The sequence below is a fragment of the Cynocephalus volans genome, chromosome 2 (genome assembly GCF_027409185.1).
Source record: "Cynocephalus volans isolate mCynVol1 chromosome 2, mCynVol1.pri, whole genome shotgun sequence".
NCBI classification, from domain to species: domain Eukaryota; kingdom Metazoa; phylum Chordata; class Mammalia; order Dermoptera; family Cynocephalidae; genus Cynocephalus; species Cynocephalus volans.
The window spans coordinates 35,776,028-36,064,385 of NC_084461.1; the positions used below are offsets into that span (position 1 = coordinate 35,776,028).

The 288,358-nt window shown below is 36.8% G+C and overlaps 1 pseudogene; it reads right to left on the minus strand.

The window, feature by feature from the left end:
* Positions 1 to 56,167: 56,167 nt before the first annotated feature.
* On the minus strand, positions 56,168 to 218,672 carry LOC134370438 (cilia- and flagella-associated protein 53-like; annotated as a pseudogene).
* Positions 218,673 to 288,358: the final 69,686 nt, after the last annotated feature.

Consider the following 288,358-nt stretch of genomic DNA (forward strand, 5'->3'; position numbering starts at 1 on the left):
GTATTAGGTAAATTTCTAACATCCTTTTCTACTATAAAATTCTGTACTTCAAGACAGCTAATAATTTCTGTACTTGCAACATGTTGGATTATAGAACTATCTCACAGCAGCTGTTTTGGCTCAGATGATTTCCCAATCTGTCTGTTGGCCGCCTGTTTGGGAGGTGGCCCATCCCATGGGACAAAATTTAGCAGAAGTAGTGTCTGGGGTGTGGCTAGTCAGTTATAGGAGGTCAAAGAGAAGGATACACTAACCCAGACATGGGAGGTTGGAGCCAAGTAAGGAGCCAAATGGCAAATTGGGTAGTCTAGGCTGCTGCAGGTATATCCAGACCTAAATCAAGAGGCAAAGTCCATTTTAAGAACCTAAGGAATTTCAAATATTATAAACAAAAGTTGGGGGTGAGGTTTGCAAGAGTGATGTTTGAGGAGTCCAGGGTACTGGCAGGCATGTCAGATCTAAAATCGAAAAGCAAGGCTCCTTTAAGAACCAAAGGAATGCTAGGTATTATCAACAAAATTTTGTGGTAGGTTGGGGTTTGCAGGAAGATATCAGGAAAAGAAATGCAGACTCAGAGTTGGCTGGCAGTGACCTCTGGTTCAGCCTTTTCCATAAGAGACCAACTGCTGGTTGCTACCTTCCCTACCTACAGACACAGGGGATTTCAGCCTGTGTTCTCAGCCCACTTGGTCCTTGCACTGGTTGGGCCAAAGCATCTAGTGTAAAAGAAGGTTTGGGCCACCAGTGGGTAGTGTGTGAGATCTGACTTGCTCTACGTCCAGTATCTGGGATTTCCTAGGTGAGACTGAAAAGGCTTGGACGAGCTGCAGCTGTCCCCTCCTGACTTCTGCTGCATTGTCCCCAAGACTGCCCTTGTGCCTTGATGTTTCAATTTTTACCCCAGTTCCCTGGAGCTTTGCCAGTTGACTTATTAGGGAGTTTGAATTAGTTTGCTAGGGCTGCCTTAACAATGTATCCTAAATCCAGTGGCTTACACAACAGAAATATACTGTCTCACAGTTCCGGAGACTAGAAGTTTGAAATCAAGGTGTCGGTAGGGCTGGCTCCTACTGAGGACTGTGGGGGAGAATCTGTTCTATCTTCAGCTCCTGGTGGTTTGCTGGCAATCTTTGATGTACCTTGGCTTCTGTAATATTACTCCTATCTCTGCCTTTATTTTAAAATAGTGTTTTTCCTGGGTGCATATCTGTGTGCAAATGTCCCCTTTTCATAAGAACATCAGTCATATTGGATTAAGGACCCACCTTCCTTCAGTATGTCCTCATCTTAACTAATCACATCTACAATGATCCTATTTCCATATAAGGCCACATTCTGAGGTTCTGGGGGTTAGGACTTCATAAATGAATTTTTTGACATTGGAGGGCACCATTCAACCTATAGTAGGTTCTTGCTTAGTTTTTACCAAACTATTTTTTTTATACCTGACACTTTCTACCTGCTCCCCTACCTATTGACAGGAGTTGAGCTTTAAACCAGATAAACTACTCAGAATCTCTATTACTGCTCACTGACTCAAAGAGCATCCCAGCCTAGAATCCTGTCCCCATGCTCTGTGTACCAGATCAGACCCCCTTAGACAGCAATACCGACCCAGGAAAAGGTTGGGTGTGCCTGGAAACTTGAAATATGTGTTTTGACCAATTTCCTCTTTCCTCTTTTGAGAACTGTTAGCACTCTCCACCTTCCTGTATTTCTCAACACCTCCTGTATTGATCTATGCACTCCTTCTGCAAGCAGGTGTGCATGGTCAATATCTCGGACATCCTCATAACTGGCCTCTCTAAGCAATAATAGTGCTTCCACAGGCTGTATGAACTATTAATTCAATTTAAACCACATAGGCTCAAGCAACACATTTGTGCTTTAGAATTCACAAAATAACACCAAGAATACTACCAAGAAGTCACATACAGGCTATAGGTTTTTCATCCACGAGTGATCTATGGGAAATCTACAAGAAACGTGACTTCATCAATGGTTTGAATTATCAGAAAGTTACCAGAGATCTATATATGTTCAGTACTTAGCTCACCTACACACTTAGCTTTCTGGAATATTTCTGAGAAAGTTCTCATGAATCACTCATTTGGTAAAACTTCTGTTCTTGAGTGTTAGTTCTGTACCAACTACCATGCTAAATTTGGGTATACAGACGTAAAGAGATGGTTTTTGATGTAGAGCTCATCGGTACCCCCCAACCCCACTCCAAAGGATTATTCTAGGGACAAAGAATTTGGCTAGATGAAACAAGTTACTGAATTTGTCAAGTCCGTAAGACAAGTGTGAAAAGGTTTACTTCTTATCTCTGGGAATGAAATGAGCATTAGAGGTGGGACATTTGGCCTGTGACTTCTGCTCCAACACCAAGACTGTTACATTCTCTGGAGATGGCTTGTTATTAAAGTCTAATTAGTTTTCTTGGCGTGAGCTTGGACATCTCCTTCTTCTGACATAACTGTGAATCCTCTCCAGGGGCCCTGTAAGGCTCTCACACATCATCGCCAATTCCTGTGGTTGGTTGACATGTAAAAGAACATCTCCAAGAAAAATAAGGCAAGTCCAGAGAGACAGAGCAGGGCTGGGGATGGGTGGCAGGGGTGTGAGGGTGGGAAGCTGCGAGAGGGGCTAAAAAAGTGGGGTTGAAAGCTGCCAGATTTTCATAAAAACGCTGTAGTAATAAATTTTGCCAAAGCAGCTGCCCTGAACTCTCTTCTGTTTACGGTAAAATGTCAATGAAGGGAAATTGTAGATGGATGTCAACCAAGGAACAAGTTTTCTTGGAAACATAAGTTCATGCAAACAAACTGGCCTTAGGGCAAGTTAAGACACAAAGAAAAGAGAAAAGTTCCTATATGGGACAAAAAGAAATTTTATGCCAGGTCTGGTTGTATGGCTGGATCCGCCTCAATTGCCTGGGTGCACTGCTCCTCAATTTTGCTCCATTGCTGGAAGGCTTGGATGGTCCAATGCTCCAAGCTTCCCACATGGTATTCCAGATTCCAGAGTCTCTCCTGCAGCATTAGTAGGACAACAACATAATCTCAGGACAGCCATGCTAGGCAGGCCAGAGATGGAGAATGCAAATCAATTACAGAGATTTTGGAAGTCACTCCTACTCATTTACCTTGTTCTTGGCAGCTTTGGGTAATTATATTCTACTCTTAATGTTAACTCTGCAGCTGAAGTTCCTCTATCATTTTAATTAGAATTGAGCTGGCCTTCCATCAGCTGCATAGAGACCTTCTCTCACCAGTTGTAGTATTCTGAATGAATGTTTTTCTCTTTCTCTAATTCTTTATCTTCATCCTCCACTTTCCCCCACATTTCTCTTTAATTCCTCATGGATGTTTGTTCTCATAATGATTCTTTCCTCTCTGCACTCTTAAGCTCTGTGTAAAAAGCACTAATATAGCATGTCTTGCCTTTTTGAGAGTTATATCTATAAAACTCTTCCCTTGCCAATCTCCCATCCTTCCTGCCACCACCTGGAATGTCCTGGTGCAGAAGTTGTGTCTTAGCCACTCAAGCCTCTTGCACAACACTTGGCAAGAATGGCCATCTATCTGAATCTGGAGGCAGCAGAGGGGTAGTCCTGATTTTTCTCACCAATATTAATGAGACATCAAATCGAACCTTGCTTCTCAATCAAGCATCTATTGAGTAAAAGACATCATGTACAGGAGAATATGCAAAGAACATTGTCATAGCTCCTGGCCTCAGTGAGCTTGCAAACCAGTCAGAGTGACAGGGCACAGATAAATGGATGGTTATTTAATAAGCTATAGGCAGGGTAGGACTGTTGTGGTTAAGTATGGAGCTTGAAGTCAAGAGACTCAAATCCTAGTCTCAACTGTACCAGGAGCAAGATCTAAACCCATTCTCCATATTAGCAAAATAAAGGGAATAAATTAGACCACGTTTCTCAAAGTATAAGACACAATTATTTGAAATGATACATAGACCCATAATTAAATAAGATTAAATCACATAATGAGAAAGTTATTTCCTTTTAAATTCTTTTTCTGGTCACAGAGATAGGACAAGAAGCAGTCTCAGAGTCTTTGTGTACTATGGAAGCTAGGACTGAACTTTTTTTTTTTCATTTTATTTATTTTCAGGCATATATTTTGTAACTATCCTTCCATTTATGTTGACTTACTTTTAAAATGATTTATTTTAGTAAAATAAATGAGTTGATTTAAGGAACTATATCAAGAACATAATAGACCGTGGCATATGAGTATAACAAAAATTGCGAATGTGGTGCTAGAAATTTAAAGTTTAGGAAATACTACGTAAGTCAATTCTGATGGGCCTTCGAGCCTACATTTCTTTGATTTTGTAATATTTCCAAGGGAATAGTGTGGCTAATAGGAGGCGATAAATGCATCAAGATAATTTACTGGCAACTCAAAATGGCAAATGATCTATTAAGAAATTATCTTTGACATAAGTAGAGATAGATATAGGGACAGAGATGTAGATATAGATATGGATTAATATATAGAGACATGGATATATAGGTATATGTGTAGATATAAATGAGTAGATATAGATAGAATCTATAGATATTATTTGTGATACAGAAAAAATGAGAGATATGTTTCCATCTTCCTCCCAAGAGGAGAGACAAACCTTTGAATTCTTTTTTTTTTAATTGAAATGTATTGATTACACATATTTGGGGGTACAGAGCTTAATATCATTACATGTATGAAATGTGTGATGATCAAATGATCGTCATTAGCATATTCATCACTACAAAGCTTAATCATTTCTTTGAGATGAGGACATTGAATATTCTCTCTTCTAGCCATTTGATAACACGCAGTAAATTATTGTTAATTATAGATGCCTAGCTCTACTAAACATCCATGGAATTTATTTTTCCTGTCCAGCTGTTATGTGTCCATTAACCAACCTCTCACTATCCACTCTCACTCTGCCCCTTTCTCACCTCTAGTAACTATAGTTCTGCTCTCTCTTTCTGAAAGTTTATCTTATTATTATTATTCTTTTTCAACTTATTATGATTGAGTCTGGATTTTTATTAACTCAGGGAGAAAGTTACTTAAAAAAATTTTTTTTTGAGTTTTAATCTGTAGAGGTATTAAAACCAGCTTGTCTAAAATGGAGAGGGTTACTGACGGCTTAAAAGGGAGTGGCCTTACCTACTAGATTATGGGGACTAGAAAAGGAGTTGCTGCTCTCCCAAATGTGGCAGACTCTCAGGGGGTGATTTGTATTAAAAAACAAGCAAATTAGGCATGAATAATGAGCAGTGGTCGCTATGATTCCCATGGATTGCCCACCTTCCCACGATGGCCTGGGCAAGCATCTGGGAGAGTGACCACGGCATGAGAAAGACAGAGGAAGACCATGCCTGGCTAACTTCAGGGAACTGGAAGGACAAGACATAGAAGAATGGACAGTGATGGGAAGTACTCTTTTTTTGGACATCTTTGAGACCCTGAGAACAATTGACATCTTTGGTTTTCTTGGACATCTTTCGGACATCTTCGGAACCCAAGAACAACCAACACTAGATTTCTCATAAAACTTGCTGAGTGGGGCATTGAAAATGGATTATTTAAAGAAAAAGTAACGTGGCATTTTTGCCTTAATTTGTGTGGGAAAAATGTGTTCAATTTATAGAGGAAGGAGAAATGGAGGAATCCAGAAAGGCACAGGCTCGCTTCCTTTTCATACCAACTTCCATTCCTTTCTTCCGTCCTTCCTTCTTTTCTTTCTACCTACCAAACGCTCATACCTGCACATAAATTAAATGTGATTTTATATAACATATACAATATGTTATTATAATAACATAATAAACTACATACAATCCTTTACATGCAAAAAGATATAATTACAGCTGAGACATAACATTCAAGAGTAAAATTTATTCCACAGTCAACACTTGTAAATAACATGGCCACAACACAGTGATGAAATTCTATTAGCACAGCTGTGAGTGTTATCATTATCATTTTATTAACACAAATTTAATCAAACACAGTCTGGGTTGTATTCTTATGGTTCAGATCATTACTGTATTGATTTCCAAAGCATTGTGCAGATCCATCTAAATGTGTCACATAAGTATACTTTGTAATTGTACACAATTATTTTTCAAAAGTTTCCCATAGCACCTTGCAGAATGCCATGCAGATAATAACCATTTGTGGAAAAGAGATGAGCAGATGGATCCTGAATAAATTATTTTTACTCTGATTTTGTTCTACAGTCAAAATTTTCCACCTCATAAAAACTTGAGGAAGCTTTTCCTCTGACGTTTAGCTTCCACCTTATTATGAAGTGGAAAACCGTGATAAATGTGGCATTTTATTGCACCATATTATGTAATTAGTCCTCCTCTGAAAACCAGGACTTGTAGAAATGTGGTGTCATTTTCAGACATACAGCTAGGGTACAGTGTGAGTCAGAGACTAAAGAAGGACAAAGACCCCAGGAAAAGCATCTGGTCAGGAGGAAGGGGGAAAATGGGCTCTCCTACCCCACTAATTAGACATTGAGCTTTGCAACTGGACAGTACTTCAGCCTTTTTTTATTTTTTAGGATAAAACAGGAATATTCAGGGTTTATAAGAAAGGAATCCACAGTTATTTCCATGAGAATTCTGGCCAAGGGGTCATTTTGATTTCATGTGTTCATATACCCTGTTCTTGCCTGGTTTCTATTAAATATCCCAGCTTTTGCTGTGAAAAGTGGGGAGTGATTTTATTTTTGCATTATTCACACTGATCTTGTTTCACCAGACACTCCATGGCTATAGTCAATTCAAAAAGATAAAATATGTTGGCTATTAAACTCACAGTGGGGGCTGTTCTAAGGGCTACTTGATAGCAGAAACAGGTGACAACAGAAGCCCACAGATTGTCTAAACTGAGAATATTCTACTTTACCTTAGTTTTCCCATTCAGTCAAATGTATTTTACCTAATTGAGAATATGTGCTTACAAGGCCTCAGATTCAATTTTCACTAGTTCCTATAATATCTACGATTGTGTTATAGAGAGTGAGCTAAATTAAAAATGAACAATGTTGAGCTTCTGGCCAAGATGGCGGAATAGACGTCCTCAGCATCACTCTCTCCCACAAATCAACCAATTTACAACTATAAAAAAGCAACAACAGCTAAGCTGGGGCTGCTGGAGCTCAAGGGAAGAGGAAGAGAGACCTACGGAGTTCATGAAGGTGGGAGAAGCCACGGTGAGAGAAAGAAAGAACTACTCTGACCATTTTGTGCCATGGCTGCTTTAAGACTGGAACTGCTAGTGCAAGGAGCAGGAGCCAGAAAAAGCTGCAGCTGTGCCCTTCGGATGGAGTTGCTGGGAGGCAGCAGGGGAGAAGAGGGCCTTGGTGGCCCCCAGGCCAGCAAGACCACTAATAATGTTCCCATGGACCCACATAGGACCGAGGAGCCACAACAACTGAAAAGAAGGAGCCACTCAGAGGCTGGTGAGTCATCGCAAGGGACCTTGTGCACAACCCATCCCATGGGAAGTGTTTGCAGCATGGGTGGTGGGGGAAATGGGCCCACCAGGGAAACACTGGGGCACAGCAAGGACAGCTGATCTGACTCCCAATCAGCACAGGACCACTCAGAGGAGACTGGTCAGGAATACAGAACTGCATGGGGTGCAGTTTGATGTAAAGACTCAGGACCAGACCAGAGTTTCTACACAACCCACCTGCAACGGGTCTCTGGAGAGACGGAAGTGCCTATAAAGTCAACCATTATAACCTGAGCTGCACAAAAAGCCTTCCCTATGGAATCAGCAGCAAAGCAGCAATTTAGTTCAACCACAGATCTCAAGTACTGGTCCCAACAGGAAGTTCCCCCACTTTAGAACTAAGCAAAGGAGAAAAAATTAGTTCTTGACCAGGCACAGTGCCAGCACCTCAGGGCCCTCCTGGGGACCTGAGGCTTGGAGCTGGGGACTGGATCCCCCTCCTACAACCTAGCATGCCACCAGCAGCAAGGAGCATGCCAAAAAAATCACCTCCATGTAGATGGCCCACCACAGCCACCACAATAACCACGGTTGCTGCGTAAGTGGCTAGACCCCACAACCACCACACAGATGGTCCGCCAGCCACTGGAGTGCATTGACACAAGGAGTGTCACCAGCAGAGACCAAAGAAAAGAAGAGGATATCTCTCTCCACAAAGCCCATTACAGCATGACAGAAGAAGCATCTGCTCTATGATAATATTTGGGGAGCTGATCACACCTCTCAGCATTGGACAGATCATCTAGGCAACAAATCAACAGAGTAACCATTACTCTTTCAGAAAGAGAGAAGAAATCTAGGGTAATTAGAGCGGGGAAGGGGGAGGAAAAGGGGGATGGGGAAAGATTGGACAAGAAGCATAAAGTGTAAGTATGATTTGTTAGAAAACAAAAAAAGAACAATGTAGTCACCACTCCAATTTCCCCACCCCCACCCAGTGTCACGGGGAACCTTGTATCCTGGGACTGCCAGCCTGAGCCTGGCTCCCTATTGCCCCACAGCCACTCTGGCTGGGGTTCCCTCCAGATTAATGGACACCAGAGGTTACAATCTCATTCTGACTGAAAGCTAGAACTAAGACTAGGGAAAGGCTATAAACTCTTCCAGAATAAGAAAATTCGGGATCCTTCCTGTGGATAACAACATTCACCCGATATGCTTAGATAATGTATGAAATTAGCCTACCTACCCCATAGTTTCCCCATCTTTAAAATGAAAATAATAGTACCTTCCTCATGGGGCCATTTTGAGAATTAAAGGAGAGTACCCTGAACATTGCATGTGACGTAATATGTCCTTAATAGGTAAAAGATATTATTATTTTTGAAAACAACAGTTACTGTGTGTATTCTGTTAAACCTTCTGTGTACTTCTTGACTAAATTACTTGAAGACTCTTTGGTGAAAGAAAAGTAAAATTCAAAGATGATTCCTTAGCTCATTTGGTTAGAGCATAGTGTTATAACACCAATGTCAAGGGTTTGGATCCCTGTATTGGCCAGCAGCCAAAATTAAAAAAAAAAAAAAATCAAAGATGATTCCTTCAAAGATGCTGAGAGCCAGATGGGTGAATCATAGGCAAATATATTTGAAGAAAAGAGAGGGCAGCGGCTAGGGGCGGGAGAGAGCGAGTGTAATGCAGGTTTTGTTACTTCTCCCGGGTCTATTTTAATGGTCTCCAAACAAGTTCTGCATGGTGCGTTTGCCCTCCTGCTATGCATCCCTGCTGGACCAACACAGTGTTGCCAGATTATGACAATTCCATGCTCTGAAACCTTCAATGATTTCCTGTTCTTTATTGAATCACATCCAAAACCACATGATCAGGTTCAAAATTCTTTTAAAACCATGTCTTTCCTAGCTCTTCTTCATACGCTCCAGCAAAAGAGGACATGCTCTATTTCCATCGCGTGCCCTATCCCTTCCTGCCCTGGGACTGCTTTGTATGTGGTTTCCCTCTCTGTAAATCTCTGAGGGAGTTCAATTCAAAATATAATCTTTTCCCCAATATTCTTCCCTAATCCTGCCAGTAAGAAGAAATCTCCTGGACTTTTGAATGTCTACATTCTTTTTATTTACATCTGTAATGACTGTTAAAACACTCTACTGTCAGTGTGCTTGCTTTTCTGAGTTTTATTCCATAGACTGGATAATAGCTGCTTAAGGTACCAATTACATTTTAATTCTATTCTGTGCCAAACCTAACACATCACTGGTGCTCAATAAATGTTTGCTGAATAAAGGCCTGAATGATAGAGCTGGTATTGAAAATTCTTAGTGTGGATGAGCGGCAATATAAAGGCATAAAAATAAATAGCAATAAAATCATAGGTAGTGCTAGTGGCAAATATGGGTTTAAACAACTGGTTCAGAATTTCATAGAAGATATAAATGATGAAATTGACAGGGAGATTTCATCTGGACAACTGAAGATTTTAGTATTCTCTCATAGGATATTGACATTGGCAAATATTGCCAAGATCTTCTCATTACCCACAAAGTTAAATTAAAGAAAATAGGGAAATCATTTTCCTCCATATGCCAAAAATTGCTATGTTTTCGAAGTGAGATTTTGTAAAATAGAAAAAATATTTTTTTCCCCTTAGGACAAAGAAACATACTAAAACCCACATGTAGAACTCATATGCTATCTTTGCTGAACACAAGCTCTTTCTTTTGTGTTATAATTTGGATTACAAAATTTACAATTTCTCCTTCAAGAGAAGAATTCTATGGCAATGGCTTTAAGGCTTAGTAGTTTCTACAAAGCAATAACATGATGATGTTTGTATAGATTTATAAACACATGGATAGGTTTTCCCTTATGGAAATCATTAATATTACAATAATGAGGGTTTCACATGTCTGTATTTTACTGAAGCTTTACAAAATCAGATTCAAGAACTGAATGAATAAACCCACAGGACAGTGAATGGGAATGTTCTTATTTGCAACTATAACGTGTTGATTTGATATTATAATAGAGTGAAAGAGATTGATGAAAGGGAAAGGCTTCTTTCCTGTCATGGCTTAGGTCAGATGCCATGTTTCCAACTCATACATGGACATTGATAACGCCCAGAGATCTCAGTGGTGTTCCCTGCCCAGTGGATTCACTGAGCGTATCCAGTAGCACTATCTCATTCAACAAGCTCCTGTGACCACAGATCAGGTTGAAAGCCAGCCTAAGATGTACTCCATGAAGGAGGGACACACTCACTGCAGGTCTCCTGCAGACTGGGCACTGGTCCTATAATTAGCGTGATCAACTCATCCCAGGCTGCCTGGGACTTGTCTGGTTTTCATACTGAAAGTCCCATGTCCTGAACAATGCTCAGTCCCGAGTAACCTGGGACAGGTGGTCACCCTACCTCCAATCAAGGATATTGTTTAAAGCAGGGCTTTTCAGATTTCAGTGTGCACACCCAGCATATGCAGATCTTGCTAAAATGAAGACTTGCATTTATTATATCTGGGGTGGGGCCTAAGATTGTGCATTTCCAATAAGCTTCCAGATGATGCCAATGCTGCTGCTGGTCTGGAGACCTCAGTGTGAATATCAATGCCTTGTGGACGCAGAAGTGGACTGAGACTTGGCTTCACCATTTGCTAATTTTGTGTCTTTGGTCAAGTGACATAACCTCATTAATCCTCAATTTCTCACCTCTAATAGAGAGTAATAATAGTACCTTCCTCTCAGTGTTGTGGTGAGCATTAATTGACATTATCGGCACAGAATAAGGACTAAATAAGTATTAACTGCCTTATTATTGGGATTTATATTGTGTGTCATTAAAGTAATCTTTCAACAGGTGGTTGAGACTGAAAACACAAATAACTTGAAGGTTTCAGGTAAATTCATGATGGAAGGATTCATAAGCTCTGCTGTTTTCGAGGTAAATTAGAATGTTTGAGACAGAGACAGTTTACCACCTTGGATGGTAATTAGGTCTGACCCATTAGGTGTATCTTAAAATTTATCATCACTATAAAATCTAGCCTTTTACATTTTGCTTTGCAAACTGCCTCCCTGTTCTGGGTTCCTTGGAAAAATAGGCCTGTTGCGAAAGTCTGAATATCTGCCTCATGCAGAGGAAATTGGGCCCACCAAGAAGTTATGCCCAAGGCTCAACCTCAGATCTAGTTGGACTTTGTGGCCTGTGCTGCCACTTACTATGTGAACATGGAGAAGATATATAATGTCTTTAAACTTCAGCCTCCTGACTGCAGACAAGGATAATGATGCCTACCTCACAGACCCACTGAGAATCAAATGTGACATGCCTGTAAAGGCCTGGCTCATGGTGAGTGCTCAGGAAATACTGACTAGTCTTCTAATTATCCTGTTGGTATAATAACAGGACTACTCCTGCTTAATATTAATTTAGAAGGGAGAGCCACTGGACTGAATGTATTTTGGATGCACTGGTTCTTGAAATGTGGTAATGCTTTCAGACCTTCACTGCCAGATCCCACTTGTACCTGACCACAAAGTTAGGAGCCCTCAAACCTTAATTCCCTGTTCTATTAGGTGGGCTCTTGAAGCATAACCCATCTTCTTTCTTACTCATGGAGCAGGGCTAGAGTTTAATTATTTTGTCTGTAAAAGGTCACTATTGTTGGGTCGATGGGCTGTACCTGAAGTTTGTCATTAGCTAATTTGATCTGTTCTACTTCTGGAGCTGAAAATCTGGGTCTAAGAAGTGGAAATGTATCAAACTCGTCACTGTTAGGGAGTAGCATTCCTGTGGGCCAAGGAAGACAAAGGGAGATTTTAGGTTCGAGAGCTGTGAAACAATCACAGTCATGTCAGCAACTGGGACAAGCACCCATTTGTATTTCAACCCTCACCTTATGGACAAGACAATTTTTTCTACCCTAAATTTTATCTCAGATGCTGCAAGAAGGAGGAGCAAAACAATTTAATTCCAGGTCTAAGAAACAACATCATTGTTCTGTCAGAAGCTTGATAAGCCCTTTAGTTTTCCACTTGTCTCAAAAAAATAAAAGCGGCTCACAAACCCTTTTTGGGAATTACTTGAGCAAACCTATGAATTGCTTCTCAAGCTTTAATGCCTCCTCTAGACATAGAACCAGGTTATATATTCAAGCCTCTTCAAAGGATATTTGGGAGACTTAAATGATACAATGTTCAAGTGACTCCCACAGAGTTTAGCTCATAGAAGGCATTTAATAAATACTCATTTTCTCCCTCTCCTGCGTTTTGCATCTCAATGTGTGTGTGCCTGTTCTGAACATTACCTGCCATCTACTCCACCTTTGAGATATAGACAAAGTTTAATGCCACACTGTAAATGTTCTTGACTAATCTGGAGCATCTTGAGTTTTTCATGTCATTCAGATCACTATTGGGTACCTGAGCCCCTCGATCCAGCTACCCTGGAAAATTGCTTCAACACCATTAAACCCTATTGTACTTCAAAAGTATGATTCTCAATTTGGCAAAAAGTTTTCTTCTTTGAGGGTTCTAGTTTTGAAAAGTAGGTGAATCTAGGAGTCTAGTCATAGCCTGAGCACAAAGATCTGGACTCATGTTTACCCCAAATTCCTCTAAATCTTTACAAAGTGGGGCACAGAAGTTTAATCTTTATTTTTCATGTTGTAGGACTACTAACATATTAAAATGTGTAATGATGAAGTCAATGCTGTTGGAAGCTTGGATCAATAAGTATTATTTGGTGCTGGATAAATGTTCAATGAAATGTACTCATAATAATGATTACATGAATGCCTTAGTTTATATTTCCTTTAAGTCTCCATAAGAATTGAATTTCCTTCATAAACACACAGGGACACATATGTTTGTTGTGTGTGTATAAAAAGAGTAAAAGCCAGGGAATTAAGTAATTTGAATTTTAGTTAGAACTCCATCTTTTTGATCTAAGTGATTGTGTGAAAGTGGCTTGCTTCTTTGAGTTTAATTTTCTTCATCTTTATAATGATGGTTTAGACTAGTCAACTTCAATGGCATTCTCCAGATCTGAAATTGTATAACTCTGTGAAAACCCCTCAATATTTAACTAAAATGGTACAGTAGATATTTTTGTTGTCTAATGTGTTTCGTTTATAGAAATGTATAGTAATGATTCCTGAGAATATGTATATCAGTATTCATCAAATTAGAAAACAGTTTTCCTTGTGGTAGATCACAATGTCCTAGTAATGGAGTGGGTAATGACTTAAAAGCTTGCTCTAGTCAACTAAGAAGCTGAACAACATCAATTACCCAACATAATTACTTGTGAAAAGGGGAGAAATTTGAGCATGAAATTCTAACTAAAAAAGCAATTTGATGACTTCTTTCGTCACCGATAAGTCACTGGGCACCTTCATTGTTCTATCTTAAAAAAAATCCATCTGTATTTTTCTTAGTCAGAAGCAAAATATTAGATACAAGCTGTGATTTTCAAAATATGCAACAAAATGTAAGGCATGGCCTCCCACCAGTCAGAATAGATGCCAACCACAAAGAATTTTCACCCTGGACACAAGCCTTAAAAAACTACACCAAACCAAAGAAAATACAACTCTAATAAACTTTCCCCTATCCCCACCCTCAAATGAGAATAATTTCTTTTTAATATTTTAAAATGCAAATATGTTGGTCTCCAACTTAAAGAGAAGCAATCAAATAGGGAAGCATGCACCTGATCCTTGCCTACTTCCTATTTCATCTCATCCCAGCATCATCCTTCCACACGGGCCTTCTTTCCACTTCTTGAATACAGCATGTGCTTGCCCACCTCTTCCCGGAATGCTCCCCTGGTCCTGAACACCAGCCTCCTGTTCATCATTCAGTCTCAGGAGAGTATCATATCACCTCCTTGAATAGGCTCTCTCTGGTCATCTCAGTTAATGTTAACTCACTCTTTCTTATTAACCTTGCATCTTACTCTGTTTTGTTTTCTTCCCAACATAGAGTGATATTTAAAATTCTTTTTTATTTACATTCAGTACTTGTTTATTTTCTGCTCACCCTAATAGGCTCTCCATAGATCAGGGAACTTGGGTCATCTTGTACCTGCCTGGCCCATGGTAGGTCATCAATTAACATTTCAGTAATAATAATTATAATGATAAACCTAATAATTTATGGTCACCTAACACATGTCAAACTCTACGAAGATTATATCTCTAAATCTCAAATTAGCTCTATGGTCTTGAACTTTCTTTTAACAGATGAGGGAAAAGAGGCTTCTGTGAGTTTAGAGAAGACAACAGACACAAGGTCTCAATGTTCTTAAGAGAGTAACCGCAGTTTTGACTAAGGCGTGTGACTGTACTCCTTGCTGTACTGCCTCCTTATGCATTAAATATTTAATAAACCTGGTAAAACATGTCCATTGACCTATATTGTATTATCAGAGATCAATAAATTGTATTACTTTTCAGTAAGCAATAATTCTTAACATTTTCTCTTTAAGTTCTTTGTATCTCTTCCCTAATAAACTACACCTGTGAAGAAATATGTTGCCATGGTGAATCCTTTATTACCAGAAATAATAATTTAAAATATATCACTTTTAAACACTGAGATTACTGCATATATTTTCTTTAAACAGATAGATATTCAAACAAAGAGAAAGATCAGATGCAGAAATATTAATATGACTTTTAACAAAAGGATGGATTGCATGAAAGTACTTCAGAAGCCAATAAATTAAAAAAAAATTAGGAATATTAGGTTTGATGTCTATATACAGTCTTTGGAGGCTGTATATAGTCTTAGTTTTTGGCTTTTGAAGTGTTTCCTAATATTTTCTAGTTTTCTTAGAGAGTCCAGAGAAACACTTGAGGTAATTCTTAAAAATAGAAATTTCAGGGCCGAACCCCAGATCTATTGAATCAGAATCCCAAGGTAGGTGTGGGGAAGGAAGAGTAATCCCAGATGAATGTTCTATTTAAGCAAATTTGGGAAGCACTGGGCTAAAGAATGCTTACTCATATGAGCACTATAGGATGCACAGAGATAATGATATAGGCAAGTAAGAAGACTATGAAATTCTTTACCTGGAGACGGCAACATTAACGCCTATTGTACACCCATGATGGTATTTTTGTCACTTTGCATTGCTTCTTGTATATGTATTTAAGATCAGAATTCAGCAACTACTTTGAAAGATTTAAATGTTGAAACATTTAAACAGTCCCATCACTGAGATTTTTTGATATTTTATTGACTCTAAGGGCATGTTTCTTTCTTTTACTTATACTGTGCATGTGCAAGTGCGCGCACACACACACATTCACATAGTTCCATGGCAGCAAAGAAATCCTCACATTCCAAATATGTCTTAGTGAGGCATGATGCTTAAGAATTCTCAATATTTTAATGTTACTTAGAGCACCAGTAGGTAGGTTACCCTGGCCCCATTCCCAGAATTTAACAGTAGGGGCCTTGTGAAATGCTAAATGATGTGTATAACAGTATTCAGGCTCTCCAAGAGCCAATCCGTCAAAACATTTGCTGCTTTGAAAATGTGTTCTTCAAAAAAGTGGGCATATGGAACTTATTACTCTGCTTCGTGGAGTTCAGGCAGCAGGATCCAAAATAAGCACAGAAACCTTTTGAGGTAACGATCCCACCTAAAGGTATCAGGGTCTCTAAAACCGTCCTTCCCTGATCTAAGAGGTATAGAAATCTCGTGGGAAATAGCGGGTCCAAATATTTTCCTGGGATCTAAGTGTTAGAATAGCGTAAAACTAGGTAGAAACTTTGAAATGGCCAAAAAAAAAAAAAGTAGTAATTAAATAGAGGGTTTTAGTAAATGATCCCTCAGTTTATATCTCGTTGTTGGTCATTTCTTGCACAGTCTTTGGATCCTAAATATTGTGTAATAAATATATGTGAGCAAATAAGCCAGTGTCATTTTACTGCTATATATTCAAGTAGAGATTAGAATGCATAGCTGCATACTTGTGGAAGTTTGACAATGAAAAAGAAACTTAATTCTATTCATCTCCATGGAAAATAAAGAAACATTTTGACAAAGAAGAAAACAATCAAAAGAAGGACCATGATTAGCTTACCCTTATCTTCTCCCTCTCTGCTGATACCTATGCCACCTAGAATTAAAAAGGCAGATTTTTAATAATTTATACGTCCTTATTTAACTGAAATATTATAATATCAAAGGAAGCTGATTGATTGAATTTATGAAGGGTTAACTTACTTTTCTTTGAAACTGCTTAACATTTGCTGAACTAGTTATTAAAAGAGCACTATTTTTATTAGTAACAAGGACAGGGAGCGCGATTATCAGTCATTGCAGACAAGAACAGAATTTGGTTTTTGAAGCTGAAAAGGCTCAAACTCCTTGCTGTGTTTTATTATGCATAACTGAAATTCTTCACAGTTACAGAAGTGTAAACTCCTCTTGATTGCATCAATATGTACTTGGAACAGAGGAAAATGTAGGTCAGTCTCTGTGAAGGAACTCTAGCTACATTTATATTTGCTTTGAAGGAATAAAAGTAAATCTATAAAGTGTGCCTTTTTTGTTAAAGCCATGCAGGCATTCCATTTCTAACTTCTTTAAGATCATAAGGTGGATTCATTTGCCATGTTGTAAAATCTCACTTGCTTAAAATTTCCTGACAGTTACAGATATTATTTTCCTAGAACATTTGATCATCCAAATAGCACTGTGTGGACCACTCTTTGATGGTTTATATTCCCCCAATGCAATGCTCTTTTCTGCTCATTAATTATTTTTCATGATTTTACGATTTGTCGTCTGTATTTTACGACTGTTCCCTTTGGGATTTTTTTTTTTTTTTTCCTAGAAAAATGACAAGAATGATCCGCATAAGTCCACAAGAGAGGCTGTAAAATAAACAGTGTACCATGTGTGGGGTAAAAAAATAATAATAATAATAACTGCAAATGGCTGTTCTCACTTTCTGGCATTTACACACATGGCCATCTGTTTGAGGGCTGTGTTACTTGGCTCTTTTTCAACGTTTATGTAACCGGCCAATTGAAAGGAAATGACATCACCGAGTTTCCTGAAGACTATCCCTGTAGTTAGGAAACAAATTGCTTAGCAGAGAGAAAGATGTTTTTCAAATGTCTCTTTTCTTCTCTACCTCTTTTTATTTTTCTAGTATTTCTAACATTTTCCCCCTTCCTCTGTACATTCTGTGTTAATACTACTCAATATTTTCACTGCCTACTTTGGGGCTTCTCCTTTTTGAATTGTGAGGCAGTTAGAGTGAAAAACATACTCCGGGTTGGGTCTCCACGACGTGGTCAGAACGTGTTGAAAAGTAAGGAGTTTTCTGATTTAATTGTTTTCTTCCCAAATGTGACAGCAGATTTTGAATTTGTAGACCTCGGCCTTGAAAAGAACTGAAATAATTCTGACAAGACCTAAATCGATGTGCTACCAGAGAGCTGCTTCAACCCTCCCTCGCAGCTCAGCCCATAGAGCACGACCGAACGAAGAGGAACGTTTGGAAAGTGTATCATATTTGTTGACAACACCCAGAAATCAAAGCTAGAGAGGGTGGAGGTTTTTATAACATAGTTCAAAGATCCTCTTATCCCTGAGTGTCGCAGTAATTTGTACCACTGACCAAAGAGTCCTTTCATCTGATTCCAAAATTAAGCCATCTCTAGGAGAAACCTAGCAGCTGTTTTTAGGACTCTCAATTGTATGGAAAAAGTATTAGCATTAGAGAAAATTAAGTATACCTGCTGTTTCAGACTTTCTTGGCAGTTCAGAGCAAATAAAGAGTTCACTGAAGTAGGGAATCTATATCAGCTCCTATGTTAAAAATTTTTTTTGGAATTTTTCAATGCCTTTGTATGATTCTAATCTACTTGTGGAATCCTATTCAACAGAGTATTGCAGTTCTGTGATCCTGCATTAGAATTCTTCCAAGTTGGGATGGGAGCATCACTTAAAAAGTATGTCCTTTCACATTATCTAATAATAAAAGTCAGATTGAAAATAATAGCTTAAAAGAGAGCCCCTGTTTGAACTTCCCTCCCCCTCCTCCGTTTCCATCTCTTCTTCCTTCCCGTTGTCACCAGGGGTAGTAGCCACCAAGGCTGCCTCACCACGTCTCCTTTGCCAGCTGGTGCCTTCTCCCCTTAGGTGTTTCGAATTTTTACTGGAGAATTGCCCTCGGCTAATGGGAGCCACCAGCTAAGGAGGTTACAAATGTGACCATTCCCCCCTACACTCCCGAGTGGCCAATGATTGAGTGATTTGGGGTACAAAAGCCTGGCCACATATCCTCAAGGTGAAACAAGTCTGTGGTGGGATTTACACTCTGGTCTTTACCTGAGACCACACCCCTCTTTGGCTCCTTCAGCCTCACTGTCTAGCGTAATTTACTTCCTTTCAGGTTTTTCCTAAAGATCCCTCCCTCCCTGAAACACATCTATCTGAAGCCCTTTCTCAGGCTCTGCTTTTAGGGACCCCTACCTAAGACACTGTGATCATCAACATCTGTAGCTGAGAGATAAGCCCACCAAGTGCTCACATGCTGGAGTCTGAAGCACCAGGAGGGTCTTTATGGGGGCAGACACTGACGGCAAGGTGGCAGTCAGGAAGCTGTGGGTCAGCAGCAGAATCCAAGGGAAAACATTTAAGAAAGATGGAAACATCAAAGCTTGTCAGTTTACTTGACAAAATTTAATAACGTTGTTGGAAATTGCAGAGGTACATGAAAAAATGTTGCCTGGATTTTTAAAAAAACTTTAACCCATGTGGTTGAAGAAAATTTGGAAAACACGGAAAAGTATAAGATAATATCAAAATCACTTGTAATCTTACTACCCAAATATAAACACTATTTTGATATATTTATTCTACCTATCGATCTCTATTTTATTTATATGTACTTATTTATATGCAGTTTTAAGTTGGGAACTAGTATATAATGTAATATTCTGTATTTTCTTCTGGAACATTGCCTACATTTTTATGTCATGTAATAAAATCTGATTTTCGATGTCTGCATAATATTAAATTCTGTAGGTTTACCATAATATAAATATATACCTGTTGCTAGAATATAAGTTGCTGCCAATCTCTTGCTGTTTAGAACACTGCTGTAAGGAATAATAGCCTTCTACATAAATCTTGGTATTCATTTTAGATTTACATTTATAGGCTACATGTATAGTAGTAGTAGTATTGGGTCGAATGTATCAAAATTTGAAATAACTTACCAAATTATGTTCCAATTTTTGCCAATGTAGTGTCATATATTTTCCAAAAAGAATGTGCCAATGTATAATTGCTCCAGTAAAAATACCATTTTACAACATCATTACCAATGTTCCATATTATTATTTTAATTATTTTGGCACAATTTTGTAAGGGTTTTTTTTATATATACTTTCTTTACCTTCTTTTTTTAAATGGATGTTTCTTGGATCTTTTTTTCCTCTTACTTAAAGATAAAAAGCTTTTGTGTTGTTAACTTTAAGCATGTTCTTAATTGCCTTTTTTCTTTTAGTAATGCCTTATTCAGACTAGGAAAAGATGCCCCAGAGAAACCCTAGGTTTCCAAATCATAAAAACAAAGTTGTTGGGGTAGGGAAAAGTAGAAAGTAGTCAATCAACTCATTGTTTTGAGGACATGAGGCCAAAACAATCAGCTGAATTCCTTCACTGCACGAGAGTAAATTGATTCTTTACTCCAGTAGAATTGTCTAGGTATGCTGACATACTGTATCACAAACACAGCTACTATATGCTTGTCTTAGAGACTTTTCATCCCCAAATGAACATTACTACATGAGTGATCCAGGAATTGTGCTCAATATCAGTAGGACTTTTCAACATTAAGAGCGTAAAAGTCAATATGGTATAAGCAGATTGGACATAGTGGGAAAATATATGAAAAGAAGTGTGCAGATGACTGGCTGACAGCGAGGGGGACTCAAAGCAGAAACGGGGAAGGCAAGGAGCATGGAGAAGCACGTGGGAACGGCCATGCAGTGCCACAGGAGCAGGGCACACACCATCTTCAGACTTCTCTTTTATCTCCCCAAAAGTCTCTTATGGAATTAAGCCTGGTATGTTTCTTATTTTATAATGCACCGAGTGGCATGCTAGGTAAAGATGTGATGTTGTAATATGTGTGTTATTATAAATGACCCCAATTTTTATTTGTTTGATCTATAGTCACGAGCAAGTGGTGCATGTGTGCGTTTACTGCATATGTGATATGAATTTGTGTGTGTGTGATTTCAATAAGAAAATATAATTTTCAATTTTTAATGCATTATGGCTTTTGTCAACAGCATGGAAACTAGGAGAAGAACAGGAAGGAGAGGTGGGAGAGAAACAAATGGGGGGGTTTCCCCGAGTGATTGGGAAGGAGTGGAAGGGCGGAGGGGCAGTCCGGATGGACGGTGGCCGAGCTCTGCTGGGACACTTCAGGATGAGGCAGGTTCAGGCTCCCTGTGACTGAACAGGTCCCTTTTCAGGTTTGCTGCTGCTCTGACACCTAAGCCCCTCGACGCCGGCCTGCTCCAATGAGGCCCTTTTTCCAGTGCTCTGATTCTTACATACTCTTTTAAGAATGGTTCTGCTGTACTTTAAAGAAAGTTGTGCTTTATCTTAGCACCTTGATATTCATCAGTGCTCCAAAACATACATTTCACCCTGTAACTTTAATGGAATACTTTTCACAAACAAAATAAAATTTGATATTTCTTCACCCCATCCCCACTTTAAAACTAATCAGACTGAATTTTATTTTTGAAAAACTGCTCATTTAGTCAAGTAATATTGACTTGTGATTGAATTGTGCCATTTTAAACCAGTGACCATCATTCTTGCCTTTTCTTGTCTACCTGTGAGTTAAAATGTGGACCCCCACCCCAAAGCATTTAGCTCCCTGGACAGTTGTCATTGCTGTGTCAGGTTGAACCATGTACACTTTCATATTTTCTAAATTACAATTTAGAAATTTAATATGCCTTAAATGTGAATTTGGGGCTAACGTTTAAGTGTGCAACATACTTTATCAATTCCCTGAGATTTCTTTTCTACAGATTAAATATTTTTTTGGTCAGGGGATATATTTAAATAGTAATCCTTAAGGTCATTTCTGACTTATACATTAACTCTTTTAAGCCATGTGGCCCCTGAGCTATTTGGTGCATGTAGTGGTGCCCAGAGTTGTCTGAAAAAGGACCATGATTCCCAAAGTGCCTGATTTTCTTCCATCTCTTCCTCTCCAGGTGTAGCAATGAACGTGACTGCTCTAAATAAGTGGTGATAAAAGAATTAAGCCTATGGCTATTTTAAACATTCCTGCTAAAAGATTTTAATGAGTTGCCCAATAGACAGTTCAGCTGAAATAATTTTGTACAATGTGGCATGGATGATTTAAAAATCCACATCTAATGAATACATAAAAGACATACTCTAGCTACGTATGGTCATATGTCATATACATAGTTTAGACACACCCTACTTTAGCTATGTGATAGTATAGGGGTGTGTGTGTGTGTGTATGATTTAGAAACCCTACTTCAACTAGGTGTTCGTTTTTTCCTTCTGACCATGTAATTCTATTTTAAATCTGAAGTAATATGATTCAAAATATTAATTATAGAAGCCAAGCTTCTCTGAGTCATGCAGTGACCTTCCTCCACCCTATCCTCACGCCACTACCTCCCACTGTTATTTTTGTGCATTTGGCATAACCAGTTTTCTCTAATGAAACAGAGATTTCCTTTCCAAGATATGAGTGCAAGCTCCAGACTGAAAATATGAAAATGTTAACGAGCAGTGTCTAATTTTTCCAAGTTACTTTTTCCTCGTGTATGTTGTAAGAGTATGTGTGCTGTTATTTGCCGGGAGCTTAGGAGTTGTTTCTTTCAGCAGAATTGTCTCCTATCTCATAGGAAACAAGAATGACCACCATGTCAAAAATATGTATGAAATTACCCTGCTGAGAATTTTTAACTCCATTTTTCTTTCGGTAGTAGAAGGACCTTTGTCTTGCAAAGGCAAAACTAGCAAGAACTTCATACCTTTGGCTTAAACATTAAACAGAAACATATCCATTTAAATTTTTTACCCTGAATGAGTAGACAGGTGGGTTTGAGTTCAGCTTCGGGAAAAGTTGGAATGGGTTTTGTCTAAGTATGAAGTGGACAGAAGGCACCTGTTGTGTCTTTTCATGACAGAGGTTTGATCTAGAGGAAGTAAGAGGCTTTAACCCTGGCTCTAAAGAATTAAAAGAGGGTAAAAAACGGGATTACAGTATCAGACACTAGACTTCTTACTGTTTGTGTGACAATTTAAATCATTTGTTTACAGTCAGTCACAAGGCCTCAGTCTATTCCGTGCTACAAGCGTGTTCTTTCAAAAAACAGGAAGTGGCACTTTAAGTAATTGCAGATTTACAGTGACTACCAGGCTGATCCCTGCTCTTTGTCATTGCTTTCCTGTGTCGGTTTGGAGGAAGTGGCGGGGAGAGAAGAGAGGGTGGGGGAGGTGACTCTGTTACAATGACAGGGTTGGCCTGAGCCTGGCTTTGCCTTAGTGAAAGAGTGATGAAAACACTTTAAACAGTTGCCAACAGCTCAGTAGAAAATATTTGACATCTCACCTACATCAACAAGCAGGAGTTAAAGGTTAAATCACACAGGACTCAAGTGCTGGGAAAAAGGATATGTTTGTGTCATCAACTTTCTTTGTTCTGGGATGGCCCTATGTCAACAAGGAGACACATTCCTATCCCCTGGTTGGAATCACCAGGACAATAGAGACTGAACCACAATTTGTGCATGAGTGGAAAATCCCCTCCTGAGTATTTGTAGTTTGCGTCTAGTTTCATGGGCTTCTTCACATTTCTTTACCTGTTTCCAAATAGTTATGTATGAGGGTACTTCAAAAAGTTCATGGAAAGATTCGTATTATCTTTTTTTTAATTGGTTATGAATATTTGTGGGATCCAAAGCTGATTGTCACCACTCGTGTCCAAGATATGATGGCCAAATCCATACTAGCTGCATGCCCATTACCATAAATTGTGATTATACCCTGTGTCTTACAGCCAGTTATCCCCGACCTCCCTCCCCATCCCCCTTTCCTCACTCCACTTTGTATCCCTAGGTATGCTCGTTCCCTCTACAGGTCCAACACACCACTGTGGTCTTTCTTTCCTTCCTTCTTTCTCTCTTAGCTCCCACTTATGAGTGAGTACATGAGGTATTTATCGCTCTATGCTTTAAGCAAATGTAATAAGCTTTAAGCAGTGTAATAAGCATTACACTGAACATAAGTTTCTTCAGCCTCATCCATGTTGTTACAAATGGGAGAATTTCATTCTTTTTTACGGCAGAGTAGTATTTCATGGTGTATATATACCGCATTTTCCTTATCCAATCGTCCATCGATGGACATTTAGGTTGGTTCCATATCTTGGCTATTGTAAACAGAGCTGCAGTGAACATGGGAGTGCAGGTATCCCTTCAACATGATAATTTACATTCCTTTGGGCATATACCCAGAGGTGGGATTGCTGGATTATATGGAAGATCTATCTGTAGTTGTTTGAGAGATCTCCATACCGTTTTCCATAGTGGTTGTACTAATATACAGTCCCACCAACAGTGCAGGAGGATTCCCTTCTCTCCACAACCTCACCAGCATTTGTTACTCACCGTCTTTTTGATTATAGCCAGCCTAACTGGGGTGAAGTGGTAACTCAATGTGGTTTTAATTTGCATTTCCCTGATGACTAGTGATGTTGTTGAGCATTTTTTCACGTACCTGTTAGCCATTTGTACGTCTTCCTTTGAAAAATGTGTTTTCAGCTTCTTTGCCCATTTTTCAATTGGGTTATTTGTTTTTTTTTACTGTACAATTGTTTGAGTTCCTTGTATATTCTGGATATTGATCCTTAGTTGGATGCACAGTTAGCAAAATTTTTCTCCCAGTCTGTAGGTTGTTTCACTCTGTTGATTGTTTCCTTTGCTATGCAGAGCTTTTTAGTTTGATATAGTCCCATTTGCTTATTTTTTCTTTTGTTGCTTATGCTTTTGGGCTCATGTTCATAAAGTCCATGCCCTGACCTAGTTCCTGAAGTGTTTCACCTATATTTTCCTTTAGTAATTTTACAGTTTCAGGTCTTATACTTAGTCTTTAATCCATTTTTGTGTTGACTTCAGTATATGGTGAGAGGTGCATATCTAGTTTCATTCATCAGCATATGGATATCCAATTTTCCCAGCATGACTTACTGAAGAGGCAGTCTTTTCCCCAATGCATATTTTCATTGCCTTTGTCAAATATCAGATGGCTGTAAGCCTGAGGGGTGATTTCTGGGTTCTCTATTCTGCTCTACTGGTTTGAGTGTCTGTTTTTATGCCAGTACCATGCTGTTTTGATTACTATAGCCTTGTAGTATAATTTGAAATCAGGTAGTGTTATGCCTCTGGCTTTATTTATTTATTTTTTCCCTCAGGATTTCTTTGGCTATTTGGGGGTCTTTTGTTGTTCCATGTGAATGTTAAGATTGTTTTTTCCATTTCTGTGAAGAATGTCATTGATATTTTGATTGGGATTGCATTGAATCTATAGATCACTTTGGGTAGTAACATTTTCATGTTAATTCTTCCAATCCAAGAGCATGGAATATCTTTCCATCTTTTTGTGTCTTCTTTAATTTCTTTCAGTAGTGGTTTGTAGTTTTCATTGTAGAGATCTTATACCTCCGTGGCTAAATTGATTCAAAGGTTTTTTTTTTTTTTTCATGACTGTTGTAAATGGGCTTACTTTCTTGATTTCTCTTTCTGTTAACTAATTACTGGAGAATATAAATGCAACTGATTTGGGGACATTTATTTTGTATCCTGAAACATTACTGAAGTTTTAATCAGCTCTAAGGGTTTTTTGATAGAGTCTTTAGATTTTTCTGTATATAGTATCATTTCATCTGCAAATAGAGACAATTTGGCTTCCTCTTTTCCAACATGGATGCCCTTTATTTTTTTCTCTTGCTTGATTGCTCTGGCTAGTACCTCCAGTACTATGTTAAATAGAAGTGGTGAGAATGGGCACCCTTGTCTTGTTGCCATTCATAAGGGAAAAGCCTTCAGTTTTTCCCCATTCAGAATGTTACTGGTGGTTGGCTTGTCATATATGGTTTTAATTGTGTTGATACTTTCCTTCTATACCTAATTTGTTGAGAGTCTTTATCGTGAAGGGATGTCAAATTTTGTCAAATGTTTTTTCAGTGCCTATTGAGATAATCATATTGTTCTTGTCCTTGAGTTTGTTGATATGATGTATCACATTTATTGACTTTTGTATATTGAACTATTCTTGCATCCCTGGGATGAATCCCACTTGATCATGTGTATAATTTTTTTAATGTGTTGCTATATTCTGATTTTTAATATTTTGCTGAGGATTTTTGCGTCTAAGTTCATCAAGGATATTGACCTATAATTTTCTTTTTTCTTGTATCTTTTTCTGCTTCTGGTATCAGAGTTATGTTGGCCTCATAGAATGAGTTGGGGAGAATGGCTTATGTTTCAATTTTTTGGAATAGTTTGAAGAGAATTGGTGTTAATTCATCTTTAAAGGTGTGATAGAAATCAGCTGTAAAGACATCCAGAACTGGGCTATTCTTTGTTGGAAGATTGCTGATCACTTCAATCTTGTTGCTTGTTATTGGTCTGTTCAGGTTTTCTATCTCTTCTTGGTTCAGTCTGGGTAGTTTGTATATGTCTAGAAACTTATCCATATCTTCCAAATTTTCATATTCATCCTCATACAGTTGTTTATAATAGTCTCTAATGATTCTTTGTATTTCTGTGGTATCAGTTGTAATGTCTCCCTTTTCATTTCTGATTTTTGTTATTTGGGTCTTCTCTCTTCCTTTTTTTGTTAACCTAGTTAATGGTTTTCTATTTTATTTATCTTCTCGAATACCAACTTTTTGTTTTGTTGATCTTTTCTATCATTTTTTGGGTCTCTGTTTCATTTAGTTCTGCTCTGATCTTAATTATTTCTTTCCATCTACTACCTCTAGGATTGGATTGTTGTTGTTTTTCTGGTCCTTTGAGGCATAGTGATAGGTCGTTTATTTGGAGTCTTTCCACTCTTTTGATGAAAGCATTTATTGCAATAAATTTCCCTCTTAGTAATTCTTTTGCAGTATCCCACAAGTTTTGGTATGATGTATCTTTATTTTCATTAATTTCAAGACATTTTTTGATTTCTTTTGTTTAATTTCTTCTTGGACCCATTGGTCATTCAAAAGCCTATTGTTTAGTATCCATGTATTTGTAGAGTTTCCAAGGTTTTGCTTATTATCGATTTCCAGTTTTAGCTCACTGTGGTCCGAAAAGATACTTGGAATGATTTCAATTTTTAAAAATTTGCTGAGACTAGATTTGTCACCTAATATGTGGTCTATCCTGGAGAATGTTCCATGTGCTGATGAGAAGAAAGTATATTCTTTAGTTGTTGGGTGAAATGTTCTGTATATATCTGCCAGGTCCAGTTGGTCTAAAATATAGTTTATATACATTGTCTTTTTGTTGATTTATTGCCTGGAAGATCTGTCACATACTGAGGTAGGGGTGTTCAGGTCATCCACTATTAACATATTAGGGCCTATTTCTCTCTTTAGGTCTAAGAGTGTTTGCTTTACATAGCTGGGTGCTTCAGTTTTGGGTGCAAACATATTTATGATTGTATCTCTTCTAGCTGGATAGATCTTTTTATCATTATACAGTGGCCTTCTTTGTCTCTTTTTATGTTGTTTGGTTTAAAGCCTGTTTTATCTGATATAAGAAGAGCTATTCCTGCTCAATTTTAGCTTCCATTTGCATGGTATATCTTTTTCCATCCCTTCACTTTTAGTCTGTGTTTGTCTCTACAGGTGACATGGGTCTATTGAAGATAGCATATACTTGGGTCTAGCTTTTAAATCTAATCAGTCTGTGTCTTTTGAGTGGGGAGTTTAATCCATTCACATTTAGGGTACTTATTGACAGGTATTGTTTAATTCCTGTCATTTAATTGCTTTTTGTTTAGATGTTTTAAGTATCTTTTGATCATTACTTCCCCTTTTATTTCTCTTCTTCAATGTTAGTTGGAAATTTGAGGTGGCATGAATAGCTTCTTTCTCTTTCTTGCTGTCATTTTTATTTTAATGGTGGGTTTTGCTCTTTCTTGTGTATCCGTTATAGTGGTCATCATTATTCAGATTCCAGATGCAGGACTCCCTCAAGAATTTCTTGTAGGGCTGGTCATGTGGTGGTGAACTCCCACAATTTTTGTTTGTCTGGGAAATGCACTATTTCTCCCTCATTTCTGAAGGAGAGCCTTGCTGAGTAAATAATTTTTGGCTGGCATTTTTTTTCTTTTAGTGTTTTGAATATATCATTCCATTTTCTTCTGGCTTGTAGGGTTTCAGTTGAGAAGTCTGCTGTCAATCTGCTGGGGGCTCCCTTATAGGTGACTTGATGCTTTTCTCTTGCTGCTTTTAGAATTCTCTTTTCTTTGAGCTTTGCAAATTTGACTATAATATGTCTTAGAGAGGATCTTTATGGATTGAATCTGCTTGGGGACCTTTGAGCTTCCTGGATCTGAAGGTCTGCATCTGTCCCTATGTCTGGGAAGTTTTCTGTTATTATTTCCTTGAATAGGTTTTCAATACCTTTTTCTCTTCCCCTTCTGGAATACTCACAATTTGTATGTTAGAGTGCTTGAGGTTGTCTGCTGTCTCTCTTAGATTTTCTTCATTATTTTAAATTATTTTTTCCTTTTTTTTTTGTCTGTCTGGGTTATTTTGAGAAGACCATCTTTGAGATTTGAGATTCTTTCTTCTGCTTGCTCTAGCCTGCTGCTTAAGCTCTCTGTTGTGTTTTTTATTTCACTGAGTGAATCTTTCATTTCTAGTAGTTCTGCTACAGTCTTTTTAAAGGTATCAATCACTTTGTAAATTTCCTCCTTCATATTCTGGATATTTTTTCTTGTTTCATTGTGTTCTTTAATTGTCTTCTTTTATCTCTTTGAGTTTTCTTAAGATAATTCTTTGGAATTCCTTTTCGGACATTTCAAGGATTCTCTGTTCTATGGAGTCTGAAATTTGTATTCCTTTGGTGGTGTCATATATTTTTGTTTGTCGCTCTAGTATATTTTCATTGATGTTTGGTCATCTGGTAGAGGACTTGCTTTTTCTATTACTCTGGGGTTGGCTGTGAGGATAAAGATTTCCTCCTCTATTTGCAGGCTCTACTGGTGATTCTTCTCATATAGGTGTAGTCAAGTGAGTGGCAGGTTGCCTGTAAGTGGCCCTGGCTGCCACTGTGGTTGTGAACTGTCCTTGTGGTGACAGTAGGTGTGGTGGTGGCTATTCTATACCATCTTGGCTCTTGCTCCAGCTTTCCATGACTGTAGATTGAGCCCCAAGTATCATGTGAATCTTAGCTCACCTTAGCATCTGCTTGGGCTGTGGGTGCTTTGCTCTGGGACTTTAGACTGAGCCCATTGTGCCACATGGGCTTCAGCTCCCATATTATCTATCAATTCTACATTTCCACAAAGTTTTTGAAGTACCCTCAATCTAGGGCAATGGGGTTGATGGCCTTTCCTATTTCTTTATCCAGATCCTTGAAATCCCAAGCATGGAGCTTAGTGCAGAAGGAGGAAAATCTGGGAAGGGAAAGGTGTTTGCTTTTTACACATTTCCTGTGTTGATTCCAAACTCAGTGAGCACTCATCCTCAAATCCTTTGGGTGGGGTGGGGCCAAGGTGAGGTATTTTACATAGTTGGTGCTCACACACCATTGGCTCAATGATAGAAAGAACTTTCTGGAAAAGCATTTCATGCCTTTTACAATTACTATGACAACAGTGTGGGCAGGAAGTTTCTTGACTGTTTTAAGAAAGATTTAAATTAAAATTTGTGAAGAATGGAAAATACATCTAAGGGAGCAATGCAAAACTGTTGCCATGGAGGCCAACAGGTGTGCGATAGAAGAAAAAAAATTGCATAGAAAAATATTTATCTTTTAGTGGGCCAAGTCCCTTTTGAGCATCTGTTGATAGCTATGGATTACCTGTTTACACCAAAGTTTGTACCCATGTTTTGGAGGATCAGAGACTTCTTGATGAATAGAGGTCCATAGATACTAATGAAGTGCCCTGATGTTGAAGGTTCTTGTAGTTTGAGGGTACAGCAAAGAAGCCTCATGACTTTTCACAGTATTTTGAGAGTCAGACTAAAAGTCAATATATAATAGGTTAAGAGTAGGTACAGTCAAAAGCACTTTTACAGCAAAATGTTCTCTAAAAACAAGATTCTAGACCCTCTTACCTGGATGTGCTGGATTAGTAAAGCTATCTCTTGCCACTTTCACATTTTCTGTGTTTCCTATAGATTTTTTTTTCATACCCATCAGTTTTTGGATTCTTTTCATATGTTAATACTGTGATTTAAGCTACAACAAACTGTACTTGCTGTTCTTATTTCTGGCCTAGAAAACATTTGCTCAGGTCTATAGACTTGTTTTCTTTCTGGTCTGTGTAGTAGGAATATGTTTAATTTGGGAATGAATACATTAAGCTATCATCTGTTGCCATGAAATATTTGCATCATTTAAAAAGAGAGCATCCTTTATCTTGATTTGAGGCTCACCAACAATCTGATCAATTTTCATATAGCATTACAGTGCAGATATTTCAAAATAAAATTTTGACTCATCATTACTTCAAACCTACGGTAGTTTTTAGGCCTCATTATTCAAAGCTTTTAATGAGAAGTACATATTTTTATTAAACTATTTTTGGTAATTGCCTTTCAATATAATTGGCATCCTTTGAAATATCATGGGGTTTTTGAAATATATTTAAAAACATTATTCTGAGAAATGGTCCTCAGGTGTCATCAGGCTGCTAAAGGGGTTCATGCATAAAAAAATTAAGAATCCTGGCAAAGAGATATTGGAAATAATTTCTCACTGTTGTACTGAGTGGCATTTGAAGTTGGTGAATTTGCTGGAAATGCTGTAAAGGTACCACTGGCCTGGTATGAATGGGAAGCAGCCTAGCAAGGGGGAAGATGTCCTGCCACTCAACAGAGGACTCTACAAACTGGTCAGACTACAAGGCTAGCTGATTTGGCTGCTAGAATATGGCTACATTTGCCTTGAGTAAACCATCCTTGTGTGGTAATTCTCAGAATGCTTGAGGCAGACACTGAGACTTTACCAAATTTATAAGGTTGTGGTTTTTTTTCTGCCTCATTTGAAAGAGTATTGGAATTTAGATTGAGACTTTCTTTTATCACAGCATACCCATATGACATGGTGTGGTTGCTGGGGAAGAGAATGTGTAACTCTTATCTACCTCTGATTCAGAGGCTATAGATCCCGCCAAGAAAATGTGACAATTTTGAGCAGCCAAATTGCCTTTCATCAGTTTGCTCCAGTTATTTTTTTATTGGTCTTAGCATTAAGCATCACACTGTTTCCCATGGGCAAGTGATTTATTTTTACTTTCAGACACTGTGAATCTTATGACTGACTGTTTTCTTTCCTCTTTTTGCTAGTGTTTGACAGTTAAGAGTTAATTTGTTGACTTTCCCTAGCAAGTAGAGTATATAAAATATCACAGCATGACTTTTGTACTTCTGTTTCATTCCTAGGAGGCAGCATGGTGAGTGATTAAAAGCATGAGCTCTGGAGACAGACAGCTTGGGTTTGGTTCTACTATTAACTAGCCAAGTGACCTTAGATATGTTAACTTTTCTGTTTCCTTATCAATCCTCATAAAGGCATGTATGATTGAATGAAATAACACATGCCTCAGAGTCACAGTAAAAGCAAAGTAAGTGTTAGTTGTTATTCCTGGCTCCATCTTATTTCCTAGGTTCCTTTTTTTTTTTTTTTTTCCCCACATGTTTTATTACTTTTTTGGTTTGTTGAAATCTTGCTACTAAATAGAATAATTTTTTTGTAAACTTTCTTATCTTCATTTGAGGTCCTCATACCAGTGTAGAAAATGGATTTGGAGAGAATGGCATTGGAAATAGAATTTAGGGATAATCTATTTGATAGAACATAATTGAAATATTAGAAGTAGGTATGTGGAGGAAGAGAGGTATTTGAGAGATATTAATGACATCAAGTTGACAGGACCTGGTGACATATTCTACATGAAAGGTGAATAATACAAAATCTGGGGCAACTCCCAGTTTGCTAGCTGGACAAATGATGGTACCATTAATCAAGATCAGAAATACAGGCAGTGTCATAGAGGTGGCTGGGAGTCATCTCCTTAAATAATGACTTAAGTTTGGGCCATGTTGAGTTTGAGGTTTTTTTGTGGGCCAATTTAGTAAAGTTTAGTAAGCCATGGGAAATAATCATCTAGAGCTAATAGAAATTATAAAGCAGGATACTTTGGATTAAGATTTAGCAAAGTGTACATTTTTTAGTTGAAGCAAAGATTGTAGGTAAAATTGCCCAGCAATAAAAAATGGCCAAGGGACTTTCGGGAAATGAGCTTGAGGATAAAGGCTATGACTTATTTGTCTTTGTGTTTCCAGCACTTAGCCCAGTCCCTGGCACAAAGGAGATGCTCAATAAACACTTATTTCATGACTTACCAAATGAATGAGTGAATGAGTAAGAAGGAGGAAGCCTGAGAGGAGACTGAGAAGAAGCACTTAGAAAGATGACAGAGAAGTAGGAGAGAGCGATTTCTTAGAAGAAAAAAGAGCAGAATTTCAAGAGTGAGAGTCCAAAAAACAATGAGAGTACAGTGAACATTTCTCGTATTGGATGACATAAAACTGAGACAGAGAGTTAGTGCACTGGATGTCAGAACCAGGACTCAGAATGTTCTCAGGAATATGGAAATTAGAGTTAAGATTCATTATTATTTACTAGGAAGAAATACAAAATCTTAACTTTGGTTCAGAAAACTGAATGCATAAATACTAGAAGCAGGTGACCTGCTTTAATCACATTCCTGGGGTTTCATAATATGTTGAAAGTTCAATATACATTAATACTGTAGCCTGACTGCCAAGATATATAATTAAGTGATTTTAATAAAATTATTCAGTGTGGAAATATGGGGATAATGATACTTTAGCATATGTCACAGATGCAGTTTGGGACAATGCATTTCAAGAGGAAAATACACTGAAACTACAGCATATGCAGAGAATGACAAACAGAATGAGGAAGGGTCTGGAAGCCACGTCATTCACTTGAAAATCAGTTGAAGGAAAACAGAGTAGGGACATGTCTGTCCTCTCTTCTTACTGAAGAGAAATTAATCTTATTTCTAGATCAGAGGGCAGAGCTATATAGATCAAAGGGCAGAGCTAGGGAAGTGATAGACTGAGAGAATCCTACTCACTTTGAGAAAGACTTTTCTACAATTGGGTCTGGCTCTCAATGGAATTAGTCATCAGTGGGTAAAACAGTGAACTCTCTCCTTCATTTATTCACTGAACCAGTATTTTGGGGCATTTACCAATGTTCCCAAGGTCCATATCCCTGAGCAGTAGGACTATAGCAGTAAACTATATATTTGGCTCCTGCCCTAATAAAGCTTATATTTTAGAATTCATTTATTTATCAATTGTTTATGAGATCTGTGATAGAATTTTCCTGTGCCCCAGAGATATAGAAACAAAGATCTCTGTTTTCATGGTTTTTACAGTCTGTGGGGGAAGAACACATTAAGCAAAATGTAAGCAAAAAAAGTATATATTTGTGTGCACAGAATACAAATAGAATTATAGACTGAATGGTCACTTGTGCCATGTAGGAGGATGAACTCTAAAAAGAAGAAAATAATCAGGGGAACAAATGTAGTTTGGTGAGGTCAGGGAAGGTGTCTCCAAGTGTGTGCCAAACCTTTGGGATGGGCAGATTGTAAATATGGAAGGTGCAGCACGTGCAAGGGTGTATTCAAGGAGCTGAGGGCAGGCCAGAGTCACCTGCGCAAGGTAAACAGGGGACATGTGGCGTGAGGGGAGTTTAGTGAGGGGAGCAGTGGTCAGCTCAGGCAAGTCTTGTGGGCGTTTCTAAGATTGGTTTTATTCTAAGCACAATGGGAAGCTGCCGGACAATTTCAGAGGGTTCTGCTATAACAACATAAAACACATTAAAGGAAAAGGAAGCCTCTGGGTTCTGTGGGGAGGTGGAGAATGCATTAGAGAAGGGAAAATTAGATGCAGAGAAAATAAGGATCCTTTTGCTTCAGTCTAGATGAGAGATGATGGTGTTTGGAAGAGGAAGGATGCAGTGGAGATGAAGAGATGTGGATGAATTTCAAGCCTATTTCAGAGCAGACTTAATAGTACTTGGTGATCTGACTTGAATTACATTGATTTGACAGGGGGAGTTAGGGTTAGGAGGGATTCCAGTATAACTCTCAAGATTCTAGCTCTTGTAACTGCATAGACTGGGACACTATTTTCTGAGAATAATCCTTGGAGGACTCTCCTTCCGGATATGTGAAGTTTGGAATGACTGTAGACCTCCAAGTGATTAGAAATTGACTAGAAATGAATAACAATTCAATTCTAAAGGTTAGAGTCCATAACATATCGGTTACAGTTCTTGGCGTACAGCTAGGCCATTTGACTCTGATCGATTTCCTTTCAGGTTCTACCTTTGTACCAGGAATGGAAGGAGATTTGAAGCTCAAATGTTATGCTCTTATTTTGTCAGCGGAAAACTGTGGCGCTGACTTTTCAAGACTTTCTTTTTTAAAAAGGAACTCAGACGCCTTGCTACCTTTGTTGACTCAAATAAGAGCTTTAAAAATGTGAATTTTCAGATGATCTGTGGTTTTATACTTTTGTTATTTGTATTCCTCATTCTTTCTCACTACTTGGGGGTGATATATTTGGAGGCTCTTTCCTATAAGTAAGATGTTTTCTTGAGGTTTAATTGCTTTCTAGCAATCTGAGATAATTCACTGGAATATATACTGCAAATATTTCTCCCCCAGAATTATATTGCATGTGAATCTCATACCAGAAATTTCCTAGATGTAGTTAAAGATCAGTGTTTATGGATAAGATTGGTGATGGATCTGAGAGAGATCAATAAGTCAGGGAAGATAAGCATTCCTAAGACTTAAGGTATGCTCAGCAACTGTGATTAAGTGCCAAAAGGCCTTTCAAATAAACACTTAAATTAAAAAAAAAGGATTAGCCCTCAAATTGAATGACGCTGAGTCTCATCATTGTCCTCTGACCCCAATAACACTTCATTTTTCTTTATGTATATAGTCTCTTGAGCCACTGCTTCTTCACTTAATCCAACAACTTAGTCTACTAACTTATTTCAACCTATCACCTGATAGGTGGGCTTTTGAAATAGGGTCCTACTGGGGTCTTTCCTCCCTTCTGCCCTCCTGCACTCTACCATCAAAGTAAATTTTCTAAAATGCTTCTCATAATTCCTCTCTTGTGTTCCAAATCCTGCACTAAGTCCACATGTTACAACAGTAAAGGAATCCCATCCCCTTAGGCTGGTAGTTAAGAACCTTAGAAGGACCCAACCCATCCCGCCAGATGCATTTCCCCATTTGTGGTTCTGTAAACACCTCGGTGCTTGCTGTGTCGTTCCGCCTCCTGGAATGCCTGACTCCTTCCTGAGTTTGCCCTTAAATAACGCACTGCTTATCACCTGCTTCTTTATGTTGTTACATTTTTTCTATCTTCATATGTGCAGGATTTTGCATCTGGGTTATTCTCCTCTGTGGCAATAGAAAACGCTTTTTATGATGCTATTCCACCCCAGCTCTCTGCAGCCCTCTCCAGAGTGCCCAGATGTCTGGCCTGAGGTCAGTGGGATCTTTGAGGTCATCTATATCTGGATTCAAGTCATTTTCCATTGGGGAAAGAACACAAGCTAATTTGAAAGCTTACTTTTGGAAATAGGAATGAATCAAGACAGCTTATGCCAAATGCTCTAGAGCTTATGCTGTGTAATAAAAGTATCTCAATTTTTAAAACCAATTTTCCCATCTTTTGTGCTGAATTATATTTCCCAGTTCCTTTCAAAATCTGTTTTTTTTCCTTCAGTCTTTTTATCACCTCTAAACATATATCATGAGTCACCTAAGACTCTTTTTCTCTCCCAAACCATCTGAACAAAATTCTTTATTTCATTGTCTAACTTTTTTCCTTTTTTTCAGTTATATCATTTGATTTCCTTTTTTATTTATAATTTGTTCCTTAAACTTCCATTTTATTCATTCATATTTTCTTGCTAGGTCATGAGAGACCTCCTCCTTTTCTTTTCCTTTCCCCTCGATGTGAAGCCCTAAATACATTGACATTTCTAAACAGAACACATTCTTCATTCAGATTACCACAGGGATATAGCTATTTTTTTTATTCCTTATGTTTCCTGACTAATCCTGTTATATCTTTGTGTACCTTTTTTATATTGCCTGTATGTTTATTTGAGAACTGAAGATAAGGTTTCATAATAAATTAAAGTACTCAGGCTTGCAGTCAAGGATTTTATATTATACACTAGCTTTATTTCTGTTTTGATGGCTGTGAGCTTTCTGATAGTCAATGAATGTTTTTGTTTGTTTGTTTTTGCCTTCAAAGTCCTTGCAGGTTGTCACATCTAAGGGAAAACGTTGCCTTAGCTTATTCACATGACATGCAATAAACAGTTTTGCCAGATACATATAGAGGATGGATGGTGGTGTGATTTTTAAAACACATGGATGCCTTTTCTTCTGTGTAATCATATCAACTCATTCTCAGATGAAGTGATAGTTTCCTTCCTTTAGATTAAAACAAATTCTTGTTTTAGCAGTCCTTGTCCTAATCTCTTAGACACTATTTACTCAGCATTATAATAGGGAGGGATAAATTCAGAACAATTGCCTAGATGTGAACTCTATCTACGCTGGGAGAGGAGAGTGGAAAATGGTATGCATAAAATTCAGGTGAACTTTTTTAAAATTAATTTTTTATCATAATATATTGATTGCACATATTTGTGGGGTGCAGAGTTATATTTCAATACAAGTATGCAATGTGTGATGGTCTAATCAGGATAATTAGCATATTCATCATTGCCAAACTTAATCATTTCTTTGTAATGTGAGCATTTGATGTCCTCTCTTTTAGTTATTTAATAACATGCAGTAATCATTGTTAATTATAGACTCTTGGGTTGACTGTACAACAATAGAACTTAGTTTTCCTATCTAGCTATAGTTTTGTTTCCATTAACCTGCCTCTCATTATCCCGCCCCCCCTTCTTGGTGAATATTTTTATGGCAGTAGATAGTTGGTTTTTCTCCACCCTGGCAGCAATTTATCCATGACTCAGGTCCAGAAAAATCAAAACCCTCCCACCCCAAAGAATTCCCAGGCTGCAAATGAAATTCATTAATTTGAAAAATGCTACTCTTTGTTTTCTAAGGCATGGTTTGAAACTATGCTTCTATTTTTTCCCCTCTTCTGTCCAGTATTTTCTCTACTTAGACCTTGAATGTCTGTTGATGCAGCTTGTAGGAACTTTGGCTTTCTTTAGTTAAGTAGTCCAGGTTACTCAGCCAAAGAAACGGAGAGGACTGAAGGTTTCCATACATTTTGACATTCCAGATTTTACCTTGTCTTACCTAGTTTACTGAATTTTCAGGAATTGGGTAAAATAACAATTATGATAATAATAATAGCTTAATAGCAGTTAATGGATGCAAGGTACTGTTCCAACTGCTTTATATAAATCACCTTAATTAAGCTTCACAATAATTTTATGGTGTGGGTACAATTGAATTAATATCCATTTTCAGATGATGAAACTGAGTCAAAAACCATTAAGCAATTTGCCTAAGGTAGCCCAGATTAATTATCCAGGGGGGGCCATGATTACTAATGAACTCCATTTTCTGTTATTTTAATCACTACTCCAGAATAAAATCATAGTGATAGAAAAGATTATTTAAATTTGGTGAAAATGATTGTTTGGCTAGATAGAGGGTAGAATTGGTCTTTCAAATTTAGTTAGTATGATTTATGAAGTCCCCAAAATGCTTGCTGAGGTCAGGAAGCATTATGTCTACTGAATATCACATGCCTCAGTAATATCCAGTAATGCCAGGGCTTTAATTTAGATATAATGCAGGTACTCCAGAGAAGAATAATTCTTTTACTTTAGTGAGAGTACAGAATCTAAAAGAGAATTTAGTGATAAGGTGTTAGTGAATCAATATAAAATTTGCAATGAGAAGAGGAGTTTTAGAGAAGAAAAAATGCAGTGTTTTATCTTAAGCCCATAGTGAGGGAATGATATTGATTCCAATGTAGTTGGTAACCAATATCCTTTTGAAATCATTATTGAAATATAGAATTAATCTTATTGCTTGCTTATGATTTCTGCCATTATTTCACAGGTTTGAATATGCAAACTGGGAAATTCAAGCCCTATGTAGATTATGTATTTCTCTTTAGAATATTACGTATTTCAAAACAGTGGCAATCAAGCAGTGATGGCCATTAATGGGAGAATAGGCCCAAGGAAAAGGTCATTTCCCTGTGTGAATAATGAAGAGAAACAGGAATGGATATTAAGAGTAGCAACCTGCTTGGGTTTTTAATATAAAATAACCTTTTTCTAAAATAACCTGAATTATGCACTAAGCAAAAATGATTTAACTTCAAAAATCAAAAGAATGAGAAAATATAGAATAATATATAAAACCAATATTTTAAAACTCTTAAATGTCTTCTTTTAATTGTCATAATCACTGCTTATATAATTCTGGTATTTTCTCTAAACCAGATCGTCCTGCTCTCTTCTCCTGAGCAGAAACCTTCCTATCGTGCACGCTGCTGAGAGAACTTGGTGTGCAGCGGCTCGTTGGTGATGTGTCGGGCAAATGCTCTTTCCTACGACCTTTACAGTTATCATGTTATTTAATCTCCCCAGCAATCCCATGTTATTACACAAGGGGCCTTTAAAAAGTTCACAGAAAGATTTGTTCTATCTTTTAACTCCATTTTTCCCATAAACTTTTGGAAGTACCATCATATTACTCATAGTACAGACAGAGAGAAATTAAATAATTGGCCCCGGGGCCACATGGCTAGTGAGGGGATTTGAATTGTGGCAGTTCTATTCTAGAGCCAGACTTTTAATCGCTATCAATCTGCTCCTTCAATTCAGTTAATTAGTTCTGGAGTAGAGTTCCAATGATCTTAGCCTACAAGTGACAAGAACAAACTGCCTTCACTCCACAGAACAAAACAAACAAAATAATACATCATCTAATATGATTTCACTAACAAAATCACTTTGCACATTCTAGATAATAAATCAGGTGGCTTATATGCTAGGTGATTTACACCCTCCAGCTAAGTCCCTCCAGTTTATCAATATAAATCACAGCAGGATCTCTTTTACAACCTTTTTTAAGGGGAGAGGGCACATTTCAAACATATTTGAACAGAGGAATTTTTGAGCAAGTCTGATGACCTCATTTGATAGGAAAGAATGAGGGAAATTAAATGTTTTAATTTAAGGTTTCTTAAAAGGGGCTTGCACGTAACTTATTTTATTTAATTTTTCCAAAGAATGTGTGAGGTAATTATTATTATTCCCATTTGGTGGCTGAGAAAACTGAGATTCAAGAAGGCTCACTAACTTTCCTAAGACCCAAAAGGCAGAGCCAGAGTACAAACCCAGTTTTTTTTTTTTATTGGTATTTAGAATCTACATCTTATTTTAGAAAGTCAAAAGATTGCTCTGTTGAATGCTGAATATGGTTTCCAGTTTTTAGGATAGATTTGCATTAAGCCATCTACTATCTTGTATTCAAAGATGCAGACTGTGGTCTTGAGAAAGACCCCTTTTCCTGAGGATCTATGCAAGGAAATGGATGTGGCAGACAAGTGAGCACTCTGAGATTTCTAGCTTGGTGTTTGGGTAGATGGTGGTATATTCACCGAGGATGTGATTTGCTGGAAAAACTGGCTGCAGAAGAATTTGATGAATCCAATTAGGGACATGTTCAGTTTGAAGTGATGTTGGAACATATCAACGGAGCTGTCTAGAAGGCAATCGGGAACAGCGCTCAAGAGTTAAGTCTGGGCTAAATTCAGAAGTACTCAGTGTATAAATGGAGATTTGAGTTTGTGAGTGGGTGAGATTACTCAGGAAGAGATTACGTAGGAAGAGCTGAGGAACGAAGATAGAATTTTGTGAATTGCCAAAGGGCTGGGACCTGAGGAGGAAGAGCCAGCAAAGGCGGTTATAAAGCAATCAATGAGACAGGACACATTTAGGATGGACCAGTGTTTCTGAAGACAAAGCAGAAGAACTTCCAAATAGAAGGGAGCTGTCAATCACATGCAATAATAAAGAGAATATAAATAGGATGGAAGCTGAAAAGGGGCCACATGATTAAAACATATATACGACATGAGTTGACTTATGGTTTAACAGGATTACTCCAGATGCTATGTTGAGAATAAAGTATGGAAGAGGTGGAGGCCAGAGAAAGAAGACCAGTTTGGAGGCTACTAGGATCCAAAACTGAGATAGATGAAAGTAGCTTGGATCAGGATGGTAGTGGTACATATGGAAATAAGAGGTCAAATAGACATATTTTGAAGGCAAAGCCCACAGGGAGAATACTAGAATAGAAACTGGAAACTGTGCATACACACAACATTTTTTCCAAGAATTTTTTTTTTTTTCTTTCAGTAAAATCTAGCTGGCCAGAGGCAGAAGCGGTGTTGAGAAGGATTGTTTTCTGGACTGGGAGAAATGATAATGAGAAAGCTGTAGTGGTAAGGAAAAAGTTAAAACAGGGGCAAATGGCCAAAGTGATGTCCTTGAATAGACAAGAGGGGAAGGAAGCTATGCCACGTGGAGAGAATGGCACATTGCTGCTTATTGCTCTATACTTTGACCTGGTAGTTCCCAAATTTTTCGTGAGTGGATTCCTTTTTAATGTTAACAACTTTCAAGGACTTTCCATGTTAGCAGTTGTATTTTGAGTGCCCAATGATAAAGAAAACAAAGAATCGTGACTTTATTATTAATTATAACAGCAGTTAAGTTACACTTTAAGAAAAAGTAGCTATGTGAGAGGCATTTGGCTGTGGTGGCTCAGTCTATACCCAGTGTTTGGTGCATCTGTAGACCAACATATATCTTGAAACCCTAAAGATTTAGGCTTACAGCCCACAATTTGGAAAACCTGATTTAGTAAAACTGCAAAACCCCTTGTATTCTGAATAAGCCTGGGTAAATGCTGTTTCCTCCAAGATGACATTTTGTCTTATACATCCTTCAGGACATAGTCCAGTTCCTTCTGTACAAATTCTTAATCACAGTCAGATTTCACATCTTCCTTTGTGATCCAATAACTATGTGTTCTAGTACTTTGAACTATCCATATTTTGCTTATATAATAATAGAATATACAACTTATATCTCTGGACCCCTAAACATTTTACATACATGTCTTATGAAATACATATTTGTATAAATATCTTATTGCCTCTATCACCTAAGGTTATTTCAGCTTGAAATTATTCCTTGCTCATCTTTGTTTCCCAACAATAGTCAGTTTGGTACTAAATGGAATGCAAGAAAGTATGTTACAGACTGGATTTATTTTGTGGCATTCCAGAGGATGGAATTAGGATTAGCGGGCAAAATAAAGAATAAGATAGATTTTGGCTTAATCAAAGAAAAGACTTTATAACATTTTGAAATTTCAAAAATGATATAGACTATTATTTAAAATAATGAGCTTCAGGTAACTGAAAAGAGCCAAGTCATTTTTCTCGCAACTATCATTTAAGCTCTAAGCACTATACCAAGTATATATAACATAGAATTTTATAACATATAGTATCGCATCTAATCTTTATAATGGTTCCACAAAAAAAGGCATTTTAATCATCCTCATTTTACTTAAAGTGGTTAAGAAACTTGCCTCAGTAAATGGCTGTAAGTGACAATGTGGGGACTGGAACTTGAATCTATGCAATGTCCATGTCTAGGTATTTAAAGTTAATGCCTCACTGTGTAGGAGGAATTCCCACACTGGAAAGAACATAGGAGTATATAAATCTCAGAGGTCACAAAGGGGTATAAAATTCTAGAAAAATGCAAATGACCTAAGTAGCATCCTATGCTTTTATTATAGTTTAACAGGATTGCTTTCCACAAGAGAGCCAAGAGATGGGACTTTGAAAAAGATAGGAACCATTCTATAGTGAGGTGCCCAAGAAAAAAATTTTTCCCTTTGTCCATCTCCAATACTCCTCAAATCCAAGTTACTCTTGATTCAGAATGAGAACAGGTCCAAGACCATTGATAACCATATTCTGATGAAATAAATATCCACTGAGGCTTGGGGAGCTTGGAAGACCTTTCCAAATGTTGAAAGGACACTTTAGCTCTTTGGACATTGGGCACAAGTCACAGACTACGTGATTAATATTAGCACCGTTCTCAGCATGTGCCAGAAGTGCAGTAGATGCTGAATTAATATCATCTCTTTTGTTCTTCATCCTCTTTGAGCCCACTTAAATTCTGAGACTGTTTCATGATGAAAATTAATGAACAAAAGAATCGGTTTTATTTGATAGTGTGAATTAAGAAATAATACTGCATATTTATATGGCAAGCCTTTGACCAAATTCATCACAAAAGGAGAATGCTATACTTTAAAAAATATTTTATTCTTGATGTTTTGTTCAAGAAAATATGCATTTAAGTACATAGATGGGACCAGCATGCTGAACAACAACAAAAAAGTCCTACATGAAATTTCTCATTGTATTTCAACATGTTTGCTCTTTCATTAAATAATGTGACCTGACATTTAGAAGCTTGGTGCACTGAAGGAGGCATTCCCATCCCAAACTATTGTTTCTGCTGGTTATTTTGACAGTATGCTCAGTATATCTGAAGAAAGCTTTATTCAAGTGAAAATCAACTTCACTTTCCAGTGCACTATGACCTTAAAAAACCAATCTTTTAACTTCCTTTGGGGAGACATGTGACTGACTGCTTAGTCAGCAAGCTACTTTTCCTGAATCTAAGTTATTTCCTTTCCTACAGAGAAAAATTGCTGTTATCACTTCCAACCCTTTTAGTAATGGCCCTTTTCATGTACAGTAGATGTTTTTTTTAAAAAAGTGAATGCCTCTTCCTTTTTGCTTATTTGCTCAAAAATTGTTTATCCTAAAGAAAAATGTAAAGATATAAGCACATTTCATGTTCTGCAGAAAAATCAGCTGAGATTTCTGATGCAAGAGACAGCTAAAAGTTCTCTAAAAGTCTATTTTAAAACATCCATTTCAAATATCTAGATATAAGAGAAATATGACCTAGTTAAATCCAGCATCACCAAGATATTTTCCTTTTTTTTTTTTTTTTTAAATCTGAGAATCTTTTTGTCAGTTTGTATTCTGCATAACTTTTCTCTAACATTTTACATTGGAGCTACTCTGTCTGGCTTAACGTTGTCTCTTGCATTTGAGACACTGGTCCATCTTGATTTTTTTTTCTCTTGATACCTTTTTCTCAGCCTCTGCATTAGATCCTCTCCTATCTCCTTCAGTTTTTTAATGCATTATCCACAGGAGGACTCATTTGCCCAAGGGAAGGAGAAACTGAATAGTTCAGGACGTTGGAGAAGAACAACTTGGAACCTGCCCCAGAATCTAACTGGCTTCACTATCTCCTTCAACTTTTGGTTTCTGATATTCCTGCTTAGTGCTCGGACTGTAAGTGAAAACCCAAAAGAAGACAGCCAGAAACTGAGTTATTGGTAATGTGTCTACTGGATTGCTCTGTCTAAACCAGAATGTCCATGATGTTCTAGGAATCAGTGACCTTTGAAGATGTAATTATAAACTATACCCAGGAAGCATGGGCCTTGCTGGATACATCCCAGAAAAAGCTGTACAGAGGTGTGATGCTAGAAAATATCAATCATCTGGTCTTTGTAGGGTATCAGCTCTGCAGTTCAGATGTGATTTTTTAGTTGGAGAAAGAAGAGCTGAGGAGAGAAGGAAGAGGGTTTCTGCAAGGTCAGAGTCTAGGAAAAAAATGTTCGTTTAGAAAATAAGAAATGATATCCATGCAACATATCACAGGAGCACACATCCACCATCAGGTCAATGAAATTTCACACTCAAAAGAATCCCTTTGAATGAAATAATTTGGAAGAAGATTTAACTGCAAATCTCCATTGACTCAACATTTGTTGATTCACAGTCGGGGGGAAAAAAAACTCTTGTCAGAATACAGTGTGGAAAATCAAATGATGACAGGCAATCCCTTAATGAACACTAAAAAAAAAAAAAAAAAAGTCACACTAGTGGTAAATCACATGAATTTCATATTAGTGGGAGAGCATTTAGCAATTCTTTGAGCCATAGAAGAGATGACTCACACTGGAGATAAACCCCATGAATGTCCTCTATGTGGAAAAGACTTTAGTAAATGTTCTTAACTTAGAAAACATGAGAGAATTCACCCTGGAGAGAAACTTTATGAATGTCATCAATGTGGGAAAGGCTTTATTAAATTTTTGCCCTTAGTCAGCACAAGAAAATTCACACTAGAGAGAAATCACATGTCTGTCTTATTTGTGGAAAAGTCTTCGGTCAATGTTCTTTCCTTAGAAAGCATGACAGAACTCACACTGAAGAGAAACCATACAAATGTCGTCTGTGTGAGAGAACAGTAAGTCAGTCCGTAACCTCAAAAGCTATCAGGGAACCCACACTCAAGAGTAACCATATGAATGCCATCTACGTGGCTTCAGTCACCATTCCTCCCTTAGACAGCATGAGGGAACCCATGTTTGAGATAAAATTATGAATGCCTTCAATAAATATTCTGACCTGAGATGACATGGCATAATAAATGTAAAGAATGTGGAAGACAAGCTGCTGCAGGAAGTGTCCCAGGTCCCGAGCAGGGGCAGTGGGGGGCTGAGATCCTCAGCCACACCTCCTGACATCTGCATACAGCCCAGTGATGACCCAGCCCTGCTGGAAACCCCCTGGTCTCCCTTGCTGGAATGACAGGGTGGGCCACAGACCTCGATCACGCTTCCCCTCCTTCCCCCTCTTCCCACCCTATTTCCCCTTCCCCTTCCCTTCTCCTCCCCCAAACTGCTCCAGCAACAACATCTTAGAAAAAGACATGGAGCTGGAATAAGCCAGACCCAGCGCAACCAGGTAAAGAGCACACCAAAAACACCATTTTCACATGGGTAGCCCTCCATAGCCACCACAATTGCCATGGTTGCCACAAAAGCAGCTAGTCTGTATAGCAGCAGTCACAGCCACTGTGGAGATTGCATGCCAGACTCTCAACTTCATTGACACAACGACAGGCATGAGTGGAGATAAAAAAAAAAAAAAAAAAAAAAAAAAGAAGAGGTTCTCTCTCTCCACAAAGCACACTCCAAAGTAATTTATAGCAGCAGCGTCTGATTTACAATAATAGGGGAGGATGTGATCACACCTATGTCAGTGCTGGACAGATCATCTAGGCAACAAACCAAAAGAGGAGCAGTTAATCTATCAGATGGAGAGAACAAATCTATGGTTATTAGATTGGGGGGGGGAGGAAGGAGACTGGTCTGGTAAGGAGCATAAAGAATAAGTATGATTTGTAAGAATGAATATACTAATAAAATATTTTTTTAAAAACAAGAAAAAAAGGAGGGGGAAGAAAATTCAACCATACCTATAAAATTTAAACACACCAGAGAACTCACACATTGAAGAAACAGTCTGGAATCAATGTGGAAGATTTTTTAGTTATCTCTACTCCTCATTCAACATGCACATTTTTATATGGAATAGAATCTATATGTATGATAAATCTCTATGGCCAAGCCTTCAGTCAGCAGACTAACTACAAATGGATAAGAAAACTCACATTGTAAATATAATGAATGTAGATGTCTTCAGCAACACTCTAAACTTTAGTCCCACTAGCGAATTTGCACGAGGGAGAAACCCTAGATCTGAAATTCGTGTAGGATTGACTTTATAAATTATAAAACATGAGCAAACTCCACTTGGGAGAATCTCTATGTCTGTAATTACTATAAATAAACATTTAGCCCAAAACTAGGCTGTGCACAAGAAAACTCAGTGAAGGAATAACCTAAAACACACAAAAAATGGGAAGATAAAGCCTCTTGAGGGATACTAAATAATTCATACCGCAGAAGTTATTCAGTAAAAAAACTGTGATAAATTTTTTATTCATAGAGCAAGACTTGTGGCACATGAGAGGATTCACTCAGTGTCATGAAAGAAGGAAAGTCTTCAGTGATCACTCACTTCATAGGCGACATTAAGGTTCTCTCACTGAGGAGATACTAATCCCAAAATCAAAGCTGAGAAAACCTTCCACTATATGTCATGTCAGAAAATGGAGTCTAGAAAAGAAAATTCTGAAAGAATCCTTTAATATACAATTCAGCAACGATTCAGAATTTTGAGAAAATATATTCATCAAAACATATTGCATATAACGTTATAGGAGTGAAGTGAGCTGAGAATATTGAATGTAGAATTGTGTAAGAAATTACATTAAACTCTTTAATATATCAAAATTAATTAATTAATTAATTAACTAACTAATTAATGCACTATCCTTAGCCCTTGCTGTATTTGCATGTCCTAACTGGGCATTCTCACATGCATTCACCTAGTTTCCAGCCTCATCTCTTCCCTGACTGTTCCCACATCTAGCCTGGGACTGCTCTCCTGAACTCCAGCTCCAGATGCCTCTTGGGTAGCTCCTCCTAGTTGTTTCACATCACCTTAAACTTAATGTGCCCCGAACTAAACTCATTATCTTCTTCTCAGCCAGCTCTTCCTATGTTTCCTGTCTCAGCAAGAGTATCTTCATATCTGCAGACGCCCAGACACCCAAGCTTAAAATCTCTGAGTCATATTCAGTTTAATTCTACTGTTAAAAATTTCTCCTATCTGTTCCTTTCCTTCCTTCCCCATGGTTACACACATAGTTCACGCGCTCATCCACTCTCCTCCAGATTTTCAGGGAGTTACCTTCTAACTTCCTAGTTTCTTGTCTATCTCATATTAATGTCAGAGACTTAACAATTGATGCCATTCATTTTTCAACTCAAATACCGTCTCTTCTTTAAAGTGTGCCCTGACTTCTCCAGGCACACATCCTCTCTCTGCTCTTACTACACTCACGTTCCTACATTTATACGAGCATTCAGGATCCTGGATTATAAATATTATACAATAGAAAAGGTCATTTAGAGAGCAGAGGATACATTTTTTTCATCTTTGTATTACATGAGTCTGTTATCATGTCTGACTTGTGGTAGGCATTTAGTTTTACTTGCTAAGTTGAATTAATAGGCGATGATGAAAAATCTTAACAATGGCCCAAGTGATTTCAAACACCTTAATGTTCACGTGTTTATTCTATACCCTCTTTCTTCTGAAGAACTTCATTTACCTTCAGCCTGTAACAAGCTGTTGCCTGAGACTGGCAATTAGGACCCAAGGCTGTGGACACAGAAGTATTCAGCATCTGAACTGACAGCCACTGGGGTCAGAGCCAAGGGTTTCTGAGAGGTGATGAATGTGGCTAGCTCCATCCAGCCTCCATCCTCTACATAACAAAACTGGGAGAGAGACAGAGAGGGGCAGGGCTGAGGGTCATTAGAATGCAGCATGTGTGAGAGAAAAGGTATGCCTTCCCCTTCCTGCGAAGAAGGGAAGTGGGGGTGTCTCGTCTTTCTCCTTAAAACCTTCTGAGGGGTTCTAATAGAATCACTCACAAAGACTATTGTGTAATTCACTTACATACTTAGACACTTGCTGAGAAAAAAGACCTGTGGATTTACCTGTACATCATAGGAGCAATGGGAAATTGGTCTTGGAGAGAGAAGAGATTCAGAGGGCAGTGTGAACTCATCCTGTTTAATGTCCAGGATAAGAGATTCCTGTGGTTCAAGTGGAGGCTACTCAGAATGTAGTTGGGCTTATTTGATCCCCTTTCCAAGACATTTTCCCAGCTGCAAGCATATGTGGCTATGGAGTCTATGGCCAGTAATTAGGAGCTAAAAGAGGTTGAGCTAGATTACCTAAATCACTGGGGCTCAAAAATCTCTTACCTCTATTCCCTGGATACAGCCAGAATTTGAAGGTCTGCCTCACAGAGGGCATCAACTGCCAGGCTGTATTGGTCAGAGAAACAGCAGGAACTGAGGGGGGGGGGTTATGACAGCAGCCTGCTAATGTGACACTTAATCCTACAAAGGGAATGCAAGGCAGTGGTGTCCCCGAGATAGACCCCCAATTAGGGAATGTGCGGTTCTTGCTTGTGCTGAGTGAAGTGTAAGAGGGGAAGATAAACTCATGTTTGATGTTTTAAACTAAAAAATGGCTTAATCTCTGAAACAACTGGAAATTATGGAGCTGTCTTAGATGCCATTAAGAGATCTACTACCCAATGGGGAATTAATACTTGGTATAGTACGATTGGGAAGAATGAGTTAGAAACATAAAAGCTTCATATTTCTTATTGAGTTAATGCTGCTTAATAAATTAGGTATTTATGTAAGCCAATTTAAATTCATAGAATCTCTGCAAAGAAAGAAGAAATTTCAATCCCAAACCACTAGCAAAACAAGTCTGCCATTCCTGATTTATCCCTGGAGGATAACATCCCATTCCCTAGTGAACTCTCTGGACATTAGAGGCTGACAGAGGTTCCCATGGAGGACATGTAGGAATGCACAGTCTTGTTCTAACCCAAAGGGGTTAGAAACAGACATGTCAGCCTGCTCAAGTCACAGTTTCGAATGAGTACCTAACCAGTTAGAGCATACTCTGGACTTTTCTGGAACCAACAAGTGCCCAGCCAATCAGTATATCAGGAAATACGTTATTGCAAGCCAGCCACATCTGGAAATAGCTGATGTAATAGTTCTGTTGTTCTCTAGAGCAGAAATGCAAAGTATTTCATGATACTATAGGATAGTAACAATCATTACTCCCGAAATTCTTCTGAAGGAATACTAGGCCATTCTTGAACTACCTCTGTGGAATTCTCTCTGTTCTCCCAATTCTTCCACCTCTGCTGCACAGATGTATATTTCATACTATACTCCTTGCTTGTCGACTCTGTTCCTGTCTGCCCTCTATTAGTTTCAGTCTATTTTCTGGCCAATTTTTTGCTTTCTCAGATTCCTTTTCCCATAATCTGCCTAAAAGTCTGAAGTGTAGCTATGCTATAATGGAACTCCTTGGCCTACATAATATTCGTGTTCAAGGTGATTGTATTGCTCATACACCTGGTCAGAGACATATTTGATTTTCAACTTCTTCCTTGAAAGTTGCCTCTTTTGCTGAATCCCCTGTGTTCCAGCCAATTCCCCATTAATTCCCTCTTCTCTGGGACTTAGTTCCTCTGAACTTCAGCATCCCCTTTGGCCAACTCTCCCCTGAAGCCTACATATACTACTCCCAACATCGTTGGGGCATTCTCAATGATGATGTTCATAGCACAGTCAAAGAAATGTATATGAGAAACATCAATAATTGTTGAATTTTAGCTCTAGGAAGTTCTACACATAAAGGTTCTGTTGTTGCTAGAAGGGACCAGGTAAGGAGAGGTAGGTGACCATGAGAATTGCTTAAAATATTCGTGGTCATTAGATCCTTACCTTGATGGAGAGTCAGATTGTATGGATGCAATGTAGGACTTAAAACAACCCAACACAAAGAGGAGCAAAGACTGGTTTTAACGATAAGCAGTGAATTTGGCCTCCCTACCTTTCTCCCCATCTATTTTTAAATGGGACTAAGCAATCTGAAAATCAGAATGTTCTGAAAGGGTGGGTAGTTTTGGCAGTATTGACATGGCTTACATGGTAAGAGTAGGCATGTTTTGGTGAGGTTGTTATAGTGGCTCTTTTGCATGCCCTGGAAGTTCCATTTTAAACATCCATTTTGCATCTGAGACTTTGGGACTGCAATGAGATATGCTTCATTTCATGGCGATTGAAGAAATCATGAAATACTCATGCTTTGTAGGCTTGTGGCAACTTATACAAATATCTAAGACTTTTTTTGATTTAAAATGAAGCCTAAGAATTAAAATAAGAGGCATAAAAGCTGCTAATATTCCTAAATATTTTATTCATTAGCTACTCCCTGGTCTTGAAAATGAAATGTAGAGAATATGGACTGAATTTCCGAAATCACCTTAGTACAAAAAGAAACCGCCCAGTTTCTTTATCATACGAGCTCCCCCTGCTGCTCCAAAGTTGAGGGCTTCATGTTTGCTGATTTCCTTTCAGCTTTTCAGGGACTCTGGAAACATGGCTGGAAAACATTATCCCCAACTGAACTGTAGCCAGGAAGGTCTCAGGAGGGAATTCTTTCCTGACATAAAATTAAACCTGGCTTCAGCGTATCTAAAGCGGGGAGAAAAGGAGGAAAACCTACTGTTGATGTTTCTTGGCTTGACCTTCTTTCTGTTCTTAAAGCAACATTATTTTAAAAATCTGTAACAAAACCTGTCACCTTCCAAGTCAACCCAAGTCTCCCAGCTTGTCACAACTCAGATGTCTCTGTCTTGCCCTCTTCTATTCCTTGGCTCCACTCAAACATTTTTCATGAATAGACTCCTTTTAACTTACCTGCAACAGGAACAAGTGAATATCTCCCTACTTCTCATGGAAGAGAACCTGGTACGGAAAGTCCCACAGGCTTGGTGAAGCTTCCAAGCCACAAAGTAACCAGGTCTCTCTGTGACTTCGTCTTTCAGCCTTTGTCGAGATATTGCACAACTTCGGAAGTGGTTCAGGAGCTACTGACCTCAGGTAATGTATTTTCAGGTCTAACTGGATTCAGTACTGATTTGGAGCAGAAAATCTGGAAGAGGGGTTGGAGGAGGCTTTTGCATCTCTGTACCTGTGGTAGATGGTGCAGTGAAGATTATTATGTGTCCTGGTGCGGCTGGTAAGAAGGTGGTAGGTTATTTATTCACCCATGGGCTTATGTGAAAGACTTCTTGCCTCTCAGACGTACTTGACAAACCAGTGCTGGTTTGGGTCACCACTTTCTTCGGCATGCTCTTCTTTTCTCTTCCCATTAAAAACAGTGATTAGAAACAGAGTTTGTCTATGAGTGTGAGAGGACTACACCAAGTGAACTTACCCTCCCTGAAGGGCTTTCCAGGGTGCAGAAATGGTCATTTGTAGGTTCTTGGATGTTCAGGCTTTGGTCTCTGGCTCTGAACCTACTACCCTTATTAAACTGCATTTATAAGATTAAAGAATGTTGTGTTTGGTATCAGTCTGCATCCTGTGCACCAGGAAACAATCTACACCTGTGCAGACCAGGAAACAACATGTCACACACTCCAAATACCCTGCTAGGGAGTGGCCAAACTGACACCCTAACATATTGGAGCACATGTTTACGTGATCTGGTTTAAGATCTGTTCCTAGTAAGTTTCCTTGTGTAAAGAAATTTATCTCTTCAATTGGCTTATACAGGAGACTGCTTTTTGGAAGTTAAAGTAGCATATGTCTAAGACATTCATTTAAAATGTAAATATTTCAGGACAGGAGCATAAAATAGCATTTTACAATTAGTTGCATTTTTAGAGGGAATGGCTAGCCATGTACCTAGCCAGGCCCTGCGGAGAGGGATCACATGTTTGACTGGGAGTGTGGTACTTCAAGGTGTGTAGGTGTGAAGGGTCAGCTAGAGACAGCGGGCATCACCCGGGAGGGCCTGAGCAGGGTGTAGGTGGGGAGGTCTGGGCATCTTGGGGACAAAATGAGAACACTGTGGGCTGGAGCTTTGTCAATGTTTCTAGAAATTGTAGGGTCCTGTGAAGAGACAGATATAAGGAAGACAGTGGGCCCCAAAGATAAGTTCAGCTTCTCTTTCATAGTTTTGTGAGACCAAACCTGGTAATCGGCCCTGCTTTCCTTTCTCCATTATCCTGATACTCATAAAATGATTCGATTGTTCCTGGTCCTAACAAACAATATTCCTTCTCCATCTGCTTGCGTAAATCTCAGAATAAAGACTAGAGAGCTGGGTCTTGGGGTATAGGACACAGTGAAGTTCCTGCAGTCCCTGCATTAGCCAGGCCCTTCATCATCTCCGGCCTGGACCACGTAGTATTTCTTCTTCTTCTTTCCATTCCCCCATTCCAGATTCATCTCAATACCAAAAGACAACCCTGATAGTTTAGTTGGCCTACTAAAAAATATTAAATGTTTATATCTGATTGACTTCTTATTGGAGGTAGATTAATTTGTTGTTACCAACTATTGAGCCCTCCTTCCTGTGACAGGAGTATGCACTTCCATTCATCACGATGTGACTTTTAGTGCCTCCTGTGTTGGCAGGAGTATTCTTTGCCTATTGACTTTGGGGTTGGCTGTATGATTTGCTTTGACTAATGGAATGTGGGCAGACATGACACATGGCGTGTCTCCAGCAGAAGCTTCAAAAGCCCTTCCCTGTTTCTCCCAGTCCTTTACCTTTGGTAACAATTTTTCCCAAAGGGACTGCTCCTTTAGCCTCGGCCGCAGACTAAGATGAGAAGGCACATGGAATAGAGTCAAAGCAGCTGATCCACAGCCACCAACATGTGACACAAATGAGAAATGAATGTCTGTTGTCATAAGCCACTGAGATTTGGGGTTTACTTAATTATGACAGTAAAATTGACTAATATATATAAATCCCCCTCCACAGTCTAGCCCCAATCTGCTTTTCTAGACTAATATGATATTACAGTTGCACACGTACCCTACACTGCAGCCAATCTAGAAGCATCTCCATCCCTTGGCCTCTGTGTCTCTGCTTTTATGACTCTCCTAGCTTAAATTGCCTGTCTCCAATTTTCAATAAACCTCACTTTAGAGATCTTTTCAGCTAGTTCAAAATCTGTCTCACATATGAAATCTTTCTAAATGCCTTGGTTTGAAAAGACTTTTCCTTCCTCTGAATTCCCACAGCATTTCATGTTTATACCTACCATTCTACTTGTTGATAATAATAAGCAATGCTATTTATTGAGTACTTCTTGCATATCAGATGCTGGTTTTTAGCTACTGTGTTAGTATGGATACTCCAAGATCGAATAAAATGTAAAAGATTTATCAGGGGTGGGGGAAGAGGAGGGTGTAGCAGAAAGCAGCAGGAGGCTTCATACTGCAATGACAGTCTGACACCTGCGGAGAGAGAGAGGGAAGGAAGCAGGATAAGGTGGGGAGAGTCATGGGCCTCAATACAATTCCAAGAAATGTTCAGTCAAACCAATGGGGAATCTTTAAGCCAAAGTCATCTTTTGGGAGTTCCCATGTCTCATAGCAATGGCCTGCTTTTTGGCACCCCCACTATGCTTGGTCATTGGCTGTGAGCAGCCCTGTGGGAATACGATGGTGAAAAGGACGGTAGCTAGGGTTGTTAACTGTGCTCCCACAGTGTGAAATCTGAGTGGCTCTTGGTAACAGCCAGCACTCCCCTACATTAGTTCATTGCACCTTCACAATAATCCTATAATCCTATGTGGTCAGGACTACTGTCATTCCTGTTTTAAAGTAAAGAAACTGAGACCTAGAGAGATGAAGTGACTTTGTTGCTGTCACTCAGCTAGTAATGGTAAGGAGCCAGCGTCCATCCTTTAAACCATCACGGGACTTTACCTCTGGCACTCGTTCAGTGCATGCATGAGTAAGTGCAACATGTTGTTGGCGAGGAGAAGGTGAAAACCTGAGATAGCAATAATCAATGCCAATCTGTTTCTGTTTGACCTAGAAATGAACAATATTGTCTCTCGTTTTGGGGGGGTCCCATATCTTACAGGAACAGCCTGCATTGCCAACAGGCCCTTCCTCTGTCCTCCACCTGTGGGCTGAGAAATAGAACTGGGTGTTTCTCCAGACGACTACTATTTACTATTCTAATAAAATATTCTTAAGTATTTTATGAATAAAACAGTTCATTAGAAGTACTTCCTAACACCCCAAGGAAATAAGGCTTTTCACATTTTTTTTTTTTTTTTTTTCTTGTAATTCTTGAGAATACCAGTTCTATTTCTTGCTGGATCTAATAGATGATGTGTTGTTAATCTCACAGTCTGTTACATTATGCCTACTCTTTTGGCCCTGTGAATATGTACCTCTTTTTCTCCTAAGAAATTCATTTTTTTCTTTCTTGCACTGTGGCTATGTTTCCCATTAGTGAGAAAGTGTGGATGGACTTGCTGAGAGAAGCAAAGAAGGATAGACTTAAATAGATAGTTGATGTTTTGAAAGGAGACTTAACAACTCCCCCTACCTCCGAAAAACAAAGAAAGAACCCCCCCCAAACCAGAAAGACTTTCAGGGTTAGGGTAAGTAAAACATTGCCTCCTATTTCCATATAAATCAAGAACCTTTTTCATACCACTTTCTTTGGGCCCACTTAAAAAAAGGAAAAACTCTCTATATTGGGTGTGAATACTCAATATAGTCTTTTTTCTGTGCTGTGGATGAGGTTTAAGTAGCATGCGGGCATGTGGTGAGATCAAAAGACTTTCCAGGCTGAATACCACCTGCAAGAATCTTCTGTAATGAAAATCTAAAAGGCTCAAGCGAGCAACCATACAACAAGCCCTCCGTGGTTCCTTTTACTAATCACTATTCTCCTGACCACAATGTGTGGGATTTTACTTTTCAGCTCAGGGTCAAGACTTGCCCTTGACATCATGGACTATCTCTTCTACGAGCACTTTTAACTGGTATAATAAACAAGCCTAGTTAATGGGCCTGTAATAAAAGGCATTTTTCCCCATTGTGATTTTAAGATTAATTCACTGGGGCAAGATTTTTTTTTTATGTGTCTGGAAGAAACCTCTATCAGGCACCATGACATTTCTGGTCATTCTTAGGTTATGAAAAGAGATCCCAAATTGCTTAAGTTACAAAACACAGTCTTATTTAAGAAATTAGGATGCTCAGTCATAATACATTATTTAACACTGCAATTGGCATTCAGAAATGAGACTTGCCTTACACTTGCCAGAGCTGGCACTGGACATGTCTGTCTTTGGGTGTAACGGGCTTCTTGCTTTCTTTCCAATCTTTTTTGGCAATCAATAACATTTTGATTCTGTGGCTGAAAAAGGGAGAAGGAAACAGATACAAGGGAAATAAAAAACCTACTTAATTTTCACACCTGCTGTTGGCTTCTTGCTCTTTGAGCCTCCCAGGACTCCCCACCTGTTGGGCCCTCAGACAATGTCAGGTGACAGCTCTCCTGCCTGGGGCTCTCGTGTGGCCTATGGTTCTGATCATCCCTCAGCTTCTGATTTTCTGGTGCTTCATTTTGGGGTTACTGTGTCTGGATCCTCTGGTCCTCTGACAGAAGAGCTTTTAGGCATGCTTGTAGGGTCCCAAATAGAACCGCCCCGGGCTGGCAGTCCTTCCTCGGCATCTCCACTCGGCTCCAGGCATCACAGATCTTGACTTGCAGTCTGAGGGAATGAAGTTATTTCCTAGTTGCAGCTATCTCGGCTCCCACAGAACGCCTGGGGGTCTCTTGCTTTGGTATGTGTCAGAGGAACTTCCTGACCTCCTGGCATCAAAAGCAAGTTGTCTAAGGGGTCTCCCTTGAAACCCGCTCCCTACTCTCCAAGTGAGGAGCCACGGGACTCCCTCACCCCTCCTCTGGCGTGGCGTGTGGAACTCACAGTGTAGTTTTCTCCCACCAAAGCTTTCTCACAGATCTTCCTTTTCATTTCCAGTTTGGAAAATCCTTACACTTGAAGTGGGTGAGAGGCCTGTCCACTCACTTGACATTTGACATTTTTTTTATGTGGCATTTCTGTTGGAGTTTCCATTGGATGTTGTATATCATCTCCTTCCAACATTCTCTGCCCCTTTTAGCATCTTCTGTGCAAGTGTCCTGTTTTATACCGCATCTCCTACCATTACCTAAAGTGTGTCACCTGCCTGGGGCACAGCCTTTCTTCTCCCTCCTCACCCCTTTTGACATCTAATCTGTCCTGGTCCTCCCCAACCCCTCCCACTCCTCATCAGTTTAGATTCGGGGCTTCTACTCCTTAGGGCCCTGCTCTTTGCTAAGAAGCTGTGATGATTCCTGCACATGCATTACGAGTGTGTTCTTATTGCACATGGCGCTGGAACATTTTCACACACTGCCAGTTGAAAATGATCCCTTGACTCAGTAGTTCTCTAAACGTGTGGATGTTTGTTATTTTTATTGTTCTCTGCCATCCTTCTTGTTTTTACTTTTCAGCAAAACCCCTTTTACAAACTAAATATTTCAATTCATTTGTTAGTAAATATTTCAAACAAATAAAAATGAATAAATGGTGATAAAACAGGGGTGGGATCCTGGAGACCCTCATTTGGCTTCTTGGGTAGCCCCTTAGGCACTGATTAAGAATCCTCGGCCTTTGAGAAATACACTTTGAAAATCCCGACTGGAAAACAAAAAAATGACTTTTAAAATGGGAGCAAAGCACTGGGGACTGAGTTTAGGAAAGAATGTGTGTCCCACAGTCCTTCAGAAGTCACAGCACATGGTTGCTTCCTCCTCTATGTGAAAACTAGTGAATACTAATGGCCACTGCCCTGATTCCCGGGGCTTACTTCTGGCTTCCAAATGACCATCTGATTCCCGGGGCTTACTTCTGGCTTCCAAATGACCATCTGATTCCCGGGGCTTACTTCTGGCTTCCAAATGACCATCTGATTCCCGGGGCTTACTTCTGGCTTCCAAATGACCATCTGATTCCCGGGGCTTACTTCTGGCTTCCAAATGACCATCTCTTGGTGAGACTTCAGCGTGCCTTGGAATTTGGTTTATTTATTTCTCTAAAACCCAAGCTTCTGAAACGGAATCCCTAAGAAGAAGCTCATAAGAGCTCATAAAAGCACGACCCTCTTTTCTTTAACACCAGAAAAGAACACCAAACATCTCTAAAAACTTTATTCTGTGGATATGATGTTTATGGCTTTTTAATGCCATTCCTTAAATCCTGAAACGTTATATACTGCTGAGACTTCAACAGACTAATTATTCTCCTGGCCTTTTAAACCTTGACTGCCAGCCCCACAAGGTTATCGCTTTGGGTGTTCAAAAAAGAGAGCTAATATTTCCCTTTACCCTCTCTAAGTCAGTTTTTTCCTGTAAGTGTACTAACACTCTGTGATGGCAACATCACCTGGCCAATATAGAAAAACGGACCTTATTCTTTAACTGTCCACCCCCAGCTGAACAGGTATTTAAACACTCTCCTATATATCCAGATTTCTTGGCTAGGCCTGTGGAGTAAATCAAGTGGTAGCTACTAGGGAGGAAGTGGCAAGATAACTCTACTTCTTTTTGGGTGAGCAGAAGGAAACAGAGGGAAAGAGATTTATGTGTAACTCTAGGAAAAGAAAATAGTCTCTTTTCTCCCCCATGATTTTTCCCCAGTTGTTGACACTATAAGAGCTTTCATTTGCTCTGTGGGGCTCCTAGGACTGCTCTACAGTGAATAGAACATTCTAGCATGATTCTGATAAAGCCACACACTAGGAATGATTAGGGTCTCAGAGTCCTGGACCTGCAAAGATTTTGAATTGGTTATTTTGCATTTTCTGAGTTTTATAATTGGGAGGAACTGAGTGGGGGGCCAAGCAGTAGGCTTAGAGGGGAATCTGGGGTGCTTTTCTTACAGACTGGGGCTGTGTGATGCTTGAGTAGTATGAAGAGAGATTCTAAGAACTCTGCTGCAGAAATGACAAGCTGTGAAAAATGCAAGCTGTGGGAAAAGCTCGCAGGAGGAACTCACTCTGATTAATCTTCTTTGGACATTTGGAGTGGCAAGAATCCTCTACACTAATTGAAAGGAATTGTTTATAACTGTTACTACCTTTAGAAAGTAGCCATTTTTAGTTAAAATTTATTTCCAAAGAATGTTGGGCTGAAGAGTTGTTACCTAATGATTAACATGTATAATCAATATCTTGAAACAAGAAAGGGAGGAATCAAAGCTAAATCAGCAAGGGTTTTTTAACTTACCTTCTCCTCTCACATCGCCTGACCACTTTGGCCCTTTTCTTTCCTATGATATTTTTATTTATACACGCAATTTGGCACACAAATATGTAAGCGCATAGTAAATGATTATTTTATATGTTCTATCTTAACTCCCTAACTATATCTTCTCAGAGAATGAGAAAATAGGTTACATTTTTAATAACCTACATAGGGTTTTCCTGTCTTAGTGCTGGGAACAGGGAAGATGCTCAGAAAATCTTGTTTTGTTGATTAGTGATTGGCAAGTCACAGTGATTGCCCAATGCATTCAAGAGTCTGATGACTACCTTTTGGTCTGCTTCTGTCAAATCCATGTTGATGATATTGACCACAGAGGCAAATTAGCATGCAAGAAGCATGGATGCTCAGGAGGCTGCTATCAATTCTATTGCATCCCAGGTAAATAAATATAATCTATTCAAAATGCTTAAACCTACTATAGATATTAAGTATGACTATAAGTTATTCTTCTTTGTCAATGAGAAAAACACATTCCTGTGCCTATGGTATTCTCATTGTAATATAACCAAAATTTTTAACACTGACTTTGGTATTTATTGGTTGTGACATCGAGACATTATTAAACTCTAAGCCTCACTTTTTCTAATCTTTAAAAGGGTGATAATAATAGTGTTAGAGGAAGCATCAAGTGAACTAATGCTTATAAAATGCTTGGCATATAAAAAGCAATCCTAAAATCATTCTTATTATATTATGAATTGATTTATTATAACTTTATAACTGCTTATGACTATATAGTTACAATTGGTAATAATTTATTTTGTTTTTCGAAACAGTGAGTACAGGCTTTGGAGTCAGACAAACTTGGGTTTAAATCCTGACTCTGCCCCTTTCTGTGCGAATTCAGGCAAATTACTTTTCTTTTCTTATCTGTAAAATGGGGATCATGCCAATGTCACGGTGACACATGGAGTAGGGAGGGCTGAGACAACATTCTAAAGCTGTGCTACTCAGGGTTACTGTTGGAAAATGATGATACACTCCTATCAGGTAATTTGAGGAGGGTTTAAGAAAGGGCGATACAATGTTGTGGGTAGGTGGTGGGGGAAGCAACACAGTAACTGGGACTGTATCTTTGGGTGGGTCTCACCCCTCCCCATCCCCCACCCCTGTAAACCTGGAAGGGATGAGTGGAGAGGGTGATGATGGGAATCTGGAAAGAGAGAGTCGTGTAGTGCAGAGGTTAAGGGAGCAACTTGATGGAGTCCATACTGATCAGCATCTCTGGACACAGAGCAGGATGGGGGGAAGGTGTGGCTTTGATGAGGTTTTGCAAAATACCCAAAGCAGAAATGATCAGCAAAGTGCCTGGCAAAGTAGCACTCAATAAATGATTGCAGCTATTCAATAGAATGTGATATTTAGTGCTTATGATCATGAAACTGTAACTTGTTTTTTTTCTATACCCCAAGAAACCACAAAAGTATCTAGTTTTATATGCCTCATGGAATCAATGTGATAAAAATGTTGGTTCCTGCCAATTCACCAGGGTTCATTAGAGTCCTCTGATACATGCCCCACGCTTAGGAGGCAGGAGCAGTGTTTCCAGATCCCCTGCTGATGTGCCTCTCTCGTGATGGGACCATAAAAATGTTACGTGATGATGAACTTCTCTGGCTATGATAAAGTACCTTAGCTTGCTCACTTTCTGGCAGTGCTACCTGAATATTACTTGCCAAGGAATAAAATGGCCATTGTGGAAAAATGTTCCTTTAAACATTATCATATCCCAAGACTTTACTTCTTGTGTTTAAACACAATTCTTGAATGATCTTATCTAGTCTCATGATTTAAGCATCATTTGTAACTAGATGACACCAAGACCAAACACTCTCCGAAACACCATGTTAGTATATCCAACTGCCTGCTTACCATCTGCTGTCACACCGGCGATCTTTGCTGTTCTATGAATATGCTAAGTACCCGCCCCTCACAGGCAGGTCGTTTGCATTAGCTGTTTACTCAGCCCAGTACGCTCTTCTCTTCCCCAGGTAGCCTATTTCCATGTTTTCATTAGGTTCTTCTCAAAGTCCCTTGCTCAGTGAGGCTCTCCCTGACCATACATATGAAATATATATAAACAGCAAACTTACCTCGCCTTTTTGTTCTGCTTCCCTGCTTAATTTTTCTCCATGATAATACTATCACCTTGCATGTATTTATACTCATTACTTTGTGCTTAGACTCCTTCCTGTAGAACACAAGCTCCAGGAGGTCAGGCACTATGTGGTTATTTTCACTGCTATTTCCCCACAGCTAGAACAATGAATGAATGAACTCACTCAGAATTGTTGGAATAGTTAACAGTTGATGGTCCACTGATACTAAGATTTTTCTAACATAAACTAGACACAATCTGGGATTCTGCACGAGACTATTAAATACTTATTTGAGACACTACTGTCAACAAAGGTGTTAATAAATAACGTAATTTTAAGTAGTTTTTGTTATTAAAGAAAATATATTTTCATACATAAATATCTTTTGCACATATAAGTTTTAAGATACTAACATTAAGACCACAAAGATTTCAATGAAATAATATTTGTGAGACTGTCACAGAGCTTAGAACACAAAGGAGTCTTAACAGTTTGCTGCCTTCCTGCCATCTTTCTGGAGGCGGAGGAGGCTCTATTGCTCTTGGACTTGGAAGTGGAGTATGGATTTTATAAAAGCTGTGACTCCTTTTACACAGCTCTTCCGATCCCATTTAGCAGAAGCCACATGGGTGGAACGCTGCCCTGATGACATATGGAAGATTTCTGCAGATTTCCCAAGTGTTCTCCATTTTTTTCTACATAAATCACTTCTAAGTGTATATCCCCAAGAGCCAGAGTATCTTAAAATGGCATAATGCAGTGTTTCCCCAACAGTGCTCCAAAAGAATATGTGTATCCACAAAATTTTAATTAGTGTTCTTCAAAGGAAATATTCCATGGTCAAATAAATTTGGAGGAGACTGGGTTTAAGGCTAAATAGATAATTACAAGTCTTCTTTGTGCATATATAATCATCTGAATTGTGAACCTTCTGTAGAGAAGTCATTACGTACGGATAGGATTTTCCAAACTTACCTCACTACAGGACCTATTTTTATAGATCCTCAAGTTGCACTGAACACACTTTGGAACATGCAGCATAATTTAGAAATATTTGACTTAATTTTCATTAAATCCTCTAAATTGGCAGGAGAAGTATTAACTCCACTTTATAGGAATGACAAATGAAGCTCTCAGTGTAATAACTGTCCTTGTGCATGGGTGAAAAGGGAAGAGTAAGCTAAAACTAAGTAAGGTCTTTTGTCTAGAATTTAAATTTTCATTCCATTGTACAACATTGCCATCTGTATTAGTTTCCTAGGGTTGCCATAACAAATTACCATAAATTGGGTTGCTTAAAAAAAGCAATTTATTCTCTCAGTTCTGGATGCTCTGAGGGAGAATCTGTTCCTTGCTTCTGGTGGTTGCCAGCAATCTTGGAGGTTTTGGCTTCTAGCTGTATCAGTCCAATTTCTGCATCTGTCTTCACATGGCTTTCTCCCCCCGTGTATGTCTCTGTGTCTCTCTTCTTGTAAAGACACCAGTCATTGGATTTAGGGACCTTCCTAATCTAGTATGACTTCATTTTAATTTGATTTCATCTGCAAAGACCTTATTTCCAAGTAAGGTCACATTCACAGATACCAGAGGTGAGGAGTTCAACATGTATTTTTTGGAGACACAATTTAACCAAATCACCATTCAATATACTACTACTCCAAGAATATCACGTAAAACAGTAGTCCAGGGGAAATTTTAGGTAAATGCCCATTTTTACTCCTTTTCCTTGATCAAAAGGAAATGAGGACTTCAGACTTAGAGACAGAGATCACAATTTTTATGGAAAGTAAAATATGAATGCTACTTTTGTCATGTAGCAAGTTTCCCATGCAGTGGCTAGTAAATCTTTACCTGTTAAATGGACAATTTTGTCAGGCTTTTGATCATATTCATATTCTGCCGCATCCATGATTAATAAAAGGAGCTGTTGAGTGCCAGCTCTGTGAAAGGCTCTACATGAATTTGCATTGTCTATGACCTCGATACACATGCACGAAACTCATTATGTAGAAAAGATAGGGTGTTCTGTATTTCAGTAACCTTTTTAAAAAAGAGCAGTAAACCTCACTCAGTGTGTTACTTTTAGCTTTTGGTAATCAAAAGTTAGCTCTTAGGTGGGGTAATATTTAAGAAGAAAATATTTTTAATGTTTATCCTGAAGCATCAATTGCAGTGTAATTAATTAATTGCAATGAAGTAATTAAAAACTCAATCTTAAATAAGTTGGTCTTGGTTAAACTCTTGCTTCTGCTACTTTCTTAATTTAGACCTTAGGCAAAGTAATTAACTACTATAAACATTAATTTTCCTCATCAGCAAAATGAGAATATTAATAGTATCTATCTCATAACTGAGATAATACAAGTAAGGCACTTGGTATAGAGCTAGCATATACTAAAAGATTAATAAATCTTAGCTATTATTTTCTACTGATTATAATACTTATTCAAGAAGTGAACCATAGCATATTTATCCCATGTTGTTAGGTAAAATATATGATCCCTATATCTCAAAGAGGTGTAATGGAAATAGTTTCTAGGACTGGAATATGGGGACACCTTTTTATGTGTGCAATATCTAACATTATGTCTTCTATTTGGCAATAATTTTATAAATATTAGCAGATTAGTATGTTTAGCTGCAGAGATTTTAGGTGGAACACAGAGAAGGCAAATGTTCCTCGAAGATGCCAAATTTGTAGAGGAAACTGTATGTCCTACATTTGATTTCCAGAACTACCTCACATACAGCTCCTGCAGTCTGGCTGTTTGCTTCGCAATTAAATGCATTTTTCAACACTTTAAAAGATCATTTCAGTCCAAAATCACCTAGCCAAAACTCTGGTGGTTTTCCAGAAAGATTGGAACCTGATTGAGCAGGAGATCAACTGAATGCCCAAAGACTCCACGGTGGGAAATATTGATTTCTGGAATCTCTTGTTCAATCATGGAGTCTTCAGAGTTCTATGTGATGTCTGAAACTGCTGATTTAAAGTATGATGGCCTGTTTTAGCAGGTAATCAATGATGTTAAACATTTTTATAGGTTTATTTTTTTCAGCTAGACTGCCATTTATCAAATATTGCCTCTATTTCTTTCCCCAAAGTTTATTCATTCATTTTGTAAAATCACTAAAATGTACTTTCATCCAGTAAGTTTAATACCCCTACATTATTGTAATATTATAGGAAATGCCCCAGTGGGTGAAAGCAATATTTCCCAAAACATTCACTCATGTCTATTCTTCCAACTTTTTGGCATTGAGTATCCTTACTGTTGTTTAACTAATAGTTTTCTTTAAGCCAACACACATTCTCTTAACTTAAATAAATTGATTTTGGGGAAAGAAAACCCAATATTGCCATCTTAAATGGAAAACCAGCATGACTTATTTTGAGAAGAAGTTAACTGTAAAAGTCAAAATGTTAAATTTTTTTGTTGGATAAAACTTTTAAAAATACTAAAATTATAAATATGCAATGAAATATAAGCAATAATCAACTCATCTATTTATAAGATCACATATCTTCACTAGAAAAATGGAACTGTGCATTATCATTCAATAAGGGGATTTTCGGCTCAATCTTCTGTCATTTAAGATGAAGACTGGGGAAAATTCTGACTTCACCTGTTGATATTAACCTGCATTAATTGCAACATTAGAGATGGTGATTTCTTTGTCAGCCTGGGTCCCCAAGTAAAGAGATGATGTCAACTTGCAATGGACATGTTGCAAGAAATGTCTATTGATGTACTGACGTTCCTGATGATTTCTTACAGCAGCATAAATCAGCTTACCCTATTATCACTGTTGCCTTTAATATAATTGTGTATGGAAAATTAATTTATAGCAAAATTTATGCAAATTCCTTTTAGATAAACATACTGTCTGAACTGTGTCAAGAACTGGTTCTTCTGAAGTTATCAAGTTACTTAGTAGGGCCCATCAAATAATTCGAACGTGTTTTCTTTCCTCCCACATTGTTGTCATCCAGTTTGGGAAAACACTTTTGAAGACATTTTATGAAGTCATTTATGTGTCTTTTCACAATGTTCAAAATATTTGCAGCGAGTTCTTAAGGTGCAAACGTAACTAGTTGTTCAGCTCTAAAAAGGTGTTTAACATTTGTTAGTTGGATAATGGTTAAATGAAGTTAGGGAACTCCTTTCAAGGACTCTAAGTTTACTGTACAATAATATTAACAGCTACCATTTATAAGGTGTTTACTGTGTGCTAGCTACTGTGTTTTAAGCTTTACCAACTTTATTAAATTATTTCTTGCAGTAGTCCTATAAAGATGGGTCCTCTTAATATTTCTAATTTACAACTAGGGATAAAGTCAAATAGCTAAAAGTTAACAGAACCCAGACTTCAACACAGGTCAGTGCTTGTAACCTCTGGTTTCTATGTTTTCGTGGTAGCTGAGTCAGAATTAGGAGCCAAACTCTGTCTTAGTCTGTCTAAGGGATGTACAGGTGAATCCCTGTACTGGGCTCCCGTCTTGAGATGGGCTTTTCCTCATATGATGGGGTTTAGGGCTGCTCCAAGAGTAGCCCATTTCTGGAGCTACCTACCCCTATTGTTCCAGTGTGTTTTGGAAACCCTTCAGTAGCATTTTGGTTGGGAGAGTCCACCAGATGATTGTATGTGTGACTGCAGTTAACAAGAGAGGAAATGGGCCATCACTTTGCTCTCCCCCTCCCCCACCCTTCCTCCTCTCCCTCCCTCCACTTAGCCCCAGCGCCTGCAAGTCATGGATTACCTCTTTTTCCTTCTGTGTAGCACCGATAATCCTCTCAGATACTTACAAGGGTATAAATAGCTCACTTTAGATATCATGGGTGGAAGGAATGGTCCTGATGGCAATACCAAGGAAGAATTTATGGAAGGAGCTGGTTACTGTAATGCCATCTGTCATTATGGGTGAGTTTTGTCTGACTTCCACTCAACTTTTGTTGAGTTTATGAAGTTACAGTTCATAAATGAAAACTTAATAGCCCTTTTTTATGTCAAACTCAAAGGCTTAGATACATACTTCTGCAGCTGCTCGAGTGTATTAATCTCAGCTCTTTTTAAACTTTATACTACACTAGCATGTACTATATCACAAGAACATATTCTGTAAGTTTATTCCTCTCTGTTGTGAAAAGTGGAAATTTATTTGTGAAAAACTTGCATATGTTTATAACAATGTACACTCACCTAGTTTTAATAATCAAGGTTTTGGCAATCAAACCCAGTTTGCGCTTACACTCATTAACTCGCCTGGACATGCAGGAATGGTGGATCGTACGCCCTGTAAGCCAGAGCAGCTCCATATGTTTATGCAGCTAGTGCTTCTCCAGAGGTGGCTGGGCAAGGGGACAACGAAGAGCTGAAGTCCTCCCAATGCTCCTCGCCGAGCCCTGTCTCTGGAACAGGACTGTGTCCACGTGAAGGAGGGCACACGCTTTCTTCTCAAAAAACACTACCAATTTGCTAGGTCATCTTCCCAAGGGGCTGAAATGCCAACGGAGAGGAAGCCTTTTTTCTAATTTGTTTTCAAACGCAAAGGCTTGTGATGTGCAGGCTCGATGCCCTAATTTTTCTAGGCTGGAGTCTAATCTTTATTTTATGACCCAGTACAGATGGAGTCTTCATACCTTTAGAGTAATTGCTTTTGTTTGAACATTTGTTGGCTTATTTCTTTTTCCGTATTTGAATTTACCAGAATTCCATGCGGTATTCTAGGCAGAATGCACCCATTGACACAAAGAGGTTGTGATAATAATTTTCTAATGATTCTCAGGATTTCAATGGCTTTTAGGTCATTCTAGCCTTTTAGGACATTCTTGATGAAGCTATTGGAAAAAATGTTCTATTTTAAGATTGCTTTGCTGGTAAAGTTTAAGTCTAGAGCTGCTGGCAGCTGTCCTTGCCACTCCTGGGGGAAACCTCCAGAGCATCCAGCCAGTGATGAAGAAAGATTGGAGGGAAGGAAGAAAGGAAAGAGGAGGAGGGAGACAGAAAAGGAGGAGAGATCTAATAGACTGAATCCAATTCAGGTCCTAGATCCAACCATTTCTGAACTTTCTCATTACAAAAGCCAAAAAAATTCCTTTTGCATTTAGGATAGTTTGAGGTAGACTTCTACCCTTTGCATGACATTGTCCAGACAAATACAGTATGGAATTTCTTATGTCTATTTCTAATCTGCCTGAAGTGAGGCAGGTGGACACTTTGAGCAAATGTCTGCTTTGGTTAGGGTGTGTTATGTACATTTTATGTTATATCCATTAAACCTTATAACAACCTTGTCAATTAGGTATCGCTAACCCATGAATACAAAATTCAAAATATTAGGATAGTATTTTCTTTTAACTTGTAAGAATATTAAGTTTAAAATGCAATTAATATAAATGTGTGTATATATCTGTGTATGTACATATATGTGTATACAGATACATACACGTATATACATCTATGTATCTATGTATGCATATATTTATTAGTGTGAAACAAACAAAATTGACTTGTTAGTGGTAAGGAGAGTACAACTCCCTGTTTGGAGTCAGTGTGAAGGTTCCCAAGGTTGTCAGCTTATTTGCACCAGGGCAGTCAGCTCTTGATTGAAACCTCAAATTGCACATGCAAAGACGGAGATTTACATTTTGATGGTACCATAGACAAGTAGTCTGAAAAAAAGGAGACAACTGAGATGTTGTAAATCGCAGAAAATCAGGGGGAAGAAGGAATGTAGTAGTAGAAGATCAGGTATAAATTATAAATGTACTTGTAGGAGATCAGCACCCATTTCTGTATCTAGTAAATTGGAGGGAAATGTGGGGGTTTTTAAACGTAACTTGCTCCTTTTACTTAATGCCCCCTGGCTGCAGGAATTCCTCTGAGACGGCCCTAACTGCTTTATGTTAAAATTAAGTGGAACGACCCTACTGTGGGCAATAATAAGGTGGATATCTATTTTCAGACAACCTAATTATGTCACCACCACCAGCACACATACATCACAAGCCTAGAATCTTTCAGTGATTTACATCATTTATAGGATGAAACCTCCAAACCTCCAAACCTCTGAGAATACATTACACCAAAAACCCCACCTGATTAGATCTGACTCTTGCCTCATTTCCAGCCAAGGCTGTGGCCAGCCTCCTTTCCTTACCTATGGCTTACACTCTAGCTAAACAAATCTGCTGCCAGTTACACAGACATGCCACACTAGTCAGCTCTGCCAGGCCCTTGCACGTGCCGTCCCTTTTGCCTGGAATCCCTTTCCCTGTCCTATTTGCTAGATAAACATCTCATTTATTTTCTTAATTTCCTGCAGGTATCTCCTTGACAAGGTACCTAAATCACCTTAAAGAAAGTTAATGGCCTTGTTCTCTGTGCTACTTATACTTTTGCTCCTGTAACATACAGTTTTGTTTTGCTTTCTGACTATATGACATAGCAAGAATAGCACTTCTATTCGGTACCCATTCATATAAATGGAAGATTTTGCTTGGTGAAATGGTCAGTTATAGTGGATATAGCCATAGACTTTGGGGTCAAACTGCCAGGATTTAAATCTTAATTCTACCTCTTATTACCTGTGGGAACTTGGGTACTCATCTTTTTGGGGCCTCATTTTCTCATCTATAAAATGGGGATAGTAATAGTAACATTTCATAGAGTTACTGTGAAGATAAATTGAAATAATCTATGTCAAGTGACTGGTACAGGTATGGTTCTCAACAAATAGTGTATTATTTTGCCTATTAACTCACTCAGAGAAGAAAGATTTTCATTGTCAGGAATTGGCCAAAGTTATGCCCAGAGCATAATTAGGCCATTTTCTGGACCCTGCATGGAATCCACTGTAATTTCCTCTCTTGATTATGCATATCAGCTGTCCACAAAGATGACTGGGGAAAAGAACCACCATCCTTGCCAATCATCCAAGAAAACACCTATCTCTTTCTGTTTCCAAACTTCTCCAAATGTTCCAATCAGGATGTCAGCACACAGTACTGCTGGTTTGGCAACATAGAGAACAGGCTTCTCCCAAATTCCATGCCATACTTTGTGAGCCTTAAATGTTTTGGCCTTGTTAAGTCTCTGTTGAGTAGGTCTATAGCTTCTGATCCTGTCCCAAGAATCCTCCTTGGGATGAATGAATGAATGAATTCTGCTAGGTTCTAGCACTCTTCCTGTAATCTAAGGATCTCGAACACAACCACCAGTCCATTCTCCATTTTCCAAGAAAAGGCACATCAATGGGCAACCACACAGTGGGAACTGTGAAAGCAGGAATGTCTCTTCCTAGCTCGGCCAGCCAAAAATGCTCATTTACTCCAGCTGTATGGTTATGGCTACCTGAGTAGTATCTTTACCAGTGAGTTTGATTTCATGCATTGGGTAAGTCCAGGTTGTAGACCACTGTAGAAAAGATCATGTTTCACTTGTGCTTGTGAATCCTGGTTAACCAGGAGAACTACACCAGGTGGATATCATTCCTGCCTGTAGGTCAGTGTGTCTCTCACAAGTTGCTTCTTTTACAAAATCAAATACGGTTTACTTGGTTAGGTAATCCAAAGCATACTCATTTACCTGAGTCACTGTATCTTTTTCCTCCAAAATGAAAGACGCATTTAAGTTCTCTGGGTTTCTCTCCAGTGTCGAATGAAGGCAATTTCTAAAACCGTGATTAAGAAGAATTCCTCTTAGATTCATGCTTCTCCTTTCCTCCCAAGGTAGTATTAAAGATGAACCAACATCACGCTGGATTGAACAAGGCACCGGATTATACTTTAACAAAGCCAGTGTGAATTTTGACTTTTGATCCTTGAATAGTGGTCATAGTAAGCAGTTTCATCTAATCTATCAGCATCTATTAAAAGAGTTTCAGGCTTCAGGCATTTACTTTTAGGGAAAATAACCCGATCATTTCAGTAGAACAAAATGGACAGCCAAGGTCAATGGAGCATGGCAGATAAGCTTCCCAGCCTTTCCTGGAGGAGGAATGGGGGCCGACTTCTTTTTTTTTAAACGGCATTTAGTGAACAGCATCTGAGTGGAATTTTAAATCACTACACCAGATGATAAACTGTTGGAGGAAGAACCTATTTTTTTTAAGCAGTTTTTTTGTGTGTGTGTGTTTCCTTTTCCCTGACATCTGTGTTTCTCACTTTCTGAAATAAACATTTCACTTTGCTGATGCTGTGAGGTGTGGGACTGAAAAGTTACTCATTCTTTTCCTCACACATAAAAAAAAATTTCTTAAGGCTTAAGTGAGATTTTTATCCACCTCTTTCAAATGGATAGATCCTGTCCAAACTTGCCAAGCAATTAAAATTCAGATATGAAATTCTGAGCGTCATGGATGGAGCATGACTTCTTAGGCAGGGGTAATATGTCATGTGCCCCACCTACAGGTATGCCTTGGAATTGTCTGTAAAAGTGATCTAATATGAATTCTGGGGAACTGAAGACATTTACTGAATTTTAAACTTAAACTGAACACCGTGATAAGGAGAGTGTGGAGATAAGAATTGAAAATATAAAGTACTTTAGCTATTCTCAAAGAACTTTAAATGTTATGGAAACGAAGTAAAACTATAAAACTGCATAGCAATCATAAATCTAATATCGTTTTCAAAGGATTCTGAAAACATGGTAGGAGAAGTACGGGTGGTTGGCCCCTTTCTCCTTTTAAGGTCTCCACTGGGCAGAGGGATCAGCTTGTATAAGTTTGGGGTGGGGGAAGGGAGGGAATTGTTAGCTACCCATGGGTCAGGAAGGGGAGGGGTCTCACCCACACACCATCGTTCCAAGTGCTTCTGAGGCATCCTCTGAGCAGCTAAGTGATTTTCTTTGTAAGACCCTGGAATAGGGGAGCTGAAAAACCCTAGACCTGACAAGAGACTGCATCTGATAGAGCCTGGGGTGAAATCCAAGAATACTGCAGATGCTTGAGAAGGTCAGCCAGCTGCCCAGGCCTGTAACCTCCATGGCCTTAGGAGGGGCTGCCACAGTGCATAATTGTCCAGAAGAGGCCTGACTTGCTGAGCCAGACTGTTTCCCTCAGGTGATAACTCTCTTTGTCTGAAGATCTGGGAGAAGTCCAAGAATCTAGTGGCTTTTCTCCCCACCCATTAATTCCAGAATTGCAGCTGGTCGGCCTGTTGTCAACAGTGTCCTGGGATAGTGAAGCATATTTTCTTTCTCTGTTTGCCAACTTACGATTGCCCAGGAGATAGATCTGCCAGTTTGAAGGAATCTCCCTTCTAATTAAAACAATGCTGGACTGCTTGTGGGTCTGCAAAGGTGGTGATAAAATTGGAGAGGTTGTGTAGAATACTGTGCTTTTTTTTTTTTTTTTTAATAGAAGGAACATACAAATATACTGTAGTTAAAAATTTTAAAAGACTAAGAAAAAATATATTGATGTTTGGGAAACTGCTGGAAGCACGCTTTCCACAGGAGATGCATATTTCCAGTACACTTGATGGGTGGTGCCTTCTGGATCTTGTCCTGGCAAATCTTGTTTGCTGCTATGCTACTTCAGACTCCTGGTGCTTCTTTCCTTCTCTGCTTCCTGGGCCTGCTGCTGGTAGAATATTTGCACTTGCAGTTACCTGCTGTACTCCTGGGCTAAATTGCAGCATCTTGCAAAATTCTTCTCTTAATCACTAAGTTCTTCAAGACCTTCATTTATGCCTTCCTGTTCTATAGCACATTCTTCCTGTTCTTTTGCCTTTCTTTGCAACCTTTCTTGAACTTGAACTTTTCCTGTTTACATAAATCTCATTCACAAGTTGTTTCCTTGTCCCCTCTTCAAGTCTCAGCTCTCTGTCCATCTCGGCTGGCTTCTTTTCCTTCTCTTTCTCTATTATTTTGTCTAATTATTTCTCCTGAGCTTTCTCTTCCTCATGTTGCTGTGCCGCATATTCATAATATATCTTCAGTGCTCTTCCCACACCTCCTCTCAGTTGCTTCTTTTTATCAGCCTCTTCTTCTAAGTCTTGAACAGTCCTTTGCATGAACTTCATGGTCAAGTCCTGTTCTTTTCTCTTATTACTGCAGAATGTGTTCTGCCTTTCCTTGGAGGTCTTTCTGCAAAAAGATTCTGATTTCCTGCTTTGTCTTCTTTTACTTTAGCTTATCCTGCTCGTTCTCGAGTTTACCTGTGCATTGCCTTTTCTGCAAGGTGTGGCTTCTCTTCCTTTAGCTGCTGTGCCACCTGCCTTTGTGCCTGGATGCTGGTGACCTGGGTGCTCACCCTCAGGGGTATGTTCTCTATCAGCTCTTTCTGTCTCCTGGCATCTTGAGCATCTTGCTTCCTTGGAAATCAGTCTTCCTCCCAGAGTGCTGAGAACATCTTTCTATTTCACCAGTTTCTGCCTCTTCGGCTCCTCATTAAATTCTGTCTGTAGTTTCTGCTCCTCACACAACTTCTTCTGATGGATACAAAGCAATTCACCATGGAGCTCCTTGCAGCATTCCCTGAATCACTGTCTAGCTTTTCAACCACAAAATCCTGTCTCTCTCTTCTATGTTTTTTTTTCAACTGCATTTCAGTAAAATACTCATTATTCTTCTGATGCCAAAGGTTCACGTAGCTTACCTCCTCTTTCTTCAGTGTTGATGGAATACTGTAGCTTTAACAGGTGTTGGTAGGCTGAAAGGGAGCCATCCCACTGAACAACTAGGACAGATGATGCGCATTAAACTGGATCCTGGATTTAGTGACAGAAATGGGGAAAAAGTGAGTTTAAAGCAAAAAACAATAAAGATTGTGAAAAACAGCATTGACACTGTTGTATACTGACTTAGCAATGACCCCAAATGTTAGCTTAAGGAGTCATACCAGAATACAGAAGAAAAATAAAAGAAATAGAAATTAGGAATAAAAAGAGACAGTCAAGATACACTCATGAAATCAGTTATTCTAAATAACAAGACTTTTAGAAGGAGAGGAAAAGAAAGAATTACAAAAATCGAAGAATTAATAAATAAAAGAAATTTCCATGAACTGGATGAAGACTTGAGTTTTTATATGGTAAAGACCATCTAGTGCTGGAAGAGTTTAATGGAAAAAGAAACACTCCTGGCCACATAGTAGGGCAATTAATGAACCTGTAGGATTAGATAGGGTAATCCTTATTAAGCTTCCAGACACAGACACATGTTACAAAGAAAAGACTGATAACACAATTGGTCTTCTTATCTGAAACATGGTAAGACAGAAGACAGTGAAATGACATGGTAGACTTTTGAGGGAAAGGAGCTGATTCTAGAATTCTCTTTTCAAGACATTGCTCATGATTTGGAGTGGTGTGTGGCATTTTCAGACCTACAGAGATTTAATAAATAAACTACCCATATATACTTTTTGGAAATGTTATTATAAAAACTTCAACAAAAATTGAATCAGAATATTGATTTTAAGTTAAGGATGTATAAAATATACCACAGAGAAAGATGAGTGATGAATCATGTATCCATAATTAATATGTAAAGTTACCAGAAATCTATAGGCTGCAGTAAGAAAACACTCTATTCATTCTTCTGCCTCTAAATAAAATCTAGGACAGGTCCCATATTGGTCATTCTCAGATAATAACGATATTTTCTAGTCACTGTTCTTTTTTTTTTAAAATTGGAATAATTTCAATCAGCAATTAAAATGTCAATCCTATGTAACAAACTTCTGAATTCTATTCTATGTTAAACTGTCTTTCCTTTTCCTACTTGGAATTATCTGACAAAGACTTTAAAGCAGCTATTATAAACATTCTCAAATAAGCAATTGTAGACACTCTTGAAACAAATATTAAGATGGAAAGTATCAGGCAAGAAATAGAACATGTAAAGAAGAACCAAATGGAAGTTTTACAATTGTATCCAAAATTTAGAAAAACCATAACTCACTGAATAGACTCAGTAGTAAAATAGAGAAAGCAGGAAAGAATCAGTAAACTTAAATATAGATTAATATAAATTATCCAATCTGAACAACAATAGAAAAAGTCTGTTAAAAAAACCCAAAAAACAGTCTCAGGGACTTATAGCATTACCAAAAGCTCTAATATTCAGGTTATAAAGAGCATGGTGCTGAAAAAATACTTACAAAAATAATGGCTGAAAACTTCCCAAGTATAATAAAAGATATAAACTGAGAAATTTAAGAAGGCAAGTGAACCCCAAACAAAATAAATGCGAAAAAATCTAGCCTCAGATACATAATAATTAAACTGCTGAAAATTAAAACACAGAAAAACTCTGGAAAGCCAGCTGTAAAAAAATGACACATTACCCATGGTGAAACAATAATTCAAACTATTGTTGATTTTTTTTTGTCAGAAACTATAGAGGCTAGAAGTAAGTGATACATTTTTAAAGTGCCAAAAAGAAAGTAACTGGCAATCCAGAATTCTATGTCCAATGAAAATATCCTTTAGAAATGAAGGAAAAATCAATGAAATAGAAAATTAATGAATTGTAGAGAAAAATTAATAAACTAAAAGATGATAATTTGGACAGTCAATAAAATTTAGAGACTTCTAGCTAGATTGGTCAATTAAAAAGAAAAAAAGAGGGGGAAAGATATAAATTACCAATATCAGTAATAAAAGAGGAAACATCACTTCATGTCTTACAGACATTAAAAGGATAAAAAGATGCCTTGAAAGACTTTATGACAATAAGTTTAACAACTTAGGTAAAATAAGCCAATTTTTTGAAAAACACCAACTACCAAAGCACACTCAAGAAGGAACTTTTTAGAGAAACTGAATTTATAATTTAAGCTCTTTCTACACAGGAAACTCCAGGCCCAGATAGCTTCACTCATGAATTCTGCCATGTATTTACAAAAGAAATTATAAAATTCTACATAAACATTTTCAGAAAATTAAGAAGGAATGTTTCCTGGGCCGAGCCCGTGGCGCACTCGGTAGAGTGCTGCGCTGGGAGCGCAGCGACGCTCCCGCCGCGGGTTCGGATCCTATATAAGAATGACCAGTGCACTCACTGGCTGAGTGCCGGTCACGAAAAAACGACAAAAAAAAAAAAAAAAAAAAAAAAAGAAGGAATGTTTCCTAATTCATTTTATCAGTCAATACATTTCTGGAAAAAGAAACTCCAGAATAATATCCCTCATGGACAGATAGTCAAAATTACTTCACAAAGTTTTAGTAAATTGAGCTCAGTGAAAAATAAAAAATAATGTGTCATGACCACATGAAGCTCATGACAACAACATGATGCAGGTTTAACATCTGAAAATCAATCAATGTAATTTCCTATACTGACTTACCAAAAATACAAAACAACATGATCGATAGATGTAGAAAAAGCATTTGACACAATTAATCTACCTTTTGACAAAAATTTTCAACAAACTAGGAATAGAATAGAATGTCATTAAATTCTTAAAAGGTTACATATGTAAATCATATAGCTAACACATTCAATATTGAATGGTTTAATATTTTCCACCTAAAATTGGGGAAAAAAGCAAGAATGTTTTTCTTATCATTTCTGTTCAATGTTATGCTGAAGTAGCTAACCAGTATAATAAAGCAAGAAAAAGAAATGAAAGACATACAGACTGGGAAGAAAGAAATAAAACTTTGTTTGCAGACAACATGATCATATGCATAAAAAACCTTAAGGAATCAACAAAAACTAATATAGGACTAGTAAGTGAATTCAGCAACGTTCAGGTTACAAAGTCAATATACGAAAATTAGTTGTAGTTCTGTATATTAGCAATAAACAATTGAAAATAGAGATAATAAATACCATCCACTACAGTGTCAAAGAACAAGAAATACTAGGGAATAAATTTAACAAAAAACACACCAGATGTGAACAACAAAATCTACAAAACATTGCTGAGAGAAATTAAAGAAAACCTAAATAACAGTGTAGAAATCTCATTTAATGAATCTGAGAATGGAATATTGTTAAGCTTTCAATTCTCCAAAAATTGATATATCGATTTAATGCAATCTCAGTCAAAACCCCAGAACCTTTATTTGGGGTAGAAACTTTTATAGTAACTCTCAAATTTATATGAACGTGAAATCTTGAAAGGAAAAAACAAAAATAAAGTTGGAAAATGTGCAGCACCTAATACTAACATCATAAAACTACAGTAATCTAGACAACTTAAGAAGACTTACAGTCTTTTGTCCCAAAGACTTTTGTCAATAGGACAAAATAGAGTTTAGAATTTAAACCTCATATATATGGTCAATTGATTTTTGACAAAAATGTTAAAATAATACCATGGGGAAAGGGTGCTGGAACAATTGTATATCTATATGCAAAATTTTTGAGTCTCAACCGTTACCTAACACCACACATCCAAATTAACTAAAGATACATCATAGTCCTAAAGGTCAAACCTAAAACTAAAAAAAACACTGCTAGAAAAGGTAGACAAAAATATTTCTGACCTTAGGTTACACAAAGATTTTTGAGCTAGTACACAGAAGGAAAAAAATGATAAATTGGACTTTATCAAAATTTAATCTTTACTCTTTAAGGAAACAATTAGGAAAATGAAACAGCAAGCCACGGGCTGGAAGAAACTTCACAAAACACACATCTAGTAAAGGACTTGTATTCAACAACTCAGTAGTAAGGCGATAACTTATTTATAAAATAGCCAAAAGATGTGTGAATGACAGGAAAGATATATGAATAACAAATATGCAAATAAAAATGTTCAACATCATCAGTCGTTAGAATAGCTAAAATCGATGGAATTGAATATACCAAACATTTACAAGAATGTGGGCCTATTGAAATTCATCTTTGTTGGTGAGAAAACATAATGATATAACCATTTTGGCAGTTTGTTGGTTTATTTGTTTTTTATGATAAATGCTCACGTAACCATCTAACCTAGCAACTTTCTTTCTAGGTCTTTATCCAGAGGAAATAAAAGCATGTGTCTGCACAAAGCTTTGTATGCAAATATTGACAGCAGTTCTATTCACAGCAGCCAAAACCTAGAAACAATCCAAGTATTCATAAAATACTAATATGCAATGAAAAGGAATGAACTACTGCAACACAGAACAATGTGGATGGATCTCAAAGTCATTATGCTAAGTAACAGAATCCAGGCACAGAAGACTATATAATGGTAGGATTCCACTTATATAAAATTATAAAAAGAAAATCTATAGGAAGCGCCCCAGGCTTCTGAGCTGGGGTGGTGGTGGTGGTGGGGGCGGGGCACGAGGGCTTCAGCCACAACCCCCTGACATCACATCTGTATCCAGCTCAGCAACTACCGAGCTGCTGCTGGAAGCCCCCTCATCTCCCCTACAGGATAAAGAGGGTGCCACAGGCCTCGACCACGGCCCCCTCCTTCCTCCTTCTCCCACCCTATTTCCTTCCCCTTTCGCTTGCCTCCTCCCCCCAACTGCTCCACAACGTCTTAGAATGTAAAAATAAATAAATAAATAAATTAATTAATTAAAATAAATAAATAACCACATGTTCTCACTTATTGGAGGGAGCTAAAAATTAATATATAAATTCACACACACACATACACACACACACACACAAACCGGGGGGGGGGGGGAAGAAGATATAACAACCACAATTATTTGAAGTTGATACAACAAGCAAACAGAAAGGACATTGTTGGGGGGGAGGGGGGGAGGGAGAAGGGAGGGAGGTTTTGGTGATGGGGAGCAATAATCAGCTACAATGTATATCGACAAAATAAAATTAAAAAAAAAAAAAGAAATGAGGAAGAAAAATAAATAAATAAATAAAAAATAAAAAAAAATTAAAAATACTCAAAAACATGGTATGATGAACTGTCCATAGTACTTTGGATATTTTTGAAAAAAGATAATTATTACCATAATTTCTTAGTCATTTATGAATCTTAATGTGGTCTATTAATGATAATGAATATCATTTGGCAAAAGAGCAAAGATTCACACTGCTGCAGGGAAAAATTATACTACAGCATAAAAGGTAATGCTGTTTTTTTTAATAGTAAATCAGCTGGTAAAAATTTAAAAAAAAATAATAAATAAATAATAAATAAATACAAAGAAGAGCTATAGAGACAAAGTTGATCGGTGCTCACTAGGGAATGAGGATCTCTAGAGGCTGGAGGTAGGAGCAAGATATGCATAAAAATGGTGCTGGGCATGTTCTTTATCTCGATTGAGGTTACAGTTACCCAACTGTATGAGTGTGAAAACTCATAAAATTGTCCTTTTAAAATAGATAAGTTTTACTGTATTTAAATTATACTTCAAGAATCTAATTAATTTAAAAATAACTAATAAAAATCCTTCATTTACAAATCCTGTTGGAAGCCTGTGTGAGACTGCTACCTGTTGATATGAGTTATACAAAAATAATCATATTTGTAACAATCTGCTCAGGTTAATAATACTAACTAATAATTGTTAAGTGCTTACTACAGGGCAGGCACTGTTCTGAGTGATTTTATGGGTTTTGCTAATTTAATTTTCCTACCAACCCTGTGAAAAAAATACTGCTATCTCCACTTGACAGAAGAGGAAACTGATCACAAAAATATTATTAACAGCTAGTAAGTGGTACATTTACATTCTGAAAGACGTTGTTTAACTTTAGAGACTAGATTCTTAACCATTGCTATATATTGAGAGGCAAACACAGCAAATGTTACATGTCAATGCAATGCAATACGATTAGCCTAGCAGATGAAAAAGGCAAAATTTGATTTGGAAAGACTTTATTGGGAAAGATAATCCTATTTATGACTCTCAAAAGATGAGAAAGACTTGAGTTAGAAAATGTGATTTTCTGAAAGTCACCTCACATTAGACAAGGCACTTTTCTTCTCCGTAATACTAATCGTTTTATTCTCGGGCTCACTGAGATGCTCCCAGGAATAAAGGGTGAAGCACTCACAGATTCTTATAAGCAAAGATCATGTCAATTTATTAATTGTAATTCTGCGTGCTTTTAAATAAAAAGTAATTTATACATACAAGCCTAAGATCTGCTATTAGATTTGACATTAAAATCTGTATTTAGAGTTTTTGAAAATTGAAACAAAACCTTTCACACTGTTGAAAAAAATTACTTCAAATGCAGTGTCCAAATTATTCCAGCAGATGGCAATACAGTCATTGTTAAAAAGTTAACTTTTGCCATCAACCTTGAAAGACAAATGAAAACAACGTACCCTTTCCCCCTTTCCTCCCTCTCTCCCTTTCTCCCTCCCTTCTTTCCTTCTTTCCGATCTTCCTTCCTTTCTTCTTTACTTCCTGTCCTTTTCTGTGTGAGTCCTTTTAGATTGCTAAAACAATTATACACGGGGTGTTTTCAGGGTTACAGTCTGGTAACACCCTAATGATGAAGGACTTTAAATGCTAAGCTAAACCCTGATCTTTTCTTTAATTATGGTAAGCACACTTAGCATGATCTTTACCCCTTTAATAAATGTTAAAGTGCACAATACAGTATTCTTAACTATAGGCATAATGTAGACACTGACCTTTATTCTGCAGAAAATGGAGAGTTAGAAGATGGCTTTGAGTCAGGGATGACTTGGTCAGAATTATATGTTAGGAAAATAACTCTGACAGGGAAAGGACGGGTGGAAAGATGTGGAAAGATAGGGTAAATGTTTGTTAGAATGGTCTAAAAGGGAGGTAATGAGAACTTAATCTTGAGCATGTCAGGGAAAACGAAGACTTAGATGAGAAAAATAATGGCAGAGGCAGAAGGGAGAGAACTAAGCAATTGATTGGAAGTTAGACATTCAAAAGAGTTATTTTGGAAGAGCCAAAAATAACTCTAGAGTTTTAATCTGGGTTGGGGAAAGCTAACGAGAGGTATAGCAAGAGGATGAACAGGTTTTTGTTAAAAGGGAGTCCTTTTGAGGTTTTTTTGGTGCATCTATATGCTGATTTAACCTAGCAGTTGACAAAGGATCTGCTGTTTATGTGAGAAGTAAGATTTAAGAGATAGATGCATACAAGGTGGGTATTTCTGGCCATAAGAGGAGATGGAACAAAGAAAGAAAAAGCTTAAATTCCTAGGAACCTTCTGGATAATGCTTGCATTTAGGAGAAACCGATGATACGATTAAGGTTAGCAGAATTTTCAGGTGACTGCAGTGTCTTAGGAGCCTAAGAGCAAGGATGAATGAATTAAGAGAAACAAATATTTTTAAAACTTTGAGGACATCATTTGGAAAGAGGCCATTGGCCTTTGAGAAAGAGATACGTAAATTAATGGGGCAGAAAGCCTGTTATGAGAAAGGAGTGGAAAAAATTTGAAATGGTGTAAAATCTCTTTTTAGAAGCTTGGTAGTAAAGAAAAGTGAAGAAGTGGTTCTGTGGGTTGACTGGTCAGCAGGAACAAAGTGAAATCTTTTACAACTGGAGAGACTCAAGCATGTTTGTGTCTGCAAAAGAGGAGACATTTGAAATTATACTAAGGTTGTGTTCCTTTTTTTCTTAAATGGCATCTAGATAATTTAATGAAACTGCATAACTTCATTTTACTAGCAGTTTTGTGGATATAAGAAAAAATTAGACATATAATTTGAAAGTGAATTTTGCAACATGTTTCTCATTATTTATTATTTATCCTGTGTCTGCTCGGCTCCTCTCACGGCTGCTGTCTGAAGCTTTGGGACTGTGAGAGTTAGTCATGCTAGTTAAGTCTGTTCTCAGCATCTAAGATCTTCTGACACTGTGGCAAGTGATAGGTCTGAGGGGGCTGTGCTAGCATCAACCAAGCACTTAAGTTAGAGACAGCGCTAAGCCCATCACCCTGTTATGACACGAGCATGTTTGCTCACGAAGGCTTTTAGCAAGCTTTTCATTCAATTCTTTCTGCTTTTTCTCTTTAAGGAAAAGAAAGATCAGTTGGGAATGCTTTATCTTGCTGGCAGAATTGCTGAGGTGTAGAATTTGCTTCAGTGTCACGGTGTCATTTATTGCAAAGGAATCTGCAGAGGCTGCCAGTTGAATCTGTCTGAGGAAAAAATCACAGCCTCGAGGAGCAAACAACTGAGTCTGCCATAAAATATGGTAAACATGCTGGTTTCATTAAAAACTAATAGCGAGACAGAGTTTTCAAACACAGAGGGAACGGAAAGTGCAGAAAAGGCAGGAAGAAGGCGAGGGGCATCTCTAAGGAAATCTTACTTGTTTTTTTACATCCTGGTTAAACTGTTTGTAAATTTCTAAACATCTGTCTCTGCCTTTAATTCTTTGAAACCCTGTACCATATCTGTTAACGGTCTTATCAAGCGAAAGATAGCTACCCTTCCTGTCAGGTATCCCCACCAGTACGTTAAGAGAGCTGTAAATGCTGGTAGATGACGGTCCCCAAAGGGGAGCTGCATGACACCTATTTTCATGCAAAATAAAACCCAAGTACAGAGCAAGTAAAGAAATCAAGTTTTTCTTAGATCTGTAACAATCAGGGATGTGTTTCATACAGTGGAATTTATCTCTTTTGGGGAGGGCATGCCACTTCTTTGTCTTTTAAAAATATTTTTGCAGAACTGATGTATTAGGCAGTAAGCACATTATACACTTATCCTGATTATGCTTTGGAAATCATAGGAATCCAAACCATGGGTAAAACATATTTTCAGAATAAATTCTCCTTCTTTCACTAAAGCTTGTTTGCTTTCTGGTTTCCTGAGGCTGGATTTTGAGATACTTAAGCACAGAAATTCGTTCCTATTCATTTTCTTTAAAAAAAAAAAACCCTAAAGATTTTCATACAGTATATTAAAAAAATACTACCTCTCTCTGCCACTCTTGCTGTCTAGGTATCAAACGAAATGGTCAGGTGTCGGCATGGGGGTCTCATAAGCCAGGCTCATTAGATTTGAGTGATACAGAAACTGGGTCCAAATCCAATCTGTGTTCACAACAGCTAAAAATAGATCTCTTTATTTTTCCTTCATTTTTTTCCTTTATTTTGAAGGAGTTGGATCTCCTATAGGTGCTGGCATCCTCATTCTTGCTTCACCAGGACTTACCTGTCCTCCAGAGCCGTCGTAGATAAGCCAAAGTTTATTTTCATGGATGAATAAATTCAGTAATCCCTATCATCCTGAGCATATGCAAATTATTAAATCTTATTTTCTATCTTCACAGTATAGAACATTTTTTAACTGCAAGGGAATGTATTCATCTTAAGAATCTGAGGTCTTGATATCAGCTAATTTGTGTTAGTACAATCATTTTATTTTATCAGCAAATCTAAAACTTGTTTTGTCTTGTACAATGTATTTTGTTGGATAGTTCGAAATTTTGATTTTTTTTATTGCTTTCATAAAACACACGTAAACTGACGAGCTTTAATTACATAAATCCAACAGGAACAGAAAGCTCTAGATTTGCTCAAGGGAAGGAGATGAGGTTGAAGAAGGGGTAATTCAGATGGTCAAAAATGGTTGTTTTAGATCTGGGGCAGACTTCTAGATTATGTATTTTTTTCTTATCTAAATTTTTCTGTTTGTGGAAACTTTTAACAAAAGATAAATAATAAGCCAACCTCCACCAATGGAATTTCTTCTCTGTATAAACCTCTCAGCAATGTATTTGGAAACTCATGTCTTTAAACGGAAGATTTGGAGAGATGTAAAGCTGATTTAACTCCTCACATCAGCAGCAGATACTTGAGCTGTATTCTCAGTACTTTTCACCAATAAATAAAATTTAACCAGTGATTTTTGGTGAAAAGCATCACATGTGCCATAAGAAGCCCAGGAATCCCATTTACTGTGGGGAGGACAAGCTCTCAGGGTTGTCCTGCCACTTTCCCATTTTAACTGCATATTGAAATATGTTGAGCAGGCCCTACATCCCATGACATGTTTGTGATGGAATTGCAACATTTCAGCTACCTGCATAACCACAGCCCTGGAGTGAGTTACGATTTTGGTGAAGTGCTCTGAATTTTGATGAACACTGTTAAAGTAAAATAGCTTTTGAAGAAGAGTGGCTGCTAGGGAAAATGCTCCATTACAGATAAACTAATAGGTCTAATAATAACTCATTTTAGAATACTAGAAAGAGCATGGTACCTGGATTTCGACATATTTAAGTTTTATTCCTGTCCTCATCATTTATTAACTCTTTGGACTAGAGTGTGATTTCAAAATGTTATGAACCTCAGCTTTCTTCTCTGCAAAATGGGAACACTAATACTAACCTCAAAGGACTATTGTGAAAATGAAATGAGAAACTGTGCGAATGATCAGGCTCATTGCCTGACACATAGCAGGCTCTCAATAAGAGTTCTACCTCAGCTTTTCTTTCCTCCTCTGCCCAATACACCATTCCCCTAACATTCCTACAGACTGGGTATCTTGTAGACTCTGTCTGTTGTCTTATGCAACAGTACATCCTGATCTATCTAAATGGCTTCTACTATCCATGCTGGAAAAGCTGTATATTTCTTTCCCCAGGCTCCCTTGGGTCTAGTGATGGAAGACACACTCCTGGCCAATAGAACAAAAAGGGAGTCTTGCGAGAGTTTTCAGGGAAAGTTTTTGCTTTACTGATAAACAGACAGAAGCAGCAGGAAACACTCTCTTTTCTTTTTATGTTGAACGACCGAATCTGTAATAACATTTTACAGCAGCCACAGGAAATTAGTCCAGTTAGCTATCAAAAGATTTTATAATTTTATTTTAGGGTATGGGTAATAATGATAACTGATATCTATTGATCACCCTCTGTGGACAGGCAGCCACTCTAACCACTTTGCATGTATTACCTCATTTAATCCTCACTACAGCCTGTGAGGCAGATGTTCCTGTTATCTTCATTTTATAGCAAGGAGAGCCACTCCATGAAAGGCTGAGGAACCTACCCAAAGTCACACAGTGAGGGAGCACTGGAGATAGTATTTGAATTTGGGTCACCTGATTCCTTAGCCAGTCTAGCCCTGCTACTGAAGAAATGAGAGACTTGCTGCGTATGTTCCAAGTAATGTCTCCAATATAAGTTATTAAGCATAACAATTATGTAGTATTGACATCCATAACTGGCGATAGGTAAGTCTTTTAAATTCCTCAAGAACATTCCCTTCATAGATTAAAAAGTAAGTAGCTAATGTGTGGCTGATGCCGAGCTGAGCATCATGTCTGGGAAGATAATTGAAACACACAACCCTGCCTCAATAGGCTTATATCCCATATCAGAGACAGTTTCTCTAGTTGCCCATCTTTGATTATTGCTTTAAAAAACAGTACAGCATGGCAACCTTAGCCATCAAAACCAAAATTCCATATCAAAATATAATTTTTAAAGGATTTCATAAAGCCAAATATAAATTAATAGCATTATCTATAACTTTGAATTATCTACATTGTTATTTTTATCTACATGTCTAAATAATGGAAAATAAACAAAAACTGAAATCCCTATTTTCAATAACCTCCACAATGGGGTTACTAATTACCTCAGACCTTTGGTGAAACTTTCCTTGGTTATTCTTTCTACTTGGCGTATCGATATTTTTCATGTGATAGCCTCTGATGATAGTTTCATAGGCTCTGTTGATAAAGCATGTGTTTTATTATTGCCAAACCAGTTATTTTAAAGCCAAGATTTCCTTACATTTATTAAGCTTCTTATTTTTAATTAGCCTACGTGTGTCCTCTCCTGTTTAAAAAATAAATGGCTGAAGATGAGTTCTGTTACCTTCTAGGGTTCTACAAAAAGGCTATGTGATAAACTAAGTCATTTAAGTCTTAATTTGTGCATTTTACTTTTTCTCAATTTTTTTTCCCTCCCATTTGATTCATGAGGTAGGTCCTTGTAGTCCCTTACCCTAGGGATTTTGCCCAGGAAAATTAAAATATTTTTATGTCAATAGTTCTTTCTACCTTTCATAAAAGGCTGAACTATTCATTTATGAACCCAGGTAAGATCTCCTGCATGAAATCTTCCTACTAAGAGTGAAAAAGGGACCAGTATTAACAGGTGCTTAATAAAGTAATTTTTCCATACAGCACTAGTTCACATAAATAATATGTACAGTTCCAATAGATGTTGGTGTATTTGCAATAAAAGTCTATTTATACCATGTATTCAAGCAGGCAGTTGTTAACACACTTTTTATTTATTGCTGGCTCAAAGATTTCTTCTTAAATGATCATGCTTCCAATACTTCATGAAAATAGAGCTCATTAAAATTAAAGCTTTTAATAAACATTGATTTAAAGCCCTATAGCTTAATTCTTTAAGTATTTTACTTTCATGAATTTAAGTCAATTGTTTTCCCAACTTTTAATTGATTAAAAAAAACTATAGGATAAAGAGAATTGCTTTCCCTAAACTACTTATCTGTTTAAGTGGGCAAATAGTCATTGGCCTATTTAAAAAATCAAAGTGTTGCTTCCAAAATGTTGCTTTAGAAAACAAGTCTAAATTTAATTTATGAGAAATGCACACACAAGTTGAAAAAAATTACAATTCTGTCCTCTGCCCTTCTTTGTGCCCTTTAAAAAAAACTGCTAACACCCCTTTAAATCCAACCACCAGAAAATTGTTTTGATTTAACTCACAATCTGTGAGACTATGTTAAATAATCTTGAAATTCTCTCTACTCATTGCTTGTGTTAGACCCATGTAATTCTGTTCCCTTAAATCTTGAGAAACAAACATGTTTTCAAAATGGATTAAACTAAAAACAGATTGAGTTCTTGATGATTAGACTTAGAAGATTCCAGATCTCTGTACAATGTTGACATTTTCTTTGGTTGGACTCCCCCATATATCTCAAAACAGCCATTTAATAAAGCAAAGCCGAATATATTAGAACTCACTCCACTGAGATAGAACACCAGTTGATAGAGCATTAGCGGCACCTCCCAAGGGGAGTGGATGTTTATGGGATTTGGGGGTCTGGGCAGATGTTTCAAAGTAGAGAAATGATGGAGATTGGGCAAAATTTGTGACAGGGCAGATTAAGATTGTAGGACAGAATAAGGTGACTATCTTATGGGAAGACTTGATTACTGTTTGCCAGGTGAGCTCTGTGCCAGGTCATCAAACTGTTGCCTCAGATAAATTCATTTGCATGAATGTCTTGAAGCAAACAGTATTTAGTGATTTATAGTCTTAACTCCTGGGCAAATTTTCATGGGACAACAGGTGGTTGCAGTTCACACTTTTCAATTTGATATATACCTAGTTTACTTTTTTCGTAAAGATTCACAGTTGTGAGCCCAAAGTGGTACCATATTATACGTAAGCCTATGTGCTTTGGAGAGATTGATATATCGTTATATTTATTCTCCTGCTTTCACCAAAATGGGTTGTGGAAGAGTTGCAGTTGCAGTTAGTAGAAGACAGGAAAGGGGAAAAATACGTGGCAGTGAACTCTTGGCTTTATTTGAGGAGGTATGATTTTTACTGCTGAGAATCGTCTTTAGACTATTACACACAAGGCCATTATTTTGGCTCCACATTTTGTAGGACACTGTGTTGATGTGGGGCCAGGGAACTTTACTATGGGAAGGAGGCAAAATTTGCCAGCAAGATACTTAATGCTCTCAGAGGAAATGTTGGCGATAAAGTCTTTGTACAGAGAAAGGGCAAGGTAGTTGTGACCATACATATCTGTATGGCAAAGGTAACGTCTACATTCATTTGTCATTTTTAGCTGCACAACAATAAAGCATGTTAATTTCCAGTTTTTTGATACTTAGAAAATTCTTCAGTTCTTTTATTAGCCAATTATTCTAATATAAAATTTGGTATATTTTGGATGGTGAGATCAATTGTATTTGGACTATAAGAGGTAAGTCAATAGTCAATAGAGGGATTGGTAGCATTTGTATTAGGAAATCATGGGTGGCAAATGGCAATAACAGGGAATGATTGATATGTGGTGCCTATTTATAGTTACTGGCATTCAAATACCTACAACATATGCATTAGTAATTTTTATGCTGCAATTGTTTTGTAATTGTTATTTTCATCTTATGCTTTTTTTTAAAAACTGAATATTGGTGGTATTCAAGTATTTTGGCAAATGTGTTTTCCTTATGGAGGATTAGTTTTCAACCAGAGTTGGAATAAAATCCTAAGTATTCACTGTGTATGTCAGGGTTTCTTTGAAGAATATTTGGGCATAATGATAAAATTTGAATACTTTTGCTCATATCTTACTCAAAATCTATTTCAGTATCACCTAGAGTTTCAAATGACAGGATGTGAAAAATCAAGGAGAATAAATCTCCATAGCTTCAGCATGAGAAATAAGGTAGTCAAGTGGGAAACCCATAAATCTATGACTTCTCCTACCAAGATTTACTGGATAGAAATTTATTTCTCCTCATGCTTTTGTTAAATGATTCTTAAGTAAAAATTAAAAATTGGGAATGAGGCTGTGGTCCTTAGACCAGCCCTGCTGCCACCGCCACACATCTAGGCCAGCAATGGAACCCAGCCCGACACCTGTGGTCTCCTGGCAGATGGGTCACTGCCCTAGACCCACCATTGCCACTGCTGCTGCCTGCTGCACTTCCAGGCCAGCAATGGAGCCAGCCCAACACCTAGGATCCTGATAGATGGGGGTTGGAACAGCCCTGCCCCACCTGCAACCAGATCTTAGAAGACATTTATTAAGCACATGTATTTCTTTGGATGTGTGACTTATCTGCTCATGTCCTTCACAAAATTCCAACTTAGATTTTTCTAATTCATTTTTAAGAGTTCTTTTTGCCATAAGGATATTAATCTTTGTGTGTAAAAAAAAAAAAAAAAGAGAGAGAGAGAGAGAATAGAATAAGAGGGGTGGGGGTTGGAAGGAAGATAAGGGATGAACTAATAGGGACAAGACTATGCTATCTACCCTAACTGAATCATTGTACAAGATATGCATGTATTGAAACAACATGCTGTACCCCACAAAATAAATATAAATAAAAGTTGAATTTAAAAAAATCGAAATGCTGTGAAATTGGAGTGTTTTAAGATGAAAGCACTACAAAAGTCAAATAGTCAAAGTAAATAATAATTTTATAATAATCAAATTCTAAGGATAGAACAAATGTTATTTTTAAATACCCCAACTCAGTTTGAGTTTGCTTTGATCACATTAGATTTCTTAAAAGAACATGCTAAATGATGAACTTATTGTCAGAATTTTCAGTGCTACTTAATTTTCATTGCTATGTCCTACTTTTCACCAGTTTCAGAGAACTGATACTACATTAGTGTTTTGGGTCAGGTTTTTATTGTTTGGTGGAAGATTATCAAAGTAAGGAGAAAATTGTTTTTCTTTTCTTTTCTTAAGTATACAGCCGGAAAGAACAACAATATTTTCAAGTTAAAGAGTCATTGAAACTTAATTGAAAAACTCAGGCCAAATTCTGGGAACGCTGTGGTTGACCATTCTAAAACAAAAACTGAAAACAGATTCTAGTTGGCTTTAAAAAGTAATCTGGCTAATAATCAAGATATATAATAAGCAGACACATAAAGGACAATTAAAGAAGGAAATACTTTGAAATGAATAGAAAGAAGAAACAGATTTAAAAAAATAAGGTCTAACAAATTCATTCATTTTGCCAAAGCATAAAAAAGATGTTCCTTTGTGTGGTTAATATAGAGTAACTTGATTTTCCAAAGATAACATTGAAGGAATGTTTGGAGAGAGCTCTGATATCTCTGGATTTTGCCCAGTTCTAAACAAGGATTAACACCAACGATGCACATACCTTCTGTGAACCAAAATGATCTCTTGGATCTGTTGCATCTTTCTTCCTATTATTTGAGGACCAGAAAACAAATAAAAGATGTGCACTTTGAAACCAAAAGATTTCTTGAAACTCATGAAGTTTGCATCTTCTGCAAAATTTGTGCTACTGATACACATCAATAGTAAAACATAGGCTTTGAGTTATATTCTCAGTTTAGGAATGAATTTAGGTCACCCTTCTCACTGGGTTCTTTTTGTCCATTGGAAAAAACTATATACACATACTATACATATGTTTTAATATATAATATTTAATATATAATATGTATTCTATGTATATAATTTGAAGTTTGAATATATGATATCATATGTTTTGAAGTAAGAAATAATGAGATTGAATATTGAATTTCAGCTCTATTGCTTTTTAGTTGTATGCCCTTCGGTAAATTATTTAACTTCTCTAAACTGGAAATAATATTTGTAAAATGAGGATAATAATGTAATTCACTTCATAATATTATTATGAGAATTAAGTAAAAATGTATATAAATCTCTTAGCATACTGGCTGTTACATAAGTATTGTGCCAGCCACTGTGCTAAAAGCTTTGCATAATTCTCATGTAGTAAAATAAAAGATAGATTTGTCCACACCTATAGAATGTATAACACTGAGAGTGAACCCTAATGTAAACTAAGGACTTTGTGTGATTATGATGTGTCAATATAGGCTTATCAATTGTAACAAATGTAGGGTTGGTTAGATAGCTCCATGGCCTTTGAACACCAAGGTCAAATGTTCTGATCCCATTACCAACCAGCCACCAAAAAAATAAGTAAATAAAAAATTGTAATAAATGTACCACTCTGGTTGATGTTAGATGTTGATAACAAAGGAGGCTATGTATGTATGGGGCTGGGAGTATACGGGATATCTCTGTGCCTTCCTCTCTTATGCTGTGAACATAAAACTACTCTAAAAAATGAAGTCTTAAAAGACTTTTAAACCCCCCCCAAAAGATATATATAATATATAATATTACATATATTATATATGTAAAGAGCTTTACATACATTTTCATTTACTGTAATTTAATATTTAATATACACATACACACACACTGCGGGAATGCAGGCCATATCAAACTCCATCTTTTAGCTCCTTTCAGCTTTACTTGTTCTATGACCCCCTTCATAAGCACACTAGGAAGTTATACACTAATCCGAAGCAAGGCAAGCATGGTTAAGACAATGACTGAAAAGCCAGGCAAACTTAAGATAAAGATCAAAGCTTTCCTGTAGATACTGGTAGTACCCTTAAATTAAACACTTACTGATCATAAAACATCAGGAGGAGGTTGACCACATCAACATATTTTTCAAGACATGCTTCTTTTTGGCTCCAAGTACCTTTATAACCCCCTGCTACCCTCCAGACATGTGGAGTACAGCTGCAAAAGCTCTGGATCGCTGTTTGCCCAATCCTCCCCGTATGTAAGTTGCCCATTAATAAACCCTTTGTTAAACTGCGTGGAGGTGCCTGCTTCATTTTTTGTTCTCAAAATTCCTTTGCAGTTTGGAGGCTATTTTACCCTAGCTCTGTCTTCATAGATGCACAAATATACATACAGAAACAAAGGAAGAAAGGAAGGAAGGAAGGCAAGGAGAGAGAGACACACACACAAAAAGAGAGAAGGAAAGAGAGAGAGAGAGAGAGGAGAGACTCCTGTACGCTTGGGTCAGATGGTCTATGGATCCCACTCAGGCAAAGAGTGTCATAACCTTGGCATTAGTTCCATGAACACCATGTTCCAAGTAATTGAACTAGTGAACTACGATTTGGGACCAGACATCTGTGAAACATGGTATGAAGCCTTTTATGTTCAGGACAGAGGCAAATTTGTTGACTCTGGTATGCAGGGTGGAGTTGGGGAGCAGCTGCCAGCCATAGCAGTCATGGGCAGCTGGCAATGGTGGCTTTGGAAAACAATGGAGAACAGGTCTTTTACTAAATGACAAGTGGATCACAAATAGATGATAATCACCCACGGGCCACTCTTGGCCCATATGCCATAGGCTGCCTATGTTCTCCAGTAAAAATTATAGTACTCAGGAGAGGCAATTGCTGATCCATGGAAAACAGGGGCTGCTTCATGCTTGATATGCCTTGGACTGTGTCTCATAGGGCTTGGATCATGGAATAATTTCAGTAAATACTTAGTGAGTTGAACTAATTTGAATTTTCAGCTATTAGTTTTGAAGAGACTTGTTAGAATTAGAAATCATAATAAGATAAATAGTTTGCATGAGTGTGACTATAGACAATACTTTTATTTCAGATTTTTAACATTAGTAGCGTTCTCACAATAATCAAGAGTATTATTTGCCAGTGGAGTCATATTGTTCAAATTAAATATAAACCATATTTAGTGAGTAGATTTTGGTGCAAGAAAACACAATCTTCTATTGAGCTTGTGGTATACAAACTGTGCCAAGTACTTTCATGTATTGCGTTACTTATCCCTGAGGAGTAAGCACTGCTGATATCCTTGTATTTCATATAAGGGAAGTGAGTCTCTGAGAATCATATAGCTAGTAAGTGGCTAAGCATAAGTATAAATAAATAATTTAATGCAAAAACTTGAATAAACTTGCAGACTGGAGTCACTGCAGACATAATTTCATCTGATCGTATTGTCTACTGAATTCCTTGCTTTTACTGAAAACTATATCTACGTACAAACATATATAAATATGCATCTTATGATATATATGTGAATATATATAGTGTTATTTTATTTTACTAGTACAAGTTATTCATGTTTATTGCAAAAAAAAATACATAGTAAAACTGAAAAATGGAAACAGACCATTTCCCACAATCTAGATGAATGACCACTCACTACTTAATGTTCGTCCTTCTGGTCTTCATTTTTTCTGTTTAAGTCTTTTTTGTAATTGACTCATAGCATTTGTACATATTTATGGGGTACAATGTGATATTCTGATACACGTATAATTTGTATAACGATCAAATCATGGTAATTAGCATATCCTTCACCTTAAACATTTATCATTTCTTTGTTGTGAGAACTTCCAAATCGTCTCCCCCAGATATTTGAAATATACAATGCTCTTGTGAAGCTATTATGACAATATCATATAAACAACTTACTACACTACTATATAACATCCTTTATAAAAATTTCCTCTGATTCCTAAAAGTTCTCTGAAAACAATTTTCACTGGCTACGTACTCTTCCATTGATTGGAGACACCATAATATGTATATTTATCCTTTTTCAGATGAATATTCTTCAGGCGTTATCTCATTTCTTTAAAATGGTTAAATTTAAAATAGTAAATAACAATTTGCAGGAATTTTATATTTCAGATCTTATTTATAATGTTTAAGTTAATTAGAAGTGTACTAGTTTCTTAAGAAACAGCTTTGTGGCTTAGAAGAGAGTTCAAGGCGAGGCTGTGGCTAGGTCATTTTTGATGTACCTCTGGATCTGAGTTAGCATTCAATCTGCACGCTCTGCCTACAAAATTTAACTGTAGCTATAGCATATTAACCTGACTCCTAAACATAATAATTTAATGTACTCAGCATTATCAGGAGACCTTTAAACACCTCTACTGACCATATTCCATTATCATGTTATGGATACATATCTTTTGACACACATGTTGCAAATCTTTCTCAGTCCTTTATTTTTCTTTTAATTTTATTATTATTTTTTTTCGTTTTTTACCTCAAAGCTTTTCATTTGGACTCATGCAAATCCAATAAATTTTTCATTTTCAGCTTTTACCCTTGTTATCATGGGAAAAAAAAATGCTTCCTGTCTTATGATAACCTATATTTTCATCTATGATTCTTCCCTAACATTTTATTAGAAAATGTTTCAAATTTAGACAACTTGAAGAAATTTTACAGTTTAAGGCTATATTTCCACCACCTAGATTCTACATTAACATTGTACTATACTTACTTTATATGCATCTATCCATATTTCCATCTCTCTCTATCCATCACATCAACCTGTTTTTATGCTATCAATGTAAACTCCAGACATCAATCACTTCTCCCAAATACTTCAGTATGTATACCATAGTGTATTTGGTATGTATATTTTTCTTTTTACTTTTACATATGGCTTTAGTTTCCTATGGCTGCTGAAACAAATTACTACAAACTGGTTGGCTTAAAACAATACAAATTTATTCTCTTAATAGTTCTTGAGGCCAGAAGTAGGAAATCAGGTTCACTGGGCTAAAGGTGTTGGCAGGGCTGGTTCTTTTTGGAGGCTCTATTGGAGAATGGTTTCCATGCATTTTCTACCTTCTGGAGTCTGCTTAATTCTTTGGCTTCTGATCCCTTTCTCAGATCATTCCAGTCTCTTTTGTCCATTGTCACATGTCCTCTTCTGTGTCATATCTCCCTCTCCTTCCCTCATATAAAGACATTTCTAATTACATATAGGGTGTCCTCAGATATTCCAGGATAATTTCCCCATCTCAAACTCCACTTAACCGCATTATCAAAGTATCTTTTGCAATATAAGGTAATATTCACAGGTTCCAAAGATTAGGACCTAGGTATCTTTGGAGCCATTATTTAGCCTACTACACATGCAAACATTTATTTCACTTGTTTGTTTTTTAGAAAATTATTTTGCATGAGAGTAACTTTTTGAATTAATATGTGGAATATAAGAAACAGCAATAAGAAAGAAAGAAAAAAGGAAAGAAAAGAAAAGAAAGAAAAAGAGAGAGAGAGAAAGAAAGAAAGAAAGAAAGAAAGAAAGAAAGAAAGAAAAAAGAAATGAAGAAAGAAACAAAGAAAGAAATGAAGAAAGAAACAAAGAAAGAAAAGAAAGAAAGAAAGATCCACTCAGCTCTGTCGGATATTAAATGATAAGCAGATAAGACAAATGACACTCAGGATCAGAAAAAAAGCCAGAAGTGGTAAAAGATATTTACATTAAAATCTTTATGCTAATTCTAAAAACTGTAGGGAATTAAAATTTGAGGATTAACTTTGAGAGATACCTTCCTTTCAGTAAAGTCGACACTTGCACTTAAACATTATTTTCCTCTGTTGTCTGTCTTCTGGAAAAGTTTTAGAATTACTAACACTTAACCATTTTAATTGAAACAAAACCTTTGGCATTGTAATCTAGTTGTTAACCTTTGGTAAATAAACATATGACTTCTCCAAAGGAACACATTACTGAATAAATTCTCCATATTGAATTTATCAGGCCCATTTCTAGGAAGTGTGTTGCCAATTAAGTGGTTATATAAAACATCCTTTTTACTGAAAAAAAGATGATGCATTTATTCTTGTGGCCACACCCTAAACAAATAAATTGCCATTTTAAGGTTTCTTTATAATTCCTATTCTAAACTATGAAATTATTTCTTAAAGTGTTTGTAATTAATTATGAATGAGTTCTCTGTTGTCTGTATTTTTTTTAATATAGACTTTATTTTTAGGGTATTTTTGGAGAGGCTTTCACCTCCTTCAAATAGATGAATAGGAGTAAACTCCTGTCTTTTTGGTCTGAATATTGCCCTTTTTACTTGTGGTACATGGAATGGTAGTGGTCATTTTGCAATTTTGAAGGCATAAGCACACAGACCAAGCCAAGATGACAACCTGATTAACCAACCCTAGAAGCACTATTTGTTTGGATTTCTTGTTATATAAGATAATAAACATCCTTATTGTTTAAAGCATTTTCATTAGCCTTTTCCATTACTTGCAGTTAAGACTACCCTATGTAAAAAGAAAAAAAAAAAAAAAAGGAAAAAAAGTTCTGTGGTTTTCCTCCTAAAATCCTCAGAAAATTAGATTAAGATAAAATGAAGCAAATTACAGAATTACTGGTTGAAATTTATAGGGTCAATATGTCTGAATGAAAACATTTGAAGGTTTAGGCAAATGTTTCCTTACAGTTCTGCACTGTGAGGTTAAGAATGGGTAGGGATGTGAGAACAGCCAGGATGGTGCTGATAGAATGACCAGAAACAGAAGGTCAATATTTAATGAGACAAAAACGTTGCCACATTGGGACTGAGAGTTAAAGGAGGAAGTTGTAGACAGAAAGAGGATATTAGAGTTTAAGATTTCAGAGGTGAAGAAAGTACTTTTGCTATTCTCAATGTGGGTGGATGAAATATGATAAACGTGAATATCATTGGAGTTCAGGAAGTCAAAGAAGTGTAAAACTAGTTTGTTAGATGAGTAAATCACATGGACTTTGGAGATACTTGGAATTATGATAGATCATGAGGGGAATATAGAATTTGAAGGCTATGGACATGATCAGGACACTGGAAAACAACTAAATTGAAAAAAGCTTTCTAAAGGAGGGTGCATTTGGCTTGGACCTCATAGAGGAATGGGAATTCTCTAGATAGAGAAACGTAATGGTTGGCATTCCTGGCAGAAGGAACAGTATGTGCAAACCTCACAGACAGGTAAAAGCATCCCGGGAATGTTGGCCAGAGCAGAGAGAGGAAGCACAGGTTTAAGTCAGCTTATGAAGGGTTTATTGGTTATAGTAAGGAGTTTGGATATACTCTGGTTAACACCTGTTGCTGATGATAGTTTTGTAAGTTCAGGGAATTAAAAGCTTTTATTCATTTTAGTGGAAAATTCTCCACAAGACATATGTCTTCTCGCCCTTGCTTTTTTTTTTGGAACTTATGCATTACTTGGTGGCAGTTAGGAGGAAAATAAACCCTACCTAATTATAGTTGTATTTTCTTTGTTTCACTAAATTCGTTTGGCAATGGGTAGATGTAGTTCATTTCTGAATGAAGGGTGAAGGGGAGAATGACATAAATACGCATCTTCCAGGACAATGATTACATGGGATATCAGTGAGTTTTTGCCACCACAGTACCTAACCCCAATGCCAGAGGTTTATGGGAAACATTTATTCTTTGCTGTGGTTATCTGCAGCTCTCCTGGACTCCACCGGGCTCTGCAGGGTTCCACTGGGTTCCAGTGGGCTTCGTTGAGCTCTGCTGTACACTACTTAGCTCTACAAGGCCTTGCTGGGCTCTGTTGAGTACTGCTGGGCCAGATCCAGCTCCATATATCTTTTCATTCTGACACAGTGGCTGAAAAAGTAACTACTATTGGGGATGGACTGTTATCGGGATGGAAGGCTGGAGCAGGAGGGCAGCAGCAGATCATCTTGTGGCATTAAAAGCTTCTTCTGGCCATTGGTCTCTCCTTGACCAAACCTTAGTCAAGTGCCTCTGAGTTTTCCTCAACTAGACCTCGATCTGGTTTATAATAACTGCAGACTCTCAGCACAAATGATGTTGTCCACCCTCCCCAGCACCATCCCTTCCCACCCCTGCCAAGAGACTTGAATGAACACTAGCATAGATTACAACTCAAGGCTACACCCCTAAGATGACCGCAGCCCCACTAAAGTGCCTGCCAGAGAAAACTCAACCCTACCTGGAGAATTTACTATTTGTCCTATCCCAAACCTGGTGATAGGCCCCTGTGCCCTTTCTTTAGAAAGCTTACAGTTACAGATTCTTTTTCAGCCTCTTGAGATATAAGTCTTCTACAACCCAGAACTACTTCTCAATGACCTGACAGCCATCTCTTTGAAATGCAAACATTCAGAGAGGTAACTCTTCCTCTAGCTCCCAGTTCCTGTGGGAGAACAAGGTCCAAGTTTCAACCCAACAAGCTTGCTTTAACTTGCATCACTGCTTCCAGTCTTAAAGATACACAAACGTGTATCTCCTCCAGATAAGTGCCAGTTAACAAACCCAGGTGGCCTAAGGACGTTAGCCAACTCTCTTCCTGCTTTTGGTAAATTTCCACTTCCCCTGACTCTACTCAAGACCCTGCTATTAGTCCTCCCTACTCCTTCTTTCTTCCTGTAAGACTCTCAGTCACCTCTGCACAAATCAAAGTTGAGTTTAGTTCATAATGGACCCTTTTCCCTTTTGTAATAATTTATTACTGAATAAAATCTATCCTCATCATTTTAAGTAGCGTCTGACTTTGACAGTGGCAAATGTCACATCTCTCATACCCCAAAGAGTGTCAGATGATCAAGTCCAAAATCAATGAAGGCAAGGACACATGGCAAGGGCAAAAAACAAGCAAGCAGATAAGCCAATGATAGCATGCATGGCTCTTTAATACAAATAAGTACTAAAGCTTCCTGAAAGTGGTCTCCCTATTGAAGGAAGTCCATGCTTTTGACATAGCAAATATAAATAGAAAAACTCACAGCGATGTTGCTCTTTTAATAATAGATGACTCAACACACAATTTCCTCAAGGGAACTAAACCCATAAATTAAAAAATGTATAAACTTTAATATCAGAAATATGTTACTCATTTTCATCCTTAACTGATGAGTAATGTTCCAATGTTCTTTAAACGGGAGCCAATTAGTTGTACTGCCTTATTATTAAAAATGTGCATTTAACAGTGAAAAATAGAAAAAGTAAAAGATCTCTGACAAATCAGAAGCTCAGAAAAGCATACAAGATGCCCTACCTGCTGGACATTCTGTTAAAATCTTTCCATCAGATTTTATTTTCACTTTATTTAATAAAATCAAGAAAAATTGTGTGATTGCCATTTGATGTACCTTGTCAGGTCTTTTATAGCCATTTTATTTAGCCCATAATAGAAGAAATAACACCAATTATTTATTTTAAAGTGTTGTATTTAGTGAAATTGTTCAGCCTTTTAACTTACGGGACTTGCTATGTTCCAGCAGTTGGTACAAAATGTACTATTTGGATGATGTTCACAGCCCAGGGTTAGGAAACAATCTCAGAAAATTAAAGTCCAGGCTAGAGTATGTTCCCTTATGTTCTGTGTTATTTGACTTGATTGAAAAATAACTCTGCAATGTCATGACAAATTTGAAGTGACGGAAGGTCACATATCTTCATTTTAGATGCAATATGCTTAGCATCTCATCAGTTAATTAGGGGGAGAGCAATAGATCACAAGAATAAGTGGACAATTATGTTGATCATGGGTAGTTGTAGTGGATTGAATTATGTCCCCTCAAAACTCACTGAAGCTTAAATTGTTTCCCCCAAGTTCTATGTATTACAAACTTAGCCCCCAATATGACTGTTAAGAGGATGGGGAATTCTATTATGGTAATTGAAAGGTGGAGCCTTGAAGAGGTGATTAGATTGTAGGACCATGCAGTAGTAAATGGATTAAAAATGATGGTCAAGGCATGGTTCTGAGGGCTTTAGAAGAAGAGAGTATGTCTCTCTTGCCCTCTCTGCTCTCTCTGCTTCCACCATCTTGCAATGTGAGACCCCTGTTACCACCACCATGTGGACTTTGGATTTCCCAGCCTCAGAAACTGTAAGCAATAAATTTCATTTTTCTTTATACATCACCCAGTTCCATGTACTTTGTTATAAGCAACACAAACAGACTAATACAGTAGTTAATGGAAGTCAGCCTTGTGAAAGATTATAAATTACTTTCTTCAACACATTAAATGATCACCTATTAAGTGGAAAGTTTACTTGTATTTTTGAATGGGGCAACCAAAGGGAAAGAAAGTTAAGGGGAAAAAAATAATAAAGTCCTTGCCCTCCATGAAGGGTAGTGAAAAGTTCCAGGAATGGGTAAAATATTTATGTGTTAGATGTTGATCACGACATGGTCTGTTTTCACAATATCATAGTCAATGTAAAATAGTAAAAGGAAGAGGAGGAACCTTGCTCTTTAGAAGGGAGGATTAGATTTCAGAATTATTTGAACAAATTGGAGACTTGCTCCAATTTGGACACTGCTAAAATAACATTTAAAGACAAGCAAATTTAGGAAAATAAATTGTACTTGTAGTACATCAGGAGAGATTGCTTTATATAAATATGACTAAAATTTACATGGTTATGGAAAATCAGAGAGGAAGGCAAATGATCTAAACGATTGAGACAGATTTAAAATAAAACTAATGATAACGATAACAATGTTAACAAAATCATCATTAATATCACAGTTAAAATCATAGTTGGTCTCAGGACAGTCATTTTTTGTGATGGATCTTGTCAGCATAGCAGAAAGTAAGTGACTTTAATGGGAGTGAGGGAGAGGAGATTTTCTTCAAATGATTAATTAAATGGAGCATGGCTTTAAAAAAGAAGGTCAAATAAACTTATTCTGGGACCTTTCTTGCTAGAAAGAGTCTAGCTCTTTTGTGCCATCGGGATTCTGCAGCCTAGGAGTGAAGACTGCTTTCTCCCTCCTGTTGAATGGAGTCTACAGAAGATAATAAATCATTCTGAACCATGGCATTGGGGAATGATGTGAGATTGTCCAGGCTGTCTGCTGTGACATCCCTGACACTCCAAGTTCCCTAGGCTGGGCATAGTGTCTTGGTGCCAGGTGAGGCGAGGTTTTCTCTCATCACTTGCTTGAGAGAACCACAGTGTGAAGTCAAGTCATTCAAAAGAAACTATTGATAAAGTAGATAAAATATGGTTTATAAAAAGAAATTCTAGACAGAGAGATCCTGCTTCCTCATGAGACGTGTTTACCCTGGGCATGTTTTCATGGTTGCTTCATTGCTAGGGTCCCTTTCTTTCTGGATCTCCAAACCTAAAGATGTTCTCTTTGCCACAGAGATTTTTCCCAAGATAAGGCTAGTTCCTTATCTCAGGAAAGATACTTAGTTTCCAAGTAAATTGGCCCTGTCAGGGTACACAACAGCCTCTATGGACTCAAGAAAGTCTCCAAAGGCTCTCTGGGGGCAACTATTATTGTGGTTTTAGCAACATATGGTTTTAAAATAGTTGGACTAGATGGTTTTCTAAGTCTCCCAGTTCTAACATTCTGTGAATAAATAGCGTTTGTGGGCAGACCTGGGAACACACCCATCACGTTGCTCTGGAAAAACGCAGTACAAATCCAAACAGGCTCAGTAAATGGACCTTAGGAACATAATTCATTAGTGTCAGGACTGACTAAATAGGAATGAAACATACAGGCTGTGGAAGAGAATATATTGTGCTGCATATGGCAGAGCCCTAGGTCACTGGCTACTCCAAGTGCTAAAATAAACATGGGGCCCTTTTGTGGGGTCTGAGAGAGCTCCCAAATGTTTTGGCTGAATTTGGTGATTTTTTTTCTCTACATTGGTTCTCTTAGCTGGTGTTTTATTGTTGCAATGATAATATTCACCCATGGGAAAGTTATAAAAATAACAAAAACTTTGAAAAACTGATTTTATGAGGAAGGGCTCAAATAATTTGGTTTATTTATTAAGATATGATGCTATAAAAGAACTTCAAAATATTCTTATTGAACTTGAAGGAATATTGTATAGGTAGATATATAGATATAGAAAAGTTATTTTTGTGTAAACATGAGGACACTCTATCACCCAAATATGAGTATTCTTAAAGGGAAAAATAGAAAATAACTTTCAATTAATTTAATTTGGTAATCCTTGATCATATGAGAAACATAACAGTGTCACATCTATGGACTGCCTATGTAGTTATTTCCTATGCTTATTTAAAAGATTTGAAATTAGTGGGCTAAAAGCTAAGCATGACACCAAACCCTAGTTATGAAAAACAGGAGCTTCAAATATAAATATTTCTTTTAAGCTTTTATGCTCCTTTCTCTCCTCTTCTTTCCTCTCCTCCTCCTCTCTTCTCACCAAGAGGCAAGGAGGTGAGTCTGGATCCTAAAAGTGAGTCCAGACACTGTGTGCTAGGAGACAGCAATGTTCTGGAATTTGGGAATCACACATGCTGTTAAAGCTTTGAGTTGAGATAGAGAGTACCCAGCAGGGCCAGAAGACTAGCCGTCCTCAGAGATGGTATCATAGCAGCATGGACAGCTCGTGGTGAGAATACAATGACTAACCCAGTCCTGGTACAATATCAGGCTAATATCCATTAGATGTTTGTCCAATGAATGAAATATCCATTAAGGGATTCTTAATTGGAATTGCAAGAGGATAGAACCGTACTCATGGGGATAGAGTTTATCAGGATCATTTGGTGGATTGTTTTTACATTACGTGCTTTGCTTCAGAGATACTAAGAGATGCCTGGCACTGTGTTTGAATTTTCTGTCTTCATCACCGCCTTCTCCCACATTATTGCAGTAATGAGCCTATCTGTTTGGGTGGGAAAAGGAAATCCTAACAACCAGTGTCCTATATAAAAAGAGAACATATTTGAGAAGAACAGTTTGTGGAATAAAATCAGTAGAAAAATATTTCCTTTTCTAAATATAAAACTTTGGTCATTCCAGTGTCTATATAAAACACCTTCTTTCTACACATATACCCAGACCCCCATTTTTCTTTTTGAGTGTGTAATCCAGGTCACAGTTGCACCCTCCAGACCTGAGTATAACATGACTCTTGACAAGATTTTCACCAATTCTCAGAGGTCATTTTATCCTGAGGCTCTCTGGATCTGTCCACTGGTACTACTTGGAGTGGGTAAATTTTTCTTAGCAAAAAATCTTCTGTATGACCAAATATTTTTAATACTAATCATGAAATCAATAAATACTAATGGCAGAAAAGAATATAATGAGAATTCGGGGCTATTGCACTTCACATGTTTAAATTATGCCTGTAAAAATGTAAAGAATGAGATAACTATAATATCATAGAAAGGAAGAATAATGAGCTAATATTCTTTAATTACACTGATGCATTTTTGAAACAATGGAATAAAACCTTATAACCACGCATTGTTCTGTCACAGTAATGATAACATTATGCTATTATTAGAGTATATTTTATCCCTAACTTCTGAAAATTTAAAACGACTCTATAAAATTATTCTTCTTTGTGTATTCATGTTCAATAGAAAGCATAGTCATATTTTTTTCATTAACCCTTGCTCATAATTGATCAAAGAATACATTTTAATGATTTTAATTGCAATTTTTTTTTCACTTGCAGCAACAGTTATACAAGTATAAACAGGATTTTTTAGGTTTTTAAACTTTATTTTTTACAGCAATTTTAGATTTACAGAAAAATTTTGAAGATAGTACAGAGTTTTCATATATCTATACCTGGTTTCTCCAATTAACATGTTACATTAGAATGATACATTTGATACAATTAATGAACTAATATTTATAGATTATTATTAACTAAAGGCCATACTTTATTTAAATTTTCTTAGTTTTCACTAAATGTCTTTTATTTGTTAGGAAAAATTTTAAATGTTAGACACTGGTCCATAAGAATCCCATTTCACAATACAATCAGGAAATTGCAAAACTGTCGTGTCTGTTTGATTCAATTTTAGTGGCTTTCAAATGATATGTTCACCAAAATAATCATCATAATTTTTACTGTTTGGTTTGGAATAGCTTAAGATCACTTCTGGTATTATATATTCCTTCATTTAAACAATTGATTCTAAATAATTGACACCACAGTGATTGTAAAGTGAAAGAAACAGAAATTGAGTTCTTAGCTGTGAAAGAATAGATGACACTGTGTCTGTTGGGTGTGTTGGTGGCTGCTGGTGTAACTGGGCTTTCTCTAAACTAATTTCCATGTAGAACACAGCATTTATTAAAGTATAAGTAATAAAAATGTGCCAACTTGTGTATTACTTATATGTTATTAAATTTCAACAGAAATCAGGGCAATTATCTAGATTAGAACTTAGACCAACAACCAAAAAAGCTTTTTTAGGGAGGAGTATTTATTGCTGACATTTAGAATTGCCAGCCAAAGCAGACAGACACTGAGTCAGTTTTATTATCATCTCCCCTACAGACAATCCTTCCTCCCCTATTGACAGCACTCATAGCAGACCACTTCCCACCACCCACCTCTCTGCACTTGGCATATCACTTAATTGGTCTCCACAGCACCTTAAAAAAGTTTGTTTATACCGGCCCAAGCAAGCATTTTGTAAAGTTTTAAAAGATGTACTATGATGTGGTGTAAGGGCTCAGGCAACACAGTTTGGTCTCTTGTTGGTGTCACTCTACCCCCTTCTACCCCCACCATCTGTCTCCTTCCTCTTGGAAGCAGCAAACTAATCCCTGTCCTCCCCGTCACTATATCCACTCCAAAACCCCTTGCATACTCCTTTCTCTTCCACAGCCAAAATTATCAGTGAATATATGTCCTTCCATAAAAGGAATTCTCATGGGGCTGTCAAGATAATGACATTTTATCTATTTTGTTATATAAATGATCAGGCTATATACAACATTTTCATGGAGTAATTACCTTTTTCTTCCATGGAATTCTAGTTTCTAGAAAAAAATATTGGTAGTTCATGATTCATAGCTTGAAAAACATCAAAACTAAGTGAAATAGCTCCTCCTTCCTAAAAAGACTCATCGTAAACTTAGTTCCATAGCTTGTCTTAGATTCTTAAAAACCGTTGATCCCAAAGCTTTATTGTTGATTCAGCCATTTTACTAATGCTTTGTGGAAAGCAAAAAAAAAAAAAAAAAAAAAGGTAGAAATTCTTCTGAAATTTCTTTGCACATGTTTAAGCAATTATTAAGTGCTTGGCTGCCTTTTCCTTTTAACCAGATGGCATTAACTTCATTTGTCAAACTTTTCCTCTTAGTTGTGATTTTCCAAAGCTTTAATCACTTCTCTTGCTCCTTTCTTAACCTTTCCGCATTTCTTAACATTATTTGTTTACTTGATTAACTGTTGTTAAATAGCAAAAATATACCCAAATATTTTAAGTATTTTTCAATGCTTATAACATTCAATAAATATATTTTGATCCTGATTACATTAATTTAATGGGTTCTAATTTGATATAAGTACTTTAAGTGTCTTCCATACTCATATTTTGGGTATTTCCTTACATAACCCACTTCTTGCTTTTGCTGGAAGTAGAGCAGGATGTTTTCTATTTTCATTTTTAATTCTACTGTTCCCTGAGGCTTTCTTAATTGTGTTGTTCTTGAGCAGGCAACATCTTGCCTCTGAATATTTAAGCCATGACTAAAGTATACCTACATAGCATGTGACTCAAAAGAATTTTTTAAAAATGAAATACTTGGTTAATAGGTAACAAAGCCAATTTATAATACATAACTCCACAGCCTAGTACCTGGAATTTTCTCAGTGAAATATAATTCTAAAAGTGATCTCTTTTCATATTTATTATTTAATTTATCACATTGTGATAAATTTCTAGGTGTGGTAGAAATAGCCAGTGACATGCAATGCTGAAGGAAGAAGGTAAATAATGTTATTGGAATACATTTGCTGGTTTTGTGCTTTATAATAAAATATTTTATTTCATTCTCCCAACTGTCATTATATAATTCATCCCAATTTAGAGATGAGAAAGTTAGTGTTCATAGATATTCAAAAGCTTGGTGAAGGTATACTAGTAAGCAGTAGGGCTTCTTTCATCTACTGCTCAAGTTGCTTTTTTCTGATTTTTGCAGAGCCCATGAATTCAGAGGCTATAATTTGTTTTATTTTATTGGTATATTTAGGCCTACATTTTTTAGAGGAATAATGAGCCACATAGTGTTATCAAAAATATTTTCATGTGAAACCAGCTCTACAGAAACTCTTTTAGTTCCTTTTTCTCATTCACTCTTATAGTAATGATCATTACACAACATATTCTATTTCTATTCCTCCTCTACAACTGAACTTTGACACTGTTCCCATGAAAGAGTGAGAACTATGTACTCTCCAACTAGAATCTGCTTGCCAAAAGTATTTTGTGACTTTTGAGGCTGAATCATAACAGGTGATTTTTAACCTTGTTTTCTTGGGACACTCAACCAATTCAGCTACCATACTGTTAGGAAGCCCAAGCAGCTTGCAGAGAAGTCCATATGGAGAGAATCTTAGAGGCCAGTCATTTTTTTTTTTTTAACTCCTCACAAAGGGAGAGATTAGGGTGAGATGCGGCGGGGGCCAGGCAGGGGTCCTCCATGTCCACCTGTGCCAGGAGGTGCCTGCCCGTCCTGGACCCTGCGCCCACGAGGGAGGGCACCGGGACCCCCTGCCCCAGCCTGGCCAAGACCTACAACAGGGAGGGCGAGTGAACGGCAAAATCCAGGTCTTTATTTTTTTTGTTATTTTATTTTATTTTATTTTGTCGATATACAATGTGGTTGATTATTGTGGCACATTACTCAAACCTCCCTACTTCCTCCCTCTCCCCCCTCCCTCCCAACAATGTCCTTTCTGTTTGCTTGTCATATCAGCTTCAAGGAATTGCAATTGTTATGTCTTCTTCCCCCCCCCCCAGTGGTTTTGTGTGTGTGTGTGTGTGTGTGTGTGTGTATTTATTTATTTATTTTTAGCTCCCACCAATAAGTGAGAACATGTGATATTTCTCTTTCTGTGCCTGACTTGTTTCACTTAATATAATTCTCTCTAGGTCCATTCATGTCGTTGCAAATGGTAGTATTTCATTCTTTTTTTATAGCAGAGTAGTATTCCATTGTGCAGATATACCACATTTTCTGTATCCACTCATCTGATGATGGACATTTGGGCTGGTTCCAACTCTTGGCTATTGTAAAGAGTGCTGTGATGAACACTGGGGAACAGGTATACCTTCAACTTGATGATTTCCATTCCTCTGGGTATATTCCCAGCAGTGGGATAGCTGGGTCATATGGTAGATCCATCTGCAATTGTTTGAGGAACCTCCATAACATTTTCCATAGAGGCTGCATCATTTTGCAGTCCCACCAACAATGTATGAGAGTTCCTTTTCCTCTGCAACCTTGCCAGCATTTATCGTTCTGGGTCTTTGGATTTTAGCTATCCTAACTGGGGTGAGATGGTACCTCAGTGTGGTTTTGATTTGCATTTCCCAAATGCTGAGTGATGTTGAGCATTTTTTCATATGTCTGTTGTTAGAGGCCAGTCATTAGCAGAAACAACTGAACTGCCAATAGTGAGCACCAACTTGCCAGCTATGTGAATGAATCATCTTGGAAGTCATCCTGCAATCCTCAGTTGAGCTGCCCAACTCATGCTATGCAGAGCAGAGGTAAGCTTTGCACAATGATCCCTGTCAAAAGTGAAGCTATGAAAGCTAAGTAAAGCATTGCTGCTAAGTCACTATGTTTTGTAGCAATTTAACAACTAAAACAAGAGTCAAATGTTGTTTTGAATTTATGAAAAACTTACTTTTGAAGATCATTCCCATTGCACTACATTTTTGAGTTTTCTTTCCACTAGATGTATTTAAACTTAATCTGATAAAAATAACCCAAGAAAAGTTGTCAAATTCCAGGAAGAACTGCAAAAAATCTGAAATAATTTCTGTTTTGTGATTTTGTACTCATTCTGCTCTGTTATAAAATCCTGTTTGTCTGTTTTGATCAGAAACATCCTGGAAAAAGGAAATTATGTTTGTTTGCTCTGGACTTGCTGCAGTAGTGTGAATAGACAGAGTGACCTTTGTACCAGTTCATGTTTTCAAAGGAATCTATTTCAACTTCAGGCTGTTAAATTGCTACAAGTTTTCTAACTTCTGTTAAATCTATAATTGTTTGATTTAACTTGTGAATTTTTTTTTTCTTCAAAGAAACCTGCTTTTACTCAGGACACCTCTCCTTTCAGTCCATTTTTTGTGTGTCTAATTCACAGATTTCTTAACATTCATTTTTTTCTTAAAAGCATAATTTTTCGTTCTTTCTTTTTCTTATCTTACCATGATCATTGGTCATACATTTTGAGGTGATAGTTTTTAGTTATTCAAATGGATGGCTTAGAGATCCATTTGACAAGCTCATAAGATCATCAACCATATTGTCCATCTTCACACTTTGTCATGGCATAAATAGACCACGTCCTGCAATGGTGTTGAATAATAACTGTGATACAATTCATATTAACTATTTGAAAGAAGTACCTGGACAGTAACTCAGGGAAGTCACACCGGTGTCCTCCCTTTGTTATTACATTCTCAAAGTCTGTGTCTAGGAACACTAAACCCTAGTGTCTAGTGCCACAATTGCCTTAGCCTTGGTTTTGTCTCTCTCTGGAAAACAAAGTTTGAAACTGAGGCTTGTGTGTAGGTATATATTTAGGAAGTGACCCTAGGTAATGGAAATGAGGAATGAAATAGTGTAACACAGAAGGAGATAAAGCTATGATAGAGTTATCTATCAAATCAGAGACTACTACAGCCACAGGAGCTCAATTCCTCTGTGAGCTTCTGATGAGCTGTTTAGAAAATGTCTTTCCAGAAAAAGAAGAAGGAGACAATTATCTCTTGACTCCATCTTCCATTGATCAAGGGTAGCCCCATGATGTATAAACTCTTAACACTTCTAGGTACTTTGTGCCTAAGCACCAAAGGTTTTCCGTAAAGCTCCCTGTCGTTGCATCAGAGGAGTCCTAGGAAAGAGAGAAGTATTTTATGCATGCAGTTGAGATAATTACTCTCCAACTACTCCTGTGCAAAGTTGGATTTCATGGTGGTAGCTGGTATTTAAGGTAGACAGAGAGTATAAGAGGTAGGGTACCAGAGATATCCAATATAATTTCCATGAGGAAAACAAAAAGAAGAGAAAAGTCTGTTGATATGTTAGGGGTCCCTTTCAAAACTTTAATTTTTAAAGGCCAATATACAAAAGATGGAAGTACTACAGCCTATTAGTAATAAGTCATAGAGTACTATAAGAATAGGGTCTGGCATGCTAAAGATGAAAATTATTTGAGAATTTTATTTATTTATTTTAAAATTTTTATTGAATCATAATTGATTATACATATTTTAGGGGTTCAATGTTGAGATATGTTGATCAAATCAATATTACTAGCATATATATTGTTACAAATCATACTTATTCTTTATGCGCCTTGTCCAATCTCTCCCCAACCCACTCTCTTTCCCCTTCCCCCCTCTAATTACCCTAGATTTCTTCTCTCCTTCTGAAAGAGTAATGGTTACTCTGTGGATCTGTTGCCTAGATGATCTGTCCACTGCTGAAAAGTGTGGTCAGGTCCCCAGTATTACCATAGAGCAGATGCTTCTGTCACTCTGGAATGGGCTTTGTGGAGACAGACATCCTCTTCTTTTCTTTATCTCTGCTGGTGACTTTCATTGTGTCAATGTACTCCAGTGGTTGGTGGACCATCTGCATGGTGGTTGTGGTGTCTAGCCACTTTTGTGGCAGCCATGGTTACTGTGGTGGCTGTGGTGGGCCACCCACATGGAGGTGATGTGTTTTGCATGCTCCTTGGTACTGCTGGTGTGCCTGGTTGTGGGGGGGGGGTCCAGTCCCAGGCTCCATGCCTCAAGTCCCAGGAAGGCCCTGAGGTGCTGGCCGTATGCCTGGGCCAGAACTAATTTTTTGTCCTTTGCTTACTTCTAAAATAGGGGAACTTCCTGTGGGGACCAGTACTTGGGCTGTGGGTTGAGCTAAATTGCTAATTTGCTGCTGATTCCCTAGGAAAGGCTTTTTGTGCAGCTCAGGTTTTAATGATTGATTTTACAGGTACTTCCACCTCTCCAGAGACCCAGTGCACCTGGATTGTGTAGAAAACTCTGGTCTGGACCTGAGTCTTTTCATCAAACTGCACCCCATGCAATTCTGTATTCCTGACCAGTTTCCTCTGAGTGGTCCTTCTGCAACTGGGGTGTAGAACAGCTGTTCTTGCCCTGCCCCAATGTTCCCCCAGTGGGCCCATTTACTCCACTGCTTGTGCTGCAAACACTTCCCATGGGATGGGCCATGCACCGATCCTTTGCGATGACTCACTGGCCTCTGAGTGGCTCCTTTTTTTCAGTTGTTGTGACTTCTTGCTCCTATGTGGATCCACGGGAACCCTATTAGTGGTCTTGCTGGCCTGGGGTTGCTAAGGCCCTCTTCTCCCCTGCCGCTTCCAAGCAACTTCATCTGAAGGGCACAGCTGCGGCTTTTGCCAGCAACTGCTCCATGCACTCAGCAGGGCCAGCCTTAAAGCAGCTGCAGCATGAAATGGTCTGAGCAGTTTTTTCTTTCTCTCATCGTGGTTTCTCCCGCCTTCATTGTCGGGCCTTAAAAACTAACGCCACCTTAAGTGACATTGCAAGCGGCGCCATTATATGCCCACAAAGGCGTATTAATCTGGCAGCCTAAGATGGCGCCAGGAGGAAGTAGGGTGGGGGTGTCTGCGGGAACCTTGCCTTAGCCCTTATTGGCCAAATACGTGCTTCTGCACTCGTGAACACTGCGTGGTTGCAATAGCTAGGCATTGAGACAGGATGCATGCCCTTGACCTTTAAGCTGATTGGATTATGTTAAAACCTCCCCTCCCTATCTGCCTATAAAAGCAAATGCTTGTGTGATAATAAATGGAACTGCTAGACAGAACCCCCGCTGTGTCTGAGTGTCCTTTAACCAGGCTGTTTTTGGGGGGTCGGCGGTGTGCTCACCTCTCTTCACGGCTCTCTTCCCCCATCTCCTTCCAAAGGGGACAGGAGGGAAAGGGGAATCCCGGGCTGTTCGCTCGCCCACCGAAAGGAACGAGGCTAAGGGCTGTTCGGGTCAGTCAGCCGGCGGCGGACCCGACACTTCATGAACTCTGTAGGTCTCTCCTCATCTTCCCCTGAGCTCTAGTGGCCCCAGCTTAGCTGTTGTTGCTTTTTTATAGTTGTAAATTGGTTGATTTGTGGGAGAGAGTGACGCTGGGGACTGTCTATTCTACCATCTTCACCAGAATCTTAGTTTTGAGAATTTTAAAGGTTTTATATATATATATATATATATACACACACACACACATATATATACATATACATATATATAAAGAAAGAAAAAAGTATGAAAACAAAAGAACAAAAGGGCTTCTAAGGTATATTCTAGTTATAATTGATTGGACTATCCAAGAAGAAAACTGTAAGAAGATGCTTACTTTAGTGATAACTAGAGCTAAGGTAAAAAATGTAAAAAGTTATTGTATATGTGTAGGCGAGTGAGAGAGAAAGAGAGGAAGAGAGTTGGGGTGGATGAGTGAAGAGAGATGAGAAAATTGAAGTACACAAGAGTCATTAGATAGGAGACCCAGCATCAAGCAGAATTGCATCTAGTACTCTGAACATTACTGAAAAAGACTGAGAAATTATTATTTGTAATCAGGGCTGAGTACATAAGTTGCAGAGCCCAGTGTGAAATAAAAATGCAGGGTCAATTTTTCCAAAAGCAGAAAGTGTGGTTAGAGTACATAAAAAACTTTTGCTTTTTCCCATGATCTTGCTGTCAAATTGTCATAATTTTTTCTATTTGCATTAGTGTCATTCTAACTAAGGAAAAATTAAAATATTCAATTATTAGCTTAAATTTTGCCTTTGATCTTTATATTGTGCAATTCCAATTCTAAATGCAAATATCAGCACATTTAATTAAGGCAAAATCACCACCATTACAATTTGTATTTCATGGCTTATCCCTGGATGGTGTCTCAAGCTGACTGAACAGATAAATATAAAAGCCAGACTTTGAAAGGCCGGAAAGCTGAACCTCAGGCTTGGGGAACTTTGCTGGATGCAGACAGTCACAGGCATATGGAGCCCTGCCCACTGGACCAGGGCTTGTGCACACTTCCTAGGACTTACCAGCCACTGGACTGACTCACTACACCTCAGCCAGGGAAAGGGTCTGAGTTGGGAGAATCAGGCATTTACCCTCCGTATGGCTCACTGCCCCAACTCATGGCAGGCAGGTGACCCCCAAGGGTCTTTAGATCTGAACCTGGATGTACTTAGTGTCTGGATCAGGTGTCCTATATTACTGTGTACATATATATGTGTGTATTTTAGACACCTGTATTGACATATAATTCACATATTGTACACTTCATCCACTTAAAGTATACAATCCAATGGTTTTTAGTATATTCACACATTTGTGCAATCATCACCATAATCAATTTTAGAACATTTTCATCATCCCCAAAAAGGAACTCTATAACCATTAGTAGAAATTCCCTATTTCTCTCCCTACCCCCTTCCTATCCTGTCCTCGCATCCCCCAGCTTCATGCAATCACTTTTCTGCTTTCTGTCTCAATATATTTGCCTATTCTGGACATTTCAAAGAAAATTGACAGGTAAAATTGCACTTACTTTCTACAACATGATGTTATGAAGTATATACAAAGGTCTTCAAAAAGTTCGTAAAAAAATTTGTGTTATCTTTAATTCTATTTTTCTGCAAACTTTTTGAAACTCCCTCATATACACTATTGAATAGTTATATCCAGCTGATTACCAGATGCATTACATCATAGTTGTCATTTTTGTTGTCAGAACACTTAACATCCATTTTCTTTGCATTTTTTCAAGAATACAAGTATCATTAATTATAGTTACCAGGCTGTACAATAGATCTCTTAAACTTATTCCTTCTGTCTAACTGTAATTATATTACCTTTGACCAACATCTCTCCATCTCCCCCTGACTCCAAAACTCTAGCCCTTAGTAACCATCATTTACTCTCTACTTCTATGAGATCAACTTTTTTATAGTCTACATATGAGTGACATCATGAGGTATTCCTTTCTGTTTCTGGCTTATTCCACTTAACATAATGTCATTCAGGTTCATTCATGTTGTCACAAATGTCAAGATTTTATTCTTTTTTTAATGGTTGAATAATATTCCATTATGTATATATACCACATTTTTTTATCCATCCATCATTGATGGACATGGTATTAGTCTGTTTCTGTTGCTTTTAACAAAAATACTTGGAACAGGGTAATTTATAAAGAAAACAAAATTTATTTCTTGCAGTTTTGGAGGCTGGGAAGTCCAAAGTCTAGGGAACACATCTTGTGAAGGCCTTGGTGTTGGCAACAGTGGCTCAGGGGTCTCACATGGCAGAAATGGTGGAGCAGAGAGAGAGAGAGAGAGAGAGAGAGAGAGAGAGAGAGAGAGAGAGAGTTCCTTGTGTGTGCTCTCAGAACCATGTCCACAACCACCATAAGCCTCAACTTAATCACCTCTTCAAGCCCCCCCCCAACCATCATAATAGGATTTCCCACCTTCCACAGTCACATAGACGATCAAGGTTCAGTAAGTTTGGGGGGACATTCAATCTACTACAGACACTTAGGTTGACTCCATAGCTTGGCTGTTGTGAATAATGCTGCAATAAACATGAGAGTGCAGATATCTTTTCTACATACTGATTTCATTTGCTTTGGATATATATCCAGTGGTGGGACTGCTGGATCATATAATAGTTCTGTTTTTAGTATTTTGAAGAACCTCCATACTGTTTTCCATGGTGGCTTTGCTAATTTACATTCTGCTGTGCATTGGATATCCCCACAAAGCTCATTGAAACTTCATCCCCACTGTAACAGCATTAAGAGGGTGGGATATCATATTATTGTAATTGAAAGGGAATTACAAGAGATTAGATTGTGAGGACCATGCCCTAGTGAGTGGATTAATCCATTGATGATTTAATGGTGGTCATGGACATGGTTCTGATGGCTTTAAAAGGAGAGCACATGAGAAGCTCTCTCTCTCTCTCTCTCTCTCTCTCTCTCTCTCTCTCACTTTGCCATTCTCTCCATGTGATACCCTGAGTTGCTGTGAAGAGTCATCATCCAAGAACAAGGATCTCATTACGTGTGTTCCCTGGACTTTGGACTTCCCAGCTTCTGAAACTATTAGCAATAAATATTGTTTCTTTACAAATTACCCAGTTTCAAGGATTTCCATAATAAGCAACAGAAACAGACTAATACACATTCCCACCAACAGTGTGTAAAACTTCCCCATTTCTCCACATCCTCACCAAAACTTGTGATATTTTGTCCTATCAACAATACCCATTCTAAGAGGAGTGAGGTGATATCTTATTGTGGTTTTGATTCTCATTTCTCTGATTGTTAGTGATGTTTACCATTTTTAAAATATACCCATTGGTTATTTGTGTGTATTCTTTTGAGAAATGTCTATTCAGGTCTTTTGCCCATTTTTAATTGGGTTATCTATTTTCTTGCTATTGAGTTGAGTTTCTTATAAATTTTGGATCTTAACCCCTTATTAGAAGGATAGTTAACAAATATTTTCTTCCATTCTGTAGGTTGTCTGTTCACTCCTTTGTGGCTTCCTTTGCTGTGCTGAAGCCTTTTAGTTTTATGTAATCCCATTTGACTACTTTTGCTTTTGTTGCCTTTGTTTTTGAGATTGTACCCCCCAAAATCCAATGTTATGGAGCTTTATTTCTACATTTTCTTCTAATAGTTTGATAGTTTTGGATCTTATGTTTAAGTCTTTAATTTATTTTGAGTTAATTTTTATGTATGGTGAGAGATATCTGATTTCATTCTTCTGCATATGGATATCCATTTTTCCCAACACCACTTGTTGAAGATACTGTCCTTTCTCCATTGTGTGTTTTTGGCACCTTTTTTTGAATATCAGTTGGCTGTGAATTCATGGATTTATTTATGGGCTCATTATTCTGTTAGATTGGTATATGTGTCTGTTTTTCTGCCAGTGCCATGCTGTTTGGTTACTATAGTTTTGTAGAATATTTTGAACTCAGTTAGTATGATTCCTTCAGCTTTGTTCTTTTTCCTCAGAATCACTTTGGCTATTTGGGGTCTTTTGTGCTTTCATACAAATTTTATGATTGCTTTTGTCAATTTCTGTGATTTATTTTAAAATCCTAAGGGAGGGGTTTCTTATTTATCCACATTCATTTTGCTGTTACTGAATTGGCTCATCTTTCTAACTTGCTGCAGTACTTTGGCTTATTTTTCTATGGGGTAGATACTTTTTCAGTTGTCTTTTTACCTGACCTCCTTATACTTTTGAAGAACTATCTACCTTCCTGCTCAACACAGAAAAATTACTGGGCTCTAAAATTTGACTTTTGCCCTAACTTATCAAGATCCTTTAAATATTTCTTCCGTTTGTTAAGATTTACCCTCATTGAAAGACAGTTCAGGCTATAATGGTAATACTTTCCTGCTCCAGAAGAGGTGTTCATGACATCAGAAGAACTGGCTCTGCTCCTGTTTGCTCCAAGAAGTTGACACCATGAGTTTATTGTTCATTCTGAATGTTGAGGGAAACTGATTCACTGACATCTGTCTAATAGGGATGGTAAATGGTTTTGGAAGTAACATCTATGAGGAACCATTAAAATTTTAAGAAGAAAAGAGGATATGGAGATCATCCATTTGATTTTAAATATTTAAAAGTCTGTCATATGGAAGAGGAATTAGGTTAATCTTGAATGTCCTCAAAAGATAGAACTAGTAGTAATAGGTGGATTCTTGAGGAAGGCAAATTATTTTAAGAGAAAAAACATTTGAACAGCCACAGTTGTGCAAAAGGGAGAATTCTCTGAATCGTGACATAGGAAGCTTTTCTTCATTAGCAATAATCAAGTAAGGAAAGAGTGCTTTGTACCAAGTTCACTGTCCAAGATAGAATTTGTCCTACTGCAATGGAATTGAGTGTGAATAGCAGGGAATGGTTCTTAGACTGTGAAGCACCATTTTGTGCTCTGAAAAAGGCTTATTTCTTGTTACAAAGTGTGTGTTAAGGAATGCATAGCATCTGTATTAATTTCCCAGGACTGTTGTATCAGAGTACCACAAACTGGGTGGCTTCAAATAACAGAATCTTATTGTCTCACAATTCTAGAGGCTAGATGTCCAGAGTCAAGTTGTTGGAAGGATCATGCTCCTTCTGAAACCTGTAGAGGAGAATCCTATCTAGCCTCTTTCTAGCATCTGATGATAGCCATCAACACTTGCCATTCCTTGGCTTGCAGTTCTATCACTCCAGCTTTTACCTGTGTTGTCACATGGGTTCTTCTTCTCATAAGGATGCTAGTCATATTTGATTAGGGCCTTTCTTTATGATCTTGTCTTAACTTGGCTGCATCTACAAAAACCGTATTTCTAAGTGAGGCCACATTCATAGGTGTCAAGGGTTAGGACTTCAACATATCTTTTTGAAGAACATAATTCAACATATAGCAGTGTCCCAAGGAGGCTGACATCCTACACTTTGATACTGGCTCTGTCCCTGCCATGCTTGATTATCTAAGCAAGTCAGTTCATCTCTTGAAACTTCACTTTCTGCTTCTGTAAAAAGAGAGCAATCACTTTTTCTGGCCAACTGACGTGATCTGGTGTGAATATAGAAAGAGTCGACATATGGATATGTGCTCTGAAAAAACCTCATAGATGGATACTTTTATTACAATTCTCTCAGTATAAGTACATCTCCAAATTGTAACTCTTTTTTTCTTTGAGCATAATTAAAGCATGAAGAGTTTAATCTCTAACTGGTATGAAAAGTGTCATAAACACTGGCTGCAAAAGGCAGGATACAGAACAAGATCATGAAAAACAGCATAGATTTATTGCATTTTGGAGGAGTTTGAATTTAGTCAACACAATCTACTCAGCCCACATGAGGAAAAGAAAAACACAAGGGAACTGTTTTTGGAATTTTTTTGAAGATTTATGACCTAATTTTTCACTGTACAGTCACTTTGTTCCCACAACATCCTATTCAAAGACTTTTTGGTGATCTAAATCTGTCATTTTCTCTTAACAACCCCTGTTTTCCATGCTGTCCATGATTTCCAGCTGCTCTTTGGGCTCACTGTTGATTTCCATCAGTGATAATTTGGTAAGAGATGCAACGTGTGTCCAAACAAATGGGATGAATGGTCTAGCATTTGAGAAAGGACTAAAAAAAAAAGACATTTCAGTCTGAAACCATGCAAACTGGGAGGATGTGTTCTCAAAGGCTTAAGTAATCGAGATGGACCAGGAATGGAAAAAAAAAATCTTAAAGAAGAACAAAGTGAAAGGACACATAAATCCCAAATTTAAAATTTATTATGAAGCTACAGTAATCAAGAGAGTGTGGTACTGGCATAAGAATAGACATATAGAACAATGGAATAGAATTGAGAGCTCAAAAATAAACTCATATTAATGGCCAGTGGATTTTCAGCAATGGTGCTCAGACATTTCAAAGAGGGAAAGAACAGTATTTTTAACAAGTGGTATTGGGACAATGGATATCCATATGCAAAAGAATGAAATTGGACATCTAGTTCATACCATAAACAAAAATTAATGAAAAGTAGATCGTAGACCTAAATGTAAAAACCAACTCTATAAAACTCTTAGGAAAAAAACGTAGAAGTAAACCCATGTGACCTTGGGATAGAAAATGGTATCTTTTTTCAAATTAGTTTTTAAAAATTTTGATATTAATATTATTTTTGATTGACAAACCATAATTATATACATTTATTGGGTACAATGTGTTTTAATATATGTATACAATGTGACATAATTAAATCAAGCTAATGACCACATTCATCACCTTGTTTACCTATCATTTTTATAGTGAGACATTTGAAATTTACTCTCAGTTATTTTGAAATATGTAATACATCAGACTTACTATAGTCATCCTTCTCTGCAATAGATCTCAAAACATATTTCTCTTTTCTATCTGAAACTTTGTACACTTTGATCAACAACTCCCCAGCAGTATTTGTCTTTTTGTGCCTGGCTTATTTCACTTAATATAATATCCTTTAGATTCATCCATGTTGTTGCAAACGACAGAATTTTTCCCTTTTGAAAAGCTGAATAGTATTCCATTGTGTATGTGTAAGAAAATGATTTCTCTGATACTGCACCAAAAGCACAAGTAACAAAAGGAAAAAAAATAGATAAATTGGACTTCATCAAAATTAAAACATTGTGCTACAAATGGTACCATCAAGAAAATGAAGGAACAATCTGCAAAATGAGAGAAGGTATTTACAAATCATATGTCTGATAAGGGGCTTGTATCTAGAAAACATAAAGAACTCTGACAACCCAACAATATAAGAACAAATAGTTCTATTTAAAAAAAAGCAAGGGAGGGGATTGAATAGGCCTTTATCTTAAGAAGATAAGAAATGGCCAAAAAGAGCATACAGGAAAAGATGCTCAACATCGTTAGTCATTAGGGTAATGCAAATCAAAACCACAGTGAGAACACTTCATACTTACTGAGGTGTCTATAATAAAGATAGACAGTAGCAAGTGTTGACACAGATGTGGGGAAATTGAAACCCTCATCATGTCAGGTGGGAGTATGAAACGTTGCAGGTGCTTTGAAAAATAGTTTGGCAGTTTCTCAAAATGTTAAAGACAGTATGACTCAATAATTCTACTCCTAGGTATATACCCAAGAGAATTGAAAACATATGTCCACACAAAAATCTGTACATGAATGTTCTCAGCAACATTATTCATAATAACCACAAACTGGAAACACCCAAAGGTCTATCAACTGATTATTGGGTAAACAAAATGTGGCATATCTATACAATGGAATGCTGTTTGGCAATAAATAGGAATAAAATACTGACACATGCTACAACACAGATGAAACTTGAAAACATTATGCTAAATGAAAGAAACCAGTCACAAAAGACCACAAGCTGTATGATTCTGCTTGTGTAACAAGTCTAGAATTGGCAAATGTATAAAGGCAGAAGATAGATTGGTAGTTGCCTAGGACTGATGGGAGAAAGTGTTGGGCAAGATCTGTTAATGGGTATGGGCTTTCTTTTGGAGCCAATGGAAGTGTTCTAAAACTAGATCATGGTGCTGGTTGTGCAACTCTGTGAATATACTAAAATCCAGTTAGCTGTAAACTTTAAATGGGTGAATTGTATGGTACGTGAACTATATCTCGATAAATAGTTAAAACGTGCTCTGGGAGAAAGTACCAGATGGCATATATTTTTGACAGAATAGTCACAAAAGGAGAACGCAAAGGGGTAGTTTGTAAAATAAGTTCTGAAAGATGTGTAGGAATTAACTAGGTGAGGAGTGAGGGAAAAAATCTAACAGAGGCAACAATGTGGACAAAAGCCCAAAGTAGGAAAGATGTTTTTGTATTGAAGTCTGTGGTTGGAAGAATGCTACAATGGCCCACATGGTCCTCATCTTGGTCCTCACGTCCAGTATGATGTCCTCCCATGGAGTGTGGGGAAGACCTGCTACTTGCTTCTAGCCAACAGATATGTAAAGAGATTTTCCAGTTGTGATTTAAGTCCCAAATCAGTTAATTTTGAGTTAATCCCAGTCACATTATCCTAAGGTGGCCTGAGTTAATCAGGTGAAAGCCCTTAGCAGAGAGTCTAGACCCTCTCTGAGGACAGAGAGTCCCTCTTCATTGCTGCTGACCTTGAAGAAGCAAACTCACATGTTGTGGGAAGGCCTATGGAGAGAGCCATGTGGCAGGGGACTGGAGGTGGCCTCTAGGAGTTGAGAGTGACTCTAAGTCAAAAGCCAGCAGACCTGAAGACTACAGACATAAGGAATTAAATTCTGCTGACAACATAAATAGGATTGGAACTTGATCCTTCCTTGATCTTCCCATCTTGATCCTGTAGATGCAAAATGCAGTCCAGCTGACACTTTGATTGCAGCCTGGTGAGACCCTGGAGCAGAGGGCTCAGCTAAGGCCTGCATGGAGTCCTGGCACACAGAAATTTTGACATAATATATGTGTGTGGTTTTAAGCCACTACATGTGTGGTAAATTTGTATGCAGCAAATAAGTTAGGACAGTGTTGCTAGCACTTTAAGAATGGATGGACAAGAAGTAGGGGATCAAGGAGTGAGTCAAGTAGAATATTTTATTCTATAAGTGAATGGGAAACCACTGCTGGTTTTTCAGCAGGAAAATAAAATATGATTCAACGAATGTTTTTAGAAAATCTCTCTGGCTGTTTTCTAAAGAATGGATTGGAGGAGGGCAAAAACAGAAAGAGTGCAAGATGAGGTGGGCCTTAAAAGCTGGGAATATTTGGGGCTCATTTCTCTGATTGAAGCCACATCATGGAAGACAACCATGTTTTCTAATATCAAGAATTTTTTTCTGTATCCTGTAAATTGCGTCTTCCTTCAGACATGCAAAATCCTTTCCTTCACTTAAAGAAAAAAATGATAAAGAGAAAGCACAACACCCAACTGTGGATTCTGTTTACAGTTTTCCCTCCTTACTTTTTTGGCCCATTTGCTTTCACAGCAAGATTGGGAGGCTCTGCCTAACTTATTTTGCAACCTGGGTTTTGCTTTCTCCACTGTCTACAGTGAAATGTTTGTCTCCAAAGGTGTCGGGGAACTCTTAAAGGGAATATTCTCTGGCATCATCACAATGCAGCTCTGTTAACTACTCTTCTCACCTCTTGAAATAGCTCCTTTTTCTTTTTAATGACCCACAGTATAGAGTCTCTGCCTCCTTCTCTACAAATCTTCTCCATTACTTCCCTGGCCTTTTTACAGCTCCTATCCTCCTGCTGCTCGCTAGCTATTGACAGCATCGACCAAGCTACCATGGCAGAATGCCGAGGTATCTGACTTTCTTCTATCCCTCAGCTCTGATAGCATTCCTGATAATACTTAGACTCACATATTTTATATTCAGATTTTGGATAGGTATGAGAGATTATTTCTCTACTTCAACAATCTTTGTTTTACAGATGAGGACTCAGTTCAGTGAGAGAAACTAACCTTTTACATTCATTCTTTTTTTTTTTCTTTTTTCTCCATGATGATCACACTAGTTTATTCTTTTACCTCCTGCCTAGATTATTGTCACAGATTTCCATCTTGCATGTTGATCTTCCTAAAATTCTTCTTTGATTACTTGTTAGTTAATTAATTAGTTAAGAAGTTATTAATTTATTTAATAAATACATTTTGGGTGTTCATTTTGTCCTATCCATATTCTAGGCCCTGGAGTAAACACAACAGAGTTGCTACCCAAGCTGTATGATGTTTATTTTTCACCTTCTTGTAGAGGAGATAGATGATAAGCAAACAAGAAAAAAATGTATGTCTCTGCATGAAAAAGAATTATGTTCAGTAATGGTGATGAAGAAAACCAAAACCAAGTACATAAGCACAGAAAATGGTGTGAAAAGTGCTATTTGAGATCTATCCCCATTTGAGGAACATGCTGAGCAGGCACAATAATGAAGTGAGGGACACAGCTAAGCTCAGATCTTGGTAGAGAGAATGACAGTAAGAATAAGCAGCAAGTGCAAAGGTCCTGAGGCAGAAATAATCTTAATGTGGAGACAAAGGGCAAGAAGGTCATTGTGGCTGGAGCAGAGCAAGTCAGCTGTTGATTGGTAGGAGATAAGATAGAGAACATAGAAAATGGCCAGGTCATTAGAGTCCCCAACCCCAACCTGTTCAAACATGTTTCCTCATATTTTAATGAGTAAAATTCACACTCCTTGACTGGGTACCCAAAGCTCTCCACTGACTCTTTTCTTTGTCCCTTTCCAACTGTATCTTTCATAGCCCCCTTACATGAACTCTTCACTTCAGCCCAACTAATCCATCAGACTGCCAAGGTGCCTTTCATGACCTTGCTACTAGAATGCTGTCCCTTCTTCAATATGTTCCTATTCAAATTGTACTTATCTTTTAAAAGATCTAGTTCAGGTCTCTTCCAAGAATCCCCATCACCTAAGCCAGAAAGTCCTACTTGTCTGTGCCATATATAATGTCACATCTTCTTCGTAAGACTTTGAGTAAGTGTGTGTGTTTTGTCTTTTCTGTAGTACTTTCCAAGCTCATCACACTTTTGTATCCCTTTCTAGCTGGAACAGAGCCTTACATAAATTAAAATAATATTTAAAGGTTATTTCATTAAAGAGTGACATGCTATAGCTTTGGAAGAAAAAATTCACCATATTTGTAAAGTTGCATCCATTCATTTCTGCAGAATCAAACGGGAGAAACAGATAGCAGCATACATTATAATTTACTTCTAGATTGTTACTGATACTGAATGAATACATGTTACACGCGCGAGAGGATGTCATAGAAATAGTCAGAAGAATGGTTTATGGTTTTTCCAAGTGTGGTAAATTCTCACATCCTTAAAGAAGACATATTTCTGAATCACTTTTAATTTGGAGGATACACTGTGTAAAATAATTCATCACTTATGAATCTCCCATTGTAAATAATGAAACCGTAAAACTGCTGATGTCTAAAAATAATACATATTTCTTTTAAAAGTTCCAGTACTTTCAAAAGGCTTTATCAGTGTTATGTTGACAAGGAAATTGTACAGCCTGTTACAAATACACTTAGGAATTAGAATCGATTTTACCACAAAGCCTTTATAATCTCATTTTTCAATACCTACTATAATTTTGATTCTCCAAAGTAATCTAAGCAACTTTTTGCCTACTTTCGCATTTTCTTTTTTATCATGTTACCATTCCTTTTTCCTTCCTTCTAAATTTTGAGTTTTCCTGTTTGTTGTTTTTTTAAATGTATGTATGTAATACTAATTTTTATAGGTCAAACTTATGATATAAATCCATGTTTATTGATACCCATGAAATAATATCTGAAATACAGAGATACAGATTAAAGAATATGACACCAAAATGCTAATAATATTTTTATTTATATGATGGTTTTATCATAAATAAACATTATAATTTTAATTACAACACAATATTTCTTTGCATGTTTGTGCATACTTTACTTGACCAGTTTCCACTTATTTCTAAGGATCATATCTCTGGTTTCAGAAAAAACTCGTGATCTTCCATCCGACAGATGTTTTCAAGAACCAACAGAGTGGGAGAAAATATTTGAAAAATATACATCTGACAAAGGATTAATATCCAGAATATATAAGGAACTCAAACAACTGTACAAGAAGAAAACAAGCAACCCAATTAAAAAATGGGCAAAAGAGCTAAGTAGGCATTTCTCTAAGGAAGATATCCAAATGGCCAACAGACATATGAAAAAATGCTCAACATCACTCAGCATCCGGGAAATGCAAATCAAAACCACATTGAGATACCATCTAACCCCAGTTAGGATGGCTAAAAACCAAAAGACTATGAACGATAAATGCTGGCGAGGCTGCGGAGAAAAAGGAACTCTCATACATTGTTGGTGGGACTGCAAAATGGTGCAGCCTCTATGGAAAATGGTATGGAGGTTCCTTAAACAATTGCAAATAGATCTACCATACGACCCAGCCATCCCACTGTTGGGAATATACCCAGAGGAATGGAAATCATCAAGTCGAAGGTATACCTGTTCCCCAATGTTCATCGCAGCACTCTTTACAATAGCCAAGAGTTGGAACCAGCCCAAATGCCCATCATCAGATGAGTGGATACGGAAAATGTGGTACATCTACACAATGGAGTACTACTCAGCTGTAAAAACGAATGAAATACTGCCATTTGCAACAACATGGATGGACCTTGAGAGAATTATATTAAGTGAAACAAGTCAGGCACAGAAAGAGAAATACCACATGTTCTCACTTATTGGAGGGAGCTAAAAATTAATATATAAATTCACACACACACATACTCACACACACACACAAACCGGGGGGGGGGGGAAGAAGATACAACAACCACAATTATTTGAAGTTGATACAACAAACAAACAGAAAGGACATTCTTGGGGGGGAGGGGGGGAGGGTGAAGGGAGGGAGGTTTTGGTGATGGGGAGCATTAATCAGCTACAATGTATATCGAAAAAATAAAATTAAAAATAAAAATAAAAATAAAAAAATAAAAAAAAAATAAAAAAAAAAAAAAGAAAAAACTCGTGATCTTCCATCCGACAGATGTTTTCAAGAAACAATTTAGCAAACAATGTTGAGCACTTAAGTATACCACTGAGCCTAATTCCAAAGTAATTTGTGCAGAATTCATACTACAAAGCTTTGGTAAATAATCACATCTGTTTTATTTTGAAGAGAACAGAAGTTTTTCTTAAAGTTGGGGAAATGTGTGTAGATAGTGTGTGTTCATTATAAAATCTATCTGATATGTCTAATCTATTTTCCGTGTGCCACCGTGATGGTTAATTTCATGTGTCAACTTGACTGTGCTGAGGGATGTCCAGCTATCTGGTTAAACATTATTTTCAGTCATTTCCGTGAGGGTATTTCTGAAAGACGGTAGCATTTGAATCAGCAGACTGAGTACAGAAGATCTGCCCTCATCAATGTGGGCGAGCATCGTCCAATCAACCGAGGGCCTGAGCAGAACAGAAAGGTGAAGGAAGGGCAAATTCTCTCCCTCCCTGACTTGGGACATCTGTCTTCTCCTTCCCTCAGATACTGGAGCTCCTGGTTCTCAGGACTTTGAGCACAAACTGAATTACACCACCAGCTTCCCTCGTTCCCCAGCTTACAGTCAGCAGGTGCTGAGACTTCCTGGCCTTCGTAATTGTGTTAGCCTATTCCCGTAATAAATCTTCTCATATATATCTCTATATATTCCATTGGTTCCGTTCCTCTGGAGAATCCTGCTTACTCTTAGGCATTCTCTGAGAATCAAATTTAATGCCATTGAATGGTTTGAAAAGAGAGTCTCATGGTTATTTGTCTTTTTACCTTAGTACATGCCACAAAAATCACTTTGAAGGCTCAAAGCTCCTAGGAATATATAGGCCTATGAAATGTTTATTCTAAGTGGAGAGTTTTGATACTGCAGCGTTATGGATTAGTTGAATTAAAGTTAATGTGGGCTTCCTTTGAAAGAGGCCAAAATATTGGAAGAGGAGGAAAACTGGAAACATTAGGGGATTTTACTGTCAGAGTTACTAAACTGGATTTTGATATAAATGATTCCTCAAAGGGGTAGGGATAGGTGAGGACAATATTTTTCATTTCACCAGGACTACAGAATGAAATGAAAATATGTCTATTTGCACAGACTTCAAAACACTAAAACCTAAAAGCATTAAAAAAAGGTGACTTATTGAAATAGAACCTATAGAGATTGGTATTTCAATGGGACATTGACAAATTATAGGCTGCAATGTCTCACAGGCACATTGATATATTTTGGTCTCTCTTTTCTTGTATTTAAAAATATTACACAAAAAGTGATTATAGGATAATGGATAATGATAACTTTGAACTAAATGAAAAACATTTGTCTTTGAATTAATATTTCCTCAATTCTCTAATAGAACGAATATGCATTTGAATGCATTTTGAACAGAATCTTAAAACATACTATCATAAAAAAGCAATAAAAATGTTCAGTGCTTTTAAGAGTATGTGAAACAATTTGAGATGAAGGAAATAAATTAATATTTTTGAATTTTTTATACCAATTCTTATTGTGTTGTTTTTTTTTTAAAGTCCGGGAAAAGGTATTAGAGAATTCATCTAAAGAAAATAGTTCAATAGTGTTATTTTGCTTTTTTTTTTGTTTAAATTTCATAAGCAGTTATCACAAATTGGAAAACCCTGTTTGATATCATTTAATGGTGATGATAAACATACTTTGCATGCTTCATTTTGAATTTTCTGTGTTTAAGTCCATAAAGATCCCACATTGCTGCTATAGCATAATTTATTGTTGTGGCAAATATTCCCTGATCAAGGCTTTGAATATTTTAACATTAAATAGTCCTGAACTTTCATGTGGAAGTTACATGAAAAAAACCCCAAAAACAAAAAACAAAAAAACCCCAGGATAACAGACAACTTTAGAGGTTTTCAATATCTTGAAATTTGACAGTATATGGATGGAATGTTCAAATAATTATTTCAATATTTTAATTTTTTTTATTTATTAAGAATATTCATGGATCAGCCCCGTGGCTCACTCGGGAGAGTGCAGTGCTGGGAGCGCAGTGGTGCTTCCGCCGCGGGTTCGGATCCTATATAGGGATGGCCAGTGTGCTCACTGGCTGAGCGTGGTGCAGGCGACACCACACCAAGAGTTGCGATCCCCTTACCAGTCACAAAAAAAAAAAAGAAAAAAGAAAAGAAAAAAAAGAATATTTATGAGATACAAAGCTAATTGTCACCCCTTGTGCCCATGATGTGAGGGCCAGATTCATACTGGGGGCATATCCATTACCAGGAATTACTGTTGTACCCCTTGTCCCCACCCAATTATCCCCCAACGTCCCTCCCCCTCCCCCATCCACCCTTCCACTTCATAGCCCTAGGAATGTTCCCTCCCTCTGTAAGACCACCACACTACTGTGGTCTTTCTTTCCTTCCGTCCTTTCCCTCTTAGCTCCCACTTATGAGTGAGCACATGTGGTATTTATCCCTTTGTGCTTCGCTTATTTCACTCAACATAAGTTTCTCCAGGTTCATCCATATTGTTGCAAATGGGAGTATTTCATTCTTTTTTATGGAAGAGTAGTATTCCATGGTGTATATATATACCACAGTTTCCTTATCCAATCATCCATTGATGGACATTTAGGTTGGTTCCATAACTTGGCTATTATAAACAGCTGTGATGAACATGGGAGTGCAGGCATCTCTTTGACATGATGATTTCTATTCCTCTGGGTATATACACAGAAGAGGGAATGCTGGATCATATGGAAGATCTATCTGTAGCTGTTTGAGAAACCTCCACACTGTTTTCCATAGTGGTTGTACTAATTTACATTCCCACCAACAGTGCAATAGTGTTCCCTTCTCTTCACACCCTCACCAGAATTTGTTATTCACCATCTTTTTGATCATAGCCAGTCGAACTGGAGTGAGGTGTTACCTCAGTGTGGTTTTAATCTGCATTTCCCTGATGCCTAGTGATGTTGAGCATTTTTTCATGTACCTGTTGGCCATTTGTATGTCTTCCTTTGAAAAATGTTTGTTCAGCTCTTTTGCCCATTTTTTAATTGGGTCATTTGTTCTTTTACTGTATAACTGCTTAAGTTCTATGTATATTCTGGATATTAATCCCTTGTTGGATGCATAGGTAGCAAAATTTTTCTCCTACTCTGTAGGTTCTTTTCACTCTGTTGATTTTTTCTTTTGCTGTGCAGAAACTTTTCAGTTTGTTATAGTCCCATTTGTTTATTTTTTCTTTTGCTTCTTGTGCTTTCGGTATCATGTTCATAAAGCCCGTGCCCAGACCTAATTGCTGAAGTGTTTCACCTATATTTTCCCTTAGTAATTTTACAGTTTCAGGTCTTATGCTTAAGTCTTTAATCCATTTTGAGTTGATTTTAGTGTACGGTGAGAGATTTTTTTATGTTCTTATGTATTTTTAAATGTGGAGATAACTATTATATTTCCTCTCCTCCACAAACAAAATGATTTTTTATATAAAGCGTTTGCTTTAGATAATGGCACCTCACAAATATGAGGTTTAGCTCTTAAGTTTCAGACAATTAAAGGCTCCTGCTCTACATACTAGGCTCACCCAACAATTTGTAAAACTATCAAAAATAGAGGAGCCATATAAAAAGTTTTAAATAAACAGAATACCTAAATTTATCACCAGAATCAATCAGTTTAAGTTATTTTTCCTGGGGATGGTTTAGAACAAATATGATATGAGATGATAGGGTTAGATGTAGTTTTAATCCTAGGAGCACATACTTATATCAGTTAAGGAATTTAGTTATGACCATTACATAATTTCTCCAGGGAATTGCTATTTTTTCCTTCCAGTAATATTCTAGCTGAGTCTCAGAATTATGCTACTGTTATTTTAATTTCAGCATGCCAATGTGAAAGCTTTGTTTCACAGTTAAATATGGTTTTTATTTTGTATTACATATGATAGTGGTGGAGGGAAACTATGAAGAAAATGTATCAAGGAAGCCTCATTTAATTTGTGATGAGATCGTGTGAATAGCAGTCAGGATCTCTGAGTTCTAGTTTCAAGTTTGCCTCATCCTACTTGTGTGGTCATGGCAAATCATTTAACCTTGCATATTTCTCTAACCCACCTATCAGAAGGAAAGAACAAAATCTAGCCACTAATATACAAATCACAAATTCCTTGAAGGCAGAAACCTTGTCATTTTAAAGAATTTTGTCTTAGCAACTTTTATAGTCCTGGGTGGTACTTGAAAACAATTGGTTGAATGTTTGATACATGAATGAAACAAATTGAGGTATTAGGTGTATAAATTATTAAAACATAAGTATCGAATAATTATACCATGGTATTATAAAAAAGACATGTATACAGGTTATGAAGACAGCTATAAAACAAGTTTGATTATTTTGAACAAATCTGAAAAGGTAGCAGTATGATTTAGCAGAAATCTCACTGCTCCAGCAATTGGGTGATTTAGCCCATCAAAGTCACGGAGTCATGGAATTTCATAGATAACAATGTTCTCCAGTGTATTCTAATTTATCTTCGTTATTTTATGGATGAGGAAAGGAGAGGTCACTTATCTATAGTCCTAGGACTCCTAACACCCAGGCCTCCTCATTGCCTCCTCAGAATTTCTCCTTCCACTACTTGGCCAAGACCCTAACGACACTAGCTGGATGTCTTCTTTTTGGAAAGGTTGAGTTAGGTGATCACTAAGGTTTCTTAGTATTATGATTTTCAGATAATTTACAGGGGAAAATCTCTTTTTTTGTTGGTTTTTATTTCCTATTCATATCTTTAGTAAATTAAACCAGGGCTTAATTCAACATATGGATGGATAAAATGTATTTCAATAATGTGTGTTGTCACCTTGCTAACACTTTATTTCTGAATCAAACAAATAAAAACAAAACAACAACAAGAACTCTATAATGTGTTTTTTAAAGCAATAAATAGAACAGTGTGATTGTGAGACTTCTTTGCCAAGGACTCTGTGTGTCCTTTTCCCAGTCCAACTTGTGCAAAGCTTAATTCTATTTCAAGGCAAAACACTTCCAAAGTTCCTAGTGAATCTGGAAGATACAGTTCTGGAAACATTACTCCTGGCAACTTGAGCAAACTATTCTGCAAAGTTGCCTACCATGGGAGAAAGGAGACCACAGTGACAGGAATGACCTTCTTAGCAAATGGGTAAAGTTAGAAAGAAAACATGATGTTGACAAGAAGCAGCAATCTCAGAGCCTGAATTCCTTTAGAGAACGCAGGAGCCTCCACAGTTGGTTTACTCTCTAGTAATGATTCATGTAAATCGCTTGTGCCTTAGAAAGTAAGGTGTTGAAAACAGACTGAATATCCGTCAATATTTTAAAATATTATGTTTTCCTGTTTTTTTTAAAAAAATCTTCCAAGTGATTTGTTGGTTTCCAAGGTTCAGACCCAACCTGATCTTTCATTGAGGGCCTTAGCTCTTTGAGAAATCCATGTGCTTTACTGGTGCATAATTTAGTGAGGCAGTAGGAGGCCCACCTGCTATTTCCTGGCTGCTCATTCATTCATGCAGTTGGGAAGGCGGTAAATGGAAAAGTAAATGAGAATGCCTGTGTCTTAATCACTACTGAATTTACTTGGTGACATTAAGCAAGAAACTCTCTAGAATGGTTTTCTCGCCTATTCTGATTCTCAATCTGTGGTCCCAAAACCCCTCTAGGTCCTTCGGGATGTAAGAAGAATCTGAAAACTTTATTACATCTTAAATAAAGCTAATTTGAAGTCCATTATGCCACCCTCTTTTAGAGCACATGATCTGAATAAAACTTCTTTTTTACTTTTTAAGGCAGTAATAACAGTTTAATGTGATCCCACAAGTTGTCTTATGCTCAGCAGCTATTTTGATTAAAAGTCATTATGTGTATCAAATTATTTAACTAATGAATATAGTTTGATAGATACAATCTTGTAGGGAAACAGGCATTGGGAAAAAATGAAGTATTTTATTTTTCGAAAGGTCCAAGATGGGAACCCAGGCACTAGGTCATTTCTACAGTTTTTCTAGCTCCAGGATTCTAGGTCAGGGATCAGTGAATTTTCTCCGTAATGGGACAGATAGTAGTATTTTAAGGCTTTGTGAACCAAATGTTCTCCTCGCAACTACTCAATTTTGCCATTGTAGCACGAAAACAGCCATAGACATTATGTAAATAAATGGGTTTGTCTGTGTTCTTATAAAACTTTATTTACAAAAACAAGAAGTGGGCCAAATTTGGCCAGCAGACCACAGTTTGCTGATCTGCTTTTGATCATTCCTGAGATTCAGGACTGTTTACTCATTAAGGAAAGGAGTACAGAGACAGAAGGACAGATAAGCAGGAGGAAATCTATTTTGCATCTATTAAAGGTTTCCTATTCCAGGTACAGTGGTACTAAAATGATTCCAGGTAAATCATGTTTTAAGGTTTTTAGAAAATTTTTTAAAATAATTGAAGTTCTCATATTATTTTATTTTCCCTCATAAGGTCAAGCCTAGATTCATACTAACCAGTGTGGAGGACAATAGCTGGGTGGAGAATGAGTTGTGGAAGCTTTACCCCAAAGAGGGTGCTTCAGGGCTCCAAGGTCCTTTTGAAACTGGGGCAAGTAGACGTTTCAGTACTGGGTACAGAATGTCCAGAAAGATGGTGTTTGCTCTCCGTGGTGGAAGCTCCTAGTTATGACTAACTATCCATGTTCCCTTTCTTTATGTTCACTAGAACATCTCATTTGTTGCTGCAATCCTGGCTAACTGGATTAAATATTTATTTTCCGGCATTTTGCAGCTAGTTATGGCTTTGTGATAAAGTTTGGTCAATGGGATATAAATAAAAGTGTTGTGTAGGACTTTAGGGAGGTGTCCTGGAAAGGAGGTGGCGTGCTCTTTTACCCCTTCCTTCTATTGGCTGTAATGCAGAAATGACAGCTGGAGTTCCAACAGCTACATTGGACTCTGAGGAGACAGCCACATGCTGAAGATGACAGAGTTGTAAGAAAAAAGTTACCTGAGTCCCCGATGATTCTGTGAAGTTCAAGCCATTTTTAAGTGAGAGAGAGATCAATGTCTAGCTTTTAAAGAATATCATTATTTTAGATTTTCTTGCTTTAGAACAGAATTCTAACTGAAACATCCACTTTCCCTCAGCAACGAGTCAGTTTTGGCTTCGCTTTAGAAATTTGCGCTCATCTATACCTGAGAAACCCCCTACATGTGTTCTGATTTGCATACATTGAGATTTTTGGTTCATTTCCAAGTGATTTGCAGATCAGGGGACTTTTAGAAGCCAGTCTGATGATTAGAGATGGAGGCGGGAATGAGACTGTAGTTCACTTCATCATGTATCTCAGCTGCATTAACTTATTTCATGGTTTCTGCAAAGTTAAGTTGGATGTGGGCAAAATATGTGTGGTAAGGCCTCTGCATTGTCCTTGTGCTGGCATTCCCTAAAAGAAAAGGTCAAGGTCATCCCTCCCATTGGTTCTGGGGGATTTCTTGCCCAGTTTGACTGATCTACTAGTATTTCCCAGTTCTAATAAGTATCTTGTCTAGTCTGCAAATGTTGGCATTTTTTTTCGCTGAAGAAGCCCTCAGTCCCTTGCTGCTTTAGTCCAATAATACATATAGTGGGGAGACACTTAGCATGATGTGGGTCAGCATCGTGCTTTACAGTCCTATTGGTACGGCCAACTGACTGCTCTTCATTCATTCATTCAACAAATACTGATTGCGTACTTGCTATGTATCAGTGCCTGTGATGTAGCAATTAAATGGTAAAATAAATTTCATTGATTTAAAAATTCATTGATTTAAAAATCCCTTTAAAAATTTTCTTTCATTTTTTTGTGATTTGAGTTCTTGGCTTGCATGTTTTCTATTTTTCTTGTTTTCTGACATGACTAAAGCCATTTTTCATGTAGAAGTACATAGCTGTGATTCAGAAATTTTGAAATTTTCTTTTCATTTTCATTCATCTGCAAATGTTTTCTATCTATTTTATTACATTCCCTTTTACCCAAAGATTATTATTTATCTATGTATTAATGTACTTTTTCTCTATTTATTTTAGTTTTCATATGCGTAGGGTTTTGTTTAGTTACTTCCTTTTTGCTATTTAACCCACGGCAGTTTTTCTTCAACCATACACATCCCCTGAAACATCTCTGCCTCTGATTTCTTAATTGATAAATTGAATGAACTTCTCTTAGTCCCTGTCACCATAAGTGAATTTACATGGCTGGTGACTCTTTTCTGCAACTGTCTATTGCTATGGGGCATTGCCTCTCTCATTCCCTCTGACACCTGTGAGAACTTTTTCTTAGCTGCTTTCATAGGCACCTCTTCTTCTATTACTCTTTCAATTTTATTTTTCTCCCAAGATTTTATTGCCAATTTATTGTTGTAATTGTATATCTTCTGAGTTCAACACTCACATGGTTTTAATTATCACTTTTTGATAACTCCTAATCTCCAATAAAGTTCATATGTATAAATACAGCTTCCTGCTAGATATCTGGGCTTGAATATACCATAGGTATTTCAAATTTAATCATGTCATATCTCCAATCTGGACCTCCTCAAATCCACCCTCCACACAGCAAATGTGAGCATGACCGTAGCATTCCACGATAGGGACTTATTCAAGAGCTCCTCATCACGTACAGGATGAAGTTTAGACTCTTCAGCTGTGAATAGCCATTCTTTATGAATTGAACCCATTCACCTCTCCAGCTTTACCTTCCACCACTCCCTGCTCTGTCCTTTATCATCCAGAAATTCTACACTGTTTAAAAAGATCTATACATAGTAATGTATGTTAAGCCTATGCTTTGACTATGTAATTATTTTTTCCTGATATCCCCTCCCCACATCACCCCATTTAGGTTTTGTGTGCATATCTTACAGGGCAGCTCAGATGTTACCTCCTTCATGAAGACATTCCCAGCACTTTAAGGCTAGCATTCCTCTGCTGTGGGCCCCAGCACCCTGAGTACATCTCCATATCTGTATTTAAAATATCACAGTGAAATTACTTGTTTACGTGTCTGTCTTTTCCACTGGAATATAAACTTTCTGAAAGTGAAACTCTACCTTCTTCCTTTTTTCGCATATTTTACCACACTTGTTAAATATTTGCTGTTTTTGAGTGCTGAACTCTTCTGGTGTTTATTCTTTTATAATAGTAAATGTGTCAAATTCAGACATACCTCTTAGGTCTAAAATAGAGCAAAATCTCTGCACTAGATACTATAAACTATAAGCAGACTCACCATTCTCTCCCAACATAGGTTTGGTGTCCTTTAAGCAGACTTGGGTTCTTTGATCCTCTTAATGTGATGAGCTGTTTTTCAGGAGGGTATTCTATTGATTAAAAAGATAAATTCTTGGTGGCTCATTTATGTGTACTTCTATGACAAGAAAAATGAATGAAGCTTGGGTTTCACAGGCCTTGAGGTTTCCCAACCTACATGGAGCTAAAGGACAGGTACTGGAAGATGTATTAGGTACTGTACAGTTTACTTACTATGCATCATCAGTCCTTATTTTGATCTTCATCTTTTGAGAGGAAAGAAACATAAAATTATTTATCTTAGGAAAAGCCAGTTAAGCATGAGAGATGTGACTATACAAGATTTAGCTTTACAGAATGCAAGAAGGGCCACCTAATGAAGAAACTGGAACAAATCACAACTTACTGTACAATTACCACAGCAAGCACAAAGGCAGTGTAAGATCAAGTGGGGAGAGTGTAGATTTAGAGTCATATAGGCCTGAATTTAAATCTATTATCTTTGTATGGATAGTCTCCAACACGTTAGTTTGATTTGGAATTTTTTGACTTTATAATGTTGTGAGAGGGATGTGCATTCAGTAGAAACTGTACTTTGAGTACCTAGACAACCATTCCTTTTTTCACTTTCAGTAAAATACTCCATAAATCTCATGAAATATTCAACACTTTATTATAAATTAGGCTTTGTGTTAGATGATTTTGCCCAATCATAGGCTAATGTAAGTGTTCTGAGCATGTTTAAATTAGGCTAGGTTAAGCTATGACATTGGGTAAATTAGGTGTATTGAATGCATTTTTGACTTAACAATATTTTCAATTTGTGATGGGTTTATTGGAATATAACCCCATTGTAAGTCACGGAACATTTACATTTTATCAATTCATTCCAGCATTTGTTCTTTCAGAAAGTACTGACTGAACTCTCATATTTCAGGAACTCTTATTAGAGATGCTAGGAAACCCCTAGATATCAAGATGTGTAAATTCAATACTCTCATCGAGGTTATATTCTAATGGGAGTAGATGGACAGCACACACATTCCCCTATAAATGACAAATGAGTTTAGATAATGTATGAATTGAATAAAATAGGAGGCGCTAATCTGGATTGTGCAGTCTGATAAGCTAGATTGCCTTTATGAATAGATGATGTTTGATCAGAGAATTGAATGAATAGAAGTACTGCACCATCTTATACCTCCAGTGCCCAGGCTCTAAGCCAAGAAAGATCTTGGTGGATTGCAAGAATAGAAAACAGATCAAGGTGGCTGTGAAGCAGTGAGGAAGGAGAGAGTGGTATCAGGAAATTAGAAAAGTAGGGGAAAGTCAGAATACATGGAAACCTGAAGCCCATGGAAAGAAATGTGAATTTTATTCTGAGAACAATGAAAGCTTTTAGGCACTTTTAGTAGATAACTAACACTTTATGTTATAAACAATAATTTTGATGGTCATGTGAAAAATGGAATATAAATGACTTGAATGCTTAAATGTAAAAAGTGGACATTTTACAAGTAGTTTATAAGTGTTTATATTAGTCAAGCTAAAGGAAGATTGACTTGTTCACAAAGCAGTGATTTCTCATGTTAATTTAGTTTAAATATAAAATAATATAAATAAAGTAATGAAACTCATAACTCTAGACAAGAGGTTTTATGAACCTAGAAATTAAAATGTGTCAGAAGATGAAGGTCAGTTTAGGGTCACTTCTGGCTCAGAAGGGCTTATGACAAGGCTGTATCCAAATTTAAAGGTGGTTCAAATGTTTTGAAGACTTGATTAATGCAGGAAGGGCTAGGGACATGTGTCACCTTCCAAGGAAATGAAGGCATTTTCTTTATTAATAGGATGCAGTTAATGATAACCATAATAAAAAGAAATTAAGAAAATGTGTTTTTTTGTGTGTTTCCTTTTCAAAAGGAGCGCTTCATGACAGAAAACTGAGAAAGAAAACATTTCCCTGATTGGAAAAGAGGTGTCTACCTTGCCTTAGTTGACAAAATATGATCAGGTGGCATAAAGGAGAGACTTCCAAAAACACTGCCCACATACACAGAGCAGAGTGGGAGAGACTGAGGAGGAGCATATTTACTGAATGACAGGTTTTATCAGAAATAATTGTCATGCATTTTTACCAGTGTAATCACACTGAATCTCAGTTGTATGCTACATAATATTATTATTATATAATACTATATAATTACATATTATTGTATAATATTATTTGAAATAACATTACCTTCCTGAACATACCTCATACAAGTCTTTTGTGTACCAGATGAGGTAAAGGTGTTCTAAAAATCATGAAGCTTTTGAAAACGTAGCGTATCATTAATAGTACTTGGGTGATCATCTCCTTAGAACTAAAGAGCTACAATTTGTTTAATGACACATTAAAAATATACATAGCATTAAAAAAGTACTGTCTGGACAATGGCAGATAGAAGTAAAACAATAGCTTACGTATATCAAGCATTTTCTTTGTGGCAGGCACTAGGCTAAATAGTTTTTATGATTATATCATCCCACACCCACAATACCAGCTATTGTTGTCCTTCATTAGGAGGAAATTAAGGCTTAGAGAAGTTATGTAACTTGCTTGGGTAAAAGTAAGCGATGGTAATTAACGCTGGCTCTTGAATTTAAACCAAGGTCCATCTGACTCTAGAATTTGAGCTCTTTAACCAGACTGCCCTACTACTGCTTCTCCAATTTCTATTCTAAAATTTGGTTAAACTAATAGCATGAAAATTATGGGAATGGCTAGCGGTGACACTTAAAGAAATAATTGTAACTTCAATATAACAAAAAACCCAGAAATGTTAGTGCCTATGACAATAGAGCTTCAAATCTGCTTTAGACCTACATGAGCCTGTTCATTCTGGGTGGGGGTGGCAGGAAGATGGGGAATGTGCACTGCGTGGCTACGTGTAGGTTATTGCCAAGGGCCTTGCTTTTGTTGGGGGTGGTTGGTCCATCAGGCTCGTTACATTATTAAGAATAATTAATCCAATAACTAACTAAAAGCAGGCCTTGCCTTAAATGCAGCAGCAATGACTATGCCACAAAGCTAGGCATATGACTAATCCGAAATCCAATTCTTTATCCTTAATGTCAGCAAAATAAATGAAAACAAAAGAAAGAAAGAATTAAATCTGAGTGATATCATTTCAAGAATTTTCTTTTAAACACCGTTTTAGAAGTGTCTGGGGAGACAATATTCCCTTTCCCCAGTGTGTGGCACTAATCTTCCAGCTAAGCCACCTAATCCTCTGCCCTTTACCAGAAACAAATCACTTCAGGCCTTAGCCAAGTTCCTGTGTTTCTTTTCAGTCTCACCTGATGACTCATCTTGGTTGGCATCTAGTTGTTAGAGGTTAGGAGTGGAGTTTCTTCATGAAATAGAAAGCTTCAAACAAATTATTTTATTAAATAATCTTGAAGAAAATGTAGGAAACTTGACGTGGAGAAGTTGTGAATAATTTGATTTTAAACATGGGGAGGAAACTAGGTATAAAGAAGACATGAAGTGCATTGTCTTGGGGGCAGTAGGACCAAAGCCCCTACTATGATTGACCAAATGCAGACCATAGCCGGTGTGTGGCCCTTCACTCCTGGGAGTCAGCTAACCTGAGTTCTTGTTTTCACCTTTCCTCCAAGTAGCTCTGTGAGCTAGGAAATAGTAGTTAAACAATCTGGGCTTAGTTTTTTCTTATCTTTAAAATTAAGAAACTCGAGCAGATGACAGTTAAGCTTATATTTTCAGAAAGATATATATCTCAATCTGTCTAGAGAGATCCTTAAAGTACTTTGGCATACTGAGTTACACACTAAGTTTATATACAACTATTCTTATTTTGCAAATTATTTGGTGAATACTGAATACTCACAATAGGTATGACTGAATGTCATCAGAAGACAAAATTTCTGCTTTGGGAGTTTATACTGAAAAAGTCCTCTTTAAGTAGATTGCTATATACATGAATCGAACGCACATTCAAAATTACTTTTGTTCAAACTGGGTTCCCTGGGATCTCTGACTATGCCTCATCTTCTTCCTTTTCTGTTGTGTTCTGCTGTATTCAGGTAACATCTTTCTAACTCCCCTTTATCCCTCCTTGGAATATTGCACATGTGAGTCCTTGTTCACTCAACTGGCTTGAAGGAAGATGATTGAACATAAATTGTGACCAGTGGTTTACTCTTTATTCTTATTCCCTGTGATTCTTCTGCCCTGACTGATAGGGTGAGGAGATGTGAAATGTTTCCATTTAAACCGAAGAAGTGTGTTTGTTTTAGATTTTGCAGCTGTTTAGGCCTGTGATGGTCATAGGTTAAGGGAAAATACATGTCTGTAAGACTCAGAATGAACAAGATAATTTAAGACCTGTGTTTAACATTCCTTACTTCTTGTTTTCCCAATAACAATGCAAGATAGTTTAGTTAGTAAGATCTTTATGAGAAACCAAGACTCAATGAGTAAAATAAGTTGCCTACCATTGCACCATTAGCAAGTGGCTAAACTGGAATTATTGCCAGATGGGTGCACACCACAGCTTCTGCCTCTTGAGGTTTGTTCATCAAATCTCCATACATGTCTCAGGTCAGTGATCAGAAAGAGAAGACGTCTAAGTCTTCAATGAACCTTCATGCTTCCTATGCATGTCAAATAATTTTGGAAAGAAAAACTTTAAAAAATATTTTAACTTTATTATCTTTAAAATTTTTATTTACTGATTGATTTTTATTGTTGAATTATAAGAAAACAATGATTTCTATTACTTACTTGACTAATATCTTAACTTGGTTTTCCTACACAGTTGATGATATTGTTTCTTGAAGCATTTAATTGAATTCAGTGGAATGATTATGGAAAGGAATCACTTCTCACATTTCACCAACATCAGGATGAAAGTGAATTCACCATAACCACGATAAATTCCAAAGCTGAACAGCATGCGAAGAGAATTAAACATAACCCTGACTTGGCCTCTTTTTGCTTTTGAACTTTATTAACAATTTATCTATGGATAAAAACTATATGCCTTACTTATTTCAAGAGGTAAAGAATCAAGCTAATGTGGAAAAAACAACAACAAAAAATAATGCTCCAGAAGATTTTTTTATTTTTAAAAGATCTAAATATAGTTCCAAGATAAATTCTTCAATCTTATTTTGGCCCAAATTACCAGGTATGAATTGTTCTTAGCTTTCCTTTCTGTTTTGTATTTTTTCTTCATTATGAACTCTAATTTCTCAAGGGAGGAATTTATAAGTACATCATCAATGTTGAAGTACTCCTATATCCAGTATCAGTCCATTGGGCAACTTTTCTAACATAAAACTGATGGCACACGATAGTGCCAGGAAGATGTAGATTACTCTAATTAGTGCTATAAATTGTCAAAATATATATGCACAAGAATCAAATGGAATTTACATTTTTCTTCCCAAGTTTCCTTATATGATCTAATTTTTAAGATTTATCTTGTTTTTACTTATTTAACTTTGTCATAACTTGGGAAATAATGGCTTATTAAATCAATCAAATAAACATATCTATATAATCCAATTTGTCTGTGGAACTCTCCATTGTAAAATGGGCAATTCTAGAAGTGTTGCTGAAATATTTTAAAAGTCAAGACACATTTTATGATTTGAATGCTAATGGTAAATACAAAAAAAAAAAGATAAATTTCATGGCATCATTGGGTTATATATGGAGCCATAATATGAATTATGTAGTTTAAACTCCTACATAAAGCTGTGCAGTTCATTAGGGGTGCTAATGGGCCTTCTTCAGGAATTTCTACTAGTTACAAAGAAAAATTGCTGAGAATACTTAAAACTGTGGCCTTATTCTAATGAAAACATCTGTTTTCTCACTCGTTTTCTTTCTCTATGGTCTCCATACCCCAAATGTAGTTGATAATGTTTTAATATTGACTTTGAATCTAAGATCAAAAGGCTTGGATAAGAAACTACAGATCCTCTATGGAATCCTTTGATTTTACAGATGAGAAAAATTGAGGTTCAGAATTCAATCAGGAAGTCTTTTGATTCCCAGTCCCATGTTCTCTCTTCTACTGTATCCTTTCTCTGTTTAGCAGTTTCAAAATACACGTGATCAAGAGTTTATTTGATACAATAAGTCACTAACTGCCTACTTCCTGCCCAACCCCAGTGATGTTTGTAAAGGGTATGCAGAAGAGTTGCACAGAGATGAAAGAGTTGTACAACTCTACTGCTTGTATCTAGCTATGGACGACAAAAATCTATAAAATTAAGAGATCTCTTACTCAAAAGCTATGAGAGAGATAGAAATATATATTTACTGTTATATATTAACAAGTGTTGAGGGGAAAAAAAACCAAAACTTTAGATAGCCCCATTTGCTAAGATAGACTTTTTCTAGTTTACATCTATTCATCTCAGTAGGCAGTTAGACTTTAAAATTTAACAGCGTTTTTCTATGATAATTTCATGATATTTAATGGTAAGACTTTTAATCCATTTCACACTTTAAAAATTACATAGTGCATTTTGGACTTGAGAGACTCTTGGAACTAGAAAGATACTGTATAGGTAAATAAGAATTTTTTTTTTTTTAAAAAGCAACAACTCACTAAAGTACACTTCTTAGTTAGATGTCACACCCATCAGCAAATAATAACATTCTAATGAAACAAATGTAAGTACTCTTTAGTAGGGCTCATTTTAAAATGCCATTCAGTATGTAATGAAAACCAAATAAAAACTGAATGATTCCAGTGTTAAGGGTGTCCACTTTTTATTCTTTATTATGAATAGTACTTGATTATATGAAAGGGCACGATATGTTTTTCTCAGGTGAAAAATGCTACATTTACTTAGAGCTCTTAGTACTTTATAGAAACGACCAAAGAGATAACTGGCCTTGTCCACTAGAATACTTTTCAGGTAGATGTACTACATGCTAATTTTTAAAAGGTAATTCTGCTCTAAACTGTTTTTCTTGCAATTTTTAGTGTGTGAAGTAATTTCTCTGGGGAACATCAGGGAAACATGATAGACGTGTGGAAAACATTTGTTCCCTATAGGGTCTGATGCACACAAAAAGGAGCAGACAAAGGAAAATTAGTGAAGGGTGCATGTTGTCCTGAGCATCCACTGCTTTTTATTTTGAAGCTTATTGTCTAGGTCAATTGAAGCACCACCATCACAGGCCTTTCTTGGTTAACAGAACCACCTGGAACATTCTGACCAGGACAGCCATCTGTAGGCAGGGCTTCATACTTCTAGTGCACCTGCTGTTTGCACTCTTTTTCCCTTTTGCTCCCTGCACCCCTATTCTGGTCTTCTTTATGGATTTTCTTTAAGCTGATGTCCAGAATACATTACACAGGGATGGACTTTTTATAAGAAACCATTGGAGTCCGAAGACAGAGTCTTTTGTTTTCACATTTCATTTGATCAGATGGTGCCTTGTAGAATTTTAAGCTTCTTTAGAGCGGTCACTGGGGTGGGTGGTGGGTCTGAGGGGAGGGGAATAAAACAGAAAATAGCAAGTGTTGACGAGGATGTGAAGAAATTGGAACCCTGTACACTGCTGTTGGGATTATAGAATAGTGTAGTTGGAATGGAAAAACAGTGTGCATATGCCTCAAAACATTAAAAATAGAGCTTACCATATGATTCAGCAATCTTTCTTCTGGGTATACATACAAAAGAATTGAAAACAGGATCTTGAAGAGATGTTTGCACACTTGTGTTCATTGCAGCATTATTCTAAATAGCTAAGATGTAGAAACATCCTAAATGTGCATTGACAGATGAATGGAAAATGTGAGTTTATACACACAATGAAATATTATTCAGTTTTTTAAAAGAAGGAAATCCTGTCATATGTAACAACATAGATGAACCTTGAAGACATTATGCAAATGAAATAAGCAAGTCACAAAATTATAAATATTGCCTGATTCCTCTTATATGAGGTATCTAAAGTAATCAAACTTATAGAAACAGAAAGTTGAGTGGTTGCTGTCAGGGGTTGGGGGAGGAGAAAACAGGAAGTCGTTCAATGGGTAAAGAGTTCCAGTCATGCAAAAGGAAAATGTTTTAGAGACCTGTTGTACAGCAATGGACTTATAGTTAACAATACTGTTCTGGACACTTAAGAATTGTTAAGAGGGTAAATTTTATAGTTTTTTTAATCACAATAAAAAATGCTACGCCATTTAATGGAAAATATGAAGATAAGCTAAGATGCTCTATTTTACACTGGAAAAGTTAGCTTCTCTGTCAAGTAGGTACTCATATGGTGATCTATCAAAATGAAAAACACAAACAAAACAAAATAAAATTACACAATCTAATTTTTTCTATTTTTTATTTTTTGGCTGTGGCTGGTACAAGGATCTGAACTTGTTATAAGGCTGCACTCTAGCCAATCTAAAGATTTAAAACTCAGGTATTATGACTGTGATGTTTATAATGGAATCAAAATGAGTAATTCAAGCCTTTGCATAAGAAAAACTAAACACATCTTTTCTGGGGAATTGCATTTAAGTGTCCATTTCTTCAGGTTCAAAGTCTGCCCATCATAGTTATTTGAATTGTTAAAAGGAATTCTTCTGAAAAAGCATTAATGAAAGTCAGGATTATAATACCTATTTGTGCTTGATCCTGGCAGGTTCTTTTTTTTTTTTTTTTGAGTTATGAATATTCATTAGATACAAAGCTGGTTGTCAACCCTCGTGCCCAAGATGTGAAAGCCAGATCCATACTGGCAGCATGCTCATTACCACAAATTGTGTTTGTACCCCATGTCCCCCACCCAATTATCCCCAACCTCCCTGCCCCTCCCCCTTTCTCCCCTACTCCACTTTGTATCCCAAGGTATGCTCTCTCCCTCTGCAAGTCCAACGCACCACTGTGGTCTTTCTTTCCTTCATTATTTCTCTCTTAGCTCCCACTTCTGAGTGAGTTCATGAGGTATATTTCCCTCTGTGCTTTGCTTATTTCACTCAGCATAAGTTTCTCCAGGCTCATCCATGTTGTTGCAAATGGGATAATTTCTTTCTTTTTAATGGCAGAGTAGTATTCCATGGTGTATATATACCACATTTTCTGTATCCAATCATCCATTGATGGACATTTTTTGCACAAGGCCAACTAATTATGAACACTTTACTCAGTATCCAAAGAGAGGTGCCAAAGAGATAAACGCGAGGTTTGACTTATTGTTTCTTGCTCTGAGAGATTATTTCTACGATTATTAAAGATTTATGGTGGATATTATTTTAAAGTTGCTGAATAGTCCTGGTGTACTAGGATCCTGTGAAGTGTTATAAAAATTGAAGAAGATTAATGCAAATTTTAAAAATTAATTTTACATTAAAAATTTTGTACATGTTTATATTGAATACAATAGGAAACTATACCAAATTAATATGAGCTAAGTGTCTGATTTACCTGAATATTTGTAAGAAAATATGTTTAGAAAGAAATATATTGTGTTGATCAATTCAGATGTCATCTCTAGTAAAAAGAAATCTTTCAAATGTGATAAAAATAGAAGAAAGTAACAAAAATAAAATAGAAGTAAAATAAAACCGAATAAATTATACAGATACATATGTATCTGAAATTATGTATGTTACCTTACTTTTCTGTAAAATTAAAAAGAACCTCTTATGCAGCAAGTATTTTAAAATGTTTGGAGAAAAGTGTTGTGTTGAAAAATAATCACATTTGAAAGCAGACATATAATGACTACTAGATTAATTTTTATGACTATATCATTATTGAATTTTTAATTTGTTTTTCTTTTGGCCTATTATTTCTGACAAAGATTTTATTCTTGGCAAAAGTTTAGTTAGGCTCCTCTGAGCTCTTTTCAACTGGGCCTTGACCTTGGCCTTCGTCCTGTCTTTGGTTTGCCTAGCTCATCCTTGATATCTGATCACCCTTTTTATCTTCCACCTTCAATGTCTAAATCCTTGGCCCAATTTTAGCAAGAATCTTATCAGGTTGGTTCAGCCAGAATCCCCCTACCCTTGATGTCTTAGCAATTTACCCTCTTAGTAATTTCCATCCATTGACCTCCTCATTCTGCTGGTTAGCTATAAATCTCCACTCATTCTTGTTGTATTTGGAACTGAGCCTAATCTCTCTCCTTTATTGCAATAGCACAATTGCAATAGTCCTGAAAAAAGTCTCCCTTACTCTTTTAAAATTGCCACAATAAATTTTCTTTGACATTTTTAGAATCGTTTTAAAAATTAGTATTCTTGTTGAGTATCTCATTAGATAGGAAAATACTTTTTGTTTCTGTGTGTATAGTTTTTTTCTTTCTGAGTTTGAAAAGGAAAGCATCAGTACTTAAAACTCTGTTCCGTGTAATACCTTGCTCAAGCACTTAATCTAAAAATATGTTTTGTAGTTGGGTGTAAAATACTCTGGGCAGAAAACTAATTCAAGTAAGATTTATGAGGAAGAAACTAAAGAAGAAAGAAGCTAAAGACCTCATTTTAAGAGATATATAATAAGTATAAGAAAAATAGAAATAATCACAGGAGACATTAGTTAAAATATGAAGAAGTTAATTTTAGAATAGGCAGTTGCTAATTTTAACAAGGAAATAAAATAACATGTAAAGCTGATTCACTCAATACCAGGTGCTACTCTCAAATAATCTTTATTTTTATATATATATATATATATTTTTAAAATTTTATTTTGTCGATATACAATGTGGTTGATTATTGTGGCCCATTACCGAAACCTCCCTCCCTCCTCCCTCTCCTCCCTCCCACCCAACAATGTCCTTTCTGTTTGGTTGTTGTATCAACTTCAAGGAATTGCAGTTGTTATGTCTCCCCCCCCGGTTTTTTTTTTTTTTTTTTTTGTGTGTGTGTGTGTGTGTGTGAATTTATTTATTTATTTTTAGCTCCCACCAATAAGTGAGAACATGTGGTATTTCTCTTTCTGTGTCTGACTTGTTTCACTTAATATAATTCTCTCAAGGTCCATCCATGTTGTTGCAAATGGTAGTATTTCATTCTTTTTTATAGCTGAGTAGTATTCCATTGTGTAGATATACCACATATTCCGTATCCACTCATCCGATGATGGACATTTGGGCTGGTTCCAACTCTTGGCTATTGTAAAGAGTGCTGCAATGAACATTGGGGAACAGGTATACCTTCGACTTGATGATTTCCATTCCTCTGGGTATATTCAAATAATCTTTAGATCAGGGTTGGTGAACTATATCGTGTAGTCCAAATCTGGCCCTTCATCTCTTTTTGTAAATAAAGTTATGTTGTAACACAGCCTTGTCCATTTGCTCATGTATTGTTTATGGCTGCTTTTACACTACAATGACAAAGTTGAGTAGTTGCACAAAGACTGTGTGAGCTGCAGGGTTGAAAATGTTTAGTATCTGGCACTTTACAGAGAAAGCTTGTTCCAAATATTTCTGCTCTTTTTCTTTTTTTATGGACAATATTAGGTCAGCTCATTATTCCAAGGTGGTTGTCCAACAGAAGCCCTTTATTGTTATATAAAATTGGGCAAAAGAATACAATTTATGAGCTGATCATGGATTATACTGCTCTTTACTACAGGTGGTGGATCACATAATATGTGGACTCAACAGAATTCTGCAAAACTCTCTGGGACACAAAGAGGTAAATGTCTGTAAAAATGCAATATTCGGAGAAATTATAATCTATTTTTATGAAGCCAAATAATTCAGAGAAATACCTTTGTGACTTGTTTCACAAACACAGTTAGATATAATGATTACAACCTAGGTCAGCCATCTATTTCAAAAAAGAAAAAAAAAAAAAAACAGCCAATCAGTACATCTGTTTTGAATCTTATTGATTTTCTAGGTGAGTGATTATACAATAAATGACCTGATTACTTGCAAATGTTGACTTCATCCAGCATTCAAATAAAATATGTCAATTGAACTACTACTGCAGAATATATATTTCATAGGCTTGTACATGACTGGGATTTAATCTATCATAAATCATCTGCCTATCTAAACTATGGTTTTTTGGTTGAGCATTATAATTTTTATATTCCTATTTTTATACATTTTTCTTTTCTTTATATTTCTACAATGTCATGTCTAAACTCTGTACATGGGTCATTTTGGAGCAAATGTAGATATATAGCTCTACTGGTGGGACAATTGTAATTAACTAGGGAGCATTTAAATGCAGACACCTTAGCTCTGACACCAAGCCTCTTGAATCAGATTATTTGAAGGTTGGAACACGACTTCAACCATAGGTCTGAGTCTAACACTTTTGAAACACCAGCTCCCAGGATAACGTTTTATGCCCCCACTCTGCTACCCTCTTGTATCGTTGCAGAGCTTCTGCGGTATTGGAGTTTGTCACACCTTAGAGCCGAGAGAATTGTAATAACCTATATACCCTAAGACGATCTCTGTGTGACTGCTGGAGAAAATGAGTCCTGAGTTTTCAAAAATACTTATAGCAAGACAGTGGCAAAGCTCTTCCTAAAAGGGATAAGAAGCAGGACTGCTGATTCATTTAATGCTCTCTAATTAATCCATGAAGTCGTTATGACTCTCTGTCAAAGTGAACTTTATTTGAACTTGTCTCAAAGTAAACATACGGGGTATAGCATAGATGCATAACATTTTAATAATTTAGATATTACAAAGATCCAGATGTCCTTTTATTAATTACATCCTTCATATTCTGAATGCAATCAGTATTAAAAGAAGGGAGCAGAGGTGGAAAACATTTAAAATAGCCATAATCATGTGGCATAGGTGGTGGTGGAACATTTTTAGTTCTTGGATTTGACAAGCATGTCTTATATCCTGGGAATTAAAATTATTTTATACAAAGTTAAATGTACAATAAATGTCTCAGAAGAAGGAAACCATGTTGCAGGTAACAACATTTAGTTTTTGGCAGAGACAGATGTTTACCAAAGTCATTATTTTTCTTTTTGGATGAACAGCTAGACTACAAATCCCATCCTTGCTGGTGGCCAGTTAGTTCCGGTCATGTGACTGAGTTATAGCCAATGAAATATCAATGGAAGGATGTGTGCCATTTCAAAGCCTGGACTGTAAAATCTTTCTGGTTATGATTTTTTCTTCCTGCATTTGCTGGCCAGATTTTCAGAACCTGGTAAAGAATTCTGAAGGCTCTGGGGATGGCATAGTCATAAGACAGTAGAAAACTTGGTCCCTGAATCATAGAGTGGAATTTCCTTGATAAACACCCCATTGTACTATGAACCCCATACGGATGTCCACTAGATAGTGTTAAGCCACTAAGAAATGTCTGGTTAAGCAGAAAGACATTACGTTAATTAATGTAACCTGTCCTGCTCCCCTTCACTTCTGCAAAATCATACCATGTGAATATCAAGTACAAAAGAAGAAATGGTCAATTCCACTTATAGAAATGGAAAATGCCACCCTTGAGCAGAGACTCAAAAAATCTAAAGTGAAGAGCATCCCTGTGCACATTAGGACACTCCTTCTAAAGAGGGATTTGGCTTTTTTATTATAAGACAACTTTGAATTTATAAAATTGACTTTTTAAAAATAATAATATAAAGGTCAATAAAAGCCTTTCTCCTTTCCCAAAAATTCAGTCATCTCTGATGGTTTGTTACGGTGTACCAAGGCCCCTTTGGCTTAAGAGATCATCTTCAGAAGATCTCTTATAGGTCCTAAATTTATAGTACTAAAACACATATTTTAACTAAAAGGGATCAAAAGTATGCAAACTATAATTTTGTATAAAGTATTACTCATGTGCTTATTTATCCCATTAACTTATTGTCACTTTGGAAAGAAGAGAGCACAATGTCTCAATATCCCTAAATCCTCCACTGGGATTTCTCTTCCTAAATACCAAAATAAAATAGTTCCAGCTTCCAGTCCACATTTTGTGGGAAATCTTTATCTTCTCCTAGATTTCTGGAATTTCACAGGGGATTATATTCTTGTATTTATTTCTTACTCTGTATTTCTGATACAGATATATTATATAGTATATAATATCTTATATATTATACAACAATTATATCAATTGTTGCCTCACTTTCTTAGTTGTTTTCTTTTCTTCACAGCACTCAGGACGCCATTCTTCCTTGTCTTCCTTTATTACTCAAAATAATATTATAAAACTGTTGAGTGCATCAGCTTGTGAAAGCAGACTGATATCTTGTTCTGCTGCCCTTGTAGATAAGTAGGGGCTACTCTTTTGAGAAACAGAAACAACAATTACTCTGAATCCTGAGATAAATGCAAACTGTAGAACAAAACAGACAGCAGCAGTAGCAACAATAAAACAGATTTTCTATCTAATAGTAGTTTTCCAAATAAATGAAACTTCTAGCATTTCCTTTAAGTTTCTGACTCCCTAACACAAACAGCTTTATTTTAAATTTTGTAATGCAGATACCTAATAATGTGAGTACATGTATGGGTATGATATTTATGTGAGGAAACTTGTTTTCCACTATGAATAGACTAAGTCTAAACTCAGTAATATGGTTAACCTTTTAAAAATTTATCATAATGTACCTGTTTTATTTATTTATTTATTTCTGTGAGACAGTCTTCTAAAGTCTACATCCCTTGAAATTCTTCTGTGAAAATAACTTTATTTTCTTTTCCAAATGCTTCTTCCCTGAGTATTAGAGAATAGTGAAAGCTTTCCGTGAACTTTAACTGAGAAAGCATATATTTAGAGAAATGAGGGAACATATTTTTCTTCTCCCTTCTGACCAGGAATATATGTTTTCTAAAAATGCATATGAAAAGAGGACTGAGCCTACAAAATAATTTAAAAGATATTCATGAAGCCATTTCATGTGAGTACATTTACGGTAGTTGAAAACAAAAAGTATTTTTTCTTACTTAAAAATCAGAGCTGATTCCAGAACATTGTAACTTACTATAGTAGCAGTAATTATAATAAAATAAGAGGATTGTTATGTGCAAGAAAATAAAATAAAGCCATCATCCAGAAATTCTTGTATTATGTTTCTCAGTATAATTTGGCTTAAATCCATACCAATATGGACAACTTTTCTAATATCCTTAAAGATGTGTTTACTGTAGAAATAGGCCACATGGTACGTAATGATTAAGGAACTAGAAATCAGGCTGTGATTTCAAGCTCATGAACACAAAGACAATTTCTGACAGCTTAATTCTTGTTGTAGTCATGGTTGGCCCCCCCCAGATACATGTGAACATAAACAGAATTTTCCAAATGAGGACAAGTGCACACTGCTGGACTGTTGAATCCTACCATCTATTGTGCATTTTTTATTCATTGTTTAGGAGTCTTCATTTTAGAAAGGCAGCCTTAATTCAATTTTCATTTGTAAGGATTACTACATTAAAAGTAGCAGCTCTGTTAAGTCAAATGTTCAATAACAGCGTTATCTGATTCCACAGAGAAGGGGCTATAGGAAGAGTGTCTCTACCTCCAAAAACAAACCACCAGATTTTTATTTTATCTAGGAATAACAGAAAAAAAAAATAGTGAAATCAGCAAAAACTACTACCAGGAAATGGAACCCGCATCCCATTAATAATCTGGTTCCATATACACATTGATTTCTGCTTCCATTGGGTCTTTCTGGACCTGTCCCTGGGGATTGGATTCAGGATTTGGATAGAGAACTCCCAGTGGGGTCAGTGTTTGACCAAGTTCTGATAAGATTATTCTTGTGTTTCCTCTATGTTATTTAGTTCTAAATAGTTCCTAAATTTATAGTAAATTTTATTTACTATTCTTAATTAGAAATGGGTCAATGTTCATTGGATTATGTTTTTCTTCCCTATTGCAGGCTCAACTTTATGAAAGGAGGACTGGAGAATCAAAGTAGGACTGTGCCTTTGAATTTGTCCCTGATGGAATGGAAATGGAGAAAGCCTTGGTTTCTTCTAGGGAAGAAGCTGGGTTGCCACAACAAGACAATGGGAAATAGCTGTGCAGTAAATGAGGTAAATAAAATGGTACAAATTTCTGTGTGGGATGATTTACTCAGCTGACCATTATTTTCACCATTCACCCTCTTCCTGTGTCCACTTCAAGAGAGACATAATCAACCTCATGTCTTCCTTTCCTGGCTTAGCTCAACTGATGCCAGAAAAGTTGCTCAATTTAGTAAACTCAGAGTAACCATTTTACTAGTGTAAAACCATTTTGACATCATAAAATTAGGTATTTAGTTGGTTGAGTGGTTTATTGTTCAATTTTCAACTGAATTCGGATCTTTTTCTCTTACATTGATATAGTATTACTGAGAAGTAGATTGATTTGATTTCAAGTGGCTGCTTTGCAACTTGAAAACAACACAGAGGTTAGTAGAAAAAGCAAGTAGTTTCTGATCTCACCACCTCCCTTTTTTTGCAGCCACCTTGCTGATTTTTTTTTTTTTTTTTTTTGCTTACATCCACCCAAAGATACAAAATGCCTTCCTGGTGCTGCTGGTGAACACAAGCATGCCCCTTGAGCTTGCCTGCTCACAGGAGAGCTGAGGCTCTGTATGGGTCCAACAACCCTCAATCTCATACAATCTACTTTTGATGTACATGCTTAGAAAGGAATTGATGTACCTAACATGTTATTGATTTCAGAAGTATTTAAATTTGAACATGGGACATACTCATCTCATGACCAATCAAAGCTCTAATGGTAAAATGTTGGCATCTAGAAGTCTGAAGTGAAGTGAGGAAGAGGCTTATTTATAGAGGAATTGTCTCACAGAACCTTAAAACCTCAAGCATAGGTTCTTCTCCATCTCCTTTACGGCTATTATAGGACACTACCCAAGTCAACTCTTAACACCGAGTTTATTTATATGTCCTTATCCAAATCTGAGTGTGTGGGTCATAAATCATGTGCATAAATTCATAAGCTTGTTGAAGTCTGAGTGCCCAGCAGAAACCAATGTAGTTGGTGAATTAAGTTGCCTCCCATATTGAAATTGTGATGACAATAAAAATCTGTGGCCCTGGAAATTTGAACCCAAGAAGGGTAAGAACTGGGAAGGTTATTTTGAACTTGAGTGATATTAGCCTTGCTTCCTGCACATTTACCTATGCACATTTACAATAGCTTTATTATTTTCTTGGCATTTTTCTTTGATTTTCATAACTCTAAAAAAAATCCTTTCATGGCATAACCAGTGTACTTTTGTTGCCAAGCCAAAGGCAAGCTAATTCCACACTCTCATAGGTGTAATGGAAGAACAAAATACCCCCAACTGGAAAAAATAAAAAAAATAAAAAGGAGTTTTGACCAAACGTATTTTGAAGTAAATCAGGGTTATTCTTTACAAGTTTGTAGAAAGCAATTCAGTCCAATTTTATAAATGGATATCACTTGAGATTGAAGTCATTTCAATTTTCAAAATCCTGGGTAATGAGCTTTTTCACCATTGTGCTGTTACAGAAAAAAATCTAGGTTATGGTTTAGCAACAGCTCTCCATTCTTAGTCTCTGACAAAAAGTCATGTTGACAGAGAACCAGCATTTTCAAGAACTCATGTTGAATATGAGCTCTCAGGCTTGAGATAGAAACCTATTAACAGAGAAGTATTTCTAATTTCCAATCTACCTGGAAAGGAAAAGAGTTGTAAGAAAGAATGGTGGAAGTGGTGGGAAGGATTATTTAGTTTCATTTTTTTGTGTGTACATAAAAAGGTTATAATATTGCATTAATTAAGTTCAGTTTCAAATTGTAGAAAACCTTAAATAATAGTAGCTCAAATAGAATGAAAATTTATGTTTTCTTTTAGGTAAAAGTTCAGAAGCTAGGGTTTATGGTGGTCCAGTGTATCAGAGGCATAGTATAACATAATGGTTCTTATAATATAATGGTTCCTTGTGTTTCACTGCCATTCCCAAGGTCACCTCATGACCCAAGATGGCTGCTAAGATCTAGCCATTGCAACTCCATTACAACAATTAGGAAAGAAGAAAAGAAAGAGAACATTGTCTCTTTCTAAACAGCCACTTTCTATCACTTCTACTTTTTACCTCATTGGCCAGAATATAGCCAAATGGCAGTAGCTAGTTGCAACAGTGGATTGGTATGTAGTCAATACTATGAATATCTGTCCAGCTAAAACTCAGGAGTTTAGCAGCAGGAGAGAATGGATATAGGAGACAATTAGCAGTCCTCACTGTAATTACATACATAAGATGTGACTTTGGGCAACTTATTTTTCTCAATCTCATTTTTTTTCACCCAAATAAAGACTATGATAGTTTCTATCTTTTGGAATTGTTAGGGGGATTACATGTAGATAGTTTTGAAAAGTACCTGTATTAGTTCATTTCTGTTACTTATAAAAAAATACTTGGAACTGGGTAATTTGTAAGAAAATGAAATTTATTACTTACAGTTTTGGAGGCTAGGAAATCCAAAATCTAGGGAACACTTATGATGTGGGCCTCTTTTGGTGGTGGCTTTTCAGCAATGTAGGGGTTTCACATGGTAGAAAATGGCAGAGTCGAGACAGAGAGAATTCCTCATGCACTCTCCCTCAGAACCACGCCCCTGGCCACCATTATTAATCCATTCACCATGGCATGGTCCTGCAAACTAATCACCTTTCAAGGCCCCATCTTTCAATTACCATAATAGAATTTCTCACCCTCAACAGTTACACTGGGGATTTAATCTTCAATGAGGTTGGTGAGGGGAGGAGGGGGCATTGAATCTATAGCAGTACCTGACATATGACAAATTCCCACTGAGTATTATCGTCTCAATATACAGTATTTTGGAGCCAAATATATAGAAAAAAATGAGTATATGATCCTTTTTAACAATGGTTCTTAATATCTGAGACAACCAGTAATGAAAGTTCACTAGGTACTGCCCTGCCACATGAGTAAAACAGGCTCCAGATTAGCTTAGCTACCCACACCATTCCTTCAACTCTACCCTTGGATTTCTCTCTGATCCTCCTACACAAATATGACCTCAGGATTAAGAATGGTATTTTTTATCATTCTAAAACATCATATTCTTTTGAGAGACAAAGGAAGCAGTCTTACAGAGGCTGAGAAGTGTCTGAGCCTTTAGCAGCAAAGCATTTGCAATATTGCCAAGCCCCTGGCAAGTGTTAGCTAAGAGTTGTTAGGGGATAGACTCTATGTCAATATAAGATTAGAAATACTTCGTCTGAGTGGGTTGAAATTAAAGTCACAGCTCAGAAATAATAAGAATGCATCAGTCAGTGTTTAGTCAAGGAAGGAGGGCCACTCTGAGTGTTTGGGGAATAAGGGATTTATTATAGATGTTAGACCTTAAAGGAAGTGGGAGGAGCTGAGGAAGTGAAGGTTTGGAACTGGGAGTGGGAAATCAAAGAGTCTCTAACCAGTTCATCTGCCAAAAACACTGGTAAGAATGGGTAAGTTGGAGCTTGTAGGTAAATGCAAAGCTAGACATGCCTAGACGATGAAGTAGGAACAGAGGGAAATCAAATAGAGATGCCTATGAGAAGCTGGTACCTCTGTGCAGCACTTGCTCCTATGGATTAGTAGCAAACATCTATGTGGGAGCCTGGAACAACTGTTGTTCAAGCTGGCCCTCAGTTGGGAAGGGAAGCTAGTTAGAGAGCAGGGAAGAATACGGATGAGCTGGGATCTACTAGGTGGCTGTGCAAATGATCCCAATGTCCTTCTGGTATCATAGCTACTATTTAGCTTCCACCTTCTGAATTACATCTAGAACCATTCAGAGAAGAAGATGCGGTAAACTATAAATCCCACCTTACCGTAGTTAATGTGGCACAATCTCACACAGGCATTATTAAGTAAATGGAAACCTTGTTTTTAACTAGAATTTCAGCATTACTTAATAAATTTGCTCTCCTTAATATCAATATTTATTGAGTAATTTTTAGATACTTTAATAGTTTATGATGTTACGGAGAATTATTCTCAACTTGAAAATAAGTCAGAAAGATGATTGTGCAACCCTTTTTTAATTGTGCAACCTTTTAACATTATGCCAAAGCATTACCTAACACACCTATCTCAGTATAATCTGTCTCCTTCAGAAAAATGTAACTTTTCTGACTTTAGTAATCATAACTGTTTAGACACGGGCATTTTACAACGCCATAATTACAAATTTAAGTTATAGAAAACTAGTAAGATGCAATGATTTGTTTTCCTTCTGTCTTGGTTGATGACTCCCAAAGTTACAGCTCTTTTTCCCTGCAGAAAATAACCCATTTTGCAGCTAGTTTAGCAATCCTATTTCAGCACCATTCTTCACTGACCATATCAAATCTCTGCTTTTCATTTTCCAGTCTACTGGTTCCCTCATTAATGAGTTTAATAAAACTTTGATGTGTGCTCACTATCTATATGTATGATGATTATGATTTTAATGTTTACAAAATTATACTTGGACAGTGATTTCAAAGCTATTATTATTTTTATAAACAAGAGGGATTACCAAAGGCTGACAGCACATAGGGTAGGGGAAGCTGAACGTGGGGAACCTGGGCATGTCAGTAATGAGAATCTCACTGGAACAGCAACTGGAGAAAGGAGTCAATTGCAAAGACTTTAGCAAGAGTCAGGAGAATAGCAGTGTCAAGGAAGTCTGAGCCTTGTAGAGTAAATAGGTAAGAGAACAGTCATCTAATTCAAAGTGAACCCTTTTCACATATGATGCTGTAATTTTGGAAAAGGAGAGCTCATAAAATATAATCAGAAAACTACTGTATTAGTCCTTTTCGGTTGCTCATAACAAAATACACAGAACTGGGTGATTAATAAAGAAAACGAAATTTATTGCTTAGAGTTTTAGAGGCTGGGAAGTCCACAGTCCAAGTAACACATCTGGTGGTGGCAACAATGACTGAGGGGTCTCACATTGCAAGATAGTGGAAGCAGAGAGAGATAACGTCCTCATGCACTGTCCTTTTAAAGTCTACAGAACCACGCCCCTGACCACCATTATTAATCCATTCACTATGGCATGGTCCAACAATCTACTCACTTCTTCAAAGCCCAGCCTTTCAGTTACCATAATACGATTTCCCACCCTGAAGAGTTACAGTGTGGATTAAGTTTTCAGGGGACATTCAACCCAAGATGACTATTTTATTTTCTTCATTTCTCATGTAATCTTTCCCATCTCTGACTTGGAGAGATTTAGTGCAAATCCCCAAACTTCTTGGCAACAAAATACCCTTTGGTATTGATCTCAATCAGCTCAGTAATTACTATATCCAGACCAGCCTTCAACTTCTTTGGGCTGGACACCTACAGTTGGAAGAAGGGGCCATGGACAGCTTCATCTCTACTGTCCTGCCTATTTCCCTGCCTAGGATTATACTCCTCTTCCTCTACTCTCTAAATTTCCCCACCGGATCCTTCAGGATTGAAAAAGGACAGGCAAGAAGGGTGTCCTAGTTTCCTCTTGCTACTGTAACAAATTACTAAAAACTTAGTGGCTTAAAACAACACAAATTTTTCTTGTAGTCTGAAGTCAGAAGTCTAAAATCAATGTGATTTCATGCCTATTTCTCTGGAGGTGTCAGAGGAAAATATGTTTCTCGTAGTTTCCAGCTTCTAGAGGCCTCTGCATTTATTGGTTCATGACCCCTTCTTCCATCGAAAACTGCACCACCCCAACTTCTCCTTTTGTCATCCTGTCTCCTTCTTCGGCCTTTAGCTCTCTCCCCTCCCTCTGATAAGGACCCTTGTGATTATATTGAGCCTGGATAATCTTTCTGTCTCAAGATCTTTAATGTAATCACATCAGCAAAGTCGCTTTCACATTGTGAGGTAACATTTCACAGGTTTTGGAGATTAGGATGTGAACATCTTTGGGACTGGGGGAGAGCACTACTGAGCCTAGCATCTGTACTTTGTAGTTATCTAGCATTAGTTTTCTCTGGATACGGTAGGTGTTTAAAGCTGATTCTTTTTTCTCTTGGGAAATTTCCATGAGTCTTTGAAGACCGCTAAACCCTAGCTGCCTTGCTGGGGTCTGTTACTCATAGGTACCTGTCAAGAACAAATCATCTCCTTGAGTTATTTATTTCTGATTTTAATTCATAGGCATCTGGTAGACCCCCTAGTTTTTTGTGTGTTTGTGTGTATGTTTTCCTGCTGAGATCATCCCATTCCTCCAGGAAGCCCTCTTGGGCAGGCAGTAGGATGGCTCTTCTTTATCTGAATGGCTTATATCTGGTCCATGGGAACCATTCTTTGCTTTCAAAGTATAAAATTTTGGTATTCACAGAATAGAGCTTTGAGACAAGGTAGCATGACACTATAGGAAAAAATGGCTTTGGAGGTAAGAATATAATTGAAGTTCTGTTTTACCACACAACAGGTATACAATCTTGGGTAAGTTATTAACCTTCATGGATAAAAGGCTAAATTTCCTCACTTTCAAAAATGATAAAATAATAAGTTTGAAAGTGCCTAGCACATTTTAGGCTCATAATTGCTCTGAAAAAAATCATTCCTCTTATTACATTCATACAGACAGACAATGATTTGCCTACAGCAAGCTTAATTTAAGGACTCCTTCCCTTCCTGAGTGTTCTTCAGGCCTGTTGGGTACTCAGTGTGTATTCTTTAATTTACATGGCCTTTAATCAATTTCTCTCTAATCCCCTTCTCCCCACCCTTTCCCACCTCTGGTGGCCTCAGTTCCACTCTCTCCTCTTGAATGTTCAACGAATTATTGTGATTGTCGTATCTCTCTTTCTTTCTGTTTATTTGTTTATTTTTATTTTTTTAGCTCCCATTTTTTTTAGGTTTGTATTTTTAAAAAATTTTAATTTATCGATATACAGTATAGTTGACTTTCCTGTCCCTTTACCAATTCCTCCTCTTCCTCCCTCGCTCTCCCCACTGCCCCCCATCAACGTCATATCTGTTCACTTGTCTTAACAAAATCAAGGAATTGTTGTGGTTGTTGTGTCTTCTTTCCCCGGCCTGCCCCACCATTCATTTGTATATTTATTATTTATTTTTATCAGCACCCCAAAATAAGTGAGAACGTGGTATTTCTCTTTCTGTGCCTGGCTTATTTCCCTTAATATAATTTTCTCTAAGTCCATCCATGTTGCTGAAAATACTAGTATTCCTTTATTTTTTTTTTTAATAGCAGAGTAGTATTCCATTGTGTAGATATACCACATTTTCCTTATCCACTCATCTAATGATAGGTGTTTAGGATGGTTCCAACTCTTGACTGTTGTAAATAGTGCTGCCATAAACATGGAAGTACTGGTATCCGTTCAGCATGGTGATTTCCATTCCTCTGGGTATATACCCAGCAGTAGAATAGCTGGATCATATGGCAGATCTATCTGTAATTGTTGGAAGAAACTCCATACCGTTTTCCATAAAGGCTGCACCATTTGCATTCCTATCAACAGTGTATGAAAATCCCATTTTCTCTGCAACCTCTACAGCATTTGTCATTCTCAGTCTTTTGGGTATTAGCCATCCTAACTGGAGTGAGATGACATCTCAAAGTGGTTTTGATTTGCATTTCCCAAATGCTGAATGATGTTGTTAGCTCCCACTTATGAGTGAGGACATGCAGTATTTCTCTTTCTGTGCCTGGCTTGTTTCACTTAGCATAATTTTCTCTAAGTTCATCCATGTTGCTGTGAATGGCAGAATTTCATTCCTTTTTATAGCCAAGTAGTATTCCATTGTGTATATGTACCACATTTTCCTTATCCAGTCTTCTGATGATAGAAATTTAGGTTGATTCCAACTCTTAGTTATTGTAAATACAGCTGCAATAAACATGGGAGTGCATATATCTCTTTGACATGATGATTTCCATTCCTTTGGGTATACCTCCAGCAGTGGGATTTCTGGATCATACGGAAGTTTTATCTGTAGTTGTTTGAGGTACCTCCATACTGTTTTCTATAACTGCTGTATTAATTTATGGTCCCACCAACACTGTAGGAGGATTCCCCTTTCTCTGGATCCTTGCCAGCATTTGTTATTCTGTCTTTATGTTAACAGCCAGTCTAACTGGCATGAGATTATATCACTATGTGATTTTGATTTGGATTTCCCTGATGCTTTGTGATGTTGAATGTTTTTTCATGCGTCTGCTGGCCATTTTTATATCTTCATTTCAGAAATGCCTCTTCAGCTCCTTTTCCCATTTTTTAATATGGTTACTTGTTTTTTTTTAATGTTAAGTTGTTTGAGTTCCTTGTATATTCTGGATATTAATCCCTTGTCAGATGTATAGTTTGCAAAATGAGTGTCACTAGTAGGTGTCTAATTTAGGGATCTATTTTCTCCCATTCTGTAGGTTGTCTTTTCACTCTGTTAACTGTTTCTTTTGCTGTGCAGAAGCTTTTTAGTTTGATATAATCCCATTTATATTTATTTTTTCTTTTGTTGCCTATTCTCTGGGGGACTTATTCATAAAGTCTTTGACCAGTCCTACTTCCTGAAGTGTTTCCACTATGTTTTCTTTAACTAGTTTTATACTTTCAGGTCTTGCATACGTCTTTAATCCATTTTGAGGTGAGAGGTACAGGTCTAGTTTCATTCTTCTGCATATGGAAGTCCAATTTTTCCAGAACAATTGATTGAAGAGGCAGTCTTTTCTCCAATGTGTGTTCTTGTTACCTTTGTCAAAGATCAGTTGGCTGTAAATATGTGGGTTGATTGCTGGGTTCTCTATTCTGTTCCATTGGTCCAAATATCTGTTTTTATGTCAGAATCATGGTATTTTGGTTACTAAATCTTTGTAGTATAATTTGAAGTCAGGTTAGTGTTATACCTCTGGCTTTATTTTATATTTTTGCTCAGGATTGCTGTGACTATTTGGGGTCGTCTGTTGTTCCACATTAATGTTAGGATTGTTTTTTTTTTTTATTTCTGTGAAGAATGTCATTGGTATATTTATGGAGACTGCATTGAATCTATAGATTGCTTTGGGTAGTATAGATATTTTCACAATGTTAATTCTTCTAATCCAAGAGCATGGAATGTCTTTTTATCTTTTTGTGTCCTCTTTAATTTCTTTCAGCAGGGATTTGTAGTTCTCATTGTAGAGATCTTTCACTTTCTTAGTTAAATTTATTCTTAAGTATTTTATGATTTTGGTGACTATCATAAATGGGCTTGCTTTCTTGATTTCCTTTTTTGCTAGTTTGTTATTGGAGTATAAAATGCTACTGATTTTTGGGTGTAGATTTTTTACCCTGAAACTCTACTGAAATCATTTATCAGCTCTAGAAGTTTTTCTGTACAGTCTTTAGTTTTTCTATATATAGGATCATGCCATCTGCAAACAGAGACTGTTTGACTTGACCTTTTCTAATCTGGTTGCCCTTTTTTTCTTTCTCTTACCTGATTACTCTGGCTAGTACTTCTAATACTATGTCAAATAGGAGTGATAAAAACAGGCATTTTGTCTTCACCCTGTTCTTGCCTGTTCTTCAGGATGATATTGGCAGTGGGTTTGTCATATGTAGGTTTTATTGTGTTGAGATATTTTCCTTCTATACCTAATTTGCTGAGAGTCTTTATCATAAAGTCATGTTGAATTTTGTCACATGCTTTTTCTATACCTATTGAGATAAACTTAGTTTTTGTACTTGATTTTCTTGATGTGGTATATCACATTTATTGATTTACATATGTTGAATCATCTTGGTATTGCTGGGATGAATCCCACTTGATTATGGTGTACAATAACTTGATTGTTGCTGTATTCTGATTGCTAATGTTTTGTTGAGGAATTTTGTGTCTATGTTCAAAGATATTGGCCTGTAGTTTTCTTTTTTGTTGTATCTTTGTCTGGTTTTGGTATCAAAACCAGGTGATGCTGGCCTCATAGAATGAGTCTGGGAGAATGGCCTCTGTTTCAATGTTTTGGAATAGTTTGACAAGAATTGATATTAATTCCTCTTTGAAGGTTTGATGGAATTCAGCAGTAAAACCTTTTAGTCCTGGTCTTTTCTTTGTCAGAAGACTGCTGATTACTGCTTCAATCTCATTGCTTGCTATTGGTCTACCCAGGTTTTCTATTTCTTCTTTATTCATTCTTGGTAGTTCATATGTGTCCAGAAATTTATCCATTTCCTCCAGTTTTTCCAATTTTTCAGTGCATAGTTATTTATAATAGTCTCTAATGATTCTTTATATTTCTGTTTTATTGGTTGTAATATTTCCTTTTTATTTCTGATTTTTGTCATTTGGGTCTCTCTTTTTTTTTTAGTTAGCCTAGCTAATGGTAATGGTTCGTCTATTTTGTTTATCTTCTCAAAAAAACAGCTTTTTATTTCATTGATCTTTTGTATCATTTTTGGGGGTGTCTATTTCATTTAGTTCTGCTCTGATCTTGTTTCTTTCTGCCTACATATTTTGGGATTGGATTGTTCTTGTTTTCTTGTATTTATAGTTCTTTGAGGTGTAGCATTAGGTTGTTTATTTGAAATATTTCTATTCTTTTGATGTGAGCATTTGTCACAATAATATTACTTCTTAGTACTGATTTTGCAGTATCCCACAGGTACTGGTATGATGTGTCTCTATTTTCATTAATTTCAAGAATTTGTTTTTTTAATTTCCTGTTTAATTTCTTCTTGGACTTATATTTCATTCAGGATCTTGTTGTTTAATTTCCATGTATTTGTGTAGTTTCTAAAGGTTGGCTTATTATTGAACTCTAGTTTTAATCCATTGTGATCTAAAAAGATACTTGAAATGATTTCAATTTTTAAGAATTTGTTGAAACATTATTTGTGACCTAACATGTGGTCTATACTGGAGAATGTTCCATATGCTGATGAGAAGAATGTATATTCTATAGTTGTTAGATGAAATGTTCTGGATATATCTTCCAAGTCCAATTGGTCTAAGGTATAGTTTAAATCCTGTCTTTATCTGTTGATTTGTTGCCTAGATGATCTGTCCAGTGCTGACAGAGGAGTGTTTAGGTCCCCTGCTATTACTGCATTGGGGTCTGTCTCTTTCTTTAGACCTAATAGTGTTTGTTTTTTATATCTGGGTCTCCAATGTTAGGTGTTTGATATGTTTGATTGTTATGTCTTCTTTCTGGATAGATCCCTTGTCATTATATAGTGACCTTCTTTGTCTCTCATGGTTTTGGGTTTAAAGTCTATTTTATCTGATATAAGAATAGCTACTCTTACTCATTTTGGGTTTCTATTTGCCTGGTATATCTTTTTCCATCCCTTCACTATTAGTCTGTGTGTATCTTTACAGATGACATGAGAATCTTAATGACAGCTTATAGTTGTATCTATCTTTTTAATCTGATCAGTCAATCTGTGTCTTTTGAATGGAGGTTTAATCCATTTACATTTAGAATTGTTATTAAAAGGTTTTGTCTTACTCCTGGTATTTTATGGATTTTTGTTTGGATGTTTTAAATATCTTTTGTTCCTTTCTTCCCATTTTATAGTTTGTCATTTGTATTTGTTGGTTTTTTAAATGGTAAGATTTAGTTTCTTTCTCTTTCTTATTTGCATTTTTGTTGTGTCAGTGGGTTTTGTTTTTTCTTATGTATTTGTAGTAGTGATGATTGGTTTTTGAATTCTGGATGCATGACTTGCTTGAGGATTTCTTGCAGGGCTGGTTGTTTGGTGGTGAACTCCCACAGTGTTTGTCTGGGAAATATACTATTTCTCCCTCATTTCTGAAGAATAGCCTTGCTGGGTATAGTATTCTTGGATGGAAGTTTTTTTCTTTTAGTATTTTTAATATATCATCCCATTTTCTTCTGGCCTGAAGAGTTTCTGTTGAGAAGTCTGCTGTTAGTCTGATAGGGGCTCCCTTGTAGGTGACTTGATGATTTTTCTCACTGCTTTTAGGATTATTTCTTTGTCTTTGAACTTTGCCAGCTTGAGTAAAATGTGTCTCAGGGAGGACCTCTTTGGACTGAATCAATTTGAGAATCCTTGAACCTCCTGAATCTGAAGGCCTATGTTTCTTCTAATACTTGGGAAATTTTCCATTATTATTTAATTGAATAGTTTTCCTATGTCTTTTCCTTTCTCCTTCCCTTCTAGAGACCCATGATTGAGATGTTTGTGCCCTTAAGATTATCTGCTAGCTCTCTTAGATTTTTTTTCATTTTTTAAAATTCTTTTTTCCTTTTCTTGGTCACCTGGGTTATTTTGAGAAGACTATCTTCAAGATCAGAAATTCTTTCTTCTGCTTGCTGTAACCTGCTGCTTAAGCTCTTGGTTGTGTTTTTTATGTCATTGAATCAATCCTTCAGTTCCAGGAGTTCTGCTACATTCTTTTTAAAGGCTTTGATCTCTTTGCAAATTTCTTCCTTCATATCCTTGATACATTTTCTCATTTTGTTGTGCTGTCTGAGTCTTCTTTTATTTCATTGAGTTTCCTTAAGATTGTTGGTCAGAATTCCTCTTTAGTCATTTCATGGGTTTCCTGTTCTGTGGGGACTGGTATTTGAGAATTACTGTATTCCTTTGGTGGTATCATATTTTCTGGTTTTTCATATTTCTACTATCTCTACCTTGATATCTGGTTGTCTGATAGAGCAGTTGCTTCTTCTGTTATTCTGGAGTGGGCTTTGAGGAGAGAGACTTCCTCTTCTTTTTCTGGTCTTCACTGGTGAGTCTCTTTGTGTCAGTGCAGTCAAGTGGGTGGCAGACTGCCTGCATAGTGGCTGTGGCTGCTACTGTGTCAGCAAGGTGCCCTTCTAGTGGCAGTGGTTCTGGTGGTGGCATTGGTGGGCCACCCACATGGAAGTTGTGCTTTTGGTGCTCTCCTATCTTCTGCTGAGTGGTGAGGGCTGCCATGGTTCTTTCTCACATTTTTAGATCCTAGCAATTAAAAGTCTGAGCTTCTGTCTTTTACTTTGTACTAAACACTCTCAGAAGATTAGGCTATTTTTAAAATTATTCAATGTTGTATTTCTCAGTTTTTATATGGTACAGGAAAATACAATAAGAAGTGCATTTTAATGGAAAGTAATAACAATTTCTTCTTCTTTACCTCATAATGTAACCAAGGGCCATTGCTAAATTCACATTTAATATTCATTCTCTCATCATCGAATCAGTGATCTGGTCCATGGGGAAAAAAAAACAAAATCCAAAAAACAAAAACAACAAGAAAAACCCATTCAACATTGCATCTTATAATAGTACAAATTTGCTTCTCATTTGGTCCCCCTACTTATGATTTCAGTATATTTTATTAATTCAAAACAGAAGACATTTAAAATGTGAGCATGCATTGTATTGGTTTAACTCTAAGGAACCATCCTGTTCTCATTACCTTGGAATATCATGCTAAGTGTGAAATACGTGTAGGAAAAAACACCTGACATTATTCAAATTCACTTTGCTAGTTTTTTTTTAGCATGAGATTTTTAGTGACAAACTTTACTCATTCCAAATTCATTCCTTGCCTTTAAATATCTGCCTTAGATCACTTGAGCCCAATTCCCCAATTCAATAAATATTCTGCCTTAGACTCTTCATTCTAAGACACTATTAAGATTCTGTCCATTTTTTTATCTTCCTATCTGAAGTTGAGTGTAATCAACTTAGCTTATCTGATCAACAGTAGTTCTTTTTTTTTGTGTGGTGGTCTCTTGGAGAGTTGAGAGTAGCTATAAAGAAGTTATTGTGTCATTAACTGTGGTTAGGTGCTCGTTTGTTAGTATGTTGGAAATCTGGATTCTTTATTTACAAAGGAGTAATCTGGCCACATAATACTACTACTTTTTTTTATGATAGGTAAGTATCTCCTGAATCCTATGTATGTGCCTTTACATGTACTAACTTTTTAAGTTGTTACCATTAAGTTTGTGGTATGAATATCTCCATTTTATTAAGAGAAAACTGAGGCAAAACAAGTTATTCAACTTTTTAAAGTTACGCAGATGGTAAGCTTTCTATCTAGACAAAGGCTCCAAGTTGCTAAATATAGCTTTTTTGGGGAAAAAATGGGATAAAGGGGTTCCAGCCAGACTCAGATTTCCCCATACCCCACATCAGTCACTACAGCCTTGGATAGGGTTCAGCTTAAGGCTGTGGGGACCAGAGAGACAGATGGGCTCATACATCAGCCTCAGTCTCTCTCACAATTGCCATTTCCTTCCTTTGCTGCAGGCTTCAAACCTGCCCCTTGAAAACTGGTGCACTTGTCTCTAAGTAATATTCTCAATCACAGTTCAAACAAAAATATTTTTTCAAAAACTTAAAATGTTATCATTTCTATTCAGGTTTTTATAGGATAGGTGTTCAGATGGAAACAATACACAATGCTTGCTTCACTGAATTATTCAGGTAATTAACAGGAAGACAGTTTTATTTTTTACTAAACCTATCGACATTGGTGTCTGTGTGGTGTAGAGTTGTCCATTGACTAGTCCCATAGAAGACAGGATTTCCCACATTGGCTCATACTTCCAATCTATTCAGTCCACTATTCTACTGCTAACAAAGTTTCCAAGGGACAGTGTTTGAGATATAGTCTCTTAAAATTTTTGTAGTTATCAATTTTCTATTTATAAACTCCCTGCTTGTGTAAATATTTTGTTGTGATGTTTCCCAAAGATTTATTACTATTAATATTCACATCCATGGTGGGGGGGGGGCGGAGAGAAAGAGAGAAAGAAAGAGAGAGAGAGAGATAAATTGCTCACATTTCAGCCCTTGGAAATAATTCCACTTATTTCCTGTGTAGATTTCTAGATGTCTGCTGTTTGTGTCTCCAACTTCACTCTCCACCCTGCTCCAGCCTGCTCTCTGCCCCAGAACCACTACTGGATTCCATCAGTTGGGAGTCTAGGCAGAAAATTGGAAAGAGAGAGATTCAGGTCAGTGTATTTGCTCCTCCCTTCCAGGTGCCTTGAGGTAACCTTTGCTTTTTACAATGCAGTGGACTTTCTGTTACTCTCTTCTCTCTTTTCGGTGACTTCCCTTTCTCCACTCATCTCTTTTAGTAACAGCTCACTTATCACAAACTGTAGGTTATTATTACCGTTTTTTTTTTTTTTTTTTTGACCGGTAAGGGGATTGCAACCCTTGGCTTGGTGTCGCCCGCACCGCACTCAGCCAGTGAGCGCACCGGCCATCCCTATATAGGATCCAACCCGCAGCCTCGGCGCTACCAGCACCGCACTCTCCAGAGTGCGCCACAGGGCTGGCCCAGGTTATTATAATATTCTTTGTAGCTCTTTTTTAACAACCACTCTGAAAATTAACGTTCCTCAAATTATCCTATTAGTTCACCAAATTTTTTCTATTAGAATTTTGAGTGATATTTCCCCTCATCATCCTTTTGAAGAACCACAGTCTACTGGCAGAAGCCTATAATTATTTATGCAAAAAATATTCCAAAATGAAGCTATAAGGGAGGTAAACTTTTGGCACATTTTAAATTTGCTGCTCATCCTAATTCTTTCTTGAGGTCTCTTAAAGCTAAATATTTTGTATCTTGCCATATTATGATACCATTTATGTCTCAATTAAAAGTAAAAGATCCACAGCAATCAGGAAAGATCCCAAGAAGGAAAAAATCCATATTCAAAATATTGGGAAAGTTTATGGCATGTTTAATCACTTTTGCCCCACACACACCCTCCCTGGCACATAATGGTGCAACTTAGGGAAAGCAGCTATCTGATCCCTAGTTTTCTTCTGTGAAGCAGAAAGAACTGAATTTGCAATGTTCTAACCTGTTTGCAGGCTGCCTGAGGGATTGTTCTCTGTGTCACCTAACTCAGAGTTCAGACTGCCAAGCAGCTGGGATCTCAGGCAAGGAAAACTAAAGGAAGCAACTAGTATGATGCATGAAAATTTCAAGGGGACTACAGATTTGTAGATGCCTGGAGCAATATATTTCTGATTAAAAAATACAAAAGAATAGCTATGGCCATGAGAAATAGCAGTGTGTATTAAAGGCAACTGTGTATATAGGGGAACTGGGGAAAAGGTACATGCACAGGACCAGAGAGGACACATGCCCAAAGCCCTGAGAATACCTTAAGTCTTCATTCCAGGCTGATTAAGAAAGTTCTTCTTTTGCATGGAGCCAGTCTTCAAAGATTGTGAAAGGAGGCTGTTTTGTGAAATACCTAATTTTTAACAAAATACCACAAGGCATACAAAGAAACGGAAAAAGTGGCCCATTCAAAGGAGCAAAATAAATCCCCAGAATACACTTGAGAAACACAGGCATTGGACTTACTTGACAACAACCTTAAAACAAAAGTTTTAAATATCCTCAAAATACTAAAGGAAGACACAGACGAAGAACTAAAGGAAATCAGCAAAATGGTATACGAACAAAATCAGAATATGAACAAAGGATTAGAAATTATAAAAAAGAACAAAAGAGAAATTTTGGAGCTGAAAAATACAATTAATTTGGAAAATTTACTAGAGAGGCTCAAAAGCAGACATACAGAAGAAAGAATTAGTGAGCTAGAAGACAAGTCATTTGAAATTATTAATCTTGGGGGAAAAAAAAGAAAAAAGTTTGAAGAAAAGTGAACGGAGCTTAAGAGACTTATGGGGCACCATCAAGCAGACCAATGTGCACATTTCAGGAATATCAGAAGGAGAAGAGAGAGAGAAAGGGATGGAAAGCTTACTTAATAAAATAATAACCAAAATGTTTCCAAATTTGAGGAAAGACATGGTTAAACAAGAAGTCGAGCAAACTACAAGTAGGATAAACTCAAAGAGATACACACCAAGAGAAATTAGAGTGAAACTTTTAAAAGAAAAAGAGAGAATCTTGTAGAGAGACGTTATTTGTCATGTACAAGGGATTCACAGTAAAATTATCAGCAGATTTCTCAGCAGAAATCTTGCAGGCCAGAAGACAGTGGGATGATATACGTAAAGTGCTGAAAGAAAGAAAACAAAAACAAAAACTGTCAACTGAGAATTCTATAGCCTTCAAAACTCTCCTTCAAAGATGCGGGTATCCGTCACTTCAGATATTTACCATTTCTTTGTGGTGAGAACATTCAAAGTTCTCTCTTCTTGCTATTTTTAGATATGTAATGTACTACGATAATTATAGTCACCCCCGTGAGTAATGAAACTCCACAACCGATTCCTCCTATCTCACTGTAACTTTGTACCCACTGACCAACCTCTCCCCATCCTTTCCTCACCCTACTCTTTCCAGCCTCTGGTCACCACTATTCTACTCTCTACTTCTATGATATCAGCTTTTTTAGATTCCACAAATGAGGGAGATGATGCCCTATTTGTCTTTCTGTGTCTGGTTTATTTCACTTAACAGAATGGCCTCCAGTTCCATAGGCGTTGCTGCAAATGACAAGATTTTATTTTTTATCCATTGTGTAAATATACCACATTTTCTTTATCCATTTTTCTACACATGTATTAACGCATTACACTGTTCTCTGAAAATATGTGCAATTATTATGTCTCAATCAAAAATAAATTAAAATGTGATAATAGGACTATATTTTAAGCATCTGACCAGAATGAGACTAAGGTGGAAGAGACTGGGTGTCTTCTAAAATTAGGCCACATAAGTTGTAGTAGATAACTTTTTTGTTACTCACAGAAAATAGTGGCGTACTTTATTAGGACATAACACGAAGCGATGTTCATGATAGTACAAAATATCTTGAAATAGTTTTAAAACTGATAATAAAAGAAAATAGACAACTCAGTTCTGAGCAATGGACAAAAGCTAATTCAGAAAACATGACCATATTCTGCCTAAATGAAGCATCTGGGAAGAAGGGAAAAGTCAGACCTCCTCTTGAGATTTAGAAAAATAATTGTGATAAAAGTTATGCCTTAATTTGTTAAAAAACATGAAAGGGAAAATGTGAATACCAAAAAGAAGCATAGAGATTTGAAATAATAATAACAATATTAATAATAAAGCATTTTATTAGGAGAGGATGCTTAATATCATGTTGGAGTTGGGGTATTCAAGGTTACCTGAAACCTGCTTACCATTTATTAGATATAATACAACAAATTAAAAGGCTTTATCTCAAGGTATACTGGGGTAAACTAAAATCTATTCTTAGATATCCTTAGATTAGGTTAACTGAGGATGCAGAAGCAGCTAATTATCTAGCCATCTATTTTGTAAAATTTAGCATAAATATCAATTTAATTTCTATTTAGAAGTGATTTTAAGATAGCATTATAAGAAAGTTACCAATTTAGAAAGTACCAATAAAATATTGTAGACATAAAAAATAAGAAATGAAAACATTTTAATTAAAAAATGAGGATGAAATTAAAACATTCCTATATAAACAAAAGCTAGGGAGATTGTTACCATTAGATTTGCCCTAGACTATGCTAAAGGGAGTTCTCCAAGTTGATATGAAAGGATGTTAAACAGTGATTCATAGGTTGAATGTGTCCCCCCAAAACTCATATATTAGAAACTCGATACATATTGTAACAGTATTAAGAGGGTGGGAAACCCAATTATGGTACCTGAAACGTGGGGGTACCTTTAAGAGGTGATTGGATCATGAGGGCCCTGCCCTAATGAATGAGTTAACGGTTTAACAAGTTATCAAGGAGTGGTTCTGATGCCTTTATGAGGAGAGCAAGTGAGCACATTAATACTGTTGCAGGCCTTTCGTTCCATGTGACACCCTGCATTGCCGTAAACTCACCACCAAGAAGAAGGCCCTCACCAGGTGTGTTGCCCGGACCTTGGAATTCCCAGCCTCTAAAACTGTAAGAAATAAATTTCATTTTCTTTATAAATTAACCAGTTTCAGGTACTCTGTTATAAGAAACAGAGAATAGACTAATATGCATGTGAAGATATAAGCTTCTCCAGCAAAGGTAAATACATGACAAATATAAAAGCCAGTATTATTGTAACTCTGGTGTGTAACTCCACTTTTATTTTCTATAGGATTTAAAAGACAAAATCATAAAAAATATTGTAAAGCTATGTTAGTGGGTACAATACATAAAGATATAATTTGTAACATCAATACATAAAGTGTGTGTGATGTACAATTGCAAAGGAGTAGAGATTTTGTATGCATTTGAAGTTAAGTTGGTAACATTATAAAAAAGATTAGTATAACTTGACAATATTATATGTGTTCCCTATGGAAACAGGAAAAAATCTATAGACTACGTACAAAAGGAAATGAGAAGAGAATCAAAATGTGTCAGTACAAAATGTCAACTAAACACAAAGAAATGCAGTAAGGGAGGAAATGAGAAACAAGCTATAAGATATGCAGAAAACAACTAAATGGCAATACTAAGATTTTTCCTGTCAGCAATGATTTTAAATGTGAATAAATTAAACCCTCCAATCAAAAGACACAGATGGACAAAATTGATTAAAATCAGCAACAACAACAGCAACAACAATGTCCAACTATATGCTATCTGCAAGAGACTCACTTCAGATCTACCATCATTAATAGGCTGAAGAAAAAAGAACAGAAATAGATATTCTATGCAAATAATAGCCAACAGAAAACATGAGTAGCTCTACTGATATCGGAAAAAAAATAGACTTTAAGTCAAAAACTGTTACAAGGGAGAAATATGACACTTTATAAAAATGAAAGAGTCAATTTGTCAAAAAGGTAAAGCAATTATAAACATACATATCAATATAAGAACTCCTAAATATATGAAGGAAACATTGACAGAAATGAAGAGAGAAATAGACCGCTTTATAATAAGAGGAGAACACTTCAATATCCCCTCTTCAATATCAAATAGAACAACCAGACAGAAGATCAATAATGAAATAGAAGACTTGAACAACGTTATAGACCTACCAGACCTAACAGAAATATACAGAACACTCCATCTAACATTAGCAGAGTACACATTTTTCTCAAGCACATATGAAACATTCTTTAGGTTAGGCCATTTGTTAGTCCAAAAAGCAAGTATTAATATATTTTAAAATATTAAAATTATGAGGTATCTATTTAGATGACAATAGAATCGAAGTAGAAATTAATAGTAGAAGAAAAACAGGAAAATTATGCAAAAAATATGTAGAATTAAACAAAACAGTTTTAAACAACCAAAGGATCAGAGAATAAATAACAAGAAAAATTAGAAAATATTTTGAGACAAATGAAAAGGAAAATATGACATAACAAAACTTATGGGATGAAGCAAAAGCAGTGCAAAGGGGGAAATTTATGGCTGTAAACACTTACCTTACTAAAGAAGAAAATCTCAAATTTTTCTACACTTGCTGCACCTTAACGAACTGGAAAAAAAGAGAACAAATTAAATCCAAAGCTCGCAGAATTAAAGAAATAATAAAAATTAAAGCAGAGATTAAGTAGAGCACACACATAGTCAAAACACAATAGAGTAAATCAACACAACTGAGAGTTGGTTCTTAACAAAAATCAACACAATTGACAAGTTTTTAGCTATCTTGGCTAAGAAAAAAAGAGAGAAGCCTCAAATAACTAAAATCAGAAATGAAAGAAGGAACATTACAACTGATTTTACAGAAATAAAATGGATTATAAGAGAATACAATGAAGAATTGTGTTGTGTGCCAATAAATCAGATAATCTGCATAAAATGAAAAAATTCCTAGAAACATACAACCTACCAAGATTGGATCATAAAGAGTTAGAAAATCTGTACAGACTTGTAACTATTAAGGATATTGAATTAGTAATAAAAACAAAACAAAACACAGTTATTGAACTAGTAATAAAAAACAAGACACGAAAACAAAAACAAACAAACAAAATACCTCCCAACAAGAAAATTCTAGGACCAAATGGCTTTACCAATAAATTCTACCAAACATTTAAGAAGAATTAACACCGATCTCCCTCAAACTTTTCCAAGAAATTGAAGAGGAGAAAATATTTTCAAACTCATTCTACAAAGCCAGCCTTACCCTAATGCCAAAGCCAGACAAAGACATTACAAGAAAAGAAAAACTACAGACTAATATCCCTGATGAATATTGATGCAAAAATATTCAACAAAATGCTAGCAAACAGAATTCAGCAGCACATTAGGATTATATACTATAACAAAGCAGGATTCATTTACTCAGTAATGCAAGTATGGTTCAACATATGAAAATGTCAAGACAATATACCACATTAATAAAATAAAGAAATAAAAAACCACACATGATTATCTCATTTGATGCCGAAAAAGGATTTGACAAAATGCAATACCCTTTAGTGATAAAAATATGTAATGAAAGGAATAGAAGGGAACTACCTCAACATAATAAAGGCCATTATGAAAAGCTCACAGCTAACATCATACTTGAAGGTGAAACATAAAAGGCTTTTTCTCTAAGATCACAGAAAAGGCAAGAATGCCACTTTCATCACTCCAATTTTCAACATAGTACTGGAAGTCCTAGCCAAGGCAATTATGCAAGAAACAGAAATTGAAAGACATCCAAATTGGAAAGGAAGAGTAAATTTATCTTTGTTCATAGAAGATATGATTGTGTGTGTGGTAAACTGTAAAGATTTACACACATGTGCACACACACACACTGCTAGAACTAATCAATGAATTCAGCAAAGTTGTAGGATACAAAATCAACACTCAAAAATCACTTTTATTCTTACACACTAACAATAAACAATCTGAAAGGGAAATTAAGAAAACAATTTTATTACAAGAGCATCAAAACGAATAAAATATTTAGGAATTAACCAAGGAGGTGAAAGACTTGTACTCTGAAAACTACAAAACATTGCTGATAGAAATTAAGGAAGACAAAAGTAACTGGAATAAACATCCTGTGTTCATGGACTAGAAAAATTAATATTGATAAAGTGTGACTACAGCACAAAGCAATCTGTAAATTTAATGCAATTGCTATCAAAATCCCAAAGGCATTTTTTGCATAAATAGAAAAATCCACCCTAATATTCATATGGAATCTTGAGTCCCTTAATATCCAAAACAGTCTTGAAAAGGAACAAAGTTGGAGGTTGAGGTCTCACACATTTTTATTTTAATATTTATTACAAAGTGACAGTGATTGAAATGATGTGGTACTGGAATAAAGACAGATAATTAGGCCAATTGAATAGAATAGAGAACTCAAATATAAATCCTCACAAAATGGTCAAATAATTTTTGACAATGGTGCTAAGACCATTCAATAAGAAATAATGGTCTTTTCAACAAATGTTGTTGATAAAACCTGATATCCAAATATAAAACAAATGAAGGTGGATCCTTATCTCCCACAATATACAAAATTAACTCAAAATAATCAAAAACTAAAATGTAAGAGCTAAAACTACAAAACTCTTAGAGGAAAGCAAAGGGAAAAGCTTCATGACATTGGATTTGGCAATGATTTCTTAGATATGACACCAAAAGGACAGGCAACAACAACAAAATAGATAAATTGGGCTATATCAAAATTAAAAACTTCTGTGCCTCAAAGAAAATAATAGTGTGAAAAGGAAAACTATATAATGGGAGAAAATATTTGCAAATCATGTAACTAACAAGCAATTAATATCCAGAATATATAAATAACTCCTACAATTCAGCAACAACAATTAAAATCCCATTAAAGAAATGAGCAAAGGACTTGAATACATATTTCTCCAAGGGAGATATACAAATGGCCAATAAGCATATGAAAAGATGCTTAACATCACTAACCATTAGGGAAATGCAAATGAAAACCACAATGGAATATTATCTCACACCATTAGGATGGTTACATATCAAAACCACAGTGAGTTATTACCTCACACCTGTTAGGATGGCCATTATCAAGAAAAACAAAAATAACAAGTGTTGGTGAGGATATGGAGAAATCAGAACCTTTGTGCCATGTTGTGGGGAATGTAAAATGGTGTAGCTGTCATGGAAAACAGTATGGCAGTTTTCAAAATAAGTTAAAATAGAATTGCCATATGATCTAGCAATTCCATTTCTGGGTATATATTCAAAGGAATTGAAAATGGGGTCTCGAAGAGATATTTGTACACCCATATTCATAGCAGCATTATTTACAATAGCCAGAAGGTGGAAGCAGCCCAAGTGTCCATTGATGGATGAATGTATAAACAAAATCTGGTATATATTTGCCTTGGAATACTACTTAGTCCTAAAAGGGAAGGGAATTCTGATAAATGCTAAAGCATGGATAGACCTTGAGGACATTATGCAAAGTGAAAGAAGCCAGTCACACACACGTAAAAATACTGCACAATTCCACTTATATGAGGTACCTAGAGTAGTCAAATTCCTAGAGACAAAGAGTAGACAGTGGCTTCCAGGGGCTGGGAGGGCAGGGAATGAAAACTTTTTGCTTAGTGGATGTCAAGTTTTACATTTGAAAGATGGAAAGAGTTCTGGAGATTGGCTCCATAGCAATGTGAATGCACTAATACTACTGAACTGTATACTTAAAAATGATTAAATTAATAAATTTCTTGTTATATATATTTTACCACAATTAAAACAATATGTCACTAAAAAAAGGCAAGTCTGATGCCACATTCATAGTACATGATAAAAAAATAGCTGTTATAATTTGAATGTACTATCCTTTTAATAATTAATTCTGTGAGGATGAAGAAAGATATTTTGCTTATTTTTCCAGCTGAAAAAACTGGGAAGGGAGGTGGAATAGTTAAGTTTATACAGAACTAATTCTAAATATTGGATGAAGTGTGGCATAGTGAAAAAGGCTTAAATTGGCATTCAATAAAACATTTGTTCTAGTCGATCCTATCAGTAACTGATTGGGTGATCTGTAATAATTCACTTTGCTTCTCTGAAATTGAGTTTCTTCACTTAAATTTGGTTAACATGGATTATTTCTAGATTCCCTTGCCCATGAAAGGTCAGTGGGTTTGTAATGACTTGCTGTCATCACAGAGAACTTCCTCACCTTAACACAGAAGTAGATGACTGCTAGGGCTGGTTGCCTGGCCTAGAGGTTATTGAGAGAAACAAGCACAATGGATAAGGAAGGATAATGTTTCCTTCCTCTGTTTACATCCATCAGCCCTAAACTCCAATCACGAGTACATACTCAGATAGACTCTTTGCCACAAGGGATGTGAGGATGAGTTAATGAAAGGTGTTGGGAGACAGGATGGAAGCCAGCGGGCATGCGGTCTTAGAAACAGAAAGAGAAATAATCAATGGTTGGGAATCCAGGTAGAGTTCAGGGCTTAATTACATTCTTTTTCCCATTTCAATTGATAAACATTAAAATATTATCTTTATGATTGATAGAACTGGTTTTGGAGAATGTGGCTTGGACTGAAACGTTCTCATATTCCCTCAAATTGGAATCACTCCTCAAACAGTCCTAGATTCAACAGCCCACAGAGGCAGACTTCTTATAAAACAGGCAAAAATGTGTGCCTGCTGTTGGCAGTTTGCTTCAAAATAGAGAAGTGCCCAAATAACACATGCAGTTACTTCTCCCAACCTCACAAGTCAGATAAGGAGGTGCAAAGAGTGGTTATAAATGGAACTTTCATGAGTGTTCCCTTACGGCAATATGAGGGTTGGGGACCAGGATTCCCTCAACAGCAAGAGCATAATATCTGAATGAGGTAATTGTTGTAGTTATCTCACATTCTGCTCTTTATAACCAAATTACTAAGTAAGAGCAAGTAAGGGTGACTAATATAAAAGGAACTTCTGTGAAACATTAAAGATCTTATATTATTCCAGCATTCTAGTTCAGTATGACTCAATTCATTGCAATATAATGCTACGTATCATCAACCACACCAGGAATCAAAGATATGAAGGTGATTAAAACATGCTCTCACCTTGAAGGAATTTATACCTTGTTTATCTTTTCTCAGTACTGGTACACAAACTTCCCAAATCATTTGAAAGACTTTTTTTTTTTAAAGTCTATCACTGTTTTAAAGTCTATGTATAGCTGTTTCTAAATTTTGAATTTTCTTGGGACCATACTCGGAAACAGAGTGAAGTGGCACAAATAGAAGTTGAGTTGCAGTACCAGCCTAATAACAGTCTCCTCTAGGGAGCTCTGAGCTGAAGTGGCCCATAGAGTTTTGGACAGAAATAAATCATTCCCCACCTCAGTCAGTCATTGAATGTGGACCCCTTAGGAAAGACATGCCCTTGGGTCAGCTGACTGTCTTCAAATGGGGCAGCCCCTGAAGTGGGTGGCAACAGAGGCTGCTTGCTGACCATGCTGCCTGCAGCTGGGCAGCACTACCTCTCTTGAAGGTGATCTAAGCAGTATATCTACATGTCCGTCAGAGTCTACACCTGCACTTCTTGGATTTACTTATATATTTGGGGAAGAACTCCACCGGGCTTCTGATGCTACAGCCCCCTGCACTGCAGCTGACTTTGGGGCCACACCAATTGTCATGGTCTCCCTCCTTCACTATCCATTCTATATTTCCCTCACTTTAGTGAACACCTCTGTTGGTCTCAATAGCTTTCCTGGTGTCATGACTTTGGACCATATCCCTGAGTATTCTGAGCTCATGGTCACCATGTCTTCTCAGACTGCGATTGTTGTACTTGTTAATTTAATATCGCAGTAGGACAAGATAGTAACAAGATATGCCCAAGTCTAAGATTAAACATATTTCTCCTTGCCTCCACTGTGTAACAGCAGCCCTACCTCCTTCCAATGGTCAATGTTCATTACCGGCCAATATGCTATCTCTTTTTACCTTCTGGAACCTGTCTAAAGTATGCAGTAAACAGCCATAATTTATAAGTCAATAGGGTTCTTTTTGTGTCTCCTGGAGAAAGTGTCTCCTCTTTGGGAAGCATGAACTCTTAACTCTACAGAGCTCAGAGTTGTGGGGATGAGAAGCACAAATTCCCCAAGTAGGTAATTGGAAGTGAGGTAAGTGGGGCCACTCCTGCTTCTACCTATTGCTTCCTGGACCCATGTATTCTTCCTGCAGGAGGCACAGCACCATATAAAGTTCTTTGAGTCATATACATACAATATCCCGGAATATGTAGGCAACACCCTAAGCAAGAATTCTGAGCTGATGCTTCAACTATGCCCACAGGAGGCTGTTCCTGTATTCTTCAAGGCCAGCAGTTTCTGGATGGTTCAATATGTGATATGATCAGTGGATCTCATGGCCATGGGCTCACTCCCACATATTCCTTACTGTACACTTGGCTTTCCAGTTTGTTGTGATGTTATGTGGGATTGCATGCTAGTAGACTGAACATGTTATAAGCCATTGGATAGTGGTTCTGGTCAAGACCCTATGAACAGGAAAGAAAACCCCACACCCAGAGTGTTTATCTCTTTCTATCAAAACAAATAGCTGGCCTGTGCACTAGTGGCACAATGAATGGCCAGTTCGTCTCCCCGAGGAACAGCAACATTTTGGGTGTTCAGCATTGTTTGCTGTTGGTAGGTTGTACATTTTAGTGGTGTGAGTAGCTCTCTCAGCCTTGATCCATCTTTGCCACTGTGGCCACTTTTTCATGTGTGTATCATGCCAGCACTGGGGTGGCCAATTACACATGCTGACTGCCATCAACTGGCCAAATCATTTTGTCCCTTGTCTGTGATGGTTGATCTATTGCAGGTGTTAAATATGATACAAAAATCTCCACATTTAGTGCCTCTTCTAGTAGGTATAGCCATATACTTCTACCTCAGCTATTTTTTTCCTGGATCTTCCAATCTTTCCCTCTTCCAAGCCCTTGGCCAGCAAGCTAAATGATTTGCTACTGGCCATGAGTCCTCTCCTTGGATGTAATAATGTTTTTGGTTTGGTACCTTGGTGAGGGGTAGGGAGGAGAGTTTTTGGGCTTCCTCTTGGCTTTCTCCACTGCAATATCTCTTGACTTACAGGCCCAGGCTCCAAAGCAGGGGGCCTTTCAATTCTCTACTATGTCTATGGCAATTATTATGCAGGCCTTAAAAGGAAATCTTGGTGACATGTCTCTGTGTCCATCACACAAACCTAGTGCAATGATCTGAATTCAGTGGATACTGTACTAATTTGCTGAGAAATTATATTTTGGCACACCTTTCCTATGGCCCCAATAAAGGCAATAAACTAAATTTATGAGAATTCCATGCTGAGATTGATTTCTGGTTTAACCGCTCCCTTCTTTCCCTTCAATTGAAATGGTCTTTGTCACTCCTAGCAAAACCATCTATTTATGATCCAGACTCTAAGTTATCAGCAACACTAATCTTGTTTTTAAAGAGCAATCATAATCATATATTTCTTCTGCTCTGGTTCTTTCAATAGTTCCATAATACTTCCAGAATAATAAAACAAATAATTCATTGTGATAGATCAACTGAGAAAGTTTAAGTTTATGAACATTGGCAGTGAATAAAAGAAAAACATTAAAAAACATTTTGTAAATAAATTATTCAGGCTCTTATAGCCAATGTTGTGTGATGCATGAGGGAAAGAGAAAAGGGGTGGATGATGTTGAGATTTGTAGCTTGAGCTAAATGAATGGTAATATCATTCTCTGTGAAAGAGAATAAAGCATGTATAAAAGTTGTTTTAGTATAGGAATTAATGTTAATCTCTTCCATTAGATTCTGACCCATTTGATAAATACACTAACTCATCTTTGTACTGCCTGCAGTGTTTACTATAATATACTGCATGTAATATGAGTCACAATAAAGTATTTGATTTATGAGTGGGTAAACTGTACTATCAAAATCTTATCTACAGCCCCACAAATCTGCTGAGGTCATTGGAGCCAGGGAGAAACCAGTCAGAATAAAAGGGCTGTTTTTAAAATTCTGATGTTCAGATACACAATCAAGCAAGCAACATTATATTGATAATGTCGAGGCAAAAATGAGTGTGTATTTCTCCTCCTTTTTGACTCCACATTCCCCAGAATAGAATTTCTATTTTCTTTAAAGACGATTCTTCACATTTATGTGAATGAGCAGGGGACCTGAGGTTGTGTGCAAAAGAGAGACATGTCCACTAACACTATCAGCTGTGCTAGAAAAAAATGTACAAATCTCACGGGATTGTAAATTACAGTGCAGTTTCAAGGCTTTCTTCCCTCAGACTTCAGCTAACTACTTCTCTTCCTGATGAGCAGGTCAGCCTTCTCCATTCCATATTTTGGGGCAAGGGAGCGAACAATTAAGGACGGATGACAAAACTGAAGCTAGAAGTGGTAGCAGAGACAAGAGTGGCGATTTTTGAAAACTGAAGTGGAAAGCAAAACAAAACCTCCGATTTGCATCGTTAGGACTCCAAAGAGCGTCCAGGACTGAAGGGGATATCACATTAACAACCTGTGAATAAGGCAACTGCCACCCTGGAATATGTCTATCTCTGCTTCAAGGCAGTCTGGCTCTTCATTAGTGGGAAGTGGCGAGCTATTTGGCACTGAAAAGGCATCATAGAGGAAGAACAAAACCCTGCTATAGGCAATAGCATCACTGAGGAGCACTAATTCACTTAGTCTGGAACGGTTAGATTTTTCTTTGCGCCAGCGTATGGGCAATATTATTGGAGTAGCTGTTTTGTTCTTCTGCCTCTGTTATTGACACAAATAAAAGCTTTCTGGTCAACTTATGTATACCTTCTACTTGCATGAAAAAGACAATGACTTTCAATCCTGCCAGGGCACATCTCATAGCAATACATGGTTGTTATTGTAAATAGGTTATTTTAACTTTATTGCTGCCTCCACCATGTGTAAAGAACAGTTTACTGTCTATGCAAGCAGAGCTACAGGCTTGGATAGGGATCCCAAAGAAAAAATGAATTGTAAAAAAGGGAATTTGGTATCAATTGCCAATGAGAGAAAAAATTACAAATGAGGCAGAATAGGTCATAGACAGGATGCTTATACCAAGGAACTTCTTCAAATGGGATTAGTAAGTATAGAAGAAATGGGGTAAATTGGTGCAATAAACATTATAAATGGAAGTAATTTATTATAACACTATAAGATTGGTCACATTAATGCAAAAATAGTCATAATGACCAGTATTTTTGTAGTTGTTTTACAGTTTACAAAGTAGGACAAATAAGGAGCCAGTATGGAAATATTACATTTTGAATTTTTATGTTAAAAACAAACTGTTCATTGAAGAATACCCAAATTCTTAAAGTTAGTTAAGGGTTGATTTAGCTCTGAGACCTATGTCTCCTAGCTCTTAATATAACAGCCAAGTCAAATAAACTAAAAAATTAATAAAAAAGGAAATTATCTCCTCATCTCATTATGCCTATACTGTACATTTCTCTATTTTCAAGAATATATAGACTGCATGTATCATGGCATCTGTCTAATATGAAAATTACCAAGCTGGTAATTTTCACCATTGGGCACAAGGGTCTGGTTAATATCAAAGTCTCAGAACACAAAGAAAAGATAATGTGTAATTGTAACATCTTGGAAGTTGGTACACTGTCTTCTCTGTAAAAATGTGTTATATTTCGGGAGAAGCAACACTGTGAAAAATCATTCTCTCACCATTTGCTCAGTCATGAGTTGAATGAAAGAAAAAACTCAGCTCCTATGAGGCCAAGAAATAAGAAAACACCAAACCTTTATTTTTTTTCTCTTATCAGACACAAAGCATCAAGCAGGAAGATGTGTATTAGTCCATTTTCAGAATACCTGAAACTGAGTAATTTATAAAGAAACAGAATTTATTTCTTATAGTTTTGGAGGTTCGTCCAGGGGGCACATCTGGAGGGCCCTTCTGTTGGTGAGGATTCCCTACAGAGTCTCAAGGCAGTGTGAATATGAGTTGGTGAGGAGCAAGAAAATCTCCACGTGCTTTCTTCCTGTCCTTGTGGAACCCCCAGTCTACTCCCTGATAATTCATTAAACTATTAACCCATTAATCCATGAATAGATTAATCCATTTATGGGAGTATAGTCCTCACAACCCAATCACCTCTTAAAGCCCCCACCTTTCAAATACCATATTGGGTAGTTAGTTGGAAATGAGCTTGAGAGGAGACAAACATTCAAACCCTAGCACCATGAAAGGAAAAATTAGCAGGACACCTAATTATCCTCATCTTGCTGCCTCATTATCCTACCCTATTTTCTCTAGTTCTCTCCCTTCTTTCCCTCTGCCTTTTCCTCCCATGCCTCTTGATCCCCACCCCTTCTTGTATATCTTATACTATCTTTTCTCTTTGACAATAACCTCCACCTCCTTCCTATATTTCTGGGAAGTTGGAAGCAGGAGCTATGTGATATGATGGTTATATATGTGTAATACCTATCTTTGGGGATTTTTAAGTTATTATTTTTAATTAATTATATTTTTAAGTGAATTCAAATCTATGGTGATTGGCTAGTCCACTTTAATTTGCACTGTACTTTATACTTGTTTTTTGCATGTTATATCTCATCCTTAGATTAGTTTTTATCTTAGTGATTTAATTAAGTTTGACTAAAAATGTGTGACATGAATTAAAAATTTGATTATCATCCAAATCCTGTGAAAAATACATGCATTATATATCAACAAGGAAATGAAAATTGAGTGTAATATGTTTATATTTAAAATAATGTCTTTTATACATGGAAGTATATATATTCATGAATATATATGAAAAGGGAAAAGTAGAAAGGATAATTAAATAAAAAGTCTTAGGGGTGTTTTAATGCTTTTTAAGTAGAATGCAACCTTTTTCTTTGAGAATAAGAACATTTTGACCATGAAACTTATGGGTTCTGAGCATAACCCCTTGATTAATTGGCATAGCTTAGAGATAGGCTTTTTAGCAAATACCATGTGGCAAGACTAAACTAAAGCTGGAACCCAAACACTTTTCTCACTGAGAGTTACCCTTAATTTGGATTGATTGTGTTTACAAATTAATCTAGAAATGTTTGTTTGAGTGAGGAGAATTTGGAAAGAAAAAAAGTGTAAAAAAGTCATAATTACTCAAACTGGATTTATAGGAAAACGACAAAGTATAGTCTCCAAAAAAACTTTACAGTGCAAATTTAATTCACCCAACCTGACAACATTTACATCTGTGGAGGACACACATCTTTAAATTCATGCCTTATTGGAGCTACATATATATTTTTTAATATCCCAAAGTTCAGAGTTGTTTTCTTTTTATTTAGGGAGTTCTAATTTTCCCAACATGCCTGCCCAAGTGTGTACATTCCTTTTAGAGACTGATAAATAGAGAAGCAATCTGTCATCTCTGATATCATCTATGATAGCAAAAATCTGGGCAAATATTTAAATAAATACCCACAAGCAACACTGAGATTATGGGCTATAGAAAGTATTTATAATTATCCTTTGGAATTTTCCAAGACAGAAAGGTGCTTTCCCACCCTTATCTCATGTAATTTTCAAAACTCTCTGGAGTTTGGGGACCAAAATAGAGCAAAAATTTACAAAGGTCATTCAGGGAGTTTTCAGTGAAGCCAGGAATTGAATCTGCCTGCCTGGATTTCCTTCTAGCTAAATGGTGTGTGTGTCTGGGCCTTTCAGTTTAACACTAGCCTTATTGGTCTTTAGCTTCTCCCATCCTGAAGCTGGTCTCTGTGAAGATGTTCATGGAATTCCAATCACAGAAGTAGACCTACAACTTTTATTTATTTATTTTTTATAGTAAAAGAAATTGATCCCCAGAGATGTGGAAGATTCCATCACAGTCAATTAATTCTAAATACAGGAATGGAATCTACATCTCTTGCTACCAGATTACTGCTTTTGCAATTCAATAGACTAATTCTGGTCATTTAATTTCCTAGAAGATCTTCCTAATGTACTGGTCAAAATTTAATCTATGTGTTTTCAAATTTACATGCTTTTCTTTTTAATTGGTTAATTGTTAGTCAATGTTATTTTAACTAGTTGCATGATGGAGCTGCAATTTGTGTTTAACAGCTGCCATCCCACTTAAGTGTAGCCTTTATTTTCTCTTTGACTCAGGTGTTTCCTCATAACTGAACTCTAGGAATTCATGCAAATAGCTGGTAAAATGGTACAGTCAGAAACAGCCATGGTAGTGAGGCATACTGGTAGAGATTTTCATAAATATCATGTCTGAGATTTCAAAATCTAATTAAGAATGTTAGGCAAAATCCTCTATGGATATTTCTCTGTTAGTGAAAAATAAAATTACAATAAATTACATGATAAACAATGTTGAATATTATTTTCTTATTCTTGAAAAGGATAATGCATTGACACAATATTTCAAGGATCTAATATTCTTACATAAAAGCACATATTTTTATAGTGAAAAACTTTCATTGTAACTTATTTTGGGGGTCTATACTTTGTATAAAACTCCAATTAGTCTATACATGATTTTAATAATGTAAGCAATCTGTATAGATGATTATTGCAGTATAATTATAGTGCTTTATGATTTACAAAGAACATTCAAGTGCATGATCTCAAGTGAGGTTCTTTAAAGTCTTATAATTTATAGGCCTATTACTGTTATATCATGAAAACTAACATTTAGTGATGTTAAATGATTTACTCAGCCACAAAATGAGTTAATGGTGTAGTTTGAGGTTTATCCAATGTTTTCTAACTCCAATTAGTCAAAAAACTAAATATTTACTGAGCACCTACTGTGTGTCAAGAGTACTAAAAATAAAGTAGCAAATAAAATAGGAGCTCCTCAAATAGCTTACAATCTTCTACATGGAGACAGATTAACCAAAAGGAAGCAAATGAACAAACAAGCAAAAAACGTTTCAGATGCTACTTACGTGTGGAAAAACCAGGATAATGTGTCTGTGATTGGAGGCAGGGGAAAACTAATTGTTTTAAAAATGCTGGTCACAGAAGGCCCAAAGAGGTATCATTTAACACCTGAGTTATGAAAAGAAAGCTGGGAAAAGATCCCACAAAAAAGCAGAGGCACCTGAGATAGTAATGATCATGGTGTGTTCAAAGGAAATGATGAAGTGAAGGGTTGAGAGACAAGAATGGTGACATGGGCAGAGGGGAGATTACATAGGACTTTGCATACTGTGTTCAACTGTTTAGAATGTTTCATAGCTCAGTGGAAAGCCATTAGGAGATGTTGAGCATAGGTGTGGTATAATTGGATTTATGATTTAGAAAAATCCCTCAGCTGCCGTATATAGTAGGATTACATGTGAGAGTCAAAATTGAGGGTGCAAGAAAAGGGGTTGGAGGCTACAGAAATAATCCAGTGAGGCAGGATGATGTCTTGAAGTGAAAGTGAATAGCAACTAAGATGGTGAGGAATGTTAGGACGTGGGATGCATTTTGTGTTAGACTGACAGAACAGGATGTGGAGTGTGAGAAAGAAGAATCAGGAGTATTTCTGGGTGTTTTTGTTCAGAGTAAATGGGTATATATTAAATAGTTTGCTGAATTAGGAAAGGCTTGGTGTGAGGGATATTAAGGGAAATTATTTTAAAAATTATTTGTTGAGAGCATATTACCAGCCCATGATTATACCTAGCTCTGGAAATATAGCTGTGAAGATAGCAAAATTAGTCCTTATATGTATGGAGCTAACTTTCCAGTAGGGGAAGACAGACAATAAATAAATAATATATGTCAAAGGGTATAAGTGTTATGTAGAAAAACCTAACATTACAAGGAAAATAGAAAGTCTTAAGGTGTGGTTTCTCTTTTATGTGTTTGTTGAGGAAGCCTCAGTAGTGAGGTGATGTTTGCAGAGAGACCTAAAGAAAGTAAAATTGTGAGCCATGCCAAATCTGATGGGATTATTGGATATCCATTACACATGTTAATTGAACATCTAGGTATTCACGTCTGAAGTTTAGGAGAGAGCTTGAGGCTCAAGATATAAATTTGGGAGCCATTAGTACACAGCTGTATTTAATGCCATAGGACTTATGGGGAAAAGAAGAGGGTTCAAGATAGAGACATTGGTCCTTGGTCTTGGCCTTGGATACATAAACACAGAGATTGTATGGGGGGCGGGAAAGCAGAGAGAGAGAGAGAGAGAGAGAGAGAGAGAGAGAGAGAGAGAGAGAGAGAAAGTGGAAGTGTCCAGTAAAAAGAAGACTAAGACAAGAGACTATGGTCACAGAATCAAAGAATAAATAAATATGTTGAAAATGAGAGGTCAGCTGTGTCAAGTGTTGCTGAGAGGAGTCCCAGATGAGGATAGGGAAACAGCCATTGGCTTTGTCAAGATTGAGGTTGTTGGTGACCCTGAACAAAACCAATTTAATAAAATGGTGAGGACTAAACTGGAATGGATTGAGAAAAAATTGTGTTGTAAGGAAGTGGGAATAATAGATCTTGAGGAGTTTTGAGAAGAGTTTTCTGTGAAGGAGATATAAGGCATGTGGTTATGGCTCGAAGCTCATGTGGGATCACAGAAAGGTTTTTGTTTGTTCATTTGTTTGTTTTTATGATGAAGACGGGAAGACATAGTTCTAATCTGAGAAATGATCCAGTATAAGGGAGAAATTGATGATATAGAAGAGAAGGAATAATTTTAAAAGCAACATATTTATAAAGGCAAGGAAAGATAGGATCTAGGGCAAAAAGAGAGGGTGGAATCAGCTGGAGAAAGGGACTCTAATTCCATTAGAAGACAAAGCAAAGCAGAAGTATGTGTGTGGATGGATGGTAATGGAGGAAATTGTAGCAGGAAAATGAGGTGGGCATTTTTTTTTTTTTTGGATAGTATCCTTTTTTTTTCAATGAAGTATGATTTGGAAGTTAACAACTGCATGTAGAAGGCAATTGAACTTTAGACATTTAAGGAGAGCAAGGCTATAATTAGTTGTCTCAGAGAGTATGAAAGTGAATTTACTAGAGCAGTGTTAAATGGCTATTAGTATGAACACAAATTTATAGTGAGTCTGGTCAGCAAGTAGATGGGATTTTTCCAATGTTTTTAGCTGCCTGTGGACAGCTGTGTCAAGTAAGCAGATAGATGAGTTTAACTAGTGTTGGGGTTTTTCCAGTCTAGCATGATGAAAGAAGAATTTTTGTAAGGGAGTCATGATTACAGTTTTGGACCATGAAATATGTGTAAGAAAACGGGGACTTAGAGGAGGGGCTGTAGATAATAAAAAAAGTGGTAGAGTCAATAGATTGAAGTTAGATGTGGGAAATAGGATAGAAAAGTATAAGTAACCATCAGAAAATTTGATGACTGGAATGGAGATTTTGGAGGCGGTACAATCAGTCATATGACCATACGAGGGTAGGTAAGGAGCAGAAAAAGATTGTTGGTCCTGAAAGTTTCAAGAATTGAGAGGCCAGGGTGTTGGAAGGCTATCTGTGGATATTAAAGTCATAATGATTGGTGAATGGGGTAGCACAGTCCATCGTGAAATAGAGTTTGGAAGCTCAGTAGATGAAATATCACGGTGTAGGGAGGGTGGCAAGCACTATGATAACGTGCTTCAAAAAAAGCAGGGGTTTTGAAAGAAGGTGCAAAACAGTTATGAAGCAACAACGAGAAACAATCAGGGGACCCACTTCATTTCCAGACCGTCAGGACCACAGGGAACAGAGGATCACACATATTTTTACTTGAGGGGGGAGTACGAAGAAATGTCTTCAAGCTAAAGCCAAATTTCAATTAGAGCAAGGTGTAGGGAATTTATAGAGAAGAGGTTGAGGATTTAAGGAAGATTGCTGAGGACAAACCAGGAGTTCTAGAAGCCATACTGATAGCATTTGGGAGGCTGGAGAGGGCCGGGAGATGATGACAGATTAGCGTCATTACAGAAGAGTGAGGATTGGCATCCAGGTGATGATGCATGGGACTTGGAATTAATGATGGTTACTGGGGAAACGACATTGTGAGCCATGTTAGATTTGGTCCAGAGAATGTGGCAATTGAAGATTTTACGTGGTTAATTGGTCCATAGTTAGAAGTAAAGGGCAAAGAGAATCATGTGACGTAAAAGTCGTGGGTTATTGATCTTAGCTACTTCTTAAACCAAATCTAGTATTTTCCGTTCTGCTTAGCTGGGACTCCTATACAATAATATTTTTTAAAGCTCTTAGTTCATGTACGGGTATATCGTGTGCTATATAGGGTTACAAGAGAGGAAAACCTGCTCCTAGTTCTTGTGAAACTCACAAAACACTAAAAAGAAAAACAACTAGAGAAAATAAATAGTTGCTGTAGATTTATGTTAGGAGGAAATGCATAAGATAGGGTTGCTAAAAAGAATGCTTCTCGGAGATTGCAAGTCTTAAATAATGTCTGGAAGAGACCTTGCTTTGCTGGAAAATAAAGTATAGGGTATTTTGGTCTGCTTCTTAGAGATGCAGTGAATAGAGAACACTCAAGTTAACTCTTTCATAAGGCTGCAGTTGGGAAAATAAACAGACTTCCATGAAAATTTGGAAAGAAAAGTCACACTAAGGCCTCGCTAAATCTAAGTTTTGGTGGGGAGGAGCTGGATTCTCAGAATCTTTTGAAAGCTTAGAATTTGTGGTTTACAAATTTTATCCTCTAAGACTTTGCTGTTATTCTGTGACTTTGCCATTATTATATGATTTTGCCATGTTCTAGGAGTTTTGTTCCTACATTTTCTCTAGCTTTCCTTTGTGAATTCCTTACTTCCCATGTAGTTGCCAACAGATAGAATCTGATTACCCCTCACGTCAGACCAAGTGATTAAGCATCCCATGGAGAGACTGTCTCTAGTTAGGAACCAGCCCATCTTCAATTAACCAAGACTGGGAATGACAGGGATGTGATAATTTGGCTGCTCAGGCAGCAGGGAGTGTGGGTGAGCAGATTCCCTTAGAGGGAGAAATGGGTAAGCAGGCAATGGCTGCGATAGCTGACTATAATATTCCAGGCTAGAGAAGAACGTAAGTAAATGCTTAAAATTATCTGTTTTTAGACTGGAATGTGATCATTAGCATTCTGAATTCATATATGTTTAGTCTTATAATCTTTATTATTACATAATACTGTATCTCACTTTGGCTCATATTCCAGAATTCCTTTTAGAACCTTGTAAATGAAGCACAGGAAGTGAAATAATTTAATAAGACAGTTATCAGAGGATTGTCATTAAATTTTCTGGACCCTGCTGAGCACTTGTTGTGGAGATATACAGGAAGCATTTGTTACAGGAAATTTGCAACTTACTACTAAAGTATGCTTCTGCTCCTAGAATTGTGACAAGTGAATGGAAGAGTTTGTCCTTTACAAATGTAACAAATGGAAACCTTAGTATCACTATGTCTCTGCTAGGGTGAGGGCTGCGATAATTTGAGGAAGGGAGGGTTGGGGCTACTCACCTTTGACTTTGTTCAAGCTTTGTCTTCCCCGTCTCAAGAAAACCGAATGAAACAGATTTTATTGAACAGTCTGGCACTTCCTACTTGAATAAACTTTTAATCTAATGTTATACAGATAAAAAAAAAAATTCTGTTGGCTTTGTGAAAAAAATTAAGAGTCTCTTAAAAAATTTCAATTAACGCATCTCATGGCTAAAAATCTTTCCAAAAATCATGCAAAACCAAGTTGGCCCCCCATATTCTTCAAAAGATTCTGAGAATCTTCTTCTTTTCAATATGTCCCAAGGACTCAACAGTTTTTAATTTTTTTGCAAGCATTATTTTCTCTCATTATTTTTTGCAAGCATTATTATTGGCCACTTAAGAGTTCCTTTCTTCCCTCCAAAATTTAGTTAATAAATGAGATACATCCTCCCCACTTCCCTGGATTTTTTTCCCACTAAGCCAATCCCTCAGTAATCTGCTTTACTGGTTTGTGTCCCTTTGCCAGGCAAGAAAATATAAAACTCGTTGCTTGTGTCACTGATCACTGCAGTAGTCCTTGTCTTTCCTCTAACAATTGCTAATATGCTACGTTAATTTTTCAATACCCCAACTTTTACTTTTCTAAAAATACAAGTCTATGCCAAAATATAATTTTGATACATTTAATTCTATATAACTAAAACATTTAATTTTTTAAAAATGTTTTAGTCATGTGTTTAGTCATGTTGTTAGTTATGTTTCAAGAGCTTAGGTGACAGCCGTCCTCATTTCTCTGGACTCTTTACACTGTAGTTCTCATCTTCATGACTTATCTGTATTATCCTAACCTAGAAAATTTCTTCAGTCTCTCTAACACATTAGAGATTGTCCTTTCCATCTGGTTCTACTAATCCAATCAGATTTCTTCCTTCCTTTAAGAGCAGGTCAAAACTCATCTCTAGCAAATTTTCTCTGATCAACTCCATCACTCATTTTGTCTCATTTTTTGATATCAGCATACTTAGATATATTGTTTTTGATGTTTTTATTAGTAATTGTACTTTACCTACTGGTTATCTTATAAAATTTTCAAAGTTTCTCTCTTTTAAAAAATTTTATTTATTAATTATTATTATTATTATTATTATTTTACATTCTAATATGTTGTGGAGCAGTTTGGAGGAGGAGGAGAGGGATAAGGGAAGTGGATAGGGTGGGAGGAGGAGGCAGGAGGGGGGAATGGTCAAGGCCTGTGGCACCCCCCTCATTCTGGCAGGGGAGCCTGGGGGGCTTCCACCGATGGCTCAGTTGTGGCTGGGCTGAATGTGGACTTTGGGGAGCATGGCTAAGGCCTCAGCTCTGCACCAAACCAGTTTGGGAGCCTGGGCACTTCCAGTGGCAACCTGGTGGTCACTGCTAGGCTGGTTGCAGACATCAGGGGTGCATGGCTGAGGCCCTTGGCCCCCTACCACCCTGGCTCAGGAGCCCAGGGTGCTTCTTGTGGCAACCTGGTGGTCATCACTGGGCTGAATACAGACATCAGGGGTGTGTGGCTGAAGCCCCTGGGCCCTCTCCCACCCTGGCTTGGGAGGTTGGGATGCTTCCAATGGTGGCCTGGTGATCATCACTGGGCTGGAGGCAGATATCAGGGGGTGTGGCTGAGGCCCTTAGCCATCCCGTTTCCTGGCTTGGGAGCCTGTGGGGCTTCTGATCTTTTAGTGGTGTTATACCTTTACTGGTTAATATCAGAACTTTGTCTCTGATCTGTAGATTTTTTTCTTTCATTTGTGTCTTGGATTATTCGCTATTCCCACCACTTAAACTCTGTACTGGAACTAATTTATTGTCCTTTGGTCACTTATAAAATTGGGTAACTTCCTGTGGCAACCAGTATTTGAGCCCTGTGGTTGAGCTAAATTGCTGCTTTGCTGCTGATTCACTGGGGAAGGCTTTCTGTGCAGCTCTGGTTTTAATTGTTGACCTTGTAAGCATTTCCAGGTCCTGTGAGGTCCAGTACACCTAGATTGTGTGGAAACTCTTGTCTAGACCTGAGCCTTTTCAGCAAATTGCACCCCCTACAGATATATACTCCTGACCAGTCTCCACTGAGTGGTCCTGTGCTGATTGGAGGGCAGATCAGCTGTACTTGCTGTGCCCCAACATTTCCCCGGTAGGCCAATGTCCCCCACCCCCCACACTCCAAACACTTCCCATGGGATGGGACAGGCACTGGTCCCTTGTGATGACTCACTGGCCTCTGAGTAGCTCCTTTTTTCAGTTGTCTGTGGCCCCTCACTACTGTAGTCACATGGGAACCCTGTTAGTGGTCTTGCTGGCCTGGGGGCCAACGAGGCCCTCTTCTCCCCTCTAACCTCTGAGCAACTTCGTATGAAGGACACAGCAGTGGCTTTTGCCAGCTCTTCCTCTGTGTGCTCACCAGGGCCAGTCTTGAAGTGGTTGGGGCTCGAAATGGTTGGAGTGATCCTTTCTGTCTCTTATTGTGGCTTCTTCTGCCTTCATGAACTCTGTAGGTCTCTCCTCCTCTTCCCCTGAGTTCTAGCAACTCCAGCTTGACATTCATTACTTTTTAATAGTTGTAAATTGGTTGATTGTGGGAGAGGATGACATTGAGGACCATCTATTCTGCCATCCTTAAGTCTGTCCACCAAGTTTCCTATTATTGTTCACAATATCTCCCATATCTTTCGTAATCTCTCATATCATCTATTGGTAATAATAATGCACTGTCCTTGTAGAGTCTGAGAAGTGATCAATACAATCATTGACCAAAAATGTCAGGGTTTTTCTTTTAGAGGGGCATAAGTATCCGTCCCTCCAGTTTTTAGAAGCCCTGTGACAGCCTCTGTACTAGATGCGGTGCTGGAGTGAAAGGAAGTTTAAACCAATATCTGTCAAATATCAAATAATTATTAGAAAATTGGTACAAAAGCAGTCATACATCCTGTTTTCTGTAAACTCAGGGAAGTCATCAATCTCTGTCTTCAGCCACTTTGGACAATCAACTTGCATGAACAAAATTAAAAAAATGCAAGACAGTGGCATTGTAATCCCAAAGCTCTGTTTTTTTTTTTTTCCTCTCCCTAAACTTTATTGAGGTATAATCGAGAAATAAAAATTATATATATTTAAGGTGTACAATGTGACATTTCAATATACATACACATTGTGAAGTGATTGCCACAATCAAGCTAATTAACATATCCATCACCTTACATAGTTACTATTTTGGGGGGGTGGTGAGAACACTTAAGATCCATTCTCACCAAAATTCACGTATACAATATATTATTATTAACCACAGTTACCATGCTGTACATTTGATCTCCAAAACTTATTTATCTTACACTGAAAGTTCGTGCTCTGTGATCTAAATCCTCCCATTTCCTTCACCTCACCCCAGTCTCTGGCAACCATCTGTCTGCTTTCTGTTTCTATGGGTTTTGCTTTGTTAAAGTCCACATATAAGTGAGGTTATGGAGTATTTGCCTTTCTGTGTCTGGCTTATTCAACTTGGCATAATGTCCTCTCAGTCCATCCATGTCAGAATTTTCTTCTTTTTATAAAGTTGAATAATCTTCCATTGTATATATATGTGAGACTTCCTTCTTTTTAACAGTTGATTAATATTCAGTTATTTATGTTTGTATGCTATATATATGCTACATTTTCTTTATCCATTCACCCATTAATAGACACTTAAGTTGTTTCCTAATTGGCTTTTGTCACTAATGCTATTGTGACAATGAATATGGGAGTGCAGATATCCTTTCAAGATAATTGATTTTAATTTCTTTGGATATATACCAGAAGTGAGATTGCTGAGTCATATGGTAGTTGTATTTTTAGTATTTTTAATTTTTGAAAAACCTCCACACTCTTTTCCATAATGGCTGGACCAATTTACAATCCTGTCAACAGTGTACAAGGGTCTCTTTTTCTCCACACCCTTGGCAACACATCATTTGACTTTTTGATAATAGCCATCTTAAGAAGTGTGAGGTGTTAGCTCATCGTGGTTTTGACTTGCATTTCCCTGATGATTAGTGATGCTGAGCACTTTTTCATACGTTGTAAAGCTATAGTAATCAAAACAGTGTGGGAGTAGCATTAGAACAGACACATAAACCGATGGAATGTAATAGACAGCCCAGAATGCAAAGCCTGAAATTATAAACATCCTAGAGAAAAACATAGGAAAAAAATATTCATTGGCATTGGCCTTGGCAATTATTTTATTTCATTTATTTATTTAATTTTCCTGCCCAGTCCATCCCTTTCCCTCACTGCAAACCCTGTCACATTTAATACCTGTGGGCTTCTGAAAAGAATTCTAGCCTTGACATGAAATCTGCAGTTTTCATGTCAATTTTGTACTTTCTCTGGTTGTTAAGCATATACAAGGGTACTTCAAAAAGGTCATGGAAAACATAAAATGAAAAGATAATATGAATTTACATACATGACACCAAAAGCACAGGCAACAAAATGCAAAAATAAAGAAGTGGGAGTACATCAAACTAAAATGTTCCCACACAGCAAAGGAAACAATCAACAAAATGAAAAGGCAAACTATGTGATGAAACAAAATATTTGCAAACCATATATCCAACAGGAGGCTAATATTCAAAATATATAAAAAACTCATACAACTCAACAACAGCAACAGCAAAAACAGCCTGATTTTTTAAAAGTGGGCAAAATACCTGAATAGCCTTTTTTTTCCAAAGGAGACATACTAATGGCCAATGGCTGTATGAAGAAGTGCTCAATGCCAAAGCAGTGTTTTGTTGAGTGCTCCCAGTCTTGTCAAAGAGGAATTTGTTGCCTTACCTGACAAGAATGTTGGTTGATCCTTATACTGGTCCATTTCTGTTGCTTATAACGAAATACCTGGAACTGGGTAATTTGTAAAGAAAACAAAATTTATTGCTTACAGTTTCAGAGTCTGGAAAGTCCAAAGTCCAGGGCATGCATTTGGTGAAGTCTTGGTGGTGGCAACAGTGACCCAGGGGTCTCACATGGCAGAAAATGGTGGAGCAGAGAGAGCAAATTTTTCATGTGCTATTCTTTCAAAGCCCTCAGAACCACACCCACGAACACCACTATTAATCCGTTCACTACAGCATGGTACTACAATCTAATCACTTCTTCAAGGCCCCACCTTTCAATTACCATAATAGGATTTCCCACCTTCAACATTTACAGTGGGGATTACGCCTCAGTGAGGTTAGGGGGCATCTGATTTACAGCAATCCTGCTGTTAAAAGATCGTTTCATCAGCTTCAAAATAACCCTTTAACACAAGGACCCTGGTATATTCCAAATCAATGTGGGAAATTCCTACTAGTCAAAGACCATTCAGAAAGTCAGAGGATCACCAGAAAAGTGTTGAGGGACACAGTCTGGACATTGTAAAACACATTGGTGGGTATATTTAGCAATCAAAACTAACTGGGAGTGAGATGGTATTCAGGGAAATTTTTAGTTTTATTAGGTGTGCTAATGTTTTTTTGTTAATGTAAGAAAATACTTTTGTCTTTTAGAGTGGTATGTCATACTGTCTCTAGAATATTTGGTTCTGTTCTACCCCCTTCCCATCACTCTACTTCATTTCATAGAGAAGTCATTTTTGAGGCCTCACTAGAAAGTTGGCTGATCCTGCTAAAAGACTGTCACTGGAGTTTTCTTGCAAGAGCGCCTGAGGACAGAGAAACCTCCCAAATTGCATGACTAGGTTGGATGACTTCTTCTTCCTGTTTGCTAATAAATGTTTGTACGTTTGACAGAATGTGGTTTAAGATTTACTTGCATTGTAGCAAGCCACTTGCTTGCAAGAGGGCTTCCCCTCTCACAGCTGGACGTTTTCTACATACACCAAAAATAACTTCATAGTTCCTAAAAGACAAAATTTGGCTTATGTTCATTTACAACAATAAAATTTTATCATTGACTGGCCATTTGAATTATATATTCTCTAAATGTTCTTCCCATAATGAGATACTGACCACATAAGAGAAATTATACTGAACTATTAATTATGAGATCATTTTCTACCAGACCTTGTCTCTAAAATAGTAGCTGCTTCACAGAGATATTCTTGTCTGAGGGTTTTTTTTTTTTTTTTTTTTTTAATTACTGTCTTCTCTCAAAGTATGAGAGTGTTCTAGACACACTAGTAAAGTAACCTAAGGGCTCATTTTGCAATGAATATCAGTCAGCATATTTTACAGAAAGAATGGCTGGTGTAGTCATTATATTACAAGACTTTACATGACTTGTATCAAGTCAGATTATTGTAGGTCAGATAGCAAGTCTTTTAATAGTTCTTTTCTCTTTGCCCTTATATGCAGCAGAGGGCAGTAGTGAACTGTGCATTTTTCTACGCTTTATTTTTGTCTAGGAACATAAACTACATAAATATAATAACAATAATTTAAAAATAATATCTAAAATGTTCCACATTTGATAGTTTTATTGCTTCACTGAACAAATAGTAACTTACCTGGGTCATCATCCAGTATACAGTATCTAATTTTAGACCTCAGGCTTATGCTTCAGTTCTCACAACATAGAATTTCAGTTTAATATTATATTGCATCTAGTCATTCACAAGTCAGATATGGGTAAAAATTAGACATTTCAATTTCTTCTAAGAAAAATGTAATTTCCTTAAGGAAACTTTATACCATAAACTTTAAGGCTTAAAACATTGTCTTCTTCAAGGAGAATATATTTTAATGAAATTCTATCTTCTTTAAAAGCCTTTTATCAGCACCACACTTTCCTTTTTTTTTTTTTTTTTTTTTTTAAAGATGACCAGTAAGGGGATCCTAACCCTTGACTTGGTGTTGTCAGCACCACATTCACCCAGTGAGCTAACCGGCCATCCCTATATAGGGATCCGAACGCGGGGCCTTGGTATTGTCAGCACCACACTCTCCCGAGTGAGCCACAGGCCCGCCCTTTTAAAAGTCTTTTAAATAAATTAAATAAAAATGATGTTTCTTACCAAACAGCTACATTTATGAAATTTAAAAATTTAAAGAGTAATGGAATAGGAAAAAAAGTTCTCTACCTCACTCTTCAGTACCTGCTATTTCTATTTATCTGAGCTAGTTGATTTTAGCTTTTTAATAGTTTCTTATTTTCTGGTATTTACCTACGTATTTTAAAATATCATCTTTATCCTCATTTTTTTTTTTCGTATTTTTTGTCTTTAATGTAATTTTTTCCTTCCTATTATAGAGGATGAAAAGTTAGCTCTCTTACATTCCACTCTGATATCCCTTCCCCATATTCCTCCAAAATACCATTTTAAATTATTCATTTTTCAGCCCTGTGCCTTCCTTATAGTAGGCAGTTATTAAATATATATCTACTGACAGGGTATTCAAACCACTGAAAGGGGTTTCTAATGAAGGAAAGATTACTCATCTGTGTATCAAAACCTATGGAATGCAGGTAAAGCTGTATTTAAAGGAAAATTAAAAATGAACTTTTTTTAATGTCAATTTTTCCAAAATTGATCTATAGCTGCAATACAATTTTTTTTGACAGTTTTTTATTGGGACCTAACCAATTATACATATTTGTGAGATACAGATCTGAATGTTAATACCTGTGTACCATATGTAGTAACCAAATCAGGAAAATTAGTATACTCATGCTTATCAAATGTAATCAATCTTTATGACCCTTAACCAATATCTCACTAACTTTCCTATTCTCCCCCTTCCCACCTTTAATAAACAGTAAGTTCTCTTCTCTTTTTAAAAAAGTTTAACGTACTATTGTGATGGTTGTTTCTTTCTTTCTTTTCTTTAATTTTATTTATTTATTTGTATTTTAGCTCCCACTTATGAGTGAGGACAGGTAATATTTCTCTTTTTGTGCCTGGTTATTTTATTTAACATAATTTTCTCTAAGTTCATCCATGTTGCTGTGAATGGCAGAATTTCATTCTTTTTTATGGCTGAGTAGTCTTCCATTGAGTGTATATACCACATTTTCCTTATCCAGTCACAATTCCTTATTGATGGACATTTTGTTTGCTTGCATATCTTGGCTATTGTAAATAGAGCTTCAATAAACATGGGAGTGCAGAGATCCCTTCCACGTGATGGTTTCCATTCCTTTGGGTATATACCCAGCAGTGGGATTGCTGGATCGTATGGTAGATCTATCTGTAATTGTTTGAGGAACCTCTGTGCCATTTTCCATAATGGCTGCACCATTTTGCAGTCCCACCAACAGTGTAGGAGGATTCCCCTTTCTCCACATCCTCACCAGCATTTGTTATTCTGTCTTTTTTGGATAACAGCCAGTCTAACTGGCATGAGATGATATCTCATTGTGGTTTTGATTTGCATTTCCCTGCTGTTTAGTGCTGTTGAGGATTTTTTCCTGTGTCTGTTCGCCATTTGTATATCTCCCTTTGAGAAATGCCTATTCACTTCCTTTGCCTATTTTTTTAATTGAGTTACTTGTTTTTTTACTGTTAAGTTGTTTGAGTTCTCTGTATATTCTGGATATTAATCTCTTGTCAGATGCAGTTTACAAATTTTTTTTTTCCTATTCTATAGGTTGTCTTTTTACTCTGTTGATTGTTTACTTTGCTGTGAAGAAGCTTTTTAGTTTGATATAATCCCATCTGTTTATTTTTTTCTTTTGTTGCTTGTGCTTTGGGGATCTTATTCATAAAGTTTTTGCCCAGTCCTACATTCTGAAGTGTTTCCCTATGTCTTTTTTTAGGAGTTTTATAGTTTCAGGTTATATATTTAAGTTTTTAATCCATTTTGAGTTGATTCTGGTATATGGTGAGAGGTATGGATCTAGTTTCATTCTTCTACATATGGATGTCCGTTTTTTTCAGCACCATTTATTGAAAAGCTAGTCTCTTCCCCAATGTATGTTCTTTTTAATCACAATTCAATTTTTAAAAATTTGCTGATCTATGGAAATGCAGAAGGCCTAGTAGAGCTAAAGTAATCTCAAAAGAGAACTACTGAAGGACGTACAGTACCAGATATAAAGTCTTGCTATAAAGCTACAGTAATTAAGATAATATTGTACTAGCACAAGCACAAGCAGACCAAAGGACTAGAATATAGAGCCCGAGAACAGTTCCACACATGATATATGACAAAAATACCATTGCTATTCAATAGTGCATATAGTGCTGGGTTAATTGAATATCTATATGGGAAAAATGTATGTTGACTCTTTACATATGCCATAAGCAAAAATTAATTTGAGATGGATCAGAGACATAAACATAAAGAGGAAAACAATAATGCTTCCTGAAGAAAACAGGAGAAAACCTTCAAGACCTTGAGGTAGACAAAGCTTTCTTGAATAGAATGCAAAAACATCAAAACCTAATAAAAAAGATTATGTGGACTACATTAAAGTTAAGAATTAATATTTATTGAAAGACATTTTAACATTAAAAGTGTTAAAAGGCAAACCACAGAAATATATTTGATAAAGAGCTTATATTCAGCATAAAGAGCTCCAGAAAACAATAAAAAAAGAGTGACAATGTAATTTTTAAAAACAATAAGCAAAGATGTAGACTACTCCCAAAAGAATGTATCCAAATTATCAATAAGGATCATAAACGAGGATGTCTAAATGGCTAAGTATAATTCGCTAGGGAACTGCAAATTAAAGCACAATGAGATAGGGAAACACATTTATCATTTAGGCTAAAGTTAGAAAGACTGTCAATTCCAGCAAGAATATGGAGCAGCTGAGGGAACTGTAAATGGTAGGAGCTGGAAGTCATCACCACCATTAGGCTATGGGAGGTGAAAGACAGCACCTGGCAGAAGTCCATTGGAAGAGAAACCCACCAACAGCCAAATAAGGCCCAGCAGGGAGGGAAACTTTTCCTGCTAGGCTGCTGGTACCTCCAGCGGGCAAACCTAAGTTGGAAGCCAGAGGGTGCTGGATGCAATTGATGCAATCCATGAAATTGAGTCCCGTAGCACTGAACAGAGTGGAGGGATGTGGGCATCAGATCTGGCGGGGCAAAAAAAAATCCAGCACACTTTGCGTAATCATTTGTTTATTTGCCTGTTGCTTACCTACCTAGTTAGCTAATCTATCTATTTTTACCTTAGCTGTTTTTGTTTATTTGTTTTTGGTTGGGGGAGTTGCTTCATGTGTAAAATGAAATCAAATGGCCCAAAAGTTCCTGAATAACAAACCTAATATTTGTGCTTATATGTCAGGCCTCTGCTGAGCTTACTGAAAGAAACTTCAGGGCTTCTTGCTCTCAGTACAATATGATTAAATTTTGGAGGCGGGAAGAGGAAGTAATATGAGCTGCAACAGTAATTTTTTAATGTTTCAAGGGCAAAATGGTTTTATAGCATATTTTATTAAAATTTCCATTATTGAAACTTATGAGGAAAAAGAGACAAGCATAGGCTATGACAGCTAATAGTTACAATAATTTGATTAATATTATAAGATATTAATTTAATATAGCAATACTTAATTTCATGGGAATATTTATCATTTGAATGGCTGGCAATCATTTGGCTATCTTATTTTCTTAAGGGAAGAGTCTGCAGAGGGAGTGTAAAAATAGTGACTACGTTTTGCAATTTAGGGCTTTTTGTGATAAGCACATATTTTTTCTTTGGCATGAAATATATGTTGTTTATTATAGTAAATGGAATATATACAGAAAAAAATACTTGTTGTCATGACCTAAGCATCAAAAATACATTACATTTTTGATATATTTCATACTAGTCTTCTTCAACATATTTATAAACACAGATTTCTTTTTAAAAAGCAATGATTATATTTTATGTATAGTTCAGTATCCTCCATTTTCACCTATTACAAACATTTCCCCATTTGAAAGATTTTTGTTGTTGGCATCAATAATAATTTTGCAAAGATTTTTGCTGTCTGCATCAGTAATAATTTCTTACTGAGGGATTTCTAGAAGTAACAGTACTTTATCACATTCACATTATTCACATAATTAAACTAAAAACCTTGATACGTAATAGGAAATTTTTTTCTTGAAAGTATTCATCAATTTACACTTTTAGCAACATCTAATAAGAGTGCAGCCTCATAGTTCCTTCACCATTTTATTCTATCACAACTTACTCGTAAAAAACTGGTATGCCATTATTTTAATATGAATTTATTTTATTAATTGGGATATTAAATATGTTTTATTGTTTATTGACCATTTTCTTTGTTCTGACTTTCACTGTAATCAATTTAATTGAATCTACATCTCTATCCTTTTGGCTAATGAATATTTTTAAAAACTATTTTTTTAACAAAAAATAAAGATGCCAAATATTCCTATATAAGTTTCAAATATTTATCTTTTAAGGTAGTTTATAATTTGTTAACACTTAGACAATTTTGACTTTTTATGTAGTCAAGTGTATTATTGCTTATGTTATCTTTAGTATTTGGAGGTTTTGTTTTGTTTTAACTTCTAATATTTAATACATTTATAGTTTATTTTAATGTAGTTATAATGGGGAGATCTAATTTTATTATATATGTGTGTGTATGCATGTATATGTACTTTCTTTCCCAAAATAAAAAAATCTTTCCAACAGAGTTTAAAGATAGTCCATACTTTCCCTACTGGGTTGTTTTATTCTTTACAGAAGCTATACTTTTGATTTTTGTCTCATGCTTTACAGCAGTCACTAGAACCTCTAATATATCAACAGTTCTGTTAACATACTTTTCGATTTTAATAGAATCCAATTTCTTCTTGATCTTAATAGAAATTCATTTGTTACTATGCAATGCTTAAATATTCCATTATAATATATAACTTGATTTATGATTCTCTTTTTAATCCAAAAGTTATTTTATGAATTAGTTTTGAATTCCTAAATTGTATTTGTATGGGTATATACAGTGAAGAATGAGATTTAGTGGCTGTACTTTTGTTATTTATTTTTAACTGAATTGCATTTTGCATGTATTTGTAGGAAAACTGATGTTGGTAATTTTTGCATTTTAGGATTTATTGAGGTATTCTTTATGATCTGAGAGTGTATATTTCTGCCTTAATTTCCAATGTATACTTGAAAATGTGGATTATAAAGTTAAATTTACAAGTATTAATTTAATATTTTAAATTATTTTATATTTGCTTTTTGTCTACTTGATCTTGATTGATAATGGTAGCATATTGATAAAGGTGTAGTATAGTTTCAGGTGAAAAAAAGTTAATGGTGGAACATATCAATACAAAATGGCCATTAATTTAATGTCTTTTACCTTGGATTCTATGTTGATATTAATAGTTCTGCACTGTTTCCATTCGAGTTTCTCAAATGTATCTTAGACTATCTCTACTTTAACCTTTTATTGCTATTTTGTTTTAGGTGTATTTCTTATAAGCCAAATTATTTTGAGTTTTATTATTAATTCAATATAAGATTTATTTTAAACAGGGGGATTTAACTTATTTACATTAATTTTATATAAATTAGGATGATCAAAATAAAATTTCCCCATAAGAATTGTCATTCTCCAGTAGTTTCCATTTCAATAAATGGCACTGACATTAATCCAAATTCCAGGGTGCCAATCACAATTTCTTTCTCTTGTATACATTCAAAATTCAATCCATTTGCAAATCTTGCTGGTTGCACCGCCAAAGTGAATTTCCATTCTGCCTCTGCCCATCTCTTTTGTCTAATCCGTCATCATTTATCACTTAGACTCTCACACTGCTTCCTCCATTGCTTCTTCTAATGGATTCTCCAAATAGAAACCTGAGTTATACCTTAAAAATGTAAATCAGGTTATGAAATTGTTGTGCTTAAAACCTCTCTATGGATTCTCAGTACATTTTAACTCAAATGCAAAATTCTTATTTTTTTTCACGCAGGCTCTATGTTGTTTCCCTTCTGTATCCCTCTCCAACTTCTTAACAATTCTCTCTCTCAGTTTGTCCTGTCCATCCACTCTGGCCCGTCTTTAAACCAGTCAAGTTCATTCCTACTTTAGGACTTTTGTATATGCTTTTCCTGTGCTTGAAATGTTCTTCGCCCCAGCTTTTAGCATCTCAGCTCCTTTTCACATGTCACGCTTCATTTCACATATGCCTTGGCCCTTGAGGCTTTCTCCAAATCTATCTAAATAGATCACTTTCTACCTCAAGCCAGTTACTCTGCCACAGTGGTATTCAACTGTAGAAGACATTCCCAGGGATATTCCAGCAATGATAGATTTAAGGGAATCTATCAATTCAATTAACTTCCAGATATTTTATTGTGTCAGGGTGTATGAAAATCTTTCAGTTGCCAAGCAAAGGGACAAAGGAAAGTTCCTTGTAATGTTTAATGAAAACAGGTAAACCTTTAAGGCCTTTTCTCTTTCCCTGTCTTATAAACATTTCTCTTCATGGTGAAATATAGCATCGGCAGAAGGGTATTTTGGCTCTGTTAGGATGTTCTGAACATGACCTTATGGTGAAGTAGACAGGTGGGAGCAATTTATTTAATAAATTCAAATTAACAAATCAAAGACTGGACCACTCTTAAAAGAGGATACAAAGCACACACAAAAGGTTTTTAAAACATATTTAAACCCAAGTAATTATTTTCAAAAATTCTTAATACTCACCTCTAAAATGCTTTATTTTCTCCAAAAAACAATCACCTTTAAAGTATCAAAGCATCATCAGTTATAATGTTAATCCTTATAGTTAATCCCTAACTAGATATATCTTTAAGACTATCAAAATTTTCAATATATATTGGATAAAATCCAGAGGTAAAATTTAAATACAATTTCTTTTAACTTTAGTGCACATTAACCAATAAAGTGAATAAAACTTATTTTATCAAATTATATCTTTGCATATTATTTTAATTATAATAAATGCTCATTTATCTCAAAAATATTTAATATTTTCTACCTCTTTCTAAAAAAAAAGAATTTACATGAGACATACTGTAATTTCTATTATGTTCTGTTATTGTATACTAGCATATTATATACTTCTAATATTATCTATTAGTTCATAGGAAAAGTTTTATCATGATGTTTCATACCATTATTGGAGTGCTCACTGATTTTTATAATCAATTTTTAGCTGTTTATGCCCAAAAGCCAAATTAGAATTTGACACTGTATTCACACACGTTTATTAAAGGCCTATAACATCTTTTACCATACTTGATCATAAATAATTTTATTTTGTTTTAATTTTTTATTGAAACATGTTGATTGTACATATTTATGGGGTCCAGAGTTATCTTGCAATACATTTATAAAATGTACGATGATCTACTCAGGGTAATTAGCATATTCATCATTGAAAAACTTATTCCATAAATAGTAATTTTAGTTACAAATATTGCATTATAAATTAAGGATAAATAGCATAATGATATATTATATTTTATAATTATCATTTATAATTTATAAAAATGAATAAATTAATAAAATTATTTTCACATCATTTTAACCTCGGCTCATTTTAGTAATCTATCTTTCATGGTATATACTGCAATTCATATCTTAGTGGGTTTTATGGTACCTCTTGAAATACCTTATCAACAGCTGTCTGAAATAGGAAAATTAAGTCATTTTCAAAAAATAAAGTAAGACTAATTTTACATTTGGAATGACAGTGAGGATTTGACTTACGAAGTTAAACAATAAAGAAAATATTTTACATAAATGGAACATGCTAATGCTGCAGCTCCAACATTTTAATTAAAACATATTTTATACATAGTAAGATAAAACCTTTTATGAGAAATATTGTATTGGGAAAGATATAATACATAAAAACATTTTGATTTCTAAAGTGTTCTTAGCTTACTGTGTTAAATATGAAAATGAGTAATCAGTGTAATTAATATTCATTTGATATTTCTTGGAAAAGTCATTTGGGTGTCCATCCCACAAACTGAAAAATGCTATGGTGGTCTATCATTTACAAATGTTTATATATATATATATAAATATATATCTTATATCTTATATGTATATAAATATATCTTCTGAGAATTCAATTAAACCTTTCTTCAATGTCATTTTTGACATACAATTCAAAGATGTTCAAAGAAATAAGCAGAAATGCTATAATACAACTCCTTTAATTGCCATTTAATTATTTATGTTAATTAGCATGAGTTTTTGAAGCTAATAGTTATTAAAGTGAAAAATAACACCAACATTGACTGACTTTCTAGTAATATATCTTATTTATTCATGACATGTAAACTATTTGGAGTGTTGAGAAAAACTACTATTCATCTCATTAAGAGGCGTATTGTATATACGTAATATTTAACAACGTTATCAAAATTTGTATTTTATATTGTTTTGATCAGCTAATAATACATACAATGATAATATGATTACATTTTAGACACAAGTGTCTTGTCACAGGAAATAAAAATTAATATTTAATTCATATAAATATTTTTGATACAAAGCTGTGTAAAAGGTGATCTATGAAAGACAGTGCAAACATGCCACAGCTAATACTTTAAAACAAATTAGTTCTTGCTTAGGGGGAAAAGACAGGTATGAAAATATGGCATGTACTTGACTCTTTGTTGTACATAATCAATTAATTTCCACAGGCTTTCAAGAAGTAGGTCTTTTTCCCTCAAATTGGGCTAACATGCTCTTGGCTCCAACCCGTGGGGCTTGAGTAAGCTGGAAATCTGTGACAGTAAATCTGCTAGTGTCACTGGGTAGTGATGACTGAAGGAAAAGCTGGGACCGCAGTTTCCTTCTGGTGGAGAAGGAGATTTCTTCTGTACCCTCCAACCTGGAGCTCAACAGCACTGTAATCTGTAAATTGGTGGCTCCCCTCAACCATGCTTATTCTATTCCCAGGATCAGAACATTCCACAGCAGTAGGACCTTTCAGTTCTCACAGGAACAAGGGCTGGATTGCAGTCATCCCCTTCATAGTCAGTTACTGGCATGATGGGCAGGCAGCATTTTTCTAATAAAAAAGGGTTTGGTGTTGTTTTCTAAGTGCCTCAATAAGTAAACCAGGCTGTTGATACATAAACAAGTATCTTACTCAACATCTCAGCAAGCCAAGATGAACCTGAATTTGAGGTTTAGAATCTTGAGCTTGTAGCAGAGTAGTATTCCACTGTGTACCACCATTCTCAGCAACATGGATGGACTTAGAGAAAATTACATTGAGTCAAATAAGCCAGGCACAGAAAGAGAAGTACCACGTGTTCTCACTCATTTGTGGGAGTTAAAAATAAATAAATATACAAACAAATAAACGGTGTCAGGGGGTCGGGGGGAAGAAGACGCAACAATCACAACAATTCCTTGAACTTGTTAAGACAAATTAACAGATATGATGTAGAGGGTGGAGGGAGGAGAGAAAGGGGGGAAAGAATAACGGGTAAAGGGACGCGAAAATCAACTACAATGTATATTGACAAGTTAAAAATTTTTTAAAAAGGATCTTGAGTTTGTGTCTGTATCATATTGTGCATAGTTAGTTGATTGGGAAACGTTTGCCATTGAGGAGATGGAGAGAGGGCCAAGAGACAGTGTTAAAATGGGTCCGGATGATTTAATGGTTTCTCCAAAGTGGAGGAAAGGTATTGAAAGAATGACAGCAAAAGAGTAAGGAAGATAGAAAGCAGGACTTACTGCACAATATGCAATAACAAATATTGTTTTAAACTAAATCCCACTGAACAATGTGATATCTAATGTATACAAGTCTATGAAAATACTGTGGAATAAGCCCAGGAAGGACAGATGTAATTGCAAATAGTTTTCCAGAGTATCCTTTAAGTAAATCAGATAGTCAAAGCAAATTCAAACTCTGTCATAAAGTGTGATATGGAGTCTTTTTTTAAATCAAGTATCAATAGAAAGTTAAAAATCAAGGGTTTTTTAGTAATTTATTCAATGCCACTCTTGCCTTCATTTTGAAATTGTTAAAATGGACATAGTGAGCTCGGAAAGCAAACCTGATACCTTCATGAAAGATGGAGCCACATTTGTGTTCTGGGGGTGGGATCACCTCTGCAGGAGAACATTACATTATCTCTCTCTTTTTAAAAAAATTTTACTTTATTTTGTCAATATCCAATGTGGTTGATTATTGTGGCCCATCACCGACACCACCCTCCCTCCTCCCCCGCCAACAATGTCCTTTCTGTTTTCTTGTATCAATTTCAAGGAATTGTAATTGTTATGTCTTCTTCCCTCCCCCCCCATTTATTTGTGTATTTATTTATTTATTTTTAGCTCCCACCAATAAGTGAGAACATGTGATATTTCTCTTTCTGTGCCTGACTCATTTCACTTAATATAATTCTCTCTAGGTCCATCCATGTTGCTGCAAATGGCAGTATTTCATTTTTTTTAATAGCAAAGTAGTGTTCCATTGTGTGGATATACTACATTTTCTGTATCCACTCATCTGATGATGGACATTTGGGCTGGTTCCAACTCGTAGCTATTGTAAAGAGTGCTGCAATGAACATTGGAGAACAGTTATACCTTCGACTTGATGATTTCCATTCCTCTGGGTATATTCCCAGCAGTGGGATAGCTGGGTCGTATGGTAGATCTATCTGCAATTGTTTGAGGAACCTCCATACCATTTTCCATAGAGGCTGCACCATTTTGCAGTCCCACCAACAGTGTATGAGAGTTCCTTTTTCTCTGCAACCTCACCATCATTTATCATTCTCAGTCTTTTGGATATTAGTCTCCCTAACTGGAGTGAGATGGCATCTCATAGTGGTTTTAATTTGCATTTCCCTAATGCTGAGTGATGTTGAGCATTTTCTCATGTGTCTGTTGGCCATTTGTATATCTTCCTTTGAGAAATGCCTGTTCAGCTTCTTTGCCCATTTTTTAATTGGGTTACTTGTTTTATTCCTATAAAGATGTTTGAGCTCCTTGTATATTCTGGATATTAATCCTTTCTCAGATGTATATTTTGGAAATGTTTTCTCCCACTCTGTTGGTTGTCTTTTCACTCTGTTGATTTTTTCTTTTGCTGTACAGAAGCTTTTTAGTTTGATACAATCCCATTTGTTTATTTTTCCTTTAGTTGCCTGTGCTTTGGGGGTCAATTTCATGAAGTCTGTACCCAATCCTACTTCCTGGAAGGTTTCTCCAATGTTTTCTTTAAGGAGTTTGATTGTTTCAGGGTGTATATTTAATTCTTTAATCCATTTTAAGTTGATTTTGTTATATGGTGAGAGGTCCAGGTCTAGTTTCATTCTCCTACATATGAATACCCAGTTTTCCCAGAACCATTTGGTGAAGAGGCACTTCCCCAGTGTGTAGACTTGGTGCCTTTGTCAAAGATCAGATGGCTGTAGGTGTATGGATTGATTTCTGGGTTCTCTATTCTATTCCATTGATCCTTGTGTCTATTTATATGCCAGTATCATGATGTTTGGGTTATTATAACTTTGTAATATAGTTTAAGGTCAGGTAGTGTTATGCCTCCAGCTTTATTTATTTATTTATTTATTTATTTATTTATTTTTTACTTAGGTTTGCTTTGGCTATGCATGGTCTTTTCTTATTCCATATAAATATCTGGACAGTTTTTTCCATTTCTGAGAAAAATGTCATGGGAATTTTGAGGTGGATGGCATTGAATCTGTAGAACACTTTGGGTAATATGGATATTTTCACAATGTAAATTTTTCTGATCCAAGAGCATGGGATATCTTTCCATCTTCTTGTGTCCTCTTTAATTTCTCTCAACAGTGGTTTGCAGTTCTCTTCATAGAGATTTTTCACATCCTTGGTTAACGTTGTTCCTAAGTATTTTATATTTTTGGTGGCTATTGTAAATGGGCTAGCTTTCTCGATTTCTTTTTCTTTTTCTTTTAAATTTTTATTTTGTCAATATACATTGTGGCTGATTATTGCTCCCCGTCACCAAAACCTCCCTCCCTTCTCCCTCCCCCCCCCAACAATGTCCTTTCTGTTTGCTTGTCATATCAACTTCAAATAATTGTGGTTGTTATATCTTCTTCCCCCCCCCCCCGGTTTTGTGTGTGTGTGTGTGTGTGTGTGTGTGTGTGTGTGTGTGTGTGAATTTATATATTAATTTTTAGCTCCCACCAATCAGTGAGAACATGTGGTATTTCTCTTTCTGTGCCTGACTTGTTTCACTTAATATAATTCTCTCAAGGTCCATCCATGTTGTTGCAAATGGCAGTATTTCATTCGTTTTTATAGCTGAGTAGTATTCCATTGTGTAGATGTACCACATTTTCCGTATCCACTCATCTGATGATGGATATTTGGGCTGGTTCCAACTCTTGGCTATTGTAAAGAGTGCTGCGATGAACATTGGGGAACAGGTGTACCTTCGACTTGATGATTTCCATTCCTTTGGGTATATTCCCAACAGTGGGATCACTGGGTCGTATGGTAGATCTATCTGCAGTTGTTTGAGGAACCTCCATACCATTTTCCATAGAGGCTGCACCATTTTGCAGTCCCACCAACAATGTATGAGAGTTCCCTTTTCTGCGCAGCCTCGCCAGCATTTATCGTTCATAGTCTTTTGGATTTTAGCCATCCTAACTGGGGTTAGATGGTATCTCAATGTGGTTTTGATTTGCATTTCCTGGATGCTGAGTGATGTTGAGCATTTTTTCATATGTCTGTTGGCCATTTGTATATCTTCCTTAGAGAAATGCCTACTTAGCTCTTTTGCCCATTTTTTAATTGGGTTGCTTGTTTTCTTCTTGTAAAGTTGTTTGAGTTCCTTATATATTCTGGATATTAATCCTTTGTCAGATGTATATTTTGCAAATATTTTCTCCCACTCTCTTGGTTGTCTCTTTTAACTCTGTTCATTGTTTCTTTTGCTGTGCAGAAGCTTTTTAGTTTGATATAATCCCATTTGTTTATTTTTCCTTTGGTTGCCCATGCTTTTGGGGTCGTATTCATGAAGTCTGTGCCCAGTCCTATTTCCTGAAGTGTTTCTCCTATGTTTTCTTTAAGAAGTTTTATTGTTTCAGGGTGTATATTTAAATCCATAATCCATTTGGAGTTGATTTTAGTATACGGTGAGAGGTATGGATCTAGTTTCATTCTCCTGCATATGGATATCCAGTTATCCCAGCACCATTTGCTGAAGAGGCAGTCCCTTCGCCAGTGAATAGGCTTGGTGCCTTTGTCAAAGATCAGCTGGCAGTAAGTGTGTGGGTTGATTTCTGGATTCTCTATTCTATTCCATTTGTCAAGTGTGTCTGTTTTTATGCCAGTACCATACTGTTTTGGTTATTATAGCTTTGTAGTATAGCTTAAAGTCAGGTAGTGTTATGCCTCCAGCTTTATTTTTTTTGCTCAGCATTGCTTTGGCTATGTGTGGTCTTTTATTGTTCCATATAAATGTCTGAATAGCTTTTTCCATTTCTGAGAAAAATGTCTTTGGAATTTTGATGGGGATTGCATTGAATTTGTATATCACTTTGGGTAGTATGGACATTTTCACTATGTTGATTCTTCCAATCCAAGAGCACAGGATATTTTTACATCTTCTTGTATCCTCTCTAATTTCTCTCAGCAGTGGTTTGTAGTTCTCGTTATAGAGATTTTTCACCTCCTTGGTTAACTCAATTCCTAAGTATTTTAATTTTTTGGTGGCTATTGTAAATGGGAAGGCTTTCTTGATTTCCCTTTCTGCATGTTCACTATTGGAGAAAAGAAATGCTACTGATTTTTGTGTGTTGATTTTGTATCCTGCTACTGTGCTGAAATCATTTATCAATTCCAAGAGTTTTTTTGTAGAGGTTTTAGGCTGTTCGATATATAGGATCATGTCATCTGCAAACAGGGACAGTTTGACTTCATCTTTTCCAATCTGGATGCCCTTTATTTCCTTCTCTTCTCTGATTGCTCTGGCTAGTACTTCCAACACTATGTTGAACAGGAGTGGTGAGAGTGGGCATCCTTGTCTAATTCCTGTTCTTAAGGGAAAAGCTTTCAGCTTTTCCCCGTTCAGGATGATATTGGCAGTGGGTTTGGCATATATGGCTTTAATTATGTTGAGATACTTTCCCTCCAAACCTAACTTATAGAGGGTCTTTGTCATGAATGAGTGCTGAACTTTATCAAATGCTTTTTCAGCATCTATAGAGATGATCATATGGTCCTTGTGTTTGAGTTTATTAATATGGTGTATCACATTTATTGATTTGCATATGTTGAACCAACCTTGCATCCCTGGGATGAATCCCACTTGATCGTGATGAATAATTTTTTGTATGTGTTGCTGTATTCTGTTTGCTAGTATTTTAGTGAGGATTTTTGCATCTATACTCATCAAGGATATAGGCCTGTAATTTTCTTTTTTGGTTATGTCTTTACCTGGTTTTGGTATCAGGATGATGTTTGCTTCATAGAATGAGTTTGAGAGATTTGCGTCTGATTCAATCTTTTGGAATAGTTTGTAAAGAATCAGTGTCAATTCCTCTTTGAATGTTTGGTAAAATTCTGCTGTGAATCCATCTGGTCCTGGGCTTTTCTTTGTTGGGAGCCTTCTGATAACAGCTTCAATCTCCTTTATTGTTATTGGTCTGTTCAAATTTTCTATGTCTTCATGGTTCAGTTTTGGGAGCTTGTGTGTGTCCAGAAATTTATCCATTTCCTCCAGATTTTCAAATTTGTTGGCGTATAGTTGTTTATAGTAGTCTCGAATGATTCCTTGTATTTCAGATGAATCAGTTGTATCATCGCCTTTTTCATTTCTAATTTTGGTTATTTGAGTCTTCTCTCTTCTTTTTTTTGTTAGCCATGCTAATGGTTTGTCAATTTTATTTATCTTTTCAAAAAACCAACTTTTTGATTCGTTGATCTTTTGAATTGTTTTTTGGTTTTCAATTTCATTCAGTTCTGCTCTGATCTTAATGATTAATTTCCGTCTGCTAACTTTAGGTTTGGATTGTTCTCGTTTTTCTAGTTCTTTAAGGTGAAGTGTTAGGTTGTTCACTTGCCATCTTTCCATTCTTCTGAAGTGAGCGTTTAATGCAATAAATTTCCCCCTCAATACTGCTTTTGCAGTATCCCACAGGTTTTGGTATGATGTATCATTGTTTTCATTAGTTTCAAGAAATTTTTTGATTTCCTGCTTGATTTCTTCTTGGACCCTTATGTCATGAAGTAGAATGCTGTTTAATTTCCATGTGTTTGTATAGTTTCCAGAGTTTCGCTTGTTATTAATTTCTAGTTTTAATCCATTGTGGTCTGAGAAGATACATGGGATAATTCCATTTTTTTTGAATTTATTGAGACTTGCCTTGTGACCTAATATGTGATCTATCCTGGAGAATGATCCATGTGCTGATGAGAAGAATGAATATTCTGAGGTTGTTGGGTGGAATGTTCTGTAGATATCTGCCAATTCCAAATGGTCTAGAGTCTTGTTTAGATCTTGTGTTTCTCGACTGATTCTTTGCCTAGATGATCTGTCTAATATTGACAGTGGAGTGTTCAGGTCCCCTGCTATTATGGTATCAGTGTCTATTTCCTTCTTTAGGTCTAATAGAGTTTGTTTTATAAATCTGGCTGCTCCAACATTGGGTGCTTGTATATTTATGATTGTTATGTCTTCTTGATGGATCAGTCCTTTTATCATTAAGTAGTGTCCCTCATTGTCTCTTTTTATGGTTTTTAGTTTAAAGTCCATTTTGTCAGATATAAGAATAGCTACTCCAGCTCGTTTTTCTTTTCTGTTTGCATGGTAAATCTTTTTCCATCCTTTCACTCTTAGTCTGTGTGAATCTTTATGGGTGAGGTGGGTCTCTTGTAGGCAGCAAATAGTTGGGTCCTGCTTTTTGATCCAGTCAGCCAGTCTGTGTCTTTTAATTGGGGAATTTAAGCCTTTTACATTAAGAGTTGTTATTGAAAGGTGTTGATTTATTCCTAGCATTTTATTGGTTGTTTGGTTGTCTTAGGTGTCTTTTGTTCCTTGCTTTCTGATTTACTGTTTGGTTTCTGTGTTTGTTGGTTCCTTAGGTTGTAGATAGTGTTTTTGTTAGCTTGTTTTCTCTTCATGAATGCCATTTTTATTATACTAGCGGGTTTAGATTTTTCTTGGGTTTTTATGGCAGTGGTAGTTATTTTTCCGGAACCAAAGCCAGTACTCCCTTGAGGATTTCTTGTAAGGGTGGTCGTGTGGTAGTGAACTCCCGCAGTTTTTGTTTGTCTGAGAAATAGACTATTTGCCCCTCATTTCGGAAGGATAGCCTTGCAGGGTAGAGTATTCTTGGCTGGCAATCTTTGTCTTTTAGTATTTTGAAAATATCATCGCGTTCCTTTCTAGCTTTTAGGGTTAGTGATGAAAAGTCTGATGTTAACCTGATTGGGGCTCCCTTATAGGTGATTTGACGCTTCTCTCTTGCAGCTTTTAAGATTCTCTCTTTGTCTCTGAGTTTTGCCAATTTGACTATGACATGTCTTGGAGAAGGTCTTTTTGGGTTGAATACATTTGGAGATCGTTGAGCTTCCTGAATCTGAAGATCTGTGATTTTTCCTATACCTCGGAAGTTTTCTGCCACTATTTTGTTGAATATGTTTTCAATGGAATCTCCATTTTCCTCCCCTTCTGGAATACCCATGACTCGGATATTTGATTGCTTATGGTTGTCTGATATCTCTCTCAGATTTTCTTCCATGTCCTTGATTCTTTTTTCTTTCTTTTTGTCTGCTTGTGTTATTTTGAACAGCCCATCTTCAAGTTCAGAGGTTCTCTCTTCAACTTCAACATGCCTACTGGTTAAACTCTCTGTTGTGTTTTTTATTTCGTTGAATAACTTCTTCAGTTCAGCAAGTTCTGCTACATTTTTTTCAGGACATTGATTTCCTTGTACATTTCCTCTTTCAGATCCTGTATACTTTTCCTCATTTCATCATGATGTCTAGCTGAGTTTTCTTGTATCTCATTCAGTTTCCTTAGAATTATCACTCGAAATTCCTTGTCAGTCATTTCAAGGGCTTCTTGTTCTATAGGATCTAGAGTTTGAGATTTATTAACTTTTGGTGGTGTACTTTTTTGATTTTTTGTATTTCTGGTATCTTTTTTTTTGGTGTTTATTCATTATGGCAGGGGGTTTCATAGTCCACCGGTTTGAGACTAATGACTAACTAGGATGTTGCTGTGGTTGCCAATTTCGTATGGCTGCCTCCGTGACTGCTCAGTTGGCCTCTAGTGCCTTGTGTGTGTGGTTGCCTCGGGTCTTGGGCTTCTCCGGGGAGCCACCTTTCTGGTCAGCTTGGACTCTGCTGGGCTGGTGGATCACGTACCAAAGGGTGTGTGATCTCTGTTGAGCTTTCACTTCCTGTGCAGGACTTCTCCCTGTTCCGTGTGCTCTGCCCAGGCTGTTAGATCGTGCAGTGGCGACCCCACCGGGTGTGTGGTTTCTGTCGAGTCTCCGCCTCCCTGGCCGCATGTCTCCCCACTCTGTGCGCACTGTGCTGGGCTGGGGTGTGTCTTCTGCACCCCTCGTCTATCAGCTGGGCCTTCAAGACCCTGCTTGGCACCACCTCGCCCAGGAAGTCTACCAGGTTTCTTCTAGGCACAGATGACCGGTCACTCTGGGTGCCTTTGTAGCACTGTGTAGATCTTTCTCGGGTCTTGTACACCTTTGTATCACCCCCGGTATAAACCGAGTCTAGCGCCCACCTGCAGCCTGCTCTCCAGCAGGTTCAAGCGGACCTGGGAACTCTCCTACCACAGTATTCCCAACCAGAAATTTGTTAGGCTTTTTTCCAAACTGGTGGCCGCAGAGATGGTATCTGCCTCCCAGTAACAGGGAGTTTACCTGGGGCCGGAGTCCAGGGTGTGGTGGAGTGACAGTCGGCCCGCCCGTACTTCCTTGCCCTCCTGACACTGGCCGGGGATGCCCCCCGCCACCAGCCCCAGCAGAGAACCGTGGAGGGAGTGGGTGGGGTGGCCGGTCTGCAGGCTCCAGAAAGCCCCGCGCCAGGCCAAGCAAGTGGGAGGGCTCAGTGATGGCCGGGCGGGGCGGCCCGCACCTGGGGAAAATGGAGGCAGCACCGGGGCGGTGAGTGGCCTGGTGGTGCAGGTGGGAGCCGGGTGGGCATCCGCCCCCCGAACAGAGCTGTGCCAGGGGTCACTCACAGTGCTGTGCCAGGTCGGGCGCTCACTCTGTCTCTGGTTTGCCGCCTTCCCCGTTCTCGGCTGCTGCCGCCTCGGGCTGTTCAGTCACGGCACGGCTCAGGCGCTCCCAGGAATCTTCTTTATGCCGGCCTGAAACCTCGAATCCTGAATAGGGCCGCTGGCCACTTTCAGCGCGGCCCCAGCCTCCGGGATCCTGGCTGTATCCACAGCAGCCCTGGCGCCGTGTTCCCTGTTTCGAGACTCGCTTTTGCAGCTAAGAAACAGTTCTTTTCCTGCTCCACACTTCAAAGCTCTTGCCTGTAAGTGAGGCAGCCTCTCCTGCCGGGGGCAAAGTGGCGGTCACCCCCCACGACCGGCCAGCAGGGGCAGTCCTCCCTTAAGAGATGGCGAGAGGAATGTCCACAAGTTTCCCAGCTGCCTGAGGCCCAGTGGACACCTTTTCCACCTCAGCTACTCTGCGCCAGCCACCGCAGCCGCCGCCATCTTGGACCCATCAGTCCTCGATTTCTTTTTCTGCATGTTCACTGTTGGAGTATAGAAATGCTACTGATTTTTGTATGTTGATTTTGTATCCTGAAACTTTGCTGAAATCATATATCAACTGTAAGAGTTTTTTGTAGAGTCTTTAGGCTGTCCAATATATAGGATCATATCATCTGCAAATAGGGACAGTTTGATTTCATGTTTTCCAATCTGGATACCTTTTACTTACTTCTCTTCTCTGATTGCTCTGGCTAGTACTTCCATCGCTATGCTGGATAGGAGTGATGAGAGTGGGCATCCTTGTCTAGTTCCTGGTCTTAAGGGAAAAGCTTTCAGCTTTTCCTCATTCAGAATGATATCAGCAGTGGGCTTATCATATACAGCTTTAATTGTGTTGAGATACTTTCCATCTGTACCTAACTTGTAGAGAATCTTTATCACAAATGAATGTTGAATTTTGTCAAATGCTTTTTCAGGATCTAGGGAGATGATCATATGGTTTTTGTCTTTGCTTTTATTGATGTGTTGTATCATATTTATTGATTTGCATATGTTGAACCAACCTTGCATCTCTGGGATGAATCCCACTTGATCATGGTGGATAATTTTGTGAATGTGTTGCTGTATTCTGTTAGCTAGCATTTTATTGAGGATTTTTACACCTATATTCTTCAAGGATATTGGCCTGCAGTTTTGTATTCTTGATGTATCTTTGTCTGGTTTTGGTATTAGGGTGATATTTGCCACATAGAATGAGTTTGGGAGGATGGCCTCTGTTTCAATCTTTTGGAATAGTTTGTAGAGAATTGGAATGAATTCTTCTTTGAAGATTTGGTAGAACTCTGCAGTGAACCTGTCTGTTCTTGGGATTTTCCTTTTTGGCAGCCTTCTGATAACAGCTTCAATCTCTTTTATTGTTATTGGTCTGTTCAGATTTTCTATATCTTCTTGCCTCAGTTTTGGTAGTTTGTATGTGTCCAGAAATTTATCCCTTTCCTCCAGATTTTCAAATTTGTTGGCATATAGTTGTTTATAGTAGTCTCTAATGATTCCCTGTATTTCAGAGGTATGAGTTGTAATATCACCTTTTTCCTTTCTAATTTTGTTATTCGGGTCTTCTCTCTTCTTAGTTCGCCTTGCTAATGGTTTGCCAATTTTATTTATCTTTACAAAAAACCAACTTTTTGTTTCATTGATCTTTTGTATCATTTTTCAGGTTTCAATTTCATTAAGTTCTGCTCTGATCTTATTTATTTCTTTCCACCTACTAACTTTGGGTCTGGGTGTTCTTGTTTTTCCAGGTTCTTTAAGGTGAAATGTTAGGTTTTATTTGCCATCTTTCCATTCTTCTGAAGTAAGCACTTAATGTGATAAATTTCCCCCTTAGTACTGCTTCAGTATCTCACAGGTTTTGGTATGATGTGTCATTATTTTCTTTCATTTCAAGACATTTTTTGATTTCCTATTTAATTTCTTCTTGAACCCATATGTCATTAAGTTGAATCTTGTTTAATTCCCATGTGTTTGTATAGTTTCCAGAGTTTCATCTGTTATTGATTTTTAATTTTAATCCATTGTGGTCTGAAAAAATAGATGGAGTAATTTCAATTTTTTTGAATTTGTTGAGACTTGCTTTGTGACCTAACATGTGGTCTATCCTGGAAAATTTCCATGTGCTGATGAGAAGAATGAATATTGTGAGGTTGTTAGATGGAATATTCGATAGATATATGCCAAGTCCAATTGGTATAAAGTGTTGTTTTAGATCTTATGTTTTTCTATTGATTTTTTGCCTGGACAATCTGTTCAATGTTGAGAATGGGGTCTTCAGGTCCTCCACTATTATGGTGTTAGTATCTATCTCATTCTTTAGATCTTATTATGGTGTTAGTGTCTATCTCATTCTTTAGATCTAATAGTGTTTGCTTTATAAATCTGGCTGCTCCAACATTGGGTGCTTGTATATTTATGATTGGTATGTCTTCTTGATGGATAGATCCTTTTATCATTATATAGTGGCCTTCTTTATCTCTTTTTATGTCTTTTGGTTTAATGTCTATTTTATCTGACATGAGAATAGCTACTTCAGCTCGTTTTTCATTTCTATTTGCATGGTATATCTTTTTCCATCCTTTCATTCTTAGTCAATGTGTGTCTTTACAGGTTGGGTGAGTCTCTTGAAGGCAGCATATTGTTGGGTCCATCTTTTTAATCCAGCCCATCAGTCTGCGTCTTTTGAATGGGGAATTTAATCCTTTTACATTTATAGTTATTATTAAAAGGTGTTGATTTACTCCTAGCATTTTATTGATTTTTGTTTAGTTGTCTTAAGTATCTTTTGTTCCTTTCTTTCTGATTTTCTGTTTGTCTTCTGTATTTGCTGGTTTCTTGGGGTGGTAGATAAACTATTTTTTCTGTTTATTATTAGCATTTTTGTTTTGCTGGTAGGTTTTGTTTTTTCTTGAGTATTCATGGCAGTGAAGGTTGTTTATGAGGTATCAAACCCAGTACTTCCTTGAGAATTTCTTGTAAGGCTGGTCATGTGTTAGTGAACTCCCACAGTTTTTGTTTGTCTGAGAAATATACTATTTGTCCTTCATTTCAGAAGGATAGCCTTTCCGGGTAAAGTATTCTTGGCTGGCAATTTTTGCCCTTTAGTGTTTTGAATATATCATCCCACTCTTTTCTGGCTTTTAGAGTTTCTGACGAAAAGTCTGATGTTAGTGTGATTGGGGCACTCTTACATGTGATTTGCTACTTCTCTCTTGCAGATTTTAAGATTCTCTCTTTGTCTTTGAGTTTTGCCAGTTTGACTATAACATGTCTTGGAGAGGATCTTTTTGGCTTGAATATGTTTGGGGATCTTTAGGCCTCCTGAATCTGAAAATCTGTGTCTTTCCCTATACCTGGGAAGTTTTCTGATGTTATTTCATTGAATATGTTTTCAACACTATTTCCTTTTTTCCTCCCCTTCTGGAATACCCATGATTCAGATATTTGAGTGCTTAAGGTTGTCTGTTATCTCTCTTAGATTTTCTTCATTTTTTAAAAGTCTTTTTTCTTTTTTTCTGATTTACCTGTGTTAATTTAAACAGCCTGTCTTCAAGATCATAAATTCTCTCTTCTGCTTGTTCTAGAGTCCTGTTTATTGTGTTTTTTATTTCGTTGAATGAATCTTTCAGCTCCACAAGCTCTGCTACATTCTTTTTCAGGGCATTGATACCTTTGTACATTTCTTCTTTCAGGGGCTGTACATTTTTTCTCATTTCATTTTGTTGTCTAACTGAGTTTTCTCGTATCTCATTTAGTTTCCTCAAAATTGCTGCTCTAAATTCCTTGTCAGTCATTTTAAAGTCTTCCTGTTCTATAGGATCTAGAGTTTGAGAGTTATTATTTTCCTTTTGTGGTGAAGTACTTTCTTGATTTTTCATATTTCTGGAATCTTTTCTTTGATGTTTAGTCATTGTGGCAGGGGGTATCACAGTTCACTCATTCCACCCTCATGTCTGGCCTGGATCCTGAAGGGACTACAAATTCTAGGACATTGGGGCCAACCTGCGCTGGTGATCCCATGGCCCCTGCCTTTTCCAGCATGGCTGTATCAGGGCATGTGGGCCTTGTAGCTCTCAGGCCTCTCTGGGCAGCAGGCACTGGCTGGGGCTGGGGTCCAACGGTGCCTGCCTGTTCTGGTGTGGCTGACTCAGGGGGTGTGGTCCCAGCATCTCTCAGGCCTCTTTGGGTGGCCCTTGGTCTGGGCTGTGGGCTCCATGGTTCTTGGCTCCTTCCTGTTCTGGTTCAGCTCTTGGGCCTCCTGTTGTTGCTTTTTAATTGTTGCAAATTGGTTGCTTTGTGGGAGAGAGCAACGCTAGAAACTGTCTACTCTGCCAAGTTGACCGGAAACCAATACTACACAGAATTTAAAAACCAAATCATTTCTTATTCATATGTGACAAAGGACCCTTAGATGGATGAGAAGAAGTTACTATGTGAAGGTCACAGGGTGACTGAGTTCATGGTGGAGCCACCTGGGCCTCCCAGAGCAGAGGATCAAAGCCTCGAAGTTTTTATTGAAGAAATTGATAAGTTTTTAAAATGTATATGCAAAAATGAAGGACCTAAAATATTTAAAACAATCTTGAAAAAAAAAGAACAGTGTTAGAGGACTCACACCACCTTATTTCAGAACTCTGATATCTATGATAATCAATACATTGTTTTATTGGCATCACTATGGACATAAAGATCAGTTAAAGAAAACACAGTTTGTATAATCCCACATTTCTCTGATCAATTGGCTTTTAACAAAGTCACTAAAATTATTCAATGGTTAAGAGAGTCACCATTCATAAAAAAAATTAAATTTATTTCAAAAAACCCTCTCACCTTTATCTGATATCATTCACAAACATTAAGCATGAATGAATCATAGGCATAAATACAAGAGCTGAAAATATTAAACTTCTAGAAAAAAATAGAAAATATTTTTAACATTAGCTTTCTTAAATACAATACTAAAAAAAAGCTCAAACTAAACAAAATTGTTAAAGCTGACATCATAAAAGTTAAAAATTTTTGCTTTTCAAAAGATTCAGTTAAGAAAACAAAAAGGCAAACCACAGACTGGGAAAACATATCTGATCACGGTCTTGTATCCAAAATACATAAAGAAGACTTATGACAATAATAGAAGGAAAACTAACCCAGTTAAAAAAATGGGCCAAAGGACATTTCACATGCACACACACACACACACACACACACACACACACACAGACACACACACACACATATCCACGGCTCATAAACCTGTGAATAGATGTTCAAAATCACTAATCATCATGCAGATGAAAAATTCAAACTATAATGAAATAACTTTACATACCCAGTACACTAGGACAGCTAAATTTAAGAAGACTGACAATAAGAAGAATTAGCAAGGATATGAAGCAATTAAAACTCTGATATTGTTAGGCCAGCCCGTGGCTCACTCGGGAAAGTGCGGTGCTGATAACACCAAGGCCACGGGTTCGGATCCTCTACAGGGAGGGCCGGTTTGCTTACTGGCTGAGCGTGGTGCAGACCATACCAAGTTAAGGGTTGCGATCCTCTTCCCGGTCATCTTTATATAGGAAAAAAAAAACTCTGATATTGTTGGTAGCAATACAAACAATACAAACAAAGCTACTTCAGAAAAGAGTATGGCAGCCCCCCTTGTAAGTTAAACTTATGCTTCCTTATGACTCAGCAATTCCACTCCATGTATAGTCACCCAATACTAAACATGTGATTAAATAAAGAACTGTACACAAAATATCCATAGCAGCATTATTAATAACAGCCAAATCTGGAAACAACCAGAAGTACATGAGTCAGCAAATAGATAAATAAAATGTGCTATTATGATATAATATTATTCAGCAAAAAATGGAATGAAATAGTAGCAATATAGATGAATCGCAGAAACATTACGCTAAGTAAAAGAAGTCAAACACACACAGAAACCTACCTATAATTAATTTTATTAAAAAGAAAAAGTTTGAAAAGGTAAAACTACAATAAAAGAAAGATCTGTGGTTGACTTGGGGCCAGATGTCAGGGAAAGGAGATCAACTGCAAAGAGTCATCAAGAAATATGTTTTAAGATAATGGAACTGTTCTGTATCTTGATTGTAGCAGAGGTTACACAACTGTATGCAATTATTAAAATTCATTCAAATGTACAGTTAAAGTGAATGAATGTTAATGTATACAGATTCTTACTTAATAAAGTAAAAAATATTAAAGCAAAGCTTGAGAACAATTTTAACTTTGTGGGCATGTTGGCAAAATCAGTATCTTAATAACAAAATGTGTCACACTTTAGTAAATTCGTAGTATCCTCAGTATCCTCATTGTAAATCCACGGGGAAGAAGCATTTCTGTAACTCTTTAAAGATTGCATTTTGTGTAACAGTAAAGCAATCAAATATGCCATGGTCACATGATTAACTATGATTTTTGTTGTGAACATTTGATAGATATAGTTTATTAGGCTGAATGACTTGTTTTCCATTTTCTTTTCTGGGGTTTATATTATTATTGTTATTATTATTATCATCATCATCATCATCATTATTATTATTATTATTTTAGGAATATGTGTCAAAGTTTAGAAATACTTTTTGCTACATCTATTCAGATGATCACATTGTATTTTCCTTTAATTTTTTAATTTAATATGGTCAAAATTTTTTCTTTCCTGTTTCATATTAAACTTTTTATTCCTAGGATAAGTTTTTTGCAGCTTAGTTTGATTTATCAATACTTGTCGTAAAATTTTTAAGAATTAAATTTTATTTTAGAACATCAGTATAGACATAAAGATCAATAGAACAGGGAGTTTATGTAATCTGACATTTCTATGATCAAATGATTTTTAACAAAATTACCAACGTGGATTTACAGGAAAATTTGAAGATGATATAGAATGTTTCCATATATCCCACACCCAATTTCCCCTATAATTAACATCTTACATTAATGTAGTACATTTGTTACCAATATGGATACATTATTATTAAGTAAAGTCTGTGCTCAATGGCATAATTGGGATTTGTCTGCTATTTTTGTCATGATTAGACTGGGGTTATGGTTTTTCATAGAGTTATATATTTCTGCTTGCATTAGCCATCTGTTTTTACATACTGTCTACTTTTTTCATTTGGAACCCTTAACATATTAATTATATTTATTTTAAATATTATGTCTGATAATTCCAATATCTGTCATATCTAAGTATGGTTTTGGTGCTTATTTTGTCTGTTCAGACTAACAATTTTTTTCTTTTGCCTTTCAGCATGCCTTGTAATTTTGTTGAAAGCTGAACATGTATCAATAATCAGGACTACAATAAATAGGACTTTAATGTGAGAATTTATGTTAACGTGGCTAAGAGTTGGGACGTACTTGTATTAATGCTTGGCATAGCTGTTAGTGCCAGAGGCTTCAAATTCCTCTGTTGTCTTTGCTGTTGTCTCTTTTCTAGACTTTGGCTTTCCCAAAATACTTTTCCTCAGAGAGCATGTGGGGCTTGCAGTTCTTTCAGCTGTCATCCACTATTATTATACTCGAGCCCTGTTGGTATAGTATGTGTGAGTATTCTCTAATCTTATGATTAAATCTCAATCTTTCAGGAATCTGCATTCCTGGGCTGTGACTTTCATAGGTGTTTCTCCCGTAATGTAGGTTTTCGCTCACCTTAGGTGAGAAAGTAATTCTAGAGAAGGCTGGAATAGGTGAAACACCCTTCCTTAAGCTAGAATAAATCACTGCAAATCTTTCCCCCTAGATTAAAAGACAGTAGGCCTCTTTTATGAAGAATGCTCTGGATATACTTCACAAAGATTTTTCTTATCTTTTTGCTGCTAGAGCTTGGAGGGGATCTTTCCAGGATCTTCACTAGGAGAACCTGTAGAGCTACCTGAAGGTGAACCAATGAAAGTATAGGGGATCTGCTAAGACTACAGCTCTTAGGGCGTTTTTACCCCCAAATAAGTCCATAGCCTTTAGCAAGTCATCAGAATTACGTTTGAAGTGTTCCTACCAGTTCATGCCTCCAGTAACTTCTGCTCTAGGTGAGAAGAAAAGTCACCAATTTTCAGTTTGTTCATCTCTTTCTTGTAGTAAGAGCAGGAGTAACAATGTCTAAGCTCTTTACATGTCAGCATTGACGCTAGAAGTCTTAACTCTCATTTCTAAAACCTACAAATTAATAGTAATAATGACAATAATAATAAATAATAGCAGAACTAATACTGTTAATTCCAAAGGCACTGTCACATTGGATTTACATACATACCAACAAGTTCTTTGCTTGCCATTCATTCTTGCATCTCAGACCTTTATTATTCCTTAATGAAGAGACAATTTTTCTTCTTCTTAAGGTATATCCTTTTGTAGTAGTAGCCAATTTTCTCATTTATTTGTTTATCTTAATTATATTCTACTTGTAGAATGATAATTTCATGGGCTACAATTCTAGATTGACATGTACTTTCTATCGGAACTTTTTATTTTTTATTAGATTACATTTTGGCTTCCTTAAAATCATTGAATAAATTTTTTTTCAGTCTAAAATTATTCCTTAAAGCCTATCCTTCTCCTCCTGCTAGTTTTTCTATTTCTGTCTCTCCTCCTGTTCCTTCCTCCTCTTCATTCTCTTCCTTCATTGTTTTCTTTTTTGCACTTAGATATTTTTGTCTTCATGAAAGCTCAGCAACTTGTTACAGAGAGACATCTTTTGTAGTTTACACAGTATCTAATTGTATCATAGTCAGAGGACCTCTTTCCTTATTTTACCTGCAATATGTCATATTTCCTATTTAGTCTTAGTCTTCACTATTTCTTTTAATGAAACATTTAAATTTTTTTATGATGAGCTAGCATTCTATATTAAGTCCCTCCCCCGCATCTTAGTAATATCCTAAAGTTGTTACTCTCCCTGTTTTACACATGAAATAAAGAGGCTGAGAGGTGCTAAGCAAGGGACAGAATTGGACTCAGCCCAGGTGTGTCTGGCTCCAGAGTCACCTCTTGTAAGTATCACCAACATATGACCTCTCTATGTCCTTAGCCTGGCTGGTCTCATGAGTGTTCTTTATGGAAGCCTCTGAACTTTATTACCTATACTATTCACTTGACCAATAATAAGTTAGTAATTTTAATTTTAATATACACATAACTTTCTCTTCTCAAATATGGTATTAGTTTCTGAAACATATACCATGTCATTTGTCCACAGTAGTGTCTAATATAGTGCTATGGAAAAATTGTATTCAATAAATACTACTTAAATAATGAAAAAATCCAATTATTTCTCAAGTCTTAAAAGCAACACAGTTTTTTCCTAAACAAACCTGTCAGTCAGAATGACATAGTACTTATTTTGAAATGAAATGCATGTATGTAACAATTAGCTAAAAATAAAGGGAGGTCAAGACCACTGAAGGGAGTCGGGTAAAACAGTGATGTTCAGGCTCATTTAGTCATTTAGTAAAATGACTAAAATGACAATTATCTTCTTTTGTTCCTTGTCAATATATGCCAATACATCAGGGTTATATTCTACATTTCTGAATTTCTGTTCTTCTAACTGAATTAATTTATCAGTTTTTAAGTATGCATAAGTTTCCTCACATTTCTCCAAGGCACACTGGGTGATAATGTGAAAAGCAGGCAACAAAAATTAGCCTGCGGCCAGGACCACAGTGAGTGTTGACAAAAATGTGTTGCTAGCATTACGGTAACAGGCTGAGTTTTTGACATCAACAACGTGCTTTTCTTACCGCAATTTGTTCCTCTATATTGTTTCGTCATTATGAGTACTTGTTTAAAACCCATTCACAGAGCAGATTGCCAAGTACTGTCTAGAACTACTGCAGGAGATTTAGGTGTGTGAAGTTCACACTTGGTTGTTAGACATTTATCTGTTTTTTGCTTGCCAGGCGCAGTTAATTCTTGAAAATACTGGAATCAAGATAATGAAAGTTTTAAGTTCCTCATGGCTGTCTTCACTTGCCTTTTCCTTCTCCGCGTCTACCTTCGATTTTGATTCCAGAAAATATACTGCTTCCCAGTAGAGTTTTACATTCTTGGAACCAGTTCTACTAAGGCTAGTTATGTGGTGGTCTAATCCCTTCTCGCTGTACTCCAAGTTGGCTTTTGATCGTTATTTCAAATAAAATGGTTTTACTGCCTTACTAATTCCTCTGTGTAGTAAAAGGCTCAGAACATTCTTGATGCCTCTTTTTGAGATGAGTAAATTCAGCCTCAGGGAAACTGCATGAGATTTTGGTGGTTATTAATATCATGCAAAAGAACTCATGATGAATCTGTGATTCAGACATGGCTACGCATGCCGCATGTCTGCACACAGACTGACCAGCCCTGTGACCAGTGGCGCTGGCAAGAATGGAAGCCTGGCAATCGTGGAGCAGGAATCTGGGGAACAGGGCCAGAGTGCTGCTGGCCTGTGGGCTCTGCAGAGTTCTCAACCACTTGCAACCACTCTGACGTAAACGTGCTAAAATCAAGAACACAGAAAAGCCGACAGGATAATAGACAAATACAGAGAGGAGGGCACATTAAAGAAGATCAGAAATGAACAAACAAAACCAGAGATCAGTGTGAAAGGAAAACATTTCTCAACCATTCCCAGCACTATCAGCCTTGCATAAAATTCCTGGGTCTTGCTCAGTCTTGACACTACAGTGTAAACTAGAGAGCCAATCTCTTACACCAGTGGGAATCACTTCATCTGGGTCACTAGGTAGTGATACTGAGAAAAATGTTGAATTGTTCTTACTGAACACATATTAGCTTGTGGATCACAGACTTGTGGTATGTTCAGTATGAGTTCAAAGGTTAGTTATGATTAGGCTCATTTAGTAAATTGATCCATGAGACTTAGCAGGACTTAAGGCATTGTGAAAATGTGTTTAGAGTTTTGTTGAGGCAGCTCTTTTTCTTTCTGCTCCCTTCTCATCCAGACCACAATTACACTTGCTATTTGGAAGACTGCTCCTTTAAAAGCATTTAGAGATATAAATAATTGTATGTTGGTTTTGTCTCTCAAAATTAGAGAAATATTTTTTATTTCTTGATAAAGCTCTTCTGTAGTATTTAAAAATAATTTAATTGTTAGTTATGTTCTGTGATATTAGGATTTAGGAATTGATAAAAAAGTAAACACAATTGTCATCATAACTTTTGGTTTGCTGTTGATAAACTTTTAGTGGCTATAAAGCAGTGTAATTGGAATTGGTTTGACTGCCTATAAAATAAGGTTAAAAACAATTTGAGCCAGAAATCAGGAAATATGACTTTAATCCCTGATCTTAGATAAATCTTTCTCAACTAGAGGTGTTAAGTGTGAGAGTAAAACTATTTTTTTTCCTTAATATGTAAAATCTGTAATATTTTGGCTTTTTTCTCTCAAATTTTTAGGGTAAAAAGAATCCTGTGTTACTTGTTTCATTTAGTCAAATTTCAAATCAATAGCCACAACAGATATTCGTGGTACTATATGGGCTTTTAAATCAATTGTTTTAACTAAGGGATAGGTCACTTTAGTGTAACATGTTGACCTTTTTCCACTGCTGATTTGCAAAATTGGTGGTATTTTTATAAAAAGATAGAATAAATATAATTAAGTTTTTTAAATTAGATTAAAAACACAAACAGTTTTAAACTTGTTGATTTAAAATTTGATATTCTATAAATACATTTTCCTGTAAATGTTGATAGATAATTTTGAAAATTTTAGCAAAATTAAATTTTAATAAGTATATGAAATAATTTTACCCCTTTGTCTTTATTTTCACTTGACATTTCTGATGAAACTGTATTCAAATTTGTTATATGTTATTCTTTGAGTACATTCGTATGTTATTTTTAATCCTATAGATCATTACTGTCAATAGAATACACATTATTCAAAAATCTTAATTATAATAACATAATTAGGTATTGTGCTAAAATTAAAGCAAAATAAATTTTATTATATAAATCTACATTAACTTCTGAATAATATATGTCTTCATTTTATAACTCTTCTAAACATCACTGACACATCAACAGGTGCTGATGTTGACAGATGTTCCTTAATAATTTAATACACTGTCTTTGATATTTCACTGACTTAAAGTTAAATAACATCCACAGCCTTATAAATATTTTTAAATTTATTGTTTTAAAGGTGCATTAGCAATGCAGTTAGATGAAGCATCTTTTTTAAAACAGTTTGTTATTTGATTTATACCTTTTAAACAGACAGACATATGGTAGTCAGGCTTCCATAAGTATTCTTGCCCCAGGCCCCGTGAATATTGGGGCACTCCAAGTTTTGACAGCCTAGATACAGCATGAATTTTACATTTGCCAGGTGCATGGAAAGGGCTGTTTCTCTGTGGATATTTCGTTAATGTGAAAATCCTGAAAACTCATACTTCCCAGTTTACGTGGAATAGAACAAAATACAGAAACCAATTCATACAATGTTCAAAACTTGTAACAGAAATATTAGAAAAATTGTTTTAAGTCCTTTTTTAAAATGTGAGAAACTACTTATAATTTCAGTGATGATCCTGAATATTGTGTTTGGAATTACCTAGTAATACACCATCAATAAAGTAGATCTCATGAAAAATCATTATTTAACTGATTATTCATTGCTTTTCTGGTTATACATTGTATGTCGCATTATGCAGGAGTTTCATGTGATGTATTATTTCCATCTGAAGAATGAAAACTGAGGCTGTCCACAGAGGACCTCAGTGATGATCTATCTGATAACTCATCATTTCTCTCCCCCACCCAACTGTTGGCCTCCTTGACTCAGTGTTCATGATTCAAGGCCAAAGTTTGTCTAATGACACGGTTCTCTCAGTCCTGCCAGATCCTCTTAGCGGTGCTGCTGTCTTTCAGTGGACATCTTCAGTATCTGATTAAATTTAAAACCTCCCTCCTTTTGGTATTATTCCACAGCTGACCTTGAAATGTTCTATGGTTCATTTTTCTTTTCTTTTTCTGGTATGCCCTATACTTTGCTACTTTTGAATTGTTTCAATCTTTATTTTCAAGTCAAGATTATTTTCCAATTGTAAATTACAAACTTTGATTGACCTTCTACTCTTACAAGTTCAAGCAGTTTCACGGGGCATGATGCCAGGGCATTAGGGTAAGGTACTCTACCACTAGGTAAGTCAATTATTAGTGACTGGTCCCACTCTGCCTTTAGCAAGTTCTCTGGGCAATATCTTTACTTCTCTGGTCCTCTTTTGTTCATAAAATTAATATCATACTGAATAGAACTTTAGGTCGCCTGCAGCTCCAACATTTTCTGAATCATTACTTTTCTTTCAGATACCCATTTGGTCGGTTAAAGAATAAAAGATACTTGTTTATAACAACATTTAGGTTGCAACACACAAGGAAGAAGGAAGAAAATAAACTTTTTTTTCTTTTAACTGCATTATTTTAATTTCAAAGAATACTGCATAGTTTTAGAATTGTAAGAAACAATGAATAATGTACTGTTCTGTGTGTATGGGTGTGAGATTGCATAAGCGTAATTTTTTTGCATCTCCTTCTTAAACTTTATGAATTAAAGAACTCTTGTGTAAAACTATCCTTATATTAATGATGCCCATTCTATTGAGATGTTAGTTACTCAGCTTCAGTGTATTGCCTTTTTTAAAAACAAGAGATTTATTGAGATGTAATTTACATACCACACAATTATCACCCACTCAAAGTCTACCACTCAAGGATTTTTAGCATGATCAAAGAGAAGTTATGCCTCATAGCTGATGTGTGGTTGAATTGTAGTTTGATACAGGGATTGGCTACTGCCATGTATTAGAAACATATCTTCTGTTTCACTTAGAAATATTTTGTGATATGTCCTCCCCCTCACCACTCTGCAACACACACACATTTTTTGTTGAGTTAGACAGGATAACGAGAATGATGTAGAAGCATAATATTTTTCCTTACCAATGTATTGTATTAATATCTTTGAGAAAGCAACATTATACTGCATCTGGTGTGACATAATAAAATATAAACCAATTATTTAGTAAGGGTAGAATCCATTCAGTAGTTTCAAAATAAAAAAAGATCTCCTGCATTCTAAGATATTCTGATTTTAGTTGTGATGTTCAAAGTCAACTTCCAGGTCTTCACCATGTTTCTACCACTAAAAGAAAAAAAAAAAAAAAAAAGAATAAGGAGTGTTAATTTCCCTACAACATATTTTATTCATTTCCCTCTATTTATCCAGTCCCGTTTTTAGGGAATTTCATCTTACTCTATATAATCATTACCATTTTCGGGCTTTCGAAAGTAATGTTCTTCAAGCTGAGGTTCATCTATCCCTGGGTGCGTACAAACTTTTCATGGGGTAAAATGGCATGCATAAAAGTTTCAGGGGAAACAATTATTGGATCTTCTCTCTCTCTCTCTCTCTCTCTCTCTATATATATATATATATACTATTTCCTAAAATGTATCTTTCTGAGAACTCATCTGCAGTCCCTTTGAAATCACTTTTCTACCATTTTTGCACAATAAAAGTACACTTCTTGCCCATCTTTGTCTTTGTCACAGGCACCTAGGTAGCAAAGGCTCTATGGCATCAAAAAAAGAGATAATTTGCAATATTTGTGAGAGTGATTAGAAAATGAGTGACTCTACTGAGTCAGAAAGAAATATTTTTGCAAGTTCTCTGGTTTTCAACCTTTGCTTTCAAAAATACTGAAGGAAGAAATAATAAATTTGCCGAACAATAGAACATTAAAAATAATTTTGTTGAAAGATTACTATGTGCCTTTAAACATGGAGGGAATTTAAAGAATTGAGGGACAGTGCAGTAGAATTCTTCGCATTTCCATTTACTTCATGTGTGAACATATTTTCTCAGCCCTTACATTTATAAAAGCAAAAATTAGGAATAAAATGTATGCTATCTAGCAAAGAAGAATGTTCATAAATATTTAAACTCACTGGAGAATAAACTACCACAAATAAGTCAATAACAGATGCATTTCTAAAAATGTAACTTCTTTAATTAATAATTTCAAAATTACTAACATCAAAATTTATAATATTTAATTATTTTGTTCAATTGTGTTAACAATTATTGTGATGGTTTCTCAATATAGACCTTTCAAAGTATCGAAATTTATAATATTTACATTATTTTGATCAATTGTGAGCTAAAAATTATTGTGATGATTTCTCAATACAGAACTTTCTTTTAACACTCAAAGATGTATGTGTCATAGAGAATTAAAAAATTTTTTTTCAGTATGTATATTTGTTGCTAGGTAGAAGTATGAATGTTGACCATAAGATCTTCTGATGGAGTTTAGTTGTGCTGTCTCCTCCAAAACTCATGTGGAAATTTGATCTCCAATGTGGCAGTGTTGGAAAATGATTGAGTCATGGGGGCGGATCCCTCATGAATGGATTAATGCTCTCCCTGGGGGAGGGGGTATTAATAAGTGAGTTTTCGCTCTCTATTAGTTCCCGTGAGAGCTTGTTGCTTAAAAAGACCCTGGCACCTCCTCTCTCTCTCTTGCTTCCTCTCACCATGTGATCTGCTTGTACCCACCAGCTGCCTGCCGTTTTTCCTGCCATAAGAAGAAGCAGCCTGAGGCCCGTGCCTGATGCAGCTATTGCAGAATTGTAAGCCAAATAAACTTCTTTCCTTTATAAATTACCCAGTCTCAGTTATTCTGTTATAGCAACACAAAACAGAGTAAGACAGAAAATTGGAACTGTGGAGTGGGGTGTTGCTAAACAGTTACCTTAAAATGTGGATGCAGCTTTGGAACTGGGTAATGGGCAAAGGTTGGAGGAGTTTGGGGGACTTAGAAGAAAAGAAAAAGACAAGGGAAAGTTTGGAATGTCTTAGACACTTATGTGGTGGCAAGCAGAATGCTGATAGAAATGTGGACAGTAAAGGCCATGTGGATGATGAGGTCTCAGATAGAAATGAGGAACTTATTGGGTGGACAAAAGGTAACCCTTGCTACACCACAGCAAGGAACCTGCCTGCATTATGTCCATGCCCTTGGACTTTGTGGAAGTTGGAACTTAAGAGTTGTGAACCAGAGCATTTGGCCAAAGAAATTTCTAAGCAGCAAAGCATTAACAAAGCTGCATGGTTGCTTTTAAGAGCCTACTCTGAGTTATGGCAGCAAAATCATGAGGTAAAGCCAGAATTTAAAAGGGAATCAGAGTGTAAAGATTTGGAAAATTTGCAGCCTGGCCATGTGGTAAAAAAGCAGAGAGCTGGAGAACAATGCAAGGGTGAAGCAGATAAACTGATTGCTAAAGATATTATCTTTGCATGAGGCAGGCAGATGCTAATAGTGGAGAAAATGAAAGGAAAGCCCTGCAGGCATTTCAGAAGCCTGGAAGGGTGCCCCACCCATCATAGGCTCTGAGGCCTAGAAGGACTGAGTTATCCTGGAGGACAGACCTGGGGTGCAGCTGCCCTTGGGATCCTGCTCCCTGCATCCCAACTGCTCTGGCTAGAGCGGCCCCAAGTATGGTTGGTGCAGCAGCCCTGGACAGTAGAGGCCCGAAACCTCAGTGGCGTCCATGTTGTGTTAAGTCTGTAGGCCGGCAGGATGTGAGAGCAGTGGAGGTGTGGGAGCCTCCACCCAGATTTTAAAGTATGTATGGAAAAGTCTGGGGGCCCAGGAAGAGATCTGTCACAATGGTGGAGTCACTGCAGACAGCTTTCGCTAAAGTAATGCTGAGCAGAAATGTGGGGTCAGAGTTGCAGCAGAGAAACCCCAACAGCACCATGCCTAGTGAAGCCATGAGAGTGGGACTGCCATGGAGACCCCAGACCCGTGGAGCTACCAGTGTGGAACATCAGCCTGGGAGAGTTGAAGTGTGGCCTGAGACCAGGAAAGCCATAGGAGCGGAATTGCCCAAGGACTTGGGGACCCAATCCCCACACCAGTGTGCAGAGGCAGTCGAACATGGAATCAAGGTACCTGATTCGCCAGCCTTGAGATTTAATGCCTGCCCTGCTGGGTTTTGGGCTTGTTTGGGGCCTGTTTCTCCTTTCTTTTGGCCTATTCCTCCCTTTTGGAATGGGAATATGTACCCAATGCCTGTTCCACCGTTGTATCTTGGCAGTAGATATATTTGGTTTTGTTTTTCAGGTTCACAGCTGGAAGGGCTTTTGCTTTTGGTCTCAGATGAGATTTTGGACTTTGGACTTTTAAGTTGGTGCTGGAGCAAGCTAACACTTTCGGGACTGTTGGGATAGAATGATTGTATTTTGTATTGAGAGGAACATGAGTTTTGGGGGGCCAGGGGCAGAATGATGGAGTTTGGATTGTTGTCCCCTCCAAAACTCATGTGAAAATTTGATCCCCAATGTGGCAGTGTTGGAAACTTATTAAGTCATGGGGGCGGATCCCTCATGGATGGATTAATGCTCTCCCTGGGGGAAGAGGGGTAGTGAGTGAGTTCTCGCTCTGCTAGTTCCCGTGAGAGCTTGTTGCTTAAAAAGACCCTGGCACCTTCTCTCTCCCTCTCTCTCTCTCTCCCTCTCCCTCCCCCACAACATGAAATCTCTCTTCTCAAATATGAAATTACATTACATTGAGATGGAACTTTACGTGGGGGACTGGAATAAAAATTCCAGCTCATGGGGAAAAACACATAAAGTTTATGACTGTTGAAGAGATTGTTAATATATTGTAAATGAATAATGATAATTGTCTTAGTCTCTGCTGCTTGTATGAGTCCGTTTTGTGTTGCTATAACTGAAATACCTGAGACTGGGTAATTTATAAGGAAAAGAGGTTTATTTGGCTTATGATTCTGGGACAGCTGCATCTGGCATGGGCCTCGGGCTGCTTCTACTCGTGGCGGAAAGTGGCAGGCAGCTGGCGGGTACAAGCAGATCACATGGTGAGGGGAAGCAAGAGAGAAAAGAAAGAGAGAGAGAGAAGGTGCCAGGGTCTTTTTAAGCAACGAGCTCTCGTGGGAACTAATAGAGCAAGAACTCACTCATCACTCCCCCCTCCCCCAGGAAGAGCATTAATCCATTCATGAGGGATCTGCCCCCATGACTCAATCAGTTTCCAACACTATCACATTGGAGATCAGATTTCCACATGAGTTTTGGAGGGGACAACACTTCCAAACTCCATCACTGCTATAACAAAATACCACAGATTGGGTAATTTAAAGAGAATAGAAACTTATTTTCTTACAGTCCTGGAGGCTTGGAAATCTAGATCAAGGCACCAGCAGGTTAGGTAGTTTGGTGAGGACTGCTCTCGCCTTCCAAGATGGTGCATTGATGCTTCATCCTCCAGAGATGAGAAATGCTGTTTCCTCACACGGCAGAATGTGGAAGGGAAAGAGTGAGATGAACTCCCTTCACTAAGGCCTTTTATAGGGCACCTAATACCACTCACAAGGGGAGGAGCCCTCATTACCTAATTACCTCTTAAAGGCCCCACCTCCTAATACTATTGCATGGACAACAACTGAATTGTGGAAGGGACATATTCAAATTATAGCAGAAATTACAATAGCTTTATTTTAAAGGTCAATATTTCCAATATTTGGAATTTATATCTTTTGCAGCTAACTAAATCGTGGCTGAAAAAGTATTGATTTCAACTTGTAAATATGTGTGGGATATTTTCTTCCGTATTCCTTTAAGAGTAAAAGAACAAAATGTTTTGAAGACTGCATCCTATAGTTACTGACAAAGTCATCACATATCTTAAAGCTCTTTTTAAAAATACGGAATGAATGAGGCTAGGTAGCTTGGCTACCCAGAAAACCTCTAGAAATTCTGAGCACATAAAATTATTAAACATTTGTATTATGCAGAAAATTTCTCATCAGAAATTTAGGAGGTCACAAAGTAGTGGGCTGATATATTCAAAATGCTAAAAGAAAGAACACTTTCAACTAAGAATTCTCTATCCAGAAAAATTGTCCTTCAAATGTGAGGAAAGAAATTAAAACATTCACAGATAAACAAAAGCTGAGGGTATTTGTTAGAACTAGACCTACCCTGCAAGCATTCCTAAAAGGAGTCCTGCAGGTTGAAATGAAAGGACACTAGGAAGTAACTCAAAGCCATTTAAAGAAATAAAGATCTCAGTAAAGGTAAATACATGAGCAATTATAAAAGCTAGTATTATTGCAAAAACAGTTTGAAACTTCAATATTTTTCCTACATGATTTAAGAGACCAATGAATTGAAAAATCAAATAGTACTTTATGTTTTTGAACACACAATGTATAAAGATATTATTTTGTGATATCAGTAACTGAAAGGTGTGAAGACGAAGATGTAACTAAGTAGAGTTTTTTTTTTATGTTATTGAAGTTAAAATGGTATAAATTCAAATTAGAGTGTTATAACTATAGGATGTTAAATGAAATTCCCATGGTGCCACAAACAAAATAATTAGAGAATGTACACAAAAAGACATGAAAGGGAATATTAACTAAACACAAAAGAGGTATTAATGTAGGAAATGAGGAACAAAAAGCTATAAGGCATATAGAAAACAAGTAGCAAAATGACATAAGTAAATACCTCCTTATTAGCAATTGCTTTACATGTAAATAGATTAAACTCTCCAATTGAAAGAGAGAGAGACTGGCAGGATGTATTAAAAACAAACAAACAAAAAACCATGAACCAACTATCTCCAATTGAAAGAGAGAGAGACTGGCAGGATGTATTAAAAACAAACAAACAAAAAACCATGAACCAACTATATGCTGCCCACAAGAGATTCAATCTAGATCCAAAGATACAAATAGGTTGAAAGTGAAACAATGGAAAGAGGTACTTAATGCAAATAGTAACAAAAGAGAGCAAGGAGTTATTATACAAATGCCAGGCAAAATAGTCATTAAATCAGAAAAGTTTACAAGAGACAAAGAAGGACATTATATATATTTATTTATTTTCCCCATAGTAATAAAATAAGATGAACATTTAATAGTTTATTTTTAAGTTCACCAAAGGAACCCAAAGTCATCAAAATGTCCCATACCCAGATCTCTCCAAGAGCCTGAATCAGTCTTCTTTTCTTTTCTATTTTTTTTTCTTTTAAATCTTAACTTACACATTGTGATTGTACACTCTTATGGGGCACAATCTGATACTTTGATACATATACATTGTATAATGATTGAATCAGGGTAGTTAATGTATCAATCACTTCATGCATTTATCATTACTTTCTGGAAAAAACATTCAAAAGCTTTTTCTCTAGCTGTTAGGTAATGTATAAAACTTAACTGTTAATCATAGTCACCCCATTGTGCAATAGAACACCAGAACTTACAACTCCTATCTAATTGTAATTTTGTACCCACTGGTCAACCTCTCCCTGTCTTCCCTCACCTGCCCTCCCCTCCCCAGTCTATGGTAACCACTGTTCTAGTCTCTGCCTCTATAATATCAACTTTTTTTTAGAAGGACATTATATTTAATAAAAGTTTCAATACGACAGAAAGATATTATAATAATCATAAACAATCACACACCTAAAAACATGCCATAAATTATATGAAGCAAATATTAATAGAATTGACAAGACAAATAGATATTTCTACAATAATACTTGGAGACTTTAATACCCCACTCTCAATAATGGACAGGAGAACTAGAGAGAAGATAAGTATACAGAGGACTTTAGCAACACAATAAACCAACTAGATCTAACAGAAATGCACAGGACACAGTACAAAACAGAATATACATTCTTCTCAAGTGCATATGGGGAATTCACCAGGACAGACCTTATGTTAGTCCACAAAGTTGGTCTCAACAGATTTAAAAAGATAGATTTCATACAAACTCTCTTTTCCAGCCACAATGGGATGAAGTTAGACATTAATAAGAGGAAAACTGAAAAATTCAAAAATTTGTGGAGATGAAACAACACAATCCTAAACAACCATTAAATCAGAGAAATCACAGAGAAAATGGAAAATACTTAATGAGGAATGAAAACATAGCATGACAAGTGATAACTTATGGGACACGGTAAAAGGAATGCTAAGGAGGAAATTCACAGCTATAATTGCTTACATTTAAGCACAAGAGAGATCTCACTTCAACAACCTAACTTTACAACTTAAGGAACTGGAAAAATAAGAACAAACTAAACCCAAAGCCAGTGGAAGGAAGGAAATAATAAACATTAGAGCAGAGATAAATGAAGTAGAGAATTAAAAACGAGTGGGAAATTGATAAAACCAAAAGCTAGTTCTTCAAAAAGATCAACAAAGTTAAGAAACCTGTAGCTAGATTGACTAAGAAAAAAAGAGAGAAGATTCAAATTATTAAATCAGAAATCAAAATGGGGACATTAAAACTGGTTCTACATAATAAAAAGGATTACAAAGGAGTACACTGAACAATTGTTTTTCATCAAATTGGATAACCTAAATGAAGTGGACAAATTTTTGAAAACACAAAACCTACCAAGACTGTATAATGAAGAAATAGAAAATCTAATAGCTGACCTAGTAAGGAGATTAAATCTGTATTCAAAAACTTGTCAAAAAAGAAAAGCCTTGGATCTGATAGTTTCGCTGATGAATTTTACCAAACATTTAAAGAACTAACACCAATCCTTCTCAAACTTTTCCAAAATACTGAAGAGGAGGGGAATAGTTCCTAATTCATTCTATGAGGACAACATTACTAACATACGTAAGTCAGACAGAGACACTATGAGAAAACTAAAGACCAGTATCCTTTATGAACATTGATGCAAAAGTCTTCAAAATACTAACAACATATTCGAACTAACAAAATTCAACAGCATATCAAAAGGATCATATGCTAAGATCAAGTGAGATTTATCCCTGGGATGCAAAGATGATTCAATACACAAAAATCAATCAATGTGATACACCAAAGTAACAGAATTAAGAATAATTCTTAATTATCATTGTAATAGATACACAAAAAGCATTTGACAAAATTCAAAACACTTCTATAACAAAAACACTCCACAAACTAGGAATAGAAGGAAATTACCTCAACATAATAAAGGCCATATGTGAAAAGCCCACCCAGCAGTGAAAAACTAAAAGCATTTCCTCTAAGATCAGGAATAAGGTAAGGGTGTTCACTCTCACCACTTCTATTCACCTAGTACTGGAAAGTACTACCCAGAGAGGTAGGCAATAAAAAGACACAAAATGCCTCCAAATTATAAAGGAAGAAGTAAAATGATCCCTGTTCTCAAATGACATGATTTTATATCTAAAAAAAAAAAAAAAAAAAAAAAACTTTAAAGATTTGCACAATAAACAAAACAAAACAAAATAAAAAACTGTCAGAACTGATAAACAAATTCTGTAAACTTTCACTTACTGAGTTTTTAAGTATGTGCCAAGTGCTGTTCTAAAGGTTTACACTTAATTTTAAAAAACAAAAAACAAACAAACAAACAAAAACTACTTTAGTTACCATTTTGCAGATAGGGAAAATGAAGCACAGACTGAAAACTTACCTGAGGCTACACAGGAACTAAATGACAGGGTGGTCTGATACAAAAAACGAAATTCTTAACTGCTATGCCTCTTTCTTGGAGTGGTCTACTCATCTTCAAAATGATTCACTGGTTACATGTGATACCAGTATGGCTGAAACTAGGCAAAGATCACCACTCCTAAAAGTCTTTGGTCCAAATTCTACATACTGGCATGACAAGAGGAAGTCATCTGCATGAATACATCACATCACAGGAAAAGCAGAGAAATTAAATGTCCTTTTCAGTTGAAAGGTTTCACTTTTTCTGTTTGTAAGCCAGAATTCGAAAATCAGTCTGAAGTCAGATTTGGTTGCTAACACTAATTTTGAATAAAAAATGATCATAGTGTGTTTCTTAAAGTTGATTTACACCAGTCCCAGCCATGCTGAGGGAAAAAAAAGAGGACCAATCTAATTTTGAGCTTGAAGCACATAAAGTGACATTCTGAAATAATTTTTAATGTCATGGGAACTGAAAATGCCACTCTATGTTCTGAGACAAATATGAAGGATTCAAAGAAAATAATTTTTGGTAGCTTTTGCCAGATTTTTCATACATTGCATAATCCTGCATGTTTTCCTGAGATATCCTTCAAAGAAAATACCAATAACCATTATTCTGAGATTAACACGATAGAAAACTAATTTTATACATATGACAACAATAATAAAATATTGAGACAGGAGGCACTCAGTGTCCTCGGGCTCAGGTTTCAGGCCACTCCTCTGGGTCTCAAACCACTCCCCTAGGACTCAAGCTCCTCCTCTGAGCCCTGAGTTGCAGTTGCTCATCACACTTATTTCCAGCACTGACATAGGGAGATTGGGACCACAGGAGGCAGACTTCTGTAATTCCAGTGGCTGAGCATGGTCAGTAGAAAGGAGTTTGTCCTATGAATGACTTTCCACTGGAGGCACTAGAAAACACCTAGCATATTTTAAGTGTATTTGGTGAAATATGACCAATGAGCATGCTCCAAAGAGACCAACTGAGCATGTACAAGTCTATATTACATAACCTGTTGCATAACTGGGAACCACCACCAAACTATAAAAGTAGAATCCAGAATGAAGACGGGGCTATTGCTCACTGTCTCTGGATCCAGCCCACACTTTGTCTGAGGTGTGAATACCATACATTTCTGTGTTCAATCTACCTTTAGTGGGCTGCTGCTCACACTTTTGAGCCTGCCTGCACTTTCTCTATGAAGTATGTATTTCTTACTTTTGTATTAAACTTGCTGCTGTTGCTACACACTCTCTGGAGCCAGCTCACACGTTCCCTGTGATGTGTGTATTTCTTATTCTTTATATTACACCTGTTTTTGCTTTCTACTCTGACTCTGCTCTTGTATTCTTTCCTGTGGCAGAGTCAGGAATCTTGGAGAGGATGGGCAATCTCCCGAGACCCCCTCCTCCAGCATCAATGAGTTAGGAAAAATAGTTTCTGTTCCATAGTAAAAGAAATGGAAATCAACCTAGATGCATAAAAATTGGAAGGAAAGGGAAGCTAGAATTAGGAGAATGGCAATGTGATATACAAAGTTGGCTAATTCAAAACAAGTTCCAGAAATAAAAGGAAGAAAGCATTAGATGTTACAATGAAACACCAAGACCAATGGATAAATAATATTAGAGTTGAATGCTTTTTATTCAAAGTTTTAAGAACATGGGTAGAACATTCATGACTGTACAAAATGGAAGACCTGCAAATCACCTTCTATAAGATATTACTTGAAAATATTTTTAACTTAAGTATTGATTTATTCTTGGTTTTAATTTAATATATTTTAAGAAGGAAAGCAATATATACATTGGATTTTTAAAACTGGGCCAGATACTACTGATACGTTACATAAGATTAGGACTGAGAAATGATCATTGGATCATTAGTCCTCTCTAATTATTCATGCTGGCTAATGAGTGCATACCACAGAAAAGAGGAAATTCCTTGCTAAAACACTCATTCTCTATTTTTCCAGGCCTGGCCATTATATTTCTGCTTAAGGTACACAATACCAGAGGCTGAAAACAAAAGAACTATACGATAACCCTTGACCCATCTGCATAAAGCCAGGGTGTCTGTGACACTGAACCATGCATGTACCTGGTTAGGCGACAGGTATTTATATGCTCTTTGCCTTGGACCATAGTTGATCTCAGAATGTGGGGCAACACAAACTCATGGATAGAGGTAAGTAGGCACATTTGCCAGGAAGTTTAAAAATATATATATTATTATTTATTATGACATATTTGTTATTACAAATCATGATTTTTCTTGATGCTCTTTACCTGACCTATCAATCCCCAAACCCTGTCCCCCCAACCCCCCCACCTCAGTATCCTTAGGTTTGTTCACTTCTTCTGAAAGTTCAACAAATAGTTGTGGTCCTTTCTATCTTTCTTTCTCTCTCTCTCTTTCTTTTTCTCTCTCCCTCTCTTTCTTTATCTCTCTCTCTCTTTATTTCTTTCCTTCTTTCTTAGCATCCAGTTATGAGTGAGGACATGCAGTATTTCTCTTTCCTTGTCTGGCTTATTTCACTTAACATAATTTTCTACAGACTCGTCCATGTTGCTGCAAATGGCAGAATTTTGTTCTTTTTTATGGCTGAGTAGTATTTCATTGTGTATGTATACCACATTTTCCTTATCCAGTCATCCATTGATGAACACTTAGGTTGGTTCCATATTTTGGCTATCGTAAGTAGAGGTGCAATGAACATGGGAGTGCAGGTATCCCTTCAACATTATGATTTCCACTCCTTTGGATATATGCCCAATAGTGAGATTGCTGGATCATCTGTAGTTCTATTTGTAGTTCTGTGAGGAACCTCCATACTCTTGCCCATAATGGCTGCACCAATTTATAGTCCCATCCACAGTGTAGAAGAGTTCTCTTTTTCTCACATCTTTGCCAGCATTTGTTATTCTTGGTCTTTTTAATAATGGCCAGCCTAACTGGGGTGAGATGATATCTCGATATGATTTTGATTTGCGTTTCTCTGATGACTAGTGATGCTGAGTATTTTTTCACGGAACTGTTGTCCATTTCTATGTCTTCTTTGAAAAATGTTTATTCATCTCCTTTGCCCATTTCTTAGGTAGCAATTGTGGAATGACTCCAAGAATATAGACTTAGAACTAGGCCTTTTTCCAACAGATGTTTGTTCTATAAGAAAAACACAGCTGTTATATGGTCCACATGAACTAATGTATGTAAAATATTTTACTATATACATTTAAGATATTATTATGATAGTTCAGGGAGCTGCATCTTTTATGACATATATTTTTATATTTTTATGCATATATTTTATGACATTTCTAGTCTGACATTTCTGATAAATGGGTTACAGAACTCAAAATATCAATCATACCTGCAGACTGTAGGTTTTTCTCTTTGTGCTTTATTTTCTTAAAATTATTTTGAAAAAATAACTTGAGAATTTGGTTCAGGTTATAAATAAGAAGCATACAGGAATAAGATCCATCCATGAGTCAGCATGAGTCAGCAATTCAGTAAGCCTGGGAACTGGAAATGAGCTGGAATGTAATAACTTTTTAGCTCTTTAATGTGAATAAAGCTTTTGAACCCCTGAAATTTTAAATGTTTGTGGTTGTCTGTTTGCAGACAATTTTGTAATACAAAGTAATTCAGGGAAAGATCTTTCAGACAGGACAAAAAGTTGCTACTGTGTCACATTCAAAGAAATATTTTACTTGAGTAACTCAAACAAGATGAAGTAAGAACTTTTATTAAATGAATTCCTGAAGTATCCAGAACTAGTGAAAGCTTGGATTGCCTAAAATAAAACTCAAAATAAATCATTTCAGAGATGGATTTTAACAAATTTAATATTTAAAGCAAGTGGAACTTTCAAATATCCAAACATCATAATCATGCAAAGATGGCACCCCACTTTTGGGGGGAGGTAACTACTTTTTATTTCATCAATGTCTTCAGATGTATAGAGAGTGGGGGCTATGGTGATGATGGAAAGACCTGCTGTGAATTCCTGTTATAAAAAAGCAAACAGGGAAATAATTATTCATTACCAACTATTGAGCTAATTAAAGATGAAAATAGGGACATTAAAAAGCTATAAATTATAAGCAATAGTGATATTCCAAGTGATTAAAAACTAGAATACCATAGTCATGGACCAATCAGAATGGGCAGCATAATCATTCAGAATAAAAACCAGCTGTAGTTAAGCTTTATTCATAAGTATTTGAACATTAGTCCAGGTTATGAGTAAATTCATCTAGAAAAGTAAGGATCCAAGCAAGAGTTTAATTTCAACTAAGTTTCCTGAGTTACTCTTTTTCATGCACACAAATTTTATTCATCTTTATATGCTGGAATTTGATTACTATCTCAAAGTAGTTTGGAGACGTATACTAATTTGGGGGGTTCCTGGGAAAGGATTACATTTTCAAAATTTCAAAAGTAAGTAAAATAATTTGGAAAGGGGTAAGTGATAATAGACTAAGTAGCGATTATTTCTCAGAGTCCTTATGTAAGTGTGGTAGCTACTTATTTGACTATAGTAGAAGAATTAGAAACTGGCTCAGTATGTAGAGTATAGGAAGTGAGGCGCCTCTGCTAGAGCATGTGCTTTCCTATGTCTTTGATTAATGTTTGCTTTTAATGCCTGGTTAGAGATAGGATCAGCATCGTCAGTTTCTTATTTATGGTGCTGTAACTCTAAAAGCAGAAAATTGGAATTAGTGATGTGGCAGCTGATATCTTACCCAACTTCTAAATCATACAGTTGGTCATGAATTAGAGATGGGTGATCGTGGACTTATTCCCAAGCCTCTTCTGACCCACTTGTATTGCAGGCCAGTGCTAAGGGAGAGTTAATGTCACAACAAACCATTCATTTGAACAAGGAATTGTGAAGAAAACAATGTAGAGGGGAAGGTTAGGAGAGAGCAGGAGCTATTTGTTTAAACGATTGTTTTCAAATTGATTTATATTATTAGATAATGTTAAAGGCTTTTGATTTTCATATATTGTTACATACGTATAAATTATGCAAAACCCATTTCATTTTTTTTCATTCTTATAAAGTATCTGGAAGTATGATGTATTAAAAATAGGCAAAATTCAGTTTTGCAACATAAAAAGAGTTCTGGAGACTGGTTGCACAACAATGTGAATTTACTTAACACTATTGAACTGCACACTTAAAAATGGTTAAGATGATAAATTTAATGCTATACGTATTTTACCACAATTTTTTAAAAATGCTAAAACAACAGGCAAACAGTATTCCCAAGACTATACCTTTTCAGATCATACCCAGTCTGCTAGTAGATTTTTCCTTCCTTGTATTTTAACATCACTTTCCAATATTTATTTCCAAAGATAAACACCGTTGTTTTATTTCTAATTGTAAGCAATTTACTTTAATTAAGCTTCTGCAACATGAGACTACTGTTTTTCTGCTCAGGAACAGAGAAAGCAACCAAGAAGCAATATGTGCTTGGCAAAGTTCTCAGTCACTTTATTCATGGAAGATCCTACAAAGAGCTTAAAATATCTTCAGTCATGTAACTTCCTGATCAGTCAACCCTTTTAAAACACACATAGTAGCTTATTTCCTGTTGGTTGGATAAGTGAGGGCAGAAATTTTCGTCTCTTTTGTTCAATGCTGTATCCCCAGTGTCTAGAACAGTGCCTAGTACAGAATAGACACTCAACAAATACAAGACCACATTTCTTATTGTCTATGACACATTATCTGTTCAAAGTAAAAAAAAAAAAATTAATTAACAGACACATTTTTATGACTGTAAATTATAGAAGATATCTCTTTTAAAGTCTTGTTTTTAAGTATAACATGCAGTCCATTTCAAAATGTTTTTTATGAAGCCGTGTTTCATATGCCCTTAACAGTATTTCCCTAATTGATATCCCACACAATTCGTTGCTCTCTGGAAATTTAGCAAGTATGCTGAACACGAAAGAATCATGGATTCCAGCAAGATTAGGAAGCTTTGAGCTACACCTTCCCAATTTTATTTATAGTAGGAATTTTTTTTTAACTTTTCATAACCCAATGAGCACTGGGAACTTTCAAAAGGAGAATTATAACATGTCATGCTTCTCAAACACTTTTAACCATAGAGCATTGTGAGTGTGTGTGTGTGTGTGTGTGTGTGTGTGTGTGTGTGAGAGAGAGAGAGAGAGAGAGACTTGTTAAATAGTAGAGAGAGAGAGAGAGAGAGAGAGAGAGAGAGAGAGAGAGAGAGAGAGAGAGAGAGAGAGAGAGAGAGAGAGAGAGAGAGAGAGAGAGAGAGAGAGAGAGAGAGACTTGTTAAATAGTTCCTGGAAAGAATGTTCCCCAGACCCAGTGTTTCACAGAGTTTTGAAAATGCTGCTACACCTAGAAATCAAATGGAATTTGTTCTAAGCCCATGACACAATCTGTTATATAGAACCACATTAAATAGATACTTAGTTGGCTAATGTCTCCCAGGTGTCTTCCCTTTGTATGATCTAATCAAAGACAGGTTTAAATTTTACATAATTTCAAGGCAATCCATAAGTCCCTTTTGGTATTAATTTAGCCTTCTGACACTGATATACACTTAGAGAAACAGTGTTCCCAAGACTATTCATTTTCAGATCATACATAGTCTGCTAGTAGATTTTTCCTTCTTGCTATTTTAACAGCACTTTCCAATATTTATTTCCAAAGATAAACACAGTTGTTTTATTTCCAATTGTAAGCAATTCACTTTAATTAAGCTTCTGCAACATGAGACTACTGTTTTTCTGCTCAGGAACAGATAGAAAAAACATTTTATGTTGGTGTTATGTTTTTGCATTACTTTTAAAACATACCTAACAAAGATCTAAGAATATCTAAATTCTTTAGTTAATGTGCACCCCATAAATTCTGTTTAAACTGATGCTAGTAAGGTGTAGCTGAAACTTAAATCTAGATTTGAGTAGGGTTTTGGTTCTTCTTTCATTAGGCTACCACTACTTGTACTCTTGCTAAATATATGACGTAATTCAAGTAATTCAGCAAGTGTATTTTTATGAATCCTTAGAAAAGGAATCATTGGATCAAAGGATACGTGCATTAAAATTTTCAATATGTATTGTCAAAATCTTTCCAAAGTCTGAGTCAATTACATTTTTATGTGGGAGTTTCTGTATACTTACACCCTAGACAACTATGTGCATTGTTAAATATTAAAAAAAATTTAATATATTCCTTCTTCAGTAGTTTAATTTCTTAAGAAGTGTTACTTTGAGGATCTTTTCATGATTTTTAGACATGTATAGTTCTGTTTTTATAAAATACCCTTTCTTGTCTTTTCTTCTTTTTAGAAAAACTGTTAGTTTTTCTCATTGATTTGTAAAAATTTATTATACTTTAAGAATGGCCTTAACCTGTTGGCATATTACTTAGAGTGAAATCAGATTTATACTTATGATAACACTCTTCTGTCCCTTGCATTCCTATATATTGATTTACTGGGAGAGGAGAGATGAAATTATAGCTAATATACTGGGAATTCAACATAGCCCATGGTGTATTATATCTGAGTCTTGCTCTGTCTGTAGCACTATTTGCTTTATTTCCCACCAGATTTTCTTTTTGTCAAAACATGGATATGCTCATGGGAAAGTGTTACACATGCAAAAGTCATCTGCTATGTCTGTCGCAGAAGAAAACTGTTTGAGAAATATTTATCTAGCACGTTATCCCTTTTTCCGAATTAGAGGAGGAGGGGTGGAGATAAATGGGTGGGTGGGGAGGAGAGTCCAGATGCATGGAAGTTAGGTGACTCACCAAGAGCTATGGGATTCAGATAAGCCAAAGACTAGGACCCCTTTAGAATCCTCACATTTCCCCCCTCGCCCCCACATTAATTCTACTGCCCTGGCATTCCTCTTCTTCTTCCTACCCAAGTGGGAAAAACAGCATCCTAAGGAGCTCCACAACATTCTTGATATGGTTTCCCATAAAAATCCCCTTGATAATTTGCTAATATGAAGCATTCACATGAGTTTATTTGGGGATTGACTGATGTTTTGTTTTCCCCTGTTGTTGCTGCTGCTGAAATAGTTGGAGTCTGAAATCATTATGGCTGTGGTTATATTTCTTTGTCCAGAGGATATTGTGAAAGCCTCCATCACCACAGAAACAGATGAACATTTCCCTGCTCATACTGGAAAAAAAGTGAATTGGTGACAGCAGCTCGAGCTGCTTTATGGGAGGCCCTGAGCCGTGACTCAGGCTCGTGAGTTCATGTCCCCAAACATGATGACCCATTTCCTCTCCTGCTCATCCTCTCTGCTGCTTGCAGGATCCTTTGGACACTGACCAGTCTTTTTGAAAAGTTAATTGTTTATGAATTATTTTTCAGATGTCTGATGGCTTTTATAAAGAAAGGATTTATCCTAACTTGAAAAAGAAACATCTTTCATGAAGCTGAGGATTAAAATTCCTAGGTTCTAATTCTTACGTCATAATCTTTTCCTGTCTATTCCAATCTAATAAATGTAATTAGAAAAAATTTACAAAACACATATAAACCACACACACACACACACACAAAAATCACTCCCAATGGCAAAATTAATCCTGTTAACATTGTAGTGAATAGCTAGTTTCTGTTCTATGAACTTACGTTTTAAGGCTATTAAAAGCCTTGGTTTAATTAAAGGTAACCAAAAAGAACAGGTGAAAAAATAAATTTTATATGCTCAGATAATATAATATTTTCATTTTGTGAAACATTCATCTTTATGGTATTAAAAAATCAAATATGCAATGTAGCAGTACGATGAACTAGGTTGATTTCAGAAGACGTCTTACCTTGGTGTCTTAGTCCGCTCACTGCTATTACAAAAACTTCATAATGTGGGTGGCTTATAAACAACAGACATTTATTTCTCACAGTTCTGGAGGCTGGGAAGTCCAAGATCAAGATGCTGGCAAATTCTGTGTCAGGTGAAGGCCCCCTCCTCCTAGATGAAGCCTTCTCGCTGTGGTCCCACATGAAAAAAAGGGGCAAGGTGGCTCTCTGGGGCCTCTTTTATAAGGGCACTAATTTCAAACATGAGCACTCTGCCCATATAATCCATCACCTTGGGGGATAGAATTTCAGCATATGAGTTTTGGGGGGATACAAACATTCAGAACATAACATTTGGCTTTTCAGTTAACTTAGTCATAAATGTTTTAGTAAAAATTATTTAGCTTCTTTAGGCCTTACTTTATCCATCTCAAAAATGGGGCTTGATGACACCTAAATTCTTTTAAAAAGCCATACTTTTCTGATTTGACTCAAAAGCAAACATTAGGGAAATCCCCCAACCTACACTCCCAGTTTTCTAAGTGTGTGAGAAGCATCATGGACTAGTTACAAGAGCTTAATTTACCATCTCACCAACATAAACAACATCAGATTGAGTGTTTTTAGTCACAGATATATTTTGTTTTTTGGGAAAACCAAGAAAATGACTCTCCCATTGCAAGAATGCTGTCAGTTGCATAATTCGATATTTTCTTTCAAAATGTGGTCATAGTCCTGAAAGTTTTCTGGCATGTATCAAGGTAGCATTTTTTTTTTCTGTTAGATAATAACTTTACTAGTTTTTAAAATGAGTTCTTTATGTAAAATTCAAACAGTTCCCCAAAAGAACAAAGGTCCACCATCTTAAAATAATTAGAATTGGCATTTGGTGAACCTCACTGTAAATATTTTCTGTGCATTAATATATAGAGTAAGATAGACAGACTAACAGAAAGGTGGAAAGGAAGTGCAAATGTACATACTATGTATATTCCGCCTATTTAGATAGGATTGATTTTATAATATTGTGGTCATTCTATGTGTACAATTTTAATAAGATTTTAAAGTTTAAATGTCTTCAGACTTATTGAAAGAAATAGAGAAAATGAATTTGAAGTGAAGAAAATGCTGAACTTCTGATTAATACTTTTTTAATCCAAAGAATGGTAGGGAAATTATGAAAAATATAAAAATGTTAAAATCAAGTTTTTTTCTTAATTTTGTGTTTCAATTTTTTGAAAAATTTACTGTCTGAATATAAAAAGTAAGAGGCTTAGAGATCATACATTCTCACTACTCTTCCTTCCCCTACCCTACTTTATTGGTTATATTATCACTATTGTTTTTAAGATTTTTAAGACTTCTGCAGATTTGAACATAATCTCCTTATCCTTGGGGGTTATGTTCCAAAATCTCCAGTGGATGGCTGAAACCACAGATAATGATAAACTCTACATATATTGTGTTTTTCCTATACATATATACCTATGATGAAGTTTAATTTATAGATTTGCTACAGTAAGAGATTAACAACAATAACTAATAATAACATAGAACAATTTTAACAGTATGCCAGCAATGCTGCTTTTGGACTCTGTGGTCATTATTAAGTAAAATCAGGGTTACTTGAACACAGCGCTGTGACACATGACAGTGGATCTAAAAATTGAGAGGACTACTGAGTGACTAACAGGTTGGGAGCGTGTACAGCCTGGATGTACAGGACAAAGGGATGATTCACATTCTGGGAGGGATGGAGCTGGATAGCATGAGATTTTGTCATGCTACTCAGAATGAATGGTACACAATTTAAAACTTATTCATTTATTTCTGAAATTTTTCACTTAATATTTTCACAGCTTGTTTGACCAAGGGCAACTGAAACCACAGAAAGTGAAACCATGGATAAGGGGGGAATACTGTAATTCTTGCTGTTAAATAATTGTCCTGTGTTTAATTGATGAAATGATCATTATAATTTTTTTTCTCAAAGTTTCTTCATTTTTGAGTATTTTAATTCATCCCTTAATTAGTAAGATTTCATCATCAATACAATTTTTCAAGAAGTGCTGTGGGTGTTATAGACCCCAAACTTTCTTGTTTAAAATTGTCAGTCTTACCTTTATACATGAATTATGATTTTTCTAGGTAAAATTCTGGAATCACAATTTTCCCCTCCCAGAATTTCATAATTAATAGTTACACTTCCATTGTATAATGTCACTAAATGTCACTGTTATATCAGTTGTTAAGGTACTTAGTGCCTGGAATGTATATCGAAACTACTATGTAATTGTTTTTTAATAAATAAAATTCTGAGACCAGACTTTTAAAACACCTTTCTAGTATTGTTTAGTTTGTCTAGATGCTTGAAGATATTTTTCTTTATCTTTCTTTCTCAATGCACTAAGCAGGATATTCCACAATGTTGAGTATCCTGGATCAGTATTTCTTGGAATACAGTGCATCATTTCCAGTAGCAGATTAAGTTTTAATTATTTAATTATTAAATCTCTGATTACTTTTTTCCATTGCATTTACTGATGTCTCTGTTTCAGGGACACCAATTTTGCTTAAATTGTTTTAATTTTGCTTCTCTTCCCTATGGATAAACATCTTACCTCTTAAATCTCTGTATTTTTCCTCCTGTGTTGGCTGTGATTATCCTAGGTCTTTCCATATTAGTAACAGTTTTAGTCAAGAATAACTTTCCTCTTGGTGTTTCTAATTAATTTATTAAATACGTAAGAGTGTTGATTTGGTTCTTAGGATGTTTCTACAGCTTTGCAATGACTATTTCTGTAATTCTATTATTTTATCATCTTTTCTTTCATTTCCAGTCTTATTAAAACCATGTTTTTATAGCACTCAAGGGGATCTACTTCTGTCCTTGAATTATATTTTTCTAGGACGTTTTTTCTGTATTGCTCCTCCTTTCTCCTCTTCTCCTCTTCTCCTTCTCCCACCCGCCAGACTCTCCTCTCACTCACTCCCTTCTCTAGTGCATTTGCATAGTTGCCAGTTCTTTCCACTTTGCTCAGGCTTGTTTAGTGGAGCTATGTTAAAAGCTTTAACTTGCTCTGGAATGGTAAGGTTCAAACCTTTTTGGCATCCTTTCTGGGTTCCCTGGGAAGGTTCTGGGCTATGGACTGAAGCCTTGGTCTTATTTGTAGCCAATATTCACTGATTGAGGATGTGAACTCTGAGGAAAGAGAGAGAAAGCGACCGGCTGGAACTACCTTTGCAGAAGAAGGGACTTGGGCTCTGCTATAATTTCTTTTAATATCTCTTTAAAGGCCAACTCCACTTAATTAGGGATGAATCCCATTTCTATGAGCTTTGGCTCATAGCACAGTGGCCTAAAATGTGGCAAAGCCTAGTGAATAGTCAAGATTTGCTATTCAGTGCTGAAACCTTAGTGTCTTTATCCCTCAAATATATATTTCTTATTTATGATAAAGTCTGACCACATTTAATCCCACATCTGATGATTCTTTCAATTTCAGCTAATATTCATGGTGGTGTGCAGGGTCTACTATTCTGGAGGATTCTTCAATTTTGTGTTTACACTCTCATTTCATTCATTTTTTTTTTCAAACATAGGAATGCAAGTGTAAATTCTCAAGATTTTGCTGAATAATTTTCTCTTTTAAATGTTTCTAGGAAACATTAGGAACAAAGTCATACTATACCAGAAAAATGGCTTCCTCAACAACCATTTTTCAAGTGGCATTAGGTCCTACCTATTTCTTCTGGTGAGTTTTTATTGAGATTTTACAATTTTTGGTTTATTCAGTTAGGTTTTGGGAGAAAATTTCTTTGTTCTGGTTTTATTCTGCCATCTGTAACTGGAAATTTACAAAGCTTGTTTCTTTCTTTCCTTTTTAATTTCCTTCTCTCTTCTTTCACTTTATTATAGTTTCTTTTAACCTAACTTCTATGCAAATGTAACATATTAAAATGATTTTAAAACTAAGAATTTTATTACAAGGGTACATCTTATTCCTATTCCTCATCCTGTAAGTTCCCACCCCCACCACAAATGATAACTGCAATTACTTTTACATATGAGGGCACTTCAAAAAGTTTGTGAAAATATAGATTAAAAGACAATACGAATCTTTCCATGAACATTAAGACCCCTGTATATACTTTCAAGGGTTCTTTAAGCATATAAAAGAACAAATGAATATACCATCTAATTTTTCCCATTTTACACCACAACAGGCCATGTTATGTGATATGTTATGCTTATCATTTTTCAATGTTTTAGAGATTTTTTACACAAATATAGAAATCTCCCTCATTATTTTTTAGAGCATCCTCAAATTCCATTGTATACATATGTCATAACTTATTTAACCAGCCTCCTTTTGGTTGATATTTGGGCTGATTTTAATATTTTGATATTATAAATAATACTAAAAATATTCGATGTAATTTTAAGTTTGTTGTTCATAGAGGTTTAACAGTTTACATTTCCCATCAGTTACTTATGAGAATGTCTGTTTTCCTACTGCTTTACCAGCAGAATTTGCTGTTAAACTTCTGGATTTTTTTTCATTTGATAATTGAAAAGTGATATATTAGCATAGTTTTAATTAATGCATATCTTGTTTTAAATGTATTTGGGTATATTTTCATATATTTAATGTCTGTTTATATTTTCTTATTCCTTGTTCATTTATCTGTTGCATTCTTAGCATTTCCTTTAATTTTAAATAGCTCTTTATATATTTGGTAAATACCTACAGCTTATTGTTAACTAGTTTGGTGCACTCTGTCATTGAGGCATATTTATATCTACAATGGGCATTAAGTTAAAGCATCTCTGATTGGGTGTTGGATACATATATCTCTACTATATGTGTATTTGAATGTGGGTCTGATTTCTATACAAATATAACTACCACTTTTGATGCTGATTTTACCATCCTGGGACTACAGAAAGGATTATGCTTCCTTTTTATCTTCTATTATGATGTAATTCTTCATTCTTACCAGAGCTTAAAATTGGGTTTTATCCCAGAGCTCCATGTCCATTGTGGGAGTACATGTGATATAGAACCAGTTACCTTTCAAGAAGTACATATATCAAATGGTCCTGGCACAGAAAGGCAAGTTCTGCCCAAAGAAATTATAGTCTTTTTCCTAGAAGGTGGAAATTGATCCCAATCTCAGAAATGACATTATTTCCATTTTCTAAAAATATATTTAGATTTCACAAAGGGAAGTCTGGTGTGCACGTGCACGCGCACGCGCACGTGCACACGCACACGCACACGCACACACACACACACACCCCTGACAGCTAGCTATTGTATATCCAGTCTCTCTCTCTTTCTCTCTCTCTCTCTCTCTCCATCCAACTAAGAGGATATTTCAAAAAGTTCATGAACATATTCACATTATCTTTCAGTTCTATTTTTCCATGACCTTTGAAGTACCCTCCTATCTATCATCTTTGCATTGATATATCCCTTAGGTTGAAAGAACAGAATTAAATTAAAGGATCAAGCAGTGGTAAAAATAAAGCACCCACTTTTCTCCTCACTTTCTTCTGAAGCCACTTGGGGCTACATTTCTCTGCACTTGACAGGAAATCTTAGAAATTTTCATAATTAAAAAAAAATTAATCTTAGATAATACATCCTATAAACTTTTTCTCAAGAATACTCTCATTTCAGAATTAAAAGTTATCAACTTTAAGAATCACAATTTGAAATAATATTGAAAAATAAACTTTCCTCCTCCCTCAGCATGGAATTCAGAGGGGAAGTTTGCAGTGGGAAGCAGTGTGGTGGGAGGGGGAGACTGGGTCAGTTCCTTCTCCTCTTCCACCTGCAGCCACCTGTGGTTCTCTGAGTCGGGGAACTGAAAGGCAGAGGAGCAAGGATAATGAAAAGTTGAAGAGATGACTTTTTTGGCAAGTACTCTGAATCCTGGAGTTGGTGCTTTTATGCATGTATTTATAAACAAAAATATATAGCAAATGGTAAAAATTGGCCTTTCTAATTATTCGGTAAATAATAGAGATGGCTCTTAATGAACTCACTGTTGAACAATTCAGAAAAAAAGTTAGACTCTACATGACAGCATACTGCAAAATAAAATTAGAGATTTAGAAAGGAATTGTAACAAACAAACAAAAAGACACTTAAAAAGATAGCAGAAAAGTTATGTAAATATTTAGCTTACTCAAGCATGGGAAAGTTCATTCTCTGCATAAAAGCATAGTAAGATGGATTGTATATTGCACAAAAATTAAGATATTCTATTGCTATGGTTTGGATATGGTTTGTCCTCACCAAAACTCATGCTGAGACTGGCTTGCTCCTCAATGAGGTGGTGATGGGAGGAGGTGGGTCTAGTGGGAGGTGTTTGGGACGTGGAGGCAGATCCCTCATGAATAGGTTAATGTTGTCTCTCCAGAGTGAGTTCTCTCTCTTGCTGGGACTGGATTAGTTGAGCAGGTTATTATAAAGCAGCTTCCTTCTTATGTTTGCTTTCTTTTCGCAAATGCTGGCTGCTTTTTCCATTTCTTGACCATGTTATGGCACAACTTGAGACCCTCAGCAGAAGTCAACCAGATGCAGCTGCTGGATCTTTGATTTCTAAGCCTCCAGAATCATGAGCCGAAATAAACATTTTTCTTTACAAATTACCCAGTTTCAGGTATTCTGTTGTAGCAACAGAAAATGGACTAACACATATACATATCAACAATGCCACAGAATTGACAAGCAATCTGAGAAAAAGAATTTATAAATAAACAAGAGGTAGGTAGATAGATAATCACTCTTAAAATGATTAAAAAATCACAATCTCGCTAGAGAAATTCCATAATTAGTCATGTTTAGAAAATGTCTAATGATATAGGAAAATGCTTGTGATCTTTTACCAGTTAAGATTACAAAGGGAATCAATTGACAAAAATATACTACATAATGTTCATGAGGGTTAATTTCGTGTTCATGAGGAGCTTATGGAAACTTTACAATATTTTTATATTTTTTCTAAATTGTCTGAATTTTCCTTTATATTCAGAAAAGAATATTGCATTTCTCAAAATCCAAAAATTTGAAGTAAAATCAATACAACTATTGATCTTTACTAAATATTTCAGGAGAATGTGTAGGGAGGTATTTAAATAATATATGTGTTCTTCCTCTGTAGAAAGATTATTTTAAAAAGTGGTCATGTTTGTTCTATCGGAAATGTGATGGGGATAACTCTTCAAAAAGGCTCCGCCTGAAAAGCTTGTTTGCATATCTAACACTCTGTATCCTATTATAGTTTTGGAAGCTTACAAAAACATCACAAGCAGGAAAAATAACACAGTAGGTTAAGAGTTTTCCTAAACCTCGCCACCGAATGTATGTCTTTGGGTGATTCATTTTACCTTTCTACCTTTTAGTTTGTTTATTATAATCCCGAGTTCTGAGCTTTAACTTAAGTAATGTTTGGGCTGTTGGAGTCAGCAGCACTGAAACTATGTTGGGACCTAACACCACATGGGCTCTAAAAGATTTTAAAAGAACACAGTTTTTTTTCTTAGCATTCATTCCTCTGAGTTCCCTCTTTTCCCTGGTTATTTGATATTTTGAAACTTGGTTATGGGGCAAGATGACATTATTTACATAATGTAAAGTTGTTTTCCAGCCAGCCTCAAGTTGCAAACATGCCACGAGACATGTACTCTCCAGACCCTGCTCTTTAAAAACCCCTTAGTAAATCTAAGTCTTGGAGATGTCGTTAGTTTGATCACTTTCCTTTGGATTTACCAGAGAGGTGGGTTAGCCTAAAGATTTTTAAAAAATTGTCAGAAAGAAGTTGAAAAAGTAAAATAAGGCCTAATTCAAATTGTTAACATTCTTCATGATATCTCTGTATGTATGAATAGACACATATAATTTATGTAAATTGGGTTATATTATGCATGTGATTTGACAACTTAAGTTTTTTACTCAGTACTATCCATTGGCAGCTTCCTAGAAGGTATATATTGTTCAAATTAGAGGTTGCATTGTATTCCATTGTGTGGACAAATCATGCTTAACTAGTCATGTGTTGATGGAGATTTAATCACTCAACAACTCTTTATAGAGCACATAGTATATAATAAGGAACTGTGCTGGACATTGTGGTATATGATGAGCAAGGTAGAGATGATTTCTGCTTTAAGAAGCTTGTCGCCTGGTGCAGGGCTTCCAAATAGATGTAGAGAGACACAAGATGATGACCAGGAGATACCAATTTCTTCTGCCCTTGCTGCAACTGGACAGGGCTGAGATCACAGAACCATCTGATTCTGTTGCCTCTGGCTGTGAGCAGCCCTGCATTGGTGCTCCTTGGAGCAGAGAAACAAATAATGATGCAGCCTGTGGTCCTTGCAGGCTGTGAGCAGAATGGGTGCACCAAGCACGTGCTATTTCATTATAGATGGTGAAATGGTGAAGGGCTGCTCTCCCACCTGGACGTCTACATCAGCAGCCAGTTGCGGAGCTCACCACTACTGTCCATTATGCCTGAGGGCCTCTGGGACTGCTGAAGGAGTTCATGCTGAAAAGATTGTGTGGCTACATGCGGTAGAGGGGAAAGGAGGCCACACAGGGGCACCTGGTGATGGCAGCTGTGGGTAGCATCCTCCATTTCTGTTTTCATGTATCAGAAAATTCTGTCCATTTGTTCTTGAGGAGCTTTTTGGTGGGTCCACAGTACCTGCAACATGACTGCTCTGAAAATGCATGATCATTTGGCAAATTAGAGAATCCTGGATATTTTGGAATGCTTGTCATAAAAACAGTTTAGTTGGATTAAAAATCTATTAGCATTGTCAAATGTCAAGGTTTCATTTGTTGAGGGAAGAAAAGGAAAACATATTAGATTCCTTTTAACTATTTTTAATCCTGATGTAAAGAATCACCTTTACCAAAACACATTCAAATTTCTCATTTAAAAAATATTGAAAATATTTTATTTGGTTCAGCAATTAATGCCTTTCCTTTTTGAATTATTTTTCTTATCATAAATATATGGTCCAAAAAAGTAGTGTTTTTTCACTCATGCCTCATTAGGAAGCAGCTAAATACTCTAGTAAACTCCAGTGTGCAATATTAGTGTTATCAACTTTATCTGTGCTATCAAAATGATATAAGCTAGGAAGCATTGACCTAATCACTGCTCCTTAAACTATGTGGGGTGAAAGACCTATATATATATATATATATATATTTATTCTTAGTCTTAGGGGACCTTTATTTTAGTGATAAATTAAAACAAATATCAATGAAAATGAATGGCTAGAAAAATGAAAATAGACAAAAATACAAGCCCTTATTTTTAAAAAAAATATTAAGTTTAACAGATATAAAAGTTTCTTGTCAAATTGCTATAGAAGGTTAATGATTATGCTGAGTTCCTTACCTTATCAAGACATGTACCCACTAAAAACCAGTTTGTAAACCAACACTAGAAAGTGGCCCATATTTTTAGTAACCCTTATGTGTTAGTATTTGATTTGAATTTGGGGCTATTAAAAGCAATACTGCAATTCATATTGTTAGGCATACAACTTAATAAAGTTTTCTGACTACTTCCTTGTAAAGAACTCTTAGAAATGAAATAACAGTCTTTTTAAAACTCTTAGCTTATATGAATCAACTTTTCTTGCTGATAGCACAAGTTTTTGTTACTGTACATGTGACTATGAGCCTTACCCTTTCTGTTATTAGTTTTATGTGTCAATTGAGTATGCCTATTTTTTTCCATATTAAAAAGTCATATATCCTAGAATAGCCAAAATGATTTTGAAAAAGACTAAAGTGAGAGAAATCAATCTTCCCAATATTAAGGCCACAGGTATCAAGACAATGTAGAGCTGGTGGGGAGATAGACACATAGATCAATGGGACAGAATAGAGACATCAGAAATATATCCACACATCTATACACAATTTTTTACAGCAAAGCAAAAGCAATTTGATGGAGAAGGGATAGCTTTTTCAGTAGATGGTGCTGGAGCTATTGGACATCAATAGGCAAAAAAAAAAAAAAAAAAAAAAAAAAAAAAATCTCAACCTAAACCTTACACTTTTAAAAAAAAACATGATGAAGTCTGATTTATCTTTTTTTATTATTATTATGGTTTACCTTTCATTTTTTAATGGTTATGAATATTCATGAGATACAAAGCTGATTGTCACCCCTTGTGCCCATGATGTGAGGGCCAGATTCATACTGGCAACATACCCATTACTAGAAATTGCTTTTGTACCCCATGCCCCCCACCCAATTATCCCCAACTTCTCTCTCCCTCCCTCTTTCCCTTCCACTCCACTTTGTAGCCCAAGGAATGTTCTTTGCCTCTGCAAGTCCAATGAACTACTGTGGTCTTTCTTTCCTTCCTTCTTTCTCTCTTAGCTTCCACATATGAGTGAGTACATGCGGTATTTATCCTTGTGTGCTTTGCTTATTTCACTCAACATGTTTCCTCAGGCTCATCCATGTTGTTGCAAATGGGAGTATTTCATTCTTTTTTATGGTATTCTATGGTATGTATTTATATATCTATGTATGTATGTGTGTATGTGTGTGTGTATATATATATATATGTATATATACACACCACAGTTTCTTTATCCAATCATCCATCGATAAACATTTAGGTTGATTCCAACTCTTGGCTATTGTAAACAGAGCTGTGATGAACATGGGAGTGCAGGTATCCCTTTGACATGATGATTTCCATTCTTCTGGTTATATACCCAGAAGTGGGATTGCTTGGTCATACGGAAGATCTATCTATAGTTATTTGAGAAACTTCCATACTGTTTTCCATAGTGGTTGTACGAATTTACAGTCCCACCAACAGTGCAGGAGTGTTCCCTTCTCTCCACACCCTCGCCAGCATTTGTTATTCACTAAATTTCTAGAAAAAAAAAAGAAACGTGAAAAAATCTTTAGGACCTAGGATTAAGCAAAGAGTTCTTAGACTTGAAACTAAAAGCATGAGTCATAAAAGAAAAAACTGATAGATTAGACTTCATCAGAATTAAATTTTGTGCAGTGAAAGACCCTATTAATAGGATGGAAAGACAAATTACAGACTTGGAGAAAATATTTAAAAGTTTCACATACGGGCTGACCCAGTGGCGCACTCGGGAGGGTGCAGCGCTGGAAGCGCTGCGACGCTCCCGCCACAGGTTCGGATCCTATATCTACGCTCCTGCCACAGGTTCGGATCCCATATAGGAATGGCCGGTGCGCTTACTGGCTGAGCACCGGTTACGAAAAAGACAAAAAAAATAAAATAAAATAAAAAATAAATAAAAGTTTCACATACAAAAAAAAAGACATACTCAGAACGTACAAAGTATAATTGTGTATTGTAATGATGAATAAGCTTACTATACTGATCTAACCTCCACACATTATACACAATTATTGAAAATCCACATTGTACCCCACATGTATGTATAATTTTTAAAAAGTAAAAAATAAAATTAAAAAAGTCCAAAAAAAGAACATATAAAGAACTCTTAAAACTAAACATTAATAAAAACAAACAACCCAGTTACAAATGGACTGAGGGCACACAGGGCCACTCTGGAAAATAGTTTGGTGATTACTTTCAATACTAAAGATAGACTTATCACATGACACAGCATTGCACTTTTGGACATACATCAAGAGAAATTTTTAAAAATTCATGCATATAATTCTCCTATGAATATTTATAGTATTTTTTTTTCAATCCTAATAGCCAAGAACTGAAAACAACCCAGATGTTCTCCAGTGAGTAAGTGGTACATTCACATCATGAAATATTACTCAGTAATAAAAAAGAAAGCGCTATTGATACACACTAACTTAGATAAACTTCAAGGACATTATGTCAAGTGAAAAAAGCCAGTCTAAAACGGGTACATACTTTGGTTTTATCCATGATTCCATTTCTATAACACTTATGAAATAACATAATTATAGATATAGAGAACAGATTAGCGGTTGCTAGGAGTTAGGCATGGGACTGGGGCAAATGTGGCTATAAAGGGGTAGGTTGAAGAAGTCTTGTGGTAACGGTACAGTTAAGTATCTTGATTGTGGTGATGATTATACAGAGCTACACATGTAATCAAATTGCAAAGAACTATATACACACCCATGCGAACACACACAAACACAAGTGCATACTTAACCACTGAAATCAGAATAAGCTCTATGAATTGTACCAATATCATTTTCCTGGTTCTGATATTGCATAATAGTTATTCAAGATGCTAATAATGGGGAGGCATTAAAATGTCAGATAGATAGATAGGTGACCCAGCAATTGTACTTTCGGACATATATCAAGAGAAATTTTTAAAAATTCATGCATATAGTTCATCTATGAATACTTATAGCAGTTTTTTTTTTTTTTTCCTAATCCTAGTAGCCAAGAACTGGAAACAAGCAAGATATTCTCCAGTGTGACATAATCAATTTTGTAATTTAACATTCTATTTTCTAATGACTCGTTTGGAGAAAAAAAGAAGTCACACAATGATGTGAGGAAAGAAGACAGAGAATTTTCAAAACAGAAAAGAGTGAGCATGACATTGCCAGTATAAATCATATGTATATTGACATCTCAGTTCTATCTTCTCATTTTGTGGTGAGGAAAAATTGAAGGAAATAACAAGGGCTTACTAACAGAAGCTCCAGGCAGGCTGGTGGGCTGGCACTTGGTTAGCTAAAGCACTCAGCATTCCTTGGTATAAGGGTACTGTCCAAGTTCATGGAATTATTATGTCTATGACTTTGAAAGCCTTATTGGGTAAAGCAAGGGGACTTTCTATAAACATCCTATTTTTATCCAGATGATTTCCTAGAATAATATTGAAAAATGATAGTGAAATATTAAAGGAATGATGACCAAGTAAGGAGATTACTTTAGAAATGATACCTGGGGATATTTGTACTTTTCTCACTAAGACTTGAAAGAATTCTCACTTCCCATCAGTTATAGCACAATGGTTAGGATGGGATTACCAACCTGTTGAACAGCTCCCTTTAAGTTGTATTTTTCCCTGGTCCTTTGGAAAGTTGAGGGATTTCCATTCCTGGTATGTGTTGGGTCCAAAGGGATAATGGGTCCCAAAGGAAACTTGAGAGAAAAAGAAAAGCAATTGAAGGGGAAGGAAAGAAGATGGTTCCAGTGGGAAAGCAGAAGACAAAGAAAGCAAAGCCTATATCCTTGTAAGAGTTAGAGAATGCCAGATATCTAATGGTTGCAATTCCCTGTCCTGCATAGTCTCAAAGGCAGGAGTTCTGGGAAAGGGAAGCAGGCACTGCCATAAGAAAACCTATTTGGAAGATCTCCATCTTTAGCCATCGCAAGTGAGGCAGTTTACCCATAACACCAGACAATGGGGGGCATGTCTAGAGTGCAGGGCAGGGATAAGGAAAACAGAATCTATCAGTATTCTTTCCTGACCCCTGAATTAAGTCTGACATTCAAATTTTTGCTGATTAGCCTATGCGATGACTTAATGGATACTTAGAGTCATAACTTTTACTAAATAAAGTGGATTTATTGTAATCTTAAGTAAAAACTCTTCAGAAGCCAGATAAAAATTATGCTTCAATAAAAGCACACGTGAACCCGTAGAAAATCTAGTGAGCAATTTGTTTCCATTACTAACTACCTTTGCGAGGATTATGAGGCAGGGGTTCAGTAATCCACCTCAATCAGTAAATAATAAGACAGTTCATTTTATGATAGAACAATTGGTTTTCATGCTTCTACAAAATGAGATGGAATTCTGAAGTGTGACTAGGTAGTGAAGCCAGTTGAGAGAGCCTGTTATGATTAAAGAAAGAAAGAAAAAAATGTTGAGAGTATTTACAAGAACATCATTCTCAATTCTGTTTTTGGATAACAGAGTGAGCACTGGAACCCATCTTCCTGGGTTTGAATCTTGGCCTCACCACTTACCAGCTGCGTGGATTTAGATTACTTAACCTCTCTGTTGTTTCTCTATAAAACAAGGATTATAAAATAACTTGCCTTATGGCGGTGTTGTGAGGATTAAATCAGTTAATAAGTGTTCTTATTTTATAATCAAAGAGGTGTTAGGAATAGTGACATTTATGGACTGAACTATGTCCCTCCAAAATTCCTACATTGAAATCCTAACTCCCAGTACGTCGGTATTTGGAGACAGGGTCTTTTAAGAGGTCATTAAGGTTAAATGAGGTCATTGGGGTGAGCTCTAATCCAATATGGCTGCTGTCCTTATTAGAAGAAGAGATTAGGACACAGCCATATACAGAGGAAAGACCTCGTAAAGGCACAGGGAGAAGATGGTCATCTATCAAGACAAAGAGAGAGGTCTCAGGAGAAACCAGCCCTGCCAAACCTTAGTCTTGGACTTCTAGCCTTCAGAACTGATAGAAAATAAATTTCTGTCCAAGTCACCCAGTCTGTGGTACTTATTATGGCAGCCCTGGAAAACTAATATAGCGACAATAAGATATCATTCTATACAACCAGACTTTAAATGTTATTGTTATATCTATGGACTATTACTTGTAATCTCTTAATAGGTTTTGGTCTTGTAGAATAGAATTAAAATGTCTACTTTTGAGTTCAGTGATGATTCAATTATGAACAAAGAAATCAAAGATAATACACATTAAAAAAAAATGTGTAAAGCTACAAACTATGCCCAAAATACTTTTCACAAGCCATCTCCAAGTCCTCTTCACATGATAGGAAGGCAGAACATCTGAGAGAAGACTGTAGCTGTGAGAAGGGGCTTTGAGAATTTGTTTTCAAATTTAAAGTGGCTAAGTGATCATGAGGCTAAAGAGGGTCTGTTTTCAAGTTAGCTATCAGCTCGGATAAAGACAACTCCTTTTAAATTTTGAATTACATAGCAACTGAACATGTTTTATTAATGATACATTGGCAATCAGCTTGCTGTATATACTACTGTCATTTACAGATATACTAATGTCTTTAATGAATTGGAGACACTGCTGCAAATTTTCCAGGTGTCAGAACAATGCATGCAATGATGATACAGTTTGACATATTCCTCTCTGGTGTTTCATATGTTGTGCACACATAGTAGTATCTATTTTGCTGTACAAGTGTGTTTAAACTACTAGACATAATTCCATTCTTATTAAGCCACAGTGTTGCATGCAATAAGATAAATTATTCACCCAAATCAACACTTTCAGGTAGCTGATTCCAAATCCAGTTTGGCCAAAGGTTCATCAGAGAAAGGGTTCATGTCAGTTCTATCTCCCCAACTTTTTCTTTTCCTTTTTCATCTCATATTTAGAGCTAGGAATATGGAATAAGAAGGTCTGCTATGATTTAAAAACTTGCTAAGACTTACCTTGAGCAGAATCTGGGTCAGAACCTGTTCTGTGGACATACTGGGAAAATATATTTTAATTTTCAGTGCCATGGAATTTGGTCTAAGGATGTTAGGTAACAGATTTGAAGGGTTCTCAGTATAATTTTATAAGCCACCTAAAGGAAAAGCCCTGGACTTGAAGCTGGGCATCCTGAGTTTAGTTCCACTGCTTATTAGCTGGCTGTCTAAATAAGTATGACACCTCTCTGAGCCTCCTTTTTTATGTGTAAAATGAGGACTTTATGTGACAAGTAATCCCTGAGCTCCCTTTTATATTCTATAATGTTTATGACTTTGAGCTTGATGGTGCTGCTACACGTCATCCCCCCTCTCTAATCGCAAAGGGAAATTTCTGCAATGTAGCAAGGGCTCAGGAAGGCCGCTGTGAGGTTATCATTGTGGGAGAGAATCTGGGGTGATAGGTGCAAAGAGACTAAATATCCCATTCTCCATGTACTTGCACTTGTTTCTAAGTCTCTCTAAATATCCAATATGAAGATTCGTGGTGTTTTGTCTGTGGGGTTAAAGACAGCAGGAAGATCAGAGGAAATAATGAAAAGGGAACAAAAAACCTACTTACTCAGATCTGGTGTTGGTGTAGGCATGGTAGTAGAAACTTTTTTTTTTTGAGAATTTATTTTTTTTTCAGTTTATTTATTAATATTAATTTTTTTTACATTCTATGATGTTATTGTGGAACAGTTGGTGGGGAGGGGGAGAGGGGAAAGGGGGAGGAAATGGTATGGTAGGATGAGGGGAAAGGCTGAAGCGTGTGGCACTCCCTCTCTGCAGGGGAGACTAGGGGGCTTTCAGCAGTGCCTTCATCATTGCTGGGTTGGGTGCAGATGTCAGGGAGGTGTGGCTGAAGCCCTCATCCCCCACCTCCCCAGCTCCGGAGCCTGGGGAGGTTCCTGCGGTGGCTCGGTGGTCATTGCTGGGCTGGTTGTGGGTGTGTGTGTGGGGCGGGGTGGCTGAGGCCTCCAGCCCTTTTTCCTTCTTGGCTTGCTAGTCCAGGGGACTTCTGGTCCTTCTATGTTTTATAGGTATTCTTTGGTGATATGGGACCTTTGCTAGTGGATATCAAACTCTGTCTCTGGTCTGTGGGTATTTTGTTTTTTCTTTCAGTTCTGTGTTGGATTATTTGCTGTTCCCACCATTTAAACTCATTTGCTGTCCTTTGCTTCCTTCTAAAATGGGGGAACTTCCTGTGGGGACCAGCACTTGAGCTCTGTGGTTGAGCTAAATTGCTGCTTTGCTGCTGATTCTCTGGGGAAGGCTTTTTGTGCAGCTCAGGTTTTAATGGTTGACTTTATAGGTGCTTCCAGATCTCATGAGATCTGGTACTCCTGGGTTGTGTAGAAACTCTGGTTTGAGCCTGATCTTTTCAGCAAACTGCATCCCCTGCAGTTCTGTATTCCTGACCAGTCTCCTCTGAGTGGTCCTATGCTTATTGAAGGACAGATCAGCTGTCCTTGCTGTGCCCCACTGTTGTTCCAGTGGGCCTGTTTCCCCCACCCCCTGCCCTCTAAACACATCCCATGGGACGGGCCATGCACTGATCCCTTGTGGTGACTCACTGGCTGCTGAGTGGCTCCCTTTTTTCAGTTGTTGTGGCTTCTCACTCCTATGTGGGTCCATGGGAACCCTATTAGTAGTCCTTCTGGCCTGAGGGCCACCCAGGCCCTCTTCTCCCTTGCAGCCTCCAAGAAACTTTATCTGAAGGGCACAGCTGCAGCTTTTTCCAGTTCCTGCTTTGTGCACCGAGCAGCTCCCCCTTTGAAGAGGCCAGGGCTTGAAACAGTTGGAGTGGTTCTTTCTTTCTCTCATCATGGCTTCTTCCACCTTCATGTACTCTGTAGATCTCTCCTCCTCTTCCCCTGAACTCCAGTGGCCCCAGCTTGGCTGTAGTTGCTTTTTAATAGTTATAAATTGGTTGGTTTGTGGGAGAGAGTGATGCTAGGGACTGTCTATTCCACCATCTTGACCAGAGGCTCACAGAGGTAGAAACTTGATGTGCATCCCAGAGGCAAAGAGATCATTCAATACCTGTCTCTGTCCACTAACAGATAGTCTAAAGAAACACAACTATTACACTGAGGCAGGCCAGTGCTAGATGGGAAATCTATCCCAATTTTTTCATAACCAATCACAACATCCCCTCCCTGGATAGTATCAAAGTCTGATTGACCAACGAAGCTCCCTTCCTCTGTTTCTTCTCCCCGGCTGGAAACACTCTTTCTTTATATTATGACACATATGACCAATTTATAAGAAAATGTTTATAAATATAACTACATAAAATCTATTTATAGTTATTTAGAGATTTTAGGCCAACCAATTTGAATGGATACTAGATTGAAAAGCACAATCATTTTTAATGCGTTGGCAGAAAGAAAGTCCTACCTCTGGTCAAGAACTTCAGGTCAGAGGAGATAGGAAGATCACTAGAAAAACAAATTATAAAATAGGTGACCATAATAGTTTTGCCAGGTTTTTCCTATGCATGTTGCATTTTCTTGTTTCAAGTCATTGGAATGAATTGTTGTGTTTTCAGTAGTTATGAAAGAATAATAATATATTTTCTCACATTGGAAATTATCTTTGGTATCAATGGTATGCTCAGTTTGCTATGTCCTTAAAAATTTAGTGTTATGATAAAATGATTAAAGATGACCTTTATCTGGGAACTGTAGTTCTGGAGAATGTGTCTATGGAAGGAAAACTGCTTCTGCCTTCTAAGGCAGGTCTGATTACTTCAGTGTCCAAGTCATTAAAACTTCCTCCTGGGAAGTGACTGGGTTCAGTGTAAGCTAGTGAGAAAATGCTGTCAGTAGTTGAGGAGTTTTTGCAGATGCCTCCACCAAACCAAATGTGTTCTGTATTGAAATACTTCCTATTGTTTTCTGTCTCCTGCAGAGAGATTTCCTTGAACTGGGCAAAATCTTGCCCAGAAATACCCGGCTTCAAATCTTAATATTTTGTGATGCTGGGCAGTGGGTGAATGTGAGTACAATTTGGCAATGTTTTGCTAGGCAGCTGTTGAAGTTTAGCTATACTAGGAACACATTACCATGGCCCCAAACATACCGCATGCTTTATTTAATTGTATTTCTCTGAATTTGCTTCAGGAAAGTTTTTCAGCAGATGTCCTGGCAATATGGAATTGCCCTAGCAATTAATTTTTATAACCCTAGGGTTGAAAGTGTATGAAATGGAAATATGCCTGCTGTTTCAACAATATGCAACAAACTTAAGTGTTGTTGACACTTTTTATAGAAACAGCTAACAGTATAGTGTGGCAAACACATCTCACTTATGGGAAGTTTGTTCATTCTTCGCTGGAGCACTGCTCAGATATTCTTCTTCCAGCATATGCCATGTGGCTTGTCAAAATGCTAGACATTCTTTGCTCTGAGCAATTCCGTCTTCTCATTGGCGTCTCTGATACTTTTTTTTTTTTCCATCTGAGTAGATAGATAGGTAGTGCTTTTTCCTACCTCTCCTGTACCTCTGACCACTTCATTAAGCTCCTCAAAGTCCTACTTTCATCTTTCCTCACTTGTCCCAATAGATGACCATAAATTTTGGGATTTCGAAACCCCTAGTTAATTATCTTCATTCAAGCTCCACACTAATGGGCTTTCCTTCTCTCATGTGTTATTTCCTCTCCTGGAAAGCATGTGCATATTCTTCAGTGATTATAGAAAAGCTGTTCATCATCTTCCAGATTTCTATCAGATTTCTGCTAAAAATTTACAAGACAAACAGTAATGAGAATGCCAGAAGCAGTATTTTATGAATCTTTGTTGGCTTCCTACAAATATACAGAGGTTATAAAAGGACTTTCAGTTATTTAACTAATAAATAGCCTTTCTTAATAGATTTGCATTTTTTAACAAATTTGCTTTTTAATAATTATTAGTACTATTTTAATCTGTTTGGCATCTAAGGACTGTAGTATCACATATCACCTGCATCTAACGAGGGCTAATAGTTAAATTTCTTGTATATATCGGGGGCTGGGGGTGTCCAGAAGTACACCTTTCACTACCGTACAAGTATTCCCCACTCTAAACTGTTCCAGATCCTAATTTCTCTCTCTTTTTACTCTTTTCACTAGCTTTTCTTGGAAGTTCTTAAATTTTTGTTGTTCTTGTTTTCAATCAGCCTTCTCTCACTTAAAAAAGGTGAAAACTAAGAGAGGGTGGATGTCCTGGGAACTGAGGGTTAAAAAGGAGTGATTAGTGCTGTCTGGTGCTGACAATAGCATGCAGGAGATGAGGACTGAGAAGTTGCCATTGACTTAGTAACATGGAGGTCATTTCAGTGAGAAGGTGGTGACAGCATAATTGGCAGGGAGCACAGATAAGTAAATCTTTTAAGAAACTGTGTAGTAAGGAGAAGTAGAGAAGTGGAGTGGTAAATGCAGGGGAAAAATCAGCCCAAGGATTTTTTTCTTTCATAGAAAATATTGCTGACTTTTAAACAGTAATATTAAATTTTTTAATTAAAAAGTAATGATTTGAGGAAGAGGAAAAGTCATTGGAGATATAGGTCAAGTAGGTGGGAGGGGGCAGACTGCAAGGGGTGGGCCTGGCCTTCATAGGAGAATAGACAATTCTTGCATACTGGAGGGAGAGAAGACGGTGCATGTGGGTAACACATGCATTTAAATGGGTAGACTGTTGGTGAGAGATTTCAGAAGCAATTTTCTAACTGATTCTATTTCCTCTATGCTTTTAGCTACTTTATGCAAAGCCCTTGTGGACAGTATAAATCCCTTACGTCTATTCTATACAGCTGCTGAAAGTACCTGTGTCCAGACACTATTCTATGTATGTTCTTCACTTCAGTAATGATAACTTCTTTCTCAGCTCATTCTTCCTTTTCTAAAAATAACTGTAGCCTCAAACTCAATCCAGTACTCCTAAAATAAGGAAAATCTGGCAGAGTACACTTGAAAGTGATGACCTCGTGGGTATGTGTGCATTTTTTCCCTCAACTATTTTCTAAAAGACTAAGTAGTATCACACCAAACGGCACGCACACAGTGCGACTGAGTGGATGCCTCTGGAGCTCTGCACCAGGCTCCTCGGCCTCCTCTGAGTTCAGCCGCAGCAGCGACGAGGATTCTTTAGGAGCTCAGCCTTGCCTGGCATTCTTAGCCTCCTATTTCAAGTCTTTCTATCCCAAGGCCTCTTCTGAAGCCTAGCCCACAGCAAGGGAACCTTAATCAATGTGGGACAGGAGCCTGTAAATAATTTAAGTGATAAGTCTTTATATGAGAATTTGTTTCACTTGATAAAGCCTCCAATATGTTCTTCAGGGGCAGTGGGGCAATTCAGGGAAGCATGCTGTGCACTTCTTATGAGGGTCTGACCAAACTGAGCCCCCTAATGTCCCTAATGTTCATCCTCCCTTGTCTTCCGCATCCCGCCTTCCTCCTTCTTAGAATGACTCCTTTAATAGACAATCTGAGCCCAAGCTTGACTCAGGCTCTGATGTTTTTGTGACCATGTAAATAAAAGGAGAATACTTAAAACCATAGAATGGGCTGTAAAATAAAATAAATCTGAGCTAATGCAGATAATCATATTTAAAAACTAAATTTTATTCTGAAACTCGCTAGCAGCCAAAGTTCAAAGAAGATATGATGGACAAATAGTTACTATTGTCTCATTACGAAAAGAAGCATACTGATTCATTTGGAGAAGCTTATTTATCTATCGGAAACAAAATTATAATACTAAGAAAAGTCAAACTTGGATAAGGTATAATAGTGCCCTAAAATGAAACATTGTTGTGGGGCAGCCATATTCTTCACAGTCTGCATCAGAAAAGCTCGGGCCTTAATGACGTTCATGCACAACCCAAGCTTTCTAGTAGATGACCAAGCATGTATAATGCATCTTAAGTTGATCATTTGCATGTTTTAGGTCATTCCAAAATCTAACATATCATGCTATAGTACATTGCTATCTAAAATCTTTAGCTTTTGTTAAAGGTACCAAAAAAAAAAAAAAAAAGCACAAAAATCTAAATCTGATGATTTAGACATTAAACTGATGATGCTTTGATTTGATTTGCAATTAAGCTGGGAATCTCCTCTCCCCTTGGAAAAAGGTGTATGCTCATATTTCTAAAACCATGAAAAGGCAAAGTGTGTAACATCTAAAACAAGAGTGTCCTTCAGGTTTAAATGAAGATGTTTGCTGAGATTAAAACAGCCTGGACTAGTGTAAGAAGGTTGTCACTGTCCTATTGTTTGCAGCTAACATCACACAACCAGCTAATCATAATGCAGTGCTCCCAGTTTGTAGAATGAGTGTTTTCTGAGGAGTCCATGACTTATTCCAGATAGTGATTCAACCAGAGAAGCAGAACCACTAGGAGATAGACATTAAGACATTTGTTGTAGGGCTAAGTCCCAAATCCATAGGGCAGGCTATAAGGAAGGGCAGGCTGGACTTTCTGGATACTAGGTGAAATTACAGCTCACAAGTGGAATTTCTTCTTTTTCAGGGAAGTCTCATTCCTACTCTGAAGGCTTTTGAAGTGTTTGAATCAGGTCCCCCCAGATTATTTACAATTATCCTCATTACTGAAGTCAACTGGTTATGGTTTAATTGCATCTAAAAAGATACTTTCATAGCAGTACCTATATTAGTGTTTGATTGAATAACTAGGTAATGTAGCCCAGTCACGTTGACATATAAAACTGACTGTCATACCGCTAAAGAAGAATTATAAAGTCTTGCAAGCTTTAGCAACACAGAAGCAGTCTGGAAAATTTGTTTGGATAAAAGCAATCAAGAAAAAAGAATTGTGAAAACCCTTCTTGGCAGTATATTTCTATGAAATACTTTATGGTTAATATAGTCACTTCTTCAAGTACAGCTATCTTAAGTACTAACATGCCTTTTAGCAAAGTGTCTCAGGGTATCCGAGGATTTATGACTAAACTGGACATTTTCCCTGAAGAATCCCCATTGACACCATTCTGATTTGGTGAATTAATTGAATATCTTTGAATAACTAATATCAAAAAGATAAAAAATTCCTTATCAGGGAAATCCCAGTGACAACTATTATCATGGATTCATAGACTTTCCATTTGGCAGATTTCTAAGGCAAGCACTAGAAACACCTCTCATGCTATGTGCACATTGGGACACTTATACCAAAGACTTATAGCTTAGGGTGTGAACCTGGCCCATGTAAAGATGATCTGACATCCTGGGAGGTTGCTAGCATAGATTTCTAAAGCATCTTACCAAGTTGAATTCTCATGCTTGAGATTTTTTAATGTAAATTTGAAAGGCTAACTCGCATTCCTAAAATAATTTGCTCATGTGGAAAAGTTATCTGTTCCAGCAATAATAAATGTTGTTGGAAAAAAATGAGAATAGCTGGGCTGTGTTATATTATCACTGTTCAATGGGGTGATAGTTTGTGCAGGTTCTTGGCTGTCATCGCACTGTTTCGTTGGTTATGGTAACTAAATCTGGGGAGTATTCCCCTGAGGAATAAATATAAAAAGTAGAGTCTTGAAAATGCCTCATAGGTATAGAAAATCTGAGGTGAAAAGAATGTAAGGACTTACAGGAATTACCAATTACCAATTACCTGTGAGTAATGTGAGCCAAGAATACAGTCTACTGCCTCCTCATATACTCATATTTTGCCTTTAGTTGGCCTTTGTGTGTTATGAAAACTCAGTTGGTGACAATGTGTAGTTAATAATCATGGTTTGTTTTCCATCCAGTCATTTTTTTGTAATGAGGATTATGCCTTTTGAAATTCCCATATTTCATTCCTGGCTTCTCTTGTAGCTTTATTTTTATTACAAATGTTAGAGGAATGGAAAACTGCTGCCCATGCAGAATAAAAGAATAGTCAGGGCCAATCACTCTGGCTTATTATCAATCTACATTTACAGCTGAGTTCTGTGAGGGATTTTAAATTTTACTGATTTTTCCCAATATCTTCCTGCACTAACTTTTTAAATACCTACAGTTGTGAAGTTAAGGAAATAATAAAAGTTCTAAATAAAAAGTTGGAGCTAACGTTGTATTTTCAAATGTATTTATCCCTTCAAGTGGGCATTATAGGAAACTAACTACACATTCCTATGATCAAGTTGTTAACATATATCTAGAAATTTACTTGTTTGAATTTTCTTCAGAAACTGCATTAAAATTCTTTGCATATTTTTGAAGAGAGAAATGAAATGCATATAAAATTTGGAGTCAAGCTTCAAGCATAGGCAAGTTATCAACTGAATAATTCCATCTTTGATCAATAATATGTTATGAATTCAAAGCCATGTATAGATATGTATTAATTAACTGAATCAGAAAACAACTTTCAAAGAGAATTTTCCAAAAAGAACCTTGAGCTGTAGCACACATATATATCCTTGTAGGGGTACAACACCAACTTGGATGTATATTATTTGATATGTTTGCTTTAGAAAGTGGTCTTATATGTGTAACACTTTTCTTAGGTACTGTAAAATTGCTTATACGTACAGTAGTCCCTCCCTTATCCACAATTTCACTTTCTGCAGTTTCAGGTACCCAGAGTCAGCTGTGGTCCAAGATTATTAAATGGAAAATTTAAGAAATAAATAATTTATAAATTTTAAATAACTTTTAATACAATATACTGTCATAATTATTCTATTTCATTATTAGTTATCATTGCTCATCTCTTACTGTGCTTAATTCATTAAGTAAACTTAATTCATTAAACTTTTTATCATAGGAATATATGTTGATGGAGTTTGGAAGTGTTGTCCCCTCCAAAGCTCATGTGGAAATTTGATCCCCAATGTGGCAGTGTTGGAAACTGATTGAGTCATGGGGGCGGATCCCTCATGAATGGATTAGTGCTCTCCCTGGGGGAGGGGGGATTAATGAGTGAGTTCTCGCTCTATTAGTTCCCATGAGACCTGATTGTTTAAAGGACCCTAGCACCTTCTCTCTCTCTCTCTTACTTCTCTCTCTTGGTTCCTCTCAGTATGTGATCTGCTTGTACCTGCCGGCTGCCTGCCACTTTCCACCATGAGTAGAAGCAGCCTGAGGCCTGTGCCAGATGCAGCTGTCCCAGAATCATAAGCCAAATAAACCTCTCTTCTTTATAAATTACTTAGTTTCAGGTATCCTGTTATAACAACACAAAACGGACTGAAACATATGTATAGGAAAAAAACAGTACATGCAGAGTTCAGTACTATCCATGGTTTCAGGCATCATGGACTGTCTTGGAACATACACTCTGCAGATAAGGTGGCAGGTAAGTTTAAAATTGCCAACATATTATCACTTTACCAGGGAGTCTAATAAGATAAATTATTGATAGAAAATTTTCACCTTCACCCATATCCATTTCTTCTTTCTTCCTAGATACATGGCTAGATTTCACTTTTCCACCTGCCTGTAATTAGGCAGTACCATGTGACTAGTTTTGGCCAACAGGTGAAGAAAAGTGATGTATGTAATGTATGTAATTCCTGGCTGAGAGTGTAAAGCTTATGTACAATATCAGTCTCTATTTTACTGCTGCAATCAAGAAGACCATGTGTTCCATAGTATGCAGCTAAAAGGTTGTGAAACATACATTAGCCTTGGTCTCTGGGTGATTCTGTGGAGGCAAGCCCTTCTCCAGCCTATTCTTGACATGCCAGATAAATAAGAAATAACTTTTCCTGTGTTTAGGTGTCAAGTCTTTGTGATTGCCTGTTAGCACAGTATAATGATGGAACCAAGCTAGCCTAATACTATACTTATTTATATATTTCCTTATTTTAGAATTTAAAGAATGTTGAGTGTCATTTGATCATATGGTTAGACCTAATGAATATATCAGTTCCATCTTGCATGGTCCCTCTTTCACTACCAGTCATTAATTACCCAGTGAGACACTGGTAATTATAGTAGCACAGTGGTGAGTACTCAAAGGGACATATTTTATGATTAGGCAGAGAAGACAGTCTTAAAAGATCCCTAAAACGTAAGAACTCTTTAATCTACTGAGCCAATGCAGAGTTAGATTATCCTTTAAAAGTCTTTCTAATAAGGAATTCATTTTCCAAATTTCTGTCAGTTTAAATTTAATGCTTAGGCAATGTCTTATCTCAGAAAAGATAATGTCAAATACTTAAACCAATTTTCACCAACACATTACAAGATGAATATCACCACATTGAGAGAAGAGTCCTGATAATATGGATAGAGAATTTGTAAAGGGAGATATCACTTAGATATATATCCCAGAATATATCCCTCCAGAATATATCCCAGTCTTGTTCCAGGTAGGTACTCTTATGTGGAACCTGATAACTCTGAAATCATGGTATGTCATAAGTTAGCCATTCTTTCTGGGAGTAAGGGAACAGGAAAGGAACTAAAGAAGTGAGAGATGAAAGGCAAGGGAGTGCAAGAACATCTGTTCCACAATTTTCTGAGATTTAGTTCACTGCCCACACTGACTTTTCCTCTGTAATTCTGGTTTTCTTTATCTCTAGCTTCCTAGACCACTTACCAAGCATTCTTAAGAAGTGCTTACACATTTAATTCACAGAAAATGCTAGTAAAGATTTCATCTATACAAACTGGTAATCAGAACTACACTTTTAAATTCCTTTTGGGAGATTTTGTTTCCCAATTCATTTCATGCTAACCACAGCTTTGAAATGGCCAGATTAGGAACACATTGAACCTAATAAAATTTGTGAATATTTTCCGTTATTTCCTCAGTGGTCATACTAACCCTTTCCCCCTAGTTGCAGAGAGATATTAGATTTCATGAGACTTTCTTAATTTATTTAAAGTTCATTCTTAAAAAATCAAATTGCTGGTATTGGCTGTAAAATTACCTATGCAGAAGAAGTTGTAGATATGAAAACTGTGCCCTAAAATATATTCATAAGATAGTCAGGAAAAGCACTGCTTCTGTATTTGTAAGACACTATCTGAGCCAAAGTGAAACTTTTATTGTCTTAGTGGTACTGTTTTTATTTTAAAAGAAACGATCTTCATACATTACAACTGTTGGCTATATAAATGGAACAATTAAAGCAATACCAAAGCATCAACATTGAAATAATTAGTCATGATCTTGGGGAGAGTGAGTCAAAAACTTCAGCAAAGACCGCATATCCAGTTAATATTTTATTACTTAAAATAATCACATAGGTATGTTTAAATAAATATGTTAAAATAAATAAAAGTGATTTACTGGATATCTTAAAGAGACTTAAGCATCATTTTTGGAAAACTCAGACTGAGCTATAACACCTTTGGTTGACTAAACATAATGAGAGGAAAGCATTCTGAATGCTGTCGTGCTAGAAACAAAGTGAAACAAAGGATAAAGCAATTTCCAGTACCTTTATTTTAGTCTTGGTTTCAAGGTCATCTTTTGGAAATTGGTAGTGCCATGTATGAGAAGATTGTGCAGCCCTCATAAGTAATCTGTTCAAAAACTCCTTGAAAGGTTCTGATGTGTTTTAAAGTCCCTGAAAGTCACTGTCAGACTCAAGTTTATAACATAAGTAATACTGACGAAATATGATTATCACTCTGTATAAGTCTGCTAGGGCTGCTGTAATAAAATACCGTAGACTGAATGGCTTAAGCAACAGATTTAAAATTTATTTTATTACCATTTTGGAGGCTGGAAGTCTAAGATCAGGGTCAGGAGGTTAGGTTTCTCATAAGATCTCTCTTATTAGTTTGCAGATGGCCACCTTCTTGCTGTGTCCTTACACAGCCTTTTCTCTGTGCACGTGCATCCCTGGTATCTCTTCCCTGCCTTATAAGGACACCAGTCATATTGGATTAGGGATCACCCATATGACCTCATTTTACTTTAATCACTTCTTTAATGGCCCTATCTCCAAATACAGTCACATAATAGGTCCTCGGAGTTAAGACTTCAACATAGGAATTTGGGGGAGTGGGCACAATTCAGCCCATAACAACCACACATGATAATAACAAATTTTTCTGAGTAAAAAGACATAAGCCAGAGAGGAATGATTTAAAAGAATCATAAGCAATAATGTGCCGGAGTGGGTTCATGCTGGCTTGCAAGAGCTAACTGTAAAATTTCCAGGAATTTTGTAATTTAATTTATAATTAAATTTACATAAACTTATAATTAAATAACATTAAAATAAAGTAAATACTCATCATTTTCTAATTATTTTACTGTATTTTACTATTTTTTGTGCTCTTGAAGTTTTATGTCTATTGTACATATTTGTATGGTGGAAATACTACATAATGATGTGCTAGTTTGCATCTCTTTTCAACTTTGCATTCACTGAAATCATACGTTAGTAGCCTCAAATCAGACCTGGTGGGAATACTGGTATAAATCAGGATTTTTTTCTGGAGACCCAGTTGTTTAATGTTTACCAGCACACCACTGATCACAAGGAAATATATATATGATAATTGAGTACTCTGAATAGAAAAGAGGTAAATTCGGAAGGGGAAACCCCTCATTATTTATTGCTGTAGACATTGTACAAGGTGGGAAAACTGAAAGAGTAACTATCAAAAAGCACATCAAAATGTGTCTATAATGTGTTCCATAGGATGTCTAATCATAAACAGAAGGTCTTAGTAGTAAACATCGTGAATTAGGGATACAAATCTTGTTCTGCCATGCACTTAACTTCATGCACATTACTTAATCTCTTTCAACTTCCATATCCTCTCATGTTATGTGAGAATAGTACCTCCTTCTTGAAAACATTGGGAAGAGTAAGTAACGTGATATATGTAAAGAGCTTAGCACAGAGTGTGGCACATAGTAAAATCTCATTGCAATTACCTTCATCTGGAAGAAAATGACACTAGTAAAAATCCATCTTTATATAATGCATGACTCAGGAGACCTTTGAGAGTCACAGAAAAGCAGGATCTCTTTGAGGTATAGAAGGTATGATGAGAAAGCAAAGCTCAACCATTGAGTGTAAAAATAGGACTTGGTAAAGTATTGCCCATTTATCCACTTGTCTGTAAAGAACCATTATTTTTTCTTTGGGAAAGTGTTATTTCCTTCTTTCTTATACTCTACCTATGTTCCTGCAGGTGTCAAAAGTCTATTTTCGTTACAGACAGACCCAGTCTGTCTCTCAGGCTCTGAGCCAATGACAGCTTGAGGAATTTTATATCAATTGTGGAGGCCTTAAAAATGCACCTTACTATGGGACAAATGTGTCCCCCAAAAGTTTATGTATTAGAAACTTGATCTCCACACTTGATCTCAAGTGTTACAAGGGTGAGAAATTCAATCATGGTGTCTGAAAGGTGGGGCTTTCGAGAGGTAATTAGATTGTGAGGACTGTGCCCTCCTGAACAAATCAATCCATTCATGGAGTAAGGGGCATGGTTCTGATAGTTTTATAAGGAGAGTGAGTGAGCAGGTTTCCTCTCTTGCTCAGCCCAGTCTCACTATGTGACACACTGTTCATCACAGGATCCTGTAGTTTCCATTAAGAAGAATGCCCTCCAAGGATGTGGAGAAAGGGGAACTCTTCTACACTGTTAATGGGATTGTAGATTAGTACAGTACTATGGAAAACAGTATGGAGGTTTCTCAAACAACTACAGATAGCTCTATCTTATGATCCAGAAATCACACTTCTGGGTATACGCCCAAAGGAATGGAAATCATCATGTCAAAGGGATACATGCACTCCCATGTTCATTGCAACTCTATTTACAATAGCCAAGATGTGGAGCCAACATAAATGTCCATCAGCAGATGAGCAGATAAGGAAAATGTGGTATATATACACAATGGAATACTACCAAGCCATAAAAAAAAATGAAATTTTGCCATTTTCAGTAACATGGATGAGGTTGGAGAAACTTATGTTGAGTGAAATAAGGTTGACACAGAGGGAAAAATACTGCATGTCCTCACTCATAAGTGTGAACTAAGAGAGAAAGAAGGAAGGAAAGAAGGACCACAGTGGTGTGTTGGACTTGCAGAGGGAGAGAACAGACCTGGAGTTGCTGGGGTGGCATGGGGAGGGAGAGGGGGATTGAGAGGAGGTTAGTGGGAGACACGTGGAATAATTGCAATTTGAGGTGGTGGGCATGCTGATAGTATTGATCTGCTCACCATATCTTGGGCATATGTGCTGACGGTCAGCTCTGTGCTCCACGAATATGTATAATAAATAAGAAAAGAAGAACACCCTCACCAGATGCATCCCCTGGACTGTGGACTTCCCAGCCTCTGAACTGTGAGAAATAAATTTCGTTTTCTTATAAATTACCAGGTTTCAGGTATTCTGTTATAAGCAACAGAAATGGACTACTACACATTTCTTAGATCTAAGACTGCACAGAGGGTAATTTATCAAGTCCCCAGGTGCTGCACTTCGAAATCTATCAGTGCATTTGTGCAGAAGACATACTTCCCATGAGCTTCTCTTAGCTAATGGCTAAGACAGGCAGGAATACTAAAGGGTCTCTTTCCTGGAGGACACAAGACTATCCTAATGAATTACTTGAGCTCAGACCATCCCATCAACCTTGCTGAGTGTCTGTAGAACTGCACTGTAACCAAAGACCCATCCACCTAACCGTTATTTCTTTTTACTCTCCTTCACAAGGACCAGACCTACATTGTGATGTAACAGTTCTTTCACACTCCTCCAACTCCCCCTTAATTTTCCATCACAGGCGTTTTAGTACCTCATCTCTTACGTGCCTAATTCTGTCATGGTTTCTACTTCTCAGGCAATTCAGACTAATGCTAGTGCTACCAAGAGTGGTCCAAGATAACAACTGATAAAACTGAGAGCTGGGACTGGCTCTTCCACTGCCCAGCAGCTGAAAAGGACACCATTTTGGTTGGAAGGTGGAGCATGGCTAGTCCCCAGAACACAGTGGCAGCTAAACCACTAAAAACCTGGGGGAAAGGCCCCTGGGGAGAAAAATGATGTGACAGGTGAAATAATGAAAGAATTTGAAACATATGGGGAGAGGAAAGCCTACAAAGACAGTGGAGCTGAAAAGTTGTACTGATGACATGAAGAGGGAAAATGAGAGGCCGAGGGCCCTTAAAAAGCAGTTGGTGGCTACATGTGAGAACCAAGAGTCTCTAACAAAAAGGCTGTTATCCTCTGAAATGGAAGAAGAGGCACAGCTGAGTGGCAGGCTAGGGTTCAAATTTTCAGAGTTGCAGAGCTCCAGAGATGTTTCAGTGCATAGCCAAGGCAGTTCTATTATATGAAGATAAGGGACCTACTGGAGAAAACCTGGGTCCTTAAATATGAGATGGTGACATCTGGCTAGGTGGCCCTGTGAAGGTTGGCTCTGCAGCTCTTCTGAACCCTCTAGGCTTGTGGAGGTGGCCTACCCTTCCCTAGTTAAGAACTAGCATGGTGTGTTGCTAGACTGAAGAGGTCTTCCTACTGTGAGGCAACAGGTGTGTGCTTCGAGAGGTGGCTGCACATACTGTCCTGAACACCAGGCAAAAAGCTAGGGTTATATCCCAGCATCACATGGATGGAGGATGTGCTGTGCCTGATACAGGAAGAAAGAGACTATCCATCAAATGATTTACAAGAAATAGGCTAGTATGTACCAGAAAGAGTCAGAATATTTCTGTAACTGAATTTTGAGAGAGTGCTTGGTAAGGCTACATAAGCAAGAATTTAGTGACTTGGGGTCATTTTCTCAAGACACAAGATTCAACACCCTGGCAAGGTCTCCAGAGGAAAATTTTGCTGCTGGGAAAACTCTTAAAAGTCTGGACAAATGATTGCCAAAACTCAGCAGTTGAAATGCCTGAGTTTCCTTGGCAGACAAAAGAGGAAATAATAAAGAGGCTGAAGGAAATACGCATGCTGGAATGGATATATTATGTGGAGTCTGAATACCCCACAGATAATTGTGTTCTATGGGAAGCCATCAGGACTGTGCTTGTAAGAGGGGCTCCAGCATTACTAGAAGTTCAGTGGTGGCTCTTCTCTGCAGGCCTGGACTGATGGAAGGAGAAGCATTCACAGACCTAGGTTATTAATATCCATGGAGATACAGCAATGAGGTAATAGAGGCCAGCTGGGGGCAACTAAACTGCCAGAATCTAGGAGGCAGCAATTACTGTAATGATCATTAGGTTAATGAGTAACCAAGAAGGCTTGACCCAAAGAGAGTTGTGGAGATGGTTAAAAGAGCATTGGTCTCTATGTACAAAGTAAATGGACAGTCTCCATGGGTACTGCTTAACACTGATAACCTACAAAAAGTACAAAAATGAAAGATTAAGGACAGTCACTCCAATAAAACATCAGGATCCCTTGCTCATTGCCAGACTTGAGCAAGTTATTAGATCTGAAATGCATTGATGGAGGAGGTGCCTGGTTCCCTAGGAAAAGGGTGCCTGATACAGTAGTCAACCTGAAAACAAGTGTCTGGCTGCTCCGCTCAGAGACAGTTCCATTTCTGGAGCTCAGTGTATGATTCTGCTGCTGAGAATATGAATGTTTAGATGCAGAAGTAGCCAGGTGGGCATTGGTATATCAGCCACTGCGGTCATCCCATTCATACGACCGTCATGACTGTCCTGGAGTGGCCAATGGTGGAGGATGGTTAAAGTCATCTGGCAAGTCATCTGTGTATCTCTTCCATGACACATGCTTTCTGGTGGTCACAAACATGTGAGACAAATATCTGCATGCTTCATGTCTACTTTAATATGTACATGAACCTGACTCTACCCAAGATTTTCTTGTTTCCTCCTCCAGGTCTTTTTCTCCCAACTCCCTGTAAATATGGACAAGACATGGGCTGTGGCTCAAGAATCTCTGTATATTGTCATTTCAGCCCACTTCAACACAAAGTAAATAACTGGGTACACAGCTTGCAGGTCTTCCCATTGTAAAGTTTTCCTTCTCTTTTGTCTTTCATGGCCACACCTCAGCAGAGTATAATTTAGCCTCTGTACACTTATGGTTTGTACCCATGTACTACTCCAGCCCATCTATAAACCAAGCTTAGGTTTGGATTTTAAAATATTTCATGGTCATATAATAGTGTTATAAATGTTTGTTTGTTCTTCCAGTTCTTCCAAGAAGCAAGGATTAAATGTGCAAGGATGATATTATACAGGAAATGCCTGAATAAGAGAAAATGAGAAGGCGGCAGAGAGAGGTTTGAGAAAACCATAAGACGGTGATGTGAGTTTGACCCCAAGTGAAGAAGAGATGGGAGGAAAGTTAGGTGCAAGAACCTTAGACTTCACAGAAGAAGATTTGACAAGGCCTTTGAGGAGTCCTCCAGCCAAAGCTGTTCATCAAAAGAGTCCTATGCTGTCCAAGAACAAGAATGCCATAGCATCCCTGCTGTATTCGGTCACTGGCCAGGGGCAGCCCATGAGAAGCATGCTTCTGCTTCTGTGCAGCGATGGATTTCAGAGCCAGCTTCTGGGGTCTTGGATTAGTTATGCTTCCTGCAGCTGGAAGTGTGATAGGTACATGCTCTGGACCACCAAACCTAGTATAAAAGTCTTTACTTTAGAGCTTCCCAGACTCTTTAATAAATTAATATTAATTACAAGTTTCCAAGAGGGGTTATATATGCTATGCCACATTTTCCCAAATTTATTAGACTTCATATTCCTTTATAGATATTCTGTGGTTTAAACTTTAAGAAATATTGCTATCCAGTGTCCTTAAAGATGAGAGACTATATATTATCCTTAACAAGTAAAAAGATAGTATCTAAGATGTTTATGAAGGCCAGAATTAGAAATCAATAACCTAAATGAATGACTACATGAAAATAAACTTTTGAACCCAAGCAAATTATCCTCTAATGAACTGAAACCAAATTAGACATAAATATATATATAAATAAAATGATGACTGTAAATTTTCAAATACAAAATATGCAACTAGTAGAAAATGTATTAATATAATATGGGGAAAATTAAATGGTATTACTTATAAAATATTTTAAGAAAATTATAATCTTTTCTTTCAATTTGTATATTTAATTGTACCAATGCCATTTGTTGGAAAGAGTGTCCTCTCTCCATTAAATTGTCTTTGTACCTTTCTCAAAAATCCATTGACCATTTTTGTATGGAAATATTTTTAGATTTTCTATTCTAGTTCTGTGTCCATCCTTTCACCAATATTACACTGTCTTGATAACTGTAGCTTTACAGTAACCTTGAAATCAGGTAGTGTGAGCCTTCTGTTCTTTTTCAAAATTGTATAGATCATTCTAATTTGTTTGCCTTTCCATTTAAATTTTAGAGTAAAACGTTTTGATACCGAGAAAAAATCTTGCTGAGCCTTTGACATTGTGTTAAATGTGTAAATTTGAGAAGAATTGACATCTTACCAATATTGATTCTTCTAATCTATGAACACAGCATATCTAGATTTATTCAGATCTTTTTTAAAAAAACCCAATATTTTGTAGTTTTTATCATACAAAAACTGTACTTTTCAAAATTAGATTTATGCCTAAGTATTGACTTATTGGCATGATTGTAAAGGGTACTTTATTTTATTTCAATGCTTAATTGTTCATTGGTAATTTATAGGAATGCAATTGAGTTTTGTACATTGATTTGAATACTTTGACATGTTAAATTCACTATTACTTGTAGGAACTTTTTTGTAGATTCCATAGAAATTTCTGTGTAGACAATCATGTTGTCTGTGAATAATGACAGTTCTCTTTCTACCTTTCAAATAAGTATGCCTCTTTTTTTCTCTTATTGCCCTGGATAGGACCTCTAGTCCAATGTCTCTATGTGATCTATAACTCAGAAAGGAAGAAAGAGTCAATATAGCAAAATTGAAGAGTTACTGGAGAAAATAAAACCATTCATGTCTGTAATGTCACTGAATTGAAACTGATGAACTAACTGTACTATAGGAAGGCTTTGAACTTGGGTAGGCAATGGGAAGCTATATGCTAAGAAATAGCTCTCAGAAGAAGCTGACATGATCTACAGTAAGCATGCAGTCTGGTGGTGAATAGGAACAGATTGAGACCTAGAGTGAGCAAGGAAAAGTGTGAGCATGAGTTGGCCCCTCCACTTCCAATCTCCTTCCTAGGGAAATATAAGTCCAAGAAAGCGCAGTGGAACTCCAGGCCTTTCCTGGGATAGCAGTTGCATATGAAACAATCCTAGCCTAGGACACTGGGATGATAATAAAACCACTGGAGTGAAAGAGGTTAAATATATAATGGTTAATTCTTTCACAGGTGAAATTGAGAGAAGAAATGAATGGAATCTATTATAAAATGAAAGAAATTTAACTCACCTCAAGTTACAGAGGTAAGGATAGCTAACTATAGGTATTTTGGTGAATGGGCAAGTGAGATTGATAAAGTACCTTGCATCAAATACTGATGATGTGGAAATATTTCTTGCAGTGGGAAGTAAGCACAAGGATCGACTATGAGTAAAACAAAGGTGTTCTAAAATCTAAAAATGTTTGGGAGCCAAACTATTTTAATGGCAAAAATCAGCAGAGGTATAGAAGAAAGCAGAGCAAAATAGAAAGCTAGAGTCCCAGTAAGCAATCAGTGGCTAAGAGACCTGGAGGAGTCAAAGGGCTGCAAGAAACACATAGGGGAATAGATATACCATGTACAATGTTTAAATCATGGTCCTGCCACTTATTACATCTTTGGCTTAAATTGCGTTCCTTAGGGCTGGCCCGTGGCTCACTTGGGAGAGTGTGGTGCTGATAACACCTAGGCTGTGGGTTCGGATCCCTATATAGGGATGGCTGGTTAGTTCACTTGGGAGAGCGTGATGCTGACAACACCAAGTCAAGGGTTAAGATCCTCTTACCGGTCATCTTTTGGGATAAATAAATAAATAAATAGATAGATAGATAGATAAAATAAAATTGTGTTCCTTAAACTTTGTCATTCTATGTGTTTTCTTTTGTAAAATAGGAATGATAATATCTCTCTCAAAGGGTTGATGTAATAATTAGGTTAAATAACAAGCAAAATAGGTTTTCAATAAATATCACTTCCTTTCATGACCTGAAAATATTAAAATGATGGAAGTACTAACCAGTGATGGTTTTGGAATTTCTATTTGGAGTGTCTGTGGATATCAATCAAGGTGAAAGGCTGGAGGCTAGGAAACTTTTTGGAGGGCTGTGTTTCTATAGCAAGCATGCTGTTTTTACACTGACGTTATGTTCATTTGGGGAGTCTTTGGTAGTTGCATGGCTAGAGACAACAGGGAAGGTTGTAGCACTTCTCTGTTTGGGAGCTTTCCCATGGCACTACTGTTGGTTCTATAGTTTGTTGCTTGGTAAAATGGGCCATATATCACTATTTTTATAGACCCTAGCTGGTAATAAATGAGTGTACCAGTCAAAGGTCATGGTGCAAAGAGAGTTAGCTATACTGCTTACTTGCTGAAAGCCCAAGCTGGTGACATCTATTAAATCATCTTGTAGACAAAGATTCCAAAAGGGAAGTGGAAGGTCAGAAGTTCTGCTTATTAAATCCCTGAGATCATGGTTTTCTGTGTCTCACTGGTGTTCATAAGCCTCGATGACTGTAGCTAAGAAGTTTGAATTTTATCAACAGGACTGAATTTTATCAATCCTTTTCTGGGAGGCATACAGGAGAGTGGCAAGCACTTCTGACTGTGGGATTCTGACTGCTTTGAAGAGCAGTCCTTGGGCCATTGAAAATAAACGCATAAAGTAAGAAATGCTCCTCAGAAAGTGAATCAAGGCTCTATAGGAGATAGTCAAAATTTATCTTCGAAATGAGATAAAATCTGTCTTCTAAAAACTATGTGTAGAGTTTGAATGAGTCAGACTTCTGGAAAAGTCACAGAATATCAGAACTATCCACCAATCCTGTCTCGGAAAGAAACAAAATCTGAACATTATTACTTATCTGCAAGGTTAAATTTTTAGTAAGAATTGAGTACTATTAAAGAAAAGGAAATACTCACATACACATGCATTCCTGCAATTTAAGGCCTTATAATAAAGGCATCATAGGATAATTGATCAGGAACTACAAGTTTTATGCTTAACATTTAGTTTCCTATAACAACCAAAATGGAATATTTAATGTTTCAGGGATTTTGTTTAACTTTTCTGGCTGCCTGTGGACAAAATGGCCAACTCTGAAGTTTTCATAAATAGATCCTAGAAGCTTTTTGGCCTTTTTTGCTTTGCCCCTTTTTCCTCTTTCTCACCTTTTTGATATAAACAAATATAGACATTTCAAAATAAGACAAAAATGAAATAAAAGCATTGTAAGTTCTTGCTAATGGAGATAGCTTTTTATGTTTTATAAACTTATGCAGAAAGAAGCTGAATTGTGTAATGAATGAGCCCAGATTCTGGATTCTGACGGCCAGTCAGAACTCCTGGCTCTACTGCATACCAACTGTGTAATCTTGGAAAAGTTACTAACTTCTTCATTTTCTTCAGTATCCTAACTGTAAAATAGAATGACTAGAGTTCTCATCTCATTGGGTCATTGTAAGAATTAAATAAAATAGTTCATGTTGAGTATTTTTAACTGTACCTAGCAAATAAAAAAATGCTCAATTAATATCAACTATTATTATTGGCTAATATCTTACATAGAGCAAGGTTCAACATTAATGAGAATGAAAGTACACCTATATTTTAAAAGGACATCTTGATGACTTCTTTCGTTTGTCTTTGGCTGGCTTTTTATCATATCTGATTTCATCACTGTCACGTATTCCTTGTACTAACTGAAGATGCACTGAACTAAGAAACATCTCAGCTCTGTCATTTTATTATTATTTGCTTTTACTTTCACTAGCATTAACTTCAATCTATTGTTTAAGAAGATTCCAGTCAATCTGCATACCACTTCATCATGTTCAATTTACTTGAATTTAGATAATGTAATCCACAAAGTGGTTGTAAGTAAACTGCATTAAGTCACAACATCCTGAATGCAAAGGAGAGATGAAGGTGCCGTTGTCTTTCTATATGTATTGCTGAATCACAAATTACCCCAAAACTTCCTGGCTAGAGATAGAAATCATTATGTGTGAAGGTTTTTGTGAATCGGGAGTTCAGGTAGGTTTAGCTGGGCGATTCTACTTCATGTGATGTTGACGGAGGTCACTCACTGGTATTAAGCAGAAGGACTGATCTGTAGGGTCCAAGAGGGATTTATTCACATGTTTGTTGCCTTGTCTGAAATGATTGGAAGACTGGGGTCTTTGTGACTGTCCAGAGCTCCTACATGTGTTCATTAGCAATATTATTACAAGAAATATTTTTCTTGTAATAATAATAATAATAATAATACAATTTTATTTACATGGATGAAACTTGACTATTTGAATATATTTCCTCATTTAATCCTAAAATTAACCTATGGCATGGCCCCATTTTATACATGGGGAAACTGGGAGAAAAAGCCCAAGCTCTCTACTGCACCATGGCCAGGAGTATCTTTCAGTAGAGAGATATAGGAAGTACAGCCTGAATGAGTGTCGTCTGCTGGTAAACTCCAGAAGGGGACAAGAGCATTTGAACAGGGCCGCCAGCCACATTTACTACAGGGATGTTTGAGTATTTGGATTAATCAGAGCTCTGCAAATAAAAGCTTTCCATGGACAAACAGTGCTGGATTTATTTTGCCTAATATATTTGCCTCTTTGTTATTCAAAATGTCCTTTAAATATTAAACATTTTAAGAGATATTAGGATAGAAACAGTAGCAACAAACCCAAGAACAAAATCTATAGAATTTTTACTAACCAAACATTCTTAAACTTATTAAATTTGAAAACTATTGAACCTAGCTAAACAAACTTAATGTCAAAGTCCTGGTCCTGGTTTGAGGGAATTTCACTTTATCCCATCATTTCCTCTACCTGTGCTAATTCTTGATTGTCCTGATTTTTTATTAAAAATCTTGTCTTTAGCTATCTCTTGAGCAGAGTTCCTTTATCTGAAAAATATCTTATTTTGATTGTCCTCTCAATTGTTCATACATGTTTTGATTAATGTCTCTGACACTTAAGTAAAAAGACAGATGCATGATTCAAGCTCAATAAATATTTGTTGAATGAATGTTTTGTTAATTTACAAAGGTCAAAATAACTTACAATAGTACAGTTCTTGGTCTGTTATTAAAATCTTGAATCACGCTGAGTCTGGAAGGAAAATGGCAGATCGATATACATACCATGAACCCAGTGTCTCCCAACATACAGCTGCTTCTATTGCACCGATTACTCTTGTTTGTACAAGGATAATTCCAAAAGTTCATGGAAAGATTCATATTATCTTTTAATTCTATTTTTTCACAAACTTTTTGAATTAATAATGAGGATCTCTGGATAATTTTTCCTAACTTGAGTATATACAGTCTTGCTTAGTTTATTGATAGTTTTGTACTTGTGAATCTCTCTTTGTTCATTCATTATATCAAGTTGTATTTTTGTTTCTGGCTGGCCTGTGTGATAACCCCACACTTTGGTGTCAGCACAATGCTTTAACCAATATATCAAGTTTCTACAGAGTTTTCACTTTACAATACTGGTACATCTATTTTTTTCCTAACCCATCACTAAATGATGATTTTCTTCAGTGTAGCCATAATATTTTATTTATCTTTTTTCTTTCTCTTCCTTTGTTATTTCAAAACTGCTATTTTCAGGATCAAAAATTATCTCCTTGACCTACTCTGTTATTGAGACCCTCAGATGTGTTCTTTATTTCATTCAATGAATTCTTTAATTCCAAGATTTCTGTTTGATTTTTTTAATGATATCTCCTTGTTGAATTTGTCATTCAGATCATGAATTATTTTTCTGATTTCATTGAACTGTTTGTATTCTCTTGTATCTCAGTGATTTTCCTTAAGATAGTTAATTTGAATTTCTTTTCTGTCACATCAACAATTTGTGATTCTTTGGGATCATTTATGGGAGCATTTTTTTTTTGGTGGTGTCATGCGACCTTGTTTTTTCATTTTTCTTATTGCCCCACATTGATATCTGTGCATGTGGTGGAACAGACACCTTTTTGAGTTTTGTAGAGTAGCTTGTGAGGAAAAAGACTTTCACCTGCAAATGCACCCTAGGGTGTCAATTGGGTAGAGTGCAAAGGCTTTGTTCTGGATGATGCAATAAGTGTAGACTGTGTAGTTTCTTCAGCTGCAATCCACTTCAACTATGCCTATGAGTGACTCAGTGACCTATGCTTTGGAGGTTTGTGGTGATGGTGGCACAGATTTGTTAGGGGAAGTATTGATGGGTTGGCTTGCAGGCAAGAGGTATGCACATGCACTCTGTGGGTTGGTCATGTGGCTCACTGAGGATGTAGTTGCTGGATTGATTCTCAGGCTAGGGGTGTGGGTCAGGGTCGCCAGGACTAGTTTGCAAACAGCCGGGTTACCATGCTGCTTCTGTGATTGGTGTGGGCCTGCCAGGGCACATGAGCCAAGTTGTTTTTCACCCAGATGTGTGTATGTGCTATGGCTCAAAGACTTGGGGCAGGGAGTTTTCCAGGGGTGTGATGCCTGAGCTGTTTCTCTGAGCCAGGGGCATTGATGCACTTTGGCTAGGCTAGCTGAGTGTAAGTCTGCTGGTGGCCATTTTTCTGTGCCAGTTCTTGGGACTCAATGTGAGGTTATACTTTCCTCTGCTGTTCAGGAATTGGTCTGCCAAAGGTAGAGCTACTGAGCCATTTCTCAGGAAGTGGGCAAGGCCATTAGGTGGGGCTGTAGAGAGGGGGCCTGTCCAGCCACTTCTCAGATTGTTGGGAAAGTCACTAGGCAAGCCTGCAGTGGGGCGGCTGGGGGGGGGGGGGTTGGGGGGGAGAGGGGTTGGTGCAGCTGCTTCTGGGACTGTTGGCAAAGCCACTAGGCACAACTGTTTAGGATGGAACCATCTGGCTGCTTCTTCAGGAGGGCTTAATGCACTTTATTTCTGTCACCTGAGGGCATATTCATTAGGGTAGAAAACTGTGAGCTGTTTTACCGGGTTGGGGGCTCAGGTACACACAGCTCAGTCAGCAGGTGATACTGGGGACTGGGGAAATGGGGGCAGTCTGTCCAAGGAAGGTCTGCCTGTCTGATCTCTGGCCAGGGATGTGTGCGTGCATCAGTTCAGCAGGAGTAGGGCTGGCTTCCTGGACTGCAGAACTAGAATTACAGCTGCTGTGAACCCAGGCTTAAAGCTGAAAGGATCAGGGTGTTACAGCCTCTCCTGTGAGTGCACTGGGCAGAAACTTAAGGCTGGGAGTACTGGACCCAGGGCAGGGAGTACTTCCATAATGGCTCTGGTTTCAAGATAGTGCTGTCCTGTATTGCCTTGGGTCATGAGGGTGGGGGGTGGGGAGTGCACAGTTTGTGCTAATGTTTTGGAGCAATGAAATGTGTATATTCTAGGCTGCTCCCCACACTTGGCTCCAGGCTTGTCCTGCCCAAGGATCTTTGGGCATCTGTGGTGAGGACGGGGGTTGGAATGGGTCCTCTGCCTAACTTTTTGCAGCAAGGGAAAATTCTTCCTGCATTGATCCTGGTTTTGGAGAAGAGACATGGCGGCTGAGGCCCTGTGCCTCTCTCTTTTCTATGCCACCATTGTGGGCTTTCATGCTGTACAGGGATCTCACCAATCTCCGGCTGTACCCCTATGTTCTCCCACCATTGCTCTCATCAATATTTAGCTGTTAGTTGTTCTGGTCCTTTTCTCAAAATTTTATTATTGAATCCTAATAATTTATCAGTTCCTAACCCATAAAAGATACTCAACTTAGGTTTCATTAGCAAGTAAATGAATTAACAAAATAATTTAATATCCTTCAACCCCAAATAAATGCGAAGTCAAACTAATAGCAGTAATAATTAATTTACCAATGTTTCATTTAAAGAAATATCCATTTGTATTTCAGTTAATTACTTCTCATCTTAACTGAGACATTGAACACTGTTAATCAATGACAGACCATTAAGAGGCGGGAAATGGGGAGGGAGAGAGAGGTTAGCAAGAAATCGGTAAAGGGCCACAAAAAATGATCACATCGTGTAATGTTAAATATATTAATTATTCTGATTTGAACATCACATATTGCACACAGGTATTGATAGCTAATACTGTACCCCACAGATATATACAATCAATTATGTTTCAATGACTAAAAAAATTTTTAAAAAAGGAAGTTTTACGTGTTGAGAGGGAAGGTTGGATGGATGAGAAAGGAGCATATTCTGTTTTGCATGGTACAGTTATGAGTGGCTTAATAACAAAGAGGGCTGTTTTCAGAAGTACAAATAGGAATCTGACTAATATAGTTGTACTTGCTGATTTTTTCTGCTGCATTTGGCGTTATCAAAGTTACAGGTGCTGGTTTTTTTTTTTTTTTTTGTGAATAGCAGTAATAATAGATTCAAACCAATTCATCTGTAAGCTCTCCCTCAGTATTGCTTGTTACTAGAGGAGATGGAGTCTGAGGTTAACTATAGAGACTTTGCCTATGCATAGAGCAAATCTGTATTTTCAGAATGATAATAGCATATAAGCAGTGACTTCACTGTTATCTTGCTCTAAGAAACCTAGATAAGGATGTTGACAATGTATTAACCCTCTTTGAAAATGATGCTCAAACATTATGGCTTTAGAAGAAAAAAGCAAATGAGTGATAAATGTAAGTACATATAAGTGGTAAAGTTCTAAAAACTGCTACAAGAAACAGAAAAGACATAATCAATTAGGAAAATATTTGCAATACACTAATAGGGAGTGGGCTCACTGTTTGGATTCATGGAATTTATATAAACCAATGAGAAAACAAACACCAATTTAATAGAAATATGGGAAAGGGATATAAAGTCACAGAAAAATAGAAATGGACAAATGAATACATGGTGAATATCACTTAAAATTAAAGAAATACAAAATAAAGCAGAAAAGTTATTTTTAACCTATAAAATTATTGCCCCAAATAATATGTTTGGTATTATTTATCATTGGGAAGACTGTGGAATAACAGGGCTCTCATATTTTGTTTATAGGAGAGTATATTGGTATCATGTATTTGAAGAGTAATATCAAATAAAACCAAAAATCCACACAGACTGACAATTTTTAGTGATTCACTCCAGGATATAATAAACCTTATTTCAACATTTTCAGTTATTGGAAAAACCTGAAAGTATCTTTAATTTTCCAATAATCCAGTTAGGTCCAGGTTTTTGCCAGTCTCCCCTCCCTAGTTTTCTGTTTAGCATGTGTCACTCTCAGAAATATCCTGGTCACCATTCCAATATGGATATTGTTAAATAATGAAAGACAATATGGCACAAATGAATATAATTTTTCATTTTCTACCTTTCTGTATTATTTGAATTTTTGCCATGTGCATGAACAACTTATATTTTGTAAAACATATGAACATGTTATTCTCTGAAATTTTATTAATAGAAATTTTATATTTTTATACAAACTGCTGTAAATCACTGTTTACTTTCAGTGGAGAAAATTCGTATTGAACCCTGGGGTTCTAATTCTCTGATTCTGCTGCAGACAGAATTCTAGTGAATTTGATTTTAATTGTTCTATTGAGGAACTGTGATTTGTTCTATATAAGGCAATCTCAAAATCTTAGTTTAGTACAAGCACAGTGCTTGCTAATTTCATCAATAGGATGTTAATATTTGCTAAATGAAAAAATTTTGTGCCCGAAATAATGTTCTCAATTTAAACCGTGATCATCTGGTGCTATTTTATGCTGAAAATCAGAAGACATGATTAAAAAGAAAAGCTTAGCAACCTTTTAAAAGCTTGAAAGAGAGTAGAACCTTGGAAGAGAGTAAACTTGAGAGGATTCAATGGCATAAAGGCTGCTTCACAACACTCAAGCCAGAACTCATTGCTAATAGTGCAGGTGCCAGAGTCAGGCTGCTAGGATTCAAATCCCGACTCTTACCAATTGAAAATTATGTGACTTTGGGCATTTAGTTAACTTCTCCGTATCCAAGATTTTTCATCTATAAAATCAGAATAGTAACTAGACCTAATTCATAGATGTATTATTTTCCGATGCCTTCAAACTGTCAGAAATTTGGTGTCCCAAAACATCACAAGTGTATTCCCTCATAGTCTGGATAGAGGTCAGAAGTCATAAGTAGGTTTCACTGAGCTGAAAATCAAGATGTCAGCAGGACTGTGCTTCCTCTAGAAGCTCTAGGGATAAATCTGTTTGTTTGCCTTTTCCAGCTTCGAGAGCTGCTTTTCCTGGACTGTCCTAATGACAACATAGAATGTGCAAGTAAAGAATTCAAGAAATAGCACCCAGGAAGCCTTCAAATAAATAAATAAATAAAATTATAGCGAAACCTAACAAAAAAAAGACAGTTATTTATTTTTACAAGAAAGAAGAATTATAATAACAGATCATTGGTGAGTATTTGATTTCTTTAAATATAAAACTAAACCAAAATCAATGCTTATTATAGTTATGGAACAGAATACAATGTGATAAATCTCAACAAGGTAAAAGAAAAAGAAAAATATCATTGATAAATATTGGAAGGAGGGAAAATAGAAGGGAATGAGTATGCTGATTTCTTCATGTCTCTTCTCAAAGATTCTACAAATATGGCCTAACGTTGCCATATTTCATCTAACAAAAAACTAATGACTATTAGCTCAAAATGTCCTACAATATCATTTTTCTTAACTGCATAGGTACATTTGGAAGAAATAATGTTTTTTGACTATTTAATGTAAGTGTGAAATGTTGGAGATTTTTTAGTTTTGTTTTTTTATCTGCTATTAAGTTCAATTTTAACACAGATTATAAAATACTGTACATATTATATTGATAAAATTTGTTCATCTATTAAACTATCATGGTTCTATCATCTATCCAAACAAAAAAAACAAGCATGTTGAATGAAATAGAATCTTTTTTAAAAAAATAGAACAGATAAACAGATAATTTGTGGTATATTCATTCAATGGAATACCAATGTGCATTTAAAAGAAACACATTACTGATATACATAACATAATGGATGAATCTCAAAAACAGGCTTAGTAAAATAAATCTTACACAAAAGAGTATATGCTATTTGATTTCACTTATATGCTGTTCTGGAAGCAGCAAAACTATTCTATTGTTAAAAAACAAAAATCAAAAACCACTAAGCAGTGTTTGCTTCTGTGGGGTAAGAGTGGGAATGAATGAAAAAACGTATGAGGGAAATTTCTGGGCTAATAGTAATGAAATGGATGTTGGAGGTAGGGTCCAGGGGGCCCAATTGTTGGCCTCAACCCAACCTGTCCTCTTACCAGGTTCTCGACTCCACCACAGGAAAGAATTCAAGAGCAGAGTCACAATAGAAAGTGAGAACAGGTTTAATATAACATAAGAAATACAAGTTCCACAGAGAGAGTGCAGAATAGCTCCAGAGACTGAGTAGGACCCACACCAAGTTTAACACGAAACTAAGTTCAATACAGACATCAAGTCCAACACAAAAGCAAGATATACATATTTAAAGTTCACTACAAAGTGCAGGCTGGCTCAAGAGAGTGAGCAGCCGCTTGCTGAAAGTAAGTTTGATACAAAGTAGAGTATACACAACTCAGCCAGCAAAGTGCGGGTTGCCTCCAGGAGAGAAACAACCCCACCTTCGCCTGGGATTCGGCTTTTATAGTGTAGGAAAAGTGAAGGAAAATGATCAGGGCCCCTCATATGTTCAGAATCTTGCTGAGCATTTGATGTAAATAGGCACGTGCCCCCAGGTATTCCTTGGTTATTGTCTAAGTAATTGCACACGTGCCCCCAGATGTCCTGGGTTATGGACTTAAGTAAAAAGGATAGTGGCTCTGATCCATTGGGCCCCCCACCCCTAGGATGCCTCTGGAGGTGCTACCAGGAGGCCGCTACTGTTGCTAGAGGTTGTTGCTGCAAGCTGTTGCTGCAACTATTGCTGCCAGTGCCTGTGGGATACCCCAAGAGGCCACCGCTGCTGCTGCTTCTGCTGAGGACTGAGCTGTGCCGTCTGCCAATGGCTCCCAGGATCTTTCCCAGTCACCTAGCATGGACCTGTGTGTGAGGGGTCTATGACCCAGCCTGGAGCATGAGAGGCCCGGTGACCCAGCCTGGCATGTGATGGGTCTGTGACCCAGTCTGTACAGTGGGTTTGAAGGGTCTGTGCCCTAGCCCTGACAATACAAATGGAAACAGTATAATTAAAGTAATGGAACATTTTGGCTTTAGTTATGAAATGCCTAGCCATACAATTAGCATAACTATTGCTTTAACAATGCAATTTGTGTAGTCTGTAGCCATACATATAGTTTCTCTGTCTAATGAATATTCAATTAACAGGGGTGGCTCCCAGTTATCTAACATTTAGTTTTGCAGTGCTCAGTCGGTCTCCTCCTGGAGCATGTTCATTGGTCAGACCCTATCAGATGCACCAGGCAAATTCAAGAATATTCTGTGCTCTCTATTGAGCATGCCCAGCCACTGGATTTGCATAAGCCAACCCCTTGAGCTCTCATTTTACCCATATTGGTGCTAACAATAGTTCTAACTGGCAATGGTAACTTTCCTCCAGGGGAGAGCCCAGAAGAAGGGGCCTGAGACTTCAGGGAGTGGCTGGAAACCCAGAGGTGTGTCCTGAAACCTGAATCCAGGGAAATTGAGTACCTCCTATATCAAAATAGACAAAATCTTGATGCTAGTTATTTCATGTGTAGCAGAATTTGAGTTTTTATATACATTTCTGCTTTGCATTTGCCTTTATTATTAGTAAAAATGTATTCATAATTTTCATGAGTAAAACAGTTATTTTTTCAATAATAAAAATAAAAACTTTCCTGGTATCCACAATAAAACCTGTTAAGACCACCATGAGTCTCCCAGTCACCAAATCTAATGTTATTTAATCTAATGTTTTTCAAATTCTCTGAAATTACATTTTACTCTCTTCCAATTTGACTTACTAGCCTCTTCTGATTTGACTTACAAAATGTAAAAACTCATCTGGTTTTCCTTCTGTCTTTCTTGTTGCTCTTTGCTGTGTTCTTACTTTTCCCTTCTATACACCCATCTAAATATTTGTTTTTGCCCTTTCAAACTACCACTTTAATGTTGGTTCTCAAACCTTGCAGCATATTAGAATTGCTCTGGAAGTCAAATCCCAGTGGAAGGCTGCATTTCAAAATAATGTAATTACAGTTTCTAAGGGTTGGAACCAAGCATTTTTTAAAAAGTTTATTTTCTGTTTGTTTATTATTATTATTATTATTATTATTTCTGAGAGATACCAATGAGTAGCCAAGTTTGAGAACAAATGTTGTACTTCACTGTCTAAAATGTGGTCATCAGACCAGCAGCTTGGGCATCACCTAGAAGGTTGTTAGAAACTAGAATCTTGTACCCTATCTCAGACCTAATAGAACAGAAAGTGCATTTTTGAAATCCCAGATGATTCATATCCACATTAAAATCTGAAAAGTTTTGATTAGATTACTAAAATTTAGCACTTATCTCCTATGCTTGATTGCTATTTTTCTGTTGTCATTTGCTTGATGAATATCTTCAATGCTATATTCCAATGAGGACCTCAACCTCAACTTGAACTTACAATTGAACAACTGTAAAATTCTTTGTTTCCCCAATCATGACTCATCATTTTTTTCCTGAGTCTTCACTAACAATATCTATATTCATTCTAACTTTATACCTTGCAAAACTTTGTCTTTTTAAATCTTCCTTCATACACAGTTTCAATGTCTTTTTATATTATATTCTTTCATATCTCTCATGTTTTATTTCTTTTCATTTGCACCACCAACTCAGACGTAATTGCCTCTCAGTTGAACTTTTGGGATAGCTTACTGACAGATCTCATTGCCTGCAGTCGTTTCTTATTTCAATTTATTGTGCAGTTGTGTTGGATTAATCTCCCTAACACACATCAGTGTCAGCTGGCAGAAGGGGTTCACCTAGTATTAGTGACATCTAGAACAGACTTCACATCTCACCTGAGCAATTCACTCATAAATTTCCCTTTAATGGAATTGTAACCCACCATTTCAGTGACCAGATTAAAGTAACTTTTACATTTTCTGCTCTCTCTGGAAATGGAAAATGGGTGATCTTAAAACACAGTGCAGACTGGCAAAATTTTAAACTGTTGAATCAAGAAAGCTACAATATTTTTGAAAGCCAATATAACAATAATAAATTATTTCACTTTCTATTAATTTAGAAAGAGCCCTGTTTCCCATTTGACTTAGTCCTTCTTTCCATCATTTATAATTCAAATAAGAAATTATTAACATTTCTAATCACAGCTGAGAGTGCTTCGTGTATTTCCTCAGGAACATAGTGTAATAGAATTAGTTGCTTAGATTATGTTATTTTAATAAGCTCAAATTTTTGTTCAACCAGTTACCATGCCATGCAAGAATAATTAAATTACACATAAACTTGAATATTAATGATAATGTAATTGTCTATTTTTCTTAGCCTTTAAAAAAATAGAATAAACTCAAGCTCTGTAAAGCTACACGACTATGCCAGTTGTCGGGTTAGGCAAATCATAACTAAAGCCAAAGTATTTTGTTATTTTAGTTATTCTAAGCTTACTAAGTTTCCATTTGTGTTGTCAGGGCTAGGGCTCAAACCCTTCAAATCC